This window comes from Rhipicephalus microplus, chromosome 4, assembly GCF_043290135.1.
Source record: "Rhipicephalus microplus isolate Deutch F79 chromosome 4, USDA_Rmic, whole genome shotgun sequence".
NCBI classification, from domain to species: domain Eukaryota; kingdom Metazoa; phylum Arthropoda; class Arachnida; order Ixodida; family Ixodidae; genus Rhipicephalus; species Rhipicephalus microplus.
The window spans coordinates 129,056,194-129,344,551 of NC_134703.1; the positions used below are offsets into that span (position 1 = coordinate 129,056,194).

The 288,358-nt window shown below is 45.7% G+C and overlaps 3 protein-coding genes across 6 annotated transcripts; 2 read left to right on the plus strand and 1 right to left on the minus strand.

The window, feature by feature from the left end:
* Window positions 1-65,607: 65,607 nt before the first annotated feature.
* On the plus strand, window positions 65,608-234,557 carry LOC142814608 (uncharacterized). 3 transcript variants are annotated; one of them, XM_075893648.1, is made up of 5 exons: window positions 65,608-66,369; window positions 171,870-171,923; window positions 174,378-174,448; window positions 214,753-215,251; window positions 234,302-234,557. In XM_075893648.1, exons 3-5 carry the CDS (start codon window positions 174,446-174,448, stop codon window positions 234,355-234,357), a joined length of 558 nt encoding a protein of 185 aa, XP_075749763.1. In that variant the 5' UTR covers window positions 65,608-66,369; window positions 171,870-171,923; window positions 174,378-174,445; the 3' UTR covers window positions 234,358-234,557. The 3 variants fall into 2 exon arrangements, with proteins under 3 accessions (XP_075749763.1, XP_075749764.1, XP_075749762.1); XM_075893647.1 differs by lacking the exon at window positions 171,870-171,923.
* LOC142814609 (uncharacterized) lies at window positions 81,967-219,447 on the minus strand. 2 transcript variants are annotated; one of them, XM_075893650.1, is made up of 8 exons: window positions 219,219-219,447; window positions 208,658-208,834; window positions 177,337-177,536; window positions 166,839-166,877; window positions 138,435-138,568; window positions 136,368-136,437; window positions 116,555-116,606; window positions 81,967-83,013 (listed from the first exon to the last, which is right to left on the minus strand). In XM_075893650.1, the coding sequence occupies exons 3-6, from the start codon at window positions 177,493-177,495 to the stop codon at window positions 136,389-136,391; spliced, it is 381 nt and encodes a 126-aa protein (XP_075749765.1). In that variant the 5' UTR covers window positions 177,496-177,536; window positions 208,658-208,834; window positions 219,219-219,447; the 3' UTR covers window positions 81,967-83,013; window positions 116,555-116,606; window positions 136,368-136,388. The 2 variants fall into 2 exon arrangements, with proteins under 2 accessions (XP_075749765.1, XP_075749766.1); XM_075893651.1 differs by lacking the exon at window positions 138,435-138,568.
* A 6,895-nt stretch (window positions 234,558-241,452) lies between the features above and the next one.
* LOC142814415 (uncharacterized) lies at window positions 241,453-260,370 on the plus strand. Its single transcript, XM_075893175.1, has 8 exons — window positions 241,453-241,575; window positions 243,622-243,789; window positions 248,681-248,814; window positions 249,354-249,454; window positions 250,383-250,483; window positions 253,190-253,390; window positions 256,271-256,334; window positions 260,281-260,370. The coding sequence occupies exons 1-8, from the start codon at window positions 241,453-241,455 to the stop codon at window positions 260,298-260,300; spliced, it is 912 nt and encodes a 303-aa protein (XP_075749290.1). The 3' UTR covers window positions 260,301-260,370.
* Window positions 260,371-288,358: the final 27,988 nt, after the last annotated feature.

The window sequence follows — 288,358 nt, forward strand, 5'->3', positions numbered from 1 at the left end:
ATTCCGCTCTGCATTTTTTGTCAGTTTTTGGCAATATTTGCTAGGCAAAATTTATATCTTGTCACTCATAGCAGGGTTTAGGTGACTGAGAAATCAGATTGCGATATTTTTGTTCATTTACTATGAGAAAATGAGCCTATCGAGAGTAATTGCGGTAAACTCATAATTTGCATAGAATTAATCGTTCAATAACAAAGTTAACCATTGCGGACGCACACTTTCAACAATGTACATCGTGAGATGAATTCCCTGTGTAGCGTTGTGGAATAAAATATTTAAGAGTTTTCCAAGTTATGGCATTGAGGTTCTACAATGTTCAGATACGTCCCTCAGCAGGACACTTCAACTGGCTTGGGCACTGGGAACAAACAGTTGCGACGAGTACACCCATGTGTCAGCGAAATTTGAAATGATCGAGTTGCGAATAAGCGGTCCTAACTGTAGACAGAAAACTAAGTGTTCCTGCTTTCGCGAGAGTCGGGCTTTGAGAGAAAGCGAAAAGACGCCCGTTCACTGCCTTTCTGGATCGCACACAATATGTTGGTATAACATACGTGCCTTAGTAATATCGTTTACTTTCCTTAAGTCTGGATCCGCCACTCGGACGGAAAACGTTTTCATGCACTACAGTGCACCATCTCTCAGTTTCGCGCTCTCTATACCCCTTCCATCACTTCCTCTGATAAAGAAGATAAGTAAGAAAGAGCGAAAGCCTAAGAAATGAAGATGGAGCTTTCAAAATAACCAACGCGTATTTACGAAGTGAATGCTGACGATGGGGCTAAGCAGTATGAATCGGATAATCAATCGTGACCTCCTATTTTGTTCTTATTAACGCTTTGTTCAGTGATATGCTCTGATTGATGGGCTTAACTGTCGATGTTTTCACAGCGTTGTGCCCTCTTGTTTATTTGTTCTAGTTAACCGCCATTTCATAATCTTTTAGGGGCGAAACTCCTTAAGGCGTGGGTCGCGCGTCTCCTGTAGTAGCCACCTTTCGTTTTAGTCCTTGGAATGTCCGCTAGATGGCGGGACTTGTATAGGATGAATTTATGATGAAAAGATGCGTGATGGCGGGACTTGGAGTGTTCACTAGATGGACGGATGGATGGACTGGCGGATTTACATGTGGACAGACAGACAGACAACTGCACATACATACATACATACATACATACATACATACATACATACATACATACATACATACATACATACATACATACATACATACATACATACATACATACATACATACATACATACATACATACATACATACATACATACATACATACATACATACATACATACATACATACATACATACATACATACATACATACATACGGACGGACGGACGGGTCGAAGGAAGGACGAACAGACAGGCAAATAGACAGACAGATGAACGGACGGATGGATGGACGCCGCCAGCGGATGGTTCACGGTTTACCGATAAAACCCTTCGAAGCTTCGCCCCACTCATTATCATTCACTCCGTCGATGTCCTGTGACCATGCATGGTGTAACACCGTGGCTGTGATTCGTTTAGAAAAAGTGATTAACGATTTAGAGTACTTGGTATTCTACTATGGGAGAGCTTAGAGCCGTCCCGTGGGTCTCTTACATGATGAGGACCTTTTCCAACACGGAGACGGATATGTGTGTGTTTAGAAAAAAAAAAGTTTAACGATTTCGAGTACTAGGTGCTTAACTATATATGGGAGAGCAGTAAGCCGTCCCTCTTACACAAAACGGAACATTAGGGGCATCCTCATTCTCCACAACTGTTTAGCTTCGTTCGCATGTTGATGAACGTGTTTATTTGCTGTTTTACGGTATTCCGGCCTCCTATTTTGCTATGAGTAATAGCCTATTAATTTTTTGTTGTAATTTTTTTATGTGATTTGATCAACGGGTGTTTGAATGTCGCCATTTTCACGACGTTGTGACCTTTTATTTTGTTTGTTCTGGTGAACAGTGTTTTAAAAACTTTTTTTGCTGTTGACATATGTTCCAGTTTGTGCAAACGCACCTGCACTAGATCTGCTGTGGACGACGGTGACACATTGACATGGTGCTGTTTAAGGTGCTTCACCCCTAATGCGTTCCGAAATATGGAGACTGGAGATGATCGGTACACGAAGGGTGAGTTACGAAGGACTGTGTTAATACAGTCCAGTAGGAATATATTGTATATTGTATTGTATATGAAGGGGTTCTGAAAGGAGCTCTGTATATAGGTACCTCGATACATAAAGTATTTTATATAAAGAAAATATATTCAAGAGGATTTTCGAAATGTTCGATATATAATGATTCGTAAAATACTGGTAAGGTAAATGAATGTTCGGCTGTATTACCACAATACTGGCCCTTGTATGGCTGAGGCTTTTATGTTCACGACTGCTCTCTAAGTTTGATATTTACCACCAGGTTTAATGTTGACGCTGTAAACATGGACTACTTCACGGTATATCTCTTCAGTTAGTAGAAATGTAAGCAACGTTCATGAATTTAGCATAGTTTTATCTTAGCTTAGTACGATGCCTGTTGCGGACTTAGTCCGCTAGTTCTCATGATGCCAAATTGTCGAATAAGTCACCCCACCCCGTCCTTTTGAAGACGTCACTAAGCAACTGGTGGTAAATAGTCGATGAATTGCTGATAGTGCTAAAGCTATAATACACGCTGGCCGCCCTATCTCTAATTTCTGCAGCTATGTAGGCAAGAGGATTCGACGCGAAGCGCGGACCCCCAAAAGAAGGAAACGGGCGCATATAAAAAATAGCGAATAGAGCACACTCATTTCTGCAGTGACAGAGGGGGGAATAAAATGAGGCCTTTACACCAGAGGAGCGATGGTCCGCAGACAATGCGGCCCTCGCCCAGTCAGCACAGCTGGATCGCTGCAGCTGCACGCACCACGACCCTCGAAAAAGCTATAGTCTCCTGCAAATACCGAAAGCGTTCCTCACGCCAGGACGCGCGCGTATACCGTTGCAACGGCAGCGGCCCATCGGGGCAAGTGCCGCAGCACAAATGGCCGACGACGGTAATCCCGATTCGTGGGTCATCATATGATATCGCTCGCTGAGACCATTGTTAAGTTCGGCTAATTGTCGCTGCATAATGTGAAGATACCGTAAATAATTCATAAGCAGTTGAAGCCATTTTGATTTCATCTAGTTTTCGTCTCCGTGCGTCAAGCTACAATATGACTCGATAGTGAAGGTAATGCAGCCTGATAGTTTGGTTCACTACGTCGCGGAGGAGCTGTACTTATATGATCAGGATCCCGGTACTTCCTAGTCTCTATCGACAAAAGGTGCAGGCCCGAATACCTCGAAGAAAGCGCGTTGAATTCTATATTTGCATACTGTCAGTACCTGTAAGCATTTATAGCTTTAGCGTATATCCGGCTCACCCACACTGACTACTATCAAATCAACAATCATCACGTATAGATTTAACATTGGTCAAAAATGTAAAGCTGCAACAACAACAATCAATGCATATTACAATTATCACAAGGGACAAGAACAACAAGAGAGAAGGTATACAGGGAGGTTAACCAGGCACATGCCCGGTTTGCTACCCTACGCTGGGGGAATGGGAAAAGCTATAGCCACTGCAATGACCACAGAGTGAAAATAAATGTCTGTACTTTTGCAGGACCCTGTGCTTTGGGCTATACGGCTTCGCTTTTCATCCATTTAGCACCATAGAGTGGAATGATTACTCGGTTTTTGTGCTAAATACTGTAACATATTTATATATAGTTTTAGAACTTTATACGTCGGCCCTTGCGTAGTGGTCGCATTATCATTTTTTACTAAACTATGCTCGATGTGCATTGCAATGTCAAGAACACCTGCCTAGCCAAGCTTCTATATCTCTGCTTCATTCGCTTCATGAGCGTGATTTTGTTGTATTTCAAAATTATACGTGACAACCAGCTTTTGTCTGAGCCACTACGATTATGAGCACTTTCATGAAGCATGATTACTGCTGTAATTGACACTGTGAATGCACCAACAAATTTAAAATGGCACTTCTGACAAAAGAAATTTATATATCAATCGTGGTATCTACACAGAAACGTACGCTTCGGATAAGTTCCCCGTTGTCCGAATACCTTGATACACGAGGTAGACAATTTTTAAAGCATTTACAGGTCTCTTGTTACGTACTGGCAAGCCGAATACAGAGTAATTTCTCCTGTTCGCGTTAATCATTTGAGAGAGCAGCCATTAGTGGCTTGAAAGTCATCTGTGTGCCGATAAATAACTAAAAAGACAAGCATTGCAGCTAAAAAGAAGTTTAACAGACACAGGAATTGCATGCCGACCCATTCGTCTTCGTCCTAATTACTCTTTATCAACGCCTCAACAACTTAGCAATGTTAGGAAAAAAAATCAAGAGTGCACTTTCACTGGTTCATTTACGTCTGTTAACGCAAACAGTACGAACTGTCGGTCTGTTTACAGTTTAACGAGTGGAGCAATTAATCAGTCTGACTTTGCTTCTTCTTTTTCGCAGCTGTCGCGAGTGGTCTGTGAAGATTTTGCCATAAGGAGGTCTTTTCAGTTACATCAAGATGAGAAATTTACAAAGTAGAAAAATGTCACTGATGTTCAACTCATCAACTATACAGTTAATCATGAGCGTGGTTCTCGAACGTGTAAACGCTCCATCAACAACTTCACCACACGTTGCTATTGGCAAAAGCGAAGCGTGGCAAAACGCACGCCCAACAGAGGAGGCTACGTCACAGAGACTTCGTGTAACGATTACCCTCATTCCGTCTGTGAATGCGCCCTCTGGTCGCAACAACACCACGGCCACTGTCATGCATCGTGCCCGTTTGTTGACGCCACCTTCCGCGGCGGGACACTGGCGCACTGCTTTATGTGAATGTGCCTGTAAGTCTGCGTTTAAGTCGTCTTCGTCCCTTCCGTATACCGCAGGCCTCATGCCTGCATGAAAGACCACCCGACCTTGATCATTCGGTTGATTGACCATTTCATCATTCGCTGTTAGACTCTCTTTTTCGCATACTTTTGACATCGTGTTTTTACTGTCTAAGGGCAAGCAGTCGAAAACAAAATTTACTTCGCAAAGCAGCGCTGTAAAGATGACTGCTGTACGAACGCAGTGCTACTCTGCATGTCTTACTCTGTGTTCATACGCATTCTCTCCTGTGATTACCGCTAGTGTCCAGTAATATGTTGTGCCATCTTGCTGATGGCCTAAATATTCGAGTCGGCGTCTGTTTAAAAATAGTTTAAACTCAACGCCTACAGCTGTTAAAATACATAACAGAGAAAAAAATCTATACGCTTGTTTAACAGCACGACAGATAGCAGCGCCTTGTCTAAACAAACGGCGACCCCGAAAGCAAGCCATGCATCAACCGCGGAATCCGTGCACAATATTCGGAACAACAATTAATCTTCTTCAAGAGCCAGCAGCGGCTGCGGTCCCGTGCGCCGCGTATATACTTCCCCGTGGCACGCGCAAATACAATTACGCTCGCGGAATAACAGCAATCAGCGGTTTTCCTTGCGCAATAACCCCTATGGGGTATCTATATCTATACGTCCCGATAAATCGGCCGTTATGAATCATGGCGCTCGCTGCGCTGGCGTGCATTTGTATACCGGGTCCCTGTTTTCCAGAGCCAATAGAGAAAGCCAGTGCGGTGTCAAAGGCTCGACTCTTTCAAGGTCCTGGCTGCCTATGAAATACATGCCCGTATTGAGCGTATACAACATATATGCTTCACCTCGGTGGTGTGTGCAAGCGTCGCGCTGAGGTCGTGGAGCTCGCTTGTTGGTCCGGCGCGTGGTCTCGTTTCACCCGCTCCAGATGCTGCCTAGCTAGCTGGATGACCTTCACCAGCCTCTCGGCAATGTAGTTCCTTGGCAAGGGCTGCTGTTCGACTGCAATCGCGTTTCGACAAGTGCGCGTTCGGGGGTGAGGCGTTGTGTGCACACGCGGGCGCGCATGCACCGCCAACGTTGCACGAAAAAACGGGGACGCCTGTCTGACCTGCCGCCGCACCAAAACGCCGGATACCTGCAGAGTTACACGATGCTGACGTGGGACAGGGCCGGGGGCACGGCCTGGCCCGTACGGGCTCCCCATCACTCTTTTTTCTTTTCCGCTTAGCGTCTTTAGCGTCGCGAACGCTGGAAGAAAACGCAACACTCGGTGCGCCGAACCTGGTAATTTCATTGCCGTTGCATGCGGACGACACACGCGCACACGGTGTGTATATTGTGGGGTATCTCCACGCAGGCTTGGAAAGAACGCTGCCCGGCATCCCGCAGTCGTGTTGCGCGTGGAGCTGCCCGCAGGCTGCACCGCTGTTTTCTCCTTGACTGTTGCACACAGTGCGCGTTCACCGACGCGGATCAGTGGTCAGACGGCTATCGATTCATTAGCATGCAAGCGAGCGAGTCCTATAGCGCGCCCAGGCCTGCCAGGTCTCGCTTGCGTAACGTGAACTTCATGACTTCCTTGTGCCAGATTTTCTCTCTTACCGATACGCGCACACACCTGGCGCGGCAAAGCGAGCGTTGCGGCATTCTGTCTTTCGCTCGGCGGCGCGCTGACATGACTGAGTGCGCCCGGGCATGCCTTGGAGAAAATCAGCCAAGGGCGAGTTAATGGTGACGAAATGAGGAGCAATGCGGAATATGACAGGTGGAGATGAAGCACGGGCTTCTACGTAGATGGTATTACTTTCAGTAGCGAAGTATAAGTCAATTATTGAATCAAATGTTTTTAAACACCCTTTAATTCTAGTACGAGAAGCATACGAAGACTTAGTGATGATGCGAATCCTTCAACAGATGGCGCAGATCCAGCATTAACATTCAGGTGAGCTTTGGAAACAAAAAGCAGGGCAATTATGAGAGCCAATGAGAGAGACAGATGGATAAAAAAGTATCATATTGGCTCAGGAAATCGTAAGTTGAACATAAGCAATAAAAGTTACTAATGTAATAAGTATCTGTTACTTTAAGGAAGAAAGAATATTTTTCTTTTCCTTTTTACAGCGCGTACACTCGCATCTCATCCGGCTTCGAGGGATGTCGCTGTTTGTTTATATTCAGTTTATTTCCTTCAGCTAGCACTCCATTCTCTCGATCTAATTTTTTTCCTGGAAAGCATGTAATGTGAACATACTTCGAAAAAAAAAAGTTGCGGACTGCCTTTAGTTTGACAGTCGAGCTTGCTGCTGCAAGCCTATGTTAGCATAAAATGAATTTTTAAGCTGTAAATTATATGCTGGGTAAGCATATATAAGGGGTGGCATGCACAAGCGTATACATTATTTATTATTTATTTCAAAGTACCTTACAGGCCCCATGGGGGGCATTGAGTAAGGGGGGCTATACATATATACAAATAAACTGGGAAAAAATATACAAGACCGACAATTGAGTAAGGGGGGAATACATATAGACACCTCAAAATGAAAAAAAAAAGTACAAAAGAAACAATTGAGTAAGGGGCGCAATACTTATATACATCTCTAACTAAAACAAATACAAAAGAAACAATTGGAAAATAATAAGTCAAACAAAAAGCACCAACATGTACAAAAGTTCAACATGTACAAAAGATACACGCATAGTAACTGTGGGGGAAACACTGTATTTCCTGCGCATGCAGCGGCCACAAGGCAGAATCCTCGCGCACATGAATGTGACAATCACAAAAATGAACCAATACGGGCCAATGAATTATGATACGGCATCTACTTGCTGAGGCTTGTGAAGTGGCTTGATAAGATATGACGGAATGTGTCAAAGTTTGTCTGGGATGCAATGTCGTCAGGCAAACTGTTCCACAGACGGATAGCACGTGGAAGTGCGGATTGATTGAACGCGTTTGTTGAGCCGTATACACGGGAATAGCTAAGATGATTGTGTAGTCTACGTGAAGTGAGATATGGTTTTTGCAGACCAGTAACGGTGATTCGGGAAGAATGGGTAATTTTATGAAAGAATGACAGCAGGGCAATGTCGCGACGAATGTTCAAGAGTGGGAGTGAAAGTTCCTGTTTGATTTGTGATATACTAGAATGCGGACTGTAGTTATTGGCAATGAAGCGGCTTGCTCTATTCTGGATTCTTTCCAATGCGTCAATTAAGTATTTTTGATGGGGAGACCAAATCGAACAGGCATATTCTAGTTGATTGATTGATTGATATGTGGGGTTTAACGTCCCAAAACCACTATATGATTATGAGAGACGCCGTAGTGGAGGGCTCCGGAAATTTAGACCACCTGGGGTTCTTTAACGTGCACCCAAATCTGAGCACACGGGCCTACAACATTTCCGCCTCCATCGGAAATGCGGCCGCCGCAGCCGGGATTCGAACCCGCGCCCTGCGGGTCAGCAGCCGAGTACCTTAGCCACTAGACCACCGCGGCGGGGCCATATTCTAGTTGAGGGCGAACCATTGTCAAGTAAGATAATTTGCGAATGCCTGATGGTGCAGCTTTCAAGTTACGTCTCAAGAAACCTAGTGATTTCGAGGCGCTGGCAGAGATTGCCGTAATGTGGTCGGACCAGGATAGATTAGGTGTCAGTATTACGCCCAAGTACCGATATTGTGTTGCAGTCGATAGAATGGAATGATTAATACTGTAAGAGAATTCGGATATGCTAGGTTTACGTGTGAACGACATTACTTTGCATTTTGAGACATTTAGTGTCATCAGCCATGCACTACACCAACCATTAATTACGTCGAGGTCGTTTTGGAGTGACAGGTGATCTTCACTGTTCTTGATTGGACGGTAAATAATGCAGTCGTCAGCGAACACCCTGATGCAAGAAGAGACATGTTGCGGAAGATCATTGACGAATATGAGGAAAAGTAATGGCGCCAGTACACTGCCCTGTGGTACACCTGAAGAAACGTCAGATAGGGAAGAAGACAAATTGTTAACTGTTGTGTATTGCTGACGATTCGACAGGAAATTGCGAAGCCATGATAATGTACGGGAGTCATGTACGGGAGTCTAATTTCAGGGCGGAAAGTTTCGATATCAGGCGACAGTGTGCAACCCTGTCAAACGCCTTCGAATAGTCGAGGAACACGCAATCAGTTTGATAATTATTGTCCATATTTGCATGAAGCTCTGTGGTAAATTCAAACAACTGAGTCTCACATCAAAAGCCCTTTCTGAAACCATGCTGATTTTTGAAAAAGAAATGATTGGATTCCAGATGCCTATAAATATGTGAAGCGATGATGTGTTCTAGAATTTTACAACAAATACACGTAAGGGAAATAGGACGGTAATTTTCGCATGAGGTTTTATTTCCCCTTTTGAATATTGGAATTATTTTCGCCAGCTTCCAGTCAGACGGTATCATGCCTGTTTCGAGAGACTGCCGGAATATATGAAGTAGTATTTTGCTTGTGACCGTTACCGTATTCTTTAGCACCTTTGAGTTGATTCCGTCCACGCCGCATGATGACGACAACTTAAGATTATTTATGGCTGTAATTATGCCTTCTAATTGAATATCTATTGGTTCCATAAATTGGTAATCGAACTCAGCTACGTTGGGTATGTTGGTACTGTTCTCTTTCGTGAAGACAGAAGTGAAAAAGGAATTAAATGCTGTTGGACACTGGCTAGCTGTGAGGGGGACGTTGTTGCAGTCATGCAATGAGATGTGTTGGTTTTCGCTGGAGGGGTTTATGACTTTCCAAAATTTAGCTGGGTTGTTTTTCAGTAGTGTGGGTAGATCATTAGAATAATACTTTTCCTTAGCCTTATTTAAAGCTGTGCAATATGCTTTTATGCAGGTTTTATATTTAAGCCAAGAAGAAGAACTACCCGAGCACTTAGCATTATTGTAAAGCCGTTTTTTCTTATTCCGCATTCTCAGAAGCTTTTTATTGAACCATGGATTTGATTTACCATTGCTAATTTTAACCAGTGGAACATGCTTGTCGACTAACGTACACAAAACTTGCTTGAAAAGTAGCCAGTTCTCTTCTACGGATCTATTGTGGAAACACGGCAGGAGAGTGTTTTCGGAAAATAACCTTAGCTTTGTGTTAATTGCCTGATAATTGCCTTTATTATAGTCCCGAATTTGTTTTGTATGTACACCGGCTACGGGAAGAGGTATGTTTATATCTACTTGGAGTAAATTATGGTCACTGAATCCGTCCAGGTAATCTGTATTACGTATTGTTTCCGGAGCGGTCGTGAGGATAAGATCAAGGGTGTTCGTACCACGTGTAGGTTTCAGAACAGTTTGAAAGAGGTTGAAATCTAGAGTTAAGTTAAGAAATTCAGTTGAAATGTGACAGGGCGATGACAGTGTGGCCCAATCAATGAGTGGAAAGTTGAAGTCGCCTAATAAGTAAATGATATCGGCTTGGAAAATTTCAGAAGCGTTGTTTATACTGTCACGTAGCATATTAATGAAGGAAGAGTCCGAGTCCGTTCATTAATCTATCGTTCATTAAATGAACGATAGACTGGCCTAGGAAAAACTACCCCCACATTGTAAATACAAATTGAACCCTGCACTCAGCCTATCTATATGGCATAGTTTAGCGTAGCCCACGGTAACTTGGAGACGTCTTGCTTCATGAATGGCGAGAGGCCACATGGCAAAATTTGAGAAAGCCTCCTCTTCAACGTAAGAATAGAGAGGTAGAATAACATGCAGTCATACAACTTGTGTTGCCGTTTTGTGTTGCCGATTTGCTATCATGCACGTCACTGTGGGAACGGGATAATGCCAATTTGAAGCCTGCGAGGTAGAGGATAAGAAAAGAAAGGAAAATACATCAATTTAATGCAAGTATAGTGAAATCTAGGCAGTGGCACAAAAATGGCGAATTAAAAATGTTAGTCTGACTCTCCTCACCTGAAAATATGGATTTTCTTTGGTCGTGCGTTGTAGTGGTAGGCTGGGAATCTTTCCATCTTGTTATGGACAAAATGTGACTTTGAATCTTGTGGGACACATTGTAAGATCAGAGGTTTTGGTCTGCTTTCTATCGCCAGCTAATGGCAACGCTTTCGCTATCACTGTTTGCTGTGCCCTTTAATTACAAGCTTATTGTTTTCTGGGGAGGGGGAGCTGACAATCGATTGTGGAGTATGCATGTCTTTTTGTTGAATGCTCCTAGATTAAACACAGCCTCTTTCACCCGTAGAACTATGGGGAAGTAAGCCATATATGGCCTTCTTTTCGGTGGAACCAAACGTCTGGCAGTACGGGAAATATCCCTTCTTACATTCGCAATAAAATGGTGTGTGCCTATAGAGTGGAAGCTCTTCTGAGATGATTTAAATATGTGGAACCTGCTCCCCGGCTGCTCAGACTTATGATCTCTGTGGAACTGGAGCGCGTATATTGACATTTGTAATACTATCCTTCAAAACTTTCCTAAAGTACTTACCGTGTTTCCCAACTGAGGTCGTCTATGGAAGGTGACGGTCGCACTTAGTAGTAAATGCAGGACGAGCAGTGCTTTTTTGCATCCCTCAAGATTGAAAGCCACGTGCGTGAGGATACCAAGACGGGAATGTTCCCAGCCTATACCACTAAAACACACCACTAAAGAAGGCGCAAAGTACTTGGCTGGTGGTATTGTAACGGCTCGCGATGAAGCCGCTATGCGAAGCAGATCATCTTCCCCCTTACCTGAAAAGAAGATAAAAATATACCCCCTTTCATATATAGCCTTTAATAAAATACACGTTACGCGTCGATAGCGAGAAGAGATAAGTCTTCCCCCGTCACTGATCGAAGGAGGGAGAGGCCGTATTCGAAACAAATAGACGCGTCCACCGCTCGCTGCTCACAGGGAGGAGCACGCACGCGTAAGGACGCCCCATAGCGGTGGCGTCGAGAACCAAAATACAGCAAAAGATAAGCAGGAAGCGGGACAAAAGGCGCGTGGCGGGCAAGCGAGCGGCAAGCACCAAAACCGAATTGCAAAGAAATTATATCTCAATGGCAGCCGGTGCTGCTTGAGCGGCGGCGACGCTCCTCTTTATGATTTATAGACTGGGCCCGAATGAGGAATGAGGGACGCGCTCGATCCCCATAATCCCCTTTATTCGCTTTTTGTCTCCCCATCGCGGGAAGCGCGCGCTTCCCCTTTCGGCGGCGTCGCCCCGGAGGAAGCGGCGGCGGTCGCCGCTCCGTTCCTCCCGATTTGAGGATATCCCTTCCCCGGCCGGCCGTCCGCCGCACGCCAACTCCTCCCCCGCGCTCATCGACGCAAGCTCCCTCTTCTCTTCCCCAAACTCCCTTACGCGGCGCCGTTCCCTCTTCTCTTCCCCAAAGAGCGGCGGGAAGCGACGACGGGCTCCTCTGATCCCCTGACGCGTGCACTGCCTTTTCCCCAGTCATCTTCTTCGCCGAACCTTTTGTTCTGTTTCTTTTCTATTCCTCGGATGGGCTCTATACTTTCGATCCCTGTTCGATCTGGCATTCTGGCTCTGTTCGCGTACTTATGTAGCTTGCGTCTCTTCCTTGGTACACTATAGACTGGGTGGTATGCAATAGTGACATATAAGTTAGTTCCCGCACACTGATTGAGTGAGTGCGTTTATACGCTGTCAACTCCCATGACCATGCCACATGTATGTAGCTGTTTCCTTCGTTGTGAAGCTCGCAACTTATGAGGAAGCCGTCACTTGATTTGAGATGATTGTACGCTACAGTCATGATGGGCTAAACAGTCAAGAAGAGTGCGCAAAAAGTGGCCCGGTGTCTTCTCTGCAAACTTTTGTGGGATGGTGATATGTACGTGCGAATCCAGCCTCAAGGGCTGCAAGAGAATTCGTCACGCATGACCAAGTTTGATAAAGACGAGAGGTTAACAAAGCACCAGCTCATGTGGCTCTTCATTAGAAGTATTGGGTTGAAGTTCGAGATGTATCATGAATTAATATTTCTGATAAGAACACAACACGACAGAGATTTCCTATATGAAAAGGTCACTTTGATTGTATAATAGGAATCAAGTTTGTTTCACAATTGAAATAATTAGATTCCAGAGCATTAGACACAGAAAAGCGCATTTTCGTGCAGCAATTTGTACTCTGTCAAGAATTGTGTATCTGTTAAGCGTTGATATGCACTACGGGTACTTCAATTCAACCTCGTCAGTATATTTCGTCTCTTCCTTTGTCTTGATGCTAACAAGCACCATCAGTGTTTCTGAGGTTACTTGCGAGCACATGCATTCGCGAGGTTATCTAAGGAATGGGTGCTGTAGGCTGCATGTATATTCGTCATGATAACATTCTCACAGCAGCGTTTGTGTACCAATGTCAGCTTTTTATGCGCGTGTTCAGTGTCGCTAAAGGCCAAATAACTTTTATTTATTTTTTGCTTGGCCATAAAAGCGACTATTTAAAATCATTATGGGGGTGGATATTCAAGATAAGTGTCTCGTCCACTCTTCTTCTGGTTTAGATTTTGTCCGCTGCGGCCGTAAGTGAATGCTTATGGAATGCACCTTCTCCTATACTGATAGGGCGTGCGCAATAGCAACGTACTTTTGGGACAGAGTGGGTGTTGTTGTGACCGGCGCCGGAGCTGAAGAGGGAGCGGCGCTCCTTTAATCTTCAAACCAAACCGAACGACCGGCTGCCTACTGTTAGGACCGGCGCCAGGTCTGACAATGGATCGGCGTTCCTTTTGATGTTCCTTTTTAGTCGCCAAACGGGTTGGCGGCCTGTGTCCGCCATGTATTGTTCCCCCCTGGCCGGAGGGTGCGGCGTCTTGCCGCCACGACACCGTGAGCAGTTCGGGAGACCACAAGTGCAGCTTCTTCTTTGGAAGATGACGGCGGCGGCGGCGGCCGGAAATCGTCCCGCTAATTGAACGAGTCGTTCGGCGACCATTTGAAGCTTGTTTACGGCGGCCCTTTCGATGGATGCAGTCATCAACTTCAGACCCCTCGCCCAGCGACACCCCTTGACGAGGAGGAGCCACGTTCGTGCCACATGGCCGTGCAGTGACCACGCTTCAATTTTGAACGTTCACGTGGACCGTGCGTGCTCGTCACCCTCGCGGGTAATGTGTGATCCGTGGTTGGACGGTGCCCTCTGTACGCGGTCCCCGATCTAGGGATCTGGGGAGGACAGACCCTTTATAATGAGCCCCCACGGCTCATTCGGTGTGCTTTTTTTCGAGAAGAGAACCAGGCAGAACAGAGCAGAACCGAGCAGAACCATGTAGAACCAAGCACCATGGAGCGCTATGTTAGGAGTCATGTAGAGGCCTGCCACGTTTGAGGGCTCACCGTGTAGGGAGTTCGCAATGTATATATTGTAAATAAACCCTCTTCAAGTCTCTCTTCCTCCTGCCTCGACAACTTCATCCCGGACCCCCGGTGTCTGGAAACCCCGGTCGCAACAACTGGTTGGCAGCGGTGGGATACGAGTCTGCGACGGAGAGCGACATGTACCGGAGGCCAGCCGAAAGCCCTGGAACTCGGCGGGATCGAAGCAGCGTACCACCACCGCACGTAATGGGGTGAGTGCCTGGCTTTGTGCTTGAGATATATCGAGTCTTTTAGCCTAGATTCGTTAAAAGATAGATATAACCAACAACTGCCTGGCCACTGTGGTTGTTATCTCAGCACAAGGCAGCACTGGATGATTATCTGAGCAAGTACGCTAAAGCAGGAAAGCTTAGATGATTCAATAGGAACAAGTGGTAATGTTTCAAAATTTCTAAGGGTACGTTGCGGGTTAAATTTTAGGATGTTGTAAAAAGCAGGAGTGAAAATTAACAGGAAACAAGTAGAGAGGGATGTTGGCCACGTAGTGCTACTTGGGTGCTTAAGCTTGTGGTCTCCGCTGTGAGATTTGCCAGGCTTCAATTTCTCTAGACCCAGAATTGAAACGCTGGTGGGTTTGTGTTTTGTCACAGCTGAGCCAAAGCAAAGTAGTCGCCATGGATCTTACGAGATTGACGAGAGAGAACCTGCTGAACCTGTGTTGGGATCTGGAGCTAGATTTTAATGATGATATGCCTGCTTCTAAACTCCGCGAAGTGATTCTCGAAAGCAATAGTGACAATGAGGAAATCGAGCACTTCGGGAATATGTACTTATTGGACCAGGAGGAGGAAGTAAAAAGGGCGCAAAGAAAGGAAAGATGGCGCCAGGAGGAATTGGAAGCTGAGCGCAGGCATGAAGAACATATGGAAGTACAAAGGGCGCAAAGAAAGGAAAGATGGCGCCAGGAGGAATTGGAAGCTGAGCGCAGGCATGAAGAACATATGAAAAGGATGCAGGAATTAGACGAAGAGATAGATAGGATTCGGCGTAGAGGGGTGGCATTGCAGCAGAGTGGTCAATCCGTAGATGTAGCGCACGAGCGGTGCAAGGTAGCGGCGGTGCCGTTTAAGGTTGAAGAGAAGGCTACAGGTCAGAAAGTTGTAGATGTAGCGCACGAACGGTGCGATGTAACGGCGGTGCCGTTTACAACTGAAGCGGAGGCTACATGTCTGATATCTGTAGATATAGCGGCGGTGCCGTTTGAGGCCGAAGAAAAGGCTAGTGCCTGTAAGGGAATGGAACAGGTTTTAACCCATTCTGAGGGAAAAGAGCTCGCGGTCGCAGCAGGGTGTGAGGGTTCCGTGGTGGTGGAAACGGAGTTAAGATTAACAGAGTGTTCCATCGAACCTTGCAGCCCTGTAGACCATGTTGATGAGCATCAGAGGCGGACGAAAGGCTCCAGGTTTGGCACCAAGGAATGTGCCAAACGGAGAAAGCGTCCGAAAAACAGAAGCGCGGCAAGGCTCGCGATCAGCGCGGCGCGTTTGACGAGGACCTTCAAACGGCGTGGCGGATTCGCGAGAAAAGGCCCGTTGTCTTCTCTGACTGGCTCGAATCGCATGCGTCTAAGCGGCCGGAGAGTGAGGAAAAGAAAAGCGCAATCTACGCGGCCGCGGTCTAGCGATGAACTGATAAGTGATCATCAGGACTGGGCGCGCGAGACGGCGGAGGAGCATATCGGTGATGAAGAACGTCAGAGTAGGACGAAAGGCTCCCAGGTCCGCGCAAAGAAGCGTGCACAGGGGAGAAAGCGTCCGAAGGGCAACAGTAAGGCAAAGCTCGCGATGAGCACAACGCGTTCGAGTAAGGTTTTCAAACGGCGGAGTGACATCGCGAGAAAAGTGCCGTTGTCTTCTCTGACGGGTCTGTATCGTATGCGTCCGAACCGCCGGAAAAGAAAAGCGCATCGTACGCGGCAGTGTTGGAAGGATGAATTGCTAGGCAATCATTCAGACAGTGCGCGCGGGAAAGCTAACAAGCAAGTGGGTGCTGACGAGCATCAGAGGTTGGCGAAAGGCTCCGTAGACGGCACGAAGAAGCGTGACAAACGGAGAAAGCGCCGTAAAGACGAGGCAAAAATCGCGACGCGTTTGAGGAATGTATTCAAATGGCGGAGCGAAATTTCAAGAAAGTTGCCGTATCGCAAGCGTCCGAGCGGCCAGAGAACAAAGAAAAGAGAAGCGCATTGTGTGCGTAAGTGGCCGAAGGGCAAGAGACCCTTCCGTTGTTCTCGCGGTGCATTGGACGGGGTGCGGGGCAAAAGAGTCGGTGGTTTTCGAGGGGCAGGAAGCGACAGCAAGTCGGCTTCGAGGAACGTCGCGGGGTTCGGTAGCAGGGCGATTGACGCGTGTTGTAGACCCCGCTTCTCGAGAAAATCGTTCCGGGCGCGACCACCGCGAGTTCGACTCAGAGTTGTTGCGAACAGCTGTTAGCCTCTCGGAAAACGTCGACTCGGGACTGTTGAAAGGAACATTTTGTTTGTTTTTGTGATTTTGTAAATAACTCGTTTGTACTTTGTTTTCGTTAGCGCTCTATCATTTTGGTAGCCTATATGCGTTGTATAGATCTATTGGAAGGATAGTGACACGCATTAGAGCGTACAGAATTAGGCGTTTGTCATCGGCACCGGAGTTGGTTTGTATGCGTCCGAGCCGCCGGACAAAACGAAAAAAAAAAAAAGCACGTTGGGTAGAAAGGCAGACCCTTTCGTCGCTCTATCGACGGCATGTTTGATGGACTGCGGGAGTGCGAGGTACTCAGCGAGAGTAAGAACGCAGGTTGTCAGCGCAGAGCTTTGCGGGGGTCGGAGGCGAAGCGAATGGGTTTTGCCATTGTTCCATTTCCCGTTCGCCTAAAAAGACCCACAGGACGCGACACCGCGCGTTAGTCCCAAAAAGGAGTAGACATCCGTGAGCTTTTGACGATGGTCATTAGTGGATTTATTTTGTTTTGAAATTTGCTTTTGACTGTTTAAGTTGTTTTGGATTTTAATGTGTTTTTTAAGAATCTCGTCTACCAAATAGTGTTTAGGTAACACATTTTTTGGTTTTGTTCATTTCTTGGGCGTTGTACGTTTAGCTAAGGTAAGCGTTGTGCGATTGCATAAACGACACGCATAGGAGCCTGCGTCATGGTAGATACGTGTAAATGAGCAGGAGCAACGTTATGAACTAATTATGACTGAGCGTAGAGACGCAAAGTTATTGCTTGCGAGATTTTTCAGGATTCATGCGAAACTTTTTTTGTTGTTCATTTAATGTTTTGTTCGCATGTGTCCGGTGTGTAAGAAAAGCTAGCTCGTGAGTTTATATGTATGCTTTGTGAAAGTGGCAACAGCAAGGGAACGGTTAGGTGGTATCTCCTCCAGGCAGGCGCACTGTGATGTGCGTTTGCGGATGTATAATAAAGAGGTTCCTAATGCAGGTGCAGCACGGCAGTTATGCTTTCGTCTTCTCAAGAGGAATTGACGACTGGCTTTGGCGGCACTAAATTTCGGGAACTAAAAGATAGCGTGAAGTAAAATGCTTCATTTTATGAGTATGATACCTGGTGGGTTACGGCGGATTACTCACGCAGGCACTCGGGTATGCCACGGTGAGCGCATCACTTGACAATTAGTTTTCTTGAAAGCAGTTTGATGGGAAGATTATTATCGGATCGGGATTAGGAGTTTTGGTGAAACCTCAGAGACACGTCCCGATTGCTGCTTTGTGTTTGGTAATACTGCTTAAGTAAGGTTGCTTTTGGATAATTTGTCGGACTCGACGTGTCTCAGTGCGGGCAGGGTGCTCTCCCGTGCCTGTGGTGGTGTGTATGAATGCTTTTCCCAGAGGGGAGCCACAAGGAACGAGAGGGAAAGAGTCCTTGGCTGAGCGTCATCAGCAGTGGCCTGGAAGACAGCACTACACAGCGACACTTCGAGCAACCTGTGCAGCTGGTCACCCTCAGGTCGCTTCTCCCGCCGGCGGACGAGCTGTTGTGACCGGCGCCGGAGCTGAAGAGGGAGCGGCGCTCCTTTAATCTTCAAACCAAACCGAACGACCGGCTGCCTACTGTTAGGACCGGCGCCAGGTCTGACAATGGATCGGCGTTCCTTTTGATGTTCCTTTTTAGTCGCCAAACGGGTTGGCGGCCTGTGTCCGCCATGTATTGTTCCCCCCTGGCCGGAGGGTGCGGCGTCTTGCCGCCACGACACCGTGAGCAGTTCGGGAGACCACAAGTGCAGCTTCTTCTTTGGAAGATGACGGCGGCGGCGGCGGCCGGAAATCGTCCCGCTAATTGAACGAGTCGTTCGGCGACCATTTGAAGCTTGTTTACGGCGGCCCTTTCGATGGATGCAGTCATCAACTTCAGACCCCTCGCCCAGCGACACCCCTTGACGAGGAGGAGCCACGTTCGTGCCACATGGCCGTGCAGTGACCACGCTTCAATTTTGAACGTTCACGTGGACCGTGCGTGCTCGTCACCCTCGCGGGTAATGTGTGATCCGTGGTTGGACGGTGCCCTCTGTACGCGGTCCCCGATCTAGGGATCTGGGGAGGACAGACCCTTTATAATGAGCCCCCACGGCTCATTCGGTGTGCTTTTTTTCGAGAAGAGAACCAGGCAGAACAGAGCAGAACCGAGCAGAACCATGTAGAACCAAGCACCATGGAGCGCTATGTTAGGAGTCATGTAGAGGCCTGCCACGTTTGAGGGCTCACCGTGTAGGGAGTTCGCAATGTATATATTGTAAATAAACCCTCTTCAAGTCTCTCTTCCTCCTGCCTCGACAACTTCATCCCGGACCCCCGGTGTCTGGAAACCCCGGTCGCAACAGTGTCTATACTGTTGATAACGAAGTTATTGTGTTTCGGTTCGATTAAACAGTCATATATATATATATATATATATATATATATATATATATATATATATATATATATATATATATATATATATATATATATATATACGTTAGGCTTGCTAAATCTATAAACTGGGCCTTGTGGTGGCCCCCTTCTTTTCTGTTGTGGATGGTGTCTTGAACCGTACGCTGGGCCATGACATTTCATCGTCCACAAAAGTCAACGTATACATCTTGAAAGGTCAATCCGTCGAAATGATTAGAGTATGAGTGGCATGTTTAAAGTGAGGTGGTATATATGGACGGACCCTCTCATCTTCATGGTGCATTGCATTTTCTAGTCGTTTCAAACGAAGAGGCCTACACTGCCTTGTATGGATGTACAATTACGCATGCCTGCAATGTTTCGTCAAGAGATGAAGGCACATCGTTACTCGGTAATCCTTAGTGTTTCTTAGAACCTGCATTACTTATGGCAGAAACGCGTCTTCTCATGCGTGAATGTTCATAGTCTTGCGACCAGACCACTGAAGTGGAAAAGAAAATGCTCGCAAGTACAAAAAACATGACGAGGTTATGAGACAGTTACAGACAGTGTTGTACCTGTAGGTTCATTTTGAAAATGAGTCGTAACTACCTTATCATTCTGTATGTCAACTTAGTCGACCAAACTGCCAGCTTGTGGTGTTTTGGTGATACGAACTTTTGAAGATGTCCTTGCTTCCTGGGGGTTAACTGGGAAGCGATTTTAAGTTGAGCGTGCGTGTGACGCAGCAGTTTATTGCACAGCGCAGCAAGGTCAGTCGGAAAGCTTCGGAGTTTCCGCGACGTCTTAGCATCTCCATCCGCGCTGGACCTCTCCATCTTCGCGTCGGCTTGTCCGGAGCTCTTCTTTGCAGACTCCCAAAGCCGGTACGCATATCTTCCCTCGATCAATGGAGCCACAAAGTTTCAAACAGCGCATCCATTCTCGCAAAAAGGAAGACGTGCACGATCTCGGCGTCGCGAGTTATCGCAAGCCGTTCTGGGGTAAATATGCCCCGTCTTCGTCCTTGCAACACTAAACGCGCATACGTATACGGCGGCGCTGTTGGAGCGGAGCGCTTAGCAGCGCCGCACGCGGAGGCGCACGGAAGCACGCCGATTAAAGAATCACCTGCTCTATAAACCTTATGGGAGCCTCGCGGAATGCGTTTAGACAGGCCGTTATGATGGACGAGTTGCGTGGGGGCGATCCGTCAACTGCAATGACACGCGCAACGCTTCTGCGATAGGTAAGCGGCGCGCAACATTGGTCGCATCGCGCGAGTGCTTGCAAAAGTGAGTATCTAGGCAGGATGGAGTGGGGTGCGCACGATAGAACGGGGCGGTTATGTCTCTATCAAGACTCTCCTCGGGACCCTTTGCACGCGCTGCGAGTGACACAGCCGTGCTCGTTCTTCCCCTTGGTTATAGTGTTCAGCGAAGAACTGGTTTCGTTTTTTTGGGCGCCCCGGATCAGCCCTGGACTGCGGATGCCCGACGTGTCGCATATGCTTGTTGCTGCGGCGGATGCACCGAAATAACCACGTATCATGGAGGGCCGTCCTTTTCAATCTCCGCCAGAAGCGTGCGAAAATTACTGTTTCTTTTCTAATCAACGTGATATGTAAATAAAATTAAGGAGTCCTGAAGGGATGATATCACTGCTTTCTACTGTGCCTTCATTGAAAAAATATTGTTTGGAGTTTTAAAGCCAGATAATAACTATGCGGCTGCAAATGATTTTCTTTTATTCCTTTTGCATCCGAAAGGAGAAGCGCGAGGTGAGAAGGCGGCGTGGTTCTCTCTTCCATTTTTCACGCCGCGTTATGGCCGAACGTGTGGTGATCATTCTTCAAGCGCTTGGCGCGTTGCCCGTGTCGTTAGCAACGAAAGAACTGCGTTGAAAAACGCTCACGACTCGCTGACAGAACAGAACGTGTGACATTTGTTATCGAGGCGAGAATTACCTGCGAATACATATGTGAGGCTTCCCTTAATAAATGCTGCCTTCCCCAATAACCGCATGACTCGTTCTTTAACACTCATTGAGTATCGAAAGAGTCCCCTTTCACATATAAGAAGCTTTACGCTGAGCAAGGCCCGTAGCCAGGACGGGGTGCCCTGTAGCCCCCCCTCCTCCAGTTTTGGGTGGAGAGGGGTGTTTCACGAAGAATGAATAGTGAGAACAGGGTTTTTTGAAAGCCTTCAACAATTGCCCCCCTCCCCCCCAAAAAAAAAACCTGGCTACGGGCCTGCGTTGAGCGTCTGTAGTCTGTATATGCCCTCACTTTCCTAATTGTGGAGGGTTGGGCAAAATTCTGACTTGAGCGCACTTTGTACACTTCATTGAACTTAGATTGGAGAGGGAGAGGGGGACATGTTTGCAGGCGCTTGTCATTCCCACAAAGCAACATATGCGAACAGCCCCGCTATTATTGAATTATCCTTTACGTTGCCTAAAAAAAATTAGGCACCTTCTCACTATAGCAGTGGCACGCATGAAAGAGGCGCAGAGCGGGCTGCAACTAAGATGCAACCTAATGAAGACAAGTCCTCTTGTCGAAGCCACGGCAGCAGCAACCCTCCACGTTTACTAATTCTTCATTCCTATAGGTGACCTTGTTGACGACGATATTAAAGACATTGATGAAGTGCCTTCGTATCAGTTGTTCTTACATCAGCTTCCTCCGTGTAGAACGTTATAGCATTCGTCTGTATAAGTTCGCTAGACGCCTGACTTGCGCTTACGTAAGGTGTGATCGCCACTAACGCGATGTGTATATCGTCTATATCCAGGGAACTATCATATGGGTGCTGAGACTATCAATATAGTCTCAGCACCTATATAGCTCAGGAAGACCCGTACAATAAGCTTCTTTGTTACACACTTTAACATAACTCCTCCCCCATTTTCGTTTGCGTGTGTTATTTTTTATTTTATTGTGTCTTGATGGCACATTTGAATCACCGTGCCAGGAGCAGCCTACTAATCATGAGTGCTGTACAACCAGGCGCAGTCCAAGGATGCTGAAAGTAGGTGGCCCGTCCTTAATTCCGAATGGGACAGGCTACTCGGGTGTACTGTATACGATGCTCTCGCCGGCACACCTTGAATAATACAATCACTTGTTTGTGTGTGTGTCTTGTCTGCAGCGATGCTTGCGACCATGTGGGCCGGGGCTTGTGCCTTTCGCCTTCATGTCATTAACAGACGTGAACGTTGTAGGAATGCGCTTACTATTAGTAACTCGGCTCCACCGTACGGTGGAGAAACTCGCCGCTCCCGTGTGATAGCTAAAGACTTTAGTGGCTTTACATATCTTTCTGAAGCCATTTCCGTCAGGTTCTTTTCCGCTTCTGATGCAGTGACGAAGGTGCTTAGGCGGAAGGAATCGCGCTCCTGGTGAGGCGCTGGCGCCCTCTGTCTTTCGGAAGCAGTTTTGGTGATTTCAAGCTCATTATCATAATTACTCGTTGATTATTTGTGCCTAATATATTATTTTAATCATTTTGTTTATGGTAACCTGGTATTAAGCATCTGTAGCCTTCCTTTAGGCCTGTATCGACCACTTTATTTTGAGCGTGATCCCACCGCATGAAACCTACGGATATTTGCCAGGCCATGCCCCAAAAGTGCTACGCATTCGAAAAGAAATTTGGCATGAACAATACTAAAGAGGCTTGTTAGTATCTAGGCCATATTCTACCTTACTTATTAGAATTCTAGGACAGATATTGCAGTATAAGGACTCTAACACTCGGCGCACGAGAACTATTTATGTTGTTACGCCACAGAGCACCGAGACAGAGCGTGATATGGAGTGGAAAAAGAAAGTGCGACATTGAAGCAAACAAAAGCAACCACGCCCGAATTTCACGACTTTAAATTTAGCGCTGATGTAAGAACTCGAGCGCGGAATAAAGTCTCACTCATTCTTTAAGTGTCACCCACTTAGTCTTTACGCTGCCGCGCACCAAAGAACTTATCGCCCGAAAAACTTCTCGAGAAGAGAAAAAAAAGAACGAGAAGACGCTTCAGGGACAACATTAATAAGCGTCGTCCCGAACGGCGTTCACCTCGCTGTCTGAAAGTCGGCGCACTAATTCAGGCAGTGAGCAAATGGGTGCAGAACAAGGCAACAAGACTATTCAGGCACTGCTAAGGAAAAGTTTTCGAAGACATCGAGAAATAAAAAAAAGGGGGAGGGACGCAACGAGCTTTGACGCTTTTTCTCTTCAGGAGCTGGCTCTCAAGCGCAAACAGCTGTTTGAGACGAGTAAAATAATAAAAGAAATGAAACAAAAAGAAGTGGTCTCCACACTCAAGTCTCTCATCGCTGGGTGCCTAGTTGGAAGGAGCTTGTGGAGGAGGGCTGCTCGTTTCGCGATCGTGGCAGAAAAAAAAAAGTGGAATCCCGAGAAAGACTGCGCTCATCGCCGAACAATATGTCTCGCGTCCTAGACGACACGAGAGAAACTTCTCATTCACTGGCGCGTGCATCACCAAATACTCAGAGAGGACTGCCGCGCTGTAGAGACAAGCAGCGGCGGTTTTGAAGTTAAAAAACAAGAACTAGAAGAAAACAATGTAAAACACTGATACAGAAAGACAAGTAACAAAGCTGAAGAACACAGCAGTTCTTTTAAGCTGCGCAAGCGGTGCCTGCGTATAGGAGCGGGAACTCGCGCGTCAACCCTGCGGTGAGGTTTCTTCCGGCACCGCGCCGGGGGGCGCACAAAAGAAAATACTGCATCGCGAGACGGCGGCAGGAGAAACCGAGCGAAAGGGGAGAGAAAGAGAGGGAAAGGCTCGAAGTTGCGAGAGCGGACGGGCGTTGGGGGTGGTCGGAGATTTATACCCCAAGGAAGCGCAAAGATGTAACGCCGTAATCTGTGGACCGCATAACAAGAAGCTATTTAACAAGTGCTCCTCCTCCCTCTAGTTCCCTCCTATACCTCTCGAACTATTTCCCTGCGTCTCGGCCTCACACCGCTGCCGCCACTGTCGCGTACAAGCTTGGGGTCGTGTTACAGGGTCGATTTTTATGGAGAATGAAGGGGGGGGGGGGGTTACAGAGCTCTACTTGAAATAAAAGCCTTCACCCTCCTTGAAGAAGAAGCCGCGCAAAGCATAGCCTTCTCCTCTTTTTTTTCTTTACGTATCTGGCTTTCATTCTTTTCTATTTTTTCTTCTCGTGCGTCTCATTTCCTCTCGCGGCTATCTTGCACTGTTTTACCCTCCACACGTTTTTCTTTCTTTCTATCTTTTTGTTGGATAAGACTTGAGGCTAGATCACTCGCTTGTAGTACTTCGCTCGTTTAGCGGCGCCTTAAAAAACACGCTGGTAGATACTGGCGCGACAGAGCGCGCCAGTGCTTGATGACAATACAAAAAACACACTAATAAAACAAGAAACGAAACAAAAAACGACTGGGACGACGATGATCGGCGAGAAGACAGCGTCGGAGCGAGATAGGAGGTGCGTGCTGCTCTCGCGAGGATGGCGGGAGAAGGCGGAAATATTAATGAAGACATCGCTCACTCCAGTTTCCGTTCCCCCATCCTCTCGTTCTCTACTTCTATGCGCTCAGAGAAGGCGTGGTGGGTGAACAGCGTGTGATGCTGCTTCAACGGGTGTGCTGTCTGTAGTAGGCGCACTGTGTTACCTAGAGGCCCTAACTTGACGAGCATAACCAGCCGTCCATGGCCCATCGTTAGCGCTATAGACGGCGTGCGAAGCGCTGTAACGAGCGGCATGTGACCGAGTCGAGCACTCCATTAATACGGCCAGTCATTCGAAACAATGTAACGGAGGCGAAGCACGTTTAACTATACTTGGACAGCGTCGCATGGTGTACATATAAAAACGCTGCCTTTGTTCTGTCTCGCGCTACCAGGAAGGCGTTAATAAAGCGAGATACATATATACTCACCCACACAGAACCTCTATCACAGGCAGGATGTGCATTGCGACGCGTATTACAAGAATCACAAGTTGTGTTTTCATACATCTCAGCGACACACATTGCATGGACTCTTCTACGTGCCACATTTACAATTGGCAGATCAGAAGCTCTTTTTCAATTCAATTCAATTCAATTCAATTTATTTTCCAGTTTACACATGCTGGATGGTTGCGTTGGGTTAAAAGATACGTAAGTAGCTTGACGAGACCCAACGACCAGACTATACAGGGCAGTAACAACAAGCAGTCCGGCGCAGTGACGAGAAAACCAACAAGTAAAACAGAATACCATATCGTATGTACATATACAGCGATTTACATAGATCTCCCGCAGGAAGATTGCAGGAAGAAAAAGTGAAAATAGATACATGTGCATAAAAATGTGCTAGAAAAAATAAATAATAAAAAAGTGCTACATACAATAAAATACGCCTATTGCACAAGTAATAAACATAAATAATAATAACACAGAATAATAACACCGTACAATGTAGCAATACTAGTTATTCGGAAAAAACACACTGGCCATATAACACAGCAAGAAATTCATGTAAGCACAAGATTATGTTAAAGAAACAACATAAGTTACGCACAATTCAATTACACAGAATGTCACAGTATGGGACATTACAAGTGAACGAAATATAAGCGGAAGTCTCAAAGCTCACAAACACCTGTCAAGGTAAATAATTTTTCCTGTCAATTAAACAGTCAGTACATAAGTGAAATGTTACGAGGGCTGTCCGATACGTACTTAGCCTCACCTATAACTATCGTCATGCCATACCAACTAGCCCAAGCTGCCACACTTCCAACTCACCTCGAAAGCGCGATGCCATCGCATGAGACATATACTATACACTCCGATAGAGGGACACACGTGAAGGTCCGGTTGAATTGGGCTCGTGGTTTTGTTTTGGCCACTTGAGGAAGCATGTGATTTTCGCCTGTCCATTAAAAATGCAAAAAAAAGCAATATCGGTCGGTGGTTGTATTCTTGTTTTGGAAGGGAAATCGCGCAGCGAAATCAAAGAGCGACTGCGTGCCGTGTCAGTGAGTCTTCTCCTTCGATGGCAACCCTCGAAAATTGGTTCAACAAGATCAAACGAGGTCGCACGCCCGCTTTTGATGAGCCTCACCCATGGAAGGGCTCCGCAAACGGCTACACCACAGATAACATTTCAAAAATCAAAGACCTCGTAATGGCAGACCACCGACTGAAGATACGTGAGATAGTTCAGACAGTAGACATCTCAAAATACAACGTGGGTCATATTCACCATCAAATTTTGGGCATGAGAAAGCTGTCGGCGCGATGGGTGCCTCGTTTGCTCACTCCAGACCAAATGCGCGTTCACGTGGGGCCCTTTCAGACCAGTGCTTGAAGCTGTTTAAGCGTGATCCGAAGGAGTTTCTGCGTCATTTGTTACCGTTGATGAAACATGGATCTACTGGTATATACCAGAGACCAAAGAACGGTCGAAACAGTGGACTGCACACAGGGAACCTGCTCCGAAGAAGGCGAAGACTGTCGCATCGGGGGAAAGTGATTTTAAATGAAAAGAACCGAAAAGCGAGCCCCGTAACTGTCTCTTAGGGGAAGGACACCTCAACAGTAACTCACGAGGGGGGGGGGGGTAAAGGAGGAATTAAAAGGATAGCATTAAAAGGTAAAGAGATAGACAGAGAGGAACTTGAGAGAGCAAGGCGCAGGGACAGTGAACGACGGAAGTGAGAAGAAGATAGGAAAGATGAAGACGGTCGCAGCAGCCAGAGGACGGGGCACCACTGGCGAGAGCTATAGTCGGCGACAGGAGATGGCATAAGGGTAATCCAGTCGGCCAGAGCTACGCCGTCGTCGTCGTCGGGGACCTGCATCAGGAGATGGCGTAGGACCAGCCCTGTCGGCCAGAGCTGCACTGTCGTCGGAGATCGCGAGGGTATACAACCGGTCGGCACGGAATCCCGCAAGCGAGTCACTATTGCATCGGCCCGGAAAGGGGATGGCAACCATCTCTTGGGATTGTAATGGTGTGATTTTTGTCGACTACCTTAAGAACGGCAAAAAGATGTCAGGACTCTACTACGCCGAATCACTGGGCCAATTCGATATCGAATTGCGAAAAAAACAGACACATTTGGTGAAAAAAAACTTGCTTTTCCACCATCATAATGTGCCAGCTCACATGCACACGGCCAGGTTGGTCGAACTGGGCTGCGAAGTGGTGCCCCATCCAGCGTATATTCTCCATATTTGGCCCCGATGGACCTTTTCAAGTTGGCAAACAAAAAGAGTGATTTCTTCTTGTTTCCCAACTTGAAAAAGTCACTCGCCGGACAAAAGTTTAAGTCCAATGAAGAAATAATTGCCGCCACAGAACCCTACATGCTTTGCAGCTAAGGAGAAAATGTATTTTTCTGACGGGATCAAGATGTTGGAGAATCCCTGGGTCAAGTGTATACAGAGTTTGAAGGGAACTATGTTGAGAAATAAAAAGACATCATTCTTAAATTTTAGTTTTTTTTATGGCTAAGTATTTATTGCACCGCCCTCGTACTTCGGGCCATGATATCAGTGACGTCGATGCTTTGGTACACACTTTTGTCATAACGCTCTGAGCATTAGCGCTACTCAGCCAAGCTGTATGGATGACACGAGTTTGTTTCCCGGCCAAGGCGGCCGTATTTCGATGGAGGTGATGTGCAAGGATGACAGCGTACTTAAGATTTGGGGTCACGTCAATCATACCCAGATGTCCAGGTAGCTCCGCAGACCCCCTCGCCTTCATTTACGGCATGCGCTATAATTATATCTTGGTTTCGGAGCGTAAAACTCCGGAATTGATTAAAGACTCATACCAAGACGTTTGCATCTTGACCTTGCTTAGAATGAGCTTCCCACGTCGCAAAAGGATCAGTGATCGTGGTACAAAGACTGACTTTATGTGCTGCAATGATGGCAGCTAGCAGTTTTCGTATTGATACCAGATGCCATGGTCGAGTGACGTTCTGCTCATACATATCAAAATGGTCTCGTAGAGTGGATTCTCTTATCATGATAGCTCGATCTCACTCAATAAAATATCACACCCCTAAAAGTTTTTCATTAGTAGCACGAGACACCTACCGTAATTGTGATCCCGACTGAGGGCCTCCGTTAAGTGCCTCCAGTGCTTTTGAGCATGAAGAGTTGTTTTACAGCGAAAGCTGTTATGAGATCACTTTTCGGGTCACGCGCAGTCGTTGTTGTCCGCCACCGCCACTGTCCGTAACCACATCACGCAAAAATTAAAGAAAACCCTGCACCAATGACACAGTGGGGCTTGAACCCGGGTCCGTTGGATTCCAGCCCAATATTCTACCACTGAGTTACACCGGTGCTTGTAACTTGTTGTCAAACTTGCCTTGGGCAGGCGTGAACTAGCACCAATGGCACAGTTGGGCTCTAGCCCGAGTCCGCTGAGTGCCAGCCCAGTATTCTATCTCTGAGCTACACCAGTGCTTGTGACTTGTTGTCGGACTTGCCTTAGGCAGGCTTGATGTCAGGAAAGCAATCGCTTTAATACGACTTCTAAAGCGTTTTACAAGAGCGAAAGAACAACCAGACGTCGCACGATACGAATAGCGTAATGAGTGGGCTGTACGAAGCTCCAAACCATCACAAAAGCTTGTTCTCGTTCCCCTATTAACTGTGGCGCATACCCACTTCAGCCATAAATCCTCATTATCGTCAGCCCCTGCATGTACAATTGGCACAAAATTCCTTGCAAGTGTCTAGCGGACACAACGCTTCTCAGAAGAATGACGAAAAATAGCATGCCTAATGCTGGCTTACTACCCAAAAGACTATTAATGTCCTAGTGGGTACCAAGCAAGTGTGCTTGCAGCAGTTACCCAATGAGTGTTTTTGAAAGGCTCTGAAAGGCCGCTTTTCTAGCTTTCGCTGTGACTGTGCTGCGCCTACCGCGCAGGCCTGGCGTTTCTTTTTTTCTTGAGCGCGTAATTTAGCTTCATGAAAAAACGCACAAAGTGAACGTGGAGTCACTGCTGCGTTCGAATACAGCTTCATTGGCCTTATGAGGAGTCTCTAAAATATACCACATCCACGCACCATGCTTCAAGAGTTTAGCGATAGCTCTTGTGAAGAGTTGAGAGACGAATAGCGTGGCACGTACTGCTGGTACTCTAAAAAAATGTCAGCACCCGATATTGTTATTATTAGTGTTTTACATGGTTGTCAACGCATCGACGAAGCGTTGAGGCCATTCAACAGCAACAACAACAACAACAACAACAGCAACAACAACAACAACAACAACACGACACAGAACTATCAACGTGACGAACTAGAGAGGTTTGCAGCAACCCCTCTCAACCCCTCTCTCCCTCCCCGTTAGAGCTTTCCCTCGCTATGTCAGGACTGTGTGACAAGACGCAAGTAATTTTCTGTCCCGGTCTTCCTGATCACGTATATCGAAGAAGCTACCGAGCAAAAAAAAAAAAAAACAACCGGCAGGTTATAAGGAAACATGCACATGCACGGAAGGCGTGCGCATTCGTCCCGATGAGACGACACGCTCTCTAACGGGGGACCACGACAAACGAGCCGAGTGCATATTCCGCCCAGCGTCGGTGTCCTACGCCGGGCTCCACTCCAACTAATGAGAGGAATCGGACAGAGAGTCCGCGGGCGGCATGCAGCACTGGCGTGGCCGGCTCCTTGGGTTACGCAGCAGCGTCAACGCCTCACGCATGCAGGCCTGTACACGCGTACCACGCCAGGCAGGGTCAACGTGCCCGTTCGCAGAAAGCGGGACCGAATGCGCGAATAGGTAGCTCATGGCCTTCTTCTCTTTCAGCCAGATGGACGACGGGCGTGGGCCCTCGCAGTGACATCCCCGCCGCGTAATCCGACCTCATTGGCCGAACCTCGCGCCAGAAACTATGCTGTTGGTGCAGTTATTGGAAGGGGGAGGGTATACACAGCCCGGCGATGCTCGGTGTGCGTCATCTAGTATTGCTGGTTGCTAGAACGATGATGAACAGTGAATAATACAGTAGGTCTAACAAGGTTCATCCGGCTCATTCGGAAAGCGCAGGGTGGTATACAGCTCAACGACGTCATATATGCTTAACCGAAATTGTGCAATAGATTGTCACCAGTTTATAGAGCGCATAGGGTAACCTTATTCCTGGAGACCTTACGTATACTCGCAACCCACAGTCGAAACATAGTCTGAACTTAAAGGCACGTATTCTGTCTTCGGGAAATCTGTATTGTGCGGGAAGATGCAGAAACGTTTCTTTTTTTTTCCGGCACCAACTTCTTTTTTATAGACATGGCTTGATATTTTATTACGTGACCGTTGGCAAATATAACATAACTTTGATGAAGGCAATATGCATTTTTTCTCTATAGTATTTTTCCGTCATCCCGTCATCCTTGTCAATTCAACGACGTTTAGAGGATGGTCCCCATGTTTGTTTGTTGTCGCAAACGTTCGATTGAAAGGTCTCTGTCATACTGCATGAACTGTTAAAACCTATGTCAGCTTGCTGCGGTAGAAACGAAACAGATTTTTTATATATAAGAACCTCTGGCATGCCATCTATGCCCTATGCACACGATCTTACATCAAGAGCAATAACGTAACCTGTCTTCCTTCGTTCACTCTTTTTCTAGCTTTTTTTTTTCACTACAGACAGAACACGGTTTTTGCCTAAGGCTGTTCCTAGCCTGAAACTACTGAAAGGTTTGGCTACACTGAATATTCGGCCACATAGGGACACGATTTCCAAACTGACTCAGTGCAAATAACCCGAGTGCGGTCTCCTGCGAAGCCCATTCGTAGGTTCAGAAGACACAGCTCTAGCAGTCCCCCCCCCCCCCCTCTCAGCCCACAACAGAGCTTCTAACAGAAGCTAGAAGGCGCCAGCTTCCCATTGTTATAGTGCCACGCTCGTCTTCATTTCAGTTCGGACGAGTCCCCACTTGAGAAGCAGAAAGAAAAGGCGATGGATGGCCGATGAAAAAAAAAAAGGGGGGGGGGGGGGAGTCCGTGTTTCTCGCGCACAAGGCGCTCTACTGTACGGCCATATACTTCACGAGAGCTCTTCTTTCCCGGTGGCGCCTTCGGCGTCCCGAGCGACCGCACAAAAGACAGGGCCTGAAGCGACGGCAGCGGCAGAGCTACCACCACCGCGCCTGGAGTGTGGCGGGACGAGCAGAAGCGACGAACCCCTAAAGTGCGTCCTTCATTAGGAGGGCGCCTCGCGAGCCTTCGAAAAGAACGAAAAGCGAGAGAGCTCGGAAGGAAAAGAAAGGGGGAGAGACGGGAACATCTCTCCATTTTTCCGCTGGACCAAAAGAACAGTCGCGGGAGGGGTGCGGAAAGGGGAGGTGACGAGAACGTATAAAGGAAGAGGGGGAAGGAAGAAGGTTCGCCGCCTCGACCGGGCCAGCGCGTTGCCTATGCAAATGAAGAGAATCAGTTAAGCTTCGAACCTTGCGATTGTCATTAGGCCGTGTTGCCGGATATGAATATGTATAAAGCGTGCGCAGGGCCCTGTGTGCCGCCGGCCGGCTGAGCAGAGGCGAGTCGGCTCTTGGGGCAAGAGCAAAAGCAGGCAGCCCAGGCCGTGTCGGCAGCCGCCACGCTGTCCCTCGAGGTGGCGGGCGGTGGCGCTTGTTCTCTGAAGCAGCAGTAGCAGGAAGGCAGGTCCCGACTGAGACCGGCGGTCCGTTCGGCCCTATGCACGCGTCCTGCAGCTCTGTCGAAACTGCGCCGCGCATGCATAGTTGCAGCCCGGGTCCCCGCCACCGGTTTTGTTTTGTTTCGTCCCACCAGGGACCTGTCTTTCTGGTAGGGTTCAGCACCCGCGGGACTGCCTGAACGTTCAAGTACCATGCACGAGCGCGTCTGAAGAGCTAGGATCGCGAGCATGTGCACTTGTGAGAGACTAAGGTTTCCGGGTGTAAGTTTATGTAATCAAAACTGAACTTGATTGAAGTTGCGAGATTGGCTTGTTGGTATATAATGCTGACAAACTGCAGCACGCACGCACACACACACACACACACACACGCACACACGCACACACACACACACACACACACACACACAAATAAACAAACAAACAAACCCAAACAGACTAAAAACGACGAATACCAGAGCGGAACTTGCAACACCTTTTTGAGAGGTATAGTCGTCCGGAGCATTTAGTTCCGTCTGTGGATTTCTTGCGCTGGAGCTCCTCAAACATGATCACAAGTGGTTAGTCGATTCAAAAGTGTTTAGGAGCCTTTGAACACCGATGCACTCGCAGTCAGACGAATAAGTGTATGCTGTCTAGACGGCTACCAAGCACGGCATCACAGATGCGCCCGCATATACACAACGAAAACTCGGCGGACGCTTGATCTCCGCATTCCAGGACAGAAAGCCTTTGCGTGATCGGCCCCGTTCACGCATCGCCTTTTCTATCACTAGCCTGACATTGGTTTTCGGTGCATGCCCTAACCGTGCCACAAGAAAACCAACGTCTTTGCGTGCAACCATAGCCTCCGAGATGGCGGGTGTGCGGCAGGTTTCTCTCGCGCGCGCGCCATCTGGGCGGCCATAGTGCAACATTGGCCGTTTCAACCTAACCCAGGAGGCCTACAGAAAGTGCAGTTGTAAGATGTGCGTTGTGCCATAATTATTACTTTTTTTGCGAATCAGTGAATGGCCCTCTACACGTTCGTTCGTATAAGGCGACACACGAACCCACACAGCTGCTCCCATTGTGGTTGTTTTGCATCTGATGATGATTATATATACGTAAGCGCATTGTAATTTGTGGGTCTTTATGATACCACTCCTTGTAAAATTTACATGTTTCGACATCTGTGACAATTCTAAGCTTATGTAACACAATATTACGTGTCTTGTTGAGATTCCTCCTAGATGCCATGCACAGATATTTTTTTTTTCGAAGCAGTTTTAAGCAAGAGCGTGGCTCAGTAATATAACACCTATATACTTTCCCGCTGATGGCCTGGGTTCGACTCTTACTCGAATGGTCGTGAAATTTTATTGTTAGTCCTGAATTGCGATGCTCAACATGCAGCGAGCTGCTCCCACGTTGGGACCGTCAGGCCAATCCCGACTACCGCATCGTGGGCCCTCTGCCGGCAGCCCTTGTTTGAAGCCAGAATATTTTAATTTTATTTGCATCTTGTCGATTTTTTCGGTGATGGCTGGGACACTGTTTTTTCACCACTTACCAACGACACCGAAGGCGAAGCTGAAATTTCTGTGAAGGGAACTTTATAAGGCTATCGTTCTAATAAGTGTGCGTAAGTGGGTTAAGTTACGGGTGCAACTTAGTGGGCAGAAAGCGTCATATGAATAGTTTGACTTTCAAAAGAGATGTCCTCCACTCTGCTGCCGTTCTCGACTATTCCTTTCTCAAAGAGATAACAGCACGCCCCGCGTCGGGCAAAACAAGACCGCTGTTCGTGATTACTCGTCATCGGTTTATGTATTGCTCTGTTTTATTCGGTTGTATACGTCAAAACGCATACAAATGTTTTAAAAAGACAAAAAGTCGAGCTAGTTGGCAGATGTTCATCGCGAATAAGTTAAGGCGTGCAAACACGGACTCGAGAACAATACAACACAGACGCCGGGGCTACCTTCTTTTCATGAAGATTGCTCTTGCCACGAAATGCGCCATCGGACGAACCATGACGAATTCTCTGGTTCTCCTCCGGTTAACGACGACAAGAAACATTGGGCTCGGTAAAAAACTTAAACCACGTGGGAACACCGAGGGCTGATTGTAGCATTCTTTTATCCGCCATTGCATGAAGGACTGGGTTTGGTTAGTTACGCCACTGGACAACAACCGTTTATTATACTATACTATGCGGTATACTGCGAACTGCAGAACCTCCGTCACTCGCTCGCTGGATTTCGTGCCGACCGGTTGTGCCCCCGCGATCTCCAACGACAGCGCAACTCTGGTTGACTGGCTCGCCCTACGCCATCTCCTGACGCCGACTAGAGCTCTCGCTAAGTGGTGCTTCGTCCTCGTACTGCTGCGACCGTGTCTATCTTTCCTATCTCCTCTTTACTTCTGTCGCTCGCTGTCCCTGCCCCTCGATCTCTCCTTCCTCTCTCTATATATACCTTTTAATCATATCCTTTTATCTCTCCTTACCCCCGTCCATTGTGAGCTACTGTTCAGGTGTCGCACTCTGATGCAGACAGTTACGGGGCTCACCTTTCTATTCTTTTCTCTTTAAGAATCACATAAGAAACAACCTCCGTCACTATTTTAATGCTTCTATCCGCGATAACCTTGTGGCTGCACATGATGCTAGTATACGTTCATTCATTAGTGGTTTTGACACTCCCCCCTTTTCAACACATTATTCGCATCAATGATATCTCTAACGGAGCTATGAAAATTCATAGTTATTACGCTTTCTTTGTTTTCGACAGAGTGCGCTTTCCTCACTTTTGAACAAAAAAAGAAGTACAATGTTACGACTCCCACTTTACGAGGAAACAGCACTGAACCTGCGTACAATTACACGCGCAGCAGCACTCGTTACAACAACAGCAACAACAGACAACGCTCTCTGCACGCCTCCCTGATATAACAAAGGGCGCGATGATATTCCACCTTTTATAATGAAGCATCACTGGACACGCATGCGACACGCGACCACCACATGTGCACTGTGCCTGCGCGAGCCTACGGACACGAGCGGGCGCTCACGTGCTTTGGCGGTCGAAAGAGGAAAGCGTGGCCGCGGCTGGCGTAATAAGTTGGTTGATTATACACTACGCGCGCGTTATGTATAAGCGTGGCGGCCATTAGCGGCACCTTTGTCATTTGCGCTCTATGCTGGTCTACCGTGACACGCGTGAAGTACTCTTTGTGAAGCTGTTTGGTCGCAAGTGAGAAAACAAAAGCATAACTACAAAGTCTGAAGAAAGGCGGTGGTGAGGGTGTGCTGTAGGGAGCTGACGTTAAGCTATCAACAAATGGACGTTTCTTTATTGTACCGTCTGCAGCTGGTATATAGCGAAAAGGGCAAACAGGATATAACACAATACGCGCACCTCGGTCCGTATATTCCTCTCTCTTCAAACCAGCCCCTGCAGCCACAAGAATAGCAATAAAGAAGTGGTAAATAAGTAGAAGACGCTAGAAAGCTATTGTTATATATAATTGGTTTTGTTGGTTTAAAGAATAAATCAAGTGGTATTCTTTTTTTTTCTTAAGCAAGTTGTGTTTCTTTGCGAAACTACTTTCTGTATTTTTTTGCATGTCACTGCATATATACGTACTTCCTAAACACAGCGAATGGTATAAAAGAGCAGTTACAAAGGAATGGTCGCAGGGCCGGACAGTGCAGATGGCGAAAGCATGGAGAGGGGGGTGGGGGCTGGAGATAGAGTTTGAAGAAAACGAGACCTATACACCACCCTAGGCTTTCGTTCTTTTCAAAAAAATTAATTAGATTGAACCTAATTAATTCAAGTCTGTGCACTCTTTTATAGCGTGTGATAGCGCTTTGTGTCTCAGCGCCCCCATGAATATTGCTTTCTGTTATACATTTTGATGCCAGAGCTTGCATATCAGCGCCCTTGTCTCATTTACACACAGGCACGGATGCACGAACGGACGGATGGACTGATGGACGCATGGACGGAAGCAAGAATGAACGGGTAGACAGAAGCACGAATGGACGGATGGACGCTTCGCCACACTCATCATCATTCACTTCGTGGATATGCTGGGATTTTTTTGTTTACATTCGTCGGGTAAACGCAGTCTATGTTAGCTTTTTCTTGACGCTCATGCGTTAAAATTAACCATGTGAGTTCTCGCCGTTCCTGGGTAGGTATGAAGTGTCAATCACCTGTGGCACATACCCACACACCAGTGGCACATACCCGCCCTCGTGTATGTGCCACTGTCTGGCGCGAAGTATTTGATAACGTACTCGATGAGAATGTGACATTATTCATCTCTTAACCAGTAAGTCATATTTGTCTTTACCCCAATTAAGTTAAGGGGATGATCACAAGAGTGCCCCGAGATAGATAGATAGATAGATAGATAGATAGATAGATAGATAGATAGATAGATAGATAGATAGATAGATAGATAGATAGATAGATAGATAGATAGATAGATAGACGTCAAAAATGCTTGCAGTACACTAAGCAATGCTTCGCACTTAAAACGCACAAAAGAAAGCGCATGTATACACAGGACGAGCGCGAAGTAATAACCGCTACAGTTGGTAACTTCTTTGTGTTTGAGCAGCGCGCTGCAAGTGTCAACTATGCACAACCGGCTCCACCTGCAGTGGCTCTTTTAGGCAGCAGCTCACCCGTTCCCAAACGTGGTCTGTACCGCAAGCGAAGTGGCGCGCGTGCGCTGTGAATGTTCAATGCAAACTTTACGGCGAAAGTACAAGATCTACAAACCACCCACCTTACAAGATAAGCGAGCGCACGGTCGACCACGCCCTGTTGGACAAAGTACAAGTGGTACAGGTATACGTGGTGCGCACGCATCGCAATTTCGGTGAAAAACGAGCGGGGTGACGGCTTTTTGAGCGTAGCCTTCATGCCATCTTGTTGGTGATAAAGACAACACGCAGAGGCACTCTAAATGGTTCTAAGAGAGAAAGGAAGAGAAAAGTGAGTCCCGTAACTGTCTGCTTCAGCGAGCGACAACTCTACAGTAGCTCACAAGGGATGGGGGTGAGGAGGGATTAAAAGGGTAGGAATAAAGGTATAGAGACACAGAAAGAGGCGTGAGGTGGTAAGCCAGAGAGAGAGCGACGACATATCGAGGGGATAGGAGAGATAGGAAAGATGGAAACATGGTCACAGGAGTCCGAGGACGGGGCACCACTTGCGAGAGCTCTTGTCGGCGTCAGGAGGTGGCGTATAGAGCAAGTCCAATCGGTCAGAGCTACACTGTTGTCGGTGGTTGGCGTCAGGAGATGACGTAGGGCGAGCCCAGTCGGCCAGAGCTACGCCAACGCCGACTAAATTTCAAGGCCGAAAGGCTGCCGCAGTGACGTCAGAGGGCCGGGGCCCAGTTACCCCACGAACGCGGCGGGAAGCCTGTGTTTCGTTCACGTTTTAGGAGAACCAACGCTCCCGCTATCGCAGCTGCTGCGGCTAGATTGGGCCGAATAAAAGATGTGGAAAAAAATCTTACTGAGCATGCTCAGTTGGGCAACTGGGCCCCCAACCTCTGACGTCACTGCGGCAGCCTTTTGGCCTTGAAATTTAGTCGGCGTTGGCTACGCTGACGTCGGAGATCGCGAGGGCACAACTGGTCGGCACGGAATCCAGCGAGCGAGTCCACGACTCGCTGCGCGTAACCTCCTAGGTTTTAGAAAGGTTTAGCGAGCGTTGGGCCGCAGTGCCATGAATACAGTGAACTAGTATATACCATGAACTTCTGACCACTTCTGACCCCTACGCACACTGCCAGCGGTATTTTGTGTCTCAACTAGCGCTCCGTTAGTATGCTGAAGGACGTTCTGTGCGCAGCCGAGTGGTTTAACGCAGTGTGCTGCGGTGTGAGGGGTCGCAAGCTGGAATACCTTGTTCTGCGTTTTGGAAAATTTTTCAGCAATGTTTTCGTGGCTTTTATACATACATACATACATACATACATACATACATACATACATACATACATACATACATACATACATACATACATACATACATACATACATACATACATACATACATACATACATACATACATAGGCCCCGCCGCGGTGGTCTATTAGTGGCTAAGGTACTCGGCTGCTGACCCGCAGGTCGCGGGTTCGATTCCCGGCTGCGGCGGCTGCATTTCCTATGGAGGCGGAAATGTTGCAGGCCCGTGTACTCAGATTTGGGTGCACGTTAAAGAACCCCAGGTGGTCAAAATTTCCGGAGCCCTCCACTACGGCGTCTCTCATAATCAAACGGTGGTTTTGGGACGTTGAACCCCACAAATCAATCAATCAATCAATCAATCAATACATACATACATACTGGGACATGACGGCAACGGCGACGCCAACGGCAAAAATCAGCCGAGAATACCTGGAATATATATATGCTACCACAACGAAACTGATATGTGAGAATCGACGTCTCTCTCTTTTTCGCACACTCAAATATCGGCATTTTCTCTAATAGTTCAAGAGCACGAAGAGCCGTAGCCCTTCAGGGATTTCGGGGATTTCAACGAGCTCCGCAAGGTGTTTGGTGCGGAGCTAGTTGAAATGCCTGAGAGAGCCTCCCCATTCGGTAACAGCAGTATAAGCAAGTTTTTCTAGCGCCTGGCTAGTAAAGAAATGGCACGAATGTGGTAAGATACGCACGAAGCGGGTAAATACACACGGTTACTAACTTTTTACTAGTCGTTTTATAAGTGCATAGCTCGGGCTAAGTTACTTCCACCAACGATGAATGTCAAAACTTTGGTCATTGTCGTACTCACCCTTCTTGATACTGGCACATGCATCTCTTTAATCGGAAGCGTGCTGCTGTCGGCAGAGCTAGAAGGATCAAGTTGCTCAACGCCTGTGGTAAATGGTGTATTTACATAGCTTACCGTATGCTGAATGCGAAAGAAGCCTACAGCATACGGTAATGTAGGCAGTAATAAACAATTTCGCGCGTTCATCCGTTGTTCCTGCGCATATATATATATATATATATATATATATATATATATATATATATATATATATATATATATATATATATATATATATATATATAATTAGGAAAAGAAGTGTATACTTAAGGGCTCGTTTTTTTGTGTTTTACACAATATTAATGAGATCTAACAGACAATAATGCCAAGGAAATTATAGGGGAAGACATTAGACCGAATTTTATAGTATAAATGGGAAGAAAAGTGGGTGAAAAAATAACTTGCCGTGGGCAGGATCCGAACCTGCGACCTTCGAATGACGCGTTCGATGCTCTACCACTGAGCTACCACGACAGCTATCCCCCCAGCCACTTTATTGGGTTTATAGGTGAATTAAACGCGGGAGTGTCAGTCAGTGCCACCAGTAGCCATGGCGGCGAGTGTAGCACACTCTTTTGAGCCTATTTGGCGTCACGTAGCACGTGAACTTATTACGAGTTGGCAGCTGACCAATAGTCCCTCGTATACAACCTAAAGGCGCTAAGTCTGCCAGTACGAGATCCTCGTTAATGAATTAAGGAAAGAAGTGTATACTTAAGGGCTCGTTTTTTCTGCGTTTTACACAATATTAATGAGATCTAACAGACAATAATGCCAAGGAAAGCATAGGGGTAGACATTAGACCGAATTGTAATGTAAATGTCCTGCCCACGGCAAGTTATCTTTTCACCCACTTTTGTTCACATTTACATTACAATTTGGTCTAATGTCTTCCCCTATACTTTCCTTGGCATTATTGTCTGTTAGATCTCATATATATATATATATATATATATATATATATATATATATATATATATATATATATATATATATATATATATATATATATAGGCACAAGCAGAAATTTATTAGGAGAAAAAATTTAAAAGGCACTCACCGGGGATTCAATCCAGTAACACCTCGCTCCTCAGCCTTCTGAATTAACCAAATAGACCACGTCACTCACACTGTCTATGTCACTAATGGCGACCTACGTATATACAACATTTACCACTGGCTTACTTTCAATTGACTTAAAAGAAGTATTCTTCAACAAAGCATGTACTTTTTTTTGCACAAGCTATACATGCCTCCTCTAAAGAGTGACGTGTCCTGGCTTGATCAATGGAGTGGTGGGTTCATTGAAGCCTACAGTTGGTTGAAAAGGGCATTTTAAACGTCTCTGGCTCGATGATGATTGATTAATATGTGCACCTTAACGTCCCAAAACCACCATATGATTATGACAGACGCCGTAGTGGAGTGCTCCGGAAATTACAACCACCTGGGGTTCTTTAACGTGCACCCAAATCTGAGCACATGCACGGGCCTACAACACTTCCACCTCCTTAGAAGAGTGGCAGCTTGGGCTAGTTGGTATGGCATGATGGTAGTTATAGCGCGAGAACAAAACCACGACACAGAGAAGAGAAGGACACGAAGGTGTCCTTCGTGTCCTTCTTGTCTCTGTGTCGTCGTTTTGTTCTCGCGCTATAACTATCGTCCCTTCCACCTCCATCGGAAATACAGCCACCATAGCCGGGATTCAATCCCGCGACCTGCGGGTCAGCAGACAAGTACCTTAGCCACTAGATCACCGCGGCGGGGCACGTCTCTGGCTCCACTTTCTCTCAAGCAACAGGAAAATTGATCGCATCAAGGCCAGGACTATTCGGTAAGTTGCTGGTCCTCTCATGCCTGTGAATTTGGTTCCTGTCGAAAGGCGCACGCCACCACTATCACTTTTACAATACTGATTGTTGGCTTAGTTGGTACTTGCTTACTGACATGCTTTGGCCGCAAAACAACAAACACACAAAATAAAGAAACACTCAACGACAAGCACAAACGACTTGTGGTTGTCGTTTAGTGTTTCTTTACCTTGTGTGTGTGTGTTTTTGCGGCCAAAGAATGTCAGTAAGCAACTATCACTTTAGACGGAAAAAAACTCAACTTTCTGCGCCAGATCAGTTGTGGTGATGCTTTCACCGTTATAACATAGCTCGGCTTCCTTGTCGCAGCACGGCGCATCTCATCAGGAACCTTGTGGACAGATGTCATGGACTTCCTGCTTCAGAACTTCCATATAGTGTGCCTACAGGATGCGCCGGCGATATAGCCACTGGAAACTTTAAGGTTAATATACTTCTACGTGCAAACCAGTGGCTTGTCGGGTTTCTCGATGCCGAACTTGGACTTCGCCTCCAGTTCGCGGACGTCACGCAGGCAACTATTCATAACACCTGTTTAGATGCTCTGGTTACTGTATTGTATACTGTCAATTCAAGCAAAATCGGCCGTGCTCATTACATTTTGTATAGTTCCTTAATCTCATTCCCTTACTTCATGTAACAGCCCGATGTGTTGCTGTCGCATTCATTGCTTCGGACTTGTGCCGAAACTATGACTTTCTTGAGTAACATGTATAAAACACCGGAGGAATGAACGCTGCTTCATCACTGATATGAAGCAACCAATTCCGCCCCGCCACGGTGGTCTAGTGGCTAAGGTACTCGGCTGGTGACCCGCACGCAGGTCGCGGGATCAAATATCGGCTGTGGCGGCTGCATTTCCGATGGAGGCGGAAACGTTGTAGGCCAGTGTGCTCAGATTTGGGTGCACGTTAAAGAACCCCAGATGGTCGCAATTTCTGGAGCCCTCCACTACGGCATCTCTCATAATCATATGGTGGTTTTGGGACGTTAAACCCCACTAATCAATGAATCAAGCAACCAATTCCCATACTTTTGCACTTTCTCTTACGCACCCAACATCCCGGGCCCCAAGGCACGTTGGCACAGTGTAAAAAAGAGAGCGTATTCATCATGATCAGTGGGCAAAGCATCGGATCTTTCGGAGTTACCGCAGATCTCCCGTGACATCGATCACTCAAGCATGTAAATGAGTGACAAAGCGGTGTACATCTATATACAGTGTTTATTGGTCATAAATGGAATGCTATCTAGAGTTGTGAATTTCATTTTGCCGTCTTTACTGCTGCTTTGTATGTACCAGATCCAGTGTGAAGTTGGCAAACACGTGATCTGCACGTTCCTCTGGTGCATGGTTGTTTCCTGTCCTACGAAATGCGTATTACAGCATATCGAGACGACATATACTGAACAAGCAGGCCGTTGTACATGATCATTATCATTTTCTTCTCCTTCTTCACCACATCAGTGTCATCATCATCATGACTACGGCGTCCGCCAACGCCGCCAACGGACAAGCCTCGATCACCCTTAATATATCTACATTATAAACAAGTGCAAGCAAACATTAGGTGACTGTAGGCTACACAAAACAGGTGTGGAAGGCAGGAAGAGCCTGCGCATCAGGCTCACGACATGGCTGATCCTGCTTGCCCTGGTCGAATAAGTTGGCCTACTCTGTAATTAATTACCATTCGCTCTCTTGCACATTTCTGCTTTAGTTGCCTATAGAGTCGAGTGATTTCGCCATGTTTTAGTTCGGCTAGTCTCACACCAATCAGCTCTCTTCAGCACAAAAAGCTATTTAGAAAGCTACGTGTGGCTGAACCGGCTTCTTGTAGAGTATGAAAAAAAAACGTCATTCAAGTCATCTCATTGATGAGCTACGAAACAAAAGCCATATCAAGGCGAGTATGAACACGATAGTTCATATTGACCTTCATCGCTTGCGTTCCTTTCCTTCGTAAGGTATACAGTGAGTTCATTTGTGAAACTCAATCATCACTGAGAGGGATAATAATGAAACTTATTTTAGTGAGCGTTAACCAGTAAACTTTGGGCATCGATATAAATTGCATGGTAAAGTATCCATGCAGGGTGCATTTCACCTTCGAGTGATATTAATAGAATGCTTAAGAGACCCTGTGTGTTTCATTTTATTTATTTTATTTATTTATTTACGGATACTGTCAGCCTTTACATAGGGCTATTACTGGAGTGGAAAAAAGTACATGAAAAAATAGCGATCCTTCTAAGAACAAAACATAGTTAACAAGTATAATCAGAAGTAACAAATTAAAGGACAAGAATGAAGTCAACAAAAAAGTGCAACCAATAACGCAACCAAGAACTTAATCATTGAATGCACTAAAGCATGCAGAGACAAATCGGTCATTACTATTTACAAACGAGGATATGTGATATTTACTTATTTACCAAACAGTTTTAGCTAATAATTCACTATAGCTACTTCTGTGCTGCAACGAAGTTTTTGGTTATCTTCATCAAGTTATGTTATTCCTTGCTCCATAATTTCGTCATACGCATTGGCCATGCGTATGGCGCATTATTGGCTTTACAATAGCAGAAAGAAATAAAACTGTACTTGTTTTTATACCTCCGCAAATACTACTGAGGGATTTACCACCTATTTTTTTTTTTAAATTTATGTCTTCTGAGTTCCTACGCATATGCGCAAGTGCTAAAAACTAAAACAAAAAACTAAAATTGGCGAATGCTTGGATAGATGGATGGGTGGATGGATGGATGGATGGATTGAAATGGCTGGACCCTTTAGATCGGGCGGTGGCTAACGCCACCAAGCCGTAACATATGGCATCCAACATTCAAGGGGTATGTCACTGCGCCCTCTCGTGGAAATCAGTGCAAGTATTTAGCCATGCATGAGTTCAAAAAGTTTTGACAGAATTCTGCTGCCTGCGTAAACGCGTACAGTTAGCGCTCAAAATCATGCAAAGGGAGGCGTCAGCAGCTTTGGTTAGCTAATTTCAATATTCATCAACGCGAGATTCACGGATTATTTCGGCTCATTGCGACAAACGATTCCTTCCATCGCCGCAGCGCACACATAACCAACGGCCTATCAGCAAATCTAGTTCTGTTATTCGTTCCTTGTTCTCGTTCGCCTTCGTTTTTTCTGCTGCATAAGTTGCCCTTCTCTCTTGAACCAGCTGTCCTGCCACTTTCGATTTTCGCAATTGCGCAAAAGTTTGCCGCATACTCAAGACTTGTGCACCCGTGACTCATCTGCGGCAACTAAAAGAGAAAAAACAAAGGAAGGAGAAAAAAAAATTGCGTTGCCGCCCCCAAGGCATGACTGAAAGGGGCGTTGCGTTTTCCCCTGGCATCCGAGGCAACAGCAGCGCGATTTGAATATTCAGATCAGCGCCGCCTTTTCCCCGTAGCCAGAATGCAGGCGGTAGCGAACAACGCGCCGGCTTCCTCTGGCTGAATAGTGATGAGTGACAGAGGAAGAGTTAATGGAAGGGACGAGGCGCGTGTGTTTGCTTTGTGACGAAATGGCCGCGATGCCCCCGTGCACCGTCATGGCCATCCCATATATACGCATGCAGGGGCCAAGTCAGGGGGAACGAGTCGCAGAGCCAGGCCGCCTATATAACCTCTCGTATCTGGCTATACTCAAAAACGAGGAAAGGAATTTAGGCGTGATCTTCAATATAGCGACCTCTCGGAATCGAATACTTTGTGAAACGTGCTTCACCGATTCAAGCATGTATGTTACAACTTTTGATGCACGTAAGGCACTAATTCTCCAACTTACCACTGCAGTGGACACCTCTTGTGGTAAGTGCCAATGCTCACCGGGGATGGTGAAATAGAGAGCTAGGCAGACAGCGGTTTTCTTAGGTCCCATTCCGTCGCTCACGTGGACGGTGAAACAGAGAGGTTTGTGACGTCAGAATTGGAGATATATACGATGAAGGCAACATTGTCATCGAAATAAGATGGCGGCTGAGAGGAACTGAGAGGTAGGCATTTATTTTTAGGCGCCGAACAAGCCACGTTAGTTTTCTTTTATTATTATTGATTTGTACACGAGAGGAGCTATAACTGAAATTCTGTTCGTTTTTCTAAGTTTTCTTTTGCGGATACAGGGTGGCGCCACGTCGCACAAGACGTTGTCCAGGACCTTTCCATCATTCACATGACCAGCGCTCGATGCGGCCTTCTAAGGTATCTAAGCTGCCAGCATAGATTATTCACGATGCTGTCCAACACTGCAGTCCAACACAGCCACACCAAATAAGAAAGAAAAAGCGCGTACTTTCCTTCTCTTTTGGCAACCACATACTGGCTAGCCAATTGTACTGCTGACTGAAGAAAACCAACATATGGCATTTGTAGTTACTGCCTGGCGGCTACGTGACAGTGCCACTGGACCCAATGCCGTGCATCTGAATACAGGCGGCCTGGCCTGTTACCTTCGTTGAGTATACGTGACAGCAGATAAACGTGGCGGGGCCATGACACTATAGTTTCGACCTTAATATGTATACTGTTGGTTCATCCTTGAGCATTCACAAATGAGCTGTCGAAATTTGAGTACATTTAGTGGAGCAGTTAATTCATGGTTGAATATCTTTATGAATACGCGAGCAGCCTGAAAGTCGGGCAACACTGGTGCACTCGGGAGCTGCGACGTAACACGCAGCTGGCTGGGCGAATATGCATTCAGAAAAGCTTGTTGGGGGGGCTGCTTGGAACATACTGTAGATTAAGGCTGCGCTGCAATGTTAAGGACGAATATAATCTGTCTCTGTTAGTACAGTTCTTTTTTTTTCCTTAACCATGCAGCGCCACCTTTACCTACGTCTACATTTGGGCGAACGATATCAGAGTGAAAGCTGTTATGAGATCACAACAATGGTCGCATGCGCCGTTGTTGTCCGCCTCCGCCACCGGTGTCCATAACTACTACCGCGCGAAATAATAAAAAAGTGAGTGAATAAAACCACCAAAAATACAAACATGGGTTCAAACCTGGGTCCCCGGCGTGGTAGACCAGTATTCTAACATAGAGCCATATTGTTGGAAACTGGCCTTACTCAGGCTTGATGTCGGGAAAGGAATCGCGTTAATATATGAGTAATAAGGCGTTTCATAACAGTAAAGGAACAACCAGGCATCACACAATGCGAATTGCGTAACGAGTTGGTCGTCAAATGCTCCAACCCGGATTACGAAATCTTTCTGCATAATTTTACATCGCCGCAGCATAAAAAAGTTGCACGAAATTCTTTTCAAGTATGTAGCGGTACTAGGCATCTCCGAAAAAAAGGACAATGAACAGCATGTGAACGCCTCACAAAAGAAATATTATGATTTTTTGTGTAGTGAGTGCCCTGCAAATGCGCTTGTAGCATTTACCCAAAGAGTGTTGAAGAAAGATTCTGAAAAGCTGCTCTTCCAGCTTTCGCTGTGACTGTGCTGCCCGTTCCGTGCAGATGTGGTGGTTTTCTTTAATCCGTGGTCAGCTGCGCGTGAACAGATGTTTCATTCTTTTCCAGTTCGGCACTGAAATCGAATGACTTCCAGCCAGTGGCTGAAACATTGGTACAAGACGACGGCCATTTTCCTTGCTGCGTGTGATGTCACACATGTGCACGCCACGGCAAAATGGTGGTCAGCAAGGTTTAAGTTGGTGGCTTCTGGGCCTTATTTTGATAGGAAACATTCTTTTACAGCCACCTTTTCTTATCTGCATCAGCGTTATCGACCCTATACTTTTGCTGTGAAAACCACGAATTGTTGAATGACTATGTCATGGCCCATTTAAATGGTATAGTAATTGCGCCTCCAGAGCTTTCATACACGAAAGTGTTTGAAGAATTTCCGTGACAGCAACTTTCAGGAGCAAGTATTTCATTTTCGCAAGTATCGCGAAGTAAGTATTTCATTGTTTCGCGATGCACACAGCACTCAGTACATTGTGCTCGCAGTGTCAGAAAGAAACAGTGGTACCAGGGAAGACAGCAGACCCGAACACACTGCCATATGTTAGAAACCTTTAAGTGCCAACTGGTATTGTATGACATTATTCAAGGCATGGCTTGCGTCCACTACTGTAAAAATGTAGGCACGATGGTAAACGGTAAGTGAATGAGCACGTTTTGATTAGCACGCTTCTTAGCGTTCTCCAGAGGCGCCGTAACATCAAGTGCATCATAACTTTGACACTATTGCAATGTCCGCCTGAAACACTGAAGATCTCCAAGGAGTAATTGGTGTTCGAGTAGGTTTTCGTTATACCAGAATCGACCCATAAGCTGTGAATTTTACTCACCCATGGATTTTACTCACACAACACATGTCTAGCAGTTCATGTCCGATAAAAAACATAAGCACAAAGGATTGCGCCTCCATGGCAAACCTGCATCCAAGAAGGAGACACATCTCTCCGTATATAATGAAGATATTCTAAAAGAGACATTTGCATGTACTTGAAAAACATCCACAAAGTTGCGAGGTTCCACACAGGGACGTTAATTTGGGAGCCTTCCTCAGAAATGAAAAGAAATAATGCAAAATCGGGAAATACCACAAAGCATGCACACTGACGGGACGAGAGTCCTGTAACAAGTAGCAAGCCACATTTATAAACTTTAAACTAGCGTTGGTAATACCATCCTCCGTCATCTGTAATTTCACCTTCCACTCACACTACTTTGGTTATTTAAATACGATGCAGGGAGCAACATATAGTGAAATGTACAATTTATTCATTTAACATATTGTTACCACATACGTAATTTAGGTATGTGTATACTGTGTAGCGGGGAACAGGGTGGTGGCAGAAGAAGAGGACGTTCGGTTGGTGGCAAGAGCTCGCTGGTGCGCGATCACTGCTGTATACCGTCCAGTCGACCGTTACGTCGGCTCTGAATAAACCCCTCTCGTAGACGTAACAATATAGTTGATAGGAGATGCTTACTGACACCGGCTACTTCTAATCCCACAATGTGTACATAAATTAGCGCAGGAGAGAATCGTAAGGCACAAAATCGCAAGAGGGAGTCTAGTTTTTCATTTCAAAATCCCAACACGTCTTGACAAAGACACTAAAATGACTTGTTATACCTTTGTTTATGAAATAAAGCTCGCACAAAATGTATAAATATCTGCATGTAATTCCCGTTCATATGGACATAACAAAACCGAATAAAATGAATAGTGGTTTGTTTATCATGCACAATCTATATGCCGAGAAATATAACATTGACCCTGACGTGGTGGGCGAATTATAACATTGGGACACTGAGTGCAGTTTCAGCATTAATGACACGGTGACTTTGCCGCAGTGGCGCCCGTATTCTACAGTGCATTAGAGCTCTGCTTGATGACTTTTACTTCTTTTAACGTTTCCCCAACATTAGTGTCTAAAATACTTGATGGATACGCAAAATGTCGGGGTTCCATTCCTGCTGGAATCCGAGTTCACAGTTATTCATTACATTCGTCCCATCAACGCTCCCGATGTCAGCTTTTTCTTAACGCTCAAGCGTTAAAATTACCCATGTGTGTTTTCGCCGTCCCTGGGTATACGGCGAGAACACACATGCATGGGTAATTGTCCAACATGGGTAACTGTCAAACACTTGCCATGGGTAACTGTCAAACATGGGAACACACGGGTAACTGTCAAACACCTGTGGCACATACCCGCATGCCAGTGGCACTTGCCAGCCCCCGGATATGGGCCACTGTTTTTTGAAAAGTGTTTTGGAGTTGCCTGCCTGTGTCATTTGGGCACACATTACACACGGTTCAGCAGCAAAACATATTTATTAAGGCGTCGATGGTGTGGCAGTGCCACTTCGGCGCCCGTATATAACGTACGGTTTGGCGTGCGGACGTGTACAAAAGAACTATTGTTTTCTCAGTATCGTGCAGCTGTGACGCGCGTTGGTCAGTTCCAACTATTTATACTAGAGTGTTTTAATATGCACTATCATATAAACAAAGGCACATTTTTCACGCAATTTACATAGCCATATTGAACGTCATACGATTTTATCTTCTACATTGTTCGCCTTCTCGATTGATGTCATGTCAGGTGTTCTTCACCATCTGGTTTTGTGCCGTCTCCCGACATAAACTCCTTGCGCAACTCTCAACCAACATGTATGACACTTTTTTGCGTGTTATTCCTCGTAATCGTGGTATAAATGCCCTTCGGAGTCCTCAAGGTACACAAATATATCAATAAAAAAAGTTAGTGACCCAGTTGATCTTCATATAGATTCGCATTCACATTTGCCATCCCTGTGCACTCCTCTTTGCTGGCTTGCTGTAATGGTCCTTAGTTTTCGTTCTAAGCCCCTGTTTTGTTTTCAGCGTTGCAAGAGCAATGCGATAGTAATTTTAAGAGAAAATGAACTACTTTTGTCAACCCAACAGTAAGAGGAGGGGGTAGAGGAAGAAAGGGCAGGAAGGTCAACCAGGTGAGCGTCCGGTTTGCTATCCTACACTGGGGAAAGGGGATTGATGGATGAAAAGAGGGAGATAGGGGTTCCCTAATCAGCAGGTTCTCATTAAACCGGGCGGAAAAAAGTGCGTGCATGAAATCGAACTTGCTCGCGTGAGGGAAGGCTAACGTCTGTCGCCTTGATTTCGCGGCAAACAATGAGCCCATATGTCCCGTAAAGGTGTATTCACGCGATGGGCCGAATCGGGATTCGAGCCAGCAAATTGCGTACGTGGTCAGCATAATTCAGCCATTCCCGTTTCGGTCCTCGCGGGGCCACTCGTGAAGCAACAATAGCCCTTATCACACTTGGGATCCTCGGGGAGCACTGCCGAAATCCTCGCTTGTGGCTCGAATTCCGCCCTGTCGTGTGAATTCAGGCTGCGGAGGGATCCGAAACACGTCATATGTCGCGTGACTAATTCGTCTGAGGGACGATGTGTGGTAGAACGCGTCGACTTGTTCTCGAAACAAAGCTACAGGACGAAGGTCATCAGGGCTCTCCTAGACATGGTTGATCGAAACAACGAACTCGTGGTTGTTCCAGCGCAGTATAGACGACGGATACTGAATCATAGCACAGTGGCGCTAGTGCTGAAGGCTTGTTTCTGGGCCCATGAGGGAAGGCGAAGAAGGTTATCGAATGTTGGCGGGAGGCGGGAAGCTGGAACCAGACCCGACGGCGGCGGCACGTCCACCACCGCCAGCCATCTCGGTTTCAGCAGCGTGGCAACCGATGCGAGCCGCGTCGAAAACAATGACCACCTTTTCGCCGAGTTCCAGGCGGGCTCTCAATGACTAAATCGTGATTTTTCTTTCTTCCGCGTTATTGTAGGTCCCCCTCCTTGCCTCCACCTCTTCTCCACCAACCTCTTATGGCAGCAGGAGCAACAAGAGGAAACAAGCTATGCCCGAAAAAAAATCGCTAAACAAAAGAAGAATGTACACTGGCGCCGAAACCTGCCGTTGCAAGCACACAAGCGAAAAAAAAAACCAAACGCACAGCCCTGGAAAAAGCAAGAGACCGGCGGTGGTGTCTGTGTGTGTGCGTGCTGGACGGCTCGAGTTAGGTAGAAGGTACGCGGCGTGCGTGTTGTGCCGGAGCTGCATGGGTCGCCAGCAGGAAACGGCGCGGCGGCGTGGGACATTTGGCTTAATGTCTTTCTGAAGGAAGGCGAAGGGACGGGAAGAAAGGCTTGCAACGTGTGCGCGCAGAAAACTTCTTGCAACCCTCCCCCTTCCAGCCTCACCGCCCCCTCCCGCTTCCACCTTGCTTTCTTCAGCTAGGCTTCGGCTCCTGCCGCATCGGGGAGGTGGGAGGTGCATGGCGGCGAACGTCCAAGGACCCCCCTGTCCAGGGTGAGCGTGCTCCGCCAGCCCTTCGCTGGCGGCGCGACGACGTGCGCACACGGAGCTACAGTCAGAAAAGAAAAGAAAAAGAAAAGGCGAAGAGTCCATCCGTCCATCCGTCGGCCCATGCAGGTCTGCGTAGCTGTCCGTTTGTGCGTTGCCGCGGCTGTTGCCTTGGCTCAGCGGAGGCCAGCGAGCGGGCGAACCAGGTTTGCGAGGCTGTACGTGTGATCTGTCGGTCGAGTTTTCGGCCAGGCCGAATGCGGCGCGCAGCTCATGCAATGACGGCGTGCGCCATAAGTGAGGAGGCACTGCTCCAGCCGATGCTCCCTCTTCGTTGGTGAAAGACGGCGCCGAGGCATAAGAACAGGGGCCGGATGAAAACGTGGTGGCTAGGTGTGCTTGGGAATAGCCGAGGCATATATTATTTGCTGTCCCTGCAAACCCCGTACTCAAAGAGAGACTGATGTTACTTTTGACGCGGGCAGGCATGCTCTATGGCGTGACTGCCCAACGGTGAGAAGCGGCAAAAGCACTGAATTGAACGCCGTCTTGGTGACCGACAATCCCTGGAGCTCCTTTATTTTCTCTCTTGTGAGCTCAAGAGTACTAGACAAAAAAAGGCCTTGTTTGAGCATGATCAGCGGGCACTGGCCAACGACGAAAAGCGGTGCGGGGGACGGAACCGGGTCATTACTCCATCGGTTCGTCGGAGGCGGTGCTGCATCTATACGTGCGCAGAGATCCAAGTAATACATCAGAGCACGTGCCCTTGTGAATTCGGGTGCCCAAAGGGAACCAGTACCCGGACCTTGGATTTAATAAAAGTGTTTATTTTCTTATCGCGAGTTTGACTAGCGGCCTTTGACAGCTTCTTGATTTGATTTCTGATTTAATATTCTCAGTTAATATCGAAGGCAACGTAAACGCCGATTGCATTTAATCTAGCGCTGCACCTGCATATCTTGAAATTTTCGTAGCTCATGACACTTTGTGCGCTTTGTACGAGCAAAAATATGGCGACCACCTCTCCGCGTTTACATGCTTCCTTGATTGTTGCTTCGATGCTTATGTCATTTCATACTGCCGTATTCACTGTTAGAGGTATTTGCCAGTGTGTGTGATGTGACATGTGTCTGTCCTCTCTCTTTTTTTACTCCCATCTCCCCCTCCGCATGTGTAGGGTAGCCAACTGGACGCATAGTATAGTTAACCTCCCTACCTTTCCTACATTTCTTCTCTCTCTCTCTCTCTCTCTCTACCAGTGCTTCTAACGCCACTTACGTCCGTTCATTTTACCTTTCAATAAAGCAAGCAGTCCTTATTGATTGCTTGTGGTGGGACCGTTAGCTTTATTTTTAAGAGCCCGTACGAAGTTGCCCGTTCTGCTTATTGAAATCCAAGAAGACCGCTAGCCTATTACCCAAGCGCTATTGAGACCGGGCGACGGAGTTGGGCCCGTCGTTTCAGTTGAAAGGATGACCGTTTACTCCCACCTAATCAGACGCAGTAAATACTACAACTGATTACCTATGCACGTTAGGTACTTGCAGATATTGTTTTGATTAGTGAGCTTGCGAATACTGACATCATTTGCTGGCGTTGCAATGTATATGACATGCAAGCACTCTGCTTTCAATGCGCATCAGAACAGTGCAGAAGAAGTTGGTTGCGAGTCTGTAGCTTCTCATATGCATTTGTCGGCACGACGAAGCTGTTGGCACACTCACCAAGACAAGTCCACTTGTTGACACACTGGCAACAACAATGATCATTCTATCAGATTTCGATCCTCCAAAGATCCTCCCCTGAGCTTCCGCCCTGTTTGACTTGGATATATTAACTATATTACACTTCATCGTTATGCTGCCTGTATGTCACATCATTATATGTTGAAACCAATACCAAGTTCTATTACATAATAGCTAGCCACTAAGAAATGCGCTTTTAAACAGCGTGTCAGAACATACAAGCTGTTAATAGCGGTGCGACACAGGACAGGCCTCGTTCATAAGCTGCTCAGTCGCATCTAAAGTCACCTTTTTCGTCGGTTGAATGAGAATGTGCAACTTTCAAATTAAGCGCCATGCTCTACCAAATGATCTAAGGCGAATTGCGCCTCATTGTCCCCATCCTTGGTTATTCTGTCCATTTAATACCTGGAAGTGCTCGCCAGTTCCACTCATACCTGGACGGCGAGTTTTCAACACTGTTTTTTTTTCCCTAGGGGGTGTCGTGTGGCACGCTATTCTTCCGCGAGACAGCAAATGACTAATAAGCCCTCGTATGCTAACGTAAGGCATGCAAGCGTGCAATGGCGAGCTCTTGCTATGAATGAACTGAAAGACAATTTTTTAAGGGGGCTTCTTTATGTGTTAGACAGAACCTAGTTATTCGAAGAGACAATTTGGCCAGGAAATGCGTAGACCACTGTCATTGTTGTCACTTATCTGTAGGCTACTGATTGTGACGTAAATTAAAATGAAGTGGGCAAAGAATCATTGTTTCCATCGGTGGGATAAAGAATTTTTCGGCGGAAAGGGTGATTTTTCGAACACTCAAATTCATTGCAATTAGCATCGCAATTATTCTAGTACAGTCAATACAGCAATAAACATCGTCTATGCTAATGATATGACCTAAATGTCTGTTAGCTTTATTTGGTTGTGTCTCATATAACCACGTTATGTAAAACAAGAGATGTCTTCCTGCTCTTGACGTTAGTCCCAACAAGATCCACAAGCTGTAATAAATATACATGAACGTTAAATCCGCTTCCACTAATTCTCTATTACTTGGGAATACTTCTTTATTTTCCTAAATGGTGCAACAAATGCAGGTCCGCTTTTCTTTTGTTTTCAACTTCGCATCAAAGTCGATGTGCCATGGCACTTCACGCGAGAACTCGCAAGCTTCATGGTTTTGTTTTTATTCGTTGCTTTTGATACCATTCGATAAGAAAGAACGTATCGATTAGAACCGATTTAGGCATGACAAAGTTTCTAAATAGTTACCCTGATCCATATTTCTCCCCTTATAAAATCATTTACCTTCTTTTGCTCACTTTCTGTGTGAGTGCACCCATTTCAACGCGCTAAGACAAGAACTGACTGCAGCTCGGGATAGACTGGATGATCGGCCTTTGTCGGAACAAAGGATTCTGGGTCATCGGCTGAGCCCATCCTCAGCCCAGAAGGCTTTGAAACCTTTGCTGCGCTTTTTGCGGACAACTGGCCTCAGAGACAGGCTATAGTGTCTTATACTCTTTGATGTTGCGTTTCCTTTGTCGCATTTTTTTTAATTTCTTTCTCTCTCTTCGCAACATTTCTTTTTAACATCTTTTATTCCCCTCAGCCCTTTCCTCAGCACAGGATAGCCAGCCGGTCTAAGAACTGGCTAACCTCCCTGTCTTTCCGCTTAAACTTTTTTCCTCCTCCTCCTTACCTTCTTTCGTGTCAGGCGAATTGCCAGACTAACCATCTCGAGCTTTTCATTAAAACATTTCTCTCTAACTCTCGCCCCTTTATTGTTCAACAATCGAGTCAGGCGTAAGTTTCCGTGGTCAGAATCATTAACGCCAAGCCAGTGGCTCTGTAATTTTACCGTTGATTTGATTTTGATTGATTTGTGGGGTTTAACATCCCAAAACCACCATATGATTTTGAGAGACGCCGTAGTGGAGGGCTCCAAAAATTTCGACCACCTGGGGTTTTTTAACGTGCTATAATTTTACCGTATGTTCGCCATTGTGTCAATCCCCTGTATATTTATGAATCGGCTATCACGATTGAGAGTGACTGCGCTATCGCAGGAGCACAGCCTGTTCTAATAAAGTCCTAGTTAACATGCTCGATGTTTGGTCGACGCTTGATATAAGCGTAACCGAGAATGCTCATGCGCACCGGCAAATGCGGTTACGAGGAAAACACGCAACGTTTTCTTTTTCTTTTCCTTTTCCTGTCATCACAAAAGGTGACCAACGCACAAGCACAAGCAAGCTCGCGAACAATCAAACAAACAGTAGACACAAGCGTCGCCGAAGAGCCCCCCACGCTCACGCCGTGATCTGAAGGAGGCGAGGTATAAATAAACGAAGGAAATGCGAACTCGAACCGAGAAGAATCGTGAGTCCCCCCCTCCTGTATATACGCTTTCTTTCTTGCCCTGGCGAGTTGCTTTGGCGCGGCGTCATCGTGACTGAAGTACGATTTGCCTGAGATTCGCAGTTCTTTATTTTTTCATTTTTTTGCTTCAATGAAGCATGGAGGCTCGCTCGCAATGCGGTCCTGAACGCGATGACGAGAATAAAAAAAAAGAACGAGAAAAACCACCCAAACTCCAATGCCCCGACCAGGTTCTCCCCATTGCATCCTTCTTTGAGTCGAATATATACACTTTTCGTGGCGTGAGCGGCATCACCGTGTGCTTCCGAGTCTATCGTGTGACTCAATTCTTTTTATTTTTTTATTATTTAAAATCTCGTTTTCCTGGTTTCGAAGCCGGCACCGCAGGGAAGGAAGGCTGAGGAGGCGAGAAATTGAATTTTTCAAGAAGAGTGAGCAAGAAAACCACCGAGAAGAATTCGCCCATTTGACACTCACACATTACACACACCTGTTGAATACCTTAGCTCTACAATGGCTGATGCACGAGTGAGGAAAAGAAAAACTAGCTTCATACCTGTAAGAAAGTAAGAGTGTGTATGTATGACGTTGCATGCTGTGCGTTCACGATGCCTTATTGATCTGTGGGAATCGGTAATGGTGGCAACGTTAAGCATAACGATAAACAATGTAACTAATCGCTGCACGCAGTTGGTGTACGAGGAAAGTGAGTGTGCGGGGGAAACCACGCGAAGATGCGTTACGCAAGGAAGAACACGAGGGTCTGTTTTTTTTTCACGAACTCCCAAGATTATGAAATCTCACGTGGGTTGAGTAAATACAGGACGAAATATATGGAATGCGTGGGTTCTTATTAAAAACGATATACGAATGAGGATATCACGGGTCCATTATTCACTCACTTAAGACAACTCAAAGTCCGCGTCTATCCTTATAACCGATGTATTTATTTATTTATTTATTTATTTATTTATTTATTGCATACTGCCAGCCACCTCTTGGTGGCCAAGGCAGGAGTGATACAAACTTTCATACTTGCAGCCACTTATAACACTACACTTCACGGCGCAGAAATAAAATCACCACATAACAGGTTTGCGTGGAACATGAATACTCGGGTTACAGGAGCAACACAAGAGCGGTATCAAAAATACAATCCAAATTTTTGTTCCTAACACAAAGTGTAAAAACATCATTAGAAAAATTGAAATCTGCACATACGACCAGACAGCTTTTACTACAGACAGACAGTGGCAGCTGATAAGAATGCGTCGGGCGCTGCGATGCTGGTGACGTCATGAGGTATAGTTCATTCCAGTCGGAAATTGTTCGTGGAAAGAATGAATATCGCCGAGAATTTGTTTTTGTAAGCGGCACCACTATATGGTGTTATCATGCTTGTTCCGAGTTTTTCGCGATGTATTGTACTGCATGTAAGTGTTAAAGGCGAGTCCTGAGTGTCCGTTGACTATGTTATAAAGGAATTTTAAGCGATGTAGCTTTCTACGGGACTCCAATGTGGGAAGAGCGGATCTATTACGGAGTTCAGTGACTGGACAGTGTCTACTGTACGCATGCTAAATAAACCGAAGGGATTTATTTTGGACTCGTTCTAGTAAGTATATTTCTGTTTGCGTGTGTGGATCCCATACAACGTCGGCATATTCCAACAATGGGCGTACCAATGTAGTGTAAGCGACTAGTTTTGTTTTGCTGGTGCAGTGCCTCATGCGATGCTTTAAGAACCACAATCGCCGCAGTGCTGCTGATGTTATACCTTCGATTGATGTTGACACACCACCCCTCGAAGTCTTTCTGTCCTAACTTGGTTTTTCATTGCCTCAAAGATTGGAGGCACCTCACCTGATATTGCATTGCTTCCGAGGTTGGAGGCACCTTTTACCTAGCTATTACGCGATATGATGCCCTCATAATGTGACGTCATGATGACATCCCCAATTATGGCGACCTGTCACACCTGCCTAGTCAAGCTCGCAGGAGCTTTTTCTTCTCATGCCCTCTGCTTGTTGAAGTGGTAAATTGATTGATTGATTGATTGATTGATTGATTGATTGATTGATAATCCGGACGCCATGTGGTGTCGTCATTTTGTGGTGATTCTTTTGCATCACTCGTCCCTGACACTGCAGGGACGAATTACGTGTACTCCTGTGATTTTCACCTACTTCTGTTCAGCCTTGGTTGCGTTGTAACCCGCAAGATTACAGAGTTTCTTTGTTATCTGTAATATGCACTTGCTCGAGTTTCTCCTGGCAGTTGCACCTCTGTTTTAAGCTCTTCACTTTAAAATGCAGGTGCCACACGGGCACTTTTGATGGCGATTAGGACCGGTCTGGTGCGGATTCATTGATCGCGATTAACAATGGTTGCTGCTGCAGGATCTGAACAATTCGCATGCTACACGGCACGAGATAATCCGGGTCCAGTTTGGCGCAGACGACATTAATATTGCGACCTGGGAGCCACATTGCGATGCACAGATCTCCATCATCTTGGTCCAAATAGGACCTAATCGTGATTGAAGTGACCGTGCAGCAGCACCCATTCTGTGTAGAGCCTGATTCGGATTGTCCCTTATCGCAATGAAAGTGTTTCGTGTCACCGGTGCACAGAACAAAATCCATATCAAATAACCCAAACTTCTCCAATCAAAAGGCAGTCATCACAAAGCTTTACCCTCCTTCGCTCTCTTTCTCTGGTGTCTTAACTAATGAAAAATTATTGAAAATGGGGTGTTGCTGGAACCAGTTCTTCGATATATGCTTGTCTTTATCAAGGCAGCGATGGTAAAGGTGGTTGTGGCCTTGCAGCTGCTTGACAGTTGCTATCTGTATATAGGTTAGGAAGGAAATATATGCGGCTATGTTTATAACTAATTAGGTTGATCTTGCCCTTGTTGTAAACTAGACATGCACACAATTTTCCGAGTAACCAGGGCAAACTTTGGTGTTTGTAAACGTTACACGTGTACCATGTAAAGCGCTAGCGTCTTTCTGTCTATATATAGCCAGAAAAGGGAGACGAAGATGTGTATACACATCTTCTTCTCCCTGCGTAAAGTACCGGATATGAAACTATAGTTTCATATTCGGCACATTACGCTGAACATGATTAAGATGGTAAGATTCATGTCATGTGTGAATCCATGACTATGCAGTAACCACGTGGGCTAATATCTATTTTTAGCTGATTCCTCTGTGGTACCTTATAGTTTTTTTTTTCAGGGACAATATGTACCACTCTGTTATTCAGTAGAGTATATATATATACACGGTATATTTTATATCGTTTCTTTTTTCATCGCGTAGGCTCTAAATCGAGTGTCCGTCCTTTGGGATCACTAACACCAGACTGAATAGCGATCACGTGGTCTAGCGGTAACATCCTGTGATAACTCATGTCATAAGGTGAAGTGTTATGGGCGATCATACTCAAGATATATGCTTGCCGTCATCTTGGATTGTTAAACGAATGTTTTTTTATCTTTGTACATCGCGGCCTGAATTAATAAAGTCAAAGAGATATGGATGCGAAAAGGAGTAGAAAGAAGTTGATATATCAAAATGACTATAGCTGCGTGTGCACATGGCGATGTGCACGACGTAAGTCTATATACAGGGTGTTTCAAGAAATGTGTCCAATATTCTTTAAAAATCAGTAACTTTTGCTCGCTGTCTTCACAGTTGCTTTTTTATGTATACATATATAGCGGTAGGTATCTTGAGAGGGTTGACGACATCATTTCTAACAGTAATAAGGAAAGTAAAATTAATCGGCTTTTTCATTTAGTGGAGTTAGGCAGATAAGTCAACTGGGAGCATTGACGTCGTTCATGCGAAAAACACATTGCCGCTTTGAGATTTCGGAAAAGTGGCTTCTAGTAATAGCTGCGAAGTAATTAAATTATCCTAATTTCTGCAGTGAAACCGAAACGTGAAAGAGCGCAACTGCCAAGTTCGTCTGAGACGTCCGAAATGAGGGAGCATTGTTACATCAGGCATCAACCGACTTCGTAGTGTGGGTGTGTGTGCTGCGCTTGCAATTAGAGCACGCGTGACGCACATACGTTCACGAAAGGGGAAGAACTGCAGCCCTGTAACCGCTGTTTTGAACAATGACGTCATTGTATAGTCACCTGCTTGTTGCGCTCATCAGTCATTTGGTTTCGGCATCGCCGGAGAATTTAGGGGAATTTTATTAATTCACAATTATTGCTAGAGGACACTTCTACAAGATGAATACATGACGTCACTCGCTAAGAAATCACTTGAATTTGAACCTGCCACCCACCTTTTACAACATCTCAAAGCGGCGTTGGGCTCTTCGGATGAAAGATTTCAATTCTCCCATTCAACTTAGCTGCCTAATTCCGTTAATTGAAAAGGTAATTAAATGAACTTTTTAATTAGGACTCTAAATGATCTCTTACACCCTCCTAAAATGCCCGACGCTACAGAAAAAGCAACTGTGAAGACGGCGAGCAAATAACGCCTTTTGCTGATCTTTAAAAAAATATTAGACACATTTCTTAAACACTGTGTACATTCGAAGAAGGTTGGTGACCTGAAGCAGCGCGTATTGCTTTCGTTATCTATAGTAGGAACGCTCGGGGACGTCATCTAATGAGTTTGCTTATATTGGGTTCCACGAATGATTCCACTGAAAACAATTGTTGTGTCGAAACTTTTTGTGCGCTCATGGAGCTCAGTAGAGTCCTAAGGGCCCATGCTTCGTTGTTATATACGTTGTTTAATGGTGCAAAGACAATTGATGACCAAAAAGGCCCAAGCTTCATTTCCAAACAAGGCAAGCAGCAGATCTGGTGACGTTTGGAAGCAGGCTTGCACTGCCGCCACTGAAAATAGCTGGCTAGAGCACCAACATGATGGGACGCTGACTTCGTGATGTCACGTTATCGTCATCAGCACTGCGCGAGCTGGCTCGATCGGTATTCACGCACAGAAGCCCAAATATGCTTTAGCGACGTCATATCCCACGGAAGCAGGTGAAATAGCGCGTGTTTATACTGCCTTGACGTCATCTAAGCCACAATGTTGGGGCCATATTGCGCGTCCATGACGCCACTTTCAAGCTATCAATGCCTTGGCAAAGTGAAGCTTTGAGCTAGTTTTTTATTTATTATTCTTACATCCTTCAGCAACCGCTTAACTTCCAGCGGTTATTGATTGATTTGGGGCGTTTAACGTCCCAAAACCACCATATGATTATGAGAGACGCCGTAGTAGAGGGCTCCGGAAATTTCGACCACCTGGGGTTCTTTAACGTGCACCCAAATCTGAGTACACGGGCCTACAACATTTCCGCCTCCATCGGAAATGCAGCCGCCGCAGCCGGGAATCGAACCCGCGACCTGCGGGTCTCAGCCACTAGACCACCGCGGCGGGTCTTCCAGCGGTTATCGGATCGTCCTTGTGCAGCTGATAAGGCGGGCACACGAGCGATGAATTTGATTGATATGTGTGGTTTAACGTCCCAAAACAACCTTATGATTATGAGAAACGCCGTAGTGGAGGAGTCCGGAAATTTCGACCACCTGGGGTTCTTTAACGTGCGTGCACCCAAATCTGAGCACACGGGCCTATACACCATTTCCGCCTCCATCGAAAATGCAGCCGGGATTCGATCCCGCGACCTGCGAGTCAGCAGCCGAGTACCTCAGCCATAGATCATCGCGGCGGGGCGGGCACACGACCGAGAGAGCCATGGCCGCGGGTGTAAACGTGCTGTCACATTTCAAACATATCCAATGCACTCTCAAAGAGTGCCTCCTGATCCCGCCTTTCGTGGAGCTGTGAAGAGCCTATGAGGTGTGCGCGTCGATGCGGCGCATGCATTCTCATCGTGTGCATGCAAGGGCGAACGTGCTGCTGGGCGGCGAGAGATCGTCGCACCGAGTGTGCGCTCCAGAGACAAAAAACAGAGAGGGGAACTAAAGACAAAACAAAGAATGACGCCTATGGGCGAAAAATAAAAGGGGGGGGGGAAGTGGGGGAAGTGTGGTGCGAACCGTGACGAAGAGACGAGTGGGTCGACTGCGCGCTGCAGAGCTTGGCTGTCCGCGCAGTCAGCACGCGGCAACCATACGCTCTTGGGTAATGAAAGGCAGCACAGAAGAGAGAAAGCATAAAAAGAAATCTGGGAAAGGAAAAGAGAGGCAGGTGATGGATGATGACGCAATGTCGGGAGCCGCTCGTGCGGCCGATGCTCTTCACTGCGTGAGCGCGGACGGCTTTGGTTGTGCTGCATGCTCTGTCGTGCAACTTTCGCACGTGTGGCGCGGGCTCCTGTAACGAGCATGCTATAAGCGTAACGCTGGTTCCTCTAAACGGAGCAACACGCATACGAGGGAGAGTTAAAAGCGTATTTCGTACTAATGCAAGTGCGTTCTCAAAGAGGCATGTGCGGCTGAAAAGTAGCATATATAACCCGTGCACACATGTAGAGTTTGCATTCGCCCGAACGCTCCGTGAGGTTCCAACCGCATTTGGTTTAAACAGTCGAACACGTGGTTGGCATGAACGTGGCGTCATATAGATGCAGATATTTAACGTACCGGTACGCAGACATGGTGGCTTTGATGGCGTCTAGACGGCATAATAACGTAGCGATTTTTATCTCGTGTCACGCCGTAGCGTCATGTCATGAGGACACCGCTGGAACGCTTCTGACCTCTTTGAATGAGTAATAAAAAAAACTCTGTGTGCGGTGTGTACCAATAACATTAGCTCGAAATTGCAAACTTTGTGTCCCAGGTTGTTATTTGGAACTCTAACATTGCAGCTTCAGTGAAGTCAGTGAAATCACCAATACGATAGTTTCGAACAAGCGCGAAACTGGCGAGAATTATGTCCAGAGTGGGTAATAAGAAACATTGTAACCTGTTCATTGAATCAGCATGGCTGGTGTGAGTGTAGGAAGAGCGGCACTCAAGCTGTGTCACCCCTGTTTAGAAGTACCTGGTCAATAAAAATTGCTGACTAACAGGAAGCTGATCGCAAGCTTAACACAAACTCTTCACAGTGTGTCCTGGAACATTTTGATTGACACTAGCACCACATAGCCTTGGGTTCTATTGTCGAGATGTTACACACGCATGCCGACATACTATCCAAGCGTAAACAGGTACTACTCATACATCGGCCACAATGCTCAGCGCTTCGCCGCTGTCATCAGACAAAGTTGTCCAGGTCATGTGCCGGAGCGTCCGTGTTAAGCTTTGCTGACGACTGTACATTACACCTATGTGGATCATATTATATACGTACATGGATGTGGTGGTGCCTTCAGAGCTTGAATGCGGAACTCGTTTCCACATGGACACATAGGCACGAATACTGACTAATTATGAAACCCGTTCCTTTGTGTCAAGCGTACCACATATATGTTGTATACGAATGAGCCTTTGCTCACTTCTTACACGCGGTCGTTAGTAATGCGACAGTGCATGAGCACACTTTGCGACGCAAAGATGAAAATACTTACCCCTATAGTGCCACTCATGGCATCTTTTGTTTATTGTATTTTTCAGATGCTATAGCGAATACATGTTGCAGGATATAGACGGAAAGTTGGAGCTTGCTTTTCCTTATTTGATGACATGTTTGTACACATTTCGTTCAGACAACCGGCGCAGTTGGCATGAACGAGGATTTGGGAGGCGTCAAGGTATTCAGATAGTTCGTTCATTCGTGAGGAGACGCACGTTTCCACGTACGCTTTCGCCAGAGTAGGGTATCAAACCAGAATTGCGTCAACCACCTTTCCTGCCTGCCTCATTGTGCAGATAGATCTTGCATGTTACTTCAAGAACACAGCTTTATAAACTTGCTGCTTCTCCACTGGCTTAGATGACGTAAAGGTAGCATACTCACGTTGCGCAACATGCTTCAATGTTATAACAATATTGCGACATTGTTATTGGTCTCTGTTGGATAATCACAAATCGGCTTGGAAATGATGAAATGCTGACGTTAACGAGACGTCAAGAACCTCGAGTCCCATGAAGTGCATCAATATCGTTTCAGTGCAAGCCAATTAATGCGGGAAGGTTCGTGCTGTTAAATCACTCGCATAGCTTTCTTTGTGCGTGTTAGACCCAGAAACCTCGATAAATGAGATGTTCAGAGTGATTAGTGGTGACCATATATCGGACGACATCGTACACTAACGCAGTTCGTTAAGAGGAGCGCTTGTTTGCGACTTGCCGCAAAAACTTGCCGCAAACACTTGCCACAAACACTGGAGCACTTGCCGAGTGCACTTGTCATGAACACTTGCCGCAAACACTTGAGTTGACGCAAATACTCTAGCACTTGCCGAGTGCCCTTGACCAGTTAACTCGCACTGTTAAACTATATAGTTCGAGCTTGACGAGAGCATTACTCACCTCTGAATCTGAAGATGTTTTCGAAGCAACGTGTTCTAAAGTAAAAGAACGTTTAGCGAGAATTGTGCATAGAAATACGGACACACAGAAAACGGTCAGCTTGGCGTTTATGCAGTTTATGCAGTTTATGCATTTATGCAGTTACGGCGTTTATGCAGTTACGTTTTTTTATACCTTGTGTATTCATTTTTCAAGTGCTTCTTTTTCATGTTATGTTCAAATAGAAGTGATTCACCTGTAGCTGCCAACTCACCTATAGTATATACGAGTATCAAGGAAAAAAACTGAAAGCGCATCAGCACTGGCTCAATACATATATAGCATTCGATCTGTCTTAAAGCAAGTGATGAGGTATTTGACTGCTAGCCATGTGAACCGCATATTGACGGGCGCAGAAGGGAGATCGACTCGGGTGCCGTGATTCATGTCCACCTTAAGAAAACATCAGAGCGTCAAAGTAAATTCACATTCGGCCACTTTGGCATCAACTTGGACGCTTCGGAACTTCTTCAGGATATACGAAAGTGGCAACCCTGCAACCACATTACATGTATAGGGGTAATGCGCATGAGGTAGCATGCATATGATTGTGCACATTAGAGGAAAGGAGATGCCACAGCCATAAGGTCAATGTTTCACGTTAAATTCAGTAACGGCTCGTTTCAACGAGAGACTGTCGTACCTGAAATTTCAACTCCACATTTGCTAATCCCCTTACACTATTCATGTTCTGCACTCGTTACGGAGCCCTAGAAACAAATTACAACTAAATATATCATTGTTATGCAAGGTTACAGAAAAAAGTATGTACTGGTCATGTCAACTCGTTTTCAGGAAGCGCAGGAGACTCCAGCATATGTGCGAACAACTTTAGTGAGTGCAAGGAACCACCGAAGTGTGTAAACGTAAATTTTGCCATGCGCATAAGATGACAAAAAGAAAAGTAAGCAGGAGTATACGCCAGTGTTTGCGCGTTCGTGCAAAAACAGAATCCCTCTTAATTACAAGGCGTCACGCTCCTACTTGTCGTTCTTCTTTTTTTCGCAATAGTCAGTAGTGGTAGGTTTTCAGACAGTATAACAGAGTTCCCGAACAGTTATTACCAAGAACGTAAGACTGTGACACTTGGAACTGACCACACAGCGTACAATTTTGGTGTATTTCACGCCTACACGCGCAAGAGTGCATGCAACCTTCGGTGCTTTCTATCGTGAGGACGCTCCAGGTGGCATAAAGGCAAAAAAAAAGAAGGGGGGAGGGGACTGTTTACATTGCAGTACGGCACAAGTGTGCCCACAATACCAGAACACCGCTTCCACAAACATTCTTTACAAACCCGCCCTCGCATGACGCTTTCCATTCGTGTCCAACGCTCCAGTGCCATCGTAGTCATCGTCCCTTCTTCTTCCTTTCCTATGTCTGCGAAACCACACGAGCCAATTTTCCACGTTATACGCCGGCGGTAGAGAAAAAGGCACCCCCGCTCACTTATGTCAATGTCCTTCACCATTTGCGTGAATCTCTCCGGCCACATAGTTACTACGCGGCCAACCCAAGACCGGCTGCTTTTTTTTGTTTGTTTCTTTTTGTACACACAGGCACGCTGGGAGGGCTTTCACGCGAAGCGCCTTCCTCGGCAAACGCTGCGATGTAGCGGCAGCAACCATGTGGCGTGCCAATTGTTGATTCGCTCGTCAGGAAGCGGCCTGAGCTGGGAGGCCCACTCGTCATTTTCCGCGCGTCGCCACGCGCCCGTCTGCCACGTCCGAGCATGCACGGCTGGTACTACAAGAACTGCGAGGCGAAGTACTGTGAAATTGCCAGAGCCGTCCGAAAACCATCAAGCCCCGCCGCGTTTTTCCATCGTCTTTTCTCTACCCTCGGCGGGGGTCTCGGAAATAAAGGCCAACAAGCGGAGCGCGTAGAAGAAAACGGACGCTACCGTAGAAGACGACGATGGATGACCGAGAGAGGACCATTCTTCAATGCGTAGTGTCGCGCGTCCGGCTTTGTCAGCGATCCGGCTCGGTCGTAGAGAGAGACAAAGTCAGCGGGTAACCCTATATGGATAGCCGGGAAAACAGACACAACCCTTCTCTATTTTGCTCTTCTGGACATCTCCCGCTGTGCTCCTGTTGTGACTCCTCAGGGAGAAAATGCGACCATTCCATGGGTTAGACGTCTTTACCAGAGGTCTTCGCTCATTCGCACGCGCCTGTACTCGCTTGAAGTGCTGCTCGACGCCAGCTATCAGCCGGGTTCGCATTAAAGTGCACGGACGGCAGCAACTCACTAACGAAGCACCGCGTGTTGCTGAGAATCAGAAAGAGAGCGAGGGAGAAAGCAAATAGGAATGTGTTTGTAAGTGGTCATGGCGAAGGCGGCAACACGTGGCTTTCCATTGATTATAATCTTTTTTTTTCTGCTGTTTTGGTCCTGGAAAGCAGCACCTTCGATGCTTCTGTTGCTTCGACCATTTCAGCTGCGGGGCGTCCCGCAGAAACTGATATGGCTGCGGGGAGTACGTGCTAGAGGGAGGAGAATGGTGCGCGGAAGACGGGAGGCGAGCACTAAAGCTAAGGGCTCTTCTTTACGCGAGGATCATTTATTTTTCGACGGGACGTCCCGTCCCCTCTCCTTTGGACGTTTTATGGTCCCTTTGACAATCGCGTTCGAACGCCGCCGAACGAGCGGGCCAGCCGCCCCTGCTCTCCAGACCACGTGCGGGCTTCGGCAGGCGCGCGTCCCGTTCCGTGAAATCGGGGCCCACTCGTCGCGTCCTAACCGCCATCACGCGCCGCCACAGTTGCGGTGTTCAACGCCACCTCGTCGGTACACCCATCGCTTGGAAGCTTTCAAGAAGATCGCGGACCATTGTCGGGAGTTGTCGTGCGACTTGCTCACCATCTACGCCATACTCTTTTTGCGGGAGAGAAACCCGCCGTAAATGAGCGAGCCAATTTTCTCTTTCTTTCCAAGCGGGGGCGCTGCTACTCCGTCATCCAGGGTGAGACCCCTTTTGTCTTGGATGCGCGCGTGTTGCTCGGCGGGCCTTATCAGGCGAGCTGCGCATCTTACCGAGAATTCCCGGAGGAACGCAGTGCACTGGAGGGGGCGGGATGTCTTGTTTAGCGCGGGCCGCGGATGCAGGCAGCGTCACCGATAGCACGCCGCCGGCTTCCCTTCCCGTTCAACCTGGTGCAGTCCAGCTTCTTTTTCCACCGACAGTTGTTACGTTTGCTTTTGCCGCTGCTGCTGGCCTAGTCAGACGTGAGCGATCACCCAGTGGATATAGTCATCAAAAGGCCCGGATCTACTGCCTAAGGTGCGTATTGGCATTTCCCGAAGAACCTGTCAAAATGCCGTGGCATGTGGGTCGGTACCACCCTCTGTGCTATGAGGCGCATCTCGATATATGTATGTGTGCCTATCTTGCTATGCTGCAGTGTGGCTCTTGTGCAATTTGCGTGGCTGGCTGTCAGCGAGTATTTTATCAGCTTGTTACATTTGGTAAACTGTGCGGCTTTGAACGCTGCAGCTTCGATCTTAAGAGCATGCACTGTGATGTTTTTTATGTTGTATTGATGCCCCGATAGTTACATTTTCTCGGCTGTTCGACACTTCGGTCGCAGTAACTAACGCAATAACTCAAATAATTTGTAAGGTGAGTTGACTTGTGAAAACCTTTACATGAATGCGTCGGTTACACCAGGGTCACCATTTATATATCTGCGTATGACATAAACCTGTGAAATAAGTTTCGCATTTTTCATAGATAAATTGATCTCAGGTTCGTGAAAGCAAGAAAAAGGATTGTCCCAGACTGTAAAAGTGGACCATCTGAACACCGTCATTTATCGATAATTATGCCTACTCTAGAGAACACGAAACTCGCCTTGTGCCATGGTTTATGACCGTAAAATCAGACTTCCTGTTGTAGCCACTGAACGTGTATAAAATAACGCTGGATTGTTGGCCAGGTATAAATGCTCGAAACATGCTTTTCCAATGCAATAGACACATGCAGCTTATTAGTGGACACTGTGGATCGCTTACGAGTAACGTTTCTCGATTGCCTTTGCATTACTGTATACTTATTGTGCCTTGGTTCGAGGTGACTCACAGTTTACTGATACAGAGCTTTTGCTTATGTGCAAGGTTTGTTTAACGATAATATCGTAAAATCACGGACATCATGCCATGCATACACCACGTATCTTTAGCAATCTTCACACCAGTCTGAAGCCACCTATAAGTGTTACTATATCGAATAAGCTGGTGATTCTGTTAGCCAGGATGCCTCTGGATTGTTGCCCCGCCGCGGTGGTCTAGTGGCTAAGGTACTCGGCTGCTGACCCGCAGGTTGCGGGTTCAATTCCCGGCTGCGGCGGCTGCATTTCCGATGGAGGCGGAAATGTTGTAGGCCCGTGTGCTCAGATTTGGGTGCACGTTAAAGAACCCCAGGTGGTCGAAATTTCCGGAGCCCTCCACTACGGCGTCTCTCATAATCATATGGTGGTTTTGGGACGTTAAACCCCACAAATCAATCAATCAATCTAGATTGTCATAACGATTGTCACGCAAGCTGTGATTTCAGATTGCTTGTGAAGCAGTGGTGGACACTGCTGGCTATAGACGTGTAAGCTATATATATCATTGTCCTTTTTTGTGGAGCATGTGGTGGTGTGTGAAAAACTGTGCGCACTGATTACGAGCCGATGTGATAGAGCTGATCTCTATATTTTTTTTCCTCGTTTCTACCACGCTTTCTACTGCTCGCGAGGGCAGGATAGAAAACCGGACGTTCTGCTCTTGTGACAAGCCTTTGGTCTCTTGCGTCTCCCTCTCTCAAAGTTTTTTGATGTTAAATGGAAAGCGTTTTCGAGCATTCCTGCTGTATATACATCGGTGTTGGCACAGAACTAAATCATAAATGGCACAAGGCTACGCGATGTGTGACTGCATGCATTAAAAAGGCAGAAAGTGGAACGTACAACACGGACCATATACTCAGCAAAAATAACAAAGGGGATACAAGAAGAAGTCTCTTTTAAAAATAATAACCGTTTTATATTGCGGTTATATCCACATCGCATGCTGTTACGAAATGTGCGTTAAGAAACTGCAGCTATAGTGACTTGCTGATATTATTGCTGCATTCTCAGCGGTTTTTTTTTCGACTTCACTGGGAAAAAACAGCGAGGCATCAATGACGAAATCATTCGTTTTTCGCATAAAAATCTCGTCTACCAGCTGTCGCACATGGCACAACGTGAAAGGAAGTGAATTCGTTTTTTTTTTTTTGCTTGCTGATCAACTTTGGTGCACAATATGGATAGCTATTCCAATATCGATGCACTCAATCCGTCGTTCAATTTTAAGTCTGAATATATGTGCTCGGATGCAAAAGTTCCAAGAGAACGCATGTCGCATAGTTTTTTTTTTCAGAGCCTATATAGGTATGCTGGTGAAACTGGCAGCTCACATGCCCACCTTCACCCATTGCAATCTACTACCGGTAATAATTGAAACGCGAACAGTGGAGCGCTTGGCCAATGCATTAGCAAAGCTACAGTACCCGCAGTCCAGTCCAGTCTAGGCACGGATATCCTGTTTGTAGCACTTGTTTCGATAACCTGATATTGTTATAATGGTTGCCAGGGGCATGCGCATGCCAAGTCAATTTGGTCGTTTCCCATTTATTTTCGCCCCGCCGCGGTGATCTAGTGGTTTCAGCGCTCGACTCGATCACGCACCCGTAAAGTGCGTGATTTATTCTCGGCTGCATTTTCGATGAAGGCAAAAATGTTTGAGGCCCGTGTATTTACTTTGGTGTATGTTAAAAAACAAAACCGCGGAGAAAAAATTTGTGGAGCCCTCCACAACGGCGTCTCATAATCATATCATGGTTTTGGGACGTTAGATTCCAGATGATATTATCCCGTTTGTTTTCTCTCAGCCCTATTTTTTTTTTACTTCATTTTAAACGTCAGAACTATAAGGGGAGACAGTATCGGGCTGTGATAGAACAGTGCTGTTATACCAGATGTACAGCCCGTGGACTCGGACTTGGGTGCACGTTAAAGAACCCCAGGTGGTCGAAATTTTCGGAGCCCTCCACTACGGCGTCTCTCATAATCATATGGTGGTTTTGGAACGTTAAACCCCACAAATCATTATACCAGATGTACACACCTGTCAGTAGGACTGCGCTCACTGTATACCTTTGCTAATGCTTGATTCACGCTCTCCGCCATACACGTTTTCTTTGACGCCAACAGTGCTCAAGTACACACTAATCCATAACTTAAAAAAAATCAGCTTTTCCGCAAACGCGAAGCACTGAAGGCTATAGTAACAATCGCAATTTTATACGAAGTAAAATAGCAGTAACAATCGCAATTTTATACGAAGTAAAACTAGCAGCCCACTAAGTTTACAAACTTCAGCCGCTACAGCGAGCGAAGTCACCTTTGCGCTTACTAGCCTCATCGCAAACCTTTCGATGATAGCACAGCTAAGATCAAGGGGCTTCAAGAAAGCGATGACGCATATGCGGAAAAGATACGGGCTATCCGTGCCTCTTTTCACGCCCTGTCGGCCAAAGTACGATGTTCTGTCGGTCCCACGCAGCCCCAGGCCTCCCCATACCTTTCCGGCGCCTATCTATATCTAGAGATGTGGCTTTCTCGGGACGGGGATGACCGGCTCGTTTCATTTCTGCTTGAGCGGCGTTCGCCGGCAGCGCACGCGTGCTGATACATATGACGCGCGGCGACAAGTTATCGATGTGACCTTGATGCGCTTGTTCTCTGGGTTACAGCTATCATAACTAAAATTACTTGTAGTATTAGGAGCATTGCTGCTGTTGCTATGTCACGATCAGCAGCAGCACTGCTCTAGTGCGCCGTGTAGAGTGCAAGGTTCATGCTCCGTCATGGATGCAAAAGGTGTGTTAGTGCGCCACCACAGCGCCGTAACTTCCTTGCATTTAGTCAATTGGGTCAGTCATTGCTGTTGTGCAAGCTGTTAAACGTGCTTTGTAATGTATACCTTCACGTTCAATGTAGAAAAAATTTCGTTCTCCGGTTGACAATTTTCCTCGGAGCCTGGTGGTGGTCACACATCCATCACTGATTTGCATCAATTCTCAGAGCCTGTCTTCTGGACCACTGTTTGCGAAATTGCACACCCGCTGTCGTAAAGGAGGGCTAGTAAAAACGATAGGACGGAGTGGCGCCGCGATATTTGCAGGCGAACCTACATAACTGCTGTAACGTGATCCGACCAATTGTCTCGTTGCGGATTCATGCGGCAGAGTCTGGAGTTAGTCACATCAAATACGTGGAAGGCTAACGTTGGGCAAACTTCTGTGCTCTTACTGGCACGCTATACGTGCATTCTCATACCATCTTGGTTTGTGACAGTTTCCCGCTCGATGTCACGGGGGCAATGTCGCGGGCTCTGTCTTACACAGTTTCCATAGGGAATCAAAGTGAGATATTAAACTGGCGAGAGACGTTCTGGTGAAATAACCATTTTTAAAACTGAGCCGGTAGTGGCAAAGGACACATGAGTTTTTTTTAGATGTATAGTGTATCCTAAAAGGACGGCTCTGGCACGGTGATGTCATACAGGTGCGAAGCACGATATAGATCTCGGCCTGTCGGCGTCTGATATCGTCATGGTGTGTCATGTAATCACGGTTCATCATAAAACTGATAAGCGCCACAAAAAATGAAGGAATACCACTACTCGCGCAGTCGCCAGGGGTGCATAAAAGATAAGAAGGCTACAATTAGCCCAACAAATAGGCGACAAAGATATAGTGGAGCACGAACACGCTTTCCTACGTGCCGCTTGGAACTCAAACCGGGTATTAAGGAAGGAGAAGTAGAACATGAGACGAAAGGCAGGGATGTTAATCAATCAAGAAGGACTGGTAAGCTACCCTACACTGGGGTATTAGGGAAGGAGCTCCTTACGATACCGGCTTCCCGACGCAGTTTTCCGACGACGTTAGTGAACGGTGACACCCTTCCCAACAGGTCCGGTTTCACGCTTTGCTCCACTATAGCGCCCGTTGCGCGTTTGTCCAGCGCTTCGCACACAACGAGCCGTGTTGCCATGGTCTGCCCGCAGCTATACACAGAGGGACCTTCTCTTCCCTGCACGGCACTACACCGAGGTCTTCAAGGCGGTTCTTCGCTCCCTTGGGGACACCGGACTGGACAACCGGCTACAGAAGCCGCCCGCCGCGTCCTCGGTCATGAACGCCGTTTCTCTTCTTCTCTCTGCTTCACTTCTTTAATACCCTCACCCCACCCCTAGGGGCGCTGAGCTGTGCTTTTAACTATACGGCTGAAGAAGTTGCGTCTTTTCGCATTCTCACCCTCCTCCCCTCTATCTCTCAATATAGCGCCTCACCAAAGAATTATCTCTTAAAACACTGCGCACTTCATCCCTCTCCACAGGTTTCAAGTTAATATGGAGCTGGAACACCCTTTTCTACATGCTTCGCCAACACGCAGTTTTTTTTTTGCTTTCTGTTTGTGTAATAAGCGATATTGAGACAAAAGGGCACTCGCAGGTGATGCATCGACCATCACGTGACACGTGCGGTGTTCCATTCATACCGTTTCTGCGGCGGCAGCTCTGAAGTTTCTTCGATTGCATTGCTGCATATAGGAGTATGCATGTATATCAACTGTGGTTGAACAAGAAATTTCGCTGAAGTCAGCTACATGCTCACTGCAATTGAAAGAATATTGGGTGAGCTGGAACGTACTCATGATTGGTCGGCTCAACAAATAATAATAATAATAATAATAATAATAATAATAATAATAGCCGGTGTTATTTAACGTGCACTCACATCAAACAGTACACGTGCCTCCAAGCGTTTCGCCTCCATCTCGGCTCAGCGCTCGCGGACAAGTTTTCTAGGCAATGAAGGGAAAGCTACCGAGTCGGAGCTTCTGCGCGTGTACTACTACGCGAAGTAGTCCGGTACCCGCGAAGCGACAGTTTTGCAGGTGTCTTCCTGTGCCAGCACGAGACGCGAGCATGCGCAGTGGGTTAGCACGGAGGGACAGCGTTACACAACCTAGTCAAACAGCTGCTTCGCATTGAAAAAAAAGAAACCAGGGCAGTATTTTCAATATCTCACGTAGAAATTAGGAACACAATTGTAGGACTCATTAGCAATCGGATACGCGTGATTTGACACTGTAGCCTTCATAGCATTGGCCAGACATGTCGTCCGCCACTATACACACACAAAAAAAGAACACGGGTCCAACTGTTCCCGTTCGTGCATGTTTTGCTGATTCATCCCGACAGTCTGCTGGTATGACGTCAGAGCTCCACCTTTCTGCGAATTTTCGTCTTGTTGTTGGCGAGCCTCCGGTGTAGCGTAAATAAAGAAAAAAAAATTGAAAGACTCAAGAGCTCCAAAGATGGTTATCTCGAAGTTACAGTGAGCGCGTGCCTTGTGCGAGTACGCTTGGGTGAACTACCGTACCTAAAAATAAATAAAAAAATGTACGTAAAAAATGGGAAGCTCCCAGGATTCGAGCAGCTGTCTTTGAGGAATCCACGTCTCGCCGTGAACACAAGCACGCACCGTGAAGGTCATGCGTTCGTAGAATGCCACCGAGAAAGGCCCCCAACGGACATCGCCGGCGAAAAAACTTCCCCGTACAATTTCCCGGAAAGCTGTGCGTATGAGCTACAAACCGAGTAAGAACGAAGAAAACCGAGAAAGTGAAAAAACAAAAAATGCCGGAGGATAAACGAAGCATTGCTGTACCACTCAAGTGCTATATCACCCGCGCGCGTGTATAGGGAAAGATCGGGTGGGCGTCGCAGGCAAACTAGCCGTAACCATGTTCAGGCAAGTTGCCGTTGCGCGCTTCTTCACACCTCAAGTAGCATGGGTGTAACACTATTGCGCAGTCCTTTCTGCATCTGCATACGCCATTTACTGATCACGCATTCTGTCCAGAATAAACTTAGCGTGTCCAGCCATGCTGAGGTAATCGTTGCGTATTAGTACCTATATGTTTTTTTAAACAACCTTTAGAATTTTCGTAACTTTTTGATAACCGAAGGACGGGATATAATAAACAAATAACAGAAGATGATAGCATGACGTGAAACGTCTGTGAGTGTGTGCTTGGCGAGCGACATTAAAGGGATGCTGAAACACTTTTTCAAGTAACCATGGAATGAATTCTCTGGAAGAGCTTATTGCCTCACGAACTCAACGCCACAAAAATTTTAAGAATCCGTCGTATGTGAGTGGAGATTTGGCGCATGCTGCAATTGCATTCTCTCTTGTCCCGACGAAAGCGCTGGAAGCTAACCAGGGAGGGATGGCAGGGGCAAAGAAACTACGTCACCCGCGCCTGGTAACCTTTTTTTCTTCGAATGCGCGGCTTCATCAGTGTGATCGCGCGCGCACCCATAGACAACTGGCGGCCTCCAGCGGCGATATCTGGCAACCGAGCGCGCCATGTTCAAATCAGCGAATGGCTGCTTTCTACGATTGATTTTCCAGCGTCTTCCGTCATTTGTCGAGAGAAGAGAAAGCAATTTTTAGCTGATTTTCATCATTTATTGTGAATTCTAGGCCCCGTGCTGCGCTATATTATTTGGCTCTCGTGTTGTTGGGAGCCTCTATACCACCGATCGGCAGCGTTTTCAGACCATGCTCAAAAAGTGTTTCAGGGACCCTTTAAAGTGAGAAGGGTGAATGTATCTGTCGACTGGTGCGATTATCATGCGGTAGTTTTCAAAAAAAAAATCACGCCAGGAGAGAAAGAACTCAGAAGAAAAATAATAACGTTCATTAATATCTGCATGGGGCTTAACATCACCAAACCACGATATGATTACGAGAGGCGCCGTGGTGGAGGGCTCCTCAAATTTCGGTCATCTGGTGTTGTTTAATGTGCACTGACATCACGGAGTACACGGGCCTTAACCACTTCGCCTTCACCGAAATGCCACCACCACTGCCACGATCGAACTTGTGACCTTCGGGTCAGCAGCTGAGCACCTTGACCACCGTGGCGTATACCCCATAAGAAAGAGAGAAGCAGGTAAAGCCCTACAGTGAGCGTTAGCACAACTAGATTACTTTGGGAACAAAGCCTCAGCAAACAACAAACGCGTAAGTATACAGAATAAGCAGAGATATAACACAGTGGACGGCAATGCATGTATGCACGTGCGTAGTCAGCACCACGGCGTCTAAGGCGATAACACAAATCTGTGGTATAATAACTGCTTTCGTATGTTTGTGTGACATCCTTGCATAATTTTCTTTTTGTTAGGGGTATATTGTTTTAAAGCACCTGAAATCACTATGCCTATTAAAAGAGAAGCCAGTAGTGCAGAGGTCAACGTTTGCTATATTGTGGATGAAAAATGAGCTATGTCAATCGACTGAGACGTGTAGCTTTAGGAGAAACCAACAGCCACTAATGACGAAAACATTTTTTTTTTTCACGTATATATAGAGTGTCCGAAGAAGACAGTGCAGCGGATGCACGTACTGAATTCTTTTCTCGTGACAATGAATATGCATATAAAGTCCGGCACGTACATAACAGGTATTGCGTCTGAAGCATAAACATTTACATTTACTATGAGCTATAATATATCTGATGTGTCTAATTTTATTTATTTCTGGTTGTGGCTTTCTATCATGTCCAATTGCCTGTGCATCGACGTAAATTTGTGACATTTAGTGCACATTTTCTGGCAACTTACTGCGCACCGCATGACACATGAATTAACAGTCGTCCATTATCTGAATTGTAAGTTCAAGGCAAGTGCCCCAAAGAGCAGTATATCGTAGTCAAGGTAGTTTGAGATGTTGTAACTTTCCCTCACCCCCCCCCCCCCTTCCCTTATAATTTCACACATTTTATGTGTATATACACGCGCACACTATAGCATGCATAAAAAAGGATCGCCCCCTCCCCTTCTCCTTCCCCGCCTCCATCCATGGTCAGTCGGCATGCAGAGAGCATACTTGTATATAGTTCCACACTTGTATATAGTTATGATATCCGAACATATATAGTTGTTAGACCTTGAGAACGGTACATGGACCAGCTGCGCTGCAGTATGCATGCAATTTACTTCGTTCATACTTAAGTTTGTATTTCCTTGCACGTTCATTTTTTTACGTCAGATAGCAAACCACAGCTTCCTCCTCGGTATCCTTGATTTATTTGACCATGCATACCTTCTCATTCTCCTGCCCATTACGTGTGGAAGTGCCAGCCGTCTTCTCGCGTTTTTTTTTTTATGCAGCAGTCGATATATTTTTTTTGTAACCGTTGGCGCCGAAATCAGGTAGCAACACAGAGGGTGGGGAACTAATTTGTTGGACGCCAACATTTCTCCTAAAGGCGGCCCTCTGGTCCTGGTGGCACTCTCGGCCATCTGAACGCCCCACTGCAGGCCTTATGGGGCTGTGGTGAGGAGTGCTGTCTCCATTGCATTTGTTAGCTATTTTGCGACACTCTCGAGTAGAGGCTCTGGACATGCACGCCCACTAAACGTGTGACAGGTTCGCTCTGTACTTGCATACACAGATCGGGATATTGTCGTGGGTATACCAGTAATTGTGTGCCACCAGGTTTGGACGCATATTGGCTTGAAGGAAGTGCCAGGCCATAAGGTTGGTTGGCGCCCCGCCGCGGTGGTCTAGTGGCTATATAAGGTACTCGGCTGCTGACCCGCAGGTCGCGGGTTCCATTCCCGGCTGCGGCGGCTGCATTTCCGATGGAGGCGGAAATGTTGTAGGCCCGTGTGCTCAGATTTGGGCGAACGTTAAAGAACCCCAGGTGGTCCAAATTTCCGGAGCCCTCCACTACGGCGTCTCTCATAATTATATGGTGGTTTTGGGACTTTAAACCCAGCAAATCAATCAATCAATATGGTTGGTTGGCGCAGGGGCGGTAAACGAGGCTTCTACAATATATATTGGGTTGTAATTTCTTTGTAGCAAACCCTGCGTTCTCCCCTCACCCCACGCACAGGAGGCTCCGTGGCTCCAATTGTGAGTCGTCGAGCCCTGGTGTGAGCCGCCTCGAAGAAAAGGCTGAAGCATTGACGGTAGACACTTATAGCTACTTCCGTTTAACATTCTGCATTATAAGTGGCCAACTTTCACTTCCTGGTGATCGACTTGAATCGTGGATAATTTCCACGTGGAACTTCAATTCAAGTTCCACGCGAATCGTGGAACTTGAATCGTGGATAATTTCGGCAAATACAGGCCAGTGCAGCAACGTTTTCTGACCATGCCCCTTTAAGAATTCCGGAGAAGCCCTGCCCAGACAACCGAAGCGTGCCAGCTGATCGCCTCCATGACAAACAAAATAGTCCCGCTAGTGCATTCAGCAGCATGTTCTCGGAAGGCGGGGTAACCAGCCGTTCTGCCCGTGACGTCAGTCCTGAGTGTGCGCCGATTAGTGCACACTTGTATGCATCGGCCTTCGAGTAGGGAATGGCGCGGAATTTTAAAGTTGTGCCCGACCATGTATTGGGTGTGGTGCTCGATGGCTGACCTGAAGGTCGCGGGATGGAATACCGGCCGCGGCAGCCGCATTTTTAGTGTTGGCGAAAATGCTTGAGATCCATGTACTTCGATCGATTCGCATGCACGTTAACGAAGCCTAGATGCTAGGTGGTCTTAAATTCTTGGAGCCCTCCACCACACCGTCCCTAATCTATGTCGTGGTACGTTAAACCCCAACGATTCTTATTACTGCTTGTGTTCACGTTTCTATGCGTTACAGTTATGTTCAAAGAATCCATACAAATAAACCGCTCGCATTACAACTTTTTCAAGTCGTGACGTAAGTGTAACTTGTATTCGCGTGAGCTCGACTAGGCGAACGTGATTACTACGTGCATATTCAAGAAAAATAAGGTGCAAGTTACTTTCTTTTCCCCTTATGCATTCTCCTTGCATTCATGGTACATGTTTTGTTGATGCACTTGCAAGGGTTCGAAAACTTTCGAGGTTGTAACAATAGGCCCCTAAGGAGTGCTATAATTTATAAACCAATAGTTGACATTCGTTTTATTCGACATGAACTTGCTTCCCTTGTATGTTTAAAATAATTTCTGGCGGCCCTTTCACAGCTGTAAAAAGTATAGACACTTCAAGCTGCAACACTTATATATATATACATTATGCGAGCTGTGTTTCTAGCGTTCTCTCAGAGCTTATATAAGCGTTCGGAAAGGTTGAAGCTATAACCGCATCAGGCGCAAATTACAATGCACTGTCAACGAACATGTCGTATTCTCGTACCAAAAACACAAGGCACTCAATACTGCATTCTAATAAAGCAAATGAAGTAATGTTGTTGCTCTGTGTCAATTCGACTGAAGCGTTGTGCTTTTAGCGATTAATTTTGAAATAAACAGATTGAAACCATAGTCTTCACATGTGTGAGCAATGCGTTTTTCGTGGTATTCTTTTAGCGAGAGTAAAGGTTACGCTTTTTCACTTTGCTTCCTGAACACAGCACGGCCCGTGCAGCATTCTAGTGCCTTCCTCAATGTGGTACTTTACAGCCGCACAAAGTACAGTGAGGTTTTGTCGAAACATTCTGTCTATGCAGAAGGTTCTGATAATCTAACGAGCAATGCGTCTTGCTCTCTTGTGACCACAAGTTCACACAACTAAGCTAAACAAGTTCCGTACACCAAACGTAGCTGCCGCTGCAGAGTGTTACAACATCGTGAAGGCGTCGAATGTCTCACGTAAAGGAAGTAATAATTCACAATTCCCTGACTGTCTAGGGTGTAGCGATGATTTTATTTAAGGGAAAGGAGAGGGGGGTCTGGCATAGTATGCATTACTTGTGTCTGTGTCTCTGAAGGTACACTGTACAGACATGAAAGCTATAATTACGGGGAGCGGACTTAACCCGGCCCATCCACCATCTGAATATGTCTGCGCCAGCCGTTACGCAAACAAGTCGACTTGAGCGTAATCATAAAAAAAAAAACTATAGACCACATATCAGAAAGCTTCCCTTTCATGCAGAGTGATTTTTCACCATTAGCCTGTGACGCCAATCGATATGCTCATTATACGGTGGTTTTTCCGGCAAAGACGTTCATGAATTCTATCGCTGCAACAGGCCCTGCATTCGCAAAGCAGCTCATTAGATGGAGCTGCTCGAGGAGCCGGTTAATAGAAAGAGTGGGCATATGAGTAACAGTATGTCCGCAGTAAATGAAAACGCTTCGCGAATTGGAGAGGGTGGGTTCGCATTCTCACAGCTTTCGTTTAATACGGTGCGATAATGATTTGTAATATATCAGCACACCGAGCACGATCGGAGCGCCATGCCACGAGATCAGTCCGGCTTTTATAAATCATTGTTATATATCATTCTAGCTTTCATATGTCCTTTTCGCTGTAGCATCGGCTGGCTGAAATAGTGATGACATTTTGTATATAGTCTGTGCTATTGTATGCGTACGGCCGATTGCAGCACAGTCGTCTTGTAAATGTAGCCCTATGGACTCCCGCTTAAGCCTGTCTTTATTTAGAACTATAGCGCAGTGCTGATGACTACAGGCCCTTGCATAACGAATCATTCTTTAGTATTATTCTCATAAGTCGTCGTATCAGAGGGATATAGGGGTACATTTTTTGCGGTTTTTGCACCAACAATCTCGTCAAAAAGATTACAGCAATTGCATAGTCATCAGTTATCTCACCTGCTGTGAATAATGATGATCGGGCGGTCTTTCTATAATTTCACGTTAACTATTCATTTATCACCATAAGGTATAGTGTACCAAACCATTTTCTTTTGCTGTGGTAAACTATGTCAGCCTATGTTAAACAATGGCTATGGGGATGAAACCTGTGACCTTTGAAGGTCGCGGGTTTGAGCCCGGCTGCGGCAGTCGCATTTCGATGGAGACGCCCAAGTACTGTGTGATGTCAGTGCATCTTAAAGAACATCCGATGATGGAAACATCTGGAGCCGTGCACTGCGGCGTCTCTCTTAATCATATCGTGGTTTGGGGACACGAAACCTTATGGATAATATTATTATTATTATATTACCTACCTACCTTCTTTTTACTTACCCCCCCCCTTTTTTTTTACGCTGTCGCTTGCACTTTCATAAAAACCCCCGCATCATTCATGCTAGTTTTTTTTTTTTTGTTACCTCGACTTTGCGCTGTCTATCATGTGCGTGAACAGAGCTTCCAAAGACTGTTTGGAATCAATGAAGACACACAGACGCCAGATTCTTCACCATATAGATAGATAATTTATTTCGTGAAGTACAGATCTCCATAGCAATGAAATCTAATATAGTGGTTTCCATTTATATATAGTCGTCATGAAACTATGTATACTGAGCAGGACAGCGGTGATGCAATTAAAAATATGTAGGCCGACACCGCCTATAGAGCGCGTTCAGGGACTTCAGGTTTCGGTACTTACCTCGCTGTAAGGGCACTTCATATATGCGCCGCTTCCGACGATGCCATATAAAGCTGTTCCAACAGCTGTCACTAGGAGTTAGATCTTCCACCACATATCAGTAAAGCACAGAGAATTCTGTATACGACGAAATGTCCAGGCTCGTCATCTAGTACATACTTCTTCCACTTTATAGTGCAAGAAATCTCTGCAATATCGGAAGAAATCATTTTCCTGCAATATTTTCTGTTCTCTTGAGTGATAATTATTGCGAAAAATGCATACACTGATTGTATTTGTCGTATTTTGCATTTTTATTTTTGAAAAGAGATTGCAGGAAGGCTATAAGGCTACGTGAATGCATGAGTGTACATACTTGAGCCTCGCGTTCGTGAATAAACAGTTGGTAGTCTAGCTGTTTTCCTGCCTCCTCCTTCGTTTCTTGTCTTCATAATTTTATTGGCTGGATATATTCTTTCCTCATGAAATAAGCCAATGGCGTAAATGCTATACGTCTAGCTCCTATGTAGCATACACGCACTGTTGGCGTGCATGGCGAGCTCTAAGGCAGTGAAATTTGAACTTGCATATTTGTCGCTTTTAGCGCGAACACATCTGCGAGGGACAGGCAACAAGTGACAGTAATGGATGCTAGTTTTGCAGGAGTGAACCACCGCGTCTTCGCGACAAACGCTTGCGAGTAAATCTCGCACCATAAATTATGAACGGCAATTGCACATGCTGCATATATTATGATAATGACATGCTGTTTTGCGGTTTTACGTTTAGTTGCGACTGCGGCTCTCTTTGCTGTTCTTCGCGGTGAAAAACCTTTTTGTTTTCTTATGCTAGCTTTAAGTATTGCGCAAGTAAGGGGAAACCATAAATTATCAAGTAAAGAAAGTTCTGAACGCTTCCTGATACTTTAAAAGAGAGCAATTATGCTAATATACCTGCGTTTATGCTGAAGGATTTTTGCGACCTGACAACAAGCTCTGGGACAAATTCCGTCTGATTGGCTACTTCTCAGTCATTCTTAAACATTGTGGTAGACTGCTTATTCTTAATTATGTGTGTCAAAATGACCGGCTATGGGACGTGCATCTTGTAGGAAAGTGAGCCACTCGAGAGGGGTACTTAGTAGCTACAGTCGCGACGATGCTGATTTATCTTCACACTTCGAAAACTCTGACTCATTGGCATATTTTTCACGCACTAGTAAAGTTACAACACAGGTAGATTGCTACAGCAGCCTACCTGTGTTGTAACTTTTCTAGGTGTGAAAAACGAGAATTTCGACGAGAAACCTGACATATGTTGCGCTGCTTCATTGTAGCTTATTTCTTTGTAGATGCGTTACATGTTTACACCACGAGGACTGTATTTAATAACATGATTGTATCGTGAACAACTTGAAATAGTCAGAAAATCGTTTGCGGTGTCACTGCTAATATTTAACGAAAAGATCCCCGAAGACTCATATTTGTTCTTTAAGAATGTCATCTGTTCTAAACACACCATGAATGCAAAAAAAAATTTTAATGGTTATCGCAATGGAATGAAGGAAACTTTTTTTCGTGCCTTACTCTCGCAACAGCCATGTCAGTGGGACGCAACGAATGAAGGTATATATACCTGAGTCATTTTTTGCTATGAGAACGGACTGAAAACCCAGTTGTACCATGATAACTAAATTATAGTTCTCCCTATCTCCTACCCAAGGCCGTTGATTCTGCAGCCATGTTCTATTGGACATCATTCCTGTTTGCCCCTTCCCAGTGGTAAGAATGATGCTTTAGTTGCGTTGCAAATGAGACTAGTCGACCAGGAAGGATTGACGATAACATCCTGGCATGGAATGTAGTGGGAGTAATCGCTATATATATATATATATATATATATATATATATATATATATATACATATATATATATATATATATATATATATATATATATATATATATATATATATATATACATATATATATATATATATATATATATATATATATATATATATATATATATGTTATGGCATTGGAAGCTCGAGGAGAGAATGCCGAATGATTGTCGCGATAGTGCAATGAATCCGAAACTATAGTGACGTGACCATTCCTTTGCTTGTCCAGTTTCGTTCTGGTTTAGCAACGTTGCGTTGTGGGGCACTTCATGGTGTAGATATATTGTACGAGCGAACAAGCACTAACACAAAGATGTTGAACTATTCTGCGCTTCACTGTGTTAATGGTTATTCGGTCGTACCTTCTACTTGCATAATCTTGGCTCTATTTTCTGCGACAGAAGCGCAATTTCACAACAGTCCAGCCCCGAATATACACTATCATTCGATAAGTAAGGTCAAAATCTAAACTTGGCAGCATTGCGAGCACAGAGTATATATACTCAGCACACCAGTTAGCTGTAATATAATGAATAGTGAAGAAACAAAATTTATTCGCAATTTAAGACTTTCATGTGCACTTCAACAGCGGACAAGCACAGTTGACGTTTATTTTACACAACTCGACATCCCACAATGCGAACGATGAAAACAGGTAAGCAACATAAAGAAACTCCCCCTCCTTTTTTTAAAGACCATCACTAACGTAACTTTCACATTCGTTAAACAGTCAGACCAGGACGAAGCTGGCACAGGTGCACTGCGTACGCTTCGCTTATATAACCGCATCACATCCATCCACGTGCTTCGAAGCCCACGTACACACAAACGCACATGGTCGATGAGGACTCTTCTACGCAGTGTGACGTTTCGTATGTACCACACAAACCTCTCTAGAACCGAATTTGTAGTCTCGTGGCAAACAAATTCGGATCTACAGGGTAGATGTAGAACACTAGAGCTCAACTTGCGCTGATCTCCCGCTGCTCGATCAGAGGCCGCCTCCTTGGAGTCTCTCGTAGCTGCTGTCCTGTGCCGACGAGCACCCCCTCCTCCTTTTTCTGCATCCTCCCCACCCACCCCTTAATTTTTCCATCCGTCCCAGCCCCACTCATTCACCCTCCTGGTTTCCTGTTCCGTGACTTTGATTCGATTTGATTAAGGGTGCAGCAGAAGCGTATTGAATAGAGCTGGATGCGAGGGGTGTCTTAGGGATACAGGGGAAAAGAGAAAAGCGTGGCGCGGTTGTCTGCCTGCCGAGCAGTCCAATCAGTAGCAACGCGCCCAGCCGGGCACAGGCAACGCCCTTTGTCACTCAGGGCGGATGAGCGGAGGCGAGTCCCTGCAGGCTGCTTTCTTGTCCGAGTCCGTCGCGGCAGTTTGTCTCCTCTAATTGGGCCCGCGGAGCCCTCCTTCCACCCAGGCGCTATTTTTTTGTCCTCCCCGTCGTGTTTCTCTGTCCACTTGATCAGCCAGGCCAACGGCGCCGGTCCCAGCTCCGCGCAGCTGACTGGTGTGCGAGCTCGGATCCCCTCTCTGACGCCGTCCTCTTCTTGCTGCTTCCACCAGGCCGTGCACTGTCTGCAAAGATTGAACGCGCCAAAAGATCCAGTCAACCCATTGTTGCGTACTTGCAAGAAGAAGAATAAGGGGAAAGGAAGGGGGTATGACACAAAGCCTTGCGAAAGTTCACTTTCCGTGAATGAACATCCGATTCCTTCTCTGTCTTTCTCAAGGATCACTTTGATCTTTTTGTCAGCCGAGTTGATGAGCTCGTTTCAATCATCTCGAAGCTGACACCTTCCGGTTCAGTGTGTCCTTTTTTTCCACCTCTCTATAGTTTCTTAGAAATTGACATTTGTTTTGCTTTTATACCATGTGTCCAGCTGCACAGCGAATGTCTGCTGGACTTAGTTAATTTATTGGCGAGTGTGTTAATATTGCTGAAATTAGTACATATTCTGAAGCGCAAGAATATTGAACAGCGTGATCCCAATATAATAATAATAATAATAATAATAATAATAATAATAATAATAATAATAATAATAATGTACAAGACAGAGTGCTTTCTGTGGCAGTCCTTGGTTGTGTTCTATTCGCAGTGCTCAATATTCTGCTTTTGAACATGCGTAACATTGCGTGCGTTTTAAACAGCTGAAACGACATGTTCCGAACACAAGTAAATCAACTAGCATCATGGCAGCCCATCACAAAGCTTAGGTTTATTTCAGGCACAAATGGGAGAACGATTGACCTTCGCCTTCAATGAACGGCAGATCGCGATAGCGTAATCGGGTATCATGCGCATCGGCTTCTGAACTTGCTAGTTTGCTTCTGTAACCATGCCGTGAGGAAACGAAGAACTGTGCGCGTAACATTTGCAGTGTCAATGTGCCATTGACTGCCTGCTGCAAGCACAGTCAAGCACCCGCTACGCCATAATTATTCATTTTACGAATCAGCCAAAGGCCCACGCGTCCGTATACACAAGGAAAGAAGTGAACCTACGCAGCTTCTCACTTTTTGTTGGTGGTTGGGCTGATGATACACGGGTGCAGCAAAATAGTCGCGCACCTTCTAGTGCTCCAGTCGCATAACCTTTTTCCCCACTGTCGCCAACTCTTCTCCTACACACCTTTCCCCCTTCCCAAGCACAGGGTAGCAAACCGGAGTCTTCTTCTGGGTAACCTCCCTGTGTTTCCCTTGTCTCCCTCTCTCTCTCTCCCTTTGTGTGTGTGTGGTGACGATGAATAAATGTGTCAAAGCGTTTTGTAATAGTTGGGCTTTCAAAACCCGCCACTGTTCAATCTACATTTTTTGACACGTGGCGCGATTCTACGCATCTGCCACGCAATATATGATGCGTTAGAGACTGCTTCCCCTACATGCATGGCTATCACATTGTTTTTTTTTTTTGCGAAGCAGTTTCAGGCAACGGCGAGGCTCAGTGGTGAAACCCCTGCTTGCCACGCAGGCCTGAGTTCGATCCTTACTCGGACGTGAAAACTTTCATGTATTTTCTTCGGACCTTTCTCGATTTTTTAGGTCACAGACAACAGAATGATTCTTCCCTCACAACCAGTGACGTCAACATTGACGCCAGAATGTCTGCGAAACGACGCTCTTTTACGCTATCACGTTACACACACGGTAAAAATTGATCGACAGGAGACCGGCGAACAGGCGAAATAGAAATAAAAAAGCCTGTGAATGCGCCTGCCCCTGTCTATAAATCTTGACTAACATGTATGTCCTGAATACTGATTCTGTGATAATATGAACGCAGGGGTATACGCAGTCTAGGCATGCCGCGTCATAGAGTATAAGCGCAAGAAACGACCAGAACTTCATGTGTGGCAGGCTGGGACATATACGTTATCACAAAAGTTCAAATCAACATAATACCTGAACACCGACATCTCATCTCCTCACAGGAATTGTTGCACAACAGCAACGTCGATGTGCAAACCGTAAAACATACATGCAGGAATACAGACCGCGTTTAGTGTTCAGCATCTGAACGTAATCCGCACGTACCACGTGTAAGATTTTGTAGCAATTATCACAATTTTCACTTCACATTTTACTCTATTACAGTGCCCGGAAGTAGCTCAGAATTGAACACAGTCTGTAGGACAGGGTCACACACACAAAAATGAACAAAACCTGGTCGGTGCGAAAGCGGTCTTTCATACTTCGCATGAACTATTAATAAATTATGCTGGCGGTGTAGCGACAACACTATACGGCTGTCGTGGCTGTCGGGCAGATTGCGTCCTTTCCCATGCTGTGAAGACGGAGCTTCACCGCAATAACTTAGCGCGCTATCTCTGACAGGAACAGACGTTCTTCAAAGAGGGGTGCTCGTTTGTGACGCGTTTAGGAGGACATACATTTTATTTATAGCCTACGCGAACAAAGCACTCCTACAAAACAGCATCCTTTCGCTACGCGTGTGTAGCAGAAGCTATAGATATATATATCAGAAACGACTAAAGAGAACTGCTCACCGCCCGTTCATAATAAACGAGCTGGCTGACGTGACCGCAGGTATCAGAGATGTCACGTGCAAAGGCCTTCCCTTGCGCGGCTTCCTCTCCGGCGGTCGAGCCTGACAGGCGTTTCCTAATCAGCCGCGCTTATCTGATAACCAGACCACCGGCGCTGAACGCGTTTACCGCCTGTACAACTTCCGTAAGAGTCGGGGTTAAAGAAGAAGAAGTAAAAAAACGAGAGAAGTAAGAAAAAAAAGTGGAGGTAAGTTACCGCACTGAAGCATGGAACGATATCTCATTACAACGCACATGGCGAGAGAATGCTCAAAGAAAAGAAAATAAAGAGAGAGAAGAAGAAGGGGATTGGTGCTGTAGCTTGCCCCTTCCTCGCATCCTCCAGGAAATGTCAAGCAAGATTGCGCACAGCGGCGGGGGGGGGGGGGGGGGGGGATTCTCAGGAGCGTGCAGCCCTCAAGAAAACGTGACTCGCATCTCCAGCGAGCCAGCGCGACATTGAACGACTTGTCGACAGCTCTCGATTGCCCGCGAGACACGCACTATCTGTTTTTTTTTGTTTTTTTTTTAGAGGTCGCGTATCCCGGGTACGGCGTGCACGGCCATCTTGGCCCGCCAATCCATGCACGATTAACACAAACAGTGCACATAGAAAGTTTATATACGCATAAAAAGCATTCAACGGAGTGGTACGTCAATGCGTCGTCTCATTTCGCCATGTGGTATGTTACAATGGAGAACGAGGAGGTATCGTCGAATGAAACGCGAGTCCTTTGCCTAATTGGAATCGTTCAAGTCAAGTTCACGTCATGTCAAGTTTATTAAATAGTTCAGTTGAGTTACATGGTTAGCGTTTTACAGCAGGGGGTCCCAAGGTTTCAGAGAAACTGACAGGGGCACCTCCTGTGGCTACATGGATGGGGTAACTACAAAAAAATACAGCAATAGTATACGGACATGTGAGTAATACTGAATAAGCTTGATTAACAATAAAAATACGATCAATACACAACATAATGGTAATACTCACTATTGGAAAATAACATGGAAATAGTCGAAACATGGAAATAACATGGAAATAGTCAAAGTTATCATGTACGGTTTATAAGACCTATCCATCCAAGGCTCCCTGCGCGCCGTCATAGTCCTCTCTGGGCTGTTAACGTTAACTTGCGTGATGCCCAAAAATGCACTGACCAGGCTGCCACAAAAAATACTGGAATCAATCGGTAACGCAACCGAAGACGGTTTCTTTAGGAAATTGAATCTAAACACGTGTAAAGAAATTCAGCGCATTGTATAGCGAGTTTTGTGCAGGGGGCATATTCGGTAAATATGTATCATTTGCTAGCAGTATTTCAACAATCGCGTCGTGTGGCTGGTCGCATAAATAATCGATAAAGATGCTCCAGATAAAAGAAAAATTGAACATTGGGCACTGGTTTTAAGCACGGATTCATAAATAGAACAAAATATTATCGGACGGATTGCTCAGCGGAACGATGTGTCAACGTCGTTGAGCGTGTTTTCTCGGGTTTCGAGTCGGTATGCAACGTCACTTGATGTTGTCAGAGTTAATTTGGAGGCGTAGAAGAATTTTCCTAGAATGTTAGCCGTTGTTGCTTGTCGCTCAAGAGTGACATGTGTGAAGTCTGCGCATGGACTAGTCAGCCGTGGCACCTTCAGAAAGGTGCCACATCAGCCCGTGCCCCAGAAAAAAATAAGCGTTTGATTGAGAACAGGCCGTGGCGCAAGAATAGAGTACAACAGTAAATGTGACGTCATCACGTGGTCCATTTTCAATCACGCGATGCCAGCGAACAAGTCCTTCGATTATCCGGAACAAAGGACGAAAAAGACACGGAAAAAAAAAACTTTGCAAATTATTACGGAAGGCAAAGTGAGGCTGATGAAACATAAGCGCAAAGTTCGCCTCTGCGTAGAACAAGAGCGTAGAAGGAAAAAAAGAAAAAAAAAAGAAAGGAGAGAGCGAGAAGTTTCGAAGCGCGCGCCTGCACCGGACGGGCGACGCACGAAGGAAATGCGATGTCTGCCGTCGACGGGCGACTATCGGGAAAGCCGGAGCCGCCATGAATCATTTCGCTGACATGGGGCCGCCATCTTGGAAACCAGCCGAGCGACGGCTGAGGGAAAGGAGGAAAACGCCCGAGGCAGAGAAGAGGCAAACGCACAAAGAGTACAGACGGAAACAGCGCCAGCATGAGGCGGCAGCAACACCAGAGAAGCGTAGAAAAAAATATCAAAGAAACACGATCGAAGCGGAAAGAAACGGGAAAAAATAAAGCGAAGCGGCAGAGCGGGAAAAGAAACATAACTGTACGAAAACGAAAGAAAGAAGAGGCCCGAGCGAAAAGTGGGCGGAAATAGTAGGGACATGGGTGGAGGCACAAAAAGAAAAAGAGAGGAGAGACGTATACTACGGAGTGGGGTAAAGGGAGGAGGCGTACGAAGGAGGAAGACGAGTCGCTCCGACGCGGCGCTTCTTTTTGTGAGCTCGAATCGGGCTCGCCGCGAGCCGGCGTGCGTGAACCACCGAGCTGGCGAGCTATAGGAGGGCGGTGGATGGGGGGGAACCTCCCCTTTCGTGATCGCCAAACGAAACTTGCGCAGCAGAGTTCATGGAACATACGGGTGCGCCTGAGCTGACGCCGTCGCCGCCGCCAAAGAGCGCCAGAAATGCATAACAAGAAATACAGATGAACGGCGCTGGGGTGTAGTAAAGGAAGAGAGAGAGAGAGCGGGTGGAGGGGGGGGGGGACAGACAAAACCAGTCCGCCTTCGGTATATGCCGCCGCTCGCGAATTCGCTGCATCGCTTTTTCTTGTCTTCTTTCCAGTGTTTCGTTCGTGCTCGGCGATCTCTCGAGTTCTTCTTGCTTGCTCTTTGTGCATCGCACCGAGCCCGTCGCTTTTTTATTTTTTTGCCATCGCACTTTTTTTTGTTTCTGCGCTGCTAGTGCTCTCTTTTGAATTCGCCGCTTCTTTAACGTTTGAGTTCATCCCTACACCTCTGCCGTCCCTCCCAAGAACTCGACTGCACTACCCCTTCGAACTTTCGTCTCAGTGTTTTCATATTCGCTAAGGATCTAGTTCGCTTCTTCTGATTATTATTATTATACTTTCTTGTTTTGAGGTCTCCCTGCTTTTCCAGAATTAGGATCCTACGGCGCAGACGAGAAGCGAGAGGAGGGGGCCAGATAGGGGAGCTGTAGAAAGAGGGGTCCGAAAAAGAGATGATACGAGGCGAAAGAGCAGTAAAAAAAAGTAGTAAGAGTAAGAAAGGTGGCCCGCGAATACACTCGCACGTGAAGGGGAACTGGTTTCCACGCCGCAGCCGACTGACTGGTGGGCGGCTGACTTCACCGAGCAGCGGCGCGTTTTTCTGACTGGGCATCACGCTCGGCGTTGAAACAGCGGCGTGCCTTGAAATTGCATCCCGCCCCGTTTCTCCCTGAACCTCGGGGTGTGAGAGGCGCACGCGCGTACAAACGGCGTCGCCTCCAGAGTATCCGGATGCACGATCGCTAACTATTTCTACTCACGCACTTTCTTGTGCCGCTAACGCGTAACTAAGTCAGGACACGTTAACACCAGGAGGCGGTTTCGGCTCCTCCTATACGTGTAGTGCCAGGAACGCGTCGGGACGTAAATGTCTTACGTCCCGACGTAAATGTCTTAAGACGTAAATGTCTTAAATGGATGCACGTAAATGTCTTACGCTGTGCAATTGTTCGCAAGAAAAAAAATCTGAGCCAGTCGTGGCGCTGGGTACGTCGTTGAAGAAACCGAACGGATAATGTTAAACACCTACGAACGAGAAAGCTTCACGAGTTTGGCCAAATATCAACGGAAGCCTGCCGAGCGGGAGAACGAGGCGTGCATCGCGAACTGGGCAGTGATCCCTCGAAAGTTGCTGAAGGTAACGTAATGCGCGTCTGCATTCTCCAGAACCACATCAAATCAACTCAAATCATTTTATTTTCCCAGAAAGAAACAGGTTCTGGAGAGGTTCACCGGCTAAAAGCTGTTTATGGACAGCTTGACGAGGCCAGTGAACCCTATACAAGGCAGGTGGGACAATGACAAAGATGTGTGTAACAATAAAGACCCTAAGCTAACATTACAATACCAAATACGGTGTAAAAACATATATATATATATATATATATATATATATATATATATATATATATATATATATATATATATATATATATATATATATATACAATCCTACGAAACATCCTGATACCAGCATAGCACAGAATATTACATGGACGCGAGCAAAAAGAAAGAAAAAAACAAAGAAAACGAAGAAAAAGCAAAAGAAAAATCCAGCAACCATAACACCATTAACACATGATATATGAAATTACAACGACAAGCGTAAAATGATTTTACACACAGTAAACTGGTGCAACAACAAAAAATACGCGGAGGCACAAATGTATATCGGCCTTTACCGCCGAGAAAACAAAATATGTGAAAACCCTAAAAACATCATATTCTCAGAACAGGGAAGAGTAGAAGGTAGGCACAGTGATGTCGAATGTCCCCATTCAATGAAAAAAAATAACAGCAAACCAACACACAACATGCGTCTTAGTAATATGTGTTGCTGATCTTCTTTGTTCAGGGTCTTCGCTTCTACGTTCCGATTTGTGAGCTTCTGTACTCCGTATAGTCATGCCATCTCACTTTTGTTTTCACCGGAGAAAAACGTGACATTAACTTCCTATAGTTCTATGCGACGGGCGACCATGACATCCGAATCAATTTACAGCAAAAATTAATGGACCTGGTTCGCGGGGAGGCTCGTAAACAAAACTATACATTTCTTCACCGTGACTTCATCTCACGTATGGTAAGCGTATAGATGTTACCCAAACAGCATGCTCTATACTGATCTGTACGCGCAGCCTTATAGAACAGGACTTTTCGCTTAAGCGTCGACGTTTCTGAAGCCATTCTCTCATTGCGGAAACGTTCAAACAGAGAACAAACACAATTCTACTTCTCAGTGTTCAAGGGTCCGCAGCACGTTGTCCACATATTACCGCATAAAAGCGGCTGGGCTTAAACATAAGGACACCACGAGCCCTCCTTATTTGCCCACCAGTGTTTCGCCGCACAGCAGCTCCCCCTTTGTAAATAGCGCAGGGCAAATCCTTCAGCCACAAAGCGCCTCGCTGTACTCGAGCCGGAGAATCTGCGGAAAGAAGCTTATGCAAGAGAAGAAGCCTACGCGCGAATCAGGGGAGAGGAGGCGGTAGAGGGAGAGAGGGGAATTGAAGTCGAAAGCGAGAAATAAAGGGTTCGGGGCAATCCGATTGCCTCGTTCGCGACACCGGTGGAAATTAAATGGTCCCTGGGTTTCGCTGTACAACATGCTATTTTTTTCTCACTTTTTTTTCTGTTCTATCTCTCCGTCTGGTGGAACGGTTTGCGGCTGAGCACACAGAAATGCACTGACGGACGGTGCGTGTTTCGCAGCCCAAAGCGAAGCGTTAAACCTAAGGTTAAGAAAGTAAGGAACTAAACATACGTTAAAACGAAACCAGAAAAAAAAAGTAAGTCCCGTTCGGGGTGCTCGAAGCAACCCCTCCTTGCTCAACAATGCGTTCTCCTTTCTCGCTACATTTGTAAAGCGGGAGCCGGTGCTCGTTTGTCTTCATGAATTGCCTGATTTATCGCCGCCATATACGACGCGGCGCAAGAAGACTCGGGGAAAAAACCCCTTTCCCCGACTTGTGCGCTCCTCTCCTGCAGGACCGGTCGCCGGGAATGCTCGATCTACGGTGCCGAACCTATCCACAACTCTCGAACCACTATGCTTTCCACACAGTCTGGCCCGTTCGCGCTCGAATTCGAAAGCAAGTGGAGAAGCGGCGCCCTGGTGGGAGGCCAAAGAAAAAAAAAATGATACCGTATGAGCGTGCCATAGTGCATTACACGCACTTGGAGTTTCGAACGTTGAACTGGAAAATAGGGTGAAGGGAATACGGGTTACAAGCCCTTGCGACTCGACATGGAAGGCGGATGCCCTATAGACCCGTGAAAGCCATTTCCCGGGTGTATGACCTTTCCCGCTTTTCGGTCCCATTGCGGAACAGAGGTATTTCTTTAGTAATCCTCTAGGGAGCTATAGCGGTGCGTTAGTCGAACCTTGAGTGCAGAATATTTGCATGTTTTTCAGCGGTGCGAGGAGCTAACTCCCGTTTTTCTTTCATGCACTTCCGCTCCAGCAATAACTTCCGGTGTGCCAATTATTCACGATAAAGCATTCTAAAAACAATAGAAGCGAAATATTCTGGTCCAAGTTCAATACGTACGGTATAAGGGCGCAATCTTACCTAAATAATGGCTCATTAAGCGTCTGAATAATTAACAAAAGTTGATTGATTTTAAAGATTGTGAGTGGCTGCAATCGCTGCGGCACCTAGTGGAGCAGATGTCAACCACGTGATTCTTTCTACGCAGCTTCCGAGATATGCTACAGCAAATACGATGAAACGCAGGCAACCACGTGGTTGTTGCTCCCGTGCAACTATAGCACGTCTTCTTCGAGACGCGAAAACGGTGTTACAATAAATGTGGCGACGCTCGAAATCGTGACTCTGATCCCTCTTTACATAGCGGTCGCACCCTCCCTTCCCTCCCAAAGGAAAAAAAAAAGAACCGTATGTTTCTGTTTGAACTCCACTGGTACGCCATGTCACTTACAGTGGCGACGGCGAAATGCAGTGGCAAATGCACCACCGTTTGTTGGCTTTAATTTTTTTTTTCACCTTCCCATATCGGGTCGTCAGGCGGAATCTTATGCCGGCATTTTTATGGCGCAGAGTAACAATTACGAGCCCATAAATCGTCTGCGGCCGCCCGTGAGGACGCACGCGCGTCGCGTCGTTAAACGCGAAAGCTCGTTGGCTCTAATTTATGGTCGCCGCCGCGCGAGATCCCGCCGCCGCGCGAGACAGAGCGCGCGGCCACCGCCGCTGACGACACCGAGCTGTATACGAAACAGAGCGGCCGCTACGCTACCCACACACCCGTGCACACACATTACCAGCCGTTGACGACAATCGTCGTCACGCGCACGTACGCGAAGAAACGCTCCTTCGAAGACGTCTAGAGTGGTAGGCGCCGCGGTTGGTATACATTAAATGTGGAAAGGGGTAGCCGTCGCCAAGTAACGATGGCAAAAACTCCTTCGTTTATTTTCTATTTCAATAAAAAAAAGAAACTACGAAGACACAATAAGTTGCTTTAGAATGACGAATAGTATTCTGGGAACACTAACGCCGTTAATTTCGCCATCGTACGTTCATAAAACGACGACAAAATCGAGGTCAATGTTTTGTATTTAAAAGTTCGCGCGCCGAAATCCCCGAGCGCGACGTCGCGGTTTTCAAAGTGTTTCGGCGGCAGTGGCTCGACGAAAATTTTCCCGAACCTGTAGGCATACTGAGTCTATGACTTCGTCAGAGTACGCCGCACTGGATCAGTGGTTACGGTGATCTGCTACTCAGCCTATATGGTCGCGGGTTTGATTCCGGCCAGGCCAATCGCATTTCGATGGAGGCGAAATGCTATAGAGGCCCGTGTACTATGTCAGTGCAAGTTAAACAACACCAGACGGTCGAAATTTTCCGGTGCCCTCCGCTACGGCGTGCCTCATAATCATATCGCAGTTTGAGGGACGTAAAACGACCCAAAATCTTACTATACTACCATTTCACCTTTGTGTAATTGAAAGAAAGCGTAGCTAAACGCGCGTTAGTCGCACTTCCCCACTGTCAAAGAATTAGATAGGAAGTCTGGCGCAGAACAAACAAAAACAACAAAAACAAAGCATCATGAAAAAAGAAAAGCGAATAAAAGCTCCAGAAGAAACAAAAAGCCCCCCACGCTGTGATTTCTTTTTACTTTATCCAAATAATTCTCTCTGCACCCGCTGCGATCCCCCCCCTAAAAAAAAAAGAAAGTGTACACCGAGTGCGGCCGCAAACTGCGTTCCATTCGCTGCAACGGCGGGGTCCTTATCGCGGTCAGGAGCAACGTAGTAAAAGAAATTAGTCGCACTCCCTTTCTTTTCCCCGGCAGAAGAATGATTCCGCCATCGAGAAGGGGGTATCTTAGAGGAAGGTAGTAGAGAAGGGGAGGGGGACGCTCGCATAGCACAGTGAGCGATAGCAGTGGCGGTGGCAAACGTGGGACGGAGAGAATGGGGGGTGGCAAAAGGGGGAAGGTTGATTTTCATAGGCGAGAGAAATAAATCGTACACCCAGCGAGGAGAAAAGAATGAGGCGAGGAGGGAAGCGACAAAACGACGGCGATTTTTCATACAAATGGCCCCGGCCACCAGGAGTACGAAAGGGAGAAACGGCTTCACGCTTGCTTTCTCTCTCTCTCTACAGACACACAGCTTGGGAAAGCAGCGGTCGTCTCCGCGGTTGCCGCGGAACTGTTAACGCCGCGGAAGAGAGGCGACTCGCAAGGCTCTTGAGAGTTATAAATAGCGGCCGTTTAAGCAGACCGCGCGTGGTTCGGTTTATTACGCGAGCGTTGTGCGTTACCCCCCACCGCGCCTCACTAACGCGCCCATAACACATCTTCTTCACCCCTCCCGCTATATGGATCCACGCGCAACACTATTAACGCCCAGGCTCTATTGAGTCACCTCGCTTATGTGTTTGTACGAGAGAAGGAGGGCGACCTTCGTCTTTCTTTGGTGGTGCGAATGTTTACACACGTTTCTAGGGTACGCCGTGACATACATCGTATGCTACGCCGTCGTCGACGTAAGACTATAGCGGCTCCCGCGCGTGAAGGCATCGCCTCGGAGGCTGCTTGTAGTAAGCGAGAGTGTTTATACATGGAGGGGTTAGACGACGTAATATCCGCGCAATGACTCTGTGAGTAGAAGGGGCTTCCCCCGTGTCGACGGCGGCTTATACGTACACAGACACGCGAGCAGAAACGACCTTGCCCTGCAATTCCAGCGGACCCATTCGCACTTTCGCTCGGCGGGCCTGATAATAGTGCCATTACATTTCCATTTGAGCGCAGTTAAGCCGGCGCGGGAGACGGCGATGTACTTTGCTCTACCGCAGACGAAGCGTGTCTGGCGTAGGCAGAATGACGTCGCCGGGGTCTCTCTTTCTCTCTCTCTGTTACTTTTTCAGCGAAACTGCCGCTATTCGCGTAGTTCAGAGACTGTCGCGCCGCCTAGCGGAATTCAGGAGCGTCCTCTCGTGGATGATCAGTAGGCAGACGCTTTCAATGCTGCCTTGTTCGGCGGTGCTAGACGCAGTGTTAACGCCTTAGCAAGAAACGAACCCAAACCACTTCGTATGTTTAGTGCATCAGTGCCAGACCGACCGAGACACGATACATCTGATTCATTCTTGCGAGACGCGAAGTTTTCCTGAAAATACGTGGCAACTCGCGCTTTCGATGATAGCCCGCAGAGTACACCAATCAGCTTGGCGAGATTTTCTGCAGCCACTTTGGATAGTTAAATGTTAACGTCTGACGATTTCAGTTAAAACTCACTTTTTTTTACGTACGTATAGCATTCGCAGTGCGCATGAATCGCATAACATTCATTGTACGCGGAAAGTAGCGCAGGCTCGCGATTAGCGCTTCCAAACCTTGGCTTAAGCTGCACAGCTTGTTTTTACATTCGTTGATAGATGGCAGCACACTGCAAGTGATTTCTTTTTTGCCAGGTATCGAAGCGAAATGATCTCCGCAGCCTCAGATAAACGCGTGGTGAGTGACGCCGTGTGGGTGTTGTGCGTGGTGGATGACGCGTTGTTGGTGCTAGAAGTCGTTTGGTGGAGAGAACTGCTGAGATTACTTTCAGCAGTGATGTTCAAAGATTTTACGTATTCTTAGCTGCTCTTTTTTTTTTTCGCAATAAAGCACGATTACTTCTGCTACACGCATTTCCTGCCGAATGACCACTTGAAGCGCAATCCACTCATTCAACATGAGCGATATCAGATCGACACATAAACGTCATCTTCCCTCACCCTCAACTTCAGATAGATGCATGCATTCGCGGGTTATAATGTTAACTGGGTACCAATTATTCTCGTTATTTTCGGTATTCACGATTGTGGAAGCACGACGCAGTGAGCCCTTTACGGTCGAGAGCGCGCTATGAGCGTATCATTTAGACGTGCTGTACATGACACGCATGTCAGGATTACCATGTTTGAGCGTGTCATTTATCTAACTCCGAGGGCGTTAGCTCTGGCTAGAATTCATCGCTTTTGTAGCACCAGAAATGCTCAGGGCCTGTATTCACACACACACACGCACACGCACACGCACGCACGCACGCACGCACACACACACACACACGCACACACACACATTTTGCAATAAACGTCTGCGCAAGAGAATATCTCAGCCAATCACGACGCAGGAAATGTAATTAGAGAAGCAGCTGACCACTGCGAAAACGCTTTGACAAAATGGGAAAAAAGTTTTGTGAATGCAGACAAGAGATTCAACAACACGTATACGGCAAGTTAAACTGTGAAACGAATTTCTTTGAACACAGCTTAATTTCGTCTTGGGGGAATGTCGACTTCGCCTTGAACATGGCAGCTTGCACGTTTGCTCGCTAAACCGTAACCCGGTTTTATCCGTGCTGGCTTTATAAGCTTCCACGTGCGGGCGCCTCCCAAGTGTACAACAAGGGCGTATACCGCGCAAGCGCGATATCGTACCGCGGAATCTCTTGGCAGCGCTCGCCGTTGTTCCCTGCGCGCACTTTCTTAGCTGCTGTGGGAGAAAGACCGAACCGCCGAGCGGGACATCGGGCACGCGCGTCGGCTGTCGAGGGTCGCTGCGGCAGACTTCTCGAATCGGGGCCGCCACGCGATGCTATTATTAAAGCGCGCACCCGACGAAGAGAGAAAGCGACTGGCGCGCGGCCCCTGGGCGCCGGAGCATTTGTCTTTCTTGGCCGCGCGGTGGGCTCCCGTGTGTAGCGCTGTGCAGCGTGGCAAAGCGCGCTAATTGGGGGTATTAATCATTGTTTCGCGCCTCTCTTGGTGTGCGCGCCGCACTGTGAAGGCGGCGGGAGGCGTCGTTTGGCCCCGTAGCCCGAAGAAGCAGCGAGATGCCATGTGTTGCGCTCCGCGTGTCTTCCTATGGACGGTGCGGACCTAATTGTCTGGTGGGCGGCGGTGCGGCTCGGCCGTGTGGAGGCGCCTCTATCGGTTTGTCAGCGAAACTTGAGAGACGACGCGATGCCCAGTGCCGCCACGGAGGATTACGAGAAGCGCGATATTGTTCATTACGGTATATACGCATATCCAAATGTAATATGGACGATCTCGATGCACGCCGTGTCATTTGGCCTTGACCACTTCCTCCTGTATTTCGGCATTTACGTGGAAATTACGCGGCAATGCATTTTCATGGCTCTCTATAACATTACTACCTTTCGTATGTTCTTTCGATCTCTTGGATCTCTTTTCATTTTATTTATCGCAACCACTCGTAATTTGACGTCACGTGTTAGGCTGCTAGCCGCTGCCGCACACATATCTGCGCACATATGTTTTTTTATTGAAATAGAAAACAAAACAAGTTTTTGTCACCGTTACTTGGCGACGGCTTCCCCTTTCCACTTGACTGTTACAAATAAAGAAAAAAAAACAGAATAGTATATGTACATATATACAGTCTTACATAGGTGAAAGAAAAAATTTTTCTACAGGCAGAACAAACACGTAGTCGCCACGCGCGCTTTTAACTGCAGTCCGCTCAGTAGCAATCACAAATCTTCGTTTTTTTTTTCTTCGAAGAAGTGTTGCAGCACCTTCATTGCTTTGCCATTTGTTTTAGATGGCCACGGGCCTAGCATATTATTCAACCCAAAAGGCCACTCGGGATCTAACTTATGCAGTTCCTGTTCGAGTCGCCTTCGGTGTGTGTCGTGTTTCAGACAGTCGAGCAAGAGGTGATAGATGTCTTAGTTGTCGTGGCCACATGAACATGCTGACGATATTACTTTTCTGTTATCTCCGAAACTACATGCATCTCACTTTGCTTACCCGGTATCGATTTCTAACGCAATAATTGAATCAGCGTGTAACTAGCCCCCCTTCCCTCTCATTATTTTTAATAGAAATCGTGCATTATTACACATTTTAACAGTCTTCATTTATTCAGTAAAAAATTAATGTGCGCTCGGTACATTGTAACGTAGAATTACGCAGACGCACAGGCGACACGAACCTGATTTATCATTCCTCATAAGTGACCGAGGTAAACAGTTAGTCTCCCATGGTTGAGCGATAATAATAGAATACACGATCCCGAGTGCATTTTAAGGATACTAAAGAACGACAGTCCTTACACTAAACTAGATACAAGATGCGCAAGATATATGTATATATATATATATATATATATATATATATATATATATATATATATATATATATATATATATATATATATATATATATATATATATATATATATATGCACGGCAAGGTATCTTTTCACCAACTTTTCTATCTTCACATTTACATTACAATTCGGTTTAGTAACTTCCCCTCTACCTTTCTTGGCAACATTGTCTGTTAGATCTCATTAGTATTGTGTCAAAAGAAGGAAAACCGAGGCCTTAAGTATACGCTTCTTTCCCTTAGATTATATATATATATATATATATATATATATATATATATATACCGAGAAAGGCCGGTCAAGAAAGGTCACTTCGATCGTATGCACGTGTGCCATGTGAGGCAGTTTCTTTCCTATAGCGCAAGTACAATAGAGGACAGAAGAAACGCGGTCTACAGCACGTGCGCCATTCGAGGCCCACGATACCACAGCGTACAGCAGAATACGGTGAAACGCAAACGAATGTCTGTCTATACAGCCGGGCAGCGGCTTACAGCCGCTGCAAGCACACCCGCTGTGTGCATGCGGGTTGGCCGCCACTTCGCTTCTGCCGAGTTCGTTCTGCCTCTCGCAGCGCCGTGCAGAGCCCTCCCCGCGTCTCGGCAATGGGAGCGGTCCTGGCCGCGAGGACGTTAATTAATGGCGCCGACCGCAGTTTCCCATTTGTCTCCCATCGGCAATTCGTCTTTGCGCGCAACGGTCTTCGGCGGCGGCTGCTCTATTCGCCGCGCCTGTGTATACTTTGTGCAAAAGCCGGCCCCCGATGCTGGAGCGTTCGAACACGCACGCCTTCTGTGTCTCTCGCTATACCTGTCTGTCCTTGCGGTCTCTGGAGGTCATCGTCCGTGCAGCCCGAATCGACGAGTGCGCAACCACATCAGTGCTTCGCTGCAGAGAGTCCTTTGCGGAGACTCTCGTGCGCCGAGTTTCGCCTGCGCATATCAGTTCGCTATATAAGGTGTGTTTTTGCTGAATTTCGCTATGTTGTATAAGTATATCGTTCATTGCCGAGTTGAAAAAGACAACGAAGTTGACAACACGGAAAATGAAGAGAAATTTTGTCGCTTTATACATGCCTATAGAAGATGATGACACGTAGTCCTTATAAGTGGCGCAAGGGCCACCAGGCATGGCTAGAGCATCAGAAGTAGTCACGAATATTCAATTGATAATTGGTTCCTGTATAAAGAGGTCTAAAAGAGGTGCTCGTGCAAGTCTTAAAATGTAGAACAATTAGGACAGTGACGGTATGGTAAGATTGGTATGCTTGAGAAAAAAAACAATACAAACACAACGCATGTATTCAAATAACAAGTAACGAGTAACACATCAGCCTCACCATGAGGTCGCCTGAGTTACATTGACAATACGCGCCTTTGTAAATGTTGTCGCTGATTTTGTTCCCACTGAAGTATATATATATATATATATATATATATATATATATATATATATATATATATATATATATATATATATTCTGAAGTTCGTGTCATTCCATTGGTTAAGACAGTGAAATCTGCTAATATAACAAAACAATTGTTAGGCCTTGACGTCCACGATACGACTATAACGGACACCGTAATGGACGGCCCGGGTAATTTTGAAGAGCTGGGGGTTCTTTGACGTGCACTCAAATCGAAGTACACGGGTACACAAAACAAAAAAACAGCAGCCCTAATGTTGACATCTTGAAATACAATGTATCAATGATTTCCCACCTATCACATACGCGGTCGTTGAATGTTGTTTTGCAGATTCGATGCCTGTGTTATCCGCAAAGTAAAATGAATCATCATGACGTGTGAAACACTTATTTTTCCGAATAACACCTCTATGTATACCCTGTGAAGCTGCACATATTGCCAAACAGTATACTCTCTTATATATGTATTCATTACTAGGTTAGTTACCGGGTAAACTGTAGAAGAGGTAAACAAGACTACAGAGGGATTCTAAGGGTTTATACGATTGCCGCCTCGTATGATATTCTTGGCTTCATTATATATTGCTTCTACCTGAGGGCTCCATAACTCGTCTAGGAACGGCTTTTTGATCTCTTATAGTGTAATGTTTACGAGGTACTGTATATCATCACATACTTTTTATTAACACAAACAATTCAAGAAATGAGCCCTCAATATTCCCTCCTTTCGTTCGTTATACCAGGTTGTTACTCTACCTTTCTGCGGCGATGCAGCGGTGATCTCACGAAACGTTGAATCGTTTCTAACAAGTTGAAGCTGCACAGACAAGAGTTCAAGTGAGTGGCCTGTACGTGCCACCGGGGACAGTCACTGCTATTACTACACCCGCCAACCACTTTGAGTGCCCAACATGGCTCCACAAGATAAGACTCTCAGCGACGCCCTTGTGCCCGAAGTGCAAGAAAAACGGCGATATAGAACACTATTTCCTCAATTGTCGTGGTGTTAAGAAGGAACGACAAGGTTTACTTGAAGAACTGCAACGGTTACAGGCTCGGCATGTGACAGCGTGACTGATATTGCGTTTCCGCGCGGTCACTCAATCTTCACGAAACAAGTGTCGCGACTTCTCTTGAAATTTTTGAATGCCACACACCTCGCATGTGACTGGTGATAAGTGACAATTATGTTTGGGGTATAGTGCAGTGAGGTAATTGATATGTGGGGATTAACGTCCCAAAACTACCATAGCGTAGTGGAGGGCTCCGGAAATTTCCACCACCTGGGGTTCTTTAACGCGCACCCAAATCTGAGCACACGGGCCTACAACATTTCCGCCTCCATCGGAAATGCAGCCGCCGCAGCCGGGATTTGAACCCGCGACCTACGGGTCAGCAGACAAGTGCGGGGCAGTGCAGCGAGGTAGACTCCGGCACAATACTGCATGTCGAATAGCACAGAGGCCAAGGTCTTATGCAGGCTTAAGTCACGCTATGCGCGACATTTATTTTAAGAGCCTGCTCGTGCTTAGTTAAAAACGAAGGACAATTAGCTACAATTAGCAAAGAGGAAACCGGGTGGGGCAATTGCCTGCAAATTATGCAAGGCTACATCCGCCGGCTACCTACAACATCCTTAACCTTAACCTCGAATGGAATGTTCTGTGATGAGAACACTTCCGTCAGGATATTTTCTGAACATATAGATCCTGCAGGAGTCGGCGGCGTTCGCAAAGCTTTCCGCACAAAAGCACTCTCTACCATTGGCCAGCCCGACTTGATAATGATATGTCCGGTATGAAGATTGGCTCATCGTTACAAACAATAGTTTTTGTGAATACAGGCCGCTTTTGGCGGTACCGAAGTCAGCTAGCCAATGAAATATCACTTTTAAAGAGCTGTCCGGGTAAGGATATTCTATCTTGTCATGTGGCGTTCGCTATAGAGGTTGTCACGCGAAGAGGTGAACACTTAAATGCGGACACGTCACCCGATTTCATCTTGCACAATTTGTTCTAATAAGGACATGTAAGATTTGGTAATCTAGACCAACTCTGATTCAGGATATAAGGTGATGATGGAAATGTAATGTGTACTGTGCATAAAGACACGCCCATTCTCTTCTTTGGCCGCTGCAACAAATTTCAATCATTGGTTTTCTTTCATGTTTATAGCGTTTATCAGTGGCTCCCAGCAATGGCCCACTTAGCCGATAGTACTACGTATCGATATACAGCACACCAATGACAATTTGCCGTATGCATCAAGTTGTACGTGTTAAGTACGAGTCCACACGGCATAAAGGCACACTGGTCAATCGCGTGCACGCGATAAACAAGTTTAAGCCACTATTCGTGTATACAGACTCACGCCGTATTTATAGCTTCAATATGAAAATACGCGAGCTTTCATACGCGTCTTCTTTCTGTTTTTATATGTGATGAATCCTTGGAGGAACCTATATATCAATTGCAATTGGCATTCCCCGGTGGCGACCTGCAGCCTTGACACGTTATAATTCATCACGACAGCTTGAAGCGTACCTAACTTGGTTAGCGTTCCTGCTCCAGGCATGTATATAGCACTCTCGCACACTCAAGAAAACAGCCCTGCCAACTCTACTGACGCTATAGCGCCGTATAGGAGTATATAAAGAAAACATGACATATAGGCACACTATATGAGAATGCCGGGGGCCATGTACAGCGAGCAAGCTCCCAGCTAACTCTCTTGTTTTCCGGCGGGCAGTAATAAAATTAGCAACTCAACTAATCAGCGGAGCATCTCTTCTCACGAAGTATAAATGCGTTATACGACCGGACCGAAACACAAACGGGGGATTGAGAGAGGCAGCGGAGAGGATGGCTAGTATCATCTATATAGAATTCGAAGCTGCTGCTGCGAGTTTCTTGGATGGAAGGCTTGCGGGGGGGGGGCAGTAGTATTAGGACGTAATGGTTGCTCCCCTTTGCATCGCCGACGATTTATCACCCCAACCAAACGGCGCTGTGCACGTGAGCACGCGAGAAGAGAGGCGTTTGCTCGCGTTTTTCCGCGCATACACAATACAGCAGCATGCGGCGTGAATCGAGGGGGCGGGGATGTGCCGGGCCGGCATGCAGCTCTCTCTCGCGGCGTATCCACGAGTTAGCTCGAGGGCATAATACTGCAATCCTCGACTCGAGCGTCTCTTCTGGCGCGGTGTTGCGAGGAACAAAGAGCGAAAAAGAAGAACGCGACAGCCGAGACGCGCAATGAAGCGCATGAACGAAAGAGAGAAAGAAGAAATATGGTATAGACGAGCTTATCTGCGAGGCGCATCGTCGCTGTGCCTGTGTGCGCAGCGGCGGGTGTGCCTTCGCCGCCCAGGTATGGGCGCTTCGGAAATGAGCACGGGCGCGTTAGGGGTATGCGTGCGTCCGAGCCGCGCCGCCTTCCACGGCCGGCGCGAGTGTCTTCTTCTTGGCGTCCTTCCTCGTTGCTATCTTGAATGCCACGGCAGCGCGCAAGGCTAGGGAGGACGAAGAGGAGGACTGGCACGAAAAAGAAGTTGAAAACAAGGTTTCACACGGTAGCTCGGCGCATAAGGGCAAGAGCGTATACGTGTAGCGAGAGATACCGATAGAGAATAAGTAGCAGTGGCGATTCAGGCTGCTGGCGCTGCAGAAGGCGGATGTTGCTCAACGAAAGACAGTAAGAATCAGAGCCGATGACTGGAGGACGTGATTGAAATGAAATAAATGACTCAACAAACAACGCTCTAGCCGAGAGCTCTATAGGTCGCACTCACGACTGTCTGTCGGAGCGCGGAATTATCGCCGAGTATGAAATGGCGCTGTGAGTAAGATAAATAGGCGATAAACGAATCATTTACTCAGACACATCCGTGTGATAACGGAGATAAGACGACTCTTACGGCCACAGGGCGGTGTGTGTTTTTGAAGTTCGAAATCACGCCGTGCCGCTTTGATGAATGAGCTGTCAACGATTGCCCATGGAGCGACGATTGCGCTGAAAACGCGTACAAGAACGCACCTTTATTGTTTGTTTCATCGAGTAAATGGCCTAAGGAGCTACCTGCTCTAGTTTAGTTTGTACACATACTCAGGCGCTTCATTATGTTTGGAACCTTTAGAGAAATCTTTTTTGCCCCAAGCTAGCTCGAGAGGCAACTTTATAAAGGGAGTTATAGGATCGCATTGGTCACCCGTGCATGCATGCTCCATAAGCAAAGTTTAACCGTGTAAGTTTAACAGTGTACGTATACAATTGCTTCCACAGAAACGTACGCACGAATGCTGTGGTTACAGCGTTGTCACCGAACCCGCATCTCAGACTCAACGATAAAATGCCACTGACTCATCTTTTATATATGTGGCAAGTTGAATGGTGAACTTAACGAAAACAAAAAAAAAGCTCATGTTAAATAAAAGTGGGAAGGAAGTGCAAGTCATGTAGGTCACAATTAACTATACCCGTGCCTCCAACGCTTTATCTTACTTCTCCTGTGTTTTCTTATACACATTTCGTGGCTCATCGAAGTGTCTACAGTGTGATACCTCAATGTCATCCTTATTTCCAAAGCATGCGTTGTTTGCGACTTGCACGACGCGTTCAAGTGACCCGCGGTATATATATGATGTAATGGGTCGGGCTCACCCTAACAACAGCAGCTCAAATTCTCAGCGCACATGTACATGTTCGCGCCTGAGGTCAACGAATGTCTCTGTACAACCGAGCAAAGGTCAAAGACATCAAATGCTGGTCACTTGTCCAAATTCAAGCCTTCGATTACCAATCGCCCCACCGCGGTGGTCAAGTGGCAAAGGTACTCGACCGTTGACCCGCAGGTCGCGGGATCGAATCCCGGCGTCGGCAGCTATATACATTTCCGATGGAGGCGGAAATGTTGTAGGCCTACGTGCTCAGATTTGGGCGCATGCACGTTAAAGAACCCCAGGTAGGCCTGAATTTCCGGAGCCCTCCACTACGGCGCCTCTCATAATCATATGGTGGTTTTGGGACGTTAAACCCCACAAATGAATCAATCGATTGCCAATTTACTGTAGGTGCGATAGTTGTCCATACAGTGATCACGGTGAATATGCACGAGACATTTTTTTTGGGTGGTTACGAATATGCTGCGCGAATGAAGCCACCGTCGCCGTGACACTTATGACTACATGTTCATGCTGACATTCATGGTACACCTTTGAGACTAACCACTCGATTCGGTATATGATAATACGCCATGGGGAGCACGAGCGGCGTTAACGAGCAAGGTGCGGTATAGAGACAAACTATGCACAGTGCTGGAAAGGATGCACACCACAATACAGCGTAACGTTTAACGACACTGCACTCGTGCGACAGATATCGCCCGAAAGCCACGCGTGATCACCTATGTGAGCGGCCGGACGAGTATTATGCTAAAGGCGAGAAAATTACGCGTTTGAACGGCACGAGCAACTTCGTGGTTTCCTTGTGGTTTCTTTCTATGCGACACGTCATCGCCACTTTCGCCTTCAGGCGTGCTTCAGGCCAGCGATTCGTCGCTGCGAGACAGTCTTGGCTCTCAGCCAATATATGCCGTGGGCAAGCGGCACCGGCGACATTCGATACGCCAGACATATTGGCTATAATTATCAGTTACGGACGCGCAAGCGACATGTAATTAATCCCCAACGCACCGTCATCAGCCCATCGCCTTGAACCTTTAGATGTACGCGACGCGTATAGGACGTTACCGCGGCCAATTGCGGTGTATACATCCCTAGGGGCTGTTCAAGTGCGAGGCGCTCCACGCTTATTACACAGATACAATTTCGGCAAAGGGTATTCCTACTCTGCTATACCTTGCAGGTTTCTTGTAAACGATAAAGAAGTGTTTATGAATGTGTAGCTTAAGCGAGTTAGAGATAAACAATACACGTAGGCAAAAAAACTCGTCAGTTTTAATGCTTAAAACAAAATAACGGCAATATTAAATTAATATTTATCATAAGATATTTGCGGCTGAATAGTTTATGATAAAGAACCTGCAGAAACTCTTTTTAGCAGCGTGCTCGCTTAAAAAAAATGTGTGGCCGCGGTCTGGAGTACTGACAGTACACTGCATGGGCGTGTGGGTACTAAATGCTGCACCACTGCATACGCGATCCCTGCATCATGATATTGAAAGTAAGCAGCTCCGAGACGTGGCACACCCAGCCAGACTATCACAGCGTAAGAGTCGCGTTCTGTATACAAAATACGCTTTTATCTCACTATTGGCTTATCGTATTTTCCACAGTTCTGCTTTTTGTTTCTTTCCGTAACACTGTTTGCGCAAGAACTCTTTTCTTAGCGTTTTGTTTGCGCATACAACTAGAGCGACAGTTCGGCTGTCCTTGTGCGCAGTTGGGGCGTGATTCAATGTGTGTATTTAGTTCGCAAAGGCTATTCCTGTTTCGGCGGCCTCATTCAGGGATTCGATATAACTTGACCTTCGCCGATAACATGCCTCTTTCTAGTATCTGGAGTGGCCGTAGTTGGCTCTTATCAAAAATATTAGCCTGCAATAGACAGTTGAAGTCTGTGCAACAGACAAGACGCGGTCGTGCGAGACACTATATTCAATACCAGGTTAACGAGGTTCTAATAAGCACACACTGTAGGTATTTTTATATCAGGAATCCCACAATTAGAAAGGTCACTGTCACAAAAGATATCCTAAAGCAGGATACCTGAAAGAAGGGGGAGGGGACAAATGCTTGCCTAAATTTTACGCTGTGGCAATATGTGACTGAGACACGTTTGTTCTCAATCAATCTTGAAGTTTCAGTTATAATTATCATGTACCTGTAGTTGGCGTGAGTTTCATAGTCTAAGATGTGAGCGTGAATTTATTTAACTGAGCATGCGTGGTCTTTTGCGTCGGCTTCTCCATAATGATCGATTAAAAAGAAAGATGCGGGCAGGAATTTTATCTCGTGGCGGAAAACGTGAGAGATTGACACAAAATATTCTCCCGCCTGCTCGTGTTGGCTGTCCAGATTAGGAATGTGTCACTTGCCAGTCATTATAAATTTTCACTTGCGTATATTCGCAGCAAGTTCTTACGCAAGGATTGTTCCTAATTGAAAAACTAACCCGTGTCCTGATCAGGATGCACATACGTTTCAGGACCAGACACGCTTAGAAACAGGATCAAGGTACGCCCACTCGCGCTTACGTAATTGCGCTTACGTAATGAACGTAATCAAGATGCGCTTACATAATATGCCCAACAACTATGCTGCGCATATTATTACTGAAGCTATATACCTGGTCAGGGTTAGGCACAGTCCACGTGTACGACAGAAAAGCCCCGTGTATACGACCCCTATTACTTACGGAAAAGCTCGCACAAATCCAAGGCTTTCCGTCACTCTCAGCAGAGCATGCGGGTTTTCTTGATTGTATACAGCTGGTCCAATTCGTGAGAGGAAGGCGTGAGCGGTGATTTTTGCGAAACAAAAACACTGTGACCGTGCGACACCTCCAGAATGACTCGTCTGAGCAGCGCATAGCAAGTGCAACAGCTGTCATTGGGCAACTTCATTTGATCGCGCGAAAGGCTTCAGTATAACCTCGCGGGGCTGCGCACCAAGTCGTTGTTCATTGTGAGAAACGGGCCATTGTCCGTATATTGTTAGGACCGGCGCCAGGTCTTACAATGGATCGGCGTTCCTTTTGATGTTCCTTTTGAGTCGCCAAACGGGTTGGCGGCCTGTGTCCGCCATGTATTGTTCCCACCTGGCCGGAGGGTGCGGCGTCCTGCCGCCGCGGCGCCGTGAGCAGTTCGGGAGACCACCGGTGCAGCTTCTTCTTTGGAAGATGACGGCGGCGGCGGCGGCCGGGAATCGTCCCGCTAATTGAACGAATCGTTCGGCACCCTTTGAAGCTTGTTTACGGCGGCCCTTTCGATGGATGCAGTCATCAACTCCAGACCCCTCGCCCAGCGACACACCTTGACGGGGGGGGAGCCGCGTTCGTGCCACATGGCCGTGCGGTGACCACGCTTCAGTTTTGAACGTTCGCGTGGACCGTGCGTGCTCGTCACCCTCGCGGGTAATGTGTGGTCCGTGATTGGACGGTGCCATCTGTACGCGGTCCCCGATCTAGGGATCTGGGGAGGACAGACCCTTTATAATGAGCCCCCACGGCTCATTCGGTGTGCTTTTTCGAGTGGAGAACTCGCCATGTACGAAGAACGCCACTATATATCTAAACTTTCTTATTGACCTCTCTCTAATGTAAATAAACGTCTGTTCTCTGTTTTCCCATATAAGCATTGCTTCTCGCTATAAGGGACGAGTCCGATGGGAGCCAGCTACCAACGACGAGACCCACAGGACCCAGACCACAACAACTGGATGGCAGCGGTGGGATCGAGCTCATCGACCAGGAGGCAATGCTGAGACCTGCTGTCTGGAGGACCTAGAGTCGGACAAAACTGCTTCGTGGCATCTCTGACAACACGGGAAGGAACGCGTCCGAATTCATGACTGCATAGGGTGAGTGCACTGCTTTTCTTTGCTGAGATATCACCAGGCTTTGCGTAGGATTGTAAACAAAGCAGTGATTTGGTAACGGTTGACGGAAGTATTGATAGTACGTCAAAGTTGTTTAGTTAAAAGAGTTAGCAGCACCAAGGACCGCCATGAATTTGAAGGGACTAAAAAAGCCAGAGTTGTTAGAGTTGGCCCGAGAGCTGGGCCAGGTAATTGCCGAGACGAAAAGAAAGCAGGAGATCATTGACGCCATCGAGAAGATCGGGGCAGATGACGATGAGCTGAGCGAATGCTTGGAGGCTATTACGCAAAGGAAAGAGGAGCAGAGGCTCCGTGAGGAAAAAGAGGAGCAGAGGCTCCGGGAGGAAAAAGAGGAACAGAGACGTCGTGAGGATAAAGAGGAAAGAGAACGTATCGATCGTATGGAAATGAAACGCCTAGAAATTGAACTAGCAAAGGCTCAATCAATGAACGGAGCTAGCGCAGTGGCACGAGAAAGAGAGCGCCGAATGACAGATTTGATGCCATCCTACGCGGTAGGAGGGGACATGGGTCTTTTTCTGGTGCACTTTGAGCGCACGTGCGAGAGGGAAAATTTTGCTAAAAACACGTGGCCCCAGCGCTTGCTTACGCTGCTGCCGTGTGAAGTAGCTGACATTATAGCCCGTATGGGTAAAGAAGACGCAGACGACTATGACAGAGTCAAAGCGAGTCTGCTCAAAAAGTACAGACTGTCAGCGGAGGCGTTCAGGCGAAAATTTCGTGAGATCGAGAAAGCCAAAGACGAGTCATACCCAGAGTTTGCGTACACCTTAAAGGTAAATCTGGAGGAATGGCTTGGAGAGGAGGGTGCGCTTGGCGACGCGGAAAAGACTCTGCAGTGTTTTGCGTTGGAACAATTCTTTCGGCGTCTACCTGAAAACATTAGGTACTGGGTTCAGGATAGACAAGGAGTAGATACTATCACGAGAGCGGCAGAGCTCGCAGAGGAGTACGTAAATCGCCGTGCCCTCGAAGGCAAGGATGTCCCTAGGAGGGAGATTAGTAAATATCGGGCCGACAAGCCTCCGCGATGGACAAAGTCGGGTCGGTATATGCCGAAGGAGGGTTTAGACTCCAAAGGAAGCGGTGATGAGAAAAACAAGAGAAAGGAAGAAGCACCCGAGAAAAGGGCGGAAGGGCAACAGAAAAAGGCGTTCGAGGCCAAGAAGCCGATAGTTTGCTATAACTGCCAACAGACGGGGCATATTTCTTTGGGTTGTAAGAACCCGAAAGTTGTGTTAATGTCACTCTGTAGTAATGACGAAAACATGAAATTGCTAGAACCATACATCCGAGACCTAGTCGTGAATGGCCAACCGTGCCGCGTGCTCCGCGATTCGGCCGCCACTATGGATGTAGTGCACCCGTCCTATGTCGAGGAGAGTCAGTTTACAGGAGAATGCGCGTGGATAAGACAAGCAGTAGAGACAAACAGTGCATGTCTCCCAGTAGCAAGAGTCCGCATCGAAGGCCCTTTCGGTGTTCTAGACACTGAAGCTGCCGTTTCGGCACATCTCCCAGTGCAATACCCGTATTTGTTCTCAAATAAATCAGAGTACTTGCTGCGACAAAAAGGAATTGGGTTCAGTGAGGGTATCGTACAGGCCTTAACTCGATCCAAAGCAAGGGAGCTCGCCGCTCAGACAGTTTGTAAAGATCCGGTGGCAGACGAAACAGCTTCAGCGGCAGAGCCTTCTTTACCTGGCACGAAACTGGACCGCCCTATAATGGAGCCTCAAAACACAATATCTAAAGAAAGATGTAAGAAACCGGATGAATCCGAGGCATCTCGAGAAGTAGAATGCACCATAAAGCTGTTAAATGTAAGTCCTACAGAACTGATAGTGGAACAGGAAAATGACTCCACTCTCCGTAACTTAACGCCAGACGCGAAGGAAGGGGTGGCTAAGCAAAACATTCAGTTCACCAAGAAGGGGGGCGTCTTGTACAGAAAGTACACGAGTCGAAAAGGAGTTCGGTTTAATCAGCTAGTCGTACCGTATCCTTTCCGCAAGGAGCTGCTGCACCTGGTCCACGGAGGTTTGTGGTCAGGGCATCTCGGCATCAAAAAAACAAAAGAATGTTTGTTACGGGAGTTTTACTGGCCCGGCTGCTTTCGGGAGGTGGAGGCATTTGTAAGAAGCTGCGACACGTGCCAACGCGTTGGCAAGCCAGGGGATAAGGCTAAAGCACCTATGAAGCTGGTCCCCATTATCACAGAACCGTTTCGCAGGCTAGTTATAGACACAGTGGGTCCACTTCCTGTAACGCAGTCCGGGTACCGGCACATACTCACAGTGCTCTGCCCGGCCACGAAATTCCCGGAAGCAGTACCGTTAAAGGAGCTCAGCTCGGAGGAGGTAGTTAAAGCGCTTTTATCTATCTTTGCACGTGTAGGCTTCCCCGCAGAAATTCAGTCCGACCAGGGATCTGTTTTTACAAGTGCACTAACCTCGACATTTCTAGAAAAGTGTGGCGTTAAAATCATCCACAGTTCTGTGTACTACCCTCAGTCAAATGCTGTAGAAAAGGTACATTCAGTCATGAAACGGCTGCTACGCGCCCTTTGTTATGAGCAAAAAGAGGATTGGGAGGCTTGCTTGCCCGCAGCTATGTTCGCGCTTCGGATCGCTCCTCACGAATCAACAGGGTTTTCGCCTGCGGAGCTTGTTTACGGACGTGCTCTTCGCTCCCCACTTCGCATTGTTCGAGAATCTTGGGAGGGCCGGGCGGACGACCCTTCGGTAGTAGCATACGTGCTTGAGCTGTTAGACCGACTTCACGCAGCTCAAGAACTAGCGGAGCAGGAAATGCGCAGAGCTCAAAACAACGCTAAGCGCTATTATGACAAGACAGCCCGGACGCGAAGCTTTCGAGTAGGGGAAAAAGTGATGATACTGAAACCCTCACTGAAGAATAAACTTCAGGTCCAGTGGGAGGGACCTGTTGAGGTAGTTCAGAAATTGTCAGACACAAATTACTTGGTTACTGGACTGGGAAGGCGTAAAACGCAACAGGTGTACCACACTAATCTGCTCAAACCGTACCAGCAGAGGCATGCCGTTGTAAACATGTCGCTCAATCAACCGGAAGAAATGCCTATTGATTTCCCGGAGTTAACAACAGAAAACAAAGACATTGGCGAGACTATTAGTAACCTGGTAGAGCAGGCGGAGTTGGAGCCAGATCAGAAAGCGGAACTGAAGGAACTATTGTTTGACTTTAAAGAAACATTTTCAGACACACCTGGCAGAACCAAAGCCCTAGTTCATGATATTGAGCTGACATCTTCGGAACCAATTCGTTCTAAAGCTTACCGCGTTTCCCCGAGGCAACGGGAAATAATGGCCGCGGAGATAAACCGAATGCTCGAGCTAGGAGTGATCGAGCCAGGAGAGAGTGATTACACCTCGCCTCTGATCTTGGTTGAGGTCCCAGGGAAAGAGCCGCGACCGTGTATTGACTATCGGAGGCTCAACTCGATTACAAAGGACCAAACTTATCCAATTCCGCATATTGAGGAAAGGCTTGAGCAAGTCAGCAGTGCCAATTTCATCTCGACTTTGGATTTAGTCAGGGGATACTGGCAGGTGCCTCTAACTGAAAGGGCTAGTAGGCTTGCGGCGTTTATTTCCCCGATGGGAACATTTCGGCCGAAGGTCCTTAGTTTTGGATTAAAGAATGCCCCTTATTGCTTTTCTGGCCTAATGGACAAAGTGTTACAGGGTATGGAGGACTTTGCCCTCCCGTACCTAGATGATATTGCTATTTTTTCTTCTTCCTGGATAGACCACATGAAACACTTGCGAGCTGTGCTATGTCGTCTGCGTGAGGCCGGCTTAACAGTGAAGGTTGCGAAATGCCAATTGGGGCGCGCTGAGGTAGCTTATCTAGGGCATGTAATAGGCCAAGGCTACCGCCGGCCGTCAGAAGTAAAGCTGGCCGCAATAGACAACTTTCCCCAACCACGAACCAAGAAAGACATTCGGTCGTTTCTTGGATTGGCCGGTTATTATCAAAGGTATATCCCGCGTTACTCTGACATTGCAAGTTCCTTGACAGACGCTCTTAGAAAGACTGAACCCCAGACCGTAAAATGGGATGGGGCCAAGGAACATGCATTTTCTACGCTAAAGAAAGCACTAAAAAGTCAGCCAGTGTTGAGCGCGCCTGACTACTCTAAGCCGTTCATTCTTCAGTGTGACGCCAGCGACCGGGGTATGGGTGTCGTGCTTTGTCAGAGGGGAGAGAACGACCAGGAACACCCTGTACTGTATGCCAGTAGAAAGCTTTCTGTTCGTGAGGAAGCATACAGTGCCTCAGAAAAGGAATGTGCCTGCGTTGTTTGGGCTGTGCAGAAGCTAGCTTGCTACATCGCCGGTTCTAGGTTCACAATAGAGACTGACCACTGTCCCCTCACATGGCTACAGTCCATGTCATCGAAAAACGGCCGTCTTTTGCGCTGGAGCTTAGCTCTTCAACAATACACCTTTGATATCCATTACAAGAAGGGTAAACTCAACAGCAACGCAGATGGTCTGAGTCGTTGTCCCTAGTACCCCGAGGGCTTCAAAACGATTTTCTGCTTTCTATCCTCGATTTGAGGCCCACTAGTTTTCTGTATTTATCCAAACATGTGTCAAGTGTTTTGTTTAATGTCTTCAAAAGTGGCTGATGTGGTGTTGCGACTCGGCGGGGGCCACAGGAATAAAGTTGAGGTAGAAGGAAATGACTTCCACAGGTGAATCTAAGTCTGGTGATTCTGAGTAGGGAATTGCCGTGTGCTTGCTCGTGTGTGGGTGTGCTTTCGGCGCAGTTTCCGCAGTTCCTCATTTGTGGTGGGCGGAAAATATGGTGGAGAGGGGTCACCTCATCCCTGCGAGCAACGCCCTCTTGGTCAATGATCATCGGATCCAGTGTTCGGGACAAAAATAATAGAGGAAGAGCCGACAAGCTGCAATACAGATCCCGCTGCACAGTACCTGCTGGCCACTGCACCTCGGGATCTTCTTTCCCCGGCGGAGAGGCTGTTAGGACCGGCGCCAGGTCTTACAATGGATCGGCGTTCCTTTTGATGTTCCTTTTGAGTCGCCAAACGGGTTGGCGGCCTGTGTCCGCCATGTATTGTTCCCACCTGGCCGGAGGGTGCGGCGTCCTGCCGCCGCGGCGCCGTGAGCAGTTCGGGAGACCACCGGTGCAGCTTCTTCTTTGGAAGATGACGGCGGCGGCGGCGGCCGGGAATCGTCCCGCTAATTGAACGAGTCGTTCGGCACCCTTTGAAGCTTGTTTACGGCGGCCCTTTCGATGGATGCAGTCATCAACTCCAGACCCCTCGCCCAGCGACACACCTTGACGGGGGGGGAGCCGCGTTCGTGCCACATGGCCGTGCGGTGACCACGCTTCAGTTTTGAACGTTCGCGTGGACCGTGCGTGCTCGTCACCCTCGCGGGTAATGTGTGGTCCGTGATTGGACGGTGCCATCTGTACGCGGTCCCCGATCTAGGGATCTGGGGAGGACAGACCCTTTATAATGAGCCCCCACGGCTCATTCGGTGTGCTTTTTCGAGTGGAGAACTCGCCATGTACGAAGAACGCCACTATATATCTAAACTTTCTTATTGACCTCTCTCTAATGTAAATAAACGTCTGTTCTCTGTTTTCCCATATAAGCATTGCTTCTCGCTATAAGGGACGAGTCCGATGGGAGCCAGCTACCAACGACGAGACCCACAGGACCCAGACCACAACAATATGCGATCGCGATGTCCACTTAAGAGAGCCGGAACTATCACGAAGCAAACACACACAAAAAACTTTTGTTAAGTCTGATACAGCACATTAAGTGCTCGATATAGATCCCTGCTAAACGCGTTAATGTGGCCATGCGATACGATCGGTCCATTGGAGAACATTTGTCGAACGCTCACGCAAATACGTGAGCGTCCGACGTATCAGCTGACATCGTGACTGTATAAGACGGTATTTAAAGTCCTGGTTTGGTTGGGCGAGTTGGTAAAACCACCCATTATAAAACGCTATTTGCGAATAACCTCAGGAAAAGACGAGTAAAATAGGAATCGAACGATGTATTGCGATTACTTGTCGTAGTAGATTAGCATGTAAGGTGTCACGCTGATACTCGAGGGCGCAGGTATGACTCCCGGCCACTGCGTCCTCATTTCTGAGTAGAGGAAGGGGAGGGGGGGGGGGGGGTGCAACGTTACCGGACATTCCTATTCTTCGATTCAAGTACACGTTAAAAAAACTCTCGTGGTTGAAATTTCCGGAGCCTTCAACTACGGTATTTATTAAACTGGGTTGTAGGACGTAAGACTGCAGCGATTTTCACTAGAGCATTGTGGTTATGTACTTTGTAGCCGCACTGCTTTCCGAATTGTGAGAACCTGACATGCTATTGAGACATATTCCATATACGCTCTTTACCCGCGGTTTCCCTCGCCAGAGTTGACAAATGGGTCGGTTAGTTCTGCTCACCTAACAAAGTGAACCATCGCGAGGAGAATGACGCTGGCTGATTGACAACATCTCGGCTATTTCAAGGCGTGGCCATCAGCCATATAGTTACACGCTGAACCAACTGTCCTGCAGGAACAGCCCGATGCGTGCGCGATTTCTCATGGTCGAGCATCCATACGGCGTGAGAATGTTTCCAGGCGCCGGTCGGAGTCGAGGACGCGACTTCCTCGTCCCACATTCTTGCACATTCCCGGCTGACCCTAACGGGTCGTGCGGGGAAGCGAGACCCGCAGGGGTGTACGAAGTTGCAGGAAGGTCACCGTACGCGATGGCCGATGATACACGCCGTCTTCGAAGGGGACGGCGCGTATTAGACGAGGTGGAGGCTCCGCCGAAACGTTGGCGACCCACGCACAAACTGGGCGCCCGAGGGCAGCCGCCGGTATACGCTTTAAAACCAACCTTGCGTCACACGGGCTCAACGGTGCCGCGAACGCGACGCCTGACATAGCGGCGGACGCGCTTTGGGCGCAACACGGCGTGATTAATCGATTCCATTACGCCTCACGCGCTCCTCGCACGAGATTGCATAATGAAGCGCGCTGGCTGCCCTGGAGCCAAGAATGCAGCGCGTCTCGAAGTGGCCTCGGCTATACGCGAGTGTTTGTGTGTATACGAACTTGGTTGACGCTGAGTGCGTGCGTGCGTCAGTATACGTGTGTGTGTGTGTGTATTCTGGGAGACGCTGGTCGAGGACGCATTTCTTGCTCGGGGCACGCGGGCTAGCTGTCCATGAACCGAGCGGCGAGCTCAGCGAGACCTTACTTCTCTTTTGTTTTCTTTCTTTCTTTCTCAAATCCACGCTGCGTGAAGATTCTAAATATTATGCCTCTATGCAAAGATAGGTGAGATATGTCGAAAGAAGAGGAAAGAAAACTAAGGGTTCACTAGATAGCCTTTCACTAGATAGCCTTTGGTAACACTACTAGATAGCCTTTGGTAATTCATCATACTAAGCACTAATGGGTTAATGATTTTCACGGTTATTAGCCGTAAGCACAAAAGGAGGAAGTCTTTGCACGTTGCGACAATATAGTGTGCGCACCGACTTTTAAATGGAACCAGATGCATACGTCGAAGTAAGCGGTGTACGGCTACTGTATATGTAGCATATTAGGTACTCTACCATCAATCACCCAAAAGCGCTACGTGCCGAAAGGTGAAACTATAGTTATGGGCTACATTCGTTTTCTCATTCTGGATATCAGCTTTAGAGTTAAGTAACGACAGATTTCACTACATTGCAGTTATTTTTATTTTATAAAACTACCATCCACTAATTATTTCTTGCATCACTAAATGAATAAACATGAAATAGATTTGTACTGCCGCGTTTTGTTTACATTTGTGATGAATTCTTGCGTTTATGTAACATTGTTGGGGAGGGGGGGGGGGCTCTTTACAACAACTGCGACGTTTACGGGACCACACCTTTATGTAACAACTAATGCATAACCGTTCATGCAATAGAGAACTTGTGGACAGGTTATACATAGACTCGAGCCGTAATTCCTTGGATTCGCAATTTCTCTCGGTGCTTGAAAGCATCAAAGCTCGTTAGGAATAACAGCCAGCGAATGTGCACAAGCACTTGCTCTCTGTAAAACGTGAGCTCAGCATTTTAGGCTCGCGGGCAAGCACGCCAACTGATTCGCTCGTATACAGGCAAGACCAACAACATGTGCACCACCATGGTTCCACATCTAATCATCCATGGGCTTGCGTTATTATTTTTCATAGAAGTCACAATTTCTTTTTTTTTTCAGTCCCTCTTTCTATCACAGTGAAGCACATACGCAAATAGCCCACCTGCCAATAAATATAGTTTAACTGCAACTCACTGTAACCTGCCCCCTGACCCCTGCCACCTGTCTCTTTCAATGTGCAAGGAGCCCCCGGGAAATAATAACAGGCTCTAAGTGCAAATGGCGTTTATCCGTATATAGGAATGAATATTCTGACTCGCCCTAAAGTACAATGAGGAAACAAGTATATTGGAATCAATGTATACGTTACTCGACATGAATGCCTCACCTTTTACGGACGCTTAAAAAAGAGCAAAAAAACATGAGCAAATTGGTCGTTTAAAGAATAAAAAGAAAGCATTCTCACCGCAGAATCTTCAGCTGCAGGAACGGCACGCAAGATATCCGCGACGTCCGAACTGCGGCAAAACAAGAGACGCATTGGATGAGAGACAAAGGAGAGGGTGCGTAGTGGTTAAATGGGAAAGGGATCAGTGGTGAAGCATCGTTTAAAACGCACAGACCGAATGGCGCAAGTAAGGGTGGAGCAGTAAGTCAACCATGGCTTTTCCGCGGCCACGCGGCGCAGCAAATAATCGAAGGAGGCGCGGCCAGCATCGAGGAGACGGCGGCCTGCAGCCTCACTGTTTCTATAAGTACACATTTGAAGATCGATTTTTTCCGCATCGACTCGTTTCTATACGAGTGGGTCGTCATAACGACGTCCCCAGCGGAAGTCAAACACAGACGGGCACCGTCCCAGAGAAGCACAGGACAATACGAGGCAACCAAATACGCGGGCCGCGGCGTAATATCTCGCGAAATAAACTAGCGTTTCCTTTGGCTTTTTCCTCTCTCCCACTCTCTAAGTACACTATATACTACTAGCTGCAGCATTATTTTCCTATAAAAGCATAAAGTAATTGAAGCAGCGACTGCATCAGGATGCGTGAATGACAGGCATATAGAATAAAAGACCAATTCAAAAGGTATACGAAAAAGTCGTCTGATCCTTCAACCATGTGTTAGTATCCCCACGTCAGAGCGCACACGAGAAGTTATTATTTAGACGCTTGCTTTGGTACGTCTTTACTATATATAGGATGAGCCGCGTTAATTCCTATTTGAACAATATGTCGTCTGTGTGTGAAGCTTCCATCTGAGTACGGTCAACGGCTCCAATGTATGATTTTAGGCTCGGCACTCGCGGGCTTTAAATGGAGAAAACTGTCATATTCGGTTCGTAGCAAACGCGGTTTCCGTTTGCCAGCAATCGCAGGAAGAAATTAGCCGAAAGAGAATACGCAGTGCAGGATAGAAAGACTAACCAGGCCACAACGTGGTGAACACTCTGCCTAGGGTGAATATCGATTATCAAAAGCACGCAAGGTCAGGGGTCAGCATCATTCAGCTGTATAAAATAAACGGTATAGACGATAGGACGAAACTTTCGCACGTTCTGCTGTTCACTCTAAACCGGTGCCCTGCAGGCCGTCATCAAAAAGGGCCGTGGTTAGAAGGTTTTCCATGCAATTAAACCGCTCCTGTCTCCCGTTGATCTTCTAAGCCCGACAGTCATAGGTTTGCAAATATCACACCGGATAATGTTGGTGTCGGAGTAGACACGAAATAGTCAATTGTGTCAACATGCTCGAGTGCTGCTTCTTTGGAAATGTCGCAAAGCCTTCCATCTATCGAAGTTCCTTCTCCGTGACCGGCCATCTCGGTCAAACCTTTCCATTGCGAATCATTCCACTGTGAAAAGTCATTAGAAGCTTTAGAATACAGCAATATGCTAGAAAACTGCCATCTTAACAAAGTGCCACATTTCTTCTAAATTGAAGTAAAACTTCCATTTATTTCTACCATATTTCCGTAAAGTCTGCCTTAAATGCAAACCACGGAGATAAACCAGTGCAGTATTCCTCCGTAGACGCGATACTGAGTGCATGCACCTCCAGCTATGTTAGCCATTGAGACCTACCCAGAATGCGACGTTTGAATACATTAAAGACAACTTCGTATCAAAACACTCGTTGCTGTTGCAGTCCCCATTCACAGGCTAAATGAAATTCCAAACGGTCGTCGTTAAATAACAAAGCACACAGTACCAAAATAGAAAGGGCGGTGTCTGTTACGCGGACGGAACAAACAAAATACGGCGCGCGCACAAGGACATTCAGCAAAACGCAAAAAAAAAAACGCAAGACGAGACAGCTATACACACAAGGCGGGGCACAAAGAAGCAGCAGTGCACAGAGGACAGTGACACGTGGTACTTAGGTATGCATGTAGCACGTACACAGGCGCTCCGCGGCGATTCCGTGGTGCGGCGTGCCCTGCGAGGTCAGACTCACCGCGCCGCCCAAAATGCTGCATGGTCGGCTGTCACCGCAGTACCTAGCCGGTCGTGGTGAGCCCCGTCCAGTGTCTCTCTTCGAGACTCACTCGGCCGATGGGTTCGCACACTAGGCTCGCCCATCCCTCGCGGCGGTGTCCGGCTTCCCGACGGTGAGCGAGCAGGCTACCCTTCCCCCCCCCCCCCCCAAAAAAAAACTCTATTCTTTGCGCAAAACAAGGGGCGAGCGTGTCTCTTCGAAGTCTCTATAGACCCTCATAAACAAAGTAAGAATCAAAAGGGGACGGGGGGGGGGGCGATGAGTGGGCGTACGCAAAGTCGAGATCGAGCGGTGACTCTCCTTGGCTACGGATGCACGCACAGAGATACGCACGTACACGTGCGCTTGTCCGATACGAACAAGCCCCAGAGAACACACGCACTGGGTCTTGCATGTATGTGGCGAGCCGGGAACCGGTGCAGTTTGCGGTAGCCGAAAAGAGCCGCTCCGTGCAGCAGAAGCGACACGCGTCGTGTGTGTCCCGTCCACCGCGGATCGATGTGGCTCGAAGCAGATCGTGGGGCCCCGATAAGTTTGTCTAAAGCCGAGTGCTCTCTCCCTCTACCTCTCCGCCCTCCCTAGTCGAGACCGAATGACCAAACCACCTGTCCTTGCGCGCGTACGTATGCGTCTGTTGGTGAGCCTTCGTCGTGTTCTCATATCTATACCCGCATACTGATGTAAGTATTTAGAGTCCGGGGTCCAGTCGATATAAGCCGGCCATTTTTACGAACCCGTTAACCGAAGATAGACGGAGCGAATGAAAGAGAGTGCGAGGTTTGTAAGCTATACGGCTTGGCCTGCCCCGGTTTGTTGCGCACAGCTTAACCCGTGTTTTAGTTCTTGATTACTTGCTTCTGCATTTTTTTTTGCAAGGGTGGTTCAAACGAGACACACTCACAACAGAGACCGATAAGGTGATAAGGAAGTATGCGGGGGCTCCGGAACTTGCAGTGAAACGAAATAAATCTGTCGCGCGGCTCTTCCCACATAATTTGGCGCACTGCCCGCGTGAGTATTAGCATAATCATGATAACTGGCAGCGCTTGACCATGCAGTGAAAACAAATGCAGACAGAGAGAACGGAGAGGAAAGGGCTAAGCGACGTTCTGACGGCAGTGTTGACGCATCGTATATGGCTATATTTGTTTACCAATGAGTCCATGCACACAAGCTGCATATTTCACCGCCACATTGATACGAATCTAGTCACGCGGTGTGTTAGCGACAGAGAAATATGCACATATATGAAAATCAACTTTCACAGCGCACCGCTGCGAATGGGTCTGTGCATAGTTCGTTCGCGATGCGTGGTAGTATGTACATGTATGCAAGCATCAATTAAGCAACTGATATCGCTTTCATGTCTTGCGGAAGATGTATACGATTTCGCGGAGAAGTGAGTGGCATCGGCGTTGCCGCATTGAAACACGCGACTAAGCAGTATATACCCTATACTTCTGATGGCAAAAAAAGAAAAAAAAACAGCAAAAAGAGTAAATCGTTTATCAATAACTCTAGACGTTTAGAGAATTATAAGGTTTCATCACTGAAGTATTGAAAGCAGTAAATTGCTATCAGAAAAGTAGCGAAATAAATACCAAGTAAATAATTACGTTTTATTGAAATGCAGAATAGTTCGTAAGGAAAAGCACAATAGAAAATTCAGCTTCATAATAGGGCCTCTTTTTAATGAAGATGACCGACCAATGTGAAAACATGCAGCTATTATACAAGAAAATCAATATTTAACAAAAACTATGACACTTAAGCAATGTCATTGCCATATTTATTTACTTGACTTTACAGACGTTAATGTGTATCATGATTGGCGCACATGCACATGAAATGAGCAAACGAGTTTTATACATAGAAACCTCGCCTAGAGAACAATCAAGCGCGATGAGTCAATTCGTTTGTGCATGCACAAAGACACCTCCGTGGTTTGCGGCATGGTATACGCTCCTGCTTCTGGTTTCCACTTCATTGAAAGTGATAAACTGTGCTTCCATTCTCCGACGCACATTCACCGACATCGCTCGTATACAAACTTAGCTGTTGTCAATGATCACGTGACTCGCCGTTGTCGGTTACGACTTGATAATTCTGGGGAGGACCCGCCCAGGTGATCGAAGCGCGGCTGCCAATCACTTCCGCGGCTAAAGAAATAGTCCCACCCACGCGCTTGGCAATGTTCTCCGAAGGTCAGAGAACCGGCCATCGATGCGGCTCATGACGTGAGCCAGGCGTGCGCTCCCATTGGTGCAGGCATTAGAGTACAGTGCCGTTCAACACCACTCGTATTGTCAGCCCTCTAGAAGTGGATAAGGTAACCGTATGTATGCACGGCAGTTTGCCAAAAGGAGCCTAAGGTGTCTCGTAGTCTCATGCAAATCTAAGCCACTATGCACTTGCAAGACAGTGAGATCCAAACACGCTGTGCACGAACATGTTCCCTTTAACAGTGCACCCGATTGTACAAGCACCCTTCGGGAGAAAATCCCGCGGACTTTCAAAGCTACATTCGACTATATATGAGCGGAAACTTTGGCAAATGCCGAATCGGCAACAGCCGAATGGCAACAACCAAATCGAGATTCGCTTTATTAACACTTGAGAACTCAGCCTCTCACGGGAGCGCAAGTACTCAATAACGCATATTTAAATCTGTTCACTTTAGCAATGTTTCGTGAGAGAGACAAGAATGATGCCGCAAAGCGATGTTATTGTCTAAAAGTGTGGTAAACCGGTGAGCGACGCCATCTATGCGATAAGAGATAGTAGAGAGCATGGGAAGTTGGAGATATCCTTGGGAATGAAGAAAGGAGCTGTATACACTTGGAGAAATAATCGAGTGTGCAGATCTAAATAAACCCAAACAAAAACGAATGAGAAAAATAGGAGATTAACCAGATATTTCTACCTGGCACTATGCAAAAATGTAAAGTTAGCAGAAAAAAAAAAGATATCTAGCAATGGTCTCGCAAGGCTTCAGGATTCGTCAGATTTGCTTTCGAGAGTAGACAGTGATAACGTGATCGGGCTCCATTTGGATCGTCCTAGCCGGGCCTCGCTTCTCATTGCATGGACAGGTCAACCGTCACGGGAGGAAAAGGAACGAGAGATGCTGTTTGAGAGAAGGCAGCCGTTCCAAGAACGGGCATGACTTGCCTCTGTGGACGATTGTTTCTTACCAAACGTCATGGACTGTTTGAAATAGTGTGTATTGTGTACATATGAGGGTTATTTTTCTATAACTCATGGTTTGAGTAGTTGATATAGTTAGTGGGAGTTTTTTCTCGATATAATAATAAAACTGGAGTGGCCCTGCGGTAAAGCTCCTCACCGCCTCAAACAATTTCTCAGTTTTATTGCCAATCTGACCGTACGTATTAATTTAGTTAGTTCTCCATTGACATTATCTTCAATTCTTGCTCCAAGACAACACCAATCACCAATTTTTTTTTTTTGCTTACTACCAACGACGACAACGACTACGACACCGGAATTTCCGCCACGTGAATTTCCGCCACCGGAATTTCCGCCACACGCAATTGTGTAAAAATACAGATAATAATAAGACGTGAATTAGGGAAAGGCCTCGCTGTATTCGAGAACGTGTAACCGAGGAAAAACTGCACCTGGATATGAGCCATTTCAAACATGCGCAGACAACGTTTCGAAAACGCCAGCAGACGTGTGGCTCTGTGTTAAAACACAAGTTTGCCGCGCAAACGACCCGGGTTGGATTCCCGGCCTTTTCCTACGCCACTTTTACCCGGAGGCTTTTTGTTGTTGTTGTTGTTCTCGCGAGATCACATACGCCCTGCATACGCTCAGCGCCGTTCATTCTCTCACTGTCCACCCATGGCGGTGGCTATTATATGCACACTCGATAAGACAGGCGAACAGCTTCACTTTTTTTCAGCTGCTTAGTTACGCGCCGCTAAACCGATCGCGAGCTGTCGAGAGCGGAGGCTCCCTTCACAGTCATATGCGTGGTTAATACTCTATTCCATAAGGCCACGTGTTTGATACGTCTACCTTCGAAGGGAGCGAGACGCTGGGCGAAGTTTTCTTCTTATATTATCAGCCCATTGCGTTACACGCACGATGCCTCCCTCTTCTCCCCCTCGAGCGAGCACCCTCTCCCACTATCCACCACTCTTTGTCGCTGAATGAATAATGAATGGCTTCGCGGAGACGACGTCCGACGAAACCGAACGTTAAGGGACACGACTGCCAGACCGCGGGCCATAAATTTATTGATCGTGGGCGTGTACCCGCCTCACCCTCGAACGGTACTGGCTATGAAGGAGAGAAAGAAGACAGTAAGGAAGGCCCAGAACGGCAAAGAAAAGGAAGCGAGATCGGAGCCCGCGTGGATCTAATACTGAAACAAGGAACGCGATGAGGTGCACCTTCACGACGATTACACCCTGCCAAGTTCGCATGACGGAAAACTTACGATGAGCGCTGGAGCTTGTCACAATTATGTTGGCTCAACAATTTGAAAGCTTCTTTCTATATAGCGTAGTTGGTGCTGTTGCTGCTTTCAAGAAGCACACAAATCAGAGCGCAAGAAAAACGCCAATTAGACAATATGGGCATCCGGCTTCTTCATACAAGAGTGTCGAGACAGTTCGAGCCATCTCCGTATTCTTGTTCTTTACTTCTAGCTTCTTATTCCTCCCGAGAATGCTATATCATAGGTTACGTATGGTCTCTAGCTAATCATGTCTGTTGGTACGAGTGGAATGTGTTTGTTTAGGCTGTTTACCGATGTATTGCCCGGATTCGACCAACTGCCAGTCCTGCTAAGTTGTTTCCGTGTCATATTACGCATTGAGCGATTCTAATTGTTGTCTCTAAGGTTGCTTTCTTTTGAACAAACCAGCTGATATGTGCAATTAGCATACTTATAGGATTCTTGGATACTGTTGGCAACCTACAGTGTACACAAGACTTCTTTTGTATTCCTATTTATGCCTGTATTTATCCCTATATCTCCATTGTATCATCCTCTCTTTCATCTCCTCCATCCCTCTCCCATGCGCACGGTAGCAAACCGGCTACCTATAGCCCCGCCGCGGTAGTCTAGTGGCTACTCGGCTGCTGACCCGAAGGTCGCGGGATCGAATCCCGGCTGCGGCGGCTGCATTTCCGATGGAGGTGGAAATGTTGTAGGCCCGTGTGCTCAGATTTGGGTGCACGTTAAAAAACCCTGCATGTGGTCGACATTTCCGGGGCCCTCCACTACGGCGTCTGTCATAATCATATGGCGGTTTCGGGACGTTAAACCCCACATATCTATCTACCGGCTACCTATAGGCTGGTTAACCTCCCTGCCGCTCTTTTCCTCCAATTTTCCTTTATTTTATTCAATTAGCACTTGCTCATTTTTGTTGTATGCGTGATTCAATACATTGTTTCCGCTCTCCATCCGCCTTCTCTTTGTTTGATCACGTATTATTTTATTAATGAAAATAAAATCAGTACAAGAGCAATCCACACACTATGTGTGCAGCGATACAATGAGATGCTTCCAACTATCTTTTCCGTAAAGCATGCAGTAAATATGCAAGCAACCGACAAAAATTGCGCGGAGCTACAGAAAAAAAAATAATAAGGCCGGTCCACGAAGTGAATGCTGATGGGGCGAAGCAGTGTGCAGCTGATCGTGAATTGTGATTTCTGTTTTGTTATCTTTAACAGCATTTTCTTTTGCTTTTGTTAATCTTTAGCTCTGTCATGGATCTTGAGTGATGGGAGGTTAGATATCAGTGTATGTGCGGTTTTTCGTCTTAAAACCGTACGCGTGCTATGTACGATCTGTAAAAGGTATTGCGCACAGATGTTTCGAACCTGCACTTCCACTGTAGGAACTAAAACGAGTTTCGACTACAACGGTTTCCGTGCGACACCAAGTTGCTCACGCTAATACGAGTGCCATAAGCTCGAAAGCCTGCTTTACTGCATTGCACAACTGTAGCGTGGCAAATCTAGTTTCTCGAAATCGGTGCGAAAGGTATTCGTGCGAATCGCTCCGGTTTCCGCGTAATCGTAAAACCGAAAGTTAGAAAAAAGTAGAAAGCAAATATACTGTGCCTCTTGGTATTTGCTAGTGCGCATAATGCTGCGTGTACTAACAGTGCAGTTGCTTTATTTCGCAGTCGTGAAGTGTGTATTTTCTCCAGACCGCTCCGTAACCATCGGGATGACAGATTCTCATGCAATAACACCTTCCCATATATATATATATATATATATATATATATATATATATATATATATATATATATATATATATATATATATATATATATATATATATATATATATATATATATATATATATATATATATATGAGATCTAACAGACAATAATGCCAAGAAAGTATAGGGGAAGATATTAGACCGAATTTTAATGTAAATATGAAGAAAAGTGGGTGAAAAGATAACTTGCCGGGGGCAGGAATATATATATATATATATATATATATATATATATATATATATATATATATATATATATATATATATATATATATATATATATATATATATCGTAAAACTCGCAGCACGCAGCGTACTCACCTATTTATTTATTTTATTTATAGAATTACCTACAATGGCATCTGCGTTTTGTGGACCAAGCAGGCAAGAGGGAGCACAAAAACGGGCGTCATACGGCATGCATCGAAGTAGCAGCCACCCTCCATAGTTTAAGAGCGCTGCTCCTTCTACACACATCCACCTGGCGCTCACCCACCGGGTGTTGCGCAAGGTGTGACCGCTTAAAAAAAGAAAGGGGCGGCAGGATGACGGTTGTTTTGAATGGGGACGGTGTCGACGTGTCCGCGGGGGAGAAAGACCTTGTCGCCCCGGAAAAGCGAGCAGTGTTTGTACGAAAAGTCAGGAGCCGTAAAAATGAACGGCGAGCCTATGTAATGACTCTTGTGTTAGAGTTTCTTTACTCACCAGCATACAGTTACACAGTAAATGTAAGTTATCGGTTCAGAAAACATGTTTAGAAAAAAGTAAATAAAAAGGGAACCGAGGCCTAGAAATGAGAAGGTGATGCAGAGAAGTCAACCAGACCAAGGGTAAAAAAAAATCAACAAAGAGTGACGGAAGGATTAGTAGAGGGGACACGTTGGTTTGAATATGAAGCCCAGATGCACCTATTGGGACAAGGGACACGCTTTTTCACCTGCAGCGGCCGTGACTCGGTTGAGTTTGTTTCAACATTTCTTAACAGTAGGCGCATAGCTTCCCAAGCCGGTGGAGAAGCGAACCAGGGTCTAACATTTTATCGTTTTGGCAAGTTTATGAAATATACTCTAACACGCTTGGAACAGCCTTTCATGAAAGAAGTATGATAAGAAGTTAAACGACAGCCGCTCAACCAGGGATGTCATGTTGCCCAAGCAAGTCACCTTCGTTATTACGGTGGGTGGCATAAAGATTTTTCCTCGTGTGAGCGGTTCTGGTGCCTCATTGTTTTGGGAATTCCAACACCCCAGCCTTTCTCTGCTGCGAAGCGCACGTGATCTCAAGGTTGTTGTTGTCTGACAGACTGCTGTTTCGTATTTACCACGACGTGGGAATGGTGACTAGTATATGAGGTCGCTATCGCTAAATCAGAGCTAAGAGCACACGTAACAAGGTTTATGACTGGGATAGTAGGTGAAAGTCCATGAAGAGTACACCTTGGATAACACCGAGCATTAACAAGTAAATCCGAAGACTCAAATGATTGAGAAACAAAAGAACTTATCCTAACTGCGTACTGTTCACGAAATGACACTTCACAAGAACTATACGTAGTTTTATTTTTCATGGGCAAGGTCCACAGTTGAAAACTGTGGTCCATGTGATAGGTAATCTAATATCATTGCACTACTTGTAGAATATACAAAGATGAACCCTATATAATCACACTGAAGTTTTCGCACCACCATACGGGACTCTTATTAGGATTCTCCTAGAAGAAAGTATGCCCTGTATAGAATATTTCCCTCAAGACGTAAGCGCGCCGCCATCTTGGACAGTTAGGCCGATGTTTTCTTGTCTTTACATATTGCGACGTGAATTAACAGCGTCATGGAACATCGTATGAACCAACCCAACCCTTTTCATGCGTATGCGTCTAGCCTAAAGCACTGCTAGTTTAGTTGTTAAAGACGGGAAACACAGAGGTAAACAAACCATTGTGACGGCACGCGAAGCCATCTTTAAAATAGCCGATAAAGTGATGCAGGCTGCAAAGATGATGCCAACACAAGCTTGAGTGTACTTACTTGCCGATGTTCATAATATCTTTGCAAGGTGTTTCAGCGCGCGAACAAAGGAAAAAAGGACAGGGTAGACAGAAAGACAGGGTAGACTTTCTGTCTACCCTGTCCTTTTTTCCTTTGTTCCCGCGCTGAAACACCTTGCAAATATGACTACGCAACAACTAGCCTAAGCTTCCACTCTTGTGAGTTTCATAACATCATTATGATTAAAGAAAAAGCACGAAACAATGAGTTCTTTCAAAAGGTGTCTCAGAAAGAACATCTGCGCATTTACGCACAAGTTAACCGAGCGCTGCACAAGCCAGTAAAAAAAAAAGAGAGAGAGAGAGAGAGAGAGAGAGAGAGAGAGAGATGGACCACACAAGCGCGAACAAAGCGGCACCACTGCGCGCGAAACGCAAGGCGCGAATTGCCAACTTCCTCTGCGGCTCGGCGACGGCTGGTGGCACGGGGCGCGCGCTGGCGCTCAACCCTGAAGCGCATCGAAGCAGCAAGGCCGGTTGCCGCGGCTTCCTGCCTTTCGAAGAGCTTTTCCTCACCGCACCTTGATCGCCGGCGAAGCCCGTTTTTCACTCGGCCGGCCGGAGATTCTCCACGCACGTTTGTCAAATCGCCCCGTTCCGCCTACTTTGACGCACACTTGGTTCATACGCTCGGCTCTGTTGCATAAGGCCTGAGGAAAAGAAAGATTAGCCAGTGAGCCACATGTGGCGATACGTTGCTAAAGGCACCTGCGAACGCTGGGAAGAAGCTGGACGTGCTAATGAAGGCCAAAGTTCTGTCTTATAACGCCTGAGCCTATAGCGATCACCTGTTGGCAATAATGGTGACTTACTGATGATGCGACGTTCTATCCGACATCTTGGTCTGATTGAGCGACATTATTCGTGTAAACTATCAAAAGAAAAGAAAAAGAGAGGCACGAAGAAGTCTTTACAATGTATACATATACAAAAAGCCTTTCAATGAAGCGACATTTTCCGGCACTCGTTGTCAAACAAAGCGTGCTCATCATGTGTGAATCACACTGTGCACTTCCTCATTATGCTAAGGGCTTTATGTTGAGACGTGTACAGAAACACAAGAATGAGAGCCTTCCACGTGCATCCAGCTGCATGTTTACATGCTGTAAGCTTGCGTTGTATCGCAGCACTACGATGTGTACAGCAATAGTCGCACACGCAGAAAGTAATTAAATAAGAAAAAGGTGACAGTAAAACGAAATCTAAGGTCACTTCCCGTGCGCCAAATATTTGAGGTGACTTACGTTTTACGAGCCACTAACACCTCACAGAGGTGCATTTTCGGGTTGATTGATCCGATCGATTAATCCGCTTTCATTTTCTGACACGATGCGATGCGTGTTGACGATCTCTCAAGTGACGGCAATGGATAATATTTCAGAAACGGAGGGAAACGTTCAATGAAGAAAGAGGCAGCTGCTCTTCTGAAATGATGAGAATGACGGATGATGATGATCAAAAGAAAGCCCATGCATGACCGAATATGATATCATGTTTTAGTTTATGCTCGATGCCGCGTTTTAAGAATCGTGCGTGTCAAAAGTTCCCCGTAACGCGTACATGCAGGTTCTAGTTAACGTCTAAGAAACAATCGCGCGTGGGCAGCATGCAGGATTGTCATTTTATATTTATTAATTGTTTTATTAGACATAATACTTGCGCTGATCACTATACACGGGCTTGCTGTCGAATGAAGCCATACACACAGAGTGTGCTAGCAAACGTAATCGTAAATTGTGTACAAATCACAGGAGCAAGTACTCTTTCATCCTATATATACGCATTAGAAACGTACACCAAGTTGTAGTGAATCAATCATGAGTTTGAATTGTGTTGAGCGGGGGCCGACATCACGTCTAAGAACGATACCGCGGCACAAATATGTGCGCACTTCGTTCTGTTTGTTAAATTTCACTCGAGGTTATGCTTACAAACTGCCCCGCCGCGGTGGTCTAGTGGCTAAGGTACACGGCTACTGACCCGCAGGTCGCGGGTTCAAATCCCGGCTGCGGCGGCTGCATTTCCGATGGAGGCGGAAATGTTGTAGGCCCGTGTGCTCAAATTTGGGTGCACGTTAAAGAACCCCAGGTGGTCGAAATTTCCGGAGCCCTCCACTACGGCATCTCTCATAATCATATGGTGGTTTTGGGACGTTAAACCCCACATATCAATCAATCAATGCTTACAAACTAACAATTGTAACAACATACAGGCTTCATTGTGGCGCGCCGCTGTGGCCACACGTCGGAGACGCAACAAATTAGCGCAAATGAAGTACAGTTGACGGACTGAAGAACAGACAGGACGCGGCGTCACTATCTTTCCTTTCGCCTGTCGTGCTTTTTTGCGCTAATTAGTTATGTGTGAAAGTCAATTCGCACCAAGTATATGGCCCCAACTCGCATCCATTACACATGATAGCTTGCTAATGCTCATAAATAAAAATCGTCTCTTTCCCCTCCTTCATCTTATGTGCACGCATGTATACCACATCGAACGGGCGCCGACGTCAAGTCGTGCCGCTGTCCTTCGCGAAACTCGGCGGGTGAACGGGCGAGCGGACGGCGTGAGCTGCGTTGCTGCGCGGCATTTTCCAAAGCGCGCGCCTGCGCCTGGCTCGCGAGCACCAGCCGCTCCTCCCACAGGCGTCCTTGGTGCGCACGGCCGAGCGCGGGTAGAGAACCGAAGCCAAGAGACAAAAGCTACGCTACAGCATGCGGGGAGTCAGCGGAGGGCCGGCTCAAGGGGACGACGCTCAGGTGCACGGAGGTTGGCACGACCGCCGCTCACTTCGCCGCAGCCATCAGCGAGGTTAGAGGAGATGGCGCTGCTCTCACACGTGTGCAACCTCCAACTCTATATACCCCCCTCCTCATTTTTTTTTTTTCACTTCCACCATGGCCGCGATTTCTGTTTACTTTATTTGTTGCTGTCCACGCTGTCCCCTCACCCTCGAGTTTGCTGAGAGTGCACAGAGAAGCGAATACATAAGCGTTACTTAATTGTTGGCCAAAGGTGACCGAAAGGTAAATAAATTCATGTCGTGAGATTTATGGCGAGAGGGAGCTTACCCACCAGGTCAACGAATATGCCTGCGGTGAGAAAATTCGGGGAATAAATTGTGAATTGCTCGCCATCGGTTGGTCGCGTTTTTCTTGGAGTGGGAACCGCGCAACAATTCAGATTTTCAAACGAGCCCGCGTATAGTCCAGCACTATAGACTGTCGTATATAGGCGGATGGTGCTGCCACCTTACGGTGTTACAGACGGCCTTCAGTGCGAGACCGAATGAGAGAGAGAGAGAGGGAGAGAGCGATCAAAAATCAGTAGTAAGGCAAACGAGAATAAACATCCTGTTTACTATACCTAGGTGTTGGGGTTGAATAGAAAGATAACGAAGCGAGAGAAAGTGAGAGAGCTGATGCATACAGTCGCTGTCATTAACAGCCGACAGAGACGAAATAAATGCAACCAGCGCATGCACAAAATGTTCGAAATTTGTGCTGCCTCATTATAGATAGGTTGTCTCATTAAGTGTATACTGTTTCATCTTTGCATCACTGGATTTTTTTTTGCATGCGCTTGTAGAGCTGACAAAATGCGTAACTTACACTCGTTGTACGTCTGAGATACCCCACTCATAACGCCATCGTCAAATTCTGCGCTTGACGCAGAAATTTGGGCAAGTAGGTGGGTGTTGAGTTTGCGCGTCTCGCGGTGCAGACAGACTGGGTATCACCTTTTAGTCGATGTCCAGCGCCCTTCCTGTTTACGCCTATCTCTTTTGTTCCGCTACGCTTGCCAACGTGTACAAGTGGTACACTTAACGCGGTCTGCATACGTTTGTCCACTGTCACTCTTACAGCAGGCTGCGCTTGGCACCTCAGCTGCATAAGGGCTTCACATTCTATGCCTATCCATCTGTACATCTTCATCGAAGCCGCCGAAGCCTTTGTGTCGACAGCTCCATCCTTCCACCACACCAGATGAATTCGAGATGCGCATAGTTCAGTTATAGATGCTCGCACTATAAGTTGGCCACCTTGATCGATCGGGCGAGTTTTCAGTGATCCCCCCTATTTTATTTCTTGCAACCGCTTGAAGAATGAACTGATAGCAGATAATTCGGTACCGCTTCTGAAACAAAATAGTCAAGCGGCGAATTTTCAAGAAATGTTAGCGTGAATATTTGAAAATTACATAACACGCTTGCTTATTGATGATTTTGACCGAACACAATAAGAGTTGAATATACGCTCCCCTAAATTGTTTTAATTGACACTCGGTACAGAAAGTCACTAACTGGTCAATATTTCCTTTTGACTCGCTCAAAAGACGCTCAAATCTTCCGCAAAAACTGATATTCAATAGAAACACGGTGGCCAATATCCTTGTGTAACTCAATTGGAAAACTCAATAGGCGCTTAATTTAAACGCAGTACATCCTATGGAGAAAAGTCAATTTAGCCTCAATTAAATCTCTATAAGCATTTTTGTAAGAATCTGCCAAGGCGAGCGCAGTCGGTCATGTATCGCAATGCGATTCGTAACATGAGAAAAACACACCAGCCCATAAAATGTGCGCTAGAAGAAACCACATTTTTACAACTATCGATCACCCTAAAAGAGTGCGCACTTTGAATAAACACTATGCCGCACGTAACCCGCGAATTTCCTGGAAGCGAGTATAGAACAGCGAACGATAGTGCGCGACTGCTTTCTCGGGCCATCGAACAGCGGCATGAAACTCGAGAAACGCGCGAAGAAGAGGCGCTATATAGCGTATATACACGTTATATATAGTCTGTATACACTTCCACACAAAACAGCCGTTTCCCCTCCGAGAGTGCGGCGCTCTGAAAAACAGCCGCCCATTTCCGATGGGTCTTCCAACTTCACTGTTACCCGGTCTAAAACAAATCGAACCACAACAAAAGGGCAAGCGCCGTGCGAAGCGAACTAGCTTCGAGGCGTAAAGAAGCGCGCCTACGTGCTTCCATTTTTCTTCCTGAACAACGCGCGGCAGGCGTCATATTTTATTCCGACTACACGGAGGCTGTTGTTACGCGCAAACTTATCTTTTCTTTTACTCTTGCCCATCCTCCCGTGCTCCCTCACATCTTCAGGGTTTGTAGCAGCGTAGAAAACCCGCGCTGCTGTGTACTGCCTAGCTGACGCCCTCTTCATCCAACACTCGGCAGTCTGCGGCGCGCTGCTTCCTCCCTCGCTGATGTTTTGTTTCGCGCGGTGCCGACCGAAAACAGAGCGCGGTCCCTGTTGTCTTGTTTTCTCTCTCGCGTCGTCGCCACTTGGCTCCGTCGAAGCCCTCGGAGCGCTCGCAGGGCGCGTTTTTCATTGTCACCGTCGCCCGAGTTAGAACGAGAATAGGAGGAGGAGGAGGACGAGGAGGAGGGCAGAAGCCGACTGGAAGGTGTGTGAGTTGTGTCAGTTAGGGAAAGCTATGCATTCATCTTCATTCCGTTTCGCGCGACTCTGCATTACGTCAGCACCGGGATCCCCAAGACCAACCCGCGGGTGCAGTCGTGAAGCGAGTATATATCTGCGTATGCTCGTACGTGCATACATATGTGTAAACTAGCGAGGTGCCAGAATGCGAACGAGAGATACTTGACGTGTACGCGGTAACAAGACGCAGTGTTCTACTTTCTCGAGAAATGTGTGACAGTAACAGTTACAGAAGGACATCAAGGACTCGTTCGAGACTTGCGTATACAGACGGATTATGCGTGAAATTCCGCTTGGTTCGTAGTTATACAGTATATAGTCTCGTAAGATCCAGCCGTTGTGTATAGCTTTACGTATAATGTAAGGAACAATGAGGAATTGGGACACGAATCGGGTATGGAGAAGATACTTTTTTAAGCGAAGCGTACTTGATGTATAGCCTGATTGTTGCAATACCCCCAAGAAATAGAATGAGCATGCGCTATAGTGTTCCACCTGCAGTAAGGGTAGAAAGAAGCCCTCGGTATATAAGCCCCCATGGGAGGCAAAACGTCACAGCTTCTCGCTAAAGACACCTGCTATAGGGTGGGTGGGTATACCTGTCTTCCCAAATTAACGTGAAACACGGACAGTTTTCGCATTGCAACTGTATACACAATGACGACATAAAATTGAGTTTGTCATAAGATACGTGAACAAAAAACAGAACTTTTTTTTTTTGAACAGTTTCCCGTTCATAATAATCTTATCCGAAACTGAACATCATGCTTCTCTCATTGTGGGAATTTCGTAAACCTGAAATTTTCTTCCTCCTGCCTTCCTTCCTCCTGCCTTCCTTTCACTTACCCTATCTCGATCTATCTATTTTGCAAAGCGGTCTTTATGCGGTTTCGTTGTTCTGCATGCGCGCGTACGGGAAATGTGAAGTTCTCTTAACCTGCGACCACAATAATATATTCCCGGATCTGCAACCCAGCAAATATTGCTACAGAATTTTCATACACCACTTTTTCGTATTACTATTAACAAAGAGAAAAAAAAGAGGAGGAAGAAGACAGCCTATAGGTCAAATGAGTGTGCTCAAACAAGAGCGCGCATCCTCTCACAACCAAGCTCTATCCAGAATAACGTAACAATAAAAGGCAGTGACCCCCATGGAAGGCTTGGTGGGTGTAGCTTCAAGAGAGCTACAGAGCCTGTGTATGCTACGCAGTGCATGCCTCGCAGCTGTCCAGCGCAGCGGGCCGATGCGCGGCTCTTCGGAAGTCCAGCGGGCGCGTCCAAGGAAGGAACCAGCTTCACGCTCCGAAGAGCACGGACCCAGCTCGCGGACGGAATCGTCCCCGAAACTCGTAATCAAGCGCGGACCAGACTCCTGGCCTCCCTTCCCTCCCACACTCGGAGGTCGCTGCAGTTCCTGAACATGGAGGAGCTGTGCGTGTTGTCCACACCACGCGACGCCCGATTCAGCGAGGAAAGACCCTGCAGAAGCACACGGCAGTATATTGCCACGACGTCAGAGATGCCTCGTGGTTTTCGTACCACACTCGTGCAGAGTCTTCCAACGCAATGTAGACGTTACGCAGCTTGCCTTCCTCGTTCCACTGATTTAGATTTCCCACTCTCTCGAAATGCTCTAACCAGTCTTCGGCGTCCTCGTATGGGTCACCATGAAACACCTTTGGAATGACCGGTTGGCTTACGATGAGTTGTGCCGGCGTAACTTGGCTCGTCATGGTGGTGGCGGCGCTTGTCTCCGTCACCGATGCCCTTGATACAGAAGGGAGTGGCCCAAATTCTGGCAACTCTCCTCGGATACGGCGGCTGACTCGTTGGTGCACCGGTGTAAGCTCCACTGGTTGCGGCTGGTCAGTGCTTGGACTTCGCTCTTGCGTGGGGCTCGGAATCATGTACCCAGCGCCTCCACCAGAAAATGTAACGGATATAACAACCTCACAACCAGGACGTCCTATTTACAAGGTTTAATAAGGGCGAACTTGTGCCCAAGCCAAAAGAACTACACAGTAGCTGGGAGAAAGCAGCGAACGCTCGTCGTCCTCTTCTTCTCTTCTTTTTCCTTGGCCGCTGCTCGGTAGCAGCTCGTGCACAGGCTGGGCCGGCTCGTGCCTTCCGGCGGGCTTCATGAGTCGTAGCGATGCCGTCAGCGTTCCTCTTTTAACAACGTCTGCGTTGTACTGCGCCTTAACAATTCCTCGTGGCAATATACTATATAGTATACACCACAGTCGGGAAAGAGCGCCGGGCTCGAGTCGGCAAACGCGCCCAGGGCACGTGTAGTTGGCGCGGATCGGAGAGGGGAGCTAAAGGCTGGCAGGAGAGAGACACGGAGAGCGAGAGAGGAGCCCCGAAAGCTCGCCTTTTCCCGACGCAAGAACCGCCGGCGCAGCGCAACGCCGAGGTCGAAGCCACGCCCGGCCTCGCAATCTCTTTCCTGCCAACGAACGAGAGGAAGCGGCGAAGCGGAGCTCCCCGAAAGGGCGCGGATTTGCGGCCTGTCAGGGCCTTAACCGCCGCTAAAGGCTCCGCAATCCGCGGGCTTACGGACTTACTTCATAAGGCTAAAACTTCCACCCGCCCCGCTATCTCTACCCCGCTCCCCATATACGAGCCGCTTATATACCTCTTCCTCGGGCGTCGGCAGCAGTTGTGGCTCACGAACGGGGGAAACTGCAGCGCGCTGTTATGTATAGGAAGAAGGGAACGCGCTCGTCTCTATAGCTGCGCCTTGCCGCGCAGAAGCGATTCGTATCTGAGCGTGCACGCATGTAATACGGATCGAGCCTTAAGGGAGCGTCGGGAGAGTTCGGCGTATAAATGCGCGCGTATACACACGCGCGCGCGTGCAAGTTAATTGGAACGCTTGCGAGAGCTGTGCAGGGGTGACTCCCCGCACGCGCAACCGTGGAAAGCCTGCCATGCCTGCCGAGCGAGTGAACCCAACTGGAAGAGCTTCGACGTCCGAGGAAACGGGAATTCTGCCCGCACTACAACCTGTATATCAGAGCACCGTTTCATCCGGCATATTAAGGAAGCGACCGGGCTTTCGAATGGGCAGCTGCGCTGAATGAAAATGACGTACGGTATCGCGTGGCGAATCGTCCTGCCGTTGCACCTTTTTCAGCGACTCGTGATTTGATATTACAAGGCGAGTTTCGTAGTCGGGATTTGTAAAGTTTGACTTTTCGCGCAATGAGCGGCCTCGTCACGACAGGTATACCTATATAGACGCCAAGCACGCTTTCATTGTCGCTACAAGTGAATAATACTGGGGTGCGGTAATTGGTCAAGCACTCATATATGTTATCAAATAAAATAAAAGCGCAGTGGGATAAAAAAAAGCAAAATTCAAAAGACATTTGTTTATGAGCGAGTAATCTATATATACCAGTAACGTATATATACTTCGCGGTTGCAAAGCTTCATCAGAAAAACCGCATATTGTGTACAGGCGGGACTGCTGTTAAAGGGAACACTTGCGTCATGTTTAGATTTCACTCTCTTCCAAAAGCATAGTGGCTAAGATTTGCCTAAGACAATCAGTGATTGACAGTTGTGGCTCCTTTTTAGAGACTGCAGCGCATGAACGTTGTTCTCTTATCCACTTGATGTTGGATGGCCGGCAACATGAACGGTGCTCGTTGTATACAATCTTACCTTTAACAGTGGACCGTACTGTTTGTCCATACACTCCGTGACTTGAAAAGGTGTTACCCATTATAGAATATGCAGTAATATAGTGACGGTGTGCCAATGTGCCTAACCTGAATGCGCACCTAATAATTGCTGCAGCCTCCAATGAGTCAACCATTACCCAGAAAACACGCCTTTACGATTCGACCGTTATACCTAAGTATACTTTTAAATGGAATACATAAGTTTTAATCGTGAGGTGTCTCTGCCAAAGCGATCACATGTGATACAACAACCATGACATATGATAGCAATAGCGGACTCGTTTCCAAGTCACTCACCGGAACATCCCAGCGCCTTGGTTATCCTATAGTAAACTTCGGCCGCGGCGATGGTCCCTCAGCCAAAGGCCTGTAAGAAAATGAACAAAAAAAAACTATATCAGCAACTGCACCGATTATGAAACACGTTATAGACAAATTGTACAGTTACCAAACTTAGTTATTTCGAGCATGTGTAATAATATACCTTCCTCAACTTGCATATATGTCAAATATGCCAGCAGCAAGGGGTGGTTGTGGTGTCGCATAGTTTGCTTGCCGATTGCCCAAAACCTCAGTAGCATTGTCACCACAGTTCAAAGAAGTCTAAATAATACTTTAATAATTTAGTACTTCCTTCTTTAATTAATTATCCTTTAACACATATTAAACCACCCGCATGCTTAAGCAAGTTGTTCCTTTAGTTTACGAACTTTTTCCTTAAGTATGCAACATTGGGTCTTTCAGTTGCCGTTCATGACGCACACATTACGCGGAAATCTGCGTCTTTGAAAACTCATGGATGCTCAATGGAACAATTCTGATTCGTTCAATGAGCAAGTGCTTGCCTTGATCAAGGTGCTTAAGCAACTTAAGTCCGAATATCGTCAGTGACAATAAGGACTTGAACTGGTAATATACGCAGCGGTGATGATTTATTGAGGCTTAACTGAATACCAGTGAAAACATTCAGAGCAATATATTTCAGTAAAAGGCAAACACAGAAAGAAGAGTGGCTGCAGATGCTCAACCACTCCGCAAAAGAGAGACGCATCAAGCAATCCCAGTCCCAAAACATGACAGCCAGTTTGTGTTTACACAGTAGATCGTATATATAGCGATCAGCGTCAACACTGCCCAGTATTTTCCATTATCTCGCATCGTTGATAATTATGAACCGCCACTTATTTTCCTTCTGTGTGAAAGGGGTTGCCTTGAGGGGGAAAAATAAACATGATAGAACTGCGAATATCAATCGGGGACGAAGCAATTAGTGTGAGCGAACCATTCGCCCATTGTTTTAGCGTATTAAACGGTGAGATGCACTACTGCTAATACGTACTATTACTACTGCTAATACGTTATATGATGTGTACAATAACCTGGCCGGCATCTGAACTATATACATATACTGTGAGAATAATAAAAGTAACTAAAATCCCTCTGACAAGAGTTGAGTAATGGAACCCATGGAGGTGAAGCACAGCTACACTCCTATTTTATATGGAACCTATTTGTTTTCGATTAGTTTCGACGTTAGTGAGTGGCTTGCCCATACCATTCTTATCACCTCGTGTCACTGCTCGATCGATATAATACTGATAACTATTTTGGTAGCATAATGAGGGAACATTAATTTTATTTGCGTGCCTTTTACACGCAAGTTTGTGTTTCAATTATAACTCCCTCTTATATTTCAATGCCACCACAAGAAGAATGTTAGGAAATCAGGCCGCTTACAGCGGTCGACACGCAATGCGATAGCTGACATTCGCGCTAAGGGAGTCATTGGAGAGAAGCTATATTGCACCGAGAGATGCTTGAATCGAGTTTAATAATTGATACTACGCGAGAAGGAGCACATTACAGGTGACCTTAATGGATCTGGGGATCCGTTTTCTTGGTTTATGTTACCGTGTTCGTGTATTCTCTCCCATCTTTCAGTGCGCGATACGAGACATCATCAAAGGCTGCTTCACCTTACGTATTAATTGTTCCTAGCGAGACTATGTATTATACCCAGTCTCATTGTGAATGACATGTAGTGCTCGTCAGGCCATCTGAAGAAAGCTGGTGCCGCATTTCTCGCTATGTCTATTTGTGTCGCTACAGAGCTGTCATTTTGCGTCAGCATCTTTCGTCAAATAAACCAGACTTCTCATTACGACTTCCTCACAAAAATATAACCCCGCCCCAAGCACTTACATTAAGGCTTTTGCAAACGCGGATGTACCCTACTTTGAAAATGTTACACATCATGTACCCTGACCTATACCCAAGTAATCTTTGTCCACATTGTGGGGAAATAGCTTCATAAGAACACATGCTCTGGCAGTGCACCAAATTCGCTCATTTATCGAACATCACCTCTGCCAGATGGGAGGCGGCAATCCGCAGCTCGTCCTTGGCAGATCAGTTCTGGGCTGTCCACCAAGCCCGCGAGGCGGCTGAGGAGCTTGGCATCTCAGTCCCCACGTGGGAGCTGCCCGCAACACAGTGATCTGTGTTTTGGAGGACCAAATAAAAGTTTATCCAATCCAATCCAATTACGACTTGGTGCTTTAAATTGAGGACTGGCATACGCAGGGCGGGAAACAACCGTTGTTTTTTGCGCACACAACATTGCTCGTCCCATAGTCATATACACCAAGACAACAACAGACAGTGCTTTCAATAAAGACAAAAAACGAAAAGAAAAATAAGACTACTTGCTAGAGAGGGACTCCTCGAAAGGCCACACCTCAGAAAAAAAAAAAAGACCCGAGAAGAATGCCCCCGACACGTCGGGCCGCTCGCCGCAAGGAGACAAGGGTGGCCCGGTTTTTGAAAGATGGCGCCGGCCAATCAGCTACGCCCCGCAGGGTGTTGGTCGTGTTCCAGGACGAACCGACGTCGATCCCAGACGAGGAAGGAAAAGGAGATCTTCTAAGCTGACCCTGTACGCTTTTACGCACGTATTTCTTTCAATTCACTTGTCTTTTTTTTTTATTGCGCCGCCCTCAGCATGGGTCGCACCCACTGAGCGGAATCTCTTCTGAAAAGCACGCCACCCTGTGGTACACTCGCGCACACACACACGCACGGACCGCGTCCAATGGGGCCTTCAAGCCGCTGCATCGACGCTCTGTGGCATCGCAGTGAACGTCGGGATTAGCAGCGGTCCCTGGGCGGGGTGCCGCGCCGTCGGGCCTATTGATGAAGCGAACCACCCCTGCGTCCCCGCCGCGTATTCGCTTTGGTCAGAGGAGGATGACAAGGTGGCCGGCACCCCTGCCTGCGTATACATGGTCGCCACGCTGAAGATGCGGCGACGATATCACTATGCCGGCGATGCAATCGCCTCCGCCTTGCCCGATGTATTCGCGTCACTGTTCGCGCCTCCGTGTGAACGATCTATAGCTAAAGGACATCTTTTCCGGGAAAGAAGCACGCTTCCAATGAAAATCGCATTATGGGAAACCGATCTTCTCCGGCACGAACGGCTATTGACACTGTTGTCTGGACTGTCAATTCGCACTCGCTGACGCACCCAATCTGTGCGTGATAAGTATGAGTATCTTTAAATTACGTCACGCAGCCCAGAGTATGCGTGACACACCCGCCCGGTAATATTAGCATGCAGGTCCACCAGAACTGTATACAGGTTTTGGTCTTGTGCTGCAGAAGGAAAACAGCGCACACCGAAAAACAGAGATGAAGGCAGGCATTATATATTAAAACCTCGTTCGTTCTTGAGTGTACGCTTATTTCTTTCCGCGATGTTGTAGGCAAACCATAACAACAGCTAACACAGTAACACAACGCAACGACTGCATGGAACTATTCAGTACCGAGGGATACCTGACAGTCGTTCTGTACAGTGAAAGATGAGATATCGTTATCGCGTTTAACTCTTGAAGGCGAAGCTAAACGGTCCTCGTATTTTCCAATTGCTAATTCCTGTCATACATACAGGGCGGTTCACTATGGGACGAGGACTGAAAGTATACAGATTTCTACATCACATATTCTGTCACTGCATCTGTCAGAAGAACGACTGACAGTTGAAAACACCGACTACACGGGGCGCAGATTTCAATCTTACGATACCCATATTGCGGGTCGACACCAATATCCGTGCCTGCGTGCCTTTCTCATGATTTATTCACCGGCAGGGGGAGACAGGTATACAGCATTGCCTGGAAGCACAAGGGTGGGCCACGAGACTTTTCCCACGGAATGAACCGCTCTCAATAGGACTCGGACGGTTCGTGCCGCGTATTATAATCCTCCGGTTATAACGAGCTCTCCGCTACCGAACACCTTGGCGACGCATGCGTGTTGAGAGAGAGCAGAGGAGGCCAGTGGATATATCTGAAGGCAGAACGTGCGGCCGTGCGTGCCGCAAGATCGGTCACGACTGCCAATGTGATTCGTGTCGCGGCTCAGTCACGCAGGCAACGGTTCTGGCTGCCCGTGCGTTTTCTTTCCTCGCAACCCGTGCTCAGGCCGTGTTATCGCTCGGACAGAGAGATTCGGCAAGCTCAAGCGAAGCACGCCAGCGGCCGTGTGCAGAAACAGCCCCGTTTTTCCTGTTTTTTTTTTTTTTCTCTCGGGCGTTGAGCCTCGCATTGCGCTCGTTTCGTTGGTCAGCCGACAACGAACGAACCGTGAAGGACGGGTGACGAAGATGATGATTGCCAGCACCGAACGCCTCGGTCGGTGGGCCAAAGGATGATGGGACGCCCGCGGCCAGGCGTGACCGAGGGATGACCTGTCGGAATTTACCTTGCAGTGGCCATGGCGTGCGACGCGGAAACGAGTGTATACGAAGCCAAGGAAGAAGAAAAATTATACCGCTGTCAGCGCGCAGAGGCGAGTTGCGGCAAGAAACTGGAATATTTGCGCTTATGTCGTGCTCCTATCGTTCGTCACGGCGATATTCGGAGCAAGCTTTTTTTTCCCTCTTTACAGTCAGCGCAAGTGTCTCTCTTCCTCCACCAACGTCTGCTTATTATTACGAGCTCCCTTCCCTTATCCGCCTCCGCTAGGCGCTTCGGGTGATTTTACGTGTTCGTGTTCTATTGCTACTTATCGTCAACAAAGATTTTCCATGACTTCGCTGAATCAAATGTACTTTCTCTTTACTGGAAGGATAGTGCCATAAAAGTGCTGCTTGACAGCTATAGCGGCCGAATAAGACTTGTGAAAAAAAAAAAGTCATAGTAACAGTAAACTAGCATGTCTAGCTGAATGACAGCATAGCACGCATTCCAGTACTTATACGTTTCAAGATGTCCAGTCAGACGCATTGAACGATCTGGTGAAACTGTCTTAGATGAGGCAGCTGGGAAATTGAATCAAAGGCGGCTATATACGATCTATGAGCTAAGCACCTAAAATTAGTGCCTCGCGAGCTACACAACACGCGATATCGCACTAATGCCGCTAATATAAATAAATAAATAAATAAATAAATAAATAAATAAATAAATAAATAAATAAATAAATCAAGAGCGTTTTTCTCGCTGTAAGAAACGAGCGAGCGAGTGAAAAATATTGGACAAATAATCGCCACTGGTGAAAGCGAAACTATATACGCTCTTCACATCACAGCATCGCACGGTCATTTTGAAGCTAAGAACCGGAACGGAATGGTTCCGGTAAGGCAACCACCGGACTGAAGAACGCGATGAAACCGACCGAGTCGTCTAAAAAGACATCGGACATCACGACAAAAAAGCTCGTGAGAGAGGGGGGGACATCACCACATATCCTGATATCGCATTGCCAGCCGGCTCAAAACTACATAGCACGCGCTATGCCCTTCACACATAAGTCTGCGCGAGGTTGTTCCCTTCGCTCCGCTCGTCAAGAGCAAGAGCAGAGACCCAGAAGCCCCTGAAGCAAAAAAAAAGAAAAAAACACCGCCCGTTTCTCAGCGGCGGCGGCGGTGGCACCTGTCGCCATTTTTCTTCTCCCGGCTGAGATGACGTCGCAGCGTCCCCTATTGCTTTGTTGCGCTCGGCAGATCGTCCCCTCGCCATTTCTTTTTCAGATCGAGAAGGGGGGAGCTAGGCGGGGAGATGGGGAGTACTCTAATGCGTTTTAAATCGACCTGCGTGGACCAACCAAGCCAGCGCGCGAGCCTTCGATGTCGTCTCGCTCAGCATGAGAGCTGCCGACAATCGCGACGCGACTAGGAGAACCTCGCGGGAAGGCGGTTGTGAAAGGGGAGGGATACAGCATCGACTTCCTTATGCCTAACGCTGCGCTATGACAAGGCATGACAGTGGTGGCGATGGCTGCAGCCCGAGGAGATGTATCTGTGTCCCGAGGCCAGATGCGGGACTTCCAGTTGAACGAGGGTCTTAAGATTCGCGTACCTGGCGCGAAGCCACACGGCGCGCATCGAGACGAAACTAAGCAGATTGACGGGATGCACGCGAACCGCGTCTCGGAGTTGTCGCTCATTCCCGGTAGTCCGTGTTCACAGACGTGGGGAACAAAAATTAGGGACCCCGCGCAAGAACGCACCGCAAACAATGAATGATGATCTCGAGTGCACACCCATGGAGCGTTTATCGTGTCACGGTGGCGTATGCCTTTCCTGTGATCGGTTGTGCGGTAAATGAGCCTCTCCTCTAGACAGTGTAATAAGTGGAATAAATTGGTGGGACGAAGTAACGGGAAAAGCTCTGGAGGTCAATGGCATAACACTTTGGATTTTGCGCATTCCTGCGATAAATTACCACAAACCCTCTGCCATGCCAGGCCTAGGAGTAAAGTTCATTTCGCTTAAACGCCGAGTCTTCACTTTTGTGGAACAACTTTTTGATGCTACTAGCGCTCAAATAATATGCATTCTTTACACATGTGAATAAGGCGCAGCAAAAAATGACACACCATGTTCTTTCGCCACTAATGTCCGAACAGTTATATTGCCAGTGGGTGACCAAGAGGGTCTTTGACAGCCATTTCAGAACGACCGGCATTGAATACAAAAACGCTTACTCTGATTGGAGAAGTATTACAACCTAAGTCCCATAATAATCATCGCCCATCTATTTATTACCTGGTGAACGTGGCGATGCGTTGTCGAGCGACCCATGCAATCACCATTATGTCGTAATAGAAGCCATGGCATCATACATAAAAAATCTTCACATTATAAAGCCGTATGTAATCAATCGCCTTCCATCTTTGACTGTATATAGATGTTTTGCGGACATTCATACTCATAACATTAATCTTTAAAAAAACGTCATGTAGGTGTCTGCTACCTACGGCCCCTAAAACCCTTTTTCACTGTTTCATATATAGTATACCAGTTATACCAAACAAGAAAACTCAGCATCGCTCTACGCAGGTGTCTTTACATAATACCTAGAATTTACTCGTCAAATGCATGTTGGAAGGTTGTCATATGCTTCTCATACCTAAATGTTATTATCCATGTTTCAGTTGCATAGGTTAGATAAATCGTACTATCTCAGTGAAAATTTCTACCACCACATACATAATTCAGCATCGTGATGAAAAGTTTTACGGCATAATGGTGGATGTTCTAGCGTAGATAGACACCAGGTGTGTGTTTGTGTATACCTCACTCAAGACAGAAATAAATCTGGTTCATGTATAACTGAACTACACGAGAGTATAGGATGCATTCACCAAGCTCGGACCATCAGGCAGCGCAAGCAAGTGTGTACATCCCATCGCCATAGCCGTGTTCAATTGAGCGGTGCGGCATGACAGTCCGATGTCATGTGAAACGATATCAAAACAACACGCACATCCAAGCCGCTTGGTTGTATGGGCCTACACCATGACCTCGCACGTGACTACGACGACTGCCACGCATGGCACCACTTGCGGAAGACGTTACGTGGATAACTCCAATAGTAACTTCGATGATACTCATTTCGAGTACTTGTAGGTGGCCTCGCCCCGCCGTGGTGGTCTAGTGGCTAAGGTACTCGGCTGCTGACCGCAGGTCGCGGGTTCGAATCCCGGCTGCGGCGGCTGCATTTCCGATGGAGGCGGAAATGTTGTAGGCCCGTGTGCTCAGATTTGGGTGCACGTTAAAGAACCCCAGGTGGTCTAAATTTCCGGAGCCCTCCACTACGGCGTCTCTCATAATCATGTGGTGGTTTTGGGACGTTAAACCCCACATATCAATCAATCAAATCAATTGTAGGTGGCCTAAACGGCTAATAACTGACATGTTAGGGCTGCTGCTCGCGGAGCCATCCTTCAGGCGCGAGTACTCGGGGTTCTTTGACAAGTTAAGACGGTGAGCGCAGAATGAACCTGCCGTGACAGAGGGTCCGGGGGGGAGGGGGGCAGACACGTTTTACAGTTCGTACTAGAAGCTCCGCTGGAAGACCGCCCTGCCAGCACTTCCCCGTGTTCTCGAGTGCACTCTTCAACCGACCAAAATATATCGCCGACGCGGAGCGCCCAAGCGCGACCGGCGGTAAATCCTGAGCCGTCGGCTGGTGCCGGAACTCAAAAATACACGAGTGAGACCAGATTAGAAGCTCCGTGTTGCCGATGCGACTCCTTTCTTGAGATATACTGCCGCGTCACTAGCGCAACCATAGCGCGCCAAGCCCACCTACAGTGTATACACGAAAAAAATGGGGGGGGGGGGTTAAGAGAATGTAAATAGTTCGAATTAAGGTTCTTTGTTTTCGGTTCCCTAACCTGGGGATCTCCTAGTATTGTTACCGAGATTTAAGATTACGTTTGTATATTTGCTGCTGTTGCTGTATTTTTTTGCTATCATTTCGCGGAGCACGTTCTGTTTTCGTGGGCTTGCTCAGGCATCATGCCAGGAATGGCTCGCATCTTGCCGCCGTTGGAAACGTGAAAAACGACCAAACGCCGTTTGTTTTCTCTTCTAGACTTTTCAACCAGACAACTTGTCTCACTCCGTGTCCAGGAGGAACGAAACGAGCGAGAGAAAGAGAGAGAGAAAGAGTATATATAGGGACCTGTACCTGCTGTGTGTGCATGCAGGCATGGATCTTTGATTGATTCGAGCGAAGAGAGCTACGCACGTGTTGTCAAAGCAAGTCAGGTTTAGCCGTAACCACATGGCCAGGGGACGCCAGCACATAATATATCACGCTGCGCGTGCTCCTCGGATGGCTTGCGTTTAGAAACGCGCCGCTGTCCTACGGAACGTTACGTTATTCACTGCAGCGGTACTGATGGCACCGTCTCAGTAATGCATAATGCAAAGCGAAGAGTCACTGACAAGTATCCTAAAATTAGACACGCCTGAATGCAGCTGTCGTCAGTGTAAGAAAGGGAAAAAGGGCTAGCCGGTAAGCCAGAAAGGCACCTGGCTGGCTGCCCCATGAAGACTGGGGACTGGCAAATGAGAGTAGGAGAATACAGGACCAACAGGAGAAACATGGCCCCGTTTAAAAATGCTGAGCGTCGAAAAATGTTGAAATGGTAAACATCGCCTATGTCGAACAGAGACAATCCTTATTGCTTTCATCAACCGGTAAAATAAACGAAAAATATGAGCGATACGGTGAGTTCGTAATCCATCGTCAAGGAAAATTTCAGTGGCACGGAAAAACTCAAACGTAAAGAACTGAGGCGACACATACAAGAGTTAAAAGAAGGCGAGCATTATAGCACTGTACCTGTCCTTCTTGCTTAGCCCCTGCAAAGAAATATTTGAAAAGCGCAGGAAAACACGATTGTACAAACGAGTCGTGTTTTTCCGCGCTGTTTAAATCTGTATTTGCAGTAAAATAAACATAGTCTCCTTCTGCTTGCGACTTCCAAGGTGTTCTAAAAATACAACAAAAATACTTATATATCGGTATCACTGTCATGCAGAGTCGTTCGTTGGAATCTAGTGCTCTTGAACGTGCTTACGTCGGCCTTGAATAGACTTCCTCTTTGAACTAGAAAACCTTAACATACATGTATAGGAACGTGACAGAAACTCAGAAGAACCAAAAGCCGGGGTTGTGTAGTGCGACGGACGGGGTGCTGCCAAAAAAGGGGGACTTGAAAGGTATTCTCACAATGACCCGCTCGTGTCCTCGCGTTTTTCACATTTCTTCTTAAGGAGAGAAAAATGGTAAGCGGCGGCGATATCAGCCGCAGGCCGACGGTCGCCTTCAACGGGACGCCGCGCAGTGTGCAACTAATACACCTGTCACACGGGCACCCACGAAGACCGTTTAACTCCCTCGTCCTTAGGACAACGAAGATGCGATGTCCGTGTCACACGGCCATCTTTACGCAAACGAAGGCAAACGGAGCGTTTCGCAAAGGACGTTCAACGATCTCCCTTCGCAGCGAAATGAGGTACTATCGTCCCTATAGCAGTCTAGAGGTGAGAGAAAAATCTCAAGCACCAAGTGGCCGCAGTGAAAAGAATAAATCATTTTGGCAATATTGAAAGTTCTTTCGTTGTAGTACTCTTTCGCAACGCGTGTTTGTTCATATATATTTACGCCCGCCAGAGTTCACTTACTCTCAACACCGATGCACTACACTCCGTGCCTCGCGAGTCGGGCCGGCCGGCGCCATTGAAAAATATTTCGTCCATGCGTGTGGTTGTGGTCGTCGCTGTGTCACTCATGGCTGAAGAACACAAAATGTGTGCTCACAAGGCAAGGAAGCACAAGAACTTTTGTACACGGGCATGAACACAGGCAACAAAACAACTAAAAGCACAATGTGGACAACGTCACTAGAAGCATCACTACATTCATCAAATTTGTTTTTACTTGAAATTATTTTTAATGGTTTGTTAGCCTCTTACCTACTTAATAGTGCTTTTTTGTAAACACCCCACAACGAGAATTTACAAAAAAATCAATTGAGATGAAATTAGAATACTTTTCCGAAAATCAAACAGTGCCAGCTGAGCCCCCTCGCGGCAACTGTTACAACCTTGTCATTGCCGTGTTACACTGCCACAACTCCTTCTCCGTCGAACCCCCTAGGGGAGATTTACGTTGACGGTGTTTAACGGAGTTTAGTGGTGGTCGTGTGACAGGGGTATAAAAGTCACGCATTCACGCAAGTTTGGTGTCGACGGACGCCACCGCGGCTCCACCGAGAGTCTCAGCCTTGCGAGAGGCCGCGAGAAAGTGTTGGCCGCCGCACCGAAATGCGCACCCAGCGGCAGAGAGGACCCGCGCGCGAGAGAGAGACCGATCTTTCTTGGTCGGGGAGGGCCGCGTGATAAATGGCGTGCCTGCGTCACTCATGCGGCGGCCATCTTGCTCGCTCGCCCGTTCGCGCGTTCATAGTACCGGCCCGCCGAACGCCGGCGCGGCCCGCAGGTTTGCTTGGCTTGGCTTGGCCCAGCAGCTCTCACAAAGGCTTCGCTGGCAGAAAACCGAGTGCCCAAGCAAGAACCGAGCACCCGCAACCTTTCCTCTGCTGCTGCTCGAGTTTTCTTCCTTTTATTCGCTTCCCCGCCAGGGGCGTCACTCTGGGCGCATTCTTCGTGCGGGGCACGGCTTCCCTTACTCGCATGCATGGATGCATGCATTGCGTGCGTGCATGCGTGCCTGCTTTGCTTACCACCTTGCTGCCATGCGAACAGCAGTGGGCAGGGCCACAACGACGGCGTGATCCGTGCTGCCTTTCTTTGGGCGTGTGTTTCTCAAACTCGTCGCCACCGTGTACGCTTGTCTTCCCTCTCCTGCTTGTCTCTCCTCGTACTTCTCTTTATTTTTTTTACAGCAAGACAACAGAATACAAATACAAATATATAAATGTTTAAAGGTGCTGTCCGGTACCCCCTTTACGCATAGATAACTACTGATATCACACGCAGTCCGCCAGTCAACTAATCGTGTATTGGAAGTTTAACACCCTTGTATACCTTTTCTCAGGGAACGGCTGCATATACTTCACACCAAAGATGCAAATCATCGGCACTTATTGCGTCGTTTGAATCCGAGATGTGTCTACTGTTTCCTCCTTTCCATTACTGTGAGTGCAGAATGATTGCTTTGCATAAAAAAAATCCTCGTTGTTATGTCATTGCTCCTCCCCCCCCCCTCCATTTTTTTCTGCATAGATACGTTACTATTTATGATGCATATTTCATGGCCGGGCAATCAAAAACTCATAAGGCGGGCGCGTTCGGGTGCAGAATGCAAATGGGCTGTCTGCATCGAGTCACTAGCACGCTGTGCTCTGCATCGTAAGTGGGTGCAGCTGGCAAGAGGTGCGAAGCAACGAAAACAGAATAATAATAAAAGAAAGCGGCATCGACGGTCGCGGTGTCGGAAAGGAAATGTGCGCTAAGTGAAAATTGCCTCCAGACATGAAAATGTACGTGCGCGCTTGTCCACCAAACCAGTGCGATTTGTTCATTAGGGAGATAACAATCCTTCTCCCTTTTGCGCTCCGCCGCAGCTCGTGCTGTGCTCCTCGCAGTGATAAAATGAGAAATGATGAACTCTTTGCCCCGCGAAAACTGTGATGAATGCTCGGGACGTCAGATAACGAATGTGATAAGCGCCGGGGACGCGAGCGTTATAAATGTTACGCGAGCAGTGGAGTTCTTCTCGTTTTGTTTTTCGTTCTCCCTATCCCCGAGACACACTCAGTCCTCCCATCAGGACGTGTAGCTTCACCCTTACGCACGAATGCAGTGCGGGATGCGGAGGTGCAATACGAGATTGATCAGCTACCGAATAGGCACTGCTTGTTTTGCGCATGCACGTTTCAAGGGCACATGCACAGGAAAGCACGTTTACACGATGAACACATCATTGAAATTGATAAAAGTTCCTTCTAAAAAAAAAGGGGGGGGGTGCGCACTTTGTGTGAACAAATCATCAATATTGTGCGAAATCCTTTCAGGGAGACCTGCGGGTGCTCATAATGGTCAAAATTATGCCGATGTAAAAATCTGAACCAGTGGTACTAGCGTATATCACTATTGGTTGGAATTTAGAATGCCTGGGATTTCCAATAATCTATACGTGCCTTTCAATCTCCGCTGGAAGTAGAAATAGATGTCGGTTTAAAAGCGCTCTGCACAAATAGGTGCAATAACCGTTTCGCGGCAGGCGAACTACTAAAACCTTTAAAAGAATACAAAGGTAAAGTATGCCTATTAACAGGCGTCTAACAGGACATTCTTGGGCCCCGCCGCGGTGGCGTAGTGGCTAAGGTACTCGACTGTTGACCCGCAGGTCGCGGGATCCAATTCCGACTGCGGCGGCTGCATTTCCGGTGGAGGCGCAAATGCTGTAGGCCCGTGTGCACAGATTGGGTTCACGTTATGTAAAGAACCCCAGGTGGTCGAAATTTCCGGAGCCCTCCACTACGGCGTCTCTCATAATGATATTGTAGTTTTGGGACGTTAAGCCCCACATATCAATCAACCGGACCTTCTTCACTGAGAACTGTCGACATTGTTCGTTCTGAAGAGAACCACAAAGATTTAATACAGCATGCTGTTGAAACTTTTACTACAGTACGTAATGGCCGAAATGAAAGAAATCGCCCTTCAATTCGTATGTACTGCCTTGTGCAGTAGGAGTGCGGCTTCCATGTGAAATGTTTATGATTTGTTTGATTTGCATGCATAAAATGAAGAAATAAAGCATGCTTTTTATTCTTTATGAGTGAGCAACTTGCTTTGAGCTTAAGGAAAATACAGATATTTAAACATAATTCCTATTTAGTTTAATGAATTACACATCCTCTCTTTACAACGACGAAACTGCTCCTCAGTATACGCAAGGATCGCGCAAGCGTGGGACAGCCAACTCACAAATCACGTCGTTCATTGCTATTGGCCGGCCGATACCACTAATGAAATGTCGTGCATCAGGATTGGCTGAAAAAGTCTCTTATACAAAGTTTATTTTGTCCGCTATGAGAGAGCGTTTTTGTGAGTGTATCAGTCCGGAGCTTCTCGGAGGCCGCGGATTCCTCGGCGCGACCTTACACGTTCCGGGGTTTATTTACAGCGGCTCTGGCAGAGCACTCGGTATATCTGTGCGGGGCGGCCAGCCATGCCGCAGCAGCTTTCGGCCGCCGCCGGGGGTGGAAGCCAAGGAAGCTGGCGCATGTGCCGCCACCCGGGCTACTACGTCAGCAGACACCGCGGTCTTTTTCGCCGCGCAACAAACAACTCGCGCAAGAGAGGTTAGTGTTGTGGGGCGAGAGAGGAGGATGGGAGAAGACAGCAAAGTGCGAAGCCCTCCCCACTTTACACACAGGCGCCGCTGGTGCGTGCGTGTGTAGCTTATACTCAGGCCCGGTGGCGCTAGAGGGTTGGAATTAGACGAGCTGGCACAGCGAACCGCGCTGCGTTTGATGCGGTCCCCCCCGACATAGACGCGCCCGAGGTCTCGCGACGTCAAGAAGAAGAAGAGGCGGGAGGTTAGAAGTGCAGGGAAGTTGCGAGGAAGGTTCGGAATTGGCGAGGAACGGGAGGCGAGGCCTCGGTGTGGCGGCATCTCGCGCTGCACACCACAGGAAGAGACGTCAGCAGTTTGCAGGAGCGCGCCAGCCTTCGCGCCGCATGCAAGGCCCGCGCTGGCAGCAGCTTCCTTTGTATTAATTTCTTACATCCCGCGCGCGCCCCGCGAACAACACCTGGCCCTCTGCGCAAACTACGCCCCGTTATTTCACTCTTTTTTTTTTGTTCGTCTCGCTTCTGTTGTCACGCACTTGGAAACAGAAGGCGCTCGCTTTACCACGGCTTGCGAAGAGAACGAGCTCTCGGACAGTGTGTGCGTGTGTGTGTGCGTGTGTGTGTGTGTGTGTGTGTGTGTGTGTGTGTGTGTGTGTGCACGCGAGCACAGTGCGAGTGCCAACTTCCTGCTCCACTCTGAGCGGCGTGCGTGAGTGCGTGTGTGATCAGGGGTTCGGCTGCAGCTGGAGAAGTGTCACGAAGCTCCCAACCATCGCGCGCCTGCGCCTACCGACTCTGAAGCGGCTGCCGTCGAGGCAGTGGCTGCGTAGGATGGCGTGGCAACGTACTCAGTTGATCTAACCCAGTTTGGGCGAGGCGGGTGAAACTGGAGCCGGCTGCATACGTGTGCATTGGGGGGGCGTGAAAAATGAAGGAAAAAAAAAGAAAGCAAGTTATGGCAGCACTGTCACCTCAGCTTTGGCGATTCTAACAGAGTCGGCAAAAGACCAAAAAAAAAGGAGAGGGGGGTACACATTCTAGTAAGAGAACATGTCAATCAATGGTGATGTGGGTCATCAGCGAGGACGATGCACCAGTGCTGAAATTAACTTCGGAATAAGAACGAAGCCCCATTAATTCGACCTTTGGTTTTAACGTGCACATTTTCGTTGCACATGCGCGGCCGAGGTTGAGTGAACATGTTGACAGTTGTAAGCACAACTTCTCCAGCGTTGTGCCGAGCGTATCAGCTTTAATCGAATGCGTTTACGCGACAGAGGGTCGCTTGTCTCTTTTATCTTGTCTAATTAAAATCAAACGACAGGTGTTATGGGGTGTAACATATGTTTGCCTTCAATTGTTCCGGTGATGACAACGCATGTCCATTTCTCTATATGAGCGGAGGTTAATCGGCACCATACAGAACGCATTTGCATAGCGATTGTAGCAGAAAAACAATGAATATATAAATGCGCATATCATCAGTAGCACATAAGCCAAACATATGGCGCCACGTAAAATCGTGTTGATAGAGCACGCACGGTAGCTCTGCAAACCACAGTGCAGGTGTATCGTGAACCACGCCCTGTCCTGATCTCAGTGAGGCGTAAATCTAAGTGAATCTTAGCGGGAATCATTACAGGTTTTCTGTAACAATTGATAGGAATATCTGGGGTTTACGTTCCCGAACCACAACATGATTATGAAAGACGCCCTAGTGCAGGGTTCCGGATATTTTGACCATCTGGCGTTTTTTTAACGTGCGCTGACATTGCATAATACACGGGCCTCTCCCATTCCCTTCTACCGAAATGCGACCGAAATGCGGCTGTTGACTGGAAGGTCGCGATCGAACTCGCGACCTTCCAGTCAACAGCCGAGCAACAGAAAGTCCGCCTCGGTAAGCTACTGGTTCACCAACGCGGAATTTCTGTAACAATTATAGCTGCTTGAACTTCACGGTATACCATCCAATGAGGTTTATCTATCCCGCATGAAATGAAAAAGAAAATAGAAACGGCAAGAATGTTTTCACTTCGAACCGGTTGGTATAATGTTCATTCGAAGCAACAGGGCACTGGCGGTACACATGAAGCAATGTCGAAGCGGCCGTATACCGAAACGCTGCACCCCCAAAAATTCTTTTCCTTCAGGGAAGGAAGTATATATGTTGTTTCCGTCATATCTCAATCTTACTGTTCGCATAAGCCAGTATTTCTGCACAACGCATTATGAAGTAATACACACTTGAGCGTAAATGAACTCCCACAGCGAGAACAACGCTATACCAGTCAAATTCGTAGCGGAGGACGTAGCGGAAAGGAAATGCAAGAAGGTCAACTAGACGCGCGTTCGGATTGCTATCCTGCACTGGGGGAAGGGTACTGACGGATGAAAAGAAAGAGTTAGAAAGAAGAGAACATAAAAAAAGGTGCACGTGAGATCTCGGTTAGTAAATTCGTAAGTTCCATTCAAAGCAATTTTCTTATGCAGATTGACGGGCAAGCCCCAGTGTATTATTATAAAGCATGCAAGTTAACTTTCGAGAACGGCGAACATCACGAAAGATGGAATGAAAGTTGCAGGGACATTCCAATCAAATATGGGCGTTAGCTGCTTCATACCTTACATAATTTAATGCAGATATGTACCGGTCCTACAAATACCTGTAAATGTTTACAAGTGATTCAATTTGATCGCGTCTTGTGTAATATAACGCATATGACCAATACTAACGAAGAGCTCAAAGTATATTAAAAAGTCAAGCGAATCATCAGCCAGAATGCCCGCCATCTCCCTCTTTCACAGCATGTTCGGGCATTTATTATGCAAAAACTCTTTTTAAAGATTAAGCAGCGCTTCCGTCCAAGGAGGAAGAAATAGTAGGCAACTAAGTCGTACAAGAAGCAAAGTGCAAGTGTGGCCTGTTGAACTTTGTTGTTACTGTTTCATGTTGGTAACTTTTGCATGTGTATATACGTAGCAGGAAAGCTGTTGCGGTACACGTGGTTACATCTAAAGAGGCTGCATATATATAGGACCCCAGCTGGTCTAAATTTCCGGAGCCCTCAACTACGACGTCTCTCATAATCACATGGTGGTTTTCGGACGTTAAACCCCACATATCAATCAACGCTGTATATACATAAAAGCCGGTGCTTGTTTGCGAGGTTTTGCAACAAACAGGGTCATCCAATGTTTGAAGAACAATTTAGTCTGTCTACACTGGCACGCAAGTTTATTAGGTCGTTCGTGTACACCACTGGCTTAATTAAACATTTTCGTGCGCTGCCAGAAAGTAAGCCCTACCTGGTCAAAGTTATCCACCGCAAGACGGCTGATAGGTGAGGTCTATACGCAGTACTAGAAAACAATGTAGCGAGAAACGAATACGAGGCACTACGTTTGACACACACACGACGCAAGAACTTGCAGTGTTGTACGTTTCTGAAATTACAGATAACATAGCTGTTGGTTCATGTTCTGAAGGACATTTCACAAGTAAAATAAATAGTTTTTCCACGTCAACAAAAACCAGTTCGGTTAGACTGTTCTGTGCGAAGAAAGTTCAGCCAATCTTGACGTTGGACATATCATTAGCGAAGATAGCCGGCCCATCGACAAAAAAAAAAAATCAAGGAATGAAAATTCTACCAACGAAGGAACAAGTTTCGTGAACGTGGCCCCTCGTTTTTTTTTTTTTTTTTGCGAGAACATATGGCGTCTTAATTACCGAGTACATTATATGGCGAAACTGAATTCCTTCTGAAGCATCAAGTAAGCGATGCACGTAAGGCATTAGTTTCAATGCGCCGTGGCGGCAGTAGAAATATTCAACGAACATGAACATAGTATGAAAAGTGCAAATTGACTGCAGATAAGCGTAAAAGCACGCATAAGGAATGCTGCTAGCTCCAGCAAGAAGTATTCTTGAGGCAGGGCCTATTTTCGTCCTAGTACGGAAGACGAACTGGCTGAAGATCTGGAAGCTGCACTTCAATAACATAAATTATAACTAACTTGCGACGACAGTGACAGTATCTTTAGGTCTACCTTGCATGCTTCTCACGTTTGACAGTACTTATATTGGGCATTCTATCAAAAGGTGGCAAAACCTTTCGAGCAAAATTAAGCAAAACATGTAAGGCCCAAGTTAATTTTCGAAAGGCCTAATGTTGCCCCGCCGCGGTGGTGTAGCGGCTAAGGTACTCGGCTGCTGACTCGCAGGTCGCGGTATCTAATCGAGTCTGCGGCGGCTGCAATTGTGCTCAGATTTGGGTACTCACCTTCACGAGCCCCGGCGATCAAAATTTGCGGACCCCTCCACTACGGCATCTCTCGTAATATTATGGTGGTTTTGGGACGTAAAGCCCCTCATATGAATCAATCGAAAGGCTAAAAAATGTCCATGCCGCATAAAAATGCGCTGGGCACTATAACTTAACGCACTGAAATACACGCACGCATCATTAGAAAAGGGTTGCTTAAAAAACGAATCTGCTTTTCGCTCGCATACTGATCGCGGTGGCACGAAGTGTAGCGGACAATCAGCGTGGCAAGCATCACACAATGATATGATAATATTGCAACCCAATGAGTGCATTATGAAGAGAATTGAAGTATAACTGAGCAATATCTGCAGGGCGCTACTCGACGCGATCACGTTCCCGCGAGAATAATTCGTGGAAACGCGCCACCTTGTACCGCAGGCGCCATCTGGCGTGCGTTCCTCGAAACCATAGTTTGAACGACCGCCGCCAGGCGAAGAGGGGGCGTTCGCGTCGGAGGCGGAGCCTACGCACGGAGGCCCCGTGGCGATCGCTTGACGCGGGCCAATCGGAAGCGTATCCATCAATGTCGCCGCATAGACGGCCCCCTGCAATCTATCTCCTTCGGCCCCTCGCCGTCCGTGGCTCCTCTTTTTCACTTTTTGGACTTTTTTTTGCTCTACTTCTATCGCCTTCACTCGAGGTTGTCTCGGAACGTCGAACAAGGCTGAGAACACGGATATACTGTTAACCTTGGTTACGAGTCGGCTCAGCGGAAAGTAGGTGGTAGAGCGACGTGAAAGCAATGGGCAAAAAGATCGAAGTAAAGCTCGTGAGAACGCATTTATTTTTGTTGCTATGGGGAGTGGACTGCTGGCTCATTTCTCTTTCTTGCCCTCGTCACTGTACAACGAATGTATAAGTGCATGTTCTAGCGAATATATCATGCGATTCTAATGTTCTGGGTTCCACAAGCAAAGCAACAACACATGTTTCTGAAGGAAGAACACGCAGATATATATGTCGTAACTACACAATTAAGCATTAACTTTCAGTTGGCACAACTGCGCAAGTTGCCCATTGCTTTGGCCATTAAATCAGCGCTGGTGACTCGAGGTGCAAGATTACAGGTGAATAGTTCGATAAATTCATATATAGAAAAACATCGTTGCCGGTGTCACATTTTCGAGATGGATAGCATTTAGATTATTTTCAGGCACGAGCCGCATGGAGCGCAGAATGTGATTCTTGGAGGAACAAGCGCAATCGAAAGCCATCTGGACATACACACATTTCTATAGCGTGGAATGACTCCTAAATATTAAGGTTATGTAACATTATAGCGGCTATCAACCATGCTAACAATAATTGAGATGAAAGAGTGGGAATGGGGGTGGGGTAAAATGAATAAAAAAAAACATGTTTGCTATTCCATGCTTTAACCCACATCAACGAGTAAATAAGGGGCGAAAGGATATATATATACATAAACACATAGATCACGCACACACTAGGTCAACTCTGTTTACACTTTGAAAGATAACAGTGAGCGATAACATTAACGGTAGCAATGGTGATCAAATTGATCGCGCAGACTTGTCATACTTCGAATTCACAAGATCGGTTTCGTATCTGTCTGCGGCCAATGCTTTAGAACTTTGCTCTTCTATATAATGACTGGTTACAATGAACTCTTCGAGGTCGTTGTGCAAAAAAACAAATGGTCAACACTAAAACATTTTTTAAAAAGTAATACGGATGTCTTTACGTTATTAGAATAGACCAGGGATCTCAAACACGTGGCCCAAGGACCTTTCAATAGCAAGCCGCGGCTTCACACGAAATTAAAGTTTTAATTGCGACGTCGCTGACAGTGCTTGCATTACTTTCTTGCCTATTGTGAACATGCATGTGTGATACTTGTGATAGTTACGAACTGGCGCTATTTGGCCATCGAGTGGTCCTGACGCCATAAAACACCATGTATCATAATCATCATTGCCTATCGCAATTAATATCGCTTTGTTGGGCTTAAGTACAGAAGCGGAACTGCAGGTCTCCAGTTTTCGTTTTTTCCCCCCTTTTTTTGTGAGGCATCCCACGAGGTTACTATATGAGTTTAAACGTCAACGTGGAACGAAAACTCTCGCGTTTGGACTTAAGTCATTGTGGAAGTCCGCATCGATATGCTTTTCGAAACCTGATCCATATAGGATCCATATCCACAAATGACGCATATATGAAATATGGGAAATGCGTTCTTTGATGTGCTGCGTATACCTTCTAACAGTTCAGGAATAATTTCTTGTTTTCTTTTTTTTTTCTTACTTATCTGTTGTTGTCTACTATGTCCGTAATACGCTTCTATAATTGTAATCACCTTGTATTGCCAAATATGTGCAGCATATTTATTCTTGAGTATGCATAAATCTTTCCTCGTGAAACAGCCTCTGTTCTTTGAGTTATGTGTGTCAAGGAAGCAGTGTGACCCGTAGTCACGAATCCCTGCCTTTTCCGTCCCCCTCCCACAGACAGAACAAATGTACATCTTGTTATTTGTCTGAAATAAATGTGAAACTTAAAAACTGGCAACGTCAGGCAACATTTTAGCGCAAGAAGGGCCCTTGTTGCGCATATCGAATTCGTCACTGCAGTCCCCTATAGGTATACAATGAGCCCTCTTTTCCGGAGCCGTCCTTGGAGGGTTCCGGATATTTCGATCATCTGGATGGAGTTCTTTAACGCGCACCCAAGTCTAAGTACATGTACGGGCGTACAGAACTTTCGCCTCCATAGAAAATGCAGCCGCCGCAGCCTGGATTCATTCCCACGACCTGCGGGCCAGCAGCCGAGTACGTTAGCCCCTAGACCACGGCGGCAGGGCAGTCATGATGCATCACTTCATTTTATGAAGAGCACAGTTGCACGTAAAAACGGCGTAATTTTAAAGGCTGTAGAGCATGCATGGAACCACGGCGCAGAGAATAGCATGCCCGGCATCTACATGTTGTCCCTGACAGAGAGGTCATGGGTTCGACTCCCTTTGGCGGAACTTTTTTTTCTTTTCTGACCGTGCTGCCGCTATTTCGAACAAGTGTCTCCTATCCGAGTGCACCGTTGTGTTGACGTTTGTGCACCTCGTTCAGTTTATCTTGAGGTGCCCTTTATTCTGCTTTAACACCACTATAAATGTCGTAGCAGTGAGTGTCGCGGGTTCTTCCCTTTTTATTGACCCTGCATGGTGGCCGTGCCGCATATGTGAATCATGAGGTATGCAGGCGCCGTGAGGGTTTCGTGAGCTGCGAGGGAGACGTGTCCTGGTCCAATAATGGAAATTATAACGCGGTCGGCGCGGTAGTCCAACTTTGAAGACATGATATGACAGCCTGGATTGGGTTACGCGTTTCGCAATATATATATATATATATATATATATATATATATATATATATATATCGCAGAGCAAGACAAGCTTATTGTTGCCAGCACCCGCCCGGCCGCGGTGGTCTAGTGGCTAAGGTACTCGGCTGCGGCGGAATCCCGGCTGCGGCGGCTGCATTTCCGATGGAGGCGGAAATGTTGTAAGCCCGTGTGCTCAGATTTGGGTGCACGTTAAAGAACCCCAGGTGGTCGAAATTTCCGGAGCCCTCCACTACGGCGTCTCTCACACTGTAAACAGAAATAAGCCGAAATGGGAGTAAATGACCTTGTCCTCTAGCGCACACCCAGATGGGAGTTTTAAAAAACCCGTCTCTGGGAGTAAAAAATTTACTCCCCATCAGAAGGGGGTTTTCGCATGGTGTCAGGGGGGTTTTTATTTACATCCATAGGGGAACTTTTTCAGGTCAGTATGGGAGTAAATTTTTTTGCATCGACCGAGAAAAAAAATTACGTCAGCAGCCGTACCATGCGCAAGCGTAACTTTAATTACATTACATTTAATACGCACAACAATGGTTACAGTACACAAACATTATCACAACGTTCATGTAATATCACAACACTCGCACTCACCACAGCTTGCCACACGCAGTACACACCTACCATATAGTCACCGAGTATATATAGGCACCACATTCTGACCTCCTGTAGCCCAGGTGAAAGCCTTTTTTTTCTAATAATTAAGCAATAAATACGCACGGCGTAAGTATGAACTTGCGGTGGTCCGATGTAAGCACTTCAACACACATGCCTTTTATCCTAATCCTGCCTAATATTTAATATTTTTTTACTATAACGAAAAAGTTTTATCAGTTGACGCTCTGTCGTACAGGCTGAATTCGCATCAGCAGTGCTGTTTGTGGACTCGTAAAATGCTCTGAATCATACACAAAGTGCGCGCGGCCTTGAATGAACACATTAACGAGGCACATTCAGCAGCTCCAGCGATGAACCGAGGTAGACCGCCGCTACCGCGTTCGACGACTAGGCCTCACTCACGAGTACGGCACGGTGATTCGATGAATGACAGCTGGCGATCACAAAATGCTTGCTGATGTGCAGTTTACGTCTCGTTTTTCCCATGCACAGAATTAGGTGTCCGCTATCCACGCAGTTTAAGCTACGGAGCGATAGACTTAAACGAATGAGACGGTTCGCAGTCGCTGTTCCCGTTGCTCGCATGCATTGCATGTATAGCTCGCAGAGCTCGCCACGGCGGCCGGTGCGCAGTGCGAGCTCGATACGATGCCGGCTTGATATCGACGCCATAGCGAGGCCTTCCTACCGCTTAGATGTTGCAGCCGTTGAAATACCGGTGACACTCCGAGAAGCCACTATCGGAGGAGACGGGGCGAGCGCGTCGCCGGCGCAACTCTCAGACCGGTTGCCGGCCAGCCTGCCGTAGTCGAGCGAAGCCTACTTCGAACCGCTTCGAAGTTTTACGGTGCAATCGCTGACGATCGTACTCCGCCTCGTTCGGCGCTCGCCTTGTAGTTAGTCATTGACAGCTGCGGTGGCAAGGCGCAGAAGACTGTTATACATCCCAGCAGCCTTCATTTTTTGTGAAACACATTCTTTGCATCGCCGGTGGTCGGTGCTAGCTCGTAGCGCTTGCCGCGGTGGCCAGCGCACAGTGCGAGTTCGATACGATGCCGGCTTGACACCGACGGCATAGCGAGGCCTTCTTACCACTTAGATGTTACAGCCGGTGAAATACCGGTGACACTCCGAGAAGCCATTATTGGCAGAGACGGGGCGAGCGCGTCGCCGGCGCAACTCTCAGACCGGTTGCCGGCCAGCCTGCCGTAGTCGAGCGAAGCCTACTTCGAACCGCTTCGAAGTTTTACGGTGCAATCGCTGACGATCGTACTCCGCCTCGTTCGGCGCTCGCCTTGTAGTTAGTCATTGACAGCTGCGGTGGCAAGGCGCAGAAGACTGTTATACATCCCAGCAGCCTTCATTTTTTGTGAAACACATTCTTTGCATCGCCGGTGGTCGGTGCTAGCTCGTAGCGCTTGCCGCGGTGGCCAGCGCACAGTGCGAGTTCGATACGATGCCGGCTTGATACCGACGGCATAGCGAGGCCTTCTTACCACTTAGATGTTACAGCCGGTGAAATACCGGTGACACTCCGAGAAGCCACTATTGGCAGAGACGGGGCGAGCGCGTCGCCGGCGCAACTCTCAGACCGGTTGCCGGCCAGCCTGCCGTAGTCGAGCGAAGCCTACTTTAGACCACTTCGAAGTTTCTGATGGTGAAACTCCAGGAGCAGCCGCTGACGATCGTAACAGCTTACTTTTGCTACCATTAATTTATTCTTCGAAGTTTTTTGTTACTCGGCCCTTTGAAGCGTGGCATTCAGGACGTTTCGTTGAGGAATCGGACCGATGTGCAGCGTGGTTTAAGGTGCGAAATATATTGAAATGTTCCCAGTAAATACCAACCGGTCGTTGCTATTCTTCGCTGCACTTATAATTTCATTGCCTGTTGACAGATGCTTACACGGTTAGCCACACAAATCACATGTGTTTCACACCGACGTGCAAACATATGCCCGTACACACACACACACACACACACACACACACACACACACACACACACACACACACACACACACACACACACACACACACACACACACACACACACACACACACACACACACACACACACACACGTCACGCCCAAAGAGGGTTTTTAAAGCTCCTATAGGGAGTTTGTAACCACGTGACCTGAAACTCCCTGGGGAGTTTAACAAGGTCATGTCGTTCATAAACTCTGTGATTAAGGAGGGGCGTTTTACGATGACATGTGCCGAGTTCACTCCCTACCAGGGAGTAAATAATTGGGGCAGGGGAGTTTTGTGGGCTCATGTGCTGGAGAAACTCCCATCTCGGCTAACTTTCGTTTACAGTGCATAATCATAGTGTGGTTTTGGGACGTTAAACCCCACATATCAATCAATCATCAAATCAATGTTGCCAGCACCCCTGACAACAGTGCTTCCAAGGTTCTTGCATATACACGAGCGTTTCCGTGATACGCGCTAAAACAACTACCTTTACCTTGGTTTTAATCAATTAGATATATTTTTAATCATTTGTAAGATTGAGAATGTTTTCAGCGTGAATAGATATGCAGGATGCAGATGTAGCAGCGCCTATAATGGGCCCCTTGCGGCTTCTGCATGGTCTCAACATGCATGGTCTCAAGACCGCCTCCATCGAACTTCCTAATGAAGTTGTACATTGATGGAGTTTAACGGAACTCGGTGGTTGCCATGTATGTGGCAGCGGTAATAGTGAAAGTCAAACTAAAAATACGTAATTGACAATGCGGTTATTTAATTGGCCCATTAGAGCATGATAATCCTTGTGCGCTAATCTTGTCAATAAATTATCAATGAATTATCATTAAAGATGCAAACATATAACGCGTGAATATTCGACTTGCGCGAGCACACCGTCAATAGCTCTGTCCGATAAGCAGCTAGAGTTTCTGGCCAGTCGCAGATGCCATAGGCGTTAAGGAATTGCTGCATGTAAGGCAAAGTGGGCGTTGGCAAGGTGGGGCTGATAGACACAGATATTTTATACGTTTTTGTTATGTTGGTTTGCGATTTAGCCTTATCGTATGCGCTTACGAAATGTTTCATCCGTCAGTGTATAGTTCATAGCTGTCCGATTAAATTTTCAGTTGGTGGTAGTAAGAGCCTGTCGCTGTCTACTATCAAGCTCGTTTTTCAAACCATCAGGAATACACAGCTCGCCCAGTCAATCATTTTCACTAGCATAACCGTCCCCCGAAACTCCCACGAAAGCACGGACAGTTAAGGGGGACTTTTGGTGCACCGCTTCTCTTCTAATTTCGACCTCGATTTTCTTTTTTTTTGTTTGTTTAATGCCGACTGTGTTTTAGTGCGACGTAAATCACCGGAATATTCGTGCACGTGGAAGTGTATGTAATTGAGTGGCAAACAAAATAAGAAAAAAGTTTTGTGTTCTGTAGACTCTGGGTTGTGACTATAGGCCTTCGTACCGCCAATGGCAGTCGTCGATGCACCAAAGACACCCTATCTTTGCGTGTGCTTTCGTGAGTTGCCCAGGGGACTGACACTTCAGCACAAGGGTGGCGACATTGTTTCTCTTTATTGTGTCAACTGCTTTTCGACAATAGATGTCTGTAGAAATAACCATCAGGAAACCGCACGCACGCACGCACACACACACGCACGCACTCACACACACACACACACACACACACACACACACACACACACACACACACACACACACACACACACACACACACACACACACACACACACATGCACGCTATTTCTGATGCATACCGGTATTTCCCACACACCAACCACAATGAGAAGCTTCCAGGAGCTGATCTGGTATACATTGTTTGAGTTGTAAGCTCTGGCTGAAACAGTCTGTCACGCCAGGCTATAGAAATATGCCCATGCGTATATGCTCATATTATAGACGGAGCAATTAACTATCTCTGTACGTGGAGGCTAACCGTAGAATATTTGAGCGGTATAGCGCCTAATATACACTGAGAAGATCAAAAAGCAATTCACTTAGCAGGGGCATTGCCAGTATATCAGCGCCGATACCTATATTGTCACGGGGTCGTGACGTGGCCGAAGACAGGAGACTTCGTGTTGGGATTTAACTGCTTATTTGCGCGAACCTGTGCCCGGTAAACGGAAAGTCCGATTACAGCAGTAGTCTTGAACAGATAGCAGTTTCGGACTGATGGCGGCGAACGGAGCGCCGGTCTTCGATCAACAACTGACAAGCGGCGAAGCGCGTCGGCATTTATACTCTTGCCGTCGAATGTTCTAGCATTATCGCTGGCGGTGGCGTAGGTTCCAGAACAATCTGTACCGTTCGCCCAGTGGGCGTGATCTTATCGAAATGATCTACTACAGTCCGGAATCTTCTCGAAAACTGCAGGCGCGATTTGCGCTGAGAGTCGTGTGGTGTTTTGGGACGACAACAAAAACTTGGGAAATGGAACGTGGCAATATATACGCCTTTACTGAAAAAAAAGAAAAGAAAAACTCCTGCTGCAGTATTCTTACGATAAGTGACAAAAACATTTCACCAGCGCGTTTGGTCGCGATCTCGAATTAGGAAGGCCGCAATAGCACTTTAACAAAGAGTAATTCAACAAAATTGGCGAAGTGTAATTAAGGCGCAGGCGGCTTCCCAGAAGCTCCTCTACGTCAGCGGCTCGGCGAAAGTGATGTTGAACGGTTGATATGACTGCCTCTGTTCATCATAGAAGAATTCAACTGAAAAGCTGTTAAGAGCAATAGTAACCGATAGGAGAGGAAACCTGATGTGATTGAGCCATACGAATTTTATGCACAGGCCGGAACCACTTACACCGCACGACTCATATGGCGACTTTCTAACAAACACTGGGAACAGCAGGGTAATTAAGGTTCTACTATACAAGACAATTCTATCAAATGAGCTAGAGGCTTCTCTGAGCTTAAGTTTGCTATCATTCGTGGATAAATCTTGTAAACAAGCGCCCTGGAGAAAACCGAAGACCACCAGCTTGGCACGATTTTGTCCACTAAGAGACGCTGATGTGCGCCTTTATGGTGTCGACTTGAATGAGCAGCGCACAATAAAGCCGCGCGAGAACTACACCCCCCCCCCCCCCCCTGGACGGCGGAGCAATCGTAAAGAACAGTACAGACCTCCAAATTTTCGAGGGGGAGGGGAGGGGGCCCTTCGAAAGGGCATTCCTCAAGATTCCACAGTCGCTCGGGTCTTTGTGCCAGCGGTCCAGAAACGAATCCCGCCGTACTGCCTGTAGCCACCGTCTCTAAAGGGACTGCTGGCGACCAGTATAGATAAGGCAAGGGAAAGGCCAGAGAGTACGCGACGTCTATAATTACATAATCTTCGTGCACGCTGGAGTGGTTTCCGACCGGAGCACAATGAAGGCCGCCAGGGGGCCAAAAAAAAAAGCGCGCACGCTCACGCTTAGCAACGCCCTCTCTGATGCCCGCTTCTGTTGCTCATTTCACTGTCTCTCCCTGTTCCCACTCGTTCTCCGCCCGCACCACCTCTCCCCCCCCCCTCCGACCGTCAACTAAAAGAGGGGTGCCCGGTGTGGGCAACAAAAGAGGTCGCATGCAATGAAACGTACCCCGCTGGCCGAAGACTCCAAGCAGAGGAAAGGCATCCACCAAAGTGCACGAATGAAAACGATCACAAAAAAAAAAAAACGAGAACTCGGGAATATGAAGGAAGCGATAGCGTGGAGGGAAAAAAATCAGGAAAGCAAAATAGACGAACGAACTTTCAATACAGACGCCTCGAAGAGGGGCAGCCAAGCAGGAGGGGGGGGACGAGTTCTCTACCATATAATCAAATACGTCTCCGACAGGGCCAGCAGCGGCCGGGCAGTGCGGTGCGCTGAAAGCCTGCTAGACCAGGACAAGCCGGGCCGCGCCTGAAGCCCGGCAGTCGAGTCAAGGGTACGAAGGAAAATTTCAGGAGGAGGGTCGGAGGCTCGGAACCCTACAATCCAATGCGACTAGCTGGGAAGTCCACTCCCTCCTCCATTCTTTCCTTACGGGCTAACTCCCTCCCCCTGCAGCCGGCTCGTTCGGAACGGCGCCACTACGGACGGTACTGGCGGGAGACTTCGAAGCGCGCTCGCTTGCGTGCACGATGCACCGACTCCCCCCCTCCCTCCACTCGGCTTACGTCGGACGTTGTGTGCACGCACACACTGGCGTCTGTCTGTGTGGCTAGATGCGGCGGCGTGTCATTGTTCTCCACTCGCCTCGCGGCATTGTTCTCGTTCCCCTCTCTTGGGATCCCTGCACGGCCTCCTTTTTTATCTCTCTCTCTCTTTCGTGAAGTCGCGATCGACAAAAGCCGCTTGCCAGCTCTTTTCCGCGCGCTCGTCTAGTCTTAGTCCAGCCAGATCCACAAGAGTTGGCGGGAAGGCGGGCGGCTTTTCCTCGTCAGTGACGCAACGAACTCCCCTTTTGAAACACGCACGCGCAAGCTTGCACTGTGAGGCGGCGTCGAAGAGCCACCCTGCCAGGAAGGCTTTATAATGTGACTCACGGTTTCCACCCGGTTACGAGCACACACAGACACGCAAGCTAAACAGTGTCTTAGAGAAGTTGTAACTCAATTTGCTTGGGCATTCTGCGGCGGGATCGTAACATTTTTCGCCCGCACGAGAAGCTAGACACACGTTTACCAAACTTTCCAGAATGGTTGCTGAGGGTTTCGTGTAAGAGGGGAAAATGGGCAACAAAAATTCCAGAGCTTCGTCGCGCTTAGTATTTGTGTAGTACGAAATATAGAACACTAAGCTGAATGGGAGACATCAGTACGCTTCAGAAAGCGTGATTTACCGGCTTCTAAAGATTGCGAATATATATTTTCCTGTTGTATAACTAATCAAATTGCTTCGCCTTATAGTCTATAACGAAATTTGTAGGCAACAATCTTAACAAGTTCCTGTTGTGCTAGTTAGAAAGAAGTTATCTGGCTACGCTCTGCCTCCTACATGGAAAGTGTATAATTTGCGTGAATTAATAAGCTAGGCAGACCAAGGTCACATATTTAATTATTGTGCAAAAACATCAACAGAACATCGATCCCCCCCCCTAACACACAAAGGCAGCATTTTGTTTTTCTTTGCTGTTTAAGAGAGCGAGAAACCTCACTTTGGCGGCAATACACGCCTATTAACTATAGTTAGGATTCCTAACAATGCAGCCATTCAATGTGTACGTGTTGTCTTACTACTTGGCCTAGCCATTCATAAACGTGCTTTGTGCAAAGGCGTGGCGGATAGGGGAGAGTGGTTCCGCACTCGCGCTGTCTCCCAAAGCTAGTATTTTACTTTGCGTGCTAACTACCACGCGCACCAACTAGAAAATATCATCTCATTTATGCTTCGCCGAGACGTCAACCCCACCGGAAATGCGAACGGGGCGGAAAATGCGAAAGGCATCGCTTCTCCGAGTCTCTTCATTCACACGCGAAACACGCTCACAAACCATTTACTCAGTGAGAAGGCACGCCTGGCACTATAGCGTAACTGCAATAACTGCGGACCTGCAGCTAAGTACACGTGCAACCCCATAAACTGTACATAATCTTTCCCCTTCCTTCTCTTTCGCTTGTAAGAGGAGGCGATAAGGATGAATAAAACGAAAGATACTTCGTATAGGCTAGCAGGTGGCGTTATTTATGGGCAAAAGGCAGTTAAGAGCATGCTTAGCCAAGAGCCGCACGAAGGAAAGATCCGACGAACACCAATGAATGAGAGGAGGGGGTTGGCGCACAGTGGTTAATGCTCGAAAAATAAAGGTGCTGCCGTCTTGCGCAGCCAATAAGGAAACGAGGAAGGGTGTAAAAGAGCAGAAAGTACAGGAGCTACGAGGTCTAGCGGGAGTAAGAATGGATGTCTGTATTGAGAGAAAGTGGTGTATATAGTTGGTTTTACAGACACGGGCTGTATGTCGAATGGCTCCACCTCAGCCAGCTCAGCCGATAAAAATGAGCTGTATGCGCGGAGGCGATTTCAAGTCCCCAAATAGTGGCAACGAATAAATTGAATATAAATAGAACGCAATATAAAAATAAAAAAATGAAGTTGAAATGAAAAAAAAATGCCCTTAAGCGGCGTTTGTGCAGCTCGTTGAAGCCCCTAATTTATGGTAGTCGCCTTCATAATATACATGCTAATATGGTTTAGTTGACACCAATTCGCTGTTTTTACAAGCAACATAGCCTTTTTTTGAACACCGCATTGTGTCGGGCATCCGAACAATCCTAATTTACCTGATTTATTTTATTTCCTTCTGAAGAATTGCGCCATTAGGCCGACACATGTATAGATAAATATTGTAGGTGGACTCACATGGAAGAGATAAGGGCAGGAACAGGATCCATAACATGCCTGCAAGAGAAAAAATGAGCATGAGCGTTAGCTTCACTAATTATTTACAAAGATGCAACGGATACTATAAGATTGGGAGATTCCGTCAGCTTATACTGAAGATTAATGAAGTTACGTATTCATAGACAGAACTGGTATAAACTAAATTGTAAGGTTTTACGCGCGCCAATGAATACAGCGATGCCATTATGAGGCAAGCCATGATCGAGAACTCGCCATTAAATATGACCACAGGGACTTTCTTAAAGGGAAACTAAAGAGCAAAATCATTCTTCGAGTATAAGTGTAGCACAATTTCAAAATTCCGAAAACGCCATTCTTAGTGCGACACGACGCTTGGTAGGTGATAAAAGGCGCGAAAAAAACAAAGTGCGAGTGGAGACGCACCTCGAGATTCCATCCCCAAACATCGTAACGTTATCAACTTTGAAGGCGTCTACTGGGTCCTATACGTAGCTTCTAATCGATAAAATGCAGCACATTGACATCTGTGGGTGCCATAGACCTAGAAGGCAAAGTTTCAGAAAATTGCATCGAGCCAATGTCACGAAAATACGAAAACAAAAACGTCGTTGTTTCCTCTTTTAGGAATCGCTATAAAGTATAAATGAAACGTGTCTTCGCAGAGCTGGTCGCTCAATTATTGTGCATTGTTTCGCCACAAGGGCGAAGGAATGAATGTTGCAGTATACAAATTTAAAAGTCCCGCGAATAACGGCAAGTAGCTCGAAAGCTGCAGCGCGCACCTCGAGCAGCAAGCACGCTTGAAATGAACGTACACAGGACGAGCGCAATTCTTACACTGTGTGCGAGCAGCGCGTTCCTTCTGTAAACGCGGCCGCGGCAGCGAGTGAATTGACGTTCGTGCTCTCTTTAACTAGTGTAATTTCAGAGCAAACTTGCGGTGGAAGCACAAGGGGTACGAAGCACCATAATCCCGAGATATGTGGGCACAAGTGAGCCACCACGCCGGAGAACATCCATACGCTCTTGCACCACGCTATGTGGAGACGCGCACGCACAGCGCCACGCGGGGTGGCACGGCACGACGATCTTTTTAAAGGGCGCGCGCCCGTAGTGCCATCTCGCTACTGATTACTGAAACGCGCTGAAGTTTCTGAGCGTGGAGGACCACCAGCGGTACACGGTGTATATAAATGGCTTGCCGTTAATATGTTGGAGAAAGGTCTCTCTGCGGTGTAGTGGTTAGCGTGGCGCGCTCAGGAGCGCGAGGTCGCTGTTTCGGCGCCTGCTACGTAACTTTCCCTTCTCCTTTTTCCCCCTGTGCAATCGCGTTAGTACATATTCTACGTCATATCCGTGGACCCAGGCATAAAACAATTTTGTGTTGGAATTAAATTTGAAATTTCTGAAGTCACGCGTTGAGATTTCGGCGCGAAATTTAAAGATGAAATTTCAACCTTCATTTTCTCTGCTAATCTCGAGCTTATTACAGTGAAAGATACGACATTAGAGTAGAGTGCACTTTGTCATTCTAAAGGAAACCATTGTCCCTCTTTAGTGTCCCTCTAAATGTCAGTAGACATTTCACTTCCCATCTTATTGCCACCGCCGCGTCAGGAAGCGGAACCCAAGTCTAATCACCTATATTAGCTCACCAACTTAGATCGGACGGCTGAGTAATGTTCCCCGTAGAGGCATACGTAAAAGACGAAGGTATCGCAAATTCCTTCTACAAATTGTCTATTGCAGGGCAGACGTGGCTTAAGGTCGTTAACGTGTGAATGCTTGAAGACATATAGTGATAACAAGTAATAAAAAATTGACGCAGTAATAACTGATGCGCGACCAGTAATAGAAGAATTATTTACGGTGCCTATTTTAATCGCGAGCCACTTTCCACAATCACTTGAGTGATTAAATTTATGACAGTCGTGAAAATTGTTCCCCTGTGTTCTGTAAAGTTGTTTCTTGCTTTAGATACAGTCTAAATTCAAAGTCTTTTATTGTTGTATATGGATTTATGCTCATTCCATGTCTGTCAGTGGCAATCAAAAAGATAAGGAAAAAAATTCGTCAAATCTCATGTACCTTCAGACTCGACGTTAAGTGAAGCAAAGCATGCGGAGGGAAGGTGAGCGTGTTACCTTTTTCAAAGATAATAGCGAAACTGCTGTACGTGTTCATATATAACCTGTTGTTTGCACTTGTACAACGATGCCAACAGGAACACGAGTATTAGGAACACCATAAGCTGATAAGAAGAGCTGGTGCCCGCGAGAATGGCATAGCCCTGGACACTACTGCGTAAATCCCTAACTACAATTGACGTTAACCCGACGTAGAGGCTGCATCATAGGAGAACACATGTAATGTTTATAAAATTAGATAACCGGCACTGGCAACCAAGATTGACGTTTCACGAACATTAGGGTCTATTTGGAAAATAATTGCGAGACATGGCGTGGCTGTGTGGTATACAGTAGTTGATTACCACGCAGGATACCTGGGCTCGATAACTGCAGGGACCCTGAAATTTATTCCTTGCGCTGTTCGGGTCAGTGCTCCCGATGTCAGCTTTTTCTTAACGCTCGCGCGTTAAAATTACCCACGTGTTTTATTACCTTTCCTGTGTAGATACAGAGTGTCAATCACATGTGCCAAATACTGGCATGCCAGCGGCACATACCTATACCCACGGGTGTGTGCCACTGTCTGGCAGAAAGTGTTTGACGGCGTGCGCGACTGATTTGTGAAATTATTCATATCTTGACCAGCGCGTCATGTTCATCAAACCGTGTTACCTTTCCAAGCTGATTTTGGTTCACGCCAAGTTAAGCGGCTGATCACGCGAGAACCCAGACGTAAGACGCTATAGAAATATATATACGTAGATAGACGCCAAATGTGCTTTAAGTACGCGGAGAAATGCTCCTTATTTAATAACATTAATTTCAACCGCTTCAGATATATGTCCCTCAATTATATTCAGAAAGAATATTCCGCTTGATATCACGCAGCCGTTTTTTGTGCGCATTACAAAAGTAAAGAATAAATGGCAATATTACTTCGGGGAAACACTGTAATAAGACACTCTGTCGTAAGTAAAACAAAAAAGTAAATATTGTATGTCGCCACATAAATAACTTTCTTTCAATATACACTCTTCGGAAAGCCGCAGCAAGTGCGACTTTCAAGAAGAGTCTAAAGGTGCGTCATTAATAACTGTTGCATCCGGGTCAAGACAGGGCCCACTAAAAAGAATAACAGGTGATCTTTGCGTTTGTCTCAGTGTTGCGCGCAAAGAAATTAATGGGGTGAGGCACGGACGTAGTAACTGATTTCTCTTGTTTTCGAGCCCAGGCGAGTGCTGGCTCACAGATGCAGTAGTTATACAGTATAGTCTGCAGAGCATTCGAACATTCCGAACCAGTGTAGCCGCCATCCGTCTTCAGCCTGCTCAGGCGTATGTCGCAAAGTCCTGAAACGTTTATTTATTACAGAACTTAGTCACGTAACCTCCAACATCAATATCCTTTGAAGACAGTCATAGTAAATGTATAGCTGAATTAGACTGGCCCGTTAAATTCCGCTGTTGGCGGCGGCACCCGCATTTTCGATGGAGGCGAAGTTGCTTGGCCGAGGCCCATGTGTTTAGATTCGGGTGCGCTTTAGAGAACCCCACGTGTTAGAAATTTTCGGAGCTCTCCCCTACCTCGCCTCTTATAACCACACGGTGGTTTTGGGACACTAATTCTTAACAATTATTATTATTATTATTATTATTATTATTATTATTATTATTATTATTATTATTATTATTATTATAGTACGAAATTTCATTATTACTTCAGTAGGTTCATTTGACTGAAACTTAATATGAAACTAGTCAAAAATACTATACCAACGAAATCCGAGGTGCTTTCATAAACAGTTAAACTGCACATACAAATAATTGTGCACATTTTTATGAAAGAAAGAAAGAAAGAAAGAAATAAAGAAGAAAACGGATGACGAAATCTAGAAATAAGGTTTTTTAAGTGAACAGTAGAGAGAGCGATGTTGTGTTCATATTAAAGATTGGAAAGTGAAGTCATGGTTTACAGCTCAATTAATAATCGATTATTATGTGTAACTTATTTCATGCAATAGAGACTAATTTTGTTTAAAACAAAACTAAGCAAATCTTTTGGCTTTATTTTTCAGTGATTCTTTTTGTTACGTTTGTAAAGTCTGGGTAAGTGGCTGGTTTGAGGTAATTCTTGAATGTGCTCTCCCACATTAAAAAAAAAGAAGCTAACACAGCTTTATAGATGGAACAATAAAAACAGTGCAAAACATACTTAATGTATACATAGAGCGAGCTAAATAAGGAGAGCCGCGTCTACAAACACACAGATGGCCCTAATAATATATGTTGGGGTTTAACGTCTCAAAACCACCACACGATTGTGAGAGACTTCGTGGCGCAGAGCTCTGGAAATTTCGGCCACCTATAGGGTTCTTCAAGGTGAACCTATAAAGCACAAGGGCCTCACGCATTTTCGCCTCCATGGAAAATGCGGCCGCCGCAACCGGGATTCGATCCCGCGACTTGCGGGTCAGCAGCCGAGTGAGTGCCTTGGCGCACTTGACCACTGAGGCGGGTCACAACTAACGTTGCAAGGAACAAATTGAATAGAAGACTTCTCTATAAAACGGTACCAAGTCACTTCATTTCATCAACGGGGGATACGCCTCTGGCGGAACTGTATAGGATTCACAGAAAAACTTTAGCTGTAAAGCTATTTTGATATAAAGTGTGACTGTTTTCACGGTATACTGGCTCCGCGGGTCTGTTTAATGTACGATTTCGAGCTTCCTCCCTTTTTTTCTCCCTCTTCTAAAATCCTCCCCTCCCCCTCAAACACACTGTCCAGCGCTTCCTTTTCCTTTTGCGCAGAGTCGCTTGAGTAGTAACTTTGGCATGCGACGACGTAACGAATAGGGTCGTATTCTTGATTGACATAATGCGAACTGTGTGCATTGCAGGGTCCGCTAGGATCACAGAAGAGGCCAGCCATTGTCATGCAAGTTAGTTGTGCGGTAAGAGCCGAAAGCAGTGAAGGCGAAGGGTCGTATACGCCACCCGTTTGAGTATATAATAGTGATGTGACATTTCAGAGTGAAAGTCGCGATGGCAGGAGAAAAGGGCAATGGTGTTTCTTGGTGTACGGTTGTACAGCCTGGAAGAGGAGGGCAGGATGGACTGAAGTAATTTTTGAATATTTTGTACCACATTATAGAAAGAGGAGGCATAGACAGACAGCTTGGTAGCTAGAACAATAAAATCAGTAACGGGAACTGACTAAAACGAACTGTTTCCTAAACTTACAGCCAAAAGCACACAAAGAAATGTTATAATTGCCCTGATATGGTAGTAAGCTCAAAGATTGCCCTTGATATCCAAAGAGGAGGAAATCTCGTTACTAAAGCGATAACCACATTACCAACAAGAGAATGTCATTGCAGCTTGTAAACTAGATAGTAAAAAAATGAACTATTTGAGGCATTGGGTTTGTATTTTCTACAGAAGGAGTAGAAATGGAAGTATGGATAAAATATAGGTTCACTTTTTCTCATGTCACACAGGCACCAGAAATGACATGCAGTATTTAAGGCCTAAAGTTCCTGAATGACACAATTTTTTTTTCTGGGGGTGTGGGGGGGGGGGGGGTATCTGCTACACGTGTAAATAAAATGGCATTCGATCAGAGGATGTCGATTACCGACTTCTGAAATGATCGATTTAAGGCCAATTTACCAAGGCTGCTGCGCATTTTACCAAGGCTGGTGAAATGTAGAAATAATCAAACTACAAAGCGATTAATTAGGTTGAGTTAGCGGTGTCAATACAGAACGTAGTCACTGGGCATTGCTACTATGGCGCCGGTCATCGCAGACTGACCGGAAGTCGTAGGCTCTTGTTTCACAGCATATTTGGATCGGCGCGTCAAAGACAATTGGAACGTACGACACGTCACACGGACTCGGAGGCACGAAAGGCCCGGAAAAAAAGGAGGGATTGTTTCTTGGAATTTGTGGCGCGCCGTCGGTTCGTACAGCACTGTCACGTGCACAATCGTTGATCGCGACGGCATTCTGCACGCGATGCACGTGTTTGCTTGAAAAGTTTGAAAAAAAATACCGGAGGCGGTTTACGGGCCCTTTAAGATTCGGGTCATAATTTAAAGCCATGATATCCACCATGGACCCCTCAAATGCATGCACTTTTATTCTTAAGAATAGTAAATTTCTTTTTACGGACGGTGTTTGTGTGGTAAGTGGCTAAGATAAACTTTCTCGTGTATCGATTCTAGAAGCACCACCATTAACCACGGATTAGTGTCCTGTTGTCAGTCATTACATCACGTTTACCTTTGCTGCAAAGGACTCAGTTGTCTAAGATGCTCAATCATTTTGCTACAGGTGATAGTCTCGATTTCTGCCAGTCTGACAGCTCGAATACTTCTAAAACTGTACTGAATGCCATGTACATGTTGTCTCCTTGACAAAGATATTTCTCCATCAGAATTTTATTCCAGGAGCTATTTATGTAGGTGGCCATTACTGTAAATGACTGCTAGGGCATTATTCGCACGATGTTTTCATGGAGTGCAGCTGCTTATACTGAAGTGCATTTTCGTAGCTCTAAAATAGTTCTTATAATGAGGCTGGCTATATTCCATACAATTATCTATAATCTTACTAATAGACTGCATGTGATTACATGTTGGACATCTGTCACGAATCCAGCCTTCTTTCCGAATCGGTCGGAGTCGAGTATTATACAGATCAAATGGAAATTGCTTTGGCCAATCTTTTGTGTAACGCGGCGAACAAACTAACGGTGTAATATGTCTAGACTTCTATAACGGTTTCGTTTTTGTGGCCATGAGCAGTCAACTATAATTACAAATTTGGTTATTTTTTTGGGTATCGCCAACAGACATCGGAAGAAAACCGAATTTATTCCTGGGATGGCTTGATGATAATATTGATAAGGTGCGTCATTCAGCGCCACATTCGTCTGCTGTTCACCTGCAAGTATATAAATATAACTAGACCGACTATACCTAAAGCTTCAATTCTTAACGAACTGCTGTAATGTTAATGTTAAGGTGCATAACATAATGGTATGCTCGGGCGATGTGAGTGCATAGTGCTTTCAAGTGAATCATTTGTTGACCAAAGTTGTGCAGCTGGGGCAACAATGTATGACTTTCCATTTAAACTTTTCGACTAAGCTAATGAATACAAATCCGATAAGGCTAGATAACTAGAGTTTGCAGTGCTGTAGAATTGTCACACAAATAAGTCAAAGCAGTGCATTATGGCGGCGAGGTACTCATGGAGCAAAAAGAGAAATCTTTATGAGAAAAGCGAACAGATTTGAATTATCTCAAAGATATGCGGTACAAAATTATGTGGAGAACAATCTAACAAGCCGAGTAACGGCACCTTCAAAACAGTAATGAAAAGAATACTTTTACTTTGCAGGTGCCCACATGTTGCGATGGTGAACGAGCACGCTAAACGAAAGACGGTGAATTGAGGGATGGAAATAAATGGTGAGTAATCTTACAAACAATAATAGGCACCATCGTATTGATGTAAAAAAAACGTGGCTGATCCTCCTGTATAGGAATCGGTATAACACGAAAGCAAAACGTGTTTTTACAGAGGTAGTTGAGCGTGTACCGTGCATTGTTTCAGCAGCACCAACAAATGGCGTATTCACGTTAGGAACAGCAAGAAGCTCGAAACTTCAAACAAACACCTCAAGCATAAAGCACGCACGAGATCGGAATACACAGAACAAGCGCAAACTGTCACAGTTCTTCCTTCATCGTGTGTTAGCAGTGCGGTCTTTCGCAAACGCTGCCGTGGCAGCGTGCGAAGTGACCTTCGTCCTCTTCCGAATTACGTGTCTGATAAGCGCGCGCGCAGGAGAGACCACGCTCCGTGAAGACGGCACATGGTGGAGGCGACGACCTTTAGAGCACGCCCAACGCGAGCCTGTCCCGTTATCTCACCAGTGATAAGGGAAACGTGCCAAAGTTTCGAAGCTCTGAGGATTGGCAAATGGTGTATGGTGTATATAAATGGCTTGCAGTTAGCATCACAGACAATGTACGTTCTGTGGCGTAGCAGTTAGCGCCGCGCGCTGGAAACCGAGAGGTTGCTTGTTCGATTCGGCGTGACATATACTTGCCTACCGCTTTCTTTCTCTGCCATCTCTTAATATACATTTTCGACGTCACTTCCATGGCGGAAGTACGTCAGCGGAGCCGTGGTGGACCCCGGCACAAAAGAATTTCGTGATAAAAGTTTAGGAACTGCGTATGCCAATGAAAGGATGAGGTAATCAGTGATATAGTTCTGCAATGTATGTTATACACGTAGACAGCAAGCTAAGGGAGGCCTGATGTAAGTGAAGCAGCGTTGTAACCAGACCTGCCGCAGTGGTCTAGTGGCTAGGGTGCGGAATGCTGACCCACAGGTCGCAGGATTCCATCCCGCGATCTGTGGTCTGCGTAAGTCGTATTTATATTTAGGTGTCCCTTGAAGAACCCAAGGTGGACGACATTTGCAGAGCATTCCACTACGGCGTCCCTTTTATACATATTTTGGTTTTGGGACATTGAACACCAACAATTATTATTAGTAGTGTAGCAAGGGGGTGTTTTGAGGGATTAAGCCCCCCCCCCTCGAAATTTTACTTTGTGTGTGCAAATATGCGTGCACTCATACAAACATCCACAAGACCAGATCCCCCTTCCCCCCCCCCTCCCTGAAAAAATGGTCTGGTTAAACGCTCAGCTAAAGACCATGGCAGGTGGCAGGAAGCCTTCGACCTGCTGGAAATTTATATATGCTGCGTCGGCAAGCCCTGGTTACAGGTGGCAACTTGCGCTTTTTTGTTGTTGGCAATAACATATAACTGATGTTTCAAGCAAATATTGGGATGTACATCTGCCTTTTAGTCATAACGAGTGTACAGTGCCCTATCGAAATACTGCTCTACTCCTGTACAGACAAAAGTTACATAGTCACGGCTACTTATGGGGGCAACATCATCGATGCTGCAACATCACATGTGCAACATTGCGTGTTCCATTTTTCAGGTAATCTTCAACCACAAATAGTGTTGGTGATAGCTTTTTTCTAGGAAGGGGTTGTGTGTCTAGATGTTTTCAAGATGAATAAACTCCTACAGATGTGCAGTAGCATTATTCATTTGCAATCATAATGTGAACGTGCAAGTGTGAACTTGTCATAGGCATAAAAAATATACCACGTTTATTTTACAGCGCTAACAGCATGTAGAATCGACTTGACACATAAGCGCATAGTTATAATGAGATCGTACCGCCATTGATGAACGCTCTATGACGTGTCATGAACGATGTCACACTGTGTTTAAAGAGCCCGTTAACTCTGCAACCGCTTCGACAGGTAGGAGCATAATTTCGGCTCGGCAATTTTAAACCGTGTAAATAGTGTAGAAGCAATACTGGAAGTAGTGTGGGCGTTGGTGTTTGGGGGTTAAGTGGATAAATCATGAGTGTACGCAATTTAACAATAAGCAGCATCGCAGATGAAGGGAAACTGGTGTATGCACAGAAAGAGGATTGCTTCAAATACCCGATGTGCCTGTCATAACATGAACTGTGAAAAATGAAACTATAGAGGCTGCGCTTTTAAGAGCAAACTGACAGCTTTGTCATTTATATAAAAAGGGCTTAAAATACTGTTGTATGTAAATGCTATCAAGCTCGGTTTGATGACACTGCGCACGAAGTTTTCTTAGCTAGTATAACCTAATATGTGCGGTAATGGCATAGTATAACGCCTCTGATGCAACAAATCTCTCTTTTTATATGAAAATCATGGTTCCTTCGTTTCAATAAATCAGGATTCATTGTTTAGTTTTTTCTGAAGCATGAGACATTCATTAGCAAACTATAGAGGACTAACATGGCACTGTTCAACAGTTGAATCATAAACTTTATCTTTCAAAAGTAGCACCATGCACAATATAATGAGCGAAACATTTAGTGTTTGCAGTAAGAAATGCTCAAGTGTTTAGTGCAGGAGCTGTGGGGTGTCTACACAAGGGAATAATATTAAGAACCGATACCTCATAACGAAACTTCAACTACACAATGGACAAAGTAAACTACAACATGCAAATTTCACCCCTTTAAAGAACAGATCAGACAGGAAGTTAATGTGTTGACAACGTAATAAGTGTATTTACGTTTTCCTGGGTGAGTTTAGAAATACTCCTACGCACATTTATCAAGAACGCATTTTCACTGTGCACCATGACAAGAAACGCAGCAAGCTTATTTAAACGTTGGCGAGTCTTTAAGGACTATGTGTCTCGGTGTCTTGACTTTATGTTTGCAATTGAGCCTTATATAAAGCGAGGACCTTAGTGCTGAAGACCTACCTTGGCAATATGCTCCAGCTTCAAGTACAGCAGCAGTGCCTGCCTTGCAATGTGCCCGGCAGCTAGAACACTTGGGTCAGACAGAGCGAGTGCGATTGAACAATTCAGTGCTTTCAACAGCAGAGCTCCCTGATAACTGCGACTCCGCAGCCCAGACATCCAGACTGATGGGTCTAACAGCAGGTGCAGGGAGGTGTCACCTGCAGAAAAAAGTGAAGATACTGCTGAGGTCCTCTACAATAAAAATAATTAGGCACGCGTAAACTGCGCAACGTATAGTTACAAAAACATCAAATGATCCTATGTTTTGTTTGACCACCACTGATCACTCATTTCGAAAAGGTTATCCAACGTTTTGAAGAAACTTATCTATATATATTCTATATTGCGAAATCCAACCATCCCTTCATAATAAACAGTCAAATTCATGCGGCAGGTACAAAAATGCGTCCTGGACTGATAACTTCTGGCTATGTTGCCACCTGAATTTCATACCCTTCTCCTCCTTCACCCCGTCCCACCAATCTTCTTCTGGCTTACGAAAACTTATCTCACTGCGAAGACTGTATACTTTGGCAGAAGCATAATTCAGAAACATGGCAGAGCTCATCACTTTATGTCAGTGGATTTTTACGCCACCTAATCGACCACAAACTGCCGCACTTGATAGGCATGGCAACCTACAAGATGTCTTCTCTTCGGAATTTCTTTACGAGGCAGGTCGTTTGTTAAAAGAACCTTGGTAAAATGTGTAATATATCATGTCAGAAATGATGCCAAGTGTAAAATATTTCACAAATGCACCGGGGACGTGCCTGGAATAAGATAAAAGCCCTTAGGTGCTTGCATCACAGCAACTACCCATGTATACAACTCACGACCAGTGATACAGACCGGGCGACTAACGAGAGAAAAGTAAAGCAAGGCTTTCAGTACATATTCGCGAATGTCGAGCTGCCGCTTATCATTTAATCTGGCAAACCTCAAAATACTCAGTTGCTGAATGAAGCGACGCGCACCACCAGTCGTCGATACCTGCGCGGGAAAGCCAGTCTATACGTGAACTCCAAGGTCATCAGACTCATCGCACTCGTAAATGCAGACATCTCGGGGCGCGCGAAAGGGAGAAAGTAGTTTGCGATGCTTTGAATGTCTCTCAACTTCGGCTGCTTGGCTATACGGTACGTATCACTATGTGCACATCAATACAGCTTTCGCAGTCTCTCATAAATCACGGCGCAAGACGGTGTAGTACGGTGCGATGCAGTGCAATGTCACACCCTGAAACACGGTGAAAAATTGCACGCCATGAGACAAGTACAGAGCGCAAATGAAAAGCATTCGCACCCTGAGCACGTCCAGAGCACATCCTTATCATTACAATAAAGCATCAAACAAGCACATAATTCATTTAGACTTTCTAAAGGAAGTCGCACGTACACAAGTGACAAAATGTAAAGACTGAATTCATACTGAACTTCAAATACAGGGTACATTACAGTTATTATAATAATTATCAAACAGAAGTCACAGTAAAATCGGGGTAAACAGTGGTCCTCCTAAACGACCATTTTTGTAACAGTAGTATTCAAGCACTTTAGAATCATATGAGTCGAATGAGGTCGGTCAATTTATCCTACCCGCACTTCTGAACAGTATCGTTACCATGAAAAAGTATCTACATATTATATGTTTTAGGAATTGTTTTTGTCGTAAGTGTTATTATACAGATTAAAGTTGCATATTAATATGAGACTGTTAATGCAGTTTTTATAGTATTACTTTAATAAACAAATTTTGAAGACAACATGCAGCAATATTTATAGTACAACAATATTACAAAATAATTTGATTGTTCTGCCCACAGAATGAAAGAAAAAACAAACAAAATAATCTGAAATATAAAAATGTTAGGTCAATAGTTTCGAATGATGCAGTTACAATTTTTTTTTTTGCCAAGTGAAAACTACATTACTCTCATCAGGTTCCACGGTTATATTTTCCATGCTAAAAATTGTTTAAACAGAGTATAGTAGAATGAACACAGTTAAGAAGAATAAGTTTGATGTTGAGCCGCATATATTCAGCAAATTGTGCAAAATATACCACAAGAAATATTCAGATAACTAAATTTAACACTGAACATACTGAACACGCCAATAAAACATCCTTAAGTATGACTCAACCACGCACAATAAAACTATTCTGAACGTATAAGCTCCAAAAAATATGTCTTCCCATTTCAACTATCGAAATATGCCGAACCAAGACTGACACGCACAAGCTATATATATATATATATATATATATATATATATATATATATATATATATATATATATATATATATATATATATCTTGTGCGTGTGTGTGTGTGTGAGAGAGAGAGAGAGAGACCGGTGTGCCATTGGGCAAAACAGTTCTTTGAAACGACATTTGCCTAGTATAGTCGGGTTTCCCGTCCTAACATTTCTTGCGTCTTCTCCACTTCCTGTTGGAGGCGGAAATGTTGTAGGCCCGTGTGCTCAGATTTGGGCGCACGTTAAAGAACCCCAGGTGGTCGAGATTTCCGGAGTCCTCCTCTACGGCGTCTCTCATAATCAAATAGTGGTTTTGGGACGTTAAACCCCACATATCAATCAATCAATCAATCAATCAATCTCCACTTCGTGTATCGGTAGTACTTGTGAACATAATAACTTTTGGTTGATGTACTCGCGGAAGGTCGACGATGCCCACATAGATCAGCAGTCAAGTGAAATTGAGCCTCTATATGCAGTCGTGACAATTACCCAAAAAAACTATTATCCTCGGCATGACACTCCGGCTACAGAGCTTACAATCAAGCATGCTCATTTTAGTAAACACAAATGGTGTTTAATATTTCCGCTGTGAAAAGCTGCCACAAACGCCAATCTTCCTAGTGACACATAAATACGCAACACTAATTAGATCACAGGCGGGTTCCCTCCTTGCGCTGCGCACCGCTCTCTGCTGCTTAAAAGGATGCCACCAAATATTCACCAATGTACAACTGAAACACTGTACTTATAGACAATACATTTGTACCAGCATTATCTTGACATTTCATTCAGCATAAAGACCAAAAAGTGAAACGTACTCGTGAACACTTGACAAAGATTCGGGCTCGTTCTACGGGTTTTAAAAGCGAAGATGCTTAGTGAATCATCCTTGTGCCAAAAACCTTTCGTCGTCATTACCGGCTATGGGCCACATAGTTTGAGTAACTGGCCCATTAAAAGTGGGGAAGGCAATAGTCACACCACCGTGGTCACACCACCGTGGTCACACCACCATAGTCACACCACCGTCACACGATACATTGTGGTAATGAGAGCCAATGTACACTGTAAACAGAAATAAGCCGAAATGGGAGTAAATGACCTTGTCCTCTAGCGCACACCCAGATGGGAGTTTTAAAAAAGCCGTCTCTGGGAGTAAAAAATTTACTCCCCATCAGAAGGGGGTTTTCGCATGGTGTCAGGGGGGTTTTTATTTACATCCATAGGGGAACTTTTTCAGGTCAGTATGGGAGTAAATTTTTTGCATCGACCGAAAAAAAAATTACGTCAGCAGCCATACCATGCGCAAGCGTAACTTTAATTACATTACATTTAATACGCACAACAATGATTACAGTACACAAACATTATCACAACGTTCACGTAATATCACAACACTCGCACTCACCACAGCTTGTTACACGCAGTACACACCTACCATATAGTCACCGAGTATATATAGGCACCACATTCTGACCTCCTGTCCCCCAGGTGAAAGCCTTTTTTTCTAATAATTAAGCAATAAATACGCACGGCATAAGTATGAACTTGCGGTGGTCTGATGTGAACACTTCAACACACATGCCTTTTATCCTAATCCTGCCTAATATTTAATATTTTTTTTACTATAACGAAAAAGTTTTATCAGTTGACGCTCTGTCGTACAGGCTGAATTCGCATCAGCAGTGCTGTTTGTGGACCCGTAAAATGCACTGAATCATACACAAAGTGCGCCCGGCCTTGAATGAACACATTAACGAGGCACATTCAGCAGCTCCAGCGATGAACTGAGGTAGACCGCCGCTACCGCGTTCGACGACTAGGCCTCACTCACGAGTACGGCACGGTGATTCGATGAATGACAGCTGGCGATCACAAAATGCTTGCTGATGTGCAGTTTACGTCTCGTTTTTCCCATGCACAGAAATAGGTGTCCGCTATCCACGCAGTTTAAGCTACGGAGCGATAGACTTAAACGAATGAGATGGTTCGCAGTCGCTGTTCCCGTTGCTCGCATGCATTGCATGTATAGCTCGCAGAGCTCGCCACGGCGGCCGGTGCGCAGTGCGAGCTCGATACGATGCCGGCTTGATACCGACGCCATAGCGAGGCCTTCCTACCGCTTAGATGTTGCAGCCGGTGAAATACCGGTGACACTCCGAGAAGCAACTATCGGAGGAGACGGGGCGAGCGCGTCGCCGGCGCAACTCTCAGACCGGTTGCCGGCCAGCCTGCCGTAGTCGAGCGAAGCCTACTTCGAACCGCTTCGAAGTTTTACGGTGCAATCGCTGACGATCGTACTCCGCCTCGTTCGGCGCTCGCCTTGTAGTTAGTCATTGACAGCTGCGGTCGCAAGGCGCAGAAGACTGTTATACATCCCAGCAGCCTTCATTTTTTGTGAAACACATTCTTTGCATCGCCGGTGGTCGGTGCTAGCTCGTAGCGCTTGCCGCGGTGGCCAGCGCACAGTGCGAGTTCGATACGATGCCGGCTTGATACCGACGGCATAGCGAGGCCTTCTTACCACTTAGATGTTACAGCCGGTGAAATACCGGTGACACTCTGAGAAGCCACTATTGGCAGAGACGGGGCGAGCGCGTCGCCGGCGCAACTCTCAGACCGGTTGCCGGCCAGCCTGCCGTAGTCGAGCGAAGCCTACTTCAGACCACTTCGAAGTTTCTGATGGTGAAACTCCAGGAGCAGCCGCTGACGATCGTAACAGCTTACTTTTGCTACCATTAATTTATTCTTCGAAGTTTTTTGTTACTCGGCCCTTTGAAGCGTGGCATTCAGGACGTTTCGTTGAGGAATCGGACCGATGTGCAGCGTGGTTTGAGGTGCGAAATATAATGAAATGTTCCCAGTAAATACCAACCGGTCGTTGCTATTCTTCGCTGCACTTATAATTTCGTTGCCTGTTGACAGATGCTTACACGGTTAGCCACACAAATCACATGTGTTTCACACTGACGTGCAAACATATGCCCGTACAGACACATACACACACGCACGCACGCACACACACACACACACACACACACACACACACACACACACACACACACACACACACACACACGTCACGCCCAAAGAGGGTTTTTAAAGCTCCTATAGGGAGTTTGTAACCACGTGACCTGAAACTCCCTCGGGAGTTTAACAAGGTCGTGTCGTTCATAAACTCTGTGATTAAGGAGGGGGCGTTTTACGATGACATGTGCCGAGTTCACTCCCTACCAGGGAGTAAATAATTGGGGCAGGGGAGTTTTGTGGGCTCATGTGCTGGAGAAACTCCCATCTCGGCTAACTTTTGTTTACAGTGTACAGCTCGCGCCTAACCAAACGCAGTCATGGGTCACTTGTGTAGAAAGAAGCAAGGTGGCATGCAGTGACAACCAAATTCAAGCAATCTTGCAACATCACTGCAGCCAAGTTCAAGTGAAGTTCAAGTAACAATTTAAACAAAAGCTCTGCCGAGATGAAGCAATAAAGAAACATGAGACCGATCTGCTTCAGTGTGTGTCGAACATCGCGCGGCTTATATAGTGCAAGCTTCAAGCTATTTTTTTAACCATCCGAACAATATTTACACGATTTGACATCCCTCTTAGCGTCACTTTTACTACATACAGCACAAAAATAACTATGCAACAGCATCGTGCAAAGAACATTTTTGAGAGGGTCTCGCTACGACATCTATTTTCGCGAACAAACCACGCGAACCGCTGTCTCAGAGGCGCTGTTGAATATCATCGCCGCTCAGCCCCCTTCACCTCCCCCCCCCCCCCAAAAAAAAACCACCTATGCTGAAAACGATGCACGGGTGCTTACAGAATATGCTGTGTGGCCCAACTACTATATAGTGGGCAGGAGCCCCCATATTACTAAATTCTCCATCGGCGCTTTCGAATCGCTGATGATCACGTTCTATCGGCGCGGTAACAAAAAGTTAAAGTGACGAAACACACCGACAGGCGATTATACTTGAGGCCCGTGCGCTTAGATTTAGGCGCACGTTATATAACCCCAGGTGGTCGAGATTTTCAGAGATTAAAAGAGAGAAAGAGAATAAGGATGAAAAAGAGGCAGGAAGGTTAACCATGGCTGAGCCTGCATGGTAGGCTACCTTGCACTGGGCAGAAGGTAAGGGGAATAAAAGTTAGAGAGAGAGAGAGAAAAGGAGACAAATGTCACTCATGTCAACGACAAAACGGCAGTTATGTGCTTAACATCACAGACGGTGAGTCACATCCGTGTCTTATTCGATTGAGCACATTCGTTGCATTAACTTGTATGCGCGGTTCCATGCACACAAAATCTTGCCAATGGTGAAGCCATGATGGTGCCGCTTGCGTTCTCAAGCAGCGTCCCCTCAGAAATTAAGGTCCCAAATCAAGATATGGTAATGAGGGACGTCGCATACGGCGTCCCTCAATAGTATATCCTGATTTGGGACGTTAAACCACAACAAATATTATTAAAGAGACGGTGAATAGTTACGAAATACGTGAGTGCAGGCAAGCAAGCAATGTACGACTGTAACAAAGAAGAACCAAGACAGAGCAGCAATGATCAAAGCACTGAGACAAGCTGACCCGGAGAGCCCGCAAAGTGGCGGCGGCACGCAAACACCGGCAAGCGGATCCTGAGGATGCTGCAGCCAAGCGCATGAAGTGAGGTTTCTCACGTCTTTACATGATGATGAACAAGAGGACAAAATGTGCGGAGGTTTGAAAGTTTACCAGATTCACTTCCGGAGCTTCACCCACTCATCGTCATTCAATTCGTGAATGTGGAGGGATCTCTTATACAAGGCAGTCTACATTCAGTTGAAAGCACGTTTGCCATCGTCACCTATTGATTCCCCCAACGTATGTTGGACTCCAACACTAGTCTATAGGCGTCCACACGGGGGAGGGTCAAGAGAGGTTCAACATCTGCCCCGTATACACTGACTTAGTAAGACGTGGGGTGGGGGTGCCCCATTGAGTCTTCGCCCCCTCTTGACAGAGAACCATACTCGCGCTTTACACTCAACTAGTCATCGACAAACGCGCTATTAGTGAACGACAGACGCGCATTGGTGACCGTGGTGATCACTAAAGCAACTATATTTGCTGGGACAGTGCAAATAAGCCCCAGAAAGAGCGAACAGTGACTGGAAAGTTCTACAAGCAACTACAAGCAAAAAAGAAGCCAAGTCCGCTTATTATACGCGGAACTAGCTACTCTGAGTTCACTTGTCGTAAAAGTTATATGTAACGATATACGGAATTCACAGAGTATAAAAATTACACGCGTCAATTTTCGCGAAGGATGATCCTGGCTTTGGTCTTCGTATAGTGTTCAGAAACAGGCTATTGATAGCGCCTAATTTAGAATACAAATCTAGCTTCACAATAACGTAATAGCTAACCAAATAAATTTTCTTTGTTATCTCCATGTCACTGACACATACAGGAAAAGAATAATTCTGAATGGCGGAAGAAACCTAGTTAAAACGGAAGAGCGGTCCTACCAGGGACCCTTCAAAGACTTCACTATAGATGTCTTGTACACAGAACACGTCTGGCCTTCTATAGTTTACAAGATGTATTTAGAAAATAACTCCAGAAGAGATTTGCAACTGAAAGGGCGACATCAAAGTGCATACATTTAAGCTTAAGCAGCCAGCGGTTGACTACGTCAAAAGCCTTGCTGCGGTCGCGGTATACATGCTGTCAACTTGGCCTCTCCCAAGTGAGGACATGGAGATCTGCGTTCTCAAGATACCAAGACTCGTGATAGTTGATCCACCGGCACGAATTTCGTGTTGGAATCAACAATTTATCGCAATAAAAATACGTTGTGAGGAGCCGGCCCACGAATCCTCGATGTGGTGCAGTAAAGAGAAATCGGGCGATAATTCGAGACATGTTTTACGTGCAGTTAAATACATAAAAAAAGAAAAAAAAGCAATTTACCTTATGTTAGGATAATTGGAAGCATTCAGGCAGTTAATAAATGTCGTTATCAACACTGGGACAAATACACTGCCGTATAAGCTTCTTAGAATCACGCAATGGAATCCATGTGAGCATCGTAATAAGTACGGCTTCAAGTCGTTAGCGTATTTGCGGATGAGATTTCCACCTCGACACAGGGCCTGATATATGCACCCTTTTGAGATATCGACTGATAAGTGACTCTAGAGATGGCAATTGATGAGTGAGCTGAAACCTGGGGCTTCATTATAAACGGACGAGAAATGCCTGGCGAGCCATTCAGTGGCCGCATTTCGCGATTCCGCTCTACTGCACGGAATAGTTGAGTGCATAATGTGGTTCAAGTGTTGTAAAGCGTGGAGCTTGCCAAATTACAAAAAAAGGCTCAGTAATAAGTGGCTGAACTTCATGATATACGTATCGTATAAAGTCAAGCATGAAACGTCCTGACTAAACAAAAGAAAAACAGTCAGGATATATATTTTCACCGCAAATTACGCTACGACTCCTCGTAGGCACTCGTGTTAGCCAATGGCGATGACGGGCATATGATTAGACAAAGCGGCTGCCCAATGGAAGAGGGCACTTACGGAGGTAAGGCGTCGCTAATTTCGTCCCAGATCTTTCATGTAACAAGGGTATACTTAAGGCCCGCACCAGCATTCATGATCACCCGTGATATAACACCAAGCGTTGACTTCATCAGTACGCGGATGCAAAGTCGGATCCCTTTAGCACAGTTTATTTAAGTTCACCGGGGATCTAGGCCTAACAGCACATAAACATCTCCCTTGGCAAGCCAATCTTCTGTGATTGTCCTTTTTTCTTCATTTTGGCTAGCAGTAACTTCCACGCTGCATTGAACTGAAAGTCCAAGTCCCGCATGACGTGACCAGGGTACTCCTTGCATAATCTGCAAGACTAGAATTCAAGCTGGCCGTTGAAATCGCAAAGATCTACAACAATATCTAGAGTGTACGTCAAATTATAACTTGAGGTGCTTTACGTCCCAAAACCATGATTTGCTTACGAGGGACACCGTAATGGAGGTCTCCGGAAGTTTAGAGCATCCGGTGTACTTTGTCGTGCACTCACATCGCACGTACAGCGCACTGGTTTCTATCATTTTGTCTCTGTCGAAATGTGACCGCCACGACCGGAATCGAACCCGCGACCTCCGGGTCAGTAGATGAGCGCCATAGCCACTGATCTACCGAGGCGAACGAGTACACGACAAATAGTTTTTTTTTTAAGCAGAACGAATCCAGCAGTAAAGAAAGAAAAACTTGCTTGTTGCATTTAAAACCATCTGCTACGTCTGTGCATGGATGACAAAAAGGAAAAAAAATAACTATCTTTTTGCTTCCTAATGATGGAGAAGAATAGAGCTACCTAATCAAAGTAGTACGACTTATACTTGTCTTTTTTGTTTCTGGAAAGTAAAATGCTGACTTGCACCATTCAAAAAAAAAAAAGAAAGAGTGATTCGAGAGGATGGTTCCTATCGAACATTATATATAATTAAAAAAACTAAAAGCATAGCGGCGTTCTTGATAACATAGTTTGCTTAAACTATCTTGGCTAACAAACCGGCATCTTTTCTCAGCATTGTGTTGTACAGCACACAAATACGAAACAAGCATGGTGAACTAAAGCGTTCAACGAGAAGCAGCGAAACATTGATGCAATCTTGATGATAATTGCTGGTAATCGTAGCAGCGTACTATATTCAGTTAAGTTTGAGTTTCTTATTCAACTTCTGTTTATTATTGTGGCTCCCTGCATTTTCCTTAACTATTGATCCGCATTTCACCTTCGCCCACATTTTGAGCGAAAGTTGTAGCGAAGCATTGATAACGGCGTGAAAGACAGCCAGACATCATGCAGAGTGGCAACTCAGTTTTTTTTTTTACAGATATGCGTCAGGTTCGGCACGCCTTTAGGAACCTGCACATGCGAAATATACAGTTATGTCTGGCATAAAGTCGGTTACCGTATTTAACCAATCCCAACGCGTACTAGAGCATAAAACCGCATGCGCATTAGATTTGCGTACAGACTTTTAAATTTCAGTCCCATAGCTGCATTTTCGTTTTTGGGACATGCAAGCCAGGTGCACGTTAAAATCAGAGGCGCATTAGAATTGGGTAAATGCCGCATGTAAATTTTCATATATGACATTCTGTTATCGCATGGACTTCGCAGAGGAAACTTATGGAAGAATAAAATATAGTTAATCCCTCGTGGCACTGCATACATCAGTTGACTTTTAGGCATGCAGCAAAAGTAGCGGAACGAAAATATGTAATGGAGATAATTATTTGGCATCTGACATAAACGAGCCTTAAACAAGTTGTTATCGTAGAGTTTAGCAATTCCCTGAATTCTGTGAACGAAGGCGAGTTAAAATAATGGGCGCGCCTGGTCGAAACACCGTGCACGGGAAGTATACCCGTCAAGCGTAACGTGAAAAACGGTGCAAGCGCGTCGTCGACGTAAACAATAGAACATTGTTCTTTGAGGACTGTTTTATTTCTTCTCGTTTCACCTTCTATGTATACTGCAGACTGGAACGATTACGCTTATATATAGACAGAGAAGCGCCTTGGCCAGGTTTGTGGCCGCTAACTTTTTCCTTGGTGAGACGGGTCCTGCCATCCTTTACAAACGTTCGTGCGTGTGTTTGTGTGCCCATATACGTGCACCAACAAAATATAAGGATTCCGGGTGGAGGAGAGGAAGTTGAAGCCACCTAACCATCCACTTAGCCCTAGCTACTACGCCATAGGAGAGGGGAGGAAGAGAAACGCAGGGAAGCTGATCAACCAGAGTCCCGCCTCGTTGATGCGCTCGCACTTAAAAGCAAGAGTAAAAAAATAAATAAATAAGCGTTAGACAAACGTGGAACGCACTGCACATTCACAGCGAAAGCTAGAAATGCGCGCTTTCTAGAGCCTTTTTTAAAGACTCTTGGGGCAACTATAGTATACTACAAGTACACTTTCGGGGAACACACTACGCCATATCTCATAATATTTCTTTGTGGAAAAGGTAAGCGCCCGCCAAGTCATTATTAGTTACTATGCGTAGAAGCGAGGTACCCGCTATAGCATCTTCAACACATTGTGTGCGCCTTATCAATGTGGTGGTTGGTGGCCGTGAAGAATTATGGCTAGCCGTTTGAAATGACTTGAAAGCTTTAAACGACCTATGCAGTTACATAATTCGCCCTGTGTGACGCCCGGTCTTCCATATATTCCCCTATAGCCACGCTGTATAACACAAGGTAACGTGGTTTCCCAGCAACTAATAAAATTACACTTGCGACATACCCACCATGCCATAAACCATCATGTATTAGTGTAGTAGGGAAGCGTTATCACCATTGACCGTTACTCGTCATTCTTCGGAAAAGCGTCGTATACCTGCTATGCATGCAGACCTGTAAGGCGTCGTATGCACTTTGCTGAAACAGCGCCTGATTACGAAGAACGGTGGCTGAGCCTTTCGTGACGGGTTGTAAGCAATGAACGACACACTCGTTACGCGGTTTGCGTTCCGTAACGCCGGGTTTTTTTTTTTTTGCGGATCTCAGACGCTTTATTACACATGTTGAGCTCATTCCTTCCCCGACATGAACCCTGCATAGGACGTCTTTCGGAAGGAACTTCAAGCAGCAACGTACCTCTTCGGTACAATGCGGAGCTGCCCCAGCGAGGGCCCGGGTTCGACTCTCATTTTATACCGAATAGCTTTTATTCGTTCCGTAGCATTTTTTATTTAATACGAAGATGTTACGGACACCGACGGCCGTGGTGGACGACTATACGGCGCTTAAAAACGGCTGTCGTGCTCTCATAACTGCTTTCATTGTAAAATTAAGCACGCTAAGTCATCTACTGATACAATAGTTGTGCCGATGCACTTCATCTTTCGCACTACGTCTGTGTGGCTGGAAAGCTGTTTGTGCTTAAATAAACAGGTGTTGACTATATAATGCTCAATTAATGACTGCAGCTTCACCGACAGCACAACGTCGGCTAAACAATAGGTATGAGAACTGCGAGTAGATGTAGAAGTGTCTAAAATATATCCAGTTTGCAAACGTATACGAAGAGGGATAGAGAAAGCTATAGGATACATGAACGAAAGACACTCTGCCATTTGCCGACATACCGAATCTCAAGTCAAGAGTCATGAATGTGAACGCAATGATCAGGAGAAGGAACATCTTAGTGGGGGCGTCACGTGTTGCTTATTGCAACATTCGGCATACGGGCTACCATTGCTTGTTTAAGGCAGAACACACACACACACACACACACACACACACACACACACACACACACACACACACACACACACACACACTTTGCGCATCATGCTTCAAGGCGGGAAAATACTTCAAAAACCCGCTCGGTTAAGACATTCAGCTACACAAGTTGTGATATACTGATATGAAGTGTCTCGCACAGTGGCATAAATGGGCGAATCAGTTACTTCACCATGTCCGAATTTGTGCAATGCAAAAGCATACAAAAAGTGTTCTGCGCTAGATGCCCCGCTTCGACTAATTAACTATAGTATGCAGATCACTGATGTTGTGAAATGGTGGGAGAGTAATTAGAAATGTTTTCAGCTCGCACAAAAGCATTCAAACAGGGATTAAAATTCTTGTATTTCGGAAAAGAAAACAAAAACAACAAGACCAGCTATAAGAGGTTAAACATGCACCATCGCAAAACTAGAAGAAAATGAGCTCCTTCTAAAGGCAAGAATGCTGCGAAGAAAAATACATCAAGTTTTTTTTTTCTCGTGGAATCGCCGAGGAAGGTATGACCACGAGTGCATTCAGGTGATCATCATATGTACCTAGAGAGTTTATATAGTTCAAAGAAAAAAAATTTAGATATTACAAAGCTTGTAGGATTTCGCATCCCCGTTCACAACCAAAAAAAGCCTCTTGACTAAGCAGCATCATTATTTATCAAGCTGAGGTTGGGCCAGTACGCCTTATAAATTTCACGGAATGATTTAGGGGGTACACGTAAGAAGCAACCGCCAGGGCTTTATTCTGCTTTTGTTTAGTCAACACATCTACGGCATCGATACTGCACAATTAAGGATATCAGCTTTTGCAGTCCTTCTGTGAATTTTCCGCTGCAGTAAAATGCATGCACACCCAAAATGCCTCCTATGTCTGTCAGTCTCAATAGCGGTGAAACGATATACTATTTTTGCAAAACATGAAACGTTTCTCTATCATTCCTAGCGAACTTCGATTCTGGATATGAATAATAATGATGATGATGAGTCTGCCGTGGTGCAGCACTGCTTATGGTGGTGGGCTACTGAAGCGAAGGTCGTGGGTTCAATTCCGGCCACAGCTGTCACGTTTGAATAGAGGCGAAATAATAGAAGCCCATGTACTGTGCGGTGTGAGTGCACGCTAAGAAACACCAGATGGTCCTAAATTCGACAGCCTACGGCGTCTATCATATTCATATCGTAGTTTTGGCACGTTCAAAAACCCCCAGGTATTGTTAATATTATTTGGTGATGATGATGAGGCCGTAGTTGGTTGACGTTAATTATTCGAGAGTCGCAAAGGCTGGCGCGTGGCGATGTTTTTTTTTTTTTTCATTGATACGTAACTTGCTTACATGTAAAGAAATTCCGACGCCTGGCTTAAAAAAAGAGAGAGCAAGAAGATCGCTTGCAAGATAACTAAAACCGGAGCGTGAAACCAAAGACGGTGCAAATCGCCGAGCGAAACGAAATGAAGGCACCTGCAAAGAAGCGCTATGCAAAGATAACCACAGGTGCGCGGCCACACCCGAACACGCGCACCCTCACAAGATCAAGCGAACAGGTCAAACCTAACCACATACAGCGTATACCCAAATCTGAAGAGCTACGAGTCTTTCGAGGCTTTCACTCCTCAAAAAGACGTAACTCATGAACGTTAGAAGCCAAGGTCAAATACGTCTAGCGGAACGAAGATAAGCGCCTGAAACGGATTCCAGCATAAATTTTAAGCACTTGAGCAACCGCACGAACGCCGTATACCAAACACGCGCGTCGTATAACAGCTGCTGCGGAGCGCGACACAGGTATACACGCCCAACGCGCTGCGCGGAATATCGCAAGTTCTCTTATACGTGGCTGCTTGTATATAATCGCTTCTGCGTTCTCGCCTAAGGTGTAGCCCCGCAGCGCAGTATACCACCGACTAGGGTAGAAAAGTATCGTTGAGAACGCGAAAGTGAAGCAAAGAAGCATAGTGTCGAATCCACCGAGAGAATCGCGAGCAGGATCGAGTCACCACTTGGAACGCTAACCGAATAAGCGATTATGCCACACAGTGCGTGTGTCAGGGACCACGCTCCGTCTGCAGATCACGAAACGCCAGCGGTAACGTGAAGTATGGTCTTGTGACAGATGCACGAACAGGTTGAGTAAATATGGGCTGAACCCTCACGGAACAGGCATTGCTCTCCAGCTATGCACGGTGGCATGGGAGGTGCCACTATAAAGAAGAAATTAGGTTGCTAACATAAGTTATAGGCATATTGGTTATCCAGCACGCGAAAATGTGTGCGAGCTGGTTGTTAAAGCTTGAACAATAAGCGGTGGGATCTGCTGAGCGAAGGCATGCGACTGAAGTCACGTTATATATAAAAGAATCAAGACTAGAACTACGCAGACGGCATACTAAACTGACAATGCATAGAGTATACAGTTAGACCCAGTATAAACAAAACAACACCGAACAACACGATATGACGGAAAGGAAAGTCTCTTACACGGGGCCACGCGAAAACAAAATGTCATCAATCTTAGTCCCATGCTTCTGCAACATGCAGCGAACATGCAACATGCAGCTGCTGGCTGACGTAATCGTGGAAAGTCAACAACGGCTGTGAAACTTTGGTAACACATTTTCCCGGGAATACACGCTATATCACATAGCCTCTCCTACGCTACTACATTATAACGACTTTACTAACAATGATAACATCCCATATATTTTGGCCTAAATCACCATAGCAGATCCATTTCACGGCGTGGTCACACCCCACCCCTCCCCCCCCCACACACAAATTATCGTTTTTTTAGAAATGTCTGCTATTTTGACTATGACGATGAAATGTGTGTGGGGGGGGGGAGATGAACAACAAGAGAGAAGGGAGGGAGGTTAGCCAGGCACATGCCCAGTTTGCTACCCTACGCTGGGGGAATGGGAAGGGGGGCATAAAGATGAAAGAGAGAGAGGAAAGAGAAGAGAAAGAGAAAAAAAAGGATTGTCAGTCAATGGGCTGACGCGTATGCAGCGGTGGCACTACACAAAAGTGAAAAGTGGTCATGTAGGCCTGTAGTCCTCAAAAAGCACAACACAGCTTTGACTGCTTTTTGAGCCGACGAAAGGCGAGGACGGTGTTCCAGTAGCATCTGCATAGAGAATGGCCGATCGTCCAATTGTCGCAATGCGTCCGAAAGCTTCCGTCCTTCCGAGGCAAATCGAGGGCATTGGCATATCAGATGGTCGATGTCTTCTTTGGTGCACGTAGTCTGTGTCATGGTGCAGCAGACGTCGCATTCCGCATTGTCGGTCAATCCGATGAGGGTTGTATATGAATTCGCGAAGGTAACCCCCAACCAAAGGTGACAAAGAAGCGAAGCTTCACGTCGACAGAGTCCGGATGAAGGTCGAAGTTCCAGTCGAGGGTTTATTTGGTAGAGTCTCGTATGTCTTATACTTGGGGTGCTCCACTCCAGCAGACACAGACTACGTGCCAGGTGACGAAGTTGCTTTGCAGCGTCAGTCCTTGACAAAGGAATCGAAAGGGTATGCCCTTCTTGGTGCGATGTGCGAGCCGCGTTGTCTGCGGAATCATTGCCACTGATCCTACAATGGCTGCAGCCACTGAAACTTTGACTTTGTGGCCTGTTTCTGTGACGTGGTGAAGAAGCTTGACAACCTCGTAAGTTAACTGTTCATGGCAACCTCGTCGAAGGACTGACTGCATGCTCTGTAGGGCCGATTTCGAGTCGGAAAACTCGGTCTCTGGGATTTGATATACCATAGGGCGCCACGTAAAGCCGCAAGTTTTGCCGCCGTAGACGTAGTGACGTGTGACAGCTTGATTCGCAGACTGATTCCTCTAGCTGGAATCACCACCGCACCGCCAGAACCAGACGCTGTGGTTGAACAATCGTGTATATGTGGACGTGGTTATTGTACATTTCGTGCAGGAGGTGCAAGCTGAATTGTTTTAGGGCTGATGAAGGCAAATTAGATTTTTTCTGTATTCCTGGAATTGAAAGACGTACTTGCGGAAGTGTCAGGCACCACGGAGGACACACCAGTTTCTCAGCAGGCGTAAAACCTGACGTAAACGATGCACGATGTGCGCAGACGAACTAAATTTCGTGCGGGGCCTCTCAGCAGCGAGGGTTGCCAATTCGTAAAATACATGGGCGAATATTGCACAAAGCCACGCAAGGCTACAAACAGCGAAACTGGGCGCTTTTACGACTAACATGCTCGCTGGTGGGTGTTTCTAGGCATTAGCCATATAAGTGATGAAGGTTTCGAGGTTGCTTTTTGTTAATATTTAGATAGTTGGTGTTATAGGTTTTCTCTACGCTGATTCTCAGAGCACATGTAGAGGTTCGAGTGAAACCACATGCACGACACGATTGTCCAAACTCCACAGACCGATACTCGTATCCAAGTGTGGCAGCTTGGGCTAGTTGGTATAAGGCATGACGATAGTTATAGCACGAGAACAAAACGACGACACAGAGACAAGAAGGACACGAAGTAGCGCTCGTGTCTTTCGTGTCCTTCTTGTCTCTGTGTCATCGTTTTGTTCTCGCGCTATAACTATCGTCGTATCCAAGCTTTCGCACCTCTCATATAGACACACGAGAACGTCGTCGTTAGCCTTCCATCACTTCTCTCTCGCTGTACGTACTCTCGCTCTCGCTGTACGTACTCTTGCTCTCGCTGTACGTACTCTTGCTCTCGCTGTACGTACTCTTGCTCTCGCTGTACGTACTCGGAATATTCTGCTCGCTGCCTTCGATCGCTTTGCAGTCATTTATAACTATTGCCTTCTTTATTTTTGGTGGATCAGTGGTGAGTATAGTGCAGATCTACCCCGATTTATGTGGCACGTATACGTTTATGATTAGGATAGTTTTGTTATACGAGATGCAAGGAATGATTTGCCAAACAGATTCGCTCCTAAAAAGCACCTAGGCAGTGTATATATTATAAGTACGAACTTTCTGCGGAGCAGCAGGGACAAAAGGGCACGCCACTCTATACATGTCTTGTCCCTGCTGTCCATGTAATCTTCAACTTTACTAATTAACCTTACGGTATAATGATCAGTCACCAACTATCCCAGCTGTCAACTTTATTAGGGCAATACAAATAATCTTGCCTCGCTATATGTCGATTTGCTGCTAGCATACTGCCTTCCATATTATTACGCCCATCAAACTGATTAAGGGGCTTTGTTGTCTGATAGCTTATCTGTGTGGCTAAATTTTTTTATATATATATGCAGAGACACTAGGACCCAACTCACGAATGTTTTCGTCAGCACGCATTTTTTTTCGATTTCCCGGACGCTGACAATTCGACCAACACCAGGATTTGGTTGCAAATTATTTTCCGACAATTCTAAACAAGAGCTTTCCGTGAATATCGTCCATGTTCGTTGTGCCACCAGTTTCTGGCAAAACAACGTGCACCGTACTCAGCATTCTGCCTGTTTATCAATTTACACGTTGAATACACAGACGATCTAAGGGTTCTCTTGATTATTACTAATTGCAGATGCGCAGAAAACTACTGTTCACTTTTTAAAAAGAATCTTTGACCAATATTTCCGCATCTGTGTGCACGATACATCAAGAAAGGAAATCCGCCCCATCGTTCTCCTTGGCCGAAGAATGACCTACTACTCTATCTTCAAATGACTGTGTTGCTTTAAAATTATATTAGAGCAGTTGATACAAACGAAAGGATTCATGCGTTTTTAATATGTTTAAGCTACATGCACGATCGCTTTGTGAGTTGATCACTTTCAAGCTCCTTTTCTCCTGCGATTACGTTCGTACCCGAATGGTCCTTTTCTGTCCCCCTGCCTGTTCCTCCTGAACCGCCACTTGGTAATGTGCAAACACTGATCTTGTGTTGCTTATACATCCATTATTATTCGTAATAATAATAATAATAATAATAATAATAATAATAATAATAATAATAATAATAATAATAATAATATTAATAATAATAATAATAATATTATTATTATTATTATTATTATTATTATTATTATTATTATTATTATTATTATTATTATTATTATTATTATTATTATTATTATTATTATTATTATTATTATTATTATTATTATTATTATTATTATATGACGCATACGTACCTACAAGTGGAACATGCTCGTTGTCGTCTCATGCTTTCCTCTATTTCCGAAATCGCTATAGACAAACAGTGCGCTTGTTTAGTGCGATTCTCTCGGCTGCTATTTTCATCTTGTGTGGGCAATATAAACATGTACTCCACAGTTTAAACCCCAAAGTCCTCTATCACCAACACATCATTCGATATCACCTCACCTTTTTTCTTTCTAACTACGCAAGATCAGCTTCCCAGGAAGAAACAAAAAACGCATTCGTCACTTTGTTTCCTAAAGATTGCTCTCGCATGGCGGCTCGAGCCCACGATGATTCATATATTCCAAAAAGGGAATCTTGCCTCAGAAAACACCAGCACATTTCACAAGGCCAAACGATGTAGTTGCGATATAAGAGGTAAAGCTCGCTGCTTTCTTCGGTGACCAGCAATTCATCACTTTAGGTGTCTTCGCAAGAGCCTATAAACAGCGAAATACGTATAATGCGAAGAGGCTATGTATCTTAATCAAGCTAACCATATGTAACGATAGCCCGGCGTTGGCCCTTCAAGCCGTGCTTAGCGCACGCAGCTCGCAATGGGATCGCCCCCATAATTTACAAATTGCAGAGAACGAAACCCAGCTGGTCATGCCCAAGCAATCCTAATTAACATTGACACGCTCGCTGACGATGATTTCACAGCTCGGGCTTTCTCTCGAAAATTCTTGAAGGGCGCCAAAGCGTGTGATGACACAAGCCACCACGTGAAATGACACGTCGCTTCACCATCAAATCGCGTCACAGTGCAGGCGGTCACCATTTCTTTATGTCTCCAACCGAGCTTTTCTCTCGAGGAGGACGATGGTGAGAGGGGAAAAGTGACAGAGGAAGAAAGGTCACAGGCCAGTGCCGCGATTCTGGCTGTGTATGCGGATGCACGATGCGTAAACTTTCAAGGATGCAGTTGTCACTGACCCTCCCGCATGCCGCCTCAGCTTCTGAATGTGCCCGTGCTTCTTCTTCCGTGAAGAAGAGCAAGAAAAAAAAACTAGCGTGAATACCTCAAGCCGAGTGATAACTCGGCGGCCCTCACGTTCGACCGAGGGGGACGCGCCAGACGAAAACGTCATTACAAAGACATTAAGGAAAACTGTAAGACAATGCAAGCGGAACGCAGAAACGAAGTATATAGAAGAGGAAGAAGACGAAACGAGGAGATTGGGGACGAGTGCTTTTTTGCGTTACCGTAAACACGGTTTATGCGCGCTTCCGGCGAGCCGCTGACTGCGAGCTGCGCTGCACGCACGCTTTAATGCATGCATCACGAGGGGCGTCCGGTTGGCGGAGCGCGTCGGCAATTTTGATCGATGGCCGGACAGCCATTGGTGCGTTGAAAGGGGGGAAGACGCGGCGCGGTGGCAACTGGCATCGGACGCGAATGTGGACGAGCTCGCAGTCTCGTCTCCTTCCTGCAACCGGACGGCCACTTTGTATACGTCTACGAAGTGGTCGCATCCTGGGAGAGAGGGGGGACCGGCTTGAGATGACCAAGCGATTGGTCAATCATGCGTCCAGTCGACGACCACTGCCTATCTTTCCCTCATATCTCTCGTCGAAAAAAGCTACCCCCCCCCCCTTCCTTCTCCCGGCTGCGGCGGCTGCATTTCCGATGGAGGCGGAAATGTTGTAGGCCCGTGTGCTCAGATTTGGGTGCACGTTAAAGAACCCCAGGTGGTCTAAATTTCCGGAGCCCTCCACTACGGCGTCTCTCATAATCATAGAGTGGTTTTGGGACGTTAAACCCCACATATCAATCAATCAATCTCCAACCCTGCGTCTTTTTACGGAACGAATTGTACACGCCGTCTTGGGACTTCGAAAGCACGCTTGTGATTGATATGCTCAATTCAGCTACGCTCGTGGTGCGCTTTCGTATATCTCTCATCGTTTTCGTTTTGCTCCCGCCGAAGTCGTCTCTGCACTCTCGGTTGAGCTCACTCCGATGAAATATTGCGTTCGATATACGTATAATTTATGCAGCCGCTCGAAGGACAGCCAGTCTTGGATATGTGTACTTGTAGTATTTGTATTGTGTATTTGTTATGTGCATTTGTATTGTGGTCGCCTTAGCTTCACGCGTGACTCACTTCACGACTAAAGTTGCGGCTATTTAATATGTGTTATGTTTTTTCGAAGAATTAAGCACTTCATCCTGCTCAGGGCACAAGCACTTCATCCTGCTTGTGCCCTGCCGCAAGTTCAACTCTCCTATAGATATTGGCCAGGCAGGCATCGCTGAGATAGTACCGACTGCAGCGTTGCCTTGAAACATTTGACACATATGAGGTTCAATTTGATTCTTCTGCTACATTATTATGTATGCCTGCTTCGCTCTCAGAATGTTCGTCTGCGGTTGTGCCCAAAAAGCGACTGCGGGAGACAGAGTCGCAGAAACTAGAGAGAGACATGGTATGAAGAAAGGCAGGGAGGTCAAGCAAGTGTCTGGTTTGCTACCCTGCACTGGGGAAGGGGAAATGGGAGAGAGAAAAGTAAGGAAAATGGAATGAGAGAAAGAGAGCGGGACCGAAGCGAAAACACACACACAGTAAAACGTCACAAACACAAAGTTCGACGAGGCGGGTCGATCGCAGAAACTTATCCGGTATATACGAGCGCAATTACGCGGCGATCAATAATAAATGTCCTTATTTTGAAGCAGTCCGCGTTTTATGTCCGGCGTGATTTACCGTGCCCAAACTCTCTCGGCAGTCAAAAAAAGTGCGAAAGTAAACTGTTAAAGGACTCCTATAGAAGGCAACAGAAATTGACCTTAGTTCTTCGCCTCATCACAATCTTTAGTACGGTTATCATCACTTACCTTTAGTACGGAAAGCAGCTGTAAAGGTAATCAAGGAATCAGCATTTTTTGCCTGACAGAATTAGTACGCCAAGTGTCACCCACTTATCGAGTATTCAATGCCACATTGCTACATTGTTTACAGATGAGTAATATGAGGGTACCGTTAGAAACATTCAACGCCATTGCTGGCGTATCTGGAGTATTGGTCCTTTCGTTTAGTATATTTTTACCACCAGCCTTATATAATTGCATTATTACAAATACTTTTTCATGATCTCTAGAAATGGAAGCTTTTCTTACCGATGAATTACCACTTGGAATAACGAGGCGGCGCAGTAGAAAATGTGCCTACATAAAGTTGGAGATCTACGTTCGTGTGAGATCTTAACATAAACATTTTTAATTGTCACTGTATGAGAATTTCTTGTAATAAATAAATGCCCCTATATTCAATGACTAATTGATACGTGGGGTTTACCGTTCCAGAACCACCATATGATTATGAGAGACGCCCCCTATATTCAGTCAATCGTGAGACTTCGAACAAATTTGTCAATGACTTGTTAGCTTTCAAATTAATCTGCGTGTGACCTACCTTGCTGCTTACACATCAGAGTTACTCGAATATAACAGAAGCCTACTACAACTTTTAAAATTTTTGCAATTACAAGGGTTCAAAGCGTGATCTTATAAAAACATTTTACACGCTTGAAAGCTCAAAGTTCTATGCCAGGTTTAATACATCGTGCGATCTTCTAGATTACTTACTGCTTAATACAAATGACCTGAACACCAGGAACACCCTTTATTTATTGTCGCTATTTAACAAATCGAGATCAACTTCCTATGCTCCACAAAATTTTTTATAAGGCAATGTCTTCATAAATTCCCAATGATCAGCAGCTTACAAGCATTTTTAGTCTAACCTTTGTTATTATCAGCACTTTATCCCAGTTATGATCTTGAAGTCTTGGGAATTGTATATTTTACTTCCTCTTTTATATTTTGTTACTTTGCTTTGTTAGTCTTTTTTTGTGGCTTTAGTAGTTTGTAGCAACGACTTTGGTATAGTCGGCCCATTTCTTCTGCTAGACTTTTCATACTTTGCATTCACTTCTGAAAAAAAAAACAGATTGTTTTGTCATTTTTACATCACAGCTTCTAAGTTAAGAACTATGTGACAAATTTCCACACACTTATATACGACTTACTTATATGGCTTTCGTGTCTTACACCTCCTTTTCTTTTTATTTATCTGTCTACAAATACTCAACCAAACTACAAATTTCAAACATATATCTACAGCTCAGGACAAAAGTTCATGCAGCAGCCGGATGTAATCACGTATCCTAATTATAGTCGTTGGTCTCATCGTAACTCCGTCTACTTTTTTTTTTAGATGGGCCCGATACGTTACAATTTACACCGCCGAACGCCATTGGTTACCTAACATGCTGCTTCAGGATTTCTTGTCGTTTATATATATTGTTACGTAACTTGGCTATTTATTATAATGATAGTTCCTCTCGTAACACATTGCTGCTAAGTTGCTAAGTTATGCGTATTGCTGTTGTTGCAGTAGGGTTCCTCCTTCTTCGATGTTATGTATAAATTAACCATGCACTGCTCAACTGTATTAACGCTTGGTTTTATGCTTCATAGCTTATGCAACGTACGAAGAAAGCTTCCTTGGAAGAAATAAAACGGGGATCATCATAATGGCTGCCGTCATCAGTCACCTTAAGCAAATGCTCGTTGGTACAAGGACGCCTCGCGGGCTGGTGCAGCGTTATAGTGGATCACTTTAGCAAAGTTACATAGTTTAATTATGTTGATGAGAAATTGCCGAAAAAAAAAGCGAATAGCGCTGCAAGCAGCCGATGTTCTGACCATGGGATTTGTCAAAAAAAAAAAACTTTCTTTGTCGAAGTGTTGGCTCCTGCAACGTTCTTGCTCAACAGATTCTCATCCCTTCGAGCTTTCACCCACCCCTCAACTTGTTTGCATATCTTACGTTAATACTTTATACAAAACTTCGTTGTATAAGTGGGCAGAAGAGTCGGTATTGAACGCCATTGCTACAGCAATATAGGAATCCCAAGAACTAGCGTGAGTTACCGGATACCCCAATGCCCGGTTAACCTGCCTGCCTTTCCCTCAATTTACTCTCTCTCTCTCTCTACATTTTATTAATTGCTAAGAGGTACACAAGTTCTTATCACACTCCACAGACGACTGCGCAATGCATTTGCTGCGCCGGCATTTCGCAGAGCAATAAATTCATTACAAGGACCCTGATAATATAAGTAGTGATGACAGCCAAATGGCCACTGCACGAAAATTGGAAACCGGGAAGCTTCACCGTGAATCGACGCATCTGCTTTGCATGCGCGAGTGTGTAAAGCAACCTCTGCGCAGCAGCAAAAAAAAGCGATAAAACGTTAACTACAGAGGATACACATTGCATTGATTGATTGAAATGTGGGGTTTAACGTCCCAAAACCACCATATGATTATGAGAGATGCCGTAGTGGAGGGCTCCGGAAATTTCGACCACCTGGGGTTCTTTGACGTGCACCCAAATCTGAGCACACGGACCTACAACATTTCCGCCTCCATATAGGAAATACAGCCGCCGCAGCCGGGATTCGAACCAGCGAACTGCGGGTCAGCAGTTGAGTACCTTAGCCACTAGACCACCGCGGCGGGGCGATACACATTGCAGGCATTAGTAGAAAGAAAAAAGAAAATCTAAATCCAAATATTACGCTCCAGTGAAGCGTTGTCTTCAGACTCGTGCCTGTGAACACTTTCAGCCTGCAAGGAACGATTTGCTCCAACTTTAAGACACTGAACTGGAAAATGTACTCACGTTCAAAGCTATATAGGAAAGGCACACCACGAACGCATGGTCGCTGGAATCCGCAGCCTATAGACGCGGGTCATTTTTCGCGCATCGCTGCACGCTGGCCGGCATGGCGCAGTCGGTTCGGCCGCGCCGGTGATTAAATTCTCCTCACGGCATTGCGGCCAATTAAGACCGCACGCAGCAACAATTAACGGAACACGGCTGCGAGCCGATAAGGATCTCCCGGTCACGTGATGCACTGCTTCACTGAAGACGCGCCAAGCCAGAGGCTACAGTGCACAGCAATGGCGCGAACGCAAGCCCGCAACAAAGCAAAGTGCAAGAGTATGAGAAAACAACAAAAAAAGCAAAAGAACGAATGCGTAATTGGCGTTATTGTCGCAGACGTTGTTCGTTGTCATTCTGCCGGTGTTACTGTTCTCGCCGAACCACCTGTGGTGCAATTAAACTACCGCGTTAGCACCGGAAACGGCCGCGCCAAAAAACATTCAGTGTGCTCGCGAAGCATGCAGAAGTGACATAGTTGAAAGGTAAAGTATTCTAACTTGAGAGCTAGAAGTCCCACAACACTGAAACAAACAAAATTAAAATACGTAGCGAAGAGAGCATTCACCGTATGGTGAAAAATTGAGGAATTTCGTCTTCATAATGAACAACAGTCGCCGAAGACTGGGCGCCACAGTAGAAAGCTAAAACAGAAGAATCCTGCCACCTCAGTTAAGTCGCACATCAAACGGCAATAAAGGACAACCCGGAAAATAGTACATACTCTTTATTGGAGAGTAGATCCGAGACTGCTTTTTTGAAGGCGGCTCATAAAGGCCCTTCAAATAAATCGTCACTACTATATATGAGTCCAGGACAACAGTATATATATATATATATATATATATATATATATATATATATATATATATATATATATAATGTGTGTGTGTGTGTTCTTATTAAGCCATGACGACAAAAGAAGCAAGAGGTGAAACGCATAGCTGACTGAGCTGATCACAGCCTGCAGGTCGGGGACTGTATCTTCTGAGGATAGTGAAGTAAATCGTGGATGGTTTGAAAACTAGCTGCGCTATCATGCCAAAGGTTAATCCAAAGTCTTATGGGCGATTCGCTCGCAGGATTTCAAGCTGGACGGTTGTGCCCTCGCAATCTCCGACTTCAGCGTAGCTCCCGCCGACGGTTCGCCCTCCGCGGTCTCCTGATGCCGTGCAGCTCTCGCATTGTGGTGCCCCGCCCTTGGACTGCTTCGACCAGATCCCCACTTTCCTATCTCCTTCTTTTTTCTCTCGTTGGCTGTCTTCTTCTCCTTCTATTTTCCTTCTATTCTTTTATCCCTCCTTATCCCATTCCTCTGCTGACCTGTCGAGGTGTCCTCGTAAGGAGAGACAGTTACGGGTCGGCACCTTTCTTTTCTTTTCTTCTGATTTAACCACTTATATAAAGTCTTATGAAAATGTTTAGCTGGATGAGACGCGCTGCAGCTTCAGCCTATCTGTCCGTCTTTCTGAATAAGAACAGCTATAGTATATGATTCGCACAATGCCCTAATAAAAAATGGTCGTGCTATTGTTTCTAAAACAAGCTTTCAATCGGTGTAATCGTAGCATAAAATATTCTGTGGTTACCTTGTCTTGCACATTCAAAGCGAAACAAAAATTACTCAGTGGACTGTCTGGAAGGTAAGAGAGAAGCCGTTGGTTTGTTTCTTCACTTGTTTGTTTGTTTGCTTGCTTGTTTGTTTGTTTGGGAACGTAATTCGTTGGGCGAGTTCATTGTTCACGTAAAACCATTATTCTTTTGTCCGTCTTTCGTTTTCTGCTCTGTACACCTGTAAAATTTGGTTGTTCAGTTGTATGTATGTATGTATGTATGTATGTATGTATGTATGTATGTATGTATGTATGTATGTATGTATGTATGTATGTATGTATGTATGTATGTATGTATGTATGTATGTATGTATGTATGTATGTATGTATGTATGACGATTCAGAGGAGGCCGACGTGTCGGTCATGCCCCTGACCTGCTCTCTGCGAGTCAGGAAGTCAGGGGAGGGGAAGTAGGGTGTGAGTACGAGAAGGAAATACTTGAGATTAAATTCGGCGAGTAACCTATACTTAGCAGTAACCTTAAACATTCTTAATAGTGCAGCGACGCTCTAAACGGGCTGTATGCGTAATGCTGATGGTGCAATTGCGGCATTCATAATGTAGCACTTTTATTCAGCGTAAATTTTTATTTCCTTTCATTTCTTCGTGACCTAACGTGATTCTAACCAGTATATTCGCAATAATTATGTGAAACTAACCACTCTGAACGTCATTTTAAGTGGATGAGTTTTATAGCGAGTACACTTCCTTAATCGACGTATGTAACTGCGCGGTAGTAAACACGGACGACAAGAAGATACAAGGACAAGCGCATCTTCTTGTCGTCCGTGTTTACTACCGCGCAGTTACATACGTCGATCATGCATCACCAACTCGCCCAATCGTCCACCTTGATTAGACACTTCCTTACTTCAGTGGTGGCGTGTTTCGATACCACAACTATACACTGTGCGCGTCAGCGTCTTGAAACACTTTAAGCGAAATCAACGTTTTACAACGTTGTAAAAATGAACCGTCTTTTGAGATGCATGTTCGCAGGCTCTACTTCGCTTCATTTATTTCGATACATTTTTTTAGAAGAACGGAGGAAGTGAAAGTTTGAAAGAGAAGGATGCAGAGTTCCGCCGGAAAACCGTGTTTATAGACTATACGACTTTTGACTTTCGCAATGACCTGTAAATAGAGTCATTACGCCCCGCTTCGCATACTCTAGACGGCGGGACATCGTAAAAAAAAATATGTATACTAAAGATGCAGACTTTTCCATATATTTTCCAACCCTTATACTTTGTTTTCACCGATTGCACGGAAACATTGCTCGTTGTTGACTTGCGCGATTTCCTCGGGTTAAGAAATACATCTGCTTACCTAAAGTGGTACAAATCTATACCCCATGCTTCTGCATTAATGGCTGGACAGTTAGTCGGTAAACGCTTGAATAACGGCAATTTGAGCAGCGTACTTTGTTTAATGGCGGAGGACTTTATATATAGTTTCATTCTCACTTCGATTCATATGAAGGGTCTCGTTCATTTTGCCTAACTATAGTTGGACCAACATAGCAGCTTCACCAATACTGCTAAATAAATAATATACACGCCACAGATTTTTTTGAAACGAAGTTGTACTTATTCATTCAGTGGCCATTTAAGCCTAAAAAGGAGAACTGATATTATAAAGCAGTGTTTTCACTTTCGTAATGGAAGCATGAATGAAATCTCAAGTCCTTCTTTTATTAATGAGGGTGGCGATTCGGGCTTGTTGGTATGATAGCGTGATAACATAATAATGTAATAGTTTGAATGTGTTCATACACGGAAAAGTCATTCGAGGGTTCCTCTCTCAAGCTCTTTTATGCACATCTTACAGTGAGCGCGTCTTCTAGCTGCGAAATATTTACACATGAGTTAATATACAAACTCACATCCGTAGCACACTTGTTAAGGCAAGCTTACACCGATCGCAAAAGCCTAAAAACTAACCTATACGCAAGGAAGTGACACGGATTTGTGCGCGAGCATATTCAATAAAAATTAATCATGGCGAGTTTTGTTAATCGATACGGGACATTCTTATCCTGAGCAACTTTCGATGTGAGAATGGCAAAGTGAATTTATTTTGTATGTCTAGCTGCTTAAGAAGAAATAAAGGTAAAAAAAACAAATATTAGCTTCTACAAAATAAACATGTGTGCCTCGTCCCCAGTGGAATTACTCAAAAAGGCTACCGCACCTTACAATAATTCTTATTTTACTGCTAGACATAGCTAGTAATTACCACTATATGCGCAAAATTTTACTTTGTTACCTTTTTCTTGTTGAAGTAAAAAAATTACACCTCTTGAAACATACAACCCACTAGCTCAGTGGGTGACAGATTCGTAATGGGCATCAGAAAATAAGAAAATAAAATACTCATAAAATTCATCAACTCTGTCAGTTAAATTCCCTCCAGCACAACATAAAATATTCCTTAGTTTTCTTCTCTATAGAAAAAAAATGCTAGTAAAAAAACACATATTAAGAGATTATATCAAGTACTTCGTGCACTGGGCCTAGAAAGTTTAAGATTTGTTAAAATATACTCATACACGACAAGAACGCTATTCAGATATGAAGGTGTACATTACCCTGCGACGTACGACAAAACAATACTATTATGTGCTCAGATTTGGGCGCATGCATGTTCAAAGAACCCCAGGCGGTCGATATTTCCGGAGCTCTTCACTACGGCACCTCTCATAATCATATAGTGGTCTTGGGAATTTAATCCCCACAAATCGATCAAATCAAAACAATACTATTTCTGTTTCTTGCTTCATTTTTGCATCAGTACGGTAAGATATACTTGTCACGTCAGAACAAAAATCATGCTTCCCCTGCATTTTTCCTGGCAGGAATAAATATAACGTTCAAATTTTTCCTTTTAGTCTTACGTGGTGAAGCCAGACAAACAAGGAAACAGAGAAGTGAATGATTCACGTTAAAGAACCCCAGGTGGTCGAAATTTCCGGAGCCCTCCACTACGGCGTCTCTCATAATCATATGGTGGTATTGGGACGTTAAACACCACATATCAATCAAAAGTGAATGATTGATAACATCTTGATTTGCAGTACCTGAGTGTAACTACTGAGTATAACTAAATAACAGGGCAGGTCTTAGCCGCACAATCACATTAATATTACGCATGCCTATCTACGACAGTATTGCCGATTAATTATGCACCACATCAACACAAAACATACCAACCGTTATCAAACAGCTCATCTCTCTGTCAACGACGAACGAACTTGCATGCTTGGATTGTTCTGCGTCGGTACTGTTTCAACGAGTTATTGCTTAAAATAATGCAACCAGTTTTAATTCTTATAACGCGAACTGTAATGACATTTATCAGACATTAGCTTTTAAAAAAGCAATAAAAACATTAGCAGCAACAAAACAGTGCTTCTGTATGTAAAACATGAAATTCAAGAAGTGATCCTGGAACTGCTTAGTCAGCCTCGCGGATGCTTTCTAATAAAAGTAATGAGTCCGAAATCGTTCGCTGAATCCGCAGAGTACATATGAAATGCTACACGAGGAAATGAAAAGAACCCATATGATTCCGACAGCATATACCAACACAGGCATAATGCTGGAAATGAGAGGAGAGGACACGTAGACGCAATATGTATGCAAAACAGTGCTGCATATACAGTCCCTACCCACGCTTTGGCACCCCAGCAGCACAATCTGCCCGGGGTAGATATGAATATTGCTATTTACGCGGCGTATTCCACAGAACATGGTTTTGTTCTAACTACTACGCAGAGCGTTAGTAGACACGTCAAAGATTGTGTTTTTTTACAAGCGTTCCTTACGATGGCTCCATGCCTCTAGTCGTTATTTCATTGAAAAAAAGTAGCGATGTCGATGCGCATGTACTCTGGATGCCTTCGAACGTGCTAAAAAGTTTCACTCTCACAATAATCTCTTTCGTCCACTTAAAGAGCATTCTAAGTTCTTGTTGGCAGCCAAATACAAATTCAATAAAGTAACGCACATGCGCTTAGCAAGATCATCGTACAGGAATGAGAACATAATAGTAAAGAGGGTGATGAAATAATCAATTACAACACAACGATTCTGCGATGAAAACTTCCAGAACACGGCCAATTTAATTAGCAGGCTGTTACTTTTCTGTTTCTTGTTGTTACCTGCAAACGATCTTGAAGCGCCGTTCACTTCTGACCCTCCGGAACAGTTTGAAACATTGTGCGCAAAAGAACACTGGCTGTTCCCTTTTTTTTAGCTCTCTCCCTCTCTCAACGAGTTACCGTCCCGGAGGTGCCCATCCGATCAATGTGCCTCTGCAGCGTGTGCGTTTAGGGAGACCAAATAATTTCGCTGTGCACGCCACGTACTTCCCACATGCGAAGCTTAACAGCGTACGATTGAGAAGAAGTCACTGACAGAAATGCGATCCACGACGACACCAAAATGGCCGATTATTGCTTTCAAACTGTCGCCGCGCAACGACGACAACGAGGTACCGTCGCAGCAATAAAAATGGCGATAGAGGCCATCATCACTCGTCCCGTGACAATTGAGCGGTTAGTGTCAGCTCCACGCCGTGACCCGCGCCAGCGAGTCGAGCCATCCTGGCGGGTCGCAGAAAAATATGTGGTGGCCGGACACGAGAGGATTCGATTCACTGAGCGTTGCGCAAGGACCGCTTGTATCGAGCCCTTGGCCACTGTTTATATCCGCGGAACTGGCTTATAACCGTGGGAGAGCGAGGGGGGATCGCCGGGAGGAGGGCAGGCGGAGGAAGCGAGGAGGTCCGAGGGCGAAAGAAACATTTTGTAGCAGACGCCGGCAAGCGCGTAGGCTTAAGCGCCGCTCGCGGATATCGAAAGCCGCGATTACGGGAGATTGCTCGGGCGTCGGTGAGGTCGCAGGAGTCAACAGACGGTGTCGGCGTTCAAGTTGACACGAGTACGAGAGCACGGATGCGAACCTGACGGGGACTAGGGCCGACTGCGCGTCGCGAGAAGAGACGGGGGACTCCGAGCGCTAGCGATATCCAACGGAGGCGTTCGGACTTCCGGGCCTAACGGGGAGTGTCTGTCTTTAACTGTGGTATCGGGCTTAGTGTGGAAGCCACCGGAAAGGCAAGAGGCATCGCTTCGCGACAAGAGCAGTCACGGATGCGGGCCGTAGGGGAGTGGCGGATAGGAGAAAAGCGACGTGCCAGTCGCAGCCTTACCTTGGCAGCGCAGCCATCTTGCGCGTCGTCAGAGCTCGCAGCGGCGCCACCATCGCCTCCCCGTTTCACGCAGAATCCGGGGTGGACCAGCGTAGCACCGCGTCGCCAGAGGGCGGGGAGGACGAAGGAAGGGGAGTTGGGTTGATGGTGAGGAGGTTCTGGCAACTTTGTGAGAGCCTGGAGGAGAGAGAGAAAAAAAGGGCGATGCGCTGCCTTGAGAGAGCCGAGGGGGATCGGAAAAGTCCCTTTCAGGGCGCCACCGCCGCCAGGACTGCGTTTTGGCGGCGCTTGACGCGGCAATGAAGGCATAAAAAGCGGAAGAAAACTGTTTGAAGCGCCTTGGTCGTGAATAAGTGGTCCGTGGGGGAATGCTTGTCGCTCCCAGCCTGAGCTCTGCTGTCACGTCTTTTGAAAAATTTTTTTTTACAGCGGCCCCGAAAAAGGAAGAGTAAAATACTTCGATAACGGACGCGGCGCCAAACAGGGGACGCCTCTCGAAAGAGAGCCGCGAATGCGCCAAGTTGTGAATGATATGAACCGTGCGTGCGAGTAAGGCGGCATTCCGAAAAAGCGGGAAGTCTGTCACTGACAGGCCTCACGAAGTGTTAGAAGTCAGAGAATTTCGCGGATATGCGAAAGACACCGACAGAAAGAAAGTGTGCGAAGCGCCTCAAACAATTCTATGACGCATTCATTCATGCAACAAACACCTGGCGCATTGGTAACATTCAAATTGAGAGCCACTGTGAAGAAGAAAAAAAAAACTGGACTGGATATTTAGAGAAGGCAAACGCACGAAGTGGAGACGGAAAGTTAGGTGGGCTGATGACATTAAAAAAGCTCGCATGTATAACGTGGCAACGGAAAGCAGAAGACAGGGTTGATTGGCGGATCATGGTAGAGGCCTTTGCCCTGCCGTGGGCATAGTCAGGCTGATGATGATGATGATAAAAAAGCACTTGCTGATGATCATATTGCTTCAAGTGATATTGTATGCCTTATAACCAAAACCAGATTCGTACAGCTGACAAAGTATGTAGTCTTCCACACTGGCGAAGCCAGAAGGTCCAATCGGACCTTCCTGCAAAAAGGCTAGGAAGGTCCAATTCTCTTCCGCCTACCCTCCCATTTTTACCGTCACATGTAGGCATACACAAGCACACAAGGAAAAATACACACACAGAAGCGCACATATAGACTCGCTCTTCCAAAATGTTTCTCATGTCAAAAAAAGTAGCCGGTGTCCCACAAAAGGCACCAGATTTCCATAAACAGTATGCATTTCCTGTGGCATCTACACACATCTTCAAAATGTTATACAAGCGTACGCAAAATGTAGCCTAATATTTATGTTGTGAATTTTGTAATTGTTTCTGTTGTTTGGAAGTTTCTTCCTAGCTTTATAACAACATCATAAGTTGGAAAGGACTCTGAGATCTTGACTCTTTGAAATAACGACACTCGATACGCACAGCTTTGTATTATACAGAATATCGCGTATTGTAATTACACCCCGAACGTACTAATTGATGTATTGAGAACAGACACGGTGGCAAAATATGTCGAAATGTGCCCGGCTGCGATAAAAGTAAAAAAAAGAAAACCTGGCTATCTAATCAAATTGCGTACAGTTCGCTGAAATAATAGAAATCGATTCGCCCATCGTTGTACGCTGCTCCATTTCGAGAACTAACAATTTCCAGTAACACAGCGATTTGCCCAATAGCTTCTGCCGAAGAACTCTTGGCCAGCAGATGATGCGTATCCGTGAAGTAGGTCCTTGGGATACCGCATTCGGAATGAGCCGATATACCATAGGCTGATCTCCTCCAACGAGGCGCCACAAGGCCACTGAGCACCGATTTGCGGCTTCCTGACTTATCTAATTAAATTCACTATACCAACGCGTAATTCAACTTGGTAGTCCCTTGGCCTACGAACGTCGACAGACACATGTAGCAGCTCTGACGGAAAACCACCTCTTAATATACTGAGAGGTGGTTATGTAGAAGTATACATATATGTAGAAAGTGCACCAAACGTGTCCTATCAACACACACACACACACACACACACACACACACACACACACACACACACACACACACACAATGTGTGTGTTAAAAGATTTTATGGTCATTTCATCAAAAATACAAAGAGGAGGAGTTAGCTCATAACAACTTCATTGCTTTAGTGACAGAATCTCCACACCAGTGCATTATGCTTACCATATCATTAGCCTTGCTTGTAATCAATCTTATGACATACATAGAATTAGGAGTCATTGAATTACCGTGCGTTCAAGCCCCCAATACTAACACACAAATGTGTCATTAAATGTAAACTTATTAGCCACTTTTCATGGTCTTCTTACGATATTTAGTGTTCTTGCATATGTATAGAATAGATTGGATTTGTGGGGTTTAGCGTCCCAAAACCACCATATGATCATATGTATAGAATAAACATAAGCATAGAATACTCCAGCAAATTAGTTATAAATGTAAGGTTTCGTCAGAGATTCAACCAAGGGATTCAGTGATATATGCTACTATTAGAAACTGCCCCCAAGTTAAGATATCTGTCAGTATGCTTGGGTGTTGCAGGGGTCAGAAGTTAAGATTTATCCTAATGAAACAAGATGCATGCGGCCGTCCTGAAATGACATCTCCAAGTCCGTCCGACAACAAATATTTCCATTGTAATCACTAGAGCATGGCTTATTAGAGAATCGAAGATTAAATTGATTTCTTGTGTGTGTGTGTCCAGAAGCTTCTACTTTTGTGAATGTTTATTACTTGCAAACATTTGGAAAGACGCAAGAGCATGATCTACTATAAAAGAGCAATAAAGTATGCATTGATACTACGACGGCCACTCGACAAAATTTGAATGCTAGCCCGACTGTTTTCGTTGTAGTAATACTGACACATAGAATTCACAAATTTATGCTTCCACAACACTTGGTCGTCACTGCCGCCTTAGCTTGCAGCACGACGAATCATAGACTGCCTGAGCACTCATGGAGTGCATGCAGTAGCCAGGATGTGTACCGGAATAGGATACACCGCATGTCGGTGATGTTCTGAATGTGATCCTAATAAGTATCAATAAGCCTTAAGCTTGATTCCAGCTTACAACCTTAAGGGGAAATTGCCGTCAGAACGTGAATGAGTCGAGTATACGAGCAAATGGTGAGCAATAAATTGGACCATCAATAGGGTTGTCAGACGCTAACCATGCAACAACGCTAGTTGGATAGTGACAAAATCTTTCGGAAGTGGTTATCTATCCTGCAACATTGTGTAAAATACGAATAATACTCAATGTAGAATGATCTCAACATGGAAAGCGTTTCACATATAAGCCATCGTCTCCTCTTCTTCCCGAAATAACAATTATTATTACTCTAATGCCAACTGAACACAACTCAATGCGCACACAGTATACCACCTGCTTTTGCGGTGCCAATGAAAGTGTGAATTCTGGCAAAAACATGTGCCATAAACAACATTACTATAAAATTGCTATATAATATGCATGTATAAAATTTCCTTTATAGAAGAAAATAAACAATAGATATTTGTTTTTACAGTTTACCCGAAATGTCCAACTAACGGAGAAAACATTACTGTATGGATATTTGTGCGGCGCTCTTACCCGTTGTTCGGTTTTGAACAAACACTATATACATCAGCCAGCATGTGCTCAGCAAACCACCGCATTTGCAACAGGAGAAAGGTTGTTTCTTCAAGCTACATATTCTGTAAGTTGTATATACGTTGTATATATGTTGTATAGCCGAAAGCATTGCAATGCATATGTTCAGAGACGATAGCCAAGTGCAGGGACAATGTCAAGAAAGAAGTCGCGAAAGAAATAGACTCTTTTAAGGTAAGAACAATGAGTGTTTTATTGTTACATTGATTACCCGGGTGCCACTTTTTCCCACATGATCAATACCACAAACGCAACTACATCGAAGCATATTTATACAGCAAAAAAACAATGCCTCCCGCGTCTTTCCATGGAGGGAATTCGAGTAAATGCGTCGCCGAGTAAGGAAGGGGGGTATTGCGTGAATGTTGCGTAATTATGTATGGTTTCGGAATGCCTAATTGTTCTTTCGTCTTTATTATCCTTATTTGTTGACTGAAGGAGAAGCGTTGCCTCCAACTTAAAGCGAAAGCCATGTAAAGACACCCTTGACTGAATTCCGAATGCGCGAAAATCTTTCACTGTTAACAAACACATGCCAACTCAGCCTGTTAGCATTGGCGGGGAAGGAAGGCCTTAGCGAATAACCTACTCATTTTCAGCACACTTGTCCCTGTTACTTACGAAGTATTTCTAATGCATGTTCTTCTAAGCAGCACACAACATTATAAAACGTAGCCCTTCACTTTAGGCGTACTTCTTTCACCCGAAAGACGAAGAAGAGCTTTTCATTATTCTAGCACATCCTATGAGAACAAGCTTTCTGCTTCGGTGTTAGAGAGTTATATTTAAAGTGACCGAAAGTTTCCTGAGAAGAGCAAGAATGGTTCTGCAGTGCGAGCGGCCGTTTTCAAAGATGACAGTCTTTTAAAGATGACAGTCTTTCTAGGGGACCTTTGTCACAAACCGTTTGGCCTGCCTGCCTGCCTGCCTGCCTGCCTGCCTGCCTGCCTGCCTGCCTGCCTGCCTGCCTGCCTGCCTGCCTGTCTGTCTGTCTGTCTGTCTGTCTGTCTGTCTGTCTGTCTGTCTGTCTGTCCACCCTTAACGGCACCCTAAAAGGCACCGAAGTGACCGGCGAATAACCCAAACGGCCGACCCCATCCGCAGCTCCCACCACTATTGCTCAAAGTTCAGCGTTCATGTCACTTAAAAAGCAATTATTGCGCATATTCGAGGCACCATAACAACACGCATACCAGTCGCATACCTTTGTCATCCATTCACGTACCGTAATACCAAGTTCGGTATATGTAACGCTAGCGAAACGGCCGCGAGCACATCATGAGCGTGGCATGTAGTCATGTTGTTACATGACACGCATGTCATGATTTTCATATTAAGATCTAACGCTTGTGTTCGCCATGCAATCATGTCATACCATACAAGTTTTGCAACATGCCATATGAACAAAACCACCGCAAGTGTTGCAGGACCATGAAATGTGAATCATGACATTCATGACATACATATCATGATTTTCGTGTTATGACCATTCAAATATGTTCTAAATACAGTCAAGTTATGCCGTACTAAGTTTGGTATCGATACCATTATTTAAACGGTCAGGAGAACCAAAAGTCGTACGCGGCTAGATAGATAGATAGATATATAGATAGATAGATAGATAGATAGATAGATAGATAGATAGATAGATAGATAGATAGATAGATAGATAGATAGATAGATAGATAGATAGATAGATAGATAGATAGATAGATAGATAGATAGATAGATAGATAGATAGATAGATAGATAGATACGTTCAAAGTTGCCGAACTTCACTAAGAAATGCTTCGCATTTAGAACGTGGAATTATCAAACAAACATTTTCGAAGAAAGACGCTCCCTGATTTTTGTGGATCATTTCGCTGACATGATGTGGTGTTATTCGCTTTACAGTTCGAAGTCACATCAAAGCCAGTCTGTCGAACCACTTTCCCATTTTTTCGGTATTTTTTGTATACTACCTGGTGCAACGCATCTACCAAACTTCATAACTATGTGTGACTAATCGAGAGGTTTACAATATGTAACAACGTATAGAAAACGGCGCACGCAGTAAAAAAAGAAAGCAGACGGCACATGTACTGCCGTATTTATTTTCTTCATGCGCTATTCCGATCCCTGCTATCATGAATCTCTACAAGCACTTCTAGTACCGACAAAAACGAGCAGCCAAACAACAGTGCATCGCGAAACCATTCGCAATGACGTCTTTTGCACTATAACACATGCCATGCAAAGCGGACAGGCTATGGAATCACCGCTGCATGTATCACGGCTGGCAAAAACATTAGCACTCGTGTGCTGCCCATCCGATCCATCTTGCTTCTGCGCATCACGCGTCGCCACTGATGCTTGTCGCTGTTTTCGTGCAGGTTTTCCCTGCAACAGAGGAAGACGGAGCGAAGTGGGAAGACGCAGGGCAAGGACATGGACGGGGCGCGCTACAGAGGAAAGAAGATGCAACGACGCAGCCACCACCCGCCCAGCCGACACGAGCCCCAGCAGCAATGCACCGGGGGTCACCTGCGGCTACGGAAGGATTCCTGCCGCGCTTTCTCCCCCTCTCTAGCTTGCCCGCAGAGCACGGCCGGCCACTGGACGTGCGTTGCATTCTGATGGTGGTAAGGAGGGCGATGGAAGGCAGGGCGGCCACCGAACAACATCGAGAAAGAGAAGAAGGCACGGCTTCCCTCCGCTCGCTGCCCGAGGCCTCCTTGGACGGAGGGCCCGTCCATCTGCCGCTGTCGTACACGGCTCGAACAGGAGACGCTCCTTCTCGTACCGGTGGGGGCCCCCGTGGCACGTTCCTGGGCCCCATCGTCATCTCGGATGAGCGGGACTCCAGCACGATGCGCGCATCCTTCGTGAGACGTTGGTATCCGTGGCTTGCCGTCCTTCCTTATTTCTTCTTTGCTGTCTTCTACAGTTTATACATGTCTTCCTCTTGGGCTTTCCGCGTGTGTAGCAGTTTAGTTGCGCCTTAATCTTTGCTAGGCACCTCTCCCTTCTTACCTCCACGCGAGCCAGTTTTCACTTACGTGTGCACGTCTTCCCTCCCAACGTTTTCGTAGCGCCTTCTATTTTATTCCGCAGTATTGGGGTAGAATGCTCGAACATCAGTTCCTCGACTTGTCTTCTTCGCGCCTCATTAATGCTTTTCTCCCGACAGTTTTCTCGCATAAGATGATCGAATACCCAATCACTCTTCCCAAACGACCTCCACTGCCTCGGTGCTGAGAGCGAGGGGAGAAAGTCGAGGTAGGATATCTAAGAAACGCGACGTCCAGTGACTTGCGAAAAAAACGTCAGCCATTTTCGTCACCATAAGCTTGATGAAATATAATCTTGTTTTCTCTCTATTTTTGTCATGCATTGTAGGGACTATAGAGCGTAAAATATAGATTTGAGCTCACGTCGTATCATGAATATGCTTTCCATTTGAATATAAAATTGTTCGAGCCCATGACCCATAGCTTTCGTAGACAAGATCGCATGATGTACATATGGTGCGAGCATAGCCTTATAATTTAGTCAGTTGTTTCTAACCCAATCCAGAATTGCATGGAAGCCTTCTTCTTCCTGTCTCTTTAGGTTCTAGAAAATATGCGCTGGTGCACTCGTAGGTTTTTGCTTAATTGGCGGACCGATTGTATTGGCAGGAAAATGCGTAAGTGTTCCCAAACATTTTTTTCTTAGCGGTGAGGACCTCTCATGCTGCTTGATATTTAATACGTAACAAACTCTGACAGACATCAAGTCATCCTCTTAGCAATGGAGAAGGTTTTGTTTTCATAACAGAGCTAGTTATGACGTTACAGAGGCCAGTATAAATAAGTATAAAGCGTCAGGCCAACGTGGGACGTGAGTGTTATGAGGAAAGGAGAACAAAGTTGGTCTCTCAACTGTTTGCATCTCAGCATTTGGCTATACACTTCTTTAAAAAAAAATAGGTGACTGAAAAACACACGTCGCTAGCACCGAAGGTAGCCGCGGCTATGATTACGACGGCAGAAGTTGATGAGTCATGTTGATTGGCCACCGGGTTTGCAGATAAATGATGATACACTTCGCTTCAGTTCTTTTGCAGCCGATGGAATGTGCGCAGTGGCTCCCTCTAGCGTTCCTCCACTCTATCTATCTATCTATCTATCTATCTATCTATCTATCTATCTATCTATCTATCTATCTATCTATCTATCTATCTATCTATCTATCTATCTATCTATCTATCTATTTCAAACTATCTGCCTGCCTGCCTGCCTGCCTGTCTGTCTGTCTGTCTGTCTGTCTGTCTGTCTGTCTGTCTGTCTGTCTGTCTGTCTGTCTGTCTGTCTGTCTGTCTGTCTGTCTGTCTGTCTGTCTGTCTGGTCTTTTTCATACCCATTCTGGCCTGCCAAATTACAGCCTAGCTAATAAGGTATCATGAAGGCTTAGCATACCTGTCTCTCCTTTCTTTTCTTAAGTAGGCCAGATACACTACGTACGTGACAACTGATCCATCGTGGTTCGAGCTCCACATACGATATACGCGCCTGCTTCGATTAATCATAACTTTTTTTCCCTTCTTGCCCTTACCCATCGTGATGACGCACAAGTTAGTGGAAACTCTAAGTTGAAGATTGAGAAGAATATTGATTGCACTTGAACTCAATGATCGCCTCCTGAAAAAAAGCTAGTGGCGTAGCCAAAATTTTTAGGGAGGGTTTTGCGGGGCCAGTAAAAAAAAAACTATAGAGGGAGGACGGGGACTGGAGCTGCCATTCATGCATTATTTTAGTGATTTTGTAGGTGAAAATGCATTAGTAATTTTAATACAACGATGCATAGCGTAAAGAGCATTGATTAAAGAAAGGTCAAAGGGAGGTGGTGAAGGGGTAGGCAGCGTTGAGAACAGCTTGTTGATGTTCAAATCCCGGAACACGCCCGTGAGAAAAAGATTCTCGCAGGACACCGGTCCCAACAGAGTACAAATCTGAATGCTTAGTTCAAATACGTGAGATTTGTTTTCTCAATAGCGGTCCGGTATTTACACACAATAATCTTCCTGTCTGCCTCTGCAGTCCCGATTTGAGGAAAAGAAGACTGCTATATGCCCGAGTACCAATACAAAAATTAATTTAAGCAACGGGACTTCATTCACTCTTTTCTCCTTACGAGGTCAAACGCTTTCACAACCTTTGCCTAGGTATCAGTCGTACAATAACGGTCTTCCAAGGACTTTATTAACGGGGTGTTGAATGGATCGAGGGCACCGGTCTCTGAGGATAGTTTCGTTCACGTTATGACCCCATCTCGTCACGTTTATTGCGCGTTATAAGAGGTTGCGAAGCTATAAATCGCCGTTTTATTTGTGTGCTTTAGATGCGTCCTCAAGCGGTGTATAAAAAGGAGGACAACAAGAAAACACGCATACAGGGTGTACGAGAGATAGTGGCACACTGCCCTGGCGGGGGATACAAGTTCGATTGGATTGGGACAGCCTCGATTGCCGCGACCTTCTCGGAAGCATTCCGATCAAACGATCGGCTCGTTCGCGTAAGTGGCAGAGGCCTCGCTATATTAGCACAGGGCGAGCGGAACATTTCATCCAGTATACAAAAATGCGAAGCCGTGCCGGTGACATTGCGCGTTAAAGTACGTGCCAACTTAACACGTGGCCACTGAAGAGGAAATAACGAAACAACACAAAATTATTTTTGTGCACTCTAAGAGAAAGAAGATAAGTCCTCTGACTGTTTTGTTTGTTCGGCGTATATGACTACCTTTAAAGAGACACGTCATTTTTTTACGAGATCATTACACGGTCATTGCAGAGTAGCGGGACCAAGAAGAGTTAGAGAGCGTGGCATTAGGAACCACTGAAGTTAAAAAGTATTTTTCTCTTGTATTAGTAAATTACTCTAACACAATACGAAAATACTCATTCTTGCTTCGAGAACACGTTTCGTAAACGAAAAAAATGTGAACGAGCGCTCAAAAAAAAGAAATAAAGTACGGATGGCAGCGCTGCTGTAAGGTTCCTGCCCCAGTGACCGTGGCGTCATTCTAGGGCCTACGTTGTTCTTACTAAGTAAAAATGGCGTACATTGTCTTCCGAAGAAGTCGCAGACGTAACACACCAAGTTTCAGCAAAAGTTTGTTGAGAAAATGCGGCAGAACCACGGGAATACTTTGTGAAATCCCGGACGTCACCTCTGAATATCTCGGTGGCGTGATGTTGAAGAGTAATACTTTTGACACAGAGTTTATCTTGCGATATAAAGCTATGACAGTGAAACTAATGATTGATTGATTGATTGATTGATTGATATGTGGGGTTTAACGTCCCAAAACCACCATATGAATATGAGAGACGCCGGCCGTATAGTGGAGGGCTCCCGAAATTTTGACCACCTGGGGCTCTTTAACGTGCCCCCAAATCTGAGCACATGGGCCTACAGATGAAACTAATGAGGCTCGTGTTCTCAGTGTATATTTTATCAGTATAAACGTACTTATCGTTTCGCTTTAGGTTCTCATTAGAGAGTCACATTACACGTGGCATGTATAGACTCACCGAATAGAGTAACTCGTAGGTTTGATTTCGTTTTCTTAAAGTCTTAAATATAGCATTGTTACAAGCCACCGGGCTGCACGCACGTCTTTGAATTGACACCAACGTAACTGGACTATTCTGCCTGCCTTGCCATCGTCCTTCATCACTCTTTCGGTCCACCCTCCCCAGTGTATAGAGTAGCAGGCCTGAGCTATATGTCGCTCAGGCCGGCCTCTCTGCTTTTCTGTACATGAATTATCTCAACGCGCAAAACAAAACAAAAAAACACAAAAAGCAACCGACCTCACGACTGGCCAGCGTTCCTGGGGACGGCGCCGTTGCACAGGGTACCACCGCGTTTGGGGTACAGCAGCGCTGTCTTCGACTCGGCGTTGACTGTACAACAACGACCACGAAGACGTTGACGCCGGCTATGCCGTCGCGTCCGGCTCCAATAGCGATGCGGCGACGACGACAGCCGCGGCCGTCTCGAGGAACTCCTCGCCGACTCCCGACTCGCAATGTCTCTGAGGGTAAAATACCGAACGAGTGCTGCGGTGCCTCTTGGCGAAACGACTTGCGAAGGAGAGCGCGCGGGCGGTCGCTGTCGAGAAGGAAATAAATATTTGTTCTGTTTTTGGGGCTGGGTGTTTAGTAATAGCGCCCGAACGTGAAGAAGATTGAAGGGGAGGAGATTGCGGGGGAAAAGGAGAGCAGAAGCTGAAGAAAAGAGACTGAAAAAAAAAGAAAGAGTGATAAAGATAAAATCGAAAGACGACATAATGAGAGGATAGAAAATGTATAAAGCGAAAAACGTGGCCACACCGGACGTGAATTACTTGCACAAACCGCGCAGACAGCATGCACGAAAGACCCGAAGAGAGCGCGCAACTCGGAAAGAAAAGGAAACAAAAAAAAGTTATAATAAAACGATCAAATCGAGAGGAAACCGACAAAGTGGCGACGATATAACGAAAGTTGTAAGCTGTTGAGTTTTCTTATCTCTTCCCGCAGTACGTGTGTGTGCTCGTGTAAGCGCGTCTGTAGTTTAGGTGTCGTTTTTTTGTTTGTGTGTGTCGCAATTCGTCGTCGTCGCCGGCGCGCTTGTCTCCACTGGACCGAGAAGCGAAAGGTGGATGGGGTGAGTGTGGGTGGAGGAAAGGGAAGAGGGGTTGCATGGAGGGGCTGTGTCTGCCTTGTATTAAATCTAGGAACGCAGAATGGAACAACTAGAACGCGTAGCGTGAGTGAATATGTACGAGGGGAAGTGCGCAAAAAAAAAATACGGAACACACAACAACAGCAACAACAAAAAAGGCGCTGCTCATGCATCAGGTTATCGAGAAATTTGGTGGAACTGCGGCATTTCGTTGGCGCGCTGGTGTGACGGAATCGTTCGCCAAGAGCCGCCAGCACGACGGGCTCGGAAACAAGGCAGAGGAGGCGAGGCGATCTCTCTCTGAGCGAAGGGCACACTACACGCGCGCGCTTATGCGTAATTTATCTCAGCGCGGGCCGCTCGGGCAGGACGGTGTCGCCGGAAATATTGCTATGCATGTATTCAGACCTGGCGAGAGGCTCTCCCCGATGCGCTTCCCTGATTGCACCGCCGTCTGGATCCGAGAGAAGTTGGAGAAAAAATATATAAATATACACAATCTAGATAGAGAAGGAATGCAAAGAAACAGCGCTGCGCGCCGTTCTGGCCGAGAAGCGTTGGAAAAAAAGTTGCCCTTTTCTTTTTCGAAGTTTCCCTCTTTTCTGCATTTGTTTCCTTCGTTATTTTCTTTTTCTGGACGACTGGACAAACTCGCCACGCTCCGAACGAAACAGCTGTGCTGCCGCGCTGACCAAGCATTTGTTTTGGCTTCTTGCACCTTTTCTTTTTCTTTTTCGAGGGCGAACCCAACGTCTTCACCGCCATTAACCGCAAACGGTCATGCACGCGAGTGGCGAAGCGTATAAAGCGGTAGCTGCACAATCGCGGCCAGAGGAAAACGTTAGTTCGCCGTGCATACATGCACTTTGACGTCAAGTTCACTGCTGTTTTTCTTTCTTTTTTATTTAGTTTTACAACGTCTTTCTTTGAGGCGTATAGCTGCTGCAGTGATGTTTCGTGCAGGGAATTTTCCCTTTTTAGGGAAATTTTCGCCTGTCTGTGAGCCAAAGAAAAAAGAGAATCTTCGTCATATTGCAAGGAATTTACGAATGGGTAAATTTTCCTATGGCCACCGAAAATAAGTGGTCACATTGCGCCTTCACCTGCTGTAATCGGTTCTGGCACATGCACCACGCAAGCATAGCCTATGAGATTCGTTTCTGATATTCACGCGGAGCGATTTCTAGTTCACCGTTGGTGTTAGGCTTGAAGCCCACAATGTGCAGTGTACTAACAGTCATGCTTTTGTTGTGTGGCAGTGGAGGGGACTAGCCATAATTTCAAAAGTCGCCAGTACGTGAGACACTTCTAATTGTATGTGTGTGCGTGGATGGAGGTAGACATTAGTACTGTTGTGTAGGGCAATGTGCTGGGAATTTCGTCAACGTCTGCAGGGAACATTTTTCGAAATTAGGAATTTTCATGTCTCAGAGTGGGAATTCTTCGGCGTAGTACGGAACATCAGTGGCTGCTTGCTTTAGCAGTACGCGAAGAGAATATATATATATAGAAACTGCCTTCAATTAAAGAAGAAAGATAGTATACTCTTGTCCCGTCTTCGCAACCTCCTTTGTTATTTGTGACAACACTTTGACGAATAGTTCAAGCTTGCGTTGAATAGTCTTGCGTCTTTAAAAGAAAATATCTATATGCAGTAGTGTCAGTAGCTGCTCGGTAGTTAGTGAAAGCATTCCGCCAGCTGCAGGCGTTGACAAGCATTTAAGAAGTGGGTATGCTACGGGAGGGGCGACATAATTTAGGACAGTAAGAAGCTTTTATCTTCGTTGTTTTACTGGTAGAGAGAGGACATTATTTTATTTTCGATGTGATCCAAGGTGACCGCCATCTAACGCCATCAAGCAAGACGATGATAGAGTAAATGGTACATATCTTTGGTGCTGCGGGGAAATATGTCACCGTTCCAGCCTGAATAATTGCACCAACCGGAAAACCTTGTGTAGTGTGGACAATTTTATAAAGGCGAAAGCTTTACGTCGCTCGTAAAATACGAACAATTACCACCAGTCTTCTTTGAATCGTTACGCAGTACTAGGCGCTCTTCATCAGCACAAAGCGTATAATCGAACCCTTCTTAGGGTGGCGTTACTATCCCGTAGCAGAGTACTAAGTACTCTAAATCGTTAATCACTTTTTCTAAACCCACCTTTTCGTGCGGCTTACTCGCCACCTAGGTTTTGGCAGAGACGGCTCACCGTTCTGCCATAGTTGAGTATGAAGTACTCGAAATCATTAAACACTTTTTATAAACACACACATACCCACCTTTTCGAATCACACATATAGATCACGTGACTGCAGATAAAATAGTCAAGACGTTCCAATATAATCAAACTTTGTAGCACCCTCGTGACGTTATTGCAACGTCACGTAACAAAACGATGGTGTCATATGATGCTGACCCTTTGGGCAAGGAGGACCAAACCCGGTGCCAAAACAACACCTGGTGGTGTGCAAGGGGGGGGGGAGATGTTAAAATGAGGTTGGAATTAGAAGTCCGCCGTGACGTTGTAGGGCTTACAATGCTCAATTGCTGACCCAAAGGTCAAGGTTTCGATCCCGGCTGCGGCATGCAGTTGCATTACAGAGGCGGAATGTTAAAAGCCCGTGTGGTGCGTGATGTCAGCGCACGCTAAAGAACAGCGGCTGATCGAAAGTTGCGGAGCCTTTCACTATATGGCGTGCTTCATGTCGTATCTATAGGGTTTGGCACGTAACAATCTCAGATACTACTGCGCTGAATAAATTCTGGCTTTCACCTTTTATTCGTCTCAGGCGAATGCGTACGACACTATTGTCTGTATCTACAGCGTAGCACGTTGAAGACGCTTTAAGGACGCGGGAAGCGTTATATATATATATATATATATATATATATATATATATATATATATATATATATATATATATATATATATATATATATATATATATTCGGAACTCATCTGGTGCACAAGTATGCGGTGCGGATTCACAGATCACAAGAGCTGTCAATTAACTGAAAAAATAATAACAAAAGCTGAGCAAACGCACAAACAAAGAAAACATACTGAGCGGCATTGGCATGTGCTAAGAGGTAAGCGCCCGAAAACAAACTTGAAGAGGTGGCTGTCACCATGATGTCGCGTACCACGCGAGCGTGATGGACAAGTGGCAGGCTGCATGTTTGTGTGTTATCTTTCTCTCTTTCCACTCTATCCTCCCCCTTTTCCAATCTGCCCTTTCTTGTTCCCTCTTGTAGAGTAGCAAAGCGGCTATTCTGGACTGTTTATCCGGCCGGCCTTTTCTTCTCTACCACTTCCTCTCTCTCTCACACACACCACACACACACACACACACACACACACACACACACATATATATATATATATATATATATATATATATCAGAATATAATTTCGTCAAATATGTAGCGCGAAAAGGACTAACATCTCACTAAACATAAATAATTATTGCGGAGAAATGCAGTGGCTGCTATATTCTTGAAGACCTCACTCACTTTTTAAAACATGAAAATGCCAGCGGTTGGCAAAAGCACAATCATGTGCGCCAAATGTACATACAAAGGTATCAGTGTACGTGTAATTTCAAGTGCATGATTAAATCAGCAGGCGGGAGATGCAAGGAACGAGATATCGTTGTCTGATACATTTAGACAGGTTCGATAACGTAATATGCCTCAGTTGACGAGGTAATTAACGATGAACGTGAACAGCTCTTCGCAATTCAATGTCTGCAAGTCGTGCGATTACAACCACTGGAAACTCCGGATAGCCTATAAATCACGCCAAGAGATCAAACTTCTGAGCTAGTTGGTTTGTTGCATTCACAGCAGTCATGGCAGCGAAATACTGGGAGCAATGACGAAAACAGTACGTGAGAGGACAGGACACGAGTTCTCAGCAGTACGTCTTGTCCTCTTCCCTGGTCTGCGTGTATGCAGCTCTAAGGTGTCACCTAATATAAACGACGCCATTGTGTCTTCTCTAAAAGCATCAGATTTATTCATTGATATGTGAGGTTTAACGTCCCAAAACCACCATATGATTATTACAGACGCAATAGTGGAGGGCTCCGGGAATTTCGACCACCTGGAGTTCTTTAACGCGCACCCTTATCTGAGCACACAGGCCTACAGCATTCTCGCCTCCACCGAAAATGCTGCCGCCGCAGACTGGGTTCGATTCCGCAACTTGCGGGTCAGCAGTCGAGTATACCTTAGCCACTAGACCACCGCGGCGGGGCGCTAAAAGCATCAGTGCGTGGCTTTTAGAAGTAAGGGCACTGGCGGAACTGGACGCAACTAAAGCTCAACAATAAAAAAGAAATAAGAAAATACAATGAAAAGGGTTACATAAATAAAGGTACAACCAACACAAAATAAACAGAAAAAAACGCCCTTAAAAAGGATTCAACGCTAAACCATGTCATGCAACTTATTTATAAGAAATACGTTCTTTTTTTCAAAGCCAGAAAAAAACAAAGGAAAGATTACCGAACTACACTGCACGCCGTTTATTACTTTCGGTAGTTTAAGCTTTCCAGACGTTCCAGAAAAATGACGTCGAACAACTTTTTTCATCTGCTAAGCTCACGTATGGACGTCCTGTTTTTTTCCCTTTTCTTCACTATTTTTGTAGGGGTAATTGGCAAAGTTGTTTATTGAAAAACGCTTGCAAGTGCAGCCGGAGACCATACTTTACACACACAAAAAAGAGTGCATTTTTGTAAAGCCGTAACAGAGATAGTGTACACATGTATATAAGAATAGGATAACAACGTTCCGCGGCGCTAACTAGGCTTATTTATTGCGGAGGGGCATTAGCCGGAAACACTAACACGTAGTTTTAAACAGGTTTGCTGGCAGGCTTTGTTCTTCTTTTTTTTATGCGCTGTTGGTGGCTCCGGAGGCATGTAAGTGTGTGCCAGACTTTGCAGTCATGGTTGGTTTGGACAGAATCTAAGTTGGCAACTTCAGTACGTAGTGCCTAAGAATGAAAAACAGAACATAATCCGTTAACATATTTCAACCGCAAATGTTAGCGGTTTACGGGCTTTCATAAAGAAGTTAGGAAAGCGCCTAATGTAGAAAACGGTCACACACACACACACACACACACACACACACACACACACACACACACACACACACACACACACGCACACGCACACGCACACACACACACACACACACACACACGGATCACCTTGAAAACACGTTCGTGAAGTGTTTTTTATACATTGGCTTCGGTGTCCTATCCTGCTGTGGTCTATTGCCAAGGCGCCATACTGATGAGGCCATACAAGTTTCAATTTGCTGGCCTATTATCTTTTTAATAACGAAGGCTAAATAGAAGAACATTCGTGCAATTAGGTTGATGTTTTTGTAATGAAATACCAGGTTACAGAAATTTCAAAGCTGGTATGGAGGCATCAGTTACTTCTTGCTAGCTATAACTCACTATCTTTAGGACGTTGCAACGTCCCAGAATCAGTCATTTTGATCAACTACAGGAAAGCTGCTCATTCATTCAAAATTTCGTTGTAGATTCCGGGTCATTGCGTTACAGAAAAGGTGTTCTTAATCACTTTCATAGCCATATTATTAAATTTGAAATCAGTGCTCCAAACCAGAAATTGTGTTTGTGTTGTCCTTTCTCTAACAGCTGCCCTTTATCACACAGAGACCACGACGGCTATGACAAAGGTGAATCTAAGGACGTGCTCAGAGACCATGGGTCAGTCTTTATTTTTGCAACAGCCTCGTCGGCAAGTTCTCGTCCTTATGCAGTCACTGGTTTCTTTTGCTTTATATCAGCTGCTGAACTTATACTTTTACGCACCAACTTTTTTTTTTACCAACTCTGCCCGTGTTTAATTGACGTAGTGCTATCTTTCGGGCTGAAACTCTTGCGTGTTCGATTGGAACAGTACCTAAAGCAAATACGAGTGCGACATTATTTTGTGGGGAAACAGTTAGCAGACAAGATCTGCCAACCCAGCGCCGATTCGGACAAATTAGTTGCACAGACCTACCTTTGTGTTTGCTTTCCGCTTCCCCGTCTCAGCCCTTCTTCCCAAATTGTCCTTTTCTGGGCGACCGATCTCCGTGCGCCGCAATAACAATGGCGGCCACCCTAAATATAGAGCCTGTCATATAGCCCTGTCTGTGCCGAACGCATGGTCATAAATCTACCGTCTGTTCTCATTACGGTCCAGAGAAGGGCACGAAAAAAGTAAGGCTTGAGGATGACGACCACATGAAATGAGATGTGGGTTAACGATCAGGAACCTGGGAGATGAGCAACGCCGTTGATTGATTTCGTCGAAGGGTGCGTGACAACCTGGTCGCATGTCGGTGCAGGCTGGGCGAAGCGCAGGAACATCATGTGACGAAATTGCTTGGTCACGCATTGCACTATTACGTATTTGTTAGTGAAACATTTCAACAGATTAACTTTCATAGTTAGCATGGGTCTGAGATCACTATGCTAAGTGTGTTTAGACATTGAGCACATTGCTCGCGTGCTCCTCCATTATAGTGTATTCAATATACGTTCTGAGAATTATATTGCGTATAATGATTGTTTTTCTTTTGCAATGAATAAGACGGCACAGAGGTCAGGAAACATGCTTGAGAATTAATGAGTGTCCTAATGATGTGGAGGAAACGGTTATTTCTATTTCGCGATACATGGACAATTGTTCGTTTTGTATAGCACTTGAATGAACAAACGATAATTCATTTAGGAAGAAAAAATTGCTTGAATAATTACCCCTTCGCTTGGTTCTTGGTAAGAAACAGGTACATTGGATTTTGAATTCGTGGAAATGTGCTCAAAGTATGTTTTCAGGATTTTCACATCTTCAAACTTCGATAGAGTTGTGGCTGGTCATATCGTGAGAATTTCGTCGTTGATATCTACTATGTGTGGTACCATGAAGTGCATGCATGTTAAAAGGAAATAATTTGTTTTAGAATGCCCATATCGTGATGCTATAGCGTTCGAGCATATAGTGCATTATTGCGATTAAATAATCAATCAAGATTCACTAATGTAATGCAACCAAACACCTTGCAGCAACACAAAGAGGCAAAGTAAATTCATTTTTACATATGGTGCATATTAGCGTTTTTTAAGGAAATCATATGGTTATGTATGAAAACAATACACCTGATAAAATGAGATGTGCGCACTATTTTACATGTGGTAAGTTATAACCACTCACAATGCACGCGAGATAGGGTGCACTGATTTTCGGTTATTTGAACGCTGAGAATCAAACACACGCACAGGGACGTAAGAATTAGAATATTGTGATGCATGTGTGTTATCTTTTCGCGCAGTGGTCTAACCTAAATAGGGCGCAGAAACCTGGCTAGAGGAACGAAAGAAATCACTTACAACTATGAATAAAAAATTGCCCCGTATCTGCGCGTTTCACTGCAAATATCGTCGAAAGACGATAGTCTCGCGTGTGGAGAGAGTTAACAAAACGTTTATTTGATGTTATGCGCCAGAAAATCGGTGAATTGTATTCTGGGAGTGCTGCGTTAGAGAGTCTCCATCCATGCAGTGAAGGTGAACGAGCGCATCGAGGCACGTTAGACACGAGCTCCATCTGGCAGTTATCTTCGAAAACGAAGGAAGGCGTGTGCGCCCACGGAGAAAGATGTGTACCTGTCTCAGAGGGGATAAGGAGTAGAACGCAAAGCGACGGGAAGGTGCCACCGTGTCGTCTTAGCAAAGCATTGGAAATGCTTTTTTGAGCATCGCGTTGAACTGTCGGCGCAGCGTGATAAACCATGTGGTCCTTAGAACTGCTTCTGTGTGCTTTCTCTAGTATAAAAACACACATACAAAACATCGATGCGTTGTTATGGTGCTTCAGATATGCGCAATTTGGTTTTTTAACTGACAATCGCTCAAGTATGAACGCTGAAACTTGAGCAACATTGGTGGGTGCTGCGGATGGGGTTGGCCGTTTGAGGTATCGTTTGGTGCCATTAAGGGTATCGTTACCGAGGACAAAGAGACAAATGTGCAGACACACAGACAGACCAACGTTTTCGGCGTTGATGGTCACCATATGTTGACTATTCTTTTTTAGCCTAAATGTCTGGGAACTTCTATCCAATGAGCAACTTCTCCGTGATGGCAAGATTTTCGCTTTGATTTTCCAAATGTGACGACCATGTTAGTCGTATTTTTAGTAGGGGTGTCCATGGCTAACGTAGTTCATGATGCTTGCCCATGATATCTGCACATCAATCATCGCCATCAGCTGGCACAAACTGGCTGGTGACGCAGAAGACGTGAGTCTGATCCGAGTCATAGCAGTCGTATTTCTATGACTCAGCCGCAATGCTGGGATGCTGTGCCTGCTTTTTTCATATGCACGTTTGTGAACGGCGGGAGGTGGAAGTTTCCACAGCTGGAGCAATTGTTATTGTTGTATGCCACTAACACCCAGAGCTTTACCTGACCTGAAGGCCACACAATGATATTTTGTGACGGGCCTGTTCTGCACAGAAGTGGCGTAAAACATTATAAAGACTATTTGATGCGCAGCTGTTCTTGCACAGCTGCAGCCCATAACAGTATCATGGACTGCATCCTGCAAACATAAACGTGCCAAGAGGCAGAATACCAATGTAAACATCGACCTTTCTATTGCCCCTCTTTCTTGTGTCCTGTTATTGTTACCGTGATTTAGGGCTGTACAAATAGGTTCTAGTATCCTGTAGAAATATTCTAAAATCGTGTGCCTGACATTGTTCTGGGCATTTATTGGCAAGTGATTGCTTCCCGCCAATGTATATTGTTCTATACGCGTGCCTATAGTTTGGGTGGTGAATACCAAAGTGAACAATGTGAAATAGTGCCATGACTTTGAACATTGGGTTAGTTGGGGCAACATAATTCCGTGTTTCTCAACTCATAAAACGAGGATGAACAAAGAGAGGACACGCAGAGCGTTGACACACAACTCTCTGTGCGTCCTTTCTTTGTTCGTCCTTGTTTTATGAGCTGTGAAACATTGAACGAAATAGTGCAACAGCGTCATGGCCTCACCGCGCCGCGGTGGTCTAGTAAATAAGGCTGCTAACCCGCAGGTCACGGGATCGAATCCCGGCGGCGGCGGCTGCATTTTCGATGGAGGCTGAAATGTTGTAGGCCCGTGTGCTCAGATTTGGGTGCACGTTAAAGGAACCTAGGTGGTCAAAATTTCCGGAGCCCTGCACTACGGCGTCTCTCATTATCATATGGTGGTTTTGGGACGTTAAACACTACACATCAAATCGAGCGCCTATAACCACTCGGTTTCTGCGCTGTAACATCTCTGACTGCTTGTTTAGATCGTTTTTCTACAAGCATGACAAAGTGTGCTGATCTCTCTGTCATACGGACACCAATTACTTGCACGGCGCCTTCACACGTCTACACCTATTCCATCCCACGTGAGACCGCAACGGGAATCTGCCTATTCGCAGGTCGTAGGCGTATATCCTTCCACAGTATACGGGAAACATGGGCCAACCGAAGGCGCCTTGTTCTCGATGCAGTCGGGAGATAGGAGGTGCTTGCGAAAGGGATAAAGAGGTGGGAGGGGGGGGGCGAGAGCGTGAGTGGCGGAGCAGCCGGCTTGGACTCGAGCTTGTCTGATTTGCACAGGAGGGTATGATCCGTACACAGGATAAGCCCTATCTCTCGTTCCCGCGCTGCGAACGCTTTCCGGAGCTGCCGGTGTCGTCCCGCCGACGTCCCGAAGATGTCTGCCGCGGGTTGTGCCTGGGCCTTTGCTCACTGGGCCTGCCACCCAATGATAAATAGGTGGCCCCGGCTGATGACAGTGATTCCCGGGGTTGCCGCAGCAGCCTTAGAAGCACCCTTGTTAGCCTTTTTTTCTCTTTTTTTTCTGCACGTTCACGACAGCACCACGGGAGTACATGCGTTTTGATGAATGACGCCAAATGACTGCAGGCCACACTTTGTGAGATGTAGTTTTTTTATATGTAAACGTGTGAGTGATTAGACTAACGACCGATCGCGGAATTCAATATTGATTGCTTCGGGCTTTCTGCGAGATTCGCCGTGCGTGTAAGCTGAAGTCTGTGGTGCGTGAAATTTTTGACTACCAAAGTGTTGCCGCGTCGGGACGCTACTGTAGTGGTTAGTTCGTAGTAAATCGTTATCCGTGAATCTTTATCCATGTTCGTAGTAGATCGTTATTCATTAAGCATTAATTCAATACACGTGGAAATGTCGAGGCCCGTGTGCTCAGATTTGGGTGCACGTTAAAGAACCCCAGGTGGTCAAAATTTCCGGAGCCCTCCACTACGGCGTCTCTCATCATATGGTGGTTTTGGGACGTTAAACCCCACAAATCAATCAATCAATACACGTGGAAGGGGAAGGTCATTTGGTGTCACGATTTAACTGTGTACTTTGATTTGTGATATTGCCGTGCACTTTATAGCGAACAATTTCGTATGAATTCGCGTCATCGGTGGCCTTTCGCTCATGGTCCCATTCGCACGAGACATGCAAGGGTTTCGCCCTATGAAGTGACAACTAATTGTTTCATGCGCTAATACTCAATATTACGCAACTCCAACGATCAAGTTGACCGAAACATTGCAGATGTCTTTTTATCTTTATTTTTTTATATGTATTACGTATATGTATATGTCTTTTAAATGTTATTATCGTCTCCTTACATTGATGTTCCACGAGGGCGCTGTAGGTACAGTAAATAAAAAAAAATGTTGGCAGCAACAAGAAAAAAAATATTCGAAGCCCGTTGAGCATCCGAAAAAGATTGCGTGCTTAATACAACTACCAATGTTTCCCTTGAATTGTCGGATTTATTATATGTCATGACAATTCGCAGCCCTTAACACCGGACGCGTCGAAAAAATCGCAGACTTGTTTGCGCATTCGCCTGCGACAACTGCATCAACAAAGCAATCCTTCGTTTTGTTACTCTTCCAATCATTTCTTCTCTGCCGATTGCATTGATCCTTCGCACACTGAAGAATTCTGCCACAGGTGACAGCCCAGCTTATATCGAGAGACGATGTGCGTGATGATGTCTCATTTTGGTGATATGTGGAATCATTGATAACGCCTCATGACAGTGAAGTGATGTGACTTGTGGTGTGCCGGCCGCACACGTATACATTTACTTGAACATCATGTGGTTCTTGATTGACATTTATTTCTTAAGCTCTTTTTTTTGGTAGCGTAAGCTACGCTGGCCGAAGTTGAACAGTTTCGCGTGGCTTACCGAGAGCCGTGCTGCGCATGCCTGAGGAGTATTGACGTCACACAGCGCATATCTGGCGCGCCGGAGAATACCTGGAAGTTAGTGAAGTGTTACTGGTCTGGCACTTCACTAGCGTGAGCGCGCTTGCTGATCCGTCCATCCGTGCGTCCGTAGCTCACGCTACGTGTATCCTAGCATAGTCGAAATGAGCCCCTTCTTTTTATTTGTTTTTGTGTTTGTGTTCATAAAGTCTCCCGAGGTATCGTCAAGTATCGCCAAGTCTTGAACATATGACTCAAGACATCTATAACGCTTTCGGCCTAATAACATGCGTCATAGGCGTCGGTGGCACTGGGGCGAAAATAGCGAGCTTTGACACACAGATGCGAGAAATGCTGCCGGCCTCACAGTGCCGATGGGTCCTGTTTACGAGACCCTCGTGAAAATACGGAGAAAATGATCGCTCATATTCGAAAGCAAAAGCTCAAGGATGCGGCCCCCCTGCGCGCCAATTCTGATATTGTACACAGCATGCAACGCAGCCTGGTGGTTTCGTCTCAGGTCTTCACCGAATGCGGCGGTTGAGTAATGACCCCCACGGCCTGCAGGCTGATACGTCTCCGGAAGATGTCGCATTAATTCAGTGCCCGCAGATACAGGATGTGGGTGGATGTTCTGCTTCGATCAAACGCCTCGCAAAGGAGCGGAAACTCGCGCGCCTGCTCGTCATGCATGCCCAAATCTTTCGGTGTCGCAAAGAGGCGTAGTCCCCGTTCGGCCGCTCGCTTTCCGATGAACAGGACGGTGCAGTGTGAGAGCTATGTCTGACGTTGTCTTTCCTGAAGTTGCATTTTTTTTTTCTTACTGGAACATTAGATGGGTAACCGAAAGGCCACTGAACTTCTATCTTGTATAGACATTATTTGTTGCGAGCATGCCATGGTATATGACCCGAGAATCTAATATATGACCCGGGAATTTTATCACCAGATAATATAACCTGAAGGAGGGGCTGTATACTCACGTTGATAACTTTTCAAAATGCCCTTATGTGCACATATACCCCATCGCACTTGCAATAAATGTGTTCAGAGTTCACTTTTCTTTCCCCTTTTTCCCAGAAAGCATTCTGTCTGGCAAAACTACTGTGCATTCGGATGTGGTGAAAGCAGTAGTATTATGTTGGATGCTGCGTTTTGAACTGCGTTTTAGCTTTGCGCAGAGGCGGTGTCGCATCCAATGAAGTGCGTTTTGAACAGCACGAAAAGCAGAATCGAAAGAGGCCGATTGAATTTCAATAGCTCATGTTAAAATGAGATTCTTTAGGCCATGTAAGTGATAAAGACATTGTTCACATCGAACTACAGATATATAACAAATAATCTCAAGTGGGTGAAGTGGCACCACCACAAGGAAACCGTTAATGTGCTAAATATGTACTCATTTTAGTTTGCTTGTTGTGCTATACGTAGCCCCCCAAATATATTTCGGGGAAGCGTACTCACATCGCATGATGTCCGCCAAGGATGCACGGGTGCAGCTGGTGTGCCTGGGGGTTTGAAGAAAAAAGACACAGTACACCCGACTTTGGCACTTTACGGTACGTGGGCTCTGTTAGTGCGTGTGCGCTTTTTATATATCATGTAGGTTTATATGCTGCAGTGTACTTACTGCAGGCTGTGAAATTTAGTTACACGTCATATGTCCTTAGACAAAGCGACATGTAATATATAGCCGCATACACCCTCTAGCGAAAGTTCTACAGATGGTGTATTGAATATGTATATTAGTGGATGTAATCAGTTGAACCTAAGTGGCTCGTCAAGGCTATAGTTTCTAGTTCGCTGATAAGAGGGACGAACCATGCATCACCATCCAGGGTAGATATGACAGCATTTACGTTGCAAGCATTGGGGTGATGGGAATCCTACACTGTTTGAAACCATGCAGAAGAGTCAGACCGGTTCTATGACCACGTCTAAGTACCCTATTCCACAAAACACAGAGTGTTCGTGCAGTTTCTTCGTGAGAAACACAGTTGAGAATTCCGCAATTTAGGTGAACGGAGTCGCAGCATTGCTCTCCTTAAAAAAAAAAAACTTAAACGTGCTGCTTATTTTCAGAGCTCAGACGCAATATCCATGTGAAACGTTCAACTTTGTGGCTCGAGCTCTCTCAATGGAAATTTCTTACACTTACACTTCAAGAATGAATAGATTAGTGATCTGTTCGAAACCTTTACATTTTCTTAAGCTGGACGACTGTGAACAGTATGCCACCAAGTCCCTTCCACACCCAAGACGTGCATGCAATGTGCTTTCAAGTTCCGTGAATGTTGCATGAAATACATAGCATTTAGGACTGTTTTTGAAGGCCAATATTTTGTGGCAAAAACATCAGCGTTTGCCACGAGATATATGCATTGATATGCAATTTGTCACCTTAAATTTTTGTCGAGTCACTAATCGGTGCGTAATACTCTACTATGATCCATTGAAACTCAAAGTCCATTTTTGTACGCACCTGATGGCTACACGTACATGCAATATATAAGTTGTTAGAACGAAACATAAAGCAAAAGGCAATCGAGGTCATCAGTCATCTAATGGGTCTCCGAAACGTTTATGAAGTTTCAATAATGTTTCTAGCATTTTCATTTTCTCCCATCGAATTTCAAAACGCTCCCTGTTGAGCACATCATTTCATAAGAAGATTTGCACGCTCATAACCTAGGCTTCACAGCGAGTCAAACAGTGCATTTGTCCAACCAACACAACCTGTAATTGCAGCGTTTCATGTCTGGCTGGCTTCGGCAGCAGATATCACTTCAAAAAGACACTTGCAGAATACAATGCTTTCTACTCTATACAAGTTTTTTTGTGTGTGTGTGTGGCAAAAAAATTAGTATTTTGACTTATTTCTACCTCCTACTTCCAGATTACCAAAGTGGGGACACCAGTACGATGTTGCCTTTTACCGCAAGAAGAAAATGAAGAGAAGAAAGATGGCGAGCAAGAAAAAAACATTTTCTCTAAGTGAAGTTAGACAAGAACGTTATATGAAAAAAGAGAGCAGGCCACCAACTTGCACCGTTCCCACAGCCTCGAGAACAACTGGGAGCAGCTGCTTATAGTCTGGCAATGACAATCTACAGTAATTGATTGATTCATTTGTGGGGTTTATAACGTCCCAAAACCACGATATGATTATGAAGGACGCCGTAGTGGAGGGCTCCGGAAATTTTGATTACCCGAGGTTCTTTTACGTGCACGCAAATCTGAGCAAACGGGCCTATACAGCTTTTATACAGCTATACAGCTTTTAGAAAGCTATACAGCTTTTCCATGTGCTATAGTATATATATATACAGTTGCCTTATTACCATGTAATGGTTTCTGGACGTAAAACAACGTATAATAATTTACTACTTAGATGCATACATACCCATCAGTTGGTTATGCTGCGTTTTCCAGCGTAAAAGCTTCAAATGCAGTGATGCACAAACACACGCTCATCTGGCCCTGTGACGTTTCACACTTTTGCGTGCCAAAACGCATTGAAATAAAAGCAGTAATGAAAAAAGTTCAGTTTGGGACGTGAGCAGTACATATCCAGGGAAATAATTTCAAACCATAGGCATTTAGTGCAAACGTCATTGAAATCTTTCATTTTCAATGTTATGTCAGTGTTCTATCGTATTTGTTTCAATATTATTATCCAAGTGTTAAGAAAAAACTGTATCTGTATGTAGACACGTCCGGATGTCTGCTCTGGGTGTCAAACTCGTTTTGGCATTATTTATTTAGGTAATTGTTTATATCAGTGCGTGTCACCAAATATATTTAACTGTTTTAACGAAGTACATTTAAATTCATATTGATGAATATAATAATAATAGTAATAATAATAATAATAATAATAATAATAATAATAATAATAATAATAATATAAAATAAACAACTTTAGAATAAATTGCTGTAAAACATGACTTTCTCAAGTTCCGGCATGAACATGACTTTTGTCAATGTGGCAAACATTACTGAAAAATGAAAAGAGACTTTCCGCCTAAATGAGCTTTTAAATGTTTAGAAAAGGAAAAAAAAAGTGTCGTTGCATCATATATGAGAGTGAATAATTGGTGCTTGAGTGTAATATATTTCCTCAGCAGGTCCGTGACAAGAAGGGCACTCCACCAACCAACGCCAAACGCTCCACATTGAGCAAACAGCAAAATTGAGACGCTGGACTGAACGAATACGGCAAACCTCACCAGCACAAAAAAACTGGGCAAATTGTGCAAGGTCACTAGCAAACATTTTCGCTCAGCCCTGTATATGTACATCTTTCCCCAAGAATTATGTCATAGTCGAACACATTATGCGATGGTGTATTTAAATGGCAAGTTTTCGTTTGTGAATTATTTTCAGAGAGTGTCTAGTGAACTATGTGGGGGGGGGGGTTGCATTTATCTATATTACTTGGTTACTTTTTTTTTGCTTTCAGCCTTCATGTGCTGCCCCTCAACTATTCAGAGGTCTGGAGTATCCCCCAATGAATAACTTTAGGAACACCTGTTTAGAATTATTTTATACTAGTACCAGTATTGAAATAACGGCTATGAAGGGTGCGGGTAAAAAAATGAGTACTGTTACAATTACTTGTCTGACAAAATGTTTTTTTTTTTCTGCATTAGCGCTCAATGGTGACTGGTACTCCACTGGAAAAAAAAAGTGTAAATGCAATGCAATCCTCAGGACTCATTTGAAGTGCTTGATACTTTTGATGTCACTGGTTAAACTTCTGCAGTACAAGCCGTTAAGACGTAAAAAAACGTTAAGGAGGGACACTTCGTTATTCATTTATTTTACTTTATTGCGGAAATAACACGCCTTTCCGAAAATAATCCTGCTCAAGAAGTAGAGTTCTAGTGTACATGTTAAACGACACTCCTAATGTATATATATTGTGACGGGGCAAGGTCTTGGCTTACAGGACAGCGTCCACCGAGAATCGGCAGCAGAACAAGATGTCTGATGTCCCCTCGTGCAAGCGCCTAACGCACAGGCGTCTTCTTCATCTTCGCTAAGTGCCACGCTTGCTCCTGTCGATGATGCACCGTAACAATATATATATATATATATATATATATATATATATATATATATATATATATATATATATATATATATATATATATATATATACTCGCGATTATATCTGTGCATGCACCTTGAGTACATCAAGTACTAAAATGTAAACATGTCGGGAGAGTTTCTTTTCTCTTCTTAAATACTTTGCATGTCACTTAGAATGCCACTTTTTCAATCACGCCTCACCATTTCTCTTATATCCAAAATGGCTAAGAGTCGGCCAGTTCAGTGCAGTTTGCCAAAAATTCATTTTCACTACTAGAATATAGACGCTGCTCCGAGAAGACGTGTGGACACCATGCAGTCTTACATATTGTCCACTGTTTATTGAAAGGAAGGGTCCAGAACAGCCAATTGTTATGCCACAATCCACTCATTTACTAAATGTTTTGTTTAGTGTAGCTCGTAGGGGTTGTGGTTCCCTGCGGGCAGTTTGCTTTCGCATCGTTAAAGAGAGTGCCGCAATTTTTTCTTGCTTCGTGCTTTTTTGCATTGTAATAATTCGAAACCACAGAAGTAGCTCCACCATCGACCAATAGTCACTCTGTAGGAAGCGGTGAAGTCTCGTCGCGCAGCTCTTGCAGTCGATGCTCAAACCTGGCGTGTGAAAGAAAAGCGCGACGGTTTCGGAACAGGGGGAGGAGGGGTGGTGTGCGTAGCACAGGCCGTCATTCGACCGCACCGGTAGCCTTCCATCATCGTCGGCTACAACGTGACTGGACAGCACGGCGCCGGGCCCAGCGGTTAATACCTACTCCGTCATACCTGTCCCCGGAACCACGCACAGGCGTAGCCAATCCCTTTGGACAGCTTAGGCGTAAACATATGTTTAGGCATCAGCGGCCGGATGGCCGTACCCGAGGTGATACACAAACCGGATTTCGGTTGCGTGTCCCGCTCCCAGAAACACTGCTTAGAGAGTGTACGTGGCTCTTCTTTATCCTCGCTCTCATTGGTCCGGGGCTGTCTGTAGACATTTTGGCTTTCGTTGTAGCAAGATATGAGCCCCGATGGTAACTTGCTAAAGCCACCAGCTGGTGAGCTGAGCAGTTTTTGCGGGTATACGCTCATATTCACGAAAACTTCTTAGCCTCACATACCTTATTGTACCTTATAAACCTTGGAAGATTAGAGTCAGCACCAGTCAGCTGTGATGTCGATCATAATATCGAGAAAAAATAACATCCGACGGAATTCATCTTGCACGTTTCACAAAGAGGAGAATTCCTCACTGAATTATCTTGCGCCCATGCTGTCCGGTTGTCTATTCACCTTTTGAAGATGCTCAATTAAGCCTCCCGCAATGCGGATAACTTTCTGCGCAATCAACCACCTGTACGCGTTTGTTGTAGTTATTTCGGCCCTCTGATTTTTTTGGTTGTACTAGGTAGCTTTACTGACTTTCGATGTCAAAATTTAGGATCTTCACGGCAGGCAAATTAAAAGGAAAACAGAAGTTGCGTGGTAAAGAGCGACCCTAATTGCTGTACTTGAATATTTGACAGCCATAAAAATGGTTGATGAGTTTCTTGCATGCGACCTCAAATTCATGAGGGAGTTCAATAAGTCGTTATATTTTACTAATAATACTCAATACCAAGCATCATAACGTGATCATTAAAATATACCCTAATTATTTGTCTTCCTTATATACGGTGACAGTGTGACTTAAAAACATATATATTTTAGTTCGATTGCGTTAAGCTCGATTCGCAGAAATTCTCGCGTTGGCGTTGGCATCATTGGTTGTGAATAATCTTGTCCATGACCAAAAAATTGAGAGAGATGCAAATAAAATAACAGAAGTTTCTTGGTCTGAGTGAGGATCGAATTCAGCCAGTTTGCGTGACAAGAAGGTGTTTTATACCACACACTGCAGCCACGTACGTGTCTGGTTAAAATACAGTGAGAACAAGTAGTAGCATAGTAGTAAACAACTTTATTCAGGCAGCTGATGGCTTCCTAAGTGGCGAGGGCTGTCCGGCCATGCCTGGTCGCCACCTCGTCAGCGCGTTTGATGGCCCGGAGCTGGATGTCCAGGCTCGTGGTCGTGGGGATTCTCTCCCAGGCCTCACTTGAAGGGGACACTCCTAGAAGGTTTGGTGGGGGAGGGTCCCTACTGCATCCCCAGATCACGTGGTCCAAGGTTGCGGCCTGTGTCTTGCAAAGGGTGCGCGTAGACGTTCGTGCTTTACATACACAGGCGTCCCGTTTGCAGGCTTTCACAATCGAACATGTAATATCGCAGTAATATAACGTTGTACACGCGTACACTACAACTGGGTGTCAGAACATGCGATTATGCTAACGACTTCATGGTTTAAAGACGGCTTGTCGTTATGAAAAGCACACACGTTGCGCGTATTCGCTTAAGACTACGTAGAGGGTGCATAGCTAGATAAAAAAAATGTTTCACGCACATACTTGCTCGTGGTTTAAAGCATGCTACCAATCACACGGAGCATAGCCACATGTGAAAGCTTTACTGACACAAGAGACTTTCAATTTTATTGATCACATTCTAGTAATCCAGAATTCAAACTTGTCGAGTAACATCATACAATAAAATGTACGCACTAAGTGGTTGAAGTACGCGCTATAGGGACAGGATATTGCTATCGCGTTCAAGTCTTAAAGGCATGCAATGCTAAAAGTGCCCGCAATTTTAGGGGCGAAGCATATGAGGGTTAAGCTTGTGAAGTGCACCCGGCGTAGGCATCTGATTGCACTTGCGTTCGTTATGGTGGATTCCCCGCGGTCAGATTTCAGTGGCGACCGTAAAAGCACTTGCGAAGCGCGCTCCATTTCTCTCGCACTCTGATAATGCGTGTGACGTATGTAGCTATGGTTGGTATAGAGGTCGAGAAGGAAGAAGTGAGATAGTATAAACATGGCGTATGAGCCCGGCCACGTCTCCCAGTCATCATAGCGTCACACGAGTCGACAGGATGAATACCTGCCTGCCCCTTTATCAGTCGCTCATCATACGCAGTTCTCCGCAAGACACCCTGACCACACAGGGACTACCGCACAAGCACCTAGTATTACGCATCGGCCAGCATCATGTCAGAACCATTTGCTGACCTTGACATCCCCAAGTACACCGGATCAGCGGACGACGGACCCGTAGAAGACTGGTTCAACCTCTTCGAGCTCCACGCCACCGCTGCATCATGGTCGGAACGGGAGATGGTCACCAACTTTACCGACTATGTCTCCGGTGAGGCTTGCAAATTTTACCTCACCCACATATTTGAAAACGACGAATCATGGCAAAAAATAAAAAAGAAATGATCATTCGATTTAAAGATTACGGTGAAGATTCACTTACAACCCGTGATCTGAAGGCAATCGATCTCAGTTGTCACAACCACCAACAGTCTTCAAGCTTTAAAACAGCCAAATCGAGTCGGCCATTCCCATTCCGACAAGACCAATTCAAACATCTGCTCACGGAAAGACATCAAGATATATTTCCACAAAGAGTCAATCTTCCACCTTGTTTTGCTACGGCACGACAATTGACCTCTGCATCATTACAGTACCATAGGACTCGTGTTACCGAACCATCCAGTGCACTGCACTCCCCGCATCGTACACTTGGCCCGCCACCTGGTTTTCCGTCACTTGGCTATTCAGTTACTCACAACGCCACCTCACGCCTAACACGCTCGCTACGGTTGGTATACAGCTGAGGAACTCCGACTATACTCAGCCAAGCCGAGGGTCTACCGTCCATATTTATGCATCAGAAAAATCAACCTCGAAAGTTGCGCGAGAAACAATCCCAAGCAAAATCCGACTAAATCAAGCGTTTGTCAGTGTCGCCGTCGAGTTCCCAGCCACCTAATTATCCAACGAGCACAGTAGGCTCGGAAGAATCAACTCTCAAGTACTGCCCTGCACCAGAAGCGTCTATTAAGAATGGCGTTGCAAGAACCTCCAAAGACCTCTCTGTGGATTCTATAGAGTGCAGCCCCTTCATTTTCTTTCGAGAATCATGACAACCCAACGACTACCAACTATCTACTAGTCACATCAACTATGAAGAAAAAGTAGGCTCGTGTTACTAAAGGAGTACCACCTCGTAAGATTCCGCAACATCAGCAGTGCCATCAAGAACTCAAAGAACTTCGCAAACTATGGCAGTTACATCAAGCACAACGACGAACTAAAATGAGATCACAAGCAGATTTCTGGCTTAAGGATGGTCGTCAGAAACGACACCGACTAAAGGAAAGACCAAGTCAACATCTGAGCCACATTCGTAGAAGGAAACGTCAAGGAAGTCTTCTATACCAGATATCAAGGCTTCATGTGCAATCCTACCAATGGAGATAATACCACAGAAAACCACGAAACAGGCTGAACGCTACCATTTTAATATTGCAGGTACACAGACATCATATCATCAACTTCAGTTCTCGTGAACGCAAGCTTGAGCAATGCTTCTGTCTCAGCCACGACAAAGAATACAGCACCCACGACAGAAAACTCGGCGCCTACGACGTCCGACCTTCAAATTCTACAAGGACGTCCAGCCTCGTCGGTTCTTCGCAGCTGCTGAAGCCGTGTCATGGTCAGTGCAGTTGTGCAGGACGCGGTTATCTTCTCCAGAACGCCACAGTCAGCCTCATCCACCAGGACTCCTGCGCGAACCGGATTGCTGCACTATCTCCTGGAGTCTTTGAAAGTTTACGGAACTCCCCTGAAGCATAGAATCAATTATAAATTTTGACATTTGTGACTTTTCAACCTCTCCTTGTTTACTACTTCTTGTTCGCAATCCATGCCTTCTTTCGGGGGGAGGGTGAATCATGTGACGTATGTAGCTATGGTTGGTATAGAGGTCGAAAAGGAAGAAGGAATGAACATGGCGTATGAGCCAGGCCACGTCTCCCAGTCATCATAGTGTCACATGCGTACGTGTCAGTCGCCATGAACGAGCCACGAGGCTCGACAGCAAGCACGGCAGGCTCGCAAAGCCGAAGCGGTTCGAAGACGTCGGCAAGTGAGCCCGAAGTTGAGAGCTCGCGAAACGGAGGCGAAACGACAACGAAGGCAAGTGAACCCGGAGTTCAGAGCTCGAGAAGCCGAGGCGAAGTGCGAAAATCGTATGTAACCTGGCGTGAATGACGCTGCATGTCCGCTTCAAACGAGAATTTCTCGAATGCCGCTTTGGACACAGTTGCAAAGTGTGCGATAGTTCGGGCTTTGATAACAACGCCACTAAGATCACAAACGGTCTCATTCGCTACATGATCTAAAGCGGTCAATGTACGGGGATTCACTGTTAGCCGATGATCCACAGGGCTCCGTGGATACGAAGTGAATTTTTAAACATATTAGACAATATGTTAAAAAATCTCTTCGGCATACGTATTTTGAAGATTATGAACTCAATTTTTTTAAACAAGCAGGAAGTAAAATTTACCTTGGCTGCCTACAAATATAGACCTCAACAATATAGTCATATGCCATTCAATAAAGTACACGTGTTGATTTGAAGTGAACCAAAATCATGTGCCACGGTGCTGTTTTTGGCTACATGACTTTTGCAGAACATGCACAGAAACTGGCTTGCACAAACTCTGCTGCACAAATAAGTCAGTTTCTGTGCGTATATGTGCGGTTACATCAGCATTAAAACAACCATTACAACCAATGCATCTGAAACGTTTGGATTACATCACAGTACACGTCATTTGTGATCACGCAATGCAGGGCCTAATTATTGTATTGTTCGTGTTGATCAATGCCATTAACGCCCACGGTCACGTTTCGCGTTTCATCAATACCTCTAAATCTTGCGAGTACATGTGAACCACAATAATGCAACGCGGTGGCGGTACAATACGAACACAAAAAACACATTCTACGACGGTCTTGTTCAATCTTTTGAAGGCGATTGACCAAAAGCCCTCTCTCTACATAGCATGTGAAACAAACCTGAAGCATTCTACACATTGTAAAAAATTTTGACTTTGCGAAAACGTGTTGTCAAACATAGTGTTGACTTGATGTTTTTTGGCGGTCGCGGGTTAAGCTCTTTGTTGGGGCGTTCGTCGTATTTGATTTTCTAACTGTAGTAGTTTTTTGAGTGTCTCTACGAAGCGACAACATGCTGTAAACTTTCTAGTGTGGCATTGAGGTCCACGGGACGGCTTTGTGCTCTCCCATAGTAGGGTACCCTGTACTCTAAACTGTTACCCACTTTTCCTAACCCCACCCCCTCCACGTGGACCAGTTGTATGCCAAGTACTCTAGACTATTCGCCCATTTTTTCAAACAGTCAACTTCCTTTTTCGTTACAGACACTAGCAGAATAATTAATATGCCAGGGCATCATCAAATGCGCGGCCCATTAGATGGCTTCTTGCTCTCCCATAGTAGAGTGCCTATAGCTTAGAGTTCCCTATAGAATTAACTGGAGGGTACTCTGGCTTGCGATCGTTCAGCGACCATGGTAATGATTGGTAGTACACGAATTTGCCTAGTCTTCGTACTTGCGGGTGACAAATCATCTTTGCGGCATCATTTATTGCTGGTTTCGGTTTCGTTTTGAAGGAAAAAATGAACCCTTTTGAGTTTTGTGACCCGATTCGAAATGCTAGGCCTAACAGAATAAGGTGGTGAAGCGCAAGAGCTGAACATTTCCTAATTTTTGTTTTGTGAGAAAACATTTATAAGGCACACGAACACACACGGAGTTGGTAGCAGGCCAGAAGTACGAAGATTCGACAAATACGTTTAATACCAATCACTCCCATCGCTGAAGCGCCTTGCGTTGCAGCTACCATACACCCTATAGCACCAAAGTTCCCTCTAGTGTATATCAGGAAACTCTATGACCTAGTACTCGAAATCGTTAACAACTTTTTCTAAACACATTTTCTATTTTAAGGTGGAGAGAAATCGATGAGGGTGCTTAACGTGAACTGCAGCGAGATGCTCACGCACGCCATAAAGAATAAGAAAGTCGCCGATGCCGCCCCATGAGCATGTTCTGGCCTAGGCGACATGCAGCGAGGAACAAATGTGAAGTATACTGGGCATTATTGAGAGCGAACCCTGATAAAATAAACCTGTCTGACTTCTCACTCACAGAAACTGGCTGCGCGAAACTTGGTCTTTGTTGCGAAGGGTTACATTCCCGCCAAAGCCACTCCTGCCAGCTACGTCGCAATCAACCAATGTGCAGCTGTACACTCCCAAGAAAAAGAAGCTAGCCATCACCACCGGCGCCATAATGGTGGCACACCTAGCGGAACCATTGTAAGGTCCCGGCTTCTGCCAGTCAGCATCTGAGCAACCACAACCGCATCTTCTTGGTTGTGTCACATGCATGCTGAATCGTTCTATGCGCACTTTTTTTTCGCGCTGTCTTCTTGAACAACTAGCGAAGCATCTGTTGGAGATGCCCAGGTTGGCGGTACCGCGCGTATTCAAAACGCTCATCGTACACTGCTCTCGGCTCAGCCATGGTCCAAAGCTTTGTCTCCGAAGGAGACGGTCTCTTGTACGGTCATTGTACGGTTGCTCGTATACTGGCGTTGCGGATTTCTCATTCAGCTTTTGGTGTGTCGCCCTCTCGCTCTTCTAGTATATCTGAGATTCCTAGGATTTTTCGGACTTCTCGGCCGAACATTTAGAGCATGTGGAGTGCTTGTGCGGTACACAATAATATCACCGGGAGGAGGCGACCACGCACCAAGCACGATATGCATGGTTGCGCCTGTTCTTGTTCACGTTCGCATCAATGACTTTTGTAGAAATATGTAGTTTGTGGTCTCACAGCATTGACACCTGTCCCAAAGGTCGCCAGTTCGATCCCGGCTGTGGCAGTCGCATTTCGATGGAGGTGAGATGGTGGAGGCCCGTATGCTCTGCGATGCCATTGACACGTTAAAGAACACTAGATGGTCTGGACTTCCGAAGACCTCCCCTATGGCGTCTCTCGTAATTATACCTTGGTTTAGCGATGCAAAACCCTACATAATATAAGTATGATCGACATATGTATTCCTGTTTCTACGAGCACTACGTGTTCTGTTGTGGGAAAACTGTATGCCTTTTCAAGTTGGGTATGAGTCGACATTAAGTTAGAAAAAAAAACATTTGACGATTAAGAGGAATACTCTATGTACAGCGAGTTCTCTTTACCATAATGAGCAACCGAAAGAAATTCCTGCTACCACGATGGTTATCAGCGAAGTCCGCTCAATTTCGTGAGGGCTAGAATTTCTAAGCAGCCCCGCCGCGGTGGTGTAAGGTAGTCTAGTGTATAAGGTATACTCGGCTGCTGACTTACAGGTCGCGGGATCGAATCCTGGCGGCGGCGGCGGCTGCATTTCCGATGGAGGCGGAAATGTTGTAGGCCCGTGTGCTCAGATTTGGGTTCAGGGTAAAAAACCCCAAGGGGTCGAAATTTTCGGAGCCCTCCGCTACGGCGTCTCTCATAATCATATTGTGGTTTTGGTACGTTAAACCCCGCATATCAATCAATTAGCATTTCTAAGCACTCATACTGTCGAATTTCAATAAACAAAAAGCGTTTAATTAAAAAGAGTGAGAATAAAATGAGGGAAAGGCCGTTTTTCATAATAAAATTAGTGATATAAAGCGCGTGAGACACTTGCGAAACATAGAAGTGCGTCAGACCGACGAAGGGAACGCCACCAGATTTACTGTTTCATTGGCATGCGCGAAGCGAATCCGTAGTTGATTCTCTAGCGCACATGTTCCTGGTTGCATGTCTATTCACCGTTCTAACATGCTACATCATAACAGTCTTCAAACCTGCAGCTAATTTTATGCTCACGATCACTCTTTCGCGTTTCACGAAGCATCTGCAGGTCTCCGCCTTTGTACCCACAAAAATAAGGCTTGTAAAAAGCAAGTATACATCTGAACACCAATAATGCGTCACGCAAGGTTCAATACAAATACAAAAAATACATTCTACGACAGCTTTGTTCAATCATCTGGTGACAATGAACTAAAGCTCTTTCTAAACAGCATGTGAAACATGCCTGAAGAATTCTACATATGGGAAAAATTCGGGCTTCGCCAAAACTTAGTGCCAAACATGTCGCATACCTGACGTTGCTCGGTGGTATAGTGGGTCATGCTTTTAATGACGCACGCTCATTCCGTGCGTGAAATAACTGTGTGTTTTGTAAGTACAATGGGTATTCTTGGACACCCACTGGGACAGCTTTCTGCTCTCCCACAGTGGGCTAATAAGTACTCTAAATTGTTAAACACTTTTCTAAGGCACCTCGTAATCTAAATCATTACCAATTTTTTTCTGAACACACGCACTACTTCGAACAGTATAAGCACAGCCTGATGAAATGTGAGGCGCACGGGATGGCCTTTAGCTCTCTCATAGTAGAGTACCAAGTACTCAAAATTATTATGAACTATTTCTAAATACATATATCTTGTGTGTTAGCGTTCTGTTCTGTTGAAATGTACTATACAAAAGTAATTGATGTACACTGTCAGCGAATAAAATTTTCTAAACATATCTTTTTGTAACAAATGTTTGTGTCTGTGCATGTTCTGTTCTCTGCAGATGTTGGAATGTTGTTCCTGTTCACTGTTTCTGAAAAACAAATTTCTCTAAACGGACAGCTATTGGCTCTCCCATATACGTTATATCTCCTTCGAGACCCCAAGTAGTATGCCTCCTCCTCTATACTCGGTGTGGTCGCAGTGATAAGCCATAAATTTGTTTGCCTCATGAAACATTTCCGAATCTATTGTTTGCGCAGACAGCCACGTTTCAATTAAGGCTACTATTTTCGCATCGCTTGTATCTATAATGGACGAGAGGGCACAACGTTTTTTGAGAACATTTCTGGCGTTAACAAAGGGTACAGATATTGGATGCGATTGACGATGTGATGATATGTCACCACCCCTCTTTCTCCCTACAGCGATGAGGAATTTCGCCCAGTGAATTCTCCGCGACTTGATTGGTTGCCGTGCGAGTGTATTTCGTCAACGCGATCAAGCTCAGAGTTGTAGTAGAATCGTTTGTCATTCAATACACTGTAAAAAATATCCGTGTTTTAACGTCGGAGCAGACCGTAGAAACTACAGAGTAACATCTGTTTCCTGAAAAATAGCGAGACTGGACGTTTAAAGCACAAACTGTGCTGCGGTTTATGGGAAACAGCAGGAGTTGCCGTAAAGCAGCAGTCGATGTTTCCGTTCTTTCGCTCCTTCCGTAAAACACCAGAAAAACGTATGTCTTCTGTACTTCAAGAACACGCTTCCGTGATTTGTGTGCACGGCGACATACTGGCTGAACTTTGACCATTCCCCCCGTTCGACAATGATACAGTGAACTAGAACAGAAAGTTAAGCGACAGCCATGGGCAATGCCTTGAGAGAGCTGTCGGCGACATACTGGCTGAACTTTGACCATTCCCCCCGTTCGACAATGATACAGTGAACTAGAACAGAAAATTAAGCGATAGCCATGGACAATGCCTTGAGAGAGCTATCGTGGCGGGTGGCTAACGTATACATACAGCGGCAACGCTGCAGTCGCCGACTAAGATGAGGCGTCCCACAGTGTGTAAGGAATGCGCAGATTCGCATTGTACGCTCATGGAAAGTCAGAAAACGAAGACGGAAAGTGTGATAACTGGGCAGGCTTTGATGAGGAAATTAAGCTTAGAGCAACATTGGGTTCGAAGATAGACTAAGAAATACGAGAGAATGAGGAAGAGAAACTGTTCATTAACTCACAATGGAGAAAAAGAGCTGCATGCAGGATCACTGGAAAGTGCCAGTATGGATACATATATATATTCGGAGAGGCGGAGAAGGATAGCAGCGGTAAAAAAGAAAAAGAGAACGTTTCAGAGTTTTTACCGATTAAGGAAGAGGATAATTACAGCATTATGATACTTCACCGCAAGGGAAGCTAAATTTACTATTAGTAGCGAAGTCGGGTTGCCATAAAAAGTTATAAAGCGAGACGATATGGTGGGCCAGCCTTCGTTAGTGTGGTCACACTGACGAAGGCTGGCCCATCAGCCGAAACATTTGTAATTAGTAAAGGTGTTTCGGCGTACGTCGTGCTTTTTCGCTTCCGATATATATATATATATATATATATATATATATATATATATATATATATATATATATATATATATATATATATATATATATATATATATATATATATATATATATATATATATATATATATATATATATCGTCGAAAGGCGCTGCACTTCGTTTTCAATCTTGCAAGATTGAAAGCGAACAGGTACTTGTACTGCGTCTATGAGACTTTATTGACAAAAGATAGTGAAAAAAAAACATACCCGTCCAAGAATCCCTGCATATATGTGAATCTTGATGGTGTGCATAATAGTTTACGTTTTTTTTTTTTTCGTCACATCGTGAGAATGCACGACACACAGAAGAAGAGACAGTGTACATGTTCTCCTATTTTCGTTCCTTTTTTTTTTCGTGCTTGCAAGCCTTGACTTGTTTAGTGAGAGCAATCCTATAATCGTAGCTGCGTTGTATAGTTGGCACACCAATTAACACGCAGTCAATGAAACACAGTAATGAAGTGTATTTTAAAAGGGTGCGGTTTGCTGTTTCTTTGTATGAACTCGTTGTTTTCACGCTGTTTCGCACCGTCAAGCCTACCATGCAAGCTCAAGCCCAATAATAAAATTTGGAAGGCTCGGGGAAACGTTTGTTCTTTTTATGAATTCATGAGTCTACTCGGTGAACACCGACGGCGACTTCACTTCGTCACCGAAGAATTCATCGGTTGTTGAATGGTTCTCACTACCTGCGACGAGAACATCGATTCTTCAGAACTATTTCCCTTTACACCACTTTTCCTGAATAACCGATAAATTTTTTGCACCACCATAGCTCTTCCCAACCACAACAGGCCAAAAGAAAAAAAAATGCGTTGATGGTCACACAAAATAACACGACTGCTGCGGTGTGTCCGGCCATCACTGCCCAATAGAATGGGTGCAAGATAGCATCGGTGCATCGTGGTGTCGGCTAGAATACAAAAACAAATTGTAGGCAGGCGCTAAAGTAGTCAGTTTGCCCCAAAGGGAGCGTCGCGAGTTCGATTAAAAGCCGCACCACCCGCCGGTGCCGTTTCAGCTGAGCGCCTCCCTTCGTAGCCTAAGAGGGCGCTACGAGCGTCGTGTACATCAGTCACGGCTGCATCTGCTCCCACAAAAACGCCGGATTGCCCCGGAACTTCTCTTCCTGCCTCCAAGATTCCTGTGCGCAAGGTCAGTAAAGCTGCTAAGACTCTTTTGCAACCAAAATCTTCGGGACTTAAAGCACAGAAGCGAAAAAAACCCCACAACGAGGACGCGCCCGGGGTACGTTCAAGGCTAGGCCTAACAAAGCACCCGCGCCGACCCAACACTGGCGCGGGCGCAACGCCGGCTACTAGTGACCCCAATGCCGAAGTGCCCATGATGCTGTCCGCGTTCGACATGGACACCACACCACCTTTGAGTGCAACAGACAAAGCACACGTGTTTTCCATGCCTGCACCGCTTGCAAGTCATACGTTCATTACTACAAAAATAGGTGTAGGAGACGACAGGGGCAGGAACTATCACTTGGCTGTGTGTAAACTTATTTTGCCATATTTGGCGGAATCTGAGTGACAGCCGTGAGGTACGATTGGTGCTCGCATTTTGCATGCAGGTTGTGTTGCATCTTGTTATTGATTTACGTGCTCAGGACCAAGTAGTGCTAGCAGTTCATTTGTTTGGTTCCTCACTTGTCAAGTTTTTTGGCGCACTCTTCACTTGTTCAGCTCAGTGGTCTCTGGCACCCTACGTGGTCAAGGCAGGCGGCTATTGTCAGAGCTCTCTCACCTTCCTGCGAAGTCCATCACCTGGCACACATCACAATCAGGTAGGCATTTATTTCACCGTTATCGATCATTACCTATCTTATAAACAGTTATAAGGTGCACTCGCATGCCACAGCTCATACGAGCTAGGCATGTAACATGTCTGTCGCTATTATAAGGTGAATAATGAAACACGTGTTTGCCATGCTTGCATCGCTCATACATACCTTATTACTAAATTAGGCACAGAAAACAGTAGGGGTAGCAACGGTAACATTACTGTGCGTAGGCATATTTCAGTGCATTTTGTGGATTTTTAGTGTCGGCTATGAGGTACGACCATAGTGCTCGCACGCTGTGTTGCACCTTTATTGAGTTGCGCATGCAGGAAGCAGTACAGTGAACAGTTTAATTCTTCGGAATTATATGAAGCATTGCTTGCACTCAGCAATAACGGCATTTTTCCTTTGTTAGTGTCACTTAATTGTATTATTGTGGTGAAGCCTGCTGTTGAGTTGCATCTTTGTAGTTTGAGGATGTCACAGGTCTGTTTGTGCACGCACTCATTAGTGATCTCCTCGGTGCCCATGCACATGGCTGTTATAAGGTGCACTTGTAAGCCGGATCAGCAGGAGTCTGCTGTCACGTACACACCAGGCGTGTACGTGTCTTTGTCGTCTTATCGAGCGCAGACAAAGCACTCGTGTTTTCCATGCCTGCATCGCTTGCAAGTCATACGTCCATTACTACAAAAATAGGTGTAGGAGACGACAGGGGCAGCAACTGTCACTTGGCTGTGTGTAAACTTATTTTGCCGTACTTGGCGGAATTTGAGTGACAGCCGTGAGGTACGATTGGTGCTCGCATTTTGCATGCAGGTTGTGTTGCATCTTGTTATTGATTTACGTGCTCAGGACCAAGTAGTGCTAGCAGTTCATTTGTTTGGTTCCTCACTTGTCAAGTTTTTTGGCGCACTCTTCACTTGTTCAGCTCAGTGGTCTCTGGCACCCTACGTGGTCAAGGCAGGCGGCTATTGTCAGAGCTCTCTCACCTTCCTGCGAAGTCCATCACCTGGCACACATCACAATCAGGTAGGCATTTATTTCACCGTTATCGATCATTACCTATCTTATAAACAGTTATAAGGTGCACTCGCATGCCACAGCTCATACGAGCTAGGCATGTAACATGTCTGTCGCTATTATAAGGTGAATAATGAAACACGTGTTTGCCATGCTTGCATCGCTCATACATACCTTATTACTAAATTAGGCACAGAAAACAGTAGGGGTAGCAACGGTAACATTACTGTGCGTAGGCATATTTCAGTGCATTTTGTGGATTTTTAGTGTCGGCTATGAGGTACGACCATAGTGCTCGCACGCTGTGTTGCACCTTTATTGAGTTGCGCATGCAGGAAGCAGTACAGTGAACAGTTTAATTCTTCGGAATTATATGAAGCATTGCTTGCACTCAGCAATAACGGCATTTTTCCTTTGTTAGTGTCACTTAATTGTATTATTGTGGTGAAGCCTGCTGTTGAGTTGCATCTTTGTAGTTTGAGGATGTCACAGGTCAGTTTGTGCACGCACTCATTAGTGATCTCCTCGGTGCCCATGCACATGGCTGTTATAAGGTGCACTTGTAAGCCGGATCAGCAGGAGTCTGCTGTCACGTACACACCAGGCGTGTACGTGTCTTTGTCGTCTTATCGAGCGCAGACAAAGCACTCGTGTTTTCCATGCCTGCATCGCTTGCAAGTCATACGTCCATTACTACAAAAATAGGTGTAGGAGACGACAGGGGCAGCAACTGTCACTTGGCTGTGTGTAAACTTATTTTGCCGTACTTGGCGGAATTTGAGTGACAGCCGTGAGGTACGATTGGCGCTCGCATTTCGCATGCATGTTCTGTTGTGTCTATTGATTTGCGTGCTCAGCAGTTCATTTCTTTGGAATTGCACGACACATTGCTTACACCCGACAACATTGCGAATTTGCACGTCACTTAGCCATACTACTGCTTAACTGCAGCTAATCCAGCATGGGAGTCCTTGTGTGTACCCAAGAAGTTGGTGTATGGCAACAGAATCAAGCGATCGCATATGCGAAGTTTTGGGTGCCCTATCTTGAAGCCACCCATTTCCATCTCTTGCGCGTACTACTGGCAGGCTACGGTGCAATTCATACTTGGTATCAACTGTTTGATTAGTCAATATATCACAAAAAGCTTTAAGTAATTGTTTAAAGTAATTATGTTTCAAGCTAAAATTTTAAAGTAATTGTATTCAATATTGGACCTGGCTGCACTTGAGAGGCTGAAGCTGCTTTCACATATGTGCAAGATATGAACATCTGTTGTCAACATTAGCGATATAATGGATAGCATTACTTAAGTTGTGAACATGTGTAATGTTGGAGCATATGCTAAGCTCACTTTTGACTGCACATTCAGGAATAGCCTTTTAAGAGACCCAAGTTGCGCAAGTATGGGTGCAGTTTTCTGTAGAATTTGTGCAGTTAATGTTACAGTCTCCGTCATTATTTCTTTTCCTTGCGCCGCCTGCTTCAACTTAGTTTAAACATTTGTAGCAGGTCAAGAATATTTATATTCACTGTGCTCTTATATAGAGGACTGCTTAAAAAGCATTGGCTAATGTTCATATGAAATTGAACATAACCTGACATGCTAACCAGATATTGGAATGATTCTACTATTGTAGACTGTAAGGTATTATTACCATTGTAGCAGTGTTTTTATTATAAAATTGGGCGGTCTGAAAAAGTGCACAAGCCAGTGAATGTAATTTAGCAAAATAAGTGCTCTACCTTCATTGCAGCCATAACATCAATGAAGAATGCCCACTTGCCGGCATTGCGCACAGACATTTTCAACATTGACCGACTACTTCGAGCACTACCACTATCACAGCAGTGTGTTGGGCGGTGCCCTTTGCCCTTGTGAGCCTTGTGGAGCTTTGTTTAAAAACTATCAGAGCCTAAGAAGTCACGTCTTCAGACATCACAAGAAGCGATGCAGCAAACAGACTGATGATGCGTTTGTCTGCTCTGTGTTGTCATGCGGGGCGAGTGTGCCTACTCGCACGGAGCTTCTTGGTCACATAGCTGCCCATCTGGAGAGTGGAATTGATGCTGTTATGTGTCCTTTTGTGGGTTGTGGTAGTGTGCTGAGGTCAGCAGGTTCCTTCAGAACACATGTTTCAAGGTATCACCGGGGCAAAACTGCAACACAGTGCACGGAAGTACCTGAAATTGAATCCAGTTCAGATCAAGAGCACAGTAGCACACCCCCTGCTGATGTTGGAGATAACTGTGAAAGGGAGTCTGGTTGTGACAGCGATTTGCCGCTGAACCCCTTTTTTTTTTATAGTGATGTCATAATCGTGGAGTGCACGCCATTTTCCTGCTCATATGCTTTGGTGTTTACAAAAACAAAAGGAGCCTTTTTTATTTTGCAAACAAAATCTGTTGCAATCAATGCTCTATCTCGTCCACTTCTTTTTTTCTTGTCTATGTGGTTTACGTCCCTACCTTTCTTCAGCCTGAACCTACTAGCCAACAACATGTTCTAGTAAGCTGGTGCAGTAGTTTCAGGGTGGTATTCCCCACCAGTCTGTTTTTTGTCTTCTTTTTTTGGCGTGTCACAGCTGTTGCACTCAATTGTAGGGTGGTAATATAGTTCTACATTTCAATCAGTTTTCACTTTAATATCTCTACAGATGAATTCATCTATTATCAAGTAACTGTTATTTACTTTGATTTTTGGAATAATTGCAGGAAATCTTCCAGGAGAGGATGGCGGCCTGTGCGCCTGCATTATTTCAGATGATGGAGGAGGCGCCGACGAAACATACTATGGAACTGGTGGTGCGCGTGAGAGACGAAGGACAAAGAGAAAAAGCAGTCCAGGTAGCTGTGCTACCATTCCTCTGCGCGCATTTTAAGGAAGACAAGAACTACCTTTACCAAGTATTTGAAGTAAGTTTCACTTTGTTGCATTATGTTAGTACAAAACTGGACAGTAACATCTTTTCAGAAAGTGATGTATTGGTTTGTTGAGAACAGCTTTAGGTTCTAGATTTTATAGAATACAGTCGATCCCGGGTATATAAAACTATGATATATCGAATTATTGGCTATATCAAAAAGTTGAGAGATCCCCTTGAATTTCCCATGCAAAAATACGGGACTGCTGTACACATCTATCGAACTCACGCACAGCAGAACATCCGCTAAATTGAACTCTGAGCCACGCTAAAGCCCACAAATTGCATTTTTCCTAACAAATAATGATCATTTATAGCCACAATTCGACAAGTTCCGATCCCTTTTCGCGTGCAAGTGACTAAAAGGGGGTGCTGAAAAGTGAAACATTGAAACTCCATCTTGCTGATCTAGCTCGTTGCACAGCACTTGTGAGTGCACCGGTATGCTTGATGTGCGATCTGCAGGTTTTAACGTGGGGGCATGGTGATGACCGAGGGCACCAAAACGAAGTGGAATGACTTAAGGAAGTTTAGTGATCTCATTGCGATGTTCGCATTCAATCGTGTATGATGGCATGTGGGACTGAAAAGCGTGGCCTTCGAGATGTGCAACTTCATGAGGTATTTTGGTGCTTCCGGTTTTAGAACGCTCATTTCGGAGGCTACGCTTTTTTCTAGCTTTCCGCACCAAAGCAACAGCTGTCGGTTACAAAATGACAAAGCCACAAGTGACATCGCTATCACCAACATGCTGACGGTGGGAGCTTGCTCGTTTGTGGGCAGCATCGCCTTTTGTGGCTTGTGGACCTGTGTACTTCTCGCCTCGTTACTGATAAATCATCATTTGGAAGTCGGCGCTACACATTGATACGCTCGTAGCGATACAAATCATGGCTGGTGCTAGGAGCGACCTCAAGTAAAGCACAGTCGTGAACTGTTTCTTTGCGGGCTTTGTGCCAGGTGACGACTTTGAGTGCGTCATGACTGCTGTCAAGGGCGTACAATGCCTCAGTAAATTCTATGCCTTGTTAGTGTTTTCGGGCACCATCTCGGACAGCGAGCGGCTTCATTGGAGCAGAAGACGACGTCGCTGGTTCTGACTGCATGGATGCCGAGATGATGCCCAATGTTGACGGTGCCGTGGAATTATTGCTTTCGCCACCAACGCTCTACGGAGCTTACATTGGCATTCAGTGCCACTCAGCGCTGTTGTGGCCGAATGAGCTGAATTTGCTTACTTGGAAGGGTCCAGTGATATTGAGGACAACTGAAACTTGGTGGCACGCAAAAAGAGAGAAAAGTTTACAGACTATTTTCAAGTGAAATGAAGTGCGATAACTTGCAAAGTAGATGTTCAGGCCTTGTTCTTTATCATATTGTGAGAGAATCATTCTTTAAGTGCTTGTTAGGATTTCAAAAAACTGTTTTTAGGTCTGAGATGCTCTAATTTATGCCTTAAATACACATATTTTGTGTTTCGACTCATCGATATATTGAACTACATATATCGCGATCCCCTTCGAGTTCAATATATCTGGGATCGACTGAATGCTGTGCAGGTTTTTAGCACAAAACAATAGCTTTTTCAGTTGAATTTTGTGAAAAAAGCTGCTTTTGTATAAAGGAAAATTAAACTTTGACTGCTGAAATCAGTTTTCTTCTAATTTCACAATTTCTGAACTTTGAGCAGACTTAACTTTTTTACACTTCTTAATCGATGTATTTTCTTCCCATAAAGAACAAGTGCAATGCTACCGTATGAGAATTTAGTGACCGCTGCAGCAAAATTTTTTGACAGAACAAATATGCTAAACATCCAAAAATACCTAATTCATGAATTGCTGGACACAAGTTAAAAGGAGGATAGTGTAGCTTTGCATATCTTTTGCCTTTGTGCTTCATTTTAAGGTAATTTTGGTGGCTTTGTACAGCAGCATTATTCATTAAAATTACACCGGAACACGCGCTTTGTCACAAGTATCAGCATTTGAAGATAGTGTAAAAAAAAGGCAATTTTCAATTTTTTTGTGGAACTTACTTTGGTTATCCGCATTGTGTCGTAGTCACAAAAATGTTCTGAAAAAAAAAAAATACACTGCCCTTGAGCCAACAGTTAGTGCGGGCAGGTGCCATTGTTTCATCAGAGCCACTAGGATAGGGAGTGAAGTCCCCAAGCATCCGACTATAAAGTTCACAGAGTGAATGAGAAGGAACGTAGCGCTGTGAAAAGTGAGACTTCATGCAACAAAAACTGTGTTGGGGCATGGTGCACGCATGGTGAACCACAGTGCACAAACTTGGTTTACTAGCCTTTTTCAGGCTCAATGGGAAAAAAAGTGTTTGTGTGCAATCAGAGTGCTCCACATGCACAAAGCATTAGTTTTTTGCAATGCACTGCAGAACAATGTTTCTCGTCACTTTGGCTGTAGTGCCTCATTACGACGCAGTGAGGAGGGCACTAAGAATGGGAATAGGCCAGAGTTGTTGCAAGATGTTGCTCACTTTGTCCCTTGCTGTCGCACATGCAAAATAATTTTAAGCAATACTATCACCACTAACATTGATATATTGACCTGCAATCATTCAGAGTTGTCTATGATGTTGCTGTAATCCAAAGAGAAAAATGAATCAAAATGTGAGCAGGTTTTTTTTGCGTGCTCGCTATCCATTCTACTTTGCTCTAAAATTGTTCCAAGTTTCAAGGCTCCTAGGTAGGTAATTTGTACTTGGTGCACACAGCCTGCAATAGACCAGGAACCATGGTGGAAAACGGAATTGCAGGGATCGCATCTCTGATTTATATATTGGAATGGCCGCAACTGTACATATCTCTTTGTGCTTTTGTGTACATGGGATATTTTTGCTCATCCAGGAGGGAACAAGCATCACTGAAAAGCTTGCCGAGTTGCCATCAACGCCTACAATCATTGCACTGGGTGAGTTCCCTTGTCGATATCATTATGTGTTGATTGTTGTGCGAGGAGGTCAAGTAAATTGATGACATTTTACAACATGAGTGTGAGCCTAACTCCAGCTACAAGGTGCAGTAGATACTTATACACTTAAATAACAGATGTTGTCGGAGGAGAAGAGTGGAAGATGAGGGCAGACCTGCAACTGGGTTTTATTCAGTACACTCATGCAGGGAACCTGCGTTCATTCTGATAGTCTGAGTGAAGTATCACAGACACAATCATTGCTTTTGTTCATTAGGAAAAAAGCCTAGGCAAGCTCAAGTGCCATTGGGTCACAACTGCATCTCAATTCTTGTCTTTGCCAGTAAAGTCTGCCATGGTTTACTAAAAGTAAACAATTCGTATGCATTTAAGTTGGGCAGGTGAGAACCTTGTCTGGTCTTTATCAAGGGCTGGTGTTCCCTACATCATTCATTTATACATTGACCTGTATGACCAATGTTAACATTCCTCCATGTCTGAGTGACTTCGTTATCCTACTTGACGAGCGCACGTCGAACTCAGTGGGGTGGCACTTAGTGCAATCTTGCACACCTCATAGAGGCAATGCGGGGTCTTAGCATTTACCTTGAACGGCACAGAAGAGTAACCTTCACCCACAAACTAGCTCACCAGACAAAATGCTGTGCTTTAATATTAACCCAACTTTAACATCAGATCATACATTCTGAACATATTTACCACGAGCATGTGAAGACTTATTTTATGATTGTGCGTATTCGAAGACTGAAAAAGGCCATTGCACATTTTTTCAAAGGAAGCCTTGGAAAAATTTTGGGAGCGTACAAACCACTAGTAGGGTGTGTAAAATTGCACTAAGTGCCACACCTTTTAGTTTGTTAGTTGCTTATCAAACCAGGAGGAATGTTTACATCAATCAAACAGGCCAATATATATATGAACGGCGCAGGGAACACAAGTTGTTGATTCCTGACAAGGGTCTTATCTGCCTCTGACTTCAGTGAAAGTCCATTGATTACTTGTCAGAAACTATGACAGCCATTACTGGCAAGAATGAAATTCGGAGATGCAGCCTTGACCAATTGGCTCCTAAGCTTGCTGAGGTCTTCTTTTTTTTTTTCAGGAGGAAAATGATTGGGCCAGCGTATTTGGCTCAGATTGTACAAGAATTAATGCAAGTCTATGATGCATAGATGAGGAATTTGCAGACTGTAGCGTGTAACCATACGTGTTCTAAATGAAGCCCATTGACGAGTCTGTACCCATCCTTGTGCTCTTCTCATATGTTTCATTTGAACCACACCTTGATAACCTTAAAGGGCTCCAACACGAAAAAGGGCAGCAGGTGCGAAGGTGGCCAGAAGTCTCGCACAAGTGTGCACACAAAGATAATAAAGTTGGCCCAGAAGCTGCGTTTCAATCAGTGAAAGTGTGAGCATGAATCATACACATTTTCTGATGATATCCGGTTATTAGAGCTGAATATTATCTTGATTGTGGCTTTGCATTTTCAATTTAATTTGTTTGTAAGTATTATGAGCCTGGCGTTTTCTTTTTTTTTGTCCTTCGGAGTGTAGTCAAAATATACTGCTATTATTTCACAAGAGCCAGCACATGAAAATGCACTCTCAATTGAGATTTCTATATACTGTGAATTGTGCCAAGGACATATAGTATGTTGTGAAAAGAGAAAAATGGAAGGTTTGGCCTTAATTTTATCCTAGTTATCAATCTCACTGATGCTTCGTTAAAGAACCCCAGGTGGTCGAAATTTCCGGAGCCCTCCACTACAGCGTTTCTCATAACCATATGTGGTTTTAGGACATTAAACCCCATATATCTATCTAATCTCACTGATGCTTATGTTAAACAGGGTTTGGAAATTCATTCATCTAAACCAAGGGCATACACAGAACTTTTTAGGGGGAGGGGGCCCTTTTTGATCTGAACCAGAGGTCTGGGCAGGCAAATGGTAATTTTGCGCTAAGTATTTCATGGAGAAAAAAGTTTGGGGGGAAGGAGGGGAGAGGCACGGGCCCGGTGTGCCACCGCCTGGCTACGAATAAGTGTAGTGTATATTCACATGATGTTTCTTAGTTCAGGTCAAGCTCTTTCAGTTTTTTTACAGGATCCTCAACCCCCCCCCCCTCCCACCTCAGCATAGTGAAAAAAAACATTCTGTGATCAATAAACAGTGCTTAAAAAATTTCACTAAAGCTGCTGCTTGGGCGAGTTGGTTCATGATTAAAATATGTGCCGTCTTTTTTTGCGCTGGTAAATCTATATTAAGAAAGTTCAGCCATAATTTGTAGCTATATGTGGCACATAGAGCTTAACAGCAGAATGCAAAGTTGAAAATCAGTATAGGTATTCACCCGTGCATTCTGCTATACAATAGCAACAAATATTTCTGAAAATGTAACTGCTCATTCTGAGCATGATCAGAGCCAGTGGGAAACTTCTCAGGAGCGCCGGGCAGGCCCTATACATCCTGTGCATTTTTGCTGATTTTAGGTAGTTTTCTCAGTGACTAAAAGGGATATTCATATAATCCATACATCATTTTCTTCCAAACTTTTTGCTCTTTTAACTTCATAATATAGAATTTTTGTGAATTTTTTACCACTAGAGCTTGACTTTTGAGTTAATTGGCATCTATGAAAATTTGTAACACAATAACGGTAAAGTGCATAGCTTCTATTTTGCTTCAGTAGCTGTATACAAAAAAAATAATCAACTGGTTATCTTAAAATACATGGGAAATAATGGTAGCTAAGTAATAAAAAACTGTTTTGAGATATGGAATAAAGTTCAAAAACAGGTGAAAAGTGATCGCACTGTCAGAAACACTGTTCAATTATTTTGTTTAGTAGTTACAAGCTTGGTAATCACTGCCAAAGTCAATTTTTCGCCGTGGAGCCTCTCGCAATGCTTGTCTTGTTTTTTTTTTTTGTGAGATGTCATTCAGCTCTATCTGCAACGTATCGTCAAGTGTGGTCAACGATTTCCAGCAAATTCATTGTAGTTTGGCCAAGCTTCAATCCTATCTCAGAATAGAGGCTCGTGTGATACTACCATTATTAAATGCAAAAAAAATATTCAATGTCGCCATTTCTAGGACTCTCACCCTAAACAAAGAAAGGAAAGATTCTGTGACTCAATTCCCATTAACTCAACACTTACACTGAGTCGTTCTCACACATTGTTATTCAGTTGCATCAGAAATATTAGTCCATGTCCATTAGAGCATACCCGTTGTCCCCATGTATATACGTGATTCACCTCGAAAGATGCTGAAAAGGCTGGGAGGTTTAACAATAAAGAGCTTGCTGGTTCAGCACCTCAGTACGTCACAGGGATTTATTCACATTAACAAGAAAACTGTACGGGCTTCAACGAAATTTACACTTCCTCAGAACCTTCTTTACCCCCAGCATCTAAGGTTATCGACAAGCACGGCAAATGCAAGGTGTAATGATGCTAGGAGCTGAAAGTGTTCCAACCTATGTATTCTGAAGGCGGATTGTGAATACAAAGGTGCACAGTGTCTTCGGACTGCTTTAGAAGTTACCCGACAATCTTCTATACACAGCTGACTCTAGACAAGCATTTTGACTTTTGTACGTCAGAAAATTAGGCCGTAAGCATAGAGCGAATGCAAGGGGCTTGCACTAGAGTGTGTTTTCACTGGCTACTTCCTTTTGGAAAAACTGGTTTTGAGCCACCAAAAATGCTGTTTATGAAAAGCACGAATGTGGATGCACAAAGGGACACCCCTCCCCAAATTGCAAAGAAAACAAAGCGATTTTTTTTTCACATTTTGCTCTACCACGTGCCCCTACTTTTTGTATCAAGGGCCATATACATACACAGAGAAGGCATTATAAAGTGTGTGTAAGTTGCTTCTTGCATTCATTTGATCACTTGTTTTTCACATTCTTTTCAGGCATAAACATGCTGAAGTGATGAAGAATGGTGATGTAGCAAGCTACAGCACATGTATTATATGTAAATAAATTCATCTGTGTTTTGTTAATGTTGCATTATTATTTATATGGTATGCAGCAGCAGGGGTGGTTTACACACACACAGTACATAAAGACTGCATTAGTGTAGGTTGAAACAGTACATAAAATTGGACATAAAACTCAATCATGAGAATCTACAGGCAGCCACATAAACATTCCATTCCATCCCGTAAAACATCGGCTTTTCGACAGTACTGGTCAACAAAAGCTTGTGTTAGTTTTTCACAAATTAAGTTACTACCAAAACTAAGTTTATTTTATGCTCAGTGAAACAACTCTTTCCTTCAAGGCAAAGAAACTACACAAAACCTTAGTCAAGCACAGAAAAGCCATTAAACGAAACCAGGTGTTTTACTGAAGCTTCTGTTTTCATTAATAATAACGGAATAATTTACAGCCAGACTGCTCTACAGCGATCTCCGTTTATTCCTCCTCTAAATACAGCAAATTCTGTATTCCTACAAACAGAGTCATGATGTGTTTGAGATAACAGATTTGCTGTGTTTGGGATAACAGATTTGCTGTGTTTGGAATAACAGATCTGCTGTGTTTGGAATAACAGATTTGCTGTGTTTGGGTTAACAGATTTGCTGTGTTTGGGTTGACAGATTTGCTGTGTTTGGGTTGACAGATTTGCTGTGTTTGGGTTAACAGATTTGCTGTGTTTGAAATAACAGATCTGCTGTGTTCAGGAATACAGATATGATGTGAAAGAGAATACGGAAAAATGTATAACAGAGACTTCGTGATACGGAGCCTGCTGTTACTCATTTACAGAATGCCTCCGGCAACGATTTACCAGCAGCTTTTGCTGTGTACCGAGACATTTTTTTTTACAGTGTAGTAATAGCGTAGTTTAGACTGCGGTCGCCCAGAATACCTGTTGGCAAATTCGATTAGCTTTTCGCGTGAAGTGTGGCTACTTGGACAAATATTTCCCGTCACTGAAATGTTCTTTTGTTTCCTCCGGTTACGAAGTGACAAAACGCTTTGTCTCGTCTTGTAGTTACAAAATTTGGCTATAGTGGGGCTGAATTTGGCAGGTGCAAACATGCCAAGACGATGTGTGCGATCAATCGACTCGGTGCAGAAAGATTCAAATACTTCATTTATCGCTGCTGATATATAGCTTAATTAGCTTCAGTTTCCCTTCGGGTTTCTTTAGCGTCAGTGATGCCATAAAAGATTAGGTTGTCACACCTAAATCTGTCAAGTTCAGGAAATCGTGTTTGGTAGTTATTACTTCGGTGCGCTAGACGAGATATCGACGCGGGCATTTCTGATAAATCATTGCAACTTTCATCAAAGGCCTTTGGTCTTTCTTCTAGTTCGTCTAGCCTTTTTCGTATGCCGGTTATTTTTGTTTATATGCTTCTTTTGCCCGCTTTCAATTGCTTTCACGTCAGCAGCTAGCTTGGTTCGGACTTTCAAACTTTAGAGTGAACGGGTGTGTACATCTTTGAGTAGTCTAAACATTGCTTGCATCTGCTCGGTGGGATTTTCTGGTAACGAATCAATGTAAAGTACGTTCTCAGAGCGTGTGTTGGGCCCCGGGTTGGTTTTAACATCTCCAGATTGTAGGATCAAGAGGCGAAGAATCACATACAATTTCACATAACACTTTTGGGCACGGAACCAGTAGCAAAAATGGGTCGTCTAATTTTTAGCGTATAGAGAAAACTTTGTACACGCCTGCATGATGAAAAACCGGTCACAACTCCTATATAGGAGCTGTGAAAAACGCAGTGTTTCCGTGCCCACTCAAAGGCAAGTCGATGTGCCGTGTGCTTAAATGGACCACGAAAAGTGTTGGCGAGGTCAATGTGGCTGGAATGCCAAAGAAGAATTCATTGGTCGCAGTGAAATTGTAGAAAATTTTATCGTCACATAAGTCATCCGGTCCGTGAAGGGGCGGGCGGCAGCTTCATGGTGATATCTCATGAACACACGTGTGCCATCGATGACCACGCAATAAGGAGCGTTCTGCATGATGAAAAACCCGTGGTTAGGATCTGTGCAAAGTGCGCTATTTTCGTGCCCAATGAATATGAATGAATGTCAATCAATGAATCACAGGATATGAATCAATGTGCAGCGCGTCTTTGTATATGTTCTTCCCACGGGCGTATCGTTTACTGCACTCAACTGGGCGAGAGTATATTGTGCATTCTGTATGGGCCTGAAGAAGATCACTTTTTGGATGCATATTAACTGAGAGATAATTGAATTCTTAAAAAACTACATGTTAGTAAAATTTATTTATTTATTTATTTTTGCAGCGCAATGTTTCCGTTAGTGTAATTCCAGATATCCCACGTATACATGTCCTATTTCAAGAATATCAGTGCACGCCAACTTGCTAGAGATATGGAGTAATTTTCCCGTGAATTTTCAGCTTTATCTAAATACACCGCATTCGCTGCAGCCTGTGTGCTTTGCGGTGACGTTTATCGAACACCTATGAAATACACCCAGAGAAAGAGGAATGAAGGGGGAAAAAAAAGATAGGGACGTTCATACACTCCACGTATGCAATTACCCACCCTCGTTGAAAAGCAAATTGTGTATCCTGTAAGGGCTTCAAAGAAACGATTACTTAAAGAACCATTTGATCTGGTGTCAAAAATATTCCAAATGAGCTTTTCTTTTTTCTCTCTCTCCTTCAACTCTGGGTCGCCACGCTTAATCGCCCATTCAGCGGTTGTAAGCACGCCCGCGCAATCGACCAAGCTGGCCGAGTGGACAGGTATATGACGTAGGGATTAAAAGCGCTTTAGGGCGCAGATTTATGGCTGCTTTACTCAGTGTGCCAATGTCGCCATCTATCGTCAAGAACGATAAGTTAAACGGGTAGCGAGCCCACCCCGTCACCATGGTTACGGGGCCATTGATCAATACGTGACATGCGAGGCCGTCGCTCGTTTAAAACTTTTGAGCCATCCTTGGGTGATCTTTCCTGTTTGCTGCGACTTGGTCGAGAATGCGGCCGATCGCTTGTTGTTTTCAACATTTATTACCCTTAAAAAATACAGCTGCATTATTTTTATTATTTTATTTTATTTCATTTTTATTTCTTAAGGGCCCCATTTAAGGGGTTTTGAATAAGGGTGGGTACATACATGCAAAACAAAAGCTATGTTTTGGCAGTGATACAGCTAGAGCGCATGTGGTAACGTGTTAACACGTCCAAAACCACGGAAGTATAAATTCACAAAAGGTGTGCTCACAATATGTGCATTTGTAAACACGCACGTTTGCGTATGATGTCTCTGAAGACGGCTCCCGCGGTAGGTAAGCCACGGAAGCAATGACAGTTTATCATTTCAAAACAGAGGTCATTAGGTCGTTGTAATTCTAATTGTGTCCGAGTATAAATGTGCCAATACGGAGGGTCAATCCAGGTACAACCAATGCACTACCTGGCGGCCTAACGTTTTCTGCGGAAGGAAAGTCTGAGCAATGCGTAGGCACATCGTTGAATCCAGAGAGATATCAGTGCAACAGAATTTTCAGTCCAGAACTCATACCCCGTGTAGGGCTACGAAAAATTCTTAAGCTGTTAAGTCATGGCTGGTGCAATTATTCGAGTATGGCAGAGCACCGAATGCCATATGAAGGCGAAATCGTGCCAAATCTCGTAGAACGGCCCTTTTAAATTCACTTCTTGAGGCAAGTGCAACGGCACAAATCCGTAAGCATTCCTGCTACTTCAGCCCGCTTAATCTTCTTAGTTGTTACAAGGAAGGCTATTGGTGGTGTTTGCAATTCATCAGCATGCGGTGCCGCATGGGTGCAACTAAGCGCAGAAATTTAAAAAAATAACATACACTTGATTTAATTACGTCTATGCACAACACTCATCACGTGTGGGTAACGTGTTTTTATTTTAAGTTTCAGCACGGCTCTCAGTTGTAAAAAGTATCTTTTTTTGTTAATAGTGATCAGATACATGAAATGAAATTTATGTCTACCCTCCTGACATGTGGTTCATTAAAAAATATCTTGAAGCATCAGACTTTGTTTTAGTTTAGCTCATGCATGAATGCCACTATCTATACTATATTGTTATATTTTTCATGACCGTACGTGATGCTCCCAAACGAAAAATATCTGAACTCGCTCTCAATGTGCTATTCATTAAATATCGCCGTTGCTGAGTATACCCTCCACGGTTATTCTTGTTCTAACACTAATACATTCGCATTTCTACATCACACTAGGTTGCTTGTGTGTTTTCCCGTAGAGGCTTTACAAAAGTGTAACGTGCTCCTATAATTAGAAAGAAGAAACTTCACGTAAACAGTAAATTATTTTTCAGTGATATATTTAGAAAAAGTGTTTAGTGTTTAACGATTTCGAGTACTTCGTACTCAACTATGGGAGAGCAGTGCGCCGTCCCTATACGCTGCCCGCTCACAAATGATCTTCAGAATTACAGACGACAGGCTGCACTTATGGGGGAGTCAGTAATGATATTGTCTACATCCGCGCGTATGTAACAAGGTGAGTTAAAGATGATTGAATTTTATTTTCGGGAACACGTTGTCATTCTTACGCGATTCACCATACTAATTACGAAATGCCTGCTAGTGCAATAAAATATTTTTACGTTTCTGCAATTCATCCGCGAGGCATTTGTCTTGGTGTGTGTAATAAGGAGTGATGCATCAATGTACGTAACAAGGCAACCAAACAATTTCAGGACTCAGTCTGACTGTATAATCAATGGATACATTCCATGCTAGTTTAATCTTAATGAATTGAAAAAAAAACGAAATCTTGTATGCATGTGCAAGTAAACGCTGGAGGTGTCATCTCTGCATAAGTTTATTTGTACACTGTTCGTCCTCAGAGATTCCTTGCGCGAGTTTTGAGAATGCAAACTGGGCGAGCATTTGCTACGGGGTTCGCGATACAGACGCAATACAGCATTCAGGAATTATGGTCGGGGAATACCTGCACCCATTATCATTCAATGTATGTTCACCGGCGCCTTCGGCAGTTAAGAAGGGCACTGCACAGGCAGCCCATGACTGCAGAGCCATCACAGAAACACATTCCCGCCTTAGACAGCAATGCGTCCGAACGTGAGTGAACGAAGGAGAGCTTTGCTTCATTAACTCTAAATGCCGCGTTGCGCCTGTAAGCTGAAATATGTTAATATGTTAACACTCAGCCATAAATGTTGGTCAGCTGAAAATATTGAATAACAATTAAATATCACATAATCTATACTTATATAATGAGAATTGGTGGTTAATCCCGCATGATTCTCACGGCACAACCAACAATCATTCGGAGCCGGGCAGATGGTCATTGGTCTTATACTTCACTATGCGAGTCGTTTGATGACACAAATTAATTGTAGCTGTCTTCATCTTGTATCAGCGCAACAAGACGCTCCATCAGCCGTGGTGTGCGAAGTACGACTCAGGCAGGTGCGGGGGACGTTACCCTGGGACGGCTTTCTGCCCTCCCATTGTAGAACTACCAAGCACTGTAAATCGTTAACCACTTCTAAACATACAACAAGCTACAAAAGTCTAAGCCTCTCACAACATTCAGAGCTGCGACTGATAGAAGACGCGTTGAATTCCTCCAGAATAAACGTACACATCGTAATTACGCTTTCTCACTCCGTACGTGGCTTGTGTACGTACAAGCGTACTTACGTTCGCGGATCAGTATCCCGTCACTCGCGAAGCACTCCACTCAACTAATACTTTAATTAGGCAAAACGTTCTCCAACCATATGCCGCTATCTTTCCGTCCGAACCATGCCCACTATATCCCGCGATCGCGTCTTCCCCACGCCCTCCTTGCGCCAACCAAAACTTTGCGCCAAGCGAAGCCAGACAGGAAGCCATGGTGTCGAGGTCAGCAACAAAGTGTAAAGCGCGCAGCAGTTCACTTCGGGGTCTTCAGCTCGCGGACGCCACGCACTTTGGCTAATGAGTCAGCGTTGCCGAAACCGGGCCAACAGAAAGCACGCTGCCCAAAGAAGAACGCCGCTGTCAGCCCGGATTGGTAGCACATCCATCTGGCCACGAATCACGTCCCACGTGCTCAGCCTGGCCTGTCGTCGTCACGTCTTGTGCCAGCCTCACTGTCTCTCCGGCCGCCAGCGTGTCTGCCTCTGTCCACTCTTTGTCTTTTTGCATGGCAAACCCTTTACGAGGCGCGCATCACGACCGTAGGCGACAGCACACGCTGAGTCTGCATGCGGCACGGTACAATACGCCTGTGGCTCTGCAGCTGAAGAACAGTAAAAGTTGAACAGTGGAGTATACTCGCGAACTCAACTCGCATCTCGTTATGAGTGACCGCGCCAAGATTTGATCACGTCGCGCGGAATGGGAAGGCGGCGCCGCCAGCCTGTATACGCTGTGCTGACCTGTGTCCATACGTGCCTGGTCCGATTGGGCCGTGCTGTTTGTGCGCTGCGTGCTCGGACACTGGTTGACTCGGGCCAACGTTTTGTCCTGCACGATGTCCCCTTGGCGATGAGAGCAGAACCCGTGGGAGTTGTTCCGTGCGCTGATACGTGTTCGTTCGACCCGCGCGAGTCCAGTTTATTTTCTCTGCGTGCTTTTTTTTTTCTTAAGTTCACTGCAGGATGAAAGTTCATTTTGTCGCCTCAATTCTAATGTGTCATAAATCGAAATGCTTTAGCAGTATACTTAAATTTTTTTAATTAAGTTTAGGCGTAGAATAAGCAAACGATTGATAAACAGTATCATAAAGGGCGGTTTAAAAAGTTCCGTGAATGATTCACAGGAAACGCGCCACCTATAGCCGTGTTGTCGAATGTTTCTTTTAAAGGCGGTGGACCATCACTGGTCAATTTTAAATTTGGCTGTGAACTGGTGCGTTAACTGATTAAAAATTTAAAGCAAGGGTACCGGTTGAAAGACGCTTGCTATAGGTCTCGGGCACACAGTTAAAATATGAAATGGGTTCCACCAATAGCTTTTGTATTTATTACACGAGGTCTGAAATGCCCCCAGTGACACTATGAACATTCTTAGATGAATAATGCGGCTACTACATTCCTGAGGAATAGTATACGCTTATTTAAAGTTTAATTTGTTTTTGATTTATTGATATGTGGGGTTTAACGTCCCAAAATTAATTTGATTTTATCAAATTATTGAAAATCAAATTTTTAAAATCATTAATTTGATTTTAAAAAATTCAGCAGACTCGATATACTAGTTTTCGCCAACAGAAAACGCATTCTAGTGGTTGCCAGCGATGCACAGTGGTGTGCATCATGTCCACTTCCTCTTCTACCATAGGTTCTTCTGGGGCTTGCATTGGGAGACACGAATAACACCAACATAATATTGATCTCGAGGTCATCAACTCAGTATTGCGAATACCAAGAGCAAGAAATGCAATGCAGCTGTACCTGTGAGCTCCCATATATAACATGTTTTTCATACATTAGGTATAGTTAACTTTATTTGGAAATCTTGCACATGTAAACTAATGCACAATCAGCTCGCAGCTAGTTTTGTTTCGGAATTATATTGACCAAAGACCTATAATATGAGACATACCCTACCTATAATAAAAGAATCGCTATGTTTATTTTCCGTTTATTCGGGAAGATACTTGTGTGCTACCATTTACATTTATTTCATTTTATGTTTATGGGTGAATACGCTTCATAAATCTACAAAAAATGAATAAGACAATATATAAAAAAGATACAGCAATAGCTCGAGTGTTCCGAATTATTCTTGACTTTTTAGGTAGCTTCTCAAGTTGTTTCGTATTTGCTTACTGCGAAGTATAGCGTCCTATTTTTTAAAAATTTATGTTGTAATCACAGTTTAGACTGTATACCATTTTCTTGCTCATTTTCAAAAGATGATGTTTTAAATGTAAAATGTTTTCCTACGTTTCGTTCAGTTTCTTTGCAGTTGAGGTGTCATTGTACACAAGTTACATTGTTAATTGTTGTTCATACATTGTCACGCGTGTGTAGTTCATGCTTGATAGGCCTGCAGGTGCACTTCTGTATCTGTAGATTTTATTGGGCTACGTTCGGCGTTCATTTAACTGTTGTGTTGATTTGTATCTTTCATATCAGTTTTGTCTATAGAAACACTGCTTTAGTGCTTATAACAAAGATTACATTGCTTTTTTGTAGTTATTCCTAGAAGAACCCAGCGCTGACAGGAAGCCTGAAGAGTATAATTTGCTCCGAGTCCTACACTTTTGATCACGTACGCTATAAAGAATAGGAAAGACTCCCTACCACTGCTGCTCGATGACCACGTTACGGGGAAGGCTAAATCCATCGAGCACACCTGGATGTTATCGGGAGCAAACCCTGATAAAACGAATCAGTCCAACGTGTGATAACACGGGAGCTGGCTGTGCAAGGCTGGGTCTCAAGCTGTTGCGAAGCGCTATAGGTCACGCCCAAGCCACTCCTGCCAGCTACATTGCAATCAGCCGATATGCGGCTAAAGACACTCTACAAAAAGAAGATAGCCATGAGCGCCTGGGCCAAAATAGTGGCTCTCCAAGCGGAACCATTGTAAGGTAAGGGCTTCTGCCACACACCATCTGAGCAACCGCACAGTACCACCACCAATATACAACCGCGTCTATTCGCTTCTTTGTCGTATCGCTTCCGTGCTGAATTGTCCAATGGGATACGCGGGAACCACACGTATAGAGCCACCCAAATCTTTAACTACCGCACATGAGCGGCGGCTTTCCAGTGCGTCTGCGCCGTACTACGGAGCCGAGTTAGGGTCGGTTCACGTTAGCGGCAAGTCTGTCTTGACGGCGCGAAGCCGTAGACGAGCGGCCGGCGCCATCCGCAGGAGAGCTGTTCGAACTGCACAGCATGCAAGCTTCAGCGGTGAGGCATTTCAGCCTCCGATAAAAGTGGCTACCCTTCCGAATACAGATGTCGACCGCCTCGAATATACCAAGCAGCCGCCGTGAGCTCTGTAGCTCGTAAGCTCCGAACTGATGCTTCCATTTGCCTTAGACGCATGTCCTTAAGCTTCGACAACACAACACTCACTCGAATAGATTCGGCACAGTTTTTGAGAGATTCATACTGAAATAATCAATGTTCTAGGTTTAGTGAGCCTTCCCGAATCTCGGAGAGCATATTACTCGTTTGTTAGTTGTTCCAAACCATGGATAGATGGTGCCGCTTGAAGGGCCGCCAGATTTCGGACGCGTTATCTGGTTCTACGCTGCGCCCTTTATAAATATCGGAGAGGCTGAAACCCTCTTTTAACGGCTGGAACTAAGCCTCGGAAAAAAACGTACGACATCGACACTTATAGCGTGAAAACAGCGGAGCAAGAAGCGAGCAGCTCGAAGTTTCCTGCGGCAGACACGATACTGTTCACCCGTGTCGCTCCTCCGTCGCTGATTGTCTACTTCGCTCTCCGGCAAACGGCAAACGGTGCAAAAATGGGGCTCGGACCCATTCTTCGAACGACAAATAACAGCAAAAGTGCGCAAAGGAAACAGCCGTGCATGGCTGTCTGCAGAAAACGTCAAACCTGAAACGGTGAGGCATGCTTGCCGCTAGCGCGAACTGGCCTGTTCAAACAGAGCGAACATTCCCGCAAAGCGAGAGTTCAGGTGGGCCCGAAAGCTTGAGCAGGTGATTAGTTTTGGTCGTATTTTCTTTTTCTCGAAGATGATTGTTGGCCCAAATCGATGAACTAATGTTAAAGATGCGCCCTTGCCCACAGTGTTGACATAAATAGTAGAAAGTGGTTCATCTGCATTGCGCTGATAAGAAAGAAATAAGGACCCAGTGGAGTACGTTTTGCGAGCGTGCGTCTATCTTCGCGATGTTTGCAACTCGGCTCTGTCGTGTAAAGGTCAGTCCACACGTGTGCGTTGCACCGTGCCAACGCGTGAAATGCAGTGCCGCACCCTCTCCCTATACGGGGAGTGAAGACTCGATGCTATGCAAAGCTCCACGCCCCCTCTTAAAAAAAAAGAAGGTGCGACGCCACGTAAAAAATCTACGTTTTGACGCGCTTTGACGGCTACGTGTGGTCGGGCCTTGAGGCGCTGACACACACAACATTAACCACTCCCGCATGATATTTGAAGATTTGGGCGTCTGTGAACATCATGTAGCGGGCTAGTGCGGGCCACAAGAATTCGACCAGGAGACGACGAAGATGACGCACTAAACACCAGCTGTTCGCGCATGTTCGCGTCTGCACAAATGGCTTCCCCAGAAATATATGGTTTGTGGCCCCACCACAGCATCGACATCTGTCTTCCTGATCCTACAAACAGTATGTGTTCCGCTATGAGAGAGCGATAATTGATTGATATGTGGGGTTTAACGTCCCAAAATCACCATATGTTATGAGTGACCCCGTAGTGGAGTGCTCCGGAAATTTCGACCACCTGGGGTTCTTTAACGTGCACCCAAACTTGAGCATACGGGCCTACAACAATTCCGCCTCCATGGGAAATGCAGCCGCTGCAGCCGGGATTCGAACCTGCGACCTGCGGGTCAGCAGCCGAGTACCTTATCCGCTACACCACCGCGGCGGGGCATGAGAAAGCGATATGTCATCTCTAATTGTGCATTAGTTTACATTGAAGGAGAAAAGCTTTATTATACATGTAACTTCTACATAAAGTAACGAAACAAAAATAACAAGTAAAAACAGGGTTCTCACAAATATACACGTATACGCCAATTGATCTCTGTGTATTCGAATGTGACAAGTTGAAGAAACAAATAAATGTATCAAATTATCCCCATTTTTTGAATGTCTTGCTTGCATGTGTACTAGAGTCGGCGCTTGGTAGTACGAAAGAAGTGAAAACTACAGTTGTTCCTTCCTCACTCTGAAGAAACGCGTGTGCCATCGTCGAAAGAAAGCCTCTTCGCCATTTGTTTCCAGATGCTCATCGAGGTGACTCCACACAATGAGGCGTATTTTTTGAAGTGCGGGATAGCCGCCTTTATAAGACTTGCTGCGTACTTTGAACATATATCCGCTAAACAGCGTTGCTACCACAGTACTTACAAGGTCACTGTAAATACCAGAACAGCCCACGTTCTGTTTTGTTGTGGTTGTGCGAAACCCAGTGAGGCGTTAACCATGTGCCAGACGCTTTTCAGCGCCAATCACTCGAACATAGCATGCTAATTGTGCCATCTCCCTTCTGCCGCTGTTGGGTCAGTGGTCATTTGCAATTACTCCCCATTGTGCTAACCTCTCACATCTATATATAAAATGGCCTCCATATTCTCAACCACACAAACTCGCGCACTTCGACTGGTACGCAATTGCAAAGTCATCGTTTACATTTTGTCGCACTGAATTCTTTTTCTTCCTTTCGGCTCATGGTGCTACTTGTCACCTTATTTGCAGTGATGAACATCTTCCAGGCCACATGAAACTATTAGTTCAACCATTGTTCTTAAGCCACTAGCAGCTCTGTAAACTTAAGCGGAATTTACGCTCGTGGTCCAATTTACAGAGTTGCCGCGAAAGTTCATTTTAATGCACTAGTCCAGTACTAAAATAGTCTGTACCTGGGTCATTTCCATCATCGATGAGCTTCTGTGTTGTTTTTGCAGCCAGTTCTCTCGTGAACATTGTGATGCCTGGGAGACCAAGGTCTCCATGGCTAGTGGGAAGCTGTATATGTTTCCTTTCAACCTTTGTTGGTGTCCCCCCCCCCAACCCTCGAGGAAGGCTCCCATAACGGAGGCAAGGCGTCCTGTTACACGGCAAGGTAGAAAGGTAAAGGTGCTATGTAGAACGCAAAATCATGTGCCTGTGTCTTGGTGAGTGTTGCTTTCGCCCTTAGTGACAGGTTTAACTGTTTGGATGCTGATATGACGTCTGTGGATCTAATTACGTTTCCCCTGGTACTTTTTGAGACATCTCTTTGTTCAAAGTATATGCTTAACACCTTAACAGCTTGAACACATATATTCGACATCTTCTGGCAATAGTTCTTGAAAGTTGCCGAAACGAAATCCTTTACATATGGCTCTATTTAAAAGAGCACCGCACAAAAAGGTGTGCTCAGCAAAAAGGTAAAGCCATTCACCATAGGTAAACAAGTTAAGAAAAAATTGCATAATATCATCAGCATTTGCCACAATTTAGGAGGTTTCACTACCTGGCGACTGGAAATACACTACACTTTTGTAGTTCACAACCTTTCCCATGAAATCCCCGCCGCGGTGGTCTAGTGGCTAAGGTACTCGGCTGCTGACCCACAGGTCACGGTATCAAATCCCGGCTGTGGCGGCTGCATTTCCGATGGAGGCGAAAATGTTGTAGGCCCGTGCGCTCAGATTTGGGTGCACGTTAAAGAACCCCAGGTGGTCGGAATCTCCGGAGCTCCTTACTACGGCGTCTCTCATAATCATATGGTGGATTGGGGACGTTAAATCGCACATATCAATCAACCTTTCCATTGAAAGGCTCGTAAGGCAAAATGGAACTGCCAACGTACAGACTTGCCTCACTCTTTTTTGAATTGCAAAGCTCCTGTTGACTTCATTGTTGAAATAAAGACAGCTTGATAAAGTACACCTCATAAAGTATATTTCTATGCTCTGGGAGGATCAATATGCACAAGATAGAGAAAAAGTACTTTTGTTCCACTCTATTAAAATGCTTTGGTGCGATCAAGGCATGATCAAAGGTTGATCAAAAACTACACCATCTCCCGCTAAAGGGAACCACGAGCATAGATGCGAAGCATCGGGCGCCAACGTTTACACTGGCGGTGGCGTTGACGCTGACGCTCACCGTGGCGTCACGCAGGAGAGATACTTGGGGAGGCGCATAGCAGGCAGCGGTGGACCGGTGTTTTCTACTGGAACTTGTCAATCGCTGCTAATGGGTAATGAGAGACAGAAGCCTCTGATTGGACACACACTCGCGCAGTCGACTTTTAGATAACACGCACGCTGCGAATTTTCGTTGTTCAAGAACGCACAAGAGAAATCTCCCACGGGCACCACTTTAGAGGTCGGTATCCAGTGCACGGGGTGCCCATTGAACGGTTGGGTCGTCAGCATTTAGGGGCGAAGCTTCTTAACGTGTGGGTCGTTCTCTTGTAGTAGTAGTATGTTGTAGTAGCAACCACTTCTATATAGTTCGTTTTAAGAATTGTTCACTATATGGCGCTGTGTGTATATGTCATTGGATATAATATCACTTGGTGGCGCTAGTGGTTTTTGTATAATAAGCGATTCACAGCATATCCACGGAGTGAATGATGAGTGGGTGAAGCATTCGTCCGTCCTTCCATGCGACGCGTGCTCTAGTGTGATAGGAGCGGACGGACGAACGGGTGGACGTGTGGACGGACAGACAGAAAAACACCCAGATATACGGACATGAGTTTCGCCCCACTCATCATCCTTCACTGCGTGGATATGTTGTGATTTTTCAAATAAAAAAACACTCGCTAGCATACACAGCCTGCGTCGGCGTTGCGAGGTGACAGAGCAGGGAGCGTAGGAGAGGAGAGAGCGTTGGAGAGGAGAGAGATGGGGGGGACGCGCATCCGCAATGGTGTTATAAACGCCGCGAGGATGGATGCCTAGAGGAGAGAAAGAGGGGAACGAGCATAGACTAGTAGATGGTGCCTGCGTCACGGTTGCAAGGATGGAGCATAGGAGAGGAGAGAGAGCAGTAGGGGACGTGCATGCGCAATAATGGTGGTGGCGCCGCACACCGGATCAAGCTCAACCATAAGATGTTTCGCATCTAATTACTCAGATCTGTTTTTCGTTGGCATATGCGAAGAGGTCTCTAATACTTGTGAGATGAACGAAGTCGGAATGCCGTGGTACTGCACATGACTGCAAGGGTGAAAACGTAAAGATTTAGAGTATACTTTACTCTCCTATGGGAGAGCATTAGGCCACAGCAGAGTCAAAAAAGAGAGTCCCGCACACCACTTGCGAGCAAGTCCCACACATCACTTGGACAGGACAATGCCGGAGATCACTCGGACTTTCCGACAAGGGCCACTGCGGTAGAGGGCAAGTCACCCCTCATTATATGCAACAAATTTGAAAGATCGTGGGAGGTGTAACTCTCCCAGAAGGACCGAGGAAGCTAGCGGGCAACCTTGGACCACGCCAAGCGAGCCGCTCGGGCTAGTGTGGCCCTGGAATAGGGGGTCCATCCATGGAAACATCAGTTTTCATTTAAATAAAAATGTTTATTCCTGTCCAGGCAAACCTAATTTCAAGTAGAGGAGATCCACTAGGAATTCGTAGTTTACAGTGTATTTAGAAAAAAGTGTTTAACGATTTAGAATACTTCGTATTCTACTTTGGGAGAGCAGTCAGCTCCCAGATCATCAAGCAACGCCACAGGCACTGTGAAATGTTCAGAACAAATGTTCAATAATTTAGAGTACGATGTACTCTACTATGAGAGAGCATTAAGATGTCGCAGTTTCGAGAAAGGGTGGTGTCCTGTGTTAAAAAAAAAGTGGCTAACGCTTTAGAGTGATTGGTACTCTATACTACGGGAGAGCATAAAGCCGTCCCGTGGCCCTCACACTTTATGACGCCGTGTTGAAAAAAAATTCGCACTTCGTGCAAAAACAGAAATGCAAAATGCTCAAAACGCTTTTCGTTCTGCCCTGCATTTAAAATTCTTTGTGAGCTTCTTTTAGTCATTTAAAATTCATTCAATGATGCAAACAAATATATACCGTTGGCAAGGCCGCCATCAACATAACTCTATTAATTCGGAAAGTTGCGAAACAATGCAGAAAAAGTGTCTTATGTAATACTATTTTGTGCATGACACAAGACACACACACACACACACAGATATATATATATATATATATATATATATATATATATATATATATATATATATATATATATATATATATATATATATATATATATATATCAATGAATGATAATCTGACGAGTATCATTACGGAGTGTGCAGTGGAAGTTGGAGGCAGGGTAGTTAGACAGGACACTGGCAAGCTTTTCCAGGAAACGAAGAACCTAATTAAGAAGCGTCAGATCATGAAAGTGTCAAGTACAACAGACAAAATAGAACTGGCAGAGCTTTCGAAGTTGATTATTAGACGTAAGGTATGCGATGTAAGAAGGTATAACATGGAGAGAATTGAACAAGCTCTGAAAAACGGAGAAAGTGTCAAAGCATTGAAGAGAAAACTTGGGATAGGCAAAAGTCGGATGTATGCACTACGGGACAAAGAAGGCAAAATAACTACCAATATGGATAGGATAGTTAAAATAGCGGAGGAGTTTTACAGAGATCTGTACAGTAGCCGAGACAACCACGACCTTAATATTATAAGAACTAGCAGTAACCCAGATTACACCCCGCCAGTAATGGTAGAAGTCAGAAAAGCTTTGGAGAGCATGCAAAGGGGCAAAGCTGCTGGTGAGGATATGGTAACATCAGATCTGCTGAAAGATGGAGGACAGATTGTGTTAGAAAAACTAGCCACCCTGTTTACGAGGTGTCTCCTGACGGGAAGAGTACCAGAGTCTTGGAAGAGCGCTAACATCATCTTAATACATAAGAAAGGAGATGACAAGGACTTGAAGAATTACAGGCCGATCAGCTTGCTCTCTGTAGTATACAAGCTATTTACAAAGGTAATTGCTAACAGAGTAAAGAAAACATTAGAATTCAATCAACCAAAGGAACAAGCAGGATTTCGAACAGGCTACTCAACAATTGACCACATTCATACTATCAATCAGGTAATAGAGAAATGCTCAGAGTATAACCAACCACTATACATAGCCTTCATAGATTACGAGAAGGCGTTTGATTCAGTAGAAATATCAGCCGTCATGCAAACACTACGGAATCAGGGCGTAGATGAAGTATATATAAACATTCTGGAAGAAATCTACAGGGGATCAACTGCTACCATAGTGCTTCATAAAGAAAGCAACAGAATACCAATCAAGAAGGGTGTAAGGCAGGGGGACACAATTTCCCCAATGCTATTTACCACGTGCTTACAGGAGGTTTTCAGAAGCCTAGAATGGGAACAGTTAGGGATAAGAGTCAATGGAGAATACCTTAGTAACCTGCGCTTCGCCGATGACATTGCATTGCTGAGTAACTCGGGGGACGAATTGCAACTCAAGATTACGGAGTTAGACAAGGAGAGCAGAAAGGTGGGTCTTAAAATTAATCTGCAGAAAACGAAAGTAATGTACAACAACCTCGGCAAGGAGCAGCGCTTCGAGATAGGTAATAGTGCACTTGAAGTTGTAAAAGAATATGTCTACTTAGGGCAGGTATTAACCGCAGAGCCGAACCACGAGATTGAAGTAACTAGAAGAATAAGAATGGGGTGGAGCGCATTCGGCAAGCACTCTCAAATTATGACAGGTAGATTGCCACTATCCCTCAAGAGGAAGGCATATAACAGCTGTATCTTGCCGGTACTTAGCTACGGAGCAGAAACCTGGAGACTTACAAAGAGGGTTCAGCTTAAATTGAGGACGACGCAGCGAGCAGTGGAAAGAAAAATGGTAGGTGTATAACCTTAAGAGACAAGAAGAGAGCAGAGTGGATTAGGGAACAAACGGGGGTTAAGGATATCATAGCTGAAATCAAGAAGAAGAAATGGACATGGGCAGGGCATATAGCGCGTAGACAGGATAACCGCTGGTCATTAAGGGTAACTGACTGGATTCCCAGAGAAGGGAAGCGGGTTAGGGGGAGACAGAAGGTTAGGTGGGCAGATGAGATTAAGAAGTTTGCGGGTATAAATTGGCAGCAGCAAGCGCAGGACCGGGTTAACTGCGCTTGCTGTTAATATATATATATATATATATATATCTATATATTATATACATATATATATATATATATATATATATATATATATATATATATATATATATATATATATATATATATATATATATATATATATATATATATATATATATCCCAGTTGACGAGGGAGGGATTTTGTCCCCCCCTTTTAGCGAAGAGTTGGTACGCCACTGATGACTGCGTACACAAGCTACAACATTGTGTGGTTAGAAAAGTGTTCAACGATTTCGAGTACTTTGTACTCAGCAATGGGAGATCAGTGAGCCGTTTTGATTACAGGTACTACAACATTACATGTGTTTAGAAAAAAGTGTTTAACCATTTCAAGTACTTGGTACTCGACAACGGGAGAGCTGTGAGCCATCCTGAGATGTAGGAACCAACATAGTTTCTTAAATATACTTAGAGGGAACTCTGACGCTAATGTTTAAGAGAGCAGCAACATGCAGCGCTTCAGCGACGATGGCAATGATACAAGGTGTTTTCTAGTCTTCGTACTTCTGGTTTTGTTTGTGTTCGCGTGGCTTGGAGCTGCTTTGTCATGAAAAAAGAAATCACGAAATGTTCAGCGGTTGCGCTTCACAACGTTATTCTTTTAGGCTTGCCATTTCAAATCGGCTCAAGAAGTTCAAAAGGGTTCCTTCTTTCCTTCGAAACGAAACCGAATTACAGCCATAAACCAAGCTACAAGTGTGATCCACCACCCGCAAGCACGAAGACTAGGCAAATTCGTGTACTACCCAACATTTCCATGGTCGCTGAACAATCAGAGCACCACAGTCAACTTTAGTTCATTTTAGTAAACTCTAGGGAACCAATGATGTGTGTTTAGATAAAGTTGTTAATCACTTGGAGTACTTGGTACTCTACTGTGGAAGCGCATAATGCCGTCCCGTGGGCCTCACACTTGATCTGGCCGTGTGGACAAAAATTACGCCATCGAGTTCACGTCGCGACGATACTGACCAGTATCGCGACGATACTGGCCAAAATTAGGACACTTTATGACAACGGTCATGTGTTGAGTGTAAGGAGTTCGGCGAAGTGATGTCGACAAAGACGACAATACTGTTGAGCCACTGTGACACAGACAAAAAAAAAAGAGAAGAAGAGAGATGCGGTAAACCCTCGTGGCACGAGCACTGCAGAGAAGAAAATGAGAGGGTGGAGGAGCAGCGCGTGGGAAAAAAATTGGCAGCTTATCCACGGAGTGAATGATGGAGAGTGGGGCGAAGCATTCGTCCGTCCATTCGTTCTTGCTTCCGTCCGTCTATGCGTCCGTCTGTGTGACCGTCCATGCGTCCATCCACCCGTCCGTGCGTGCGTTCATCCCTGTGTTCGTCCATGCATCCACCCCTGCGTCCGTTCATGCGTCCATCCATCCATCTGTCTGTGTGTCCGTTCGTCCATCTATTCAGCACTCCAAGTACCACCATTTCGCATCTTTTGATCATATATTCTCCATGTAGAAGCACCGCAATCCAGCGGACATTCCAAGGACCAAACGAGAGGTGGCACACGCACACTTTCTTACGGCCTGCGCTTCGGGTCTACTTCCCACCTTTAACCACCTCGAGTTCATGGTACATACTAGTTCACTGTATTCATTGCACAGCGGCCCAACACTCGCTAAACCTACCCCAACTCGAAAGTTATCATCACGGACTCCCGGAAAGCATGTACTCATTACTTGGTAGGAGAGATATCCCCCCTAGCCAGCCAAATTCTAAAACGGGCTCTCGCTGATCCAGCCCCGAAACGCATCGTATGGGCTCCTGGCCATCAGGGCTTACGAGGTAATGAGGCCGCTGACGCGGCCGCCCGAGCGCTTACCCACCGGGCTCCTTCGGAGGCCGATACACCGCTGCTGCGGTTCAAAGAAATTCTGACCTATTATCGCGACACTCACCACCTTTACCCGGCTCTTGCAAAGGGGCTGAGTAAGGCGGAAGAGCGAACTCTAAGGCGCCTGCAGACAGGTACTCTACTCAGTCCTGCAATCCTAAAACATTTCGATGCGAACACAGATGGGCGGTGCCCACCCTGTGGGGAGACGTGTGATATCTTCCACATGGTATGGGCATGTCCGAAAAATCCCCACGTACCCCCTTCCCCTACCCCTTCCCGAGAGGCATGTGAGACTGCCCTCCTCAACTGCTCATCACTAGAGACTCAACGGGCTCTGGTGAGACGGGCGCGAGTAGGGGCCTCGTCATGCGGTGTCCCGAACTAAGGACGCCGACCATGTAGCGGGGTCATGCTTTGGCCCCGTACCTCTCTCTTTTATAATAAATGTTTTTCATCATCATCATCACTAAACCTTTCTAATATTAAGGCTTCATACCATTCCAGTAACAGGGCATATACACCTCGGCACATCTATATTTCACGACTAACATCACTACGTTACAGTAAAGACATTTGCTCTAATGTACATGACAAAAAAAATTCTACCAACGTTGACTAATCTTAGTGATAACAAACTTCTTAGCGCTCATGGAGTCCTACCTTGTCACACAAATCTACCATTGTGTCTATGGTTTCTGTTGAAAGACATACACATCCCGAGCGACTTTACAAGATATTCTGGCATTAATGCGCAGAAAAAAAAGTATTATTTAATTTAAATATCACCATCTTTTATTTTTTTCTGTATAGGTTGTAAAGGCTACGAGCTTCTTTTTGTAGTACTATTACTATTTGATGTAGCAAAAGCAAACCTACTTGCTCTTGCAACGAAAATGGGCTGGTTAGACTCCGTTGCAGAGTTAAAGGACGGCTACACCACTGTCGTGTATTGAGTTTATCATGTTGCGACCTACTATTGCACTAGCCCGTTGGCACATTTTGTTAAGCGGTTTGAGAGAGCAACCCAAAAACTTCATAAGCGAAATTGAGGTCCCTGGAGGATCGCTTGAAGTTTGCTCGCACATTCAAGTGAACGTTGTTTGTCCAATGCATCGAGCATCATTTTGCTTGCTTTCAGTAGAGTGCCTCATCCCTCGGAATACATTTAAACAGAATGAAAACTCAACGAAAACGATTAGGTCTTCCTAGTTAAAGTTAAATACGATTGGGCTTTCTGTGTTTTTTTTAACTGTTGTGTTGATTCGTTTCCTTCACATCTATAATCTCTCTAGAAACGGGGGCTTTGCATGCTTCTGCCTTAACTGTCTAATTTGGTTTGAGTCCTCCAATTTCGTTTCACGTTTGTCAAAAGCTCTATTCGTTATACATAGAAGATAGACACACTGAAGCTTGCCTTGACTTCCACCACAAAAGGAAACAACTGCGCAGCGCTTAATAGTGAGCACAGACGCAAGGAACATGCACGACGACCGCACGTCCTGCATTTTACCTACCCCTGTCTTCATAAATGGTATGACCAGAATAGTAAATAAAAGTTAATTCTTTCACATATCAAATAACTGTTGTGAGGTTGAGATGACCATTCGAGGGAGAAGGAGAACGTGATAGGGGTGTTTACATTTTCCCATTTTCCGTGACCCTTCAAAATTACGGCACATTTTAAAGCCACCATTTATTGAGCTGTCAGAAATTGTCCCATTAGGAGGGCCCTAATGACTGAGTATTTCATACGAAAAGACTAAAGTTACCTGACAACCTAATTGTAAATACAAATTCGTTCACGCATTTCCGTTTTATAGTTGTTATTATTCTACCTATTTATTACTATTTCCCCTCTCCCTTCTGGAATCTTCTCATTACTTGACGTACTCCTGCGCAACGTAGCGTGCCAGCTTGCCATAAACACCGGCGAAAATCTCTGTGTTGCCAATAAATGGCCTCCCTTTCTCTCTTATGAAGACTCTTGCTCTTGCTTTGTGGTGTCCTTTCGAAATCTTCAGAACCTCTTTTAGGCTGCATGTTGTTAACGTGAATCGATTTTGTCTCCCTTTGCTTCTGACTAGACTTCACTATACCAGCGCATCTGGTGTTTTCTAAATGTGTTCTCGCTTTGGTTTTGTCAATAAAAGTGGACAATATATTAGGGTATGTGTGTGTCTAACTTCATGTCTGTTTGTGTTTTATTCTTTTCTTTCATGCGTCTTGTCCAACAGATAATTTCAGTCGGCGCTTTGTATTGAGTCCGGTACTATGCAAATTTTTAATGTTCTTGGCCCTCATGACCTTTCACTTTACCCATAAGGAATCAGAAGCAACTGGCACCATCGCATATATTAAAGGGGCTGCACGTCATGGTTTTCCATCGATGCGCAGTAGTCATGCACCCTTGAATAAGCGTACGAAATAACGTCAATGTGTGCCTATAATTTTGCGTCATCATATCTAATCCAAGTTATACAAGACCCAAACCGAGAGGTACAATGTGCGCAATGTGTTGCTCCTTACCCGCAAGGGCAGTATTCGAGATTAAGCTGCCTCACATGCATCGGAAACTGTACCTGATGAGCACTTGTTCATGGCTGCTACAGCCGCATGCACAGCAACACCGTAAAAAAGAAAAAAAAAGATAGAGTGCCTTAGCTCAGCTATACCGGGGTATACGTAGCGTGAGCGACGTATATCCTGGTAAGATAGATGTAGGGGCAAATAGACGGAAGGACAGACAAACAAACAGATTGACATACGATCGGGCGGACTAATGAGGGAGTTCACGTGAGTCAAGAGTTGGTCCATTACAGTGACACGCGAGTGACACGTCACTCCAGGAGCTTCCAGCTCTTCTCCGGTGCCCCAGCTGTGCAACGTGTGACGTCACTCCTCCTCGGGAACAGCTCTCGATAAGCCTAAGAAACTGCTTAACCTCGGCCAGTGAAGCTTACGCTAACTGAAAAAAAAGACACAAAACAGTGATGATCACACTACTGCCTAATTCAAATTTTCAACGCAGCGAATTAGGTGTTATAGTTTTGCGATAAGTGAACACGAACAATGACAGAGACCTACCTGTGTGTATGCACAGTTGCGTCCCACTATTATTTTTTTCGCGAGTCTCTCTGGGTAACACGCGTCTGTCAATCTCTTATTCTAGTGAAGGAAGCTTTGGGGTCGGTTTAATGAGTGGAGATATGTTCCACTTGCAGAACCAATGCCTCGTTTCCGAAGGCAGGGTCTACGAAAGTGTTTCGAAAAGTTGTTACATCAGTTGGATGAGTTACGGTGGAAGAAACCAGAACGTCCTAGTGCATACGTCGTAGGGATGTATTGTATGCTTTCATGTCCATAGTAAACTGACCCAGAAAAACCTTGGTACAGGTCAGTGTGTGGTTAGTGCGAGGTGCAAGAAGTGCACGATGAGACTGGTAAGCACGAAGGAGGTTTTAAAAAATATATATATTTTTGGCCCTCTTGGTAAGCGCGGTGGGCGAGAATACAGGCCCATCAACAAGTCGTTCTCCAACGTTGCTTGCCCAATTCCTTTGGCACGCACTCGTTCAGGCGGTTACGCACACCCCCGACGGCGACACTGCTTAACAAAGGAACGGGCTCCTAAGCGCTGGGATCTAAAAGGAAAAGAACAAACTACAACAAGACAGCTTGGTTAATCTACCCTTTTTCCAGGTTCACGTTCAGACGCGCTGTTGCCTTTCGCAAATTTGGTGACGGGAATACTCGGGCGCATGAAAGGGACTCGGCGACGGGGTGACCAAAATTGTTAGGTCAGCACCCAGCGTCCCACGTAAAGCAGCCGATTGGTGTACACGGTCGTGTGACGGCGCAGACGAGGGGACACCTAGGTCCACGGCCATCGTCGCCAGTCCGCGTCGATGAATCTGCATTTTCGTGACCGCCTGTGGACGCACGGAACGGAGCCGAGCTCCTCTATAGGCGTGCACGCCAACATCGGTGCGTCGTGCCACGACGGCACCACGGCCTGGTAGTGCACAGGCACACAGACGTGCTCGCACGGAGCCCCAGCAGAGGGCTGGCTGGCTGGCGCGCTCTTCTCGAGAACTTGGCTAATGATGTCCTCAAAAGATCGATGCCAACTTTTAATAATGCCCCAACGCAAGGAGGTGACACACAAAGGTTCGGTGGGGGCGACTCTCCCAACGGCACCCCCCACCCCCACCCCATCCTCCTGGCTCTGTATATATAGATCCCCGTTTCGATCGCCTTCGATCGTTTGCAATGCGGTCTTTCCTCTCTCTCGGCCTTACCATTGTTCGGGCCGAGACGGGCGCACGCCATACTCTTCCTGTGGGCTGGCCGCTGCCTGGAGCCTGTTGGCGACAACCGAACCTTCCTTTTTGTCCACGACCTGGTTATGGCTTCACGCTCTTTTATTCTCTCTTTGTCTCATATTGACGGGTCCAAGCGTGGTTATTTCAGTTCTCCATCGGTCGAGTTGGTTGTGCGGTACACCCCCCCCCCCCCCCCCGATGCATAGAGAACAACCGACCACACGACATGCATGCCCTGTCGGGGGACTCAGTCCCAGATGGACGTTCTGTTCTCTTGCACGGAGCTTCAAACGAAGCCTGTAAAGCAGAATGTGCGGGCCGGGTCATACACTCAAGTGGGAACACGTTAATACATGCGAGATGTAAACTATGCACCCTTGAATTTTCTTTATTATATGGGGGTTCAAAACCTTGGTCGCAAAAGGTACTGCTGGTTCTGAAGAATTTGTGCCTGCGGGCGTCAAGATATTTTGTTTCTTGAAGTAAGTGAGAAGTAGGGCCAGTCCACTACTCAATGGCACTGGCAATGAGAATTCCACCATATGGTATAAAGGAGGTGTTATATATAAATGCGCGTAACCTGCTATCATACTTATTATCTGATTTGATTTGATATGTGGGGTTTAACGTCCCAAAACCATCATATGATTGTGAGAGACGCCGTAGTGGAGGGCTCCGGAAATTTCGACCACCTGGGGTTCTTTAACGTGCACCCAAATCTGAGCACACGGGCCTACAACATTTCCGCCTCCATCGGAAATGCAGCCGCCGCAGCCGGGATTCGAGCCCGCGACCTGCGGGTCAGCAGCCGAGTACCTTAGCCACTAGACCACCGCGGCGGGGCCTTATTATCTGACCAAATGCGTTGTATCACCATTTCTTCGGGGTAAAATATACATTGAACCAGTGTTTGCTATACGCGATCCGGGCTCTTTTTTTTTCTTTGCTAAATCTAAGCGGCGCTGCGCTTGTCTTTGCCATAAGATTTATTATATGTCGCGGCCACTGCTTGATCTAGGGCTCGCTTTTCTAGATTTTACCTCACCCAGCAATATTCTTTCTATATCTTTGTTTCACTTTCTCCTATTTCTTCTCTCACTAATTTGATAGCTCAACCAGCTCTTTTATGAACCTGATATTCCAACCCATGAAAGGGGATAATATGTACGCATCACCCTTTGTCGGTACATGTTGACCTAACATGTTTTATACAATTTTACGAAAAAAAAACTGCTTGGCCTTGTTCTCGATGGACAGTGAAATAAGTTTTTGTTCAACTCAATATGTAACTTGTTTGGTAAGATTGAATAACAAGTTAAGCCCATGGTCGGTGCGCCAAGGGTGTTTTGCTCGTCCCGACCTATCTCCCCTAAAGCTACCATTCTCCTCTTTCGTCCGTGACCGACCCAGGCTCTACGCTGCTCGTTCGCTCTGAGCCAAAACTATAGCTGCGCATGATCGAGTTGCATTGGCAGCAGCAGGCGACTATCGACAAGGAAGAAGCAACAGCGAAGCGGTGGCACGGCGACGTTGTTGCTGCAGTGACCGATCGGCAGCGGATGATGATCGGCTTCGATCGGCCCCAAAGAACCCCCCCCCCCCTCCTCTAACCATCCAGCTCGCAGTCCTGGCGACAGAGTCCCGCCTCAACGTCGCCCGGAGCTCGCGAGCGCAAGAGATTGCGCCGTTTATTGTTTTTGAATCGCTCCCCAACCGAGCGCCGCAGCGGTGCTTGATCGATGTTCCGTCGCGGCCCTGTCGCTCTGAATTTCTTATACGAGAACACACTTCACTGCCTCGGGCGCTCCTTTTCTTCCCTCCACCCTCCCGTCACTTCCCCTTGCTTTAATTTTTCCCCTTTTTTCCCCTCACCGTGTTTTGCGATTTCGCTTTTTGATATTCCAACTCGCCGTGCCCTGCGGGAGATGTCGAACCTCTCTATTTGTTTTCGCTACTCCGTTTTTTTTTTTAGTTTCAGTACGCTCACCGAAAAAGCAAAGAAACCTAGAGCGACAGCTCCTGCAGTCGAAACGCGAGCACGGAGTCTCTTCGATTAGGCGCGTTGTTTTCTTTTTCATAACTTTCGTTTGTACTAACGTATCCTCCCCTCCTTTCTTTCCCCTCGGCGTGGCCGCACGTTTTATTCGCGGAGTTGTACCGAAAAGGAGCTTGGCGAAGTCAATAATTTGATAAAGCTGGTGAAAGGGCTTGTATCGGCCGCTGAAGAGGTCGTTCTCATTTCTCTTTCACCGCTGCACGTGCTCCCCTCCATAGCGATCGCGTTGCGCGTTTTGTATGGCGGCCGCAAAGAAAAGGGTATACGGCAAGGTCGAACTTGGCGTGACGACACGACTACTTTTTCGATTTCATTAATGCCTAGAATCATCCTTTGCGAAGTAGAGCTACTGTTGCACGGCGGAGGAGTTTTGCTCCCGTACCGCGTGGGCACTTTTGCGACAAGATGACTCGAGATGTGTTAACACTGGGACCTCGGTTAACCAATCGCGTTTGTTGGCACAGCGTACTTTTACAGTGCTTCTGTTCGCTACGATGTAGAAGCTCTTGCATCATATTGCACCAGATTGGGCTGCTTGGAGGTTAGGGAAAAATGTATTGGCAGCTTTTTTTTAGAATAGCGATAAAATGAGTAATTTGTTTACAAAGTAAGTTTCGGACGCTGTGTCACTAAAAAGCAGAAGAAACAGACATTGATCGCACTCTTTCCATTTTGTCCTTTCATTGTGCCCATTAGTTTAAACATTTCTTTTGTTTATTTAAATAAACAATAATTGAGCGGTTGACTGGCTGACTGAGCGATTGATTAATTGACTTGAAACTTTGACATTAAGTCAAAAGTAGACCACTATGGTCCATGGAACCACGCCGCAGTTAGCGTTTCTCCCAGGCCACCTTTATGCACTGATGAGTACAAGGCGCCCTTTGTGAGACTTTGATTACAGCCCGACAAATTAATTGCGCTAGAAATGTTCAACACTTCAAGTCCACATGTGCTTGGGTAGGTACCTCTGATTTGTGTACCTGTGAATGTACTACATGCATTCAATGAGAAATGCTTTCAGAGAATTGCAACATTAAGGATGTTACATTTTGTAGCAACTAATTGACCAGGTTCAAAATTCAGTGCCTTAGCACCTAACTCATCCTGTCAACCAGTGCGCTTCTGATATAGGACATTTAGATGAACAAAGGTGTCGCATGTTTTTATTTACAACGTGACTGCTGGCCTAACACCAAGAAAATCCCAAAATATTTGATGCATACAAATAATAACGATAAATACGGCACGCATGTATGAATGATATCCTCGCAGAAACAATGGCATCACGGTGTAATTATTTACGCTGTATATGCGCATACAATGCTTTTTATAACGTGTGTCAAGCATGCCGAAAGACCACAAGAAATGTAGCGGTGATTCATAACCTATTGATTCTTACTTACCTTAATGAAATTCTTATCTTACGGATAGAGCAGCATCCTTATCTTATTTAGCCTGATACTCATGAAGAGAGTTGAAGCTGGGGAGAACTCAAGACTTTGTGACTCAGGGCATAAATTCTTTTTCTAAGGAAGAATCAGCTGAATAATTGTGGAGTCCAAGTCTTGACAACTGCAGTTTTCCGCAATTGGTGTTCTATTTCTTATAACGCAAAGAGCCACGGGCATTCAGTAAAATTTTCAACACATACATATGCGTGAATTACACGGACCCTGAAGCACTTCGCCAAGTAGTCATGGAATGGGTTCACTAAAAAAGCTTACTGTCTCACGAATTCACCACCGCAAAAATATAGAATCCGTTCAGTACTAATTGAGTTACAAAGACTTGTCGCACGCTGCAATTGCATTATTTCTGCTCTCGTCCCGATGAAGGCGCTCGAAGGTAAGCAGGGTGCAATGGCAAGGGGAAAAGAAAATACGTCATGCGTGTCTCGTGACATTGACTACTTTTTCTCTCTTCTTTTTTTCTAGAATACGCGGCTTTTCAGTGTGATCACGTGCGCACGCGTGGACAAATAACGGCCTCTCGCGGCGGCCCCAGTAATGACCGAGCGTGCCATGTTCAAATCAGCCAATTGCTGATACAATAACTGTGACGTCATTTTTAGCTTGTGGCGTCATTTATCCAAACTAGAAAAAGCAATATTTAGCTGACTTTGAAAATTTATAGTGAATTCCAGGCCACGTCAGGACAAAAATAAAACTTTTCCATCCTATTCCATTTCAGGCCACCTTCTGCGCATTATTATTTGGCTCGCGTGTTCTCAGGAGCCTTGACTAACAATCGGCAGCGTTTCCTTACCATATGCTTAAAAGGTGTTGCAGGGCCCCTTTGATACGCGAATACGTACAGGTGCCATAATTCATGCCGAGATTTCAAGCTTGAGAATTTATATCACACGTTCCCAGCTCATGCTTACGACCTAATAAGATTCTTCTACGGCCAGTATACTGCATTTGTCATTACTTTCAGTCTCTGGCACAAGAGGTGTTTAAACGCATCTAGGTACTTTATGCGTGGATGACATGAATGACAGGCTGTAGTCGGCTTTCATGATCCGACCTCGATTAAAAAAAAACAGAAAGCTGTATTAAATTACTTTGGAAGTACATTCTCTGCATGTGACAAGACGCATATTGATTCATGTTGTCACATCTAATATGGAAATCAAAAATGCAATATATGTGCTTTAGGTGTAGTCTATCCACTCCTAGTAGAAAGGGGGGGAGGGGTGAGGATGGTGGCTGAAGTATGAAAGAAAATGCAAGGATGTTGCCCCTATAACGCCATTTACTTGGAGTCAACCACAATGGCCGTGATTCCAAGTATGGTTGTGAGCAGAATCCACAAGATGATACCCTACTAGAAGGCCAAGGGTATCCTGGAAGTGTGGGTCCTCCTCATCTTCGGCCCCAGTGACCTGAGCTGTCATTAAAAGGCTGCT

Excerpts from the sequence above, each read along its gene's own strand:
- LOC142814608 (XM_075893648.1), top strand. Across the intron at positions 215,252-234,301 it reads GCGCGCATCCTTCGTGAGAC|ATTACCAAAGTGGGGACACC; the intron begins GTTGGTATCCGT and ends TCCTACTTCCAG.
- LOC142814609 (XM_075893650.1), bottom strand. The coding sequence starts at position 177,495 with ATGTCTGGGCTGCGGAGTCGCAGTTATCAGGGAGCTCTGCTGTTGAAA. Across the intron at positions 138,569-166,838 it reads CCTGCCCTTATCTCTTCCAT|ATCACTGTGTTGCGGGCAGC; the intron begins GTGAGTCCACCT and ends TCCAAAACACAG. Across the intron at positions 136,438-138,434 it reads CCGCCTCCCATCTGGCAGAG|GCCTTTGGCTGAGGGACCAT; the intron begins GTGATGTTCGAT and ends ATTTTCTTACAG.
- LOC142814415 (XM_075893175.1), top strand. The coding sequence starts at position 241,453 with ATGAACGAGCCACGAGGCTCGACAGCAAGCACGGCAGGCTCGCAAAGC. Across the intron at positions 241,576-243,621 it reads GAGGCGAAACGACAACGAAG|AAACTGGCTGCGCGAAACTT; the intron begins GCAAGTGAACCC and ends TCTCACTCACAG. Across the intron at positions 250,484-253,189 it reads CTGGCACACATCACAATCAG|GAAATCTTCCAGGAGAGGAT; the intron begins GTAGGCATTTAT and ends GAATAATTGCAG.